Source organism: Mya arenaria, chromosome 16, assembly GCF_026914265.1.
Source record: "Mya arenaria isolate MELC-2E11 chromosome 16, ASM2691426v1".
NCBI classification, from domain to species: domain Eukaryota; kingdom Metazoa; phylum Mollusca; class Bivalvia; order Myida; family Myidae; genus Mya; species Mya arenaria.
Genome location: NC_069137.1, coordinates 51,719,784 through 52,008,141, shown reverse-complemented (window position 1 = coordinate 52,008,141; position 288,358 = coordinate 51,719,784). Strand labels below are relative to the sequence as shown.

Below are 288,358 nucleotides of genomic sequence, written 5' to 3'. Positions count from 1 at the left end.
CAACTTGCTGTATTCCTTTTTGGTATGTTGGATACATCGTTTTAATTTCAATATAAACACTACTACTAATAATAATACTGCTTCTACTACTACTACTACTACTACTACTACTACTACTACTACTACTACTACTACTACTACTACTACTACTACTACTACTACTACTACTACTACTACTACTACTACTACTACTAGTACTACTACTACTACTACTACTACTACTACTACTGCTTCTACTACTACTACTTCTACTTCTACTACTACTACTGCTACTACTGCTACTGCTACTGCTACTACTACTACTACTACTACTACTTCTACTACTGCTACTGCAGCTACTGCTACTGCAGCTACTGCTACTGCTACTGCTACTGCTACTGCTACTACTACTACTACTACTACTATTACTTGTTGCATCCTCCTTTTTGTTTACGATTGTTTTTTCCGTAAATATACTCAATTGCGGTTTTATTTGTAATGTTTTGTTTTAAGGGGTGAGATGTTTACTTTATATTTGTTTGCAATTTTTATTTCAGCTCATTTTTGCTACAATTACGAAGGCTGGAACCAGTATGGAACAATATCAGTGCTCGGACCAGCTTTTGTGAACAGGGAGGTAACACTGAAAGCGACACCATTCTATCATTGGGGTTGTAATGTAGAATGGATATGCATGAAGGGTGGCAGCACAACATTCCAAACAATGAATGGGACAAATGTTAAAAGTTTTTCGGAAGATGGGTCATTCTTTTTGAAATGGAAAGCTTCGATTGAATACAACAAGTCTGACATATACGCCGTATGTTCAAACACAACAATCAAAACTGGCATTATTTCTTTAAATTTGAAAGGTAAATATCGAAGAATGCTTAAAGCTTAAACCACAACTTGTATTGATTGGGATTTGTTTATGTTAACTATTTGTTATCATTTGTGTTTTATCCATTAAAGATGTAGCACTCTCGCACCAATTTATGTCCTTTAGCGTACTCAGCTAGTACTACTATTTATTTCTGGCCCCGTATTCCTAAAACACCTTTTTTTATGTTCGTCATTTTTGACGATTACAAGTTAAAATTGCAAACCGATCAGTAGATTAAGGCTAATTAACAAACTCATATAATTTACAGACATTGTTGGAAAATGTGGAGCACTCGTGCCTTTAAGCCCGGTTGTTCGCGGTGCGGATGTCGAACTGGGATATTTTCCGTCTGACCAATCTATAAAGAGCCAAACATACGCTACACGAACATGGAAGAAAAACATCCAAACGATACAGTTACGAAACGGTTCTTACAAAGAGGATATTGTTTCTGAATATTTTTACAAATTAACGGTATTAAACTTTGATACAGAAGACGAGGGAACATATATTTTAGAGTGCAATTCGGTAGATAGCACGGAATCTGTGCATCTTTATATTCAAGGTACCTTTAATGAACCTCATCCAATATTCTGACATTTATTATTTAAATGATTGATGATTTTAAGTATGTGCGTAGTTTTACGACTGTATGAAATACAAACACGAGATATATAAGTGTTAGGAGAATAATTTATTAGCATGATAATAGCTGCATGAGCCGCAATGTAAAAACTTTTTAATCTGTAGTGTTTATGTCGTGAAATATTATAAATAATTTTAATGAGTTTTTTCCCCTTTTCAGAGCGACCGAGTTACCCAGTACTCGGTCCAAAGTCCCCTGACTTTAATACAACAGGATGCATTTATGTTTATGCTGGCTCTGACGTGTATTGTAAAACTGAAAATGGAACCGAACCCGTACAAGTCGTACTGTTACTTGGCAAAGATTCATTTGTTCTTGATAAAAGCAAAGTAAACAAAGGGTTGAACAAGTTCCTAAACGTCCATCAACATATGGCCGGACTGTCGAGGGGACGGAATGTGACATGCCAAGTTTCAAATGCAGCCCTTGAAACACCTTACGAAGTGCACGGCACTTTATGTAACGTGGGTAAGCAAATAGGAAACGCATACTGACAAGTTACGATTAGTTTTTAAGGTTAAACGTATTGTATCTGGCATAAAAGTGAATGCTGTTATATCATTGTGTTTCAATTTCAGAGAAAGGAAGCCCGCCCGAGCTAACAGTTCCCGAATTCCTTGTTGGAGAAAGCTCGAAAGCAGTATGTGAAGTGCGCAATGCTATCCCAGCTCCGGCAATAGAAATACACATTGGCACAGTCTTGCTAGCTGATGTTCAAAAATCGGATTTATTTAATAAATATTCTAATACATTTACAAGTCAAGCAAAGGCGACAAAGACTAACACATCTTGGAATGGAAATGAAATGTGTTGCATAAGGCAAAGCAACGATTATTTTGGTCTAAAAGCTGTGTCAATATGCAAAAACATCAGTATGAAATGTAAGTTTAACTCGAAAGGTTTGTTTAAAGTACGCGTATTTGTAAATGTCAAAAAAGTAAGAATGTGACAAGGAAAACACATTTAATATAACAATTTAAATTTCCAATGGTAAAGGTTTGTTTTATTGGTGTTTTAAGGTGTATCACTAAAAAGGAAACATTAAAGTTTTGAATTTTCTAAGTGCGTGTTATTAAAAAAAAAGCGATATAATGTTATGTTTTCTGAATTCAAAAACGGTAACATTTTAAAAGTTAATGTTTAAGCTTGTCATATTTTGTTTTCAATTCCGCCGTCGGACATTTCGATATCCGTAAAAAATACACGAGTTTAAAAACAATGTTTCTGTATGTTTCTTAATTATGTATTTTGCAACGAATGAATCAAATCCGCCTTGCACAATTGAATGGTCAAGCGACAACGATAATATGACATACGCTCAAACCAAAAACTGGACGAATGGTGAAAACGGGAGTTACCGTACTTTATCAGAATTGCTTTACTCTGTCACTGAAGACATGGCTGGGGGAACAATAACATGTGCAACAAAATGTCACCATTTTCCATCGTATTTAAATAAAGACCATAAAATAGACTTTTTAGGTACGCGCTCGATTTTATTTAATTGTCGAATTTCGTTCACTCTCTCAAATCGAGACTGCTATATTCATGTTGATCTACATTTTTCCACACGATCTATCTTCAGAAACGTACTTAAGTTATCATATATTTTATTCAATGTGGTTTATCCACATGTAACTTGGATAAGATTAAAGAAACCTGTATAACATCTATTGTTTTTTGTTAGCTGTGTATTGGTTATACTTTGTTACCTTCTCAACAATTTCTGCACTACATTTTAGATTGTCCATTTCTAAATTTAAAAACTGCTTCACCTGTTGATTTATTGACCGTGAAATGTGTAATGGATGATTACAAAGCTAAAGAACATTGGACGCTTCTCTGGGAAGATGAAAATAACACTGTAATAAAGTCTTGTAATATAAGAGGGGAGTGCCTGTTAACACTGAATTATACGGGAGAAGTCGAAAATACATACACTTGCATCGCTTGGAAGTCAAAAGAGCATCTGAGAAATTCCTTGGCCTTTTTAAACTCAAGGACAGATGTTTTGTAGTTATTAGATGCGTACCTATTACATTTATATTAAATGAAATGTAATCGATGTTTTTTTATGATATGAAATATACTATTACAGGCGGGCAATGCCAGGACAATGACAATCAGACATTTTCTTCAATATTCCGATTTCCTATCAAGAATCTTCTTATTGGAACAGGTGTTTTTTGTGGAATCTGCATCGGTCTTGCAATTGGAAGTAAGAATTTTGTTTGAATGTAGTGGAACCTTATTTTTCGCAAAAAAATCAGAACGTGCAGTTTTAAAAGGGTTAACCTGCGTAAACGAACTCTTTATTCATATTGTGTTGTTTGATTTAGAAAAAAATAAAACAGTTACAATATTTTAAGGTAGGTTTTAAGACTGATTAATAGAAAGGGGGAGGGCCAACAAGGGAATTATGTTTTATGCGAAAAGTATTTAGTATGAGCATGCAATTTTATACATATTTTTAAATTGTTCGAATATCACGAAATAAAAATACTATCTACATAGACACTTCAAACAAAACTATTTGGAACAAATGTCAAATAAATGTTTGAAATGAACAAATATCTTTTTTAGGATGTATATTTCTTAAACGGCGAAAGGTCAGCAATATCATCACAATAGAAAGGTATGTATCAAGAATAATTTTGATTTAGTCACGGAAAATCTCAGATCTGTGTTGCACAGTTAGATATGCTTTAATTGTTGATATATTATGAAATTTAATATAACCGGTAAAACAGAATTACGTTTAAGTCGTATAAGTACAAATAAAAACTAATGAAATAATTGTTGCGGTTTTTTTTCAGTGTTGAAAATCACAGTGGTAAGATATTTTTTTAGTTAACTAATACGTACATGCGTTGGTCCTTTTCATGCCCTATGAAATCTAATTATGTGCCAAGGTGGATATATATATATATACATATATATGTGTGTATGTGTGTGTGTGTTGCTTTCTTTTGATTTGGTTTAAGGTAAAAACATCATTATCATGAACCTTTCAAATTAATTATATAAACATATCCAAATTCAAATGCAATGAACACTATTTAAATATGCAATTGCTTATTGTATTTTATTTGATATACAATATTCATTGTTGTTTTTGTATCCCTAACATAATTGAAGAAATGAAAAGAACTTATTCATAAAAAATACGCTGATAATATCATTTGAATCCATGCAAATTCTTGGTTTGTAACAAATTTATTGATTGAGTATTATTGATAAAATAGTTATAGAAGCCACTTAGAATTTGAATTACAGTCATTGGGAATCATATTCAGTTTTATATTATTGGTTCTTGTTTTCTTTATACTAGTATGTATAATACACTATATCCCTGCAAATGGACCTTTATAAATAATATCATATTACGATACCTTTAGAAACAGACACTTTGGCGGACAATGATGTTTCACACATAACAACGGAAGGTGTCCAGTTAGCAGTCGTACAGAGACAGCCTGCCAAAAAGAGCATTGAAACACAGGTAAATCAGTTCGAGATAATTACTGTGATGCAAATGTCACATCAACAGTTTAAAATAGCTTGACTAGAAAAAGTAAGACGTGCAAGGAAGCCAACTTCTTTGAGTTTCACATTATGGAGACAGTAAACAGTAAGGCAGATATTGCAATCTGTCATAAGGTAAGGTATATCTCTATCTTCAAAGGTAATAATTTAACATGATATACTACCAAATATGATGTCATGCAAGTTTAAACATACAAGGATACTTTTCCTGCGTGATCCGTAATTGGTAATACTTATACTTATTAATTATGTCATTTGTTAACGTAAAACAATGTTATATATTCCAGCAACCACATAATGACGACAGTCCTGAGTACGACGAGTTGGACACCAACGTTCTACAGGAAGCTCAGGCCAGAGTTCCGTTGAGGAGAAATCATACGCCGACGGAGTATACTATCATTGAATTCTCCTCAACACAGGAACCCGCTGTAGAAAACCAGTGTACGACAATGCATCAGTGTTAATCTCTATCAAATACCAATCCGATAATAGTTAGTAACTTCTCAAAGAAAATGCATATTAGTAGGACCGAATTTCTTTAAAGAATTAAGTCTCCCCTAATATGTGTTATTGTTTGTATTTTAGTTTGACCCATTTTGATTGTTTGTTAACATACATATTGACCAGCGTAGTTCGGTGACCTGCATTTGTTTTGCAAAAACGTGTTTTTATTTGGCCGTGCGTTTTCTCCAGCATTTGAAAATCGGGGGGAAATCCAAGATATAAGTTATATGAGAGCAAAACATCAGTTTATATTAAGAAGAGCAAATTGCTTCGACATAGGAAGTAAAATAATGTAAAACCAAAATAATATATAGGGGCTTATACGTTCATCCTATATAATTAGTTACTAAAACGAGTGATTTTCTTAAAACTTCATCCAGTTTTCAAAATAGGAATATAACTGTAATCATCGACAACATGTAGAAACCTGATGGATGTAGTGCACAAAATGTAGCCCCCCTGTTCATGTACCTATACTTTTAGTGGATTTATTATACTGTGACGTGTAGGCCCATACTGTAACGTGTTGGCCCATACTGTAACGTGTAGGCCCATACTGTAACGTGTTGGCCCATACTGTAACGTGTTGGTCCATAGGGCCGTAACGTATTGTCAACATGTGAGAATCATCGTAATAACATGTTAGTGTATCAATGGTAAATGTATATGTCAAATTATTCAATTATTAATGAACTTACTTATATACTTGCTTGCTTACTAACTGAATACAATTATATAATCGTGTTTTCCTTATTGTTTTTATTTTTCGCTATCTAGTTGTACAATGATCATACTATTATAACACATTTGAGTGTGTAGATTTACACAGTTATGGAGAACGTGTCTCTTCTAGAGTTTGTACAATGACCCTATCATTATAACACACTTGAGTGTATGTATTTAAACATGTACTTAGTGTGTGTCTCTTCTAGGTTGTGTACATGGTCATATGATATATACACATATGTGTGCAACGATTCAAACGTTGTGTCCGTTTCAACAGTATGTTGAGTAATCTGTGCCAATCAGGGAATTCATCCTGAACGTTCTGCCCATTAACAACAATAGCCGCCGGGTATCAGAGTTGAGTTCTGGCTGAGCGGTTTATGGCCCTATAATCTTTATATATTGGCCAGAGTTTTTTCCGTGCTTATCTCTACTGGATAGTCTTTGTCGATGGCCGGTCCCGAGCCTGCAAGGAATAGAGCGTTGTTCATAACCCTCTCTACTTTATACACATATCTAAATGTCACCAATATTGGCCTTCTCGTGTTTTTACCCCCTGTAAATCTTATTTGGTCTCCCTGTCTCTCGGCGCTTTCTATACACAGCTCTCCTGGGTCCATGTTGAGGTAATCATAGATGAAGTCATTCACTTCATCATAAATGCTTTACTGGCCTCCTCCTCAAACCCATATATGAGTACATTTCTGTTACGCTCTCTAAATCAATAATTTTGTATGTAAGGGCCAACATTTTTTCATCAAGTTCATGAACTCTGGTTAATATTTTTTACATTGTATTGTATTTGTTCTATGCTCGTTTGAGAGTTCTCTATGCTATCAATCTTTAAAAAAAATATGTTGATTATGTCGTGAAGTGACAAACTCACAAAAGAAGAAAGTTTGACGCTAGCTGTGGAGTCCCGTTTTCTCTTCTTTGGGTCCTGAGATGATCCTGGTTTCACCCCAGCTGGTTGTCCATTACGTCCCGTTAGTTGCCACTGTTGGCTCTCCACCCCGAACAAATTTTCAATTTCAATTTCTTGGGAATTATTTAATAGTTGTGTTAAACTTTAACTGTTTTCAGCCATACTCAATATAGTTGGTATTCCAAACTATTTGTTCACTATTTGAATCTAATAATCTAATAATCCATCATAAACACAACAAATCAAGTCTAAAATCCAATTTTTCACCGCTACCTGTAAATTCCCTGGTACCTGTCCGACCTTTTTTAATCCCATATATGAACGAGGGATAATAATATTAGTTAACGTTTGGGTTTTATGATGAAAATGTAAGTGATTTGTTATATCAAGATAAATCTACATAATTGAAATGGAATACTTCAATATGATTCTTTATGATTAGATTTAGTTAATGACATGTATTGAACTCAATGATTAGCAATACAAGCATTGCATGATATACCTAAAGCATTTAATTTTGAGAGGCCGGGGATATTTAAGTGAAATTCATGACGGCATGGAATTAAGCTCAATTTGTAGGGGGGGGGGGGGGGTTGTACAATCAAAGTACGTTTTAAATGATGGACCTACAATACAATACTACACGATACTGAAAGGCCGGTTATTGTGTCAGTGATAAAACTGTGGGAAGGGATTTAAGTGCATTCACCATTGTAAGTTTTGAATGACTTATCTACATCACTTCCTACTGAAAGGCTGAGTATAGTATCAGTGATAAAACTCTCGAGAGGGATTTTAGCGATGACAGCAATATAAGTCATGAATTACCTTATCAGAGAAATATGCACGTTATACAAATAGAGTTCCTTTTGCAAAGCGGTTTTTATGTTTCAACTAGGTCAATGGATGCTTAGTGAAATTTGTTCTTATTTAAAATAAATCCCTTCACTGACTTGGTCAATAATGCAGGGCTAGTGGCTGCATATAACTTGCGTTTTTCGGACTTGCTCCTACGTATTTCTTTATTTTTAGCATATATTTCTTTAGAATGATAATATATCGCCCTGAGAGAATTTGATGTTTCAACAAATTCTTCAATAATTCATCACCATATAGTTCGGTGGGTAAAATGTAAATATTTTGTATAATATAATTTATGTAACACACCACTTTTGGCAATATAACTTACTACTCTGTATACATAATCCTTGACGTTCATTTTGCATAAAATGCGACGTAATTTCACCAATGATATACGACATAACAAAAAATAGCTATGTTTTGTTTAAACGTATTTTATTGGTTACACTTTTTTAAGAACAAATACTCAATTGCAAAATATTGTCATTTTTTAATCGTAATGAATACTTTATAAGCTATAAATATAAGAATTGATCGTATTTTTGTCTTGCGTTAATGCTTTTTGAACAAAGTTGGGCAAGCGAGCAGATTATCAAGAAGCGCTAAAAATGCGATCAATTCTTAAATGAGCTTCCTGTTAGTCTCCGAATCTGATTGAACCTCGGCTTAGTTATAAATAACACGCAAGACAACACCTACTCATTTCATACTGATTATCATTATTTATAAGAAAAACTATTATATCGTTGCTTTATTATATACGAGGACGGAAGGAGGCAGTGGTGAATCCACTGCAAATTCTGGGTTTTTAATAAGAACAAAGGCCTATTCCTTCTGTTTCTAGTTTTGAACAGGAAAAGGCAACTTACTTGTCATCACAAGTGGACTAAGCGGCGTTATATGGTTTACTAAATATAAACGGATATTAAATGCTATATCATTGTGTGGTTACATGTGCGATTGTTAACGTTTTTGAAAGAATCGAAACCTGAGGACTGTCATTGTTAACTGAAAGTTTCAGACAACCAATTTCCGTATTATATATCTTACTGGTGAAGCATGAATATAGCATCCTTTCATAACTTAGCTTTCAGTCCTTTGAATTTATGTAGATTTTGCTAATTCATGTTATCATCAAAACCGTTTTTGGCGAACACGTTTTTAGCTGACTCAGAGTGTTTTGGCATGTGACTTCATTTTCTTCAAATATTTTACATTTTCAAATCATTTGGAAGGACGGATTAGCTAATAAATGTCGCTTTTATTTTTAATAATGTTTTCCTTATGTGTTCCCAGTTTTAGTACAATGATGCTTTTTATTATGAAACTCTCTGATCACACAGGTTTAAAATCTTTTTTTTATTAAGCAGACTATGTGTGATGTTATTAGTTTCAAACAATAACTGCATCGTATCTTTGAAGAGTTTTTTTACATTAGGTGGTCTGAATTGAAATTCCTCCGTCTGCAGATAGAGTTTGGATCTCTTATCATAGAAGTACATGAGGTTTACCTATACGTTTATTATTATTTGTTTCATTGATACGTTTCCTAAAGTTAATGCATACTCTGATTATATTTTTTTTTTGCGTTTAATCTTTATTACGGATAGCTTTTTGCATATATTTTGTTGGAATAAGAGTGAGGTTTGTGCACATAAACTGGTTTAAACCCCCCAGTAAATTCACATTGTACTCACCGTTCCAAGGCGGAACCTAAAAATTATTGATAAACATACCTAGTTTTTGATATATAGTATGTATGCGCCGTTTGTGGAGTTTTGTGCTGTTCTTCTATGTTTCTTGTTTGTGATTTTATGTTCTATGTCTTTGGCGTGTACCCAGTGCCATTAAACCGGGTTTATGTTTAAACTGTTTGCTACTGAGCTTGTTTCTGCAGCTTTTTGCATAAATATTACTACCACTACATATCAATGCACTTTTTCATGGTACCGCGCAAGTGTTATGGATAGGTACTGCCTATTTACTCTGATATTTGATCTCCGTAACCCTTTTCGTTGTATTGACAATGACTGGGACAAATATTAAAGATATTTGGAAGATGGCTCATTCATTTTGAAATGGAAGACTTCAACTGAATATAACAAGTCTGGCTTCTCTTCTATTTTTAAATATGAAAGGTAAATATCGAACTACTGTTTTTTGCCATTTGCTTTCTTATTTATTAAAGATATACCACTCTCGGACCAATTTATGTCCTGTATTTTATAAAACAACCGCATCTGATAATACCAGTTTTATTGTAGATAAATATTTATTTTTGAAGGTCAAGTGTTTTTATTTTCTCAAGGGAGAGAAAATTAGAATCCAGAGCTTAACCAGAAGCAGACTGCCTCAAACTCCACAGTCCCTAAGATTTAAACCCATTTACATACTTTCAGATTTTAACCACTTTGCAGATCTTTTCTTGAATCCCTTCAATTTCTCGATAAAGGTCCAGATCAGCATTTTGTACTTCTAATTTTACCTCAATCTGCGGTTAACTACTAAAAATCCTTGTTTTTAAATTCACATGATAGTATTATGACATAATGTGTCAACATCACATGATACTTCTTAAAAACTCTTACTGTTTAAAGACACTTACTGAAATTGAATTGTGAATCAAAAGTTTCCGTGACGTATAAATGAGCTAAGCCAAACTATTTTGACTGATTGTTTGTAAACAAGGTCGAAGTCTCTTGATCTTTGATAATTTCAAGCACAGAAAGATGTTGCAAAATGATTAGACTTTATTATTATTCCAGTCGTCATCCAAAACAGATACTTAAGCGTACCGGCTATCCAAATTGACACCTGTCGTTTACCAAAGTGAGGCTATACAAAATGGCAATTTTGACCACTTAAGAGTTAGGTAGAAACGATGACCTAAACAGAATTGTACTATTAATATTAGCGAGAGGCGAAGGTGTTAAAAAGTATCCTGACGCAATCAGGGTAGGGTTTTTGACTTTAGGCTTGTCGATGTTGATTCTGTTGTACTAGTATCGGTTTCCGTGTCCGTATTCTATACACCATATTTTTTCCGCTTTTTGGGGAAGTTTATAAAAGTGAATTTTAAATTGTTAAAACCTTAAAGTGGAAAAAACATAAGTAGATTAAGTCTCATTAATAAATTCATATAATTTACAGACATTGTTGGACACTGTGGAGCTCTCTCTTAAACCTGGTTGTTCGCGGCGCGAACTCGGATATTTTCCGTCTGACTATTATATACAGCGCCAAACAAGCGCTAGACATACTTGGAAGAAAAACAACAAAGAGATACCGCTACGGAACGGTTCTAACGAAGAGGATATAATTTCCGAATATTTTTACAAATTAACAGTATTCATTTTTGATGAAAAAGACTAGGGAATACGTCATTTTAGTTCGCCAGTCTGATCCTTCCTCCTTCCCTTGACAACAACATCGAAAGTAGGTCAAGTGGTTGTTAATGAAAGGTGAGATTGTTCTACCAATGAAATGTTTTATAAACTGACCAATGAGAATACACTATTCCATAGTTGAAAGTTGAAAAGAAACACAACTTATTTTTATTTTTTTAGAAATAAAACATCTGACTTAAGCACGAACCTCCGAGAAAGCATCATTTGAAAAGAATATAAGGAGATTATCTCCCATTTTATCTCATAGTTATTTGATGAAGTTAAAGTAGTCGATAACTAGCCTAAGAAGACCTCTACATGCAAGCAGAATGGATCGTCACTCTAATGAAACTCCTCGAAGTCTTTGTGGATCTACCGAAGACAGAGTCCAGCGAATTAGAAAGAGAGATACTCCTTCAAGTCCAAAAGATTGTGCAGAGACACCTCAGCCAGCAGCCAAAGTACTATGCAGTGGACAGCTTCCCAAGAAACTCCTAAGAAGCGGACCTCTCACCTGGGACCAGGAAGACTTCCTCCCCTTGGTAATTGGAGACCAGCCTAGTTAACCAAGAACTATCGATGGATCAACACCAAGTGTTCCTCGACCAGCTCGAAGCATTGATATAGGCCAATGGGACAGCGTAGAAGACTTTATCAGCGCCCTGCAGCGAAAAGAAAAGGACTTAATCTCTCGGAAGCAGATCTTAGAACAGAGGTTTGCTTCCGGGGGAGAGCAAGTCTCCTTTGACGCAATTTCGTATATGCTTTAGAATGCAATTCGGTAGATACCACGGAATATGTGCATCTTTCTGACCTAATATTCTGACATTTCATAATTTACGATATATTAATTTATTATTATAATTATGTGCGTTTTTACGGCTGTATTGTATAAAACTACGAATCAGATAAGTGTTAGTAGAATAATTTATGATCATGGTAATAATTGCATCAGCAGCAATGTAAGCAACCTTTTTATATGTAGTTTTAAATGTTATGCAATATGCTAAATTACCTTAATGAGATGTTTTTGCTATTTTTCTGAACGACCGAGTAGCCCAGTACTCGGTCCAAAGCCCCTGACTTTAACATACATAATGCATTCATGTTAATGCTGACTCTGACATATATTGCAAAACTGACAATGGAACCGAACCCGTGCAAGTCGTACTTTTACTTGGCAAAGATTCTTTTGTTCTTGCTAAAAGCAAGTGAAACAAAGGGTTGTACCGGTTCCATAACGTCCATAAACATATGGCTGGACTGTTGAGACGGAATGTGACATGCCTAGTTTCATATGCAGCCCTTGAAACACCTTACGAAGTGCACGGCATTCTATGTGACGTGGGTAAGCAAATAGGAGACAAGCTATGACTAGTTGTTTAGTGGAGGTTAAACGTATTGGATCTCGCATAATAGTGAATGCTGCTATATCATTGCGTTTTAATTCCAGAGAAAGGTAGCCTGCCCGTGCTAACAAATATAACCATTGTTATAGATAAATTATGTTTATGTATGTATAAAAAAACTATATTTTTTGCTGCTTTGTATTATTCATACAATTTAAACAGTTTAATTTGAAAAAATACTGTTCATCGATAACAGTGGTAACATCAAAACAGGCAAAGTATTTACGAGATCCGATTATTGCTGTTTCTAAGCTACATACATTCTTTCTAAATACAAGACAATTGCTAACAACATGTGTCTTCGGAATAATAAGATATTGAGATGTTTACGTTGCACCACGATCTGAAGATGACATGAAAATTGATGACATATGTGTACTCACTGTATTTTGTGTTAAATTAGTATTGCTTAACAATATGCAACACTGAATAGTCAAAACTGAATGAAATTCGATATTATGACATTGTTTGGTTAGCATTAATCGTCTTATGGTTCCCATTACCCTTTGAGTCTGTTGATGGAGACAGCTCTTGTTAAAGAAAGCGATCCATACTTTTCTTAACCTGCCGCACCGGTGGAACATGCATACCATGTTCAATTTCGTGGAGCAGCAACTCTTTCTTTCTTTCTTTAATCAATATCGACGTCGAAATGTACAAAGAACAGTAGCTCCGGCTACATCAGTGTTTCAAATGCACTATACTTCATTACTAAAGATGTGGACGGTAAACGGATACATTGTTCTGCAATTTGTGGGAACGATTCATCTGATTCAGAACAGGAAACATACACAATACTTTTTCATGGTACGTAAGTTGTCCTTTTATATTTCATATATGAAACGCAAACAATACAACAACAGATGGATAAAATAACAAAGTTACAACAATATCACTAACCGAATTAAATACTTGACCAAGAACTGTTATCTAATTGCAGAAACAACTACCAACAATGCATTTGTTGTAACCCTACAATGGCATACGTCGGTCCTTTACGTCTTATCTGGAACCTTTCTACTTGTTCTTGTAACAACGCTGACCGTGCTTCTCTTGCATCGATGCAAACCTCATGGTACTTGTAAAGATACTAAGTACATGAAAATAATATGTTTAATCGATTTATTTAATTTTATTATATCGAGATATTTGTAATCACGCGGGTCTTAACAATATTTTCATTCAATCATAGTCTGATGTAGCCTCATCTTTAACAAAAGGTTCGACGTTTTCGAATCATTCGATTTCGACTGCTATAGCGTTTGTGCATTTCACTTGTGGAAATCATAGCACTTCTTATTAGCACATAATGTAGGGCATTTATGTTTGACACAGCTTATGAAAAGTTTGTACACCGAAGAAGACATGCAGATAGCAACCCTAGTAGACATGTGTACGATGAAGTTGAGTCTACTGTTGAGCCAACAACGCTTCACGATCTAGTAAGATTTCTGTAATCTATAACCATTAATCATATAAGAAATAGAAAGATGAATCGTTAAACTGTTTTCTGTTTACCACTTTACAGCAAAGAGCTTACATGTGGTGTATGATCTCAGTGCTGCTCGTGATTGGGAAAATTACCATAACATTGAAATGGAAAACAAAAATCTTTTTATGATATAACAGTTAAGGAATAAAAAACTTTCAAGTAATGATTTAATCTTCTTATGTTTGTTACATTACTAATATAATGCATTCTTTTAAAGTGAAAATGTACCTGAAAGTACCCTTAAGACTGACACACAACTCCATTTTTGGTTAAGGAAGAACACCAAGTCTTTGCAACTACGGCGCTATGAATATCCCATGTGACCACGGGGACCCTGGTATTTATACACCGGATTGAACGTATACACCTGCTTTATTAAGCAACAGATGTGACTAATTTTATTAATTAATTCAGATTTGTTTGTTTTGAAATTCCTATGTACATTTATTAAACTGTTACAATAAATCATCTGCAACAAAATCGTCTTACCCGTGAAGATGCACAATTGACTAATAATTGGCGCGAAAAGGATGAACAATATTAAATAATCAAATGATCTTCAGGTAAATAATTTCTGTAAAAATAAAAATTAAGATGACTAAACTGGTTCCTTATTCGAGAATACATTGCGTGGTAATAACGATCTTCCAGCAGAAAACATCAGGAACACTCAATATTTCTATTAAGATTATTTGTTTCATCCAAATTGACGATGTTATTTTTGTTTTAATTGATCATATCAATTAATGTCTGCTTAATTAAACACATTCAATAAAATAAACTATACTTTTACTTTTTATTTCAAAACATTAAACAAGCTAGGGGATGAATTCCATTTTTTATTCGAAGGTCATAGTTTTGATAACGAATGTAAGCAGTTTATCAAACCATATTTAAACAGACATCCAAACATATATAGACTTGAAAAGTAAGTTGGTAAACACACTTAAAAAAGGAATTTGTGAATATGTGTAAAATTATCCCTGCTATTGTTAAACAAATTCGTTGCGCCATTTATATTCCTATTTATTGAAGACATTTTGCATATATTAGTTAACAGTTGTGACTTTCCCAATGTATTTAACCCATTTTATAAATGTAAACAAAATCACTGTTTGAATCCAATGATGCATGTGCATTATTCATTCTTACTTTTGTAAAACGGGACTATCTGGTCTTTAATTATTTAAATTTTCTACCGAAACTAGATTTATTGTCAACTGAACTAAGTTCTTTCGATATCCTTACCTTTTCTGAAACTTGGTTAGCTGATACAATCACAGACGACCAAATTCAAATCCCTGGCTTCTCAAGACCAGTTAGGCGTGATCGGTAAAGAGATTCATACGGTGGCGTTGCCGCTTATATCAAAGACGGTATCAATTTTAAAAGAAGGGATGATTAGTTAACAGTTGTGACTTTCCCAATGTATTTAACCCATTTTATATATGTAAACAAAATCACTGTTTAAATCCAATGATGCATGTGCATTATTCATTCTTACTTTTGTAAAACGGGACTATCTGGTCTTTAATGTATGTTTTGTCTTTGATCCTCTGAATTGTATTGTCTTCATCAATTACCTCATTGTTTTCATGTTGTACATAAATATGAGTGAATAAATGTGTTGACTTGACTTGACAATTTAACATGTTCAACAACCTTATTTCATTTCGCCAAATATTTTACTTAAACTTGACTTTACAAAGAAAGAATACTTTGTCGTGATTATCATTTAACTTTTTAGACTTTTAGAAGTATCATAATTTCAGAACGAGAATAAATCTAAAATGTTGCCAAAGCAAAAACTGTAAGCTTATATTGGTTCTGGTTTAAGCGAATTATGTTTATCATATTGGGGCCTTCAGATTAAACTCCTCCTTGTAGAAGTCATAATGTCATAATGTCACTTTATATCAGACAGATTTTTAAAAAAAAACCCACAACAACAACAGATTTGAGGCTTATTGGGCAAGATATGAAAACAGTCTCCGAAAGATTGTAACTTAAAAAAATAACCTGGCTTTTTATATATACAGAGAGATAGAGAGGGGGGAGAGGTGGAGAGAGATGGAGGGAGAGAGGAAGAGAGAGAGAGATATAAGTATATAAGGATATTGATCTACCACAATATCAAGCACAATATGGTATAACCAAATTACTAGACATGTTCTAATGTTTTATCAAGTCATTGAGACATCATAGACAGACGCTTAAGCGATTGACTGTTCCAGCTATTCTAAGAATGTCCATTTAACATCTGCCGGTAATCATAGTGAAGCTATATGAAAATGAATGCTATGGTATGTTGACCACTAGCTAGATAGAAATGATGATCTAAAAAGTAATGCATTAATACTGTTAGCGGAAGGCCATGGTGTTAAATAATAATAATCCTAACACAAATAGGGTAGGAGTTTCGCACTGGGCTTGTCCATGTGCTTTCTCTTTTCCTTTTATTTCTTTTTAGGCCCGTATTTGTAAAATACCTTAGAATATATTTTAGAATTTTTGGAAGTTGAATGAAAGTGCATTTTAAATGATTACAAGCAGAAATTGCAAAAACATAAGTACATTAAGTCTAATAGATCAGTTCATAAAATGAACAGGCTATTCCTACATCTATAGTTCTAATTGTTAATTGTTCAGACAAGTTTCATGTTTAGATCGCATAAACATGCTTGTACCCATTCCCATGTTGAATCAAGATGTATCGTTAACCGGTTTTCCCCATTCCCATATTGACTCATGTTGTATCGTTAACCGGTTTTCCCCATTCCCATATTGACTCATGTTGTATCGTTAACCGGTTTTCCCCATTCCCATATTGATTCATGTTGTATCGTTAACCGGTTTCCAAATTTCCATATTGACTCACGTTGTATCGTTAACCGGTTTTCCCCATTCCTAAATTAACTCACGTTGTATCGTTAACCGGTTTTCCCCATTTTTAACGTAATCATTTCCGGTTTTCCCCATTCCCATATTGACTGACGTTGTAGCGTAAACCTGGTTTCCCCATTCCCATATTGACTCATGTTGTATCGTAAACCGGTTTGCCGCCATTTCCATATTGAATCACGTTGTATCGTAAACCGCTTTGCCTAATTCCATATTGACTCACGTTGTGTCGTAAACCGGTGTGCCTCATTCCCAAGTTTACTCACGTTGTATCGTAAGCCAGTTTTCCACATTCACTTGTTCACTCATGTTGTATCGTAAACCGGTTTTCCCCGATTTCCAATTAAACTCATGTCGAATCTTAAGACATATTACACCAATTCCAGGTCAATCCAGGTTGTATCAAAATGCCAGTGTACGGTTGAGCAACGTTCTGCCGTTAATCGGTCCGCCCCCGTTTCTAATTTAAGCGGTTTGGTTTGATGCGTTATACAAAACATTTATTTATGAACAATAATTTGATTTATTATTTAATGGCAACTATAATGTTTGTGTTTTGTATGTTTTTCATGTAGTGGACTGTTTTATCGGGAATTTGAAACTTGTACCTGTAAATCATGTTGTTGTTAAATGATGTTATATGTATATGTCACCAACAGGAAACATATATATGACTTAGTTTCAAACTGGTGATTAAGCACACATTTGTATTGCTAGCAGCAGGAATCAAAATATAATATTCGTCTGACCTACAACTGCAAGAAATCAAATGTGTGATATGTGCTAGGTTTTGAACCAAAGTCAATGAACGCATGGACCTGGATTAACTATTTGCCGCGTCCATTGGCTTTTAACGTAATCATTTCGACAATAAATTTGTATAACATTCTAAAATATTAAATGAAATCAACAGATTAAATATATTCGAATAAACAAAAAAAAAAAAAAAAAAAAAAGTCCTTTAGCCTGGATCAATATTTTCATTGGCATTTGATAAAACTGCATAAACCGACATTAGTTTATTTAATATATGTTTTGTAGTGAAAATTTTACGAGCCGTTAGGCCATTAATAGATTGAAACAGTAATGTTGTGATAAGTTAAAGAATATTAAACAATAATTTGAAGATATTGCCAAATGATTTATTTGGTGACAGAAAAGAGCGAAACTGTGTAAGCCTTTCATTCGCCACTCGTGCAAATCTGTTTTTCTATGAAAATTGTTAAATAGAATACGATCTTACAATAAAATCAAAATATATCGTCTTTTTCCTTTTGAATACTTATGTGAAAAACTACAGAAACAAGCTCAGTAGCCAAAAGTTTAAACATATACTCCGTTTAATGGCACTGGTTAAACGCCAAAGACAACTAATAGGATGACTAAAATAATACCATACATCTTTGTCCTATGACCAATTGTTTTCTGTATTAAATAAATGGACACAGTCTCGGTTTAACTATTGCATTAATTCGATTTAGTCGTTGTTTCATAGTACATGACATTTCAAAGAAAAATAGACCATCAATCCCAACAGTTATATTGTGAATGTCCGACTCACAATACACACTAAAGGATGAAAGCCTTTTGCCGAAAAACAAATAATGCAAAATAATTCAAATTAGGAGCAGTGCAAATATGACACCTGTCTTATAACCAAAACCAAACTAGCTATTTTAAGAAAGACTTATAAAACAATAGTAAAATCATCAATTCATTTTAATAGAAATAGTGCTAGTTTATGAATCATTTATTAAAACAATATAAGCTAGTAAGAAGATACATTTAACCCTAGAATATATCATTTTTTCATTCATTTAGTGAAATATACCAAGAGTGAAAGGGAAATTTTTGTCTCATGTTAATGAAACTTAGCAGTCTTTCACTTCGGTTACAGTTCTGCTGCAGGTGAAAGTTTGTTTAATATATACACAAACATGTACAATAGTAAGTGTATACATTAAATAGTTTGTATGCATTTGATAAAGTACACATTTTCATTAGAAAAATATGTAATAAAAGAAATAGAAATAAAACTTATCACATAACAATAATTATTGCACAAATAGATAATACTATCAGGAGGATTTGTGTGTGTGGAATGGACAAAATTCATCTGAATATAAAGGTAAATCATGGCCAAACATTTACACAAAAACCAATTTTTATAAGCAAAAGGATCCCTTACCCTAGAAATTCAAGTAAATATTTATTGTACATACTATTGTACATGGCTTAATGACGACATTGTTAATTTTAGGCTCCGATTGGAATAGCGCGACGTCATTTCACCAATGAGATACGAAGTTACAAAAATAGCTATTTTTTACTTAAACGAATTTTAAGAACAAATACTCAATTGCAAAAAACTAGTCTTTTTATAATCGTAACGTAATGAATACTTTATTGAAATGTAAACATACTTATTGATCGCATTTTTGTCTTGCGTAAATGCTTTATGAACAAAGTTGGGCAAGCGAGCAGACTACCAAAAAGTGCTAAAAATGCGATATATTCTTAAATTATGAGCGGCCTGTCAGTCTCCGAATCTGACTGACTCTCGGCTTAATTATAAGTTACACGCAAGACAACACCGACTCATCTCATAATGATTATCATTATTTATAAGAAAAACTATTATATCGTTGCTTCACTATATAAGAGGACAGAAGGAGGCAGTGGTGAATCCGCTGGGTTTTTAATAAGAACAAAGGTCTATTCCTTGTGTTTGAACGGGAAGTGGCAACTGAGCGGCATTATATGGTTTATTAAATATAAACGGACATTAAATGTTATACCATTGTGTGGTTACATGTGCGATTGTTAATGTTTTTGAAAGAATGGAAGCCTTTGAACTATTATTGTTAACTGAAAGTGTCAGACAACCAATTTCCTTATGATAAATCTAACTGGTGACACATGTCTTACTACCACTACTCATTATCACTTATTCAAGGTACCGCGCATGTGTTATGGATAGGTACTGTCTGGTTGCTCTGATATTTGATCTCGGTAAGCCTTTTCGTTGTATTGACGTTGTGTGAATAATATATAATTATGTAGCTGTTGCGTCAAAAACGTTCATGTGTTGTTTATCAGAACAATTTTAGTACTTGTATAAGATAGTGTAAGAAAACGTTTGTCTTGATAATGCTAATGAAATTGTTTAAGAATACATAAATTAATATTTAGTTAAAGACCCATGTTGAAGAAACATTACTGGATATTGTCTTTATTTCGTTTATATTTCAAGATTTTGTGACAACACGGATATGTGCAGCTTCATGTTTTGATATTAACACATTGTTCATTGCTTTAGCTTATGTGATATTAAACAACTTATTGTATCAACCCTTCAAACCTAAAAAAAATATTACCGTACAATACTAGACTTAATAAGAGAAAGGTAGTCAAATAGCGTTATTGAGGGTGAGATATGTGCTTGTAACTGGTTTGCAACCTCTACTCCAGGTCTTTTTGGCTACGCCAGTGCAGTTTGGAATAAGTATGGAACGATATCAGTGGTAGGACCAGCTTTTGTGAACAGGGAGGTAAAACTGAAAGCGACACCATTCTATCCTTGGGGATGTGATGTAGAATGGAAATGCATGAGGGGTGGTAGCACAACGTTCCAAACAATGACTGGGACAAATGTTAAATATTCAGAAGCTGGGTCGTTCTTTTTGAAATGGACGGCTACATTAGAATACAACAACTCTTACTTTTACGCCGGATGTATTACAAACACAACGATACATACACAAATGGTATATTTGGTTATGAAAGGTAAATATCGAATACTGTTTTAAGGATTGAACCACAATTTCAACTTGTATTGATTTGGTTGTCTTATGTTTTTAAATTACTGTTTGTTGTAATTATTTGTTTGTTCATTAAAGATAACGCACTCTAACACCTATGTCCTATAGCGTAATTAACCGTTAATTTTTTTTTTTTTATAAAACAGCCTTGTCCGATAATACAAATTAAATTGTTATTAAATATTTAACTTTATTGTGGTCAAGTGTTTTTTTGTTTTATAAAGCGAGAGCAAAGTAGAATCAAGATCTTAACCAGTATCAGACTGCCTTAGACACGGCCCAAAAATACTAAGATTATAACCCATTTACAAACACTCAGACTTTAACCACCTTGCAGAATCTTTCTAGAATCACTTGAAATTCTCGACAAAGGCCCATATCAGCCTTATGTACTTCCAATTGACTGTTCCAGCTATCCTTAGAATGTAAAATTGACACCTGCCGGTAAACATAGTGAGGCTATGTACTCTTAATATTAGCGAAAGTTAATGGTGTTAAAAAGTATCCTTACGCACGGGGCTTGTCGGTGTTGTTTATGTTGCACTATTTTTTGTTTCCGGGTCTGTGTTCCCATACACCATATTTTTCAGCTTTTTGGAGAAGTTGATAAAAGTAAAGTTCAAATGGTTACAAGCTTAAATCGGAAAAAAGCATCAGTTGATTAAGTCTAATTTATCGGTTCATATAATTTACAGACATTGTTGGACACTGTGGAGCTCTCGTGCTTTTAAACCAAGTTATTCGCGGCGCAAACGTAAAACTGGGATTTTTTCCGTCTGACTATTATATACAGCGCCAAACAAGTGCTATACGAACATGGAAGAAAGACTTTCAAGAGGTACAGCTACGAAACGGTTCTTACGAAGAGGATATTGTTTCTGTATATTTTTACAAATTAACGGTATTCAACTTTGATGAAAAAAACGAGGGCACATATACTTTCAAGTGCAATTTTGTAGGAACCACGGAATCTGTGCATCTTTATATTCAAGGTAACTGTATTGTACGTCATGAAATATTCGGGCGTTTTATAATTTGTATTGTTTTACTACATGCACATATTGTTGTATTGTTAAGTATTCGGACAAAACTTAAAGATCATAATAATAAGTGTATACGCAACCATAACCTTTTCATCTGTAGTGTTAAATGTTATTCAATATGCGAAATGACTTAAAGAAGTTCTTTTTTAGAGCGACCGAGTTACCCAATACTCGGTCCCAAGTCCCCTGACTTTAACACAACAGGATGCATTTATGTTTATGGTGGCTCTGACGTGTATTGCAAAACTGACAATGGAACCGAACCCGTACAAGTCGTACTTTTACTTGGCAATGATTCATTTGTTCTTGCTGAAAGCAAGGGAAACAAAGGGTTGTACCGGTTCCATAACGTCCATAAACATATGGCTGGACAGTCGAGACGGAATGTGACATGCCAAGTTTCATATGCAGCCCTTGAAACACCTTACGAAGTGCACGGCATTCTATGTAACGTGGGTAAGCAAATAGGAGATACATAATGACAAGCTATGATTCGTTATTTTGTGCAAGGCAAAATGTTTGGATTGTATATGATATTGAATGCTGGTTAATCATTGTGTTTCAATTCCAGAGAAAGGAAGCCCGCCCGTGCTAACAGTTCCCGAAAACCTCGTTGGAGAAAGCTCGAAGGCAGTATGTGAAGTGCGCAATGCTATCCCAGCTCCGACAATAACAATACACGTTGTCTCGCTAGCTGTGGTTCAACAAACGGATTCATTCAATACATCTTCTTATACTTTTACAAGTCAAGCAAAGGCGACAAAGACTAATCAATGGTGGAATGGAAATGAAATGTGTTGCAAAGGGCAATGGAAAAGGTGTTTTGGTTTAAAAGCTATGTCAACTTGCAAAAATATCAGTATGAAATGTAAGTTTAACTCCAAGCGATTTTTTGAAAACACCTGTATTCTTAAAAGTTAAAACGGAAAAATGTGAAAAGGAATAATGTATTTAATATTACTTCATTTCCCGTGGTAAGTGTTTGTTTAATGAATGTGTGCGTGTGTGCGTGTTTGCGTGCGTGCGTGCGTGCGTTCATGCGTGCGTGCGTGCGTGCATGTGTGCGTGTGTGTGTGCCATTGAAAAAAACATTATATTTTTGAATTTTCTTAGTTAGTATCATTGGAAAATAGGCAATACTTTTTGTATTTTCTAGATTTTAAACGGTAATATTGTTTTAAATTAATGTTTAAGCTTGTCCTATTCTATTTTCAGTTCCGCCGTCGAACCTTTCAATATCCGTAAACAAAATACACGACTATAACAACAATGTTTCTTTTTATTTCCTTAACATGTCTTGTGAAAGCAATGAATCAAATCCGCCTTGCACAATTGAATGGTCAAGCGACAACGATAATTTAAGATACGTTAAAATCAACAATTGGACAAATGGTGAAAATGGGAGTTACCGTTCTGTGTCCAACGCGCTTTACAATGTCACTAAAAACATGGCTGGGGGAACAATTACATGTGCAACAAATTGTGCCAATTTCCCATTGCATTTATATAAAGACTATAAAATAACTTTTTCAGGTACGTAGTCGATTTAATTTAATTATTGAATTTCGTTTTCACTCTCAAACCGAGACTGCTATGTGGATGTACCTATTTTCACAAGATATATCTTCCGAAACTTACTTAAATTATCATATCTTTTATTCCAGGTATTTTATCAACATGTATCTGTGATTAGATTGAAGATATCTTACAATGTATAAGGATCTATTGTTTTCTATCAGGTGTGATAGCTAGTTTCTCAAGAATTGCTACACAACATTTCAGATTGTCCAACTCTTAATTTGAACACGACATCACCTGTGAATTTATGTCCGAAAACTACATTGACAGTACATTGTCTTGTTGATGGCTGCAATACTAAAGAGCAATGGACGCTCCGCTGGGAATATGAAATAGCACTGTTATAAAGTATTGTAATAAAACAGGGGAATGCCTGTTAAGACTCAATTATACAGGAGAAGTGGAAAATACTTACACTTACACAGCTTGGAAATCAGAAGGGTATCTGATAAATTCCTTGATCGTTTTAAGCTCAAGGACATATGGTTTGTATTTATCAGTTGTTCATCTATTGTATTTGTAATAAATTAAATGTCGCCGAGTGTTTTTATGATATGATAAATATTATTGCAGGAAAGCAATGCCAGGACAATGACATTCAGCAATTTTCTTCAATATACCGATTTCCTGTCAGTAATCTTCTCATTGGAACAGGTGTTTTCTGTGTACTCTGCATCGTGCTTGCAATTGGAAGTAAGAATTTTGTTTCAATGTAGTGAAAATTTTATTTGCTGCAATAAAGACAAAACGCGAAGTTTTGAAAGTGTTTACAGTCTTCCTACAAATTGTTTTTTTTTATTTAGGAAAAAATACAACAGTTAGAATAACGTGACAACTGATTTATAAAAGGGACAAGGGTCAACTAGGGAATTATATATATATATATATATATATATATATATATATATATATATATATATATATATATATATTGTGAGAAATTAATTTAGTACAAGCATGATAATTTATTCATTTTTAAATTGTACAACTATCACAATAATTATATCTTTCTAGTAGACACTATATAGATAATTAAAATAAAACAAATACAACATCTTGAACAAATGTTGATTAAATGTTTGAAATTAACAAAACTCTTTTTTAGGATGTATATTTCTTAAACGGCGAAAGGTCCGCGCAATCATCACAAATGAAATGTATGTATCAATCATATGTTTTGTTAAGTGATGGAGAAATTCATATATGTGTTTTACAGTTAGATATCCTTAAATTGTCGATTTATTATGAAATTTATTATTTTCTGTAAAACAGACTTGCTTCTAATCTTCTAACGTTATTTCTGTTTATATAACTCATACCCGTATAAGTAAAAATGACAACTAATGATATAATTGTTGCGTATTTTCAGTGTTCAAAATCACAGCGGTAAGTATCTATTTAAGACGTTACTAATGCGTACATGCGTGGTCCTTTCCACGGCATTTGATATACCAGCATGTATTCAGGTGGATATTTATGTTGTTTTCTTTTGGTTCAGTTGAACAAGTGTTATTAACCATATCTTATTATCCTGTGTAAAACTTTGTTATCCTTTTCCGTGAAAATAAAAATAAACATCATAATCATGAAATTTTCAAATTGATAATATAATATTTTCCAAATTAAAATTCAATTAACATTTATTTATTTAAATATGTAATTGCCAATTGTATTTTATTTGATACAATAAACATTGTTGCTTATGTATCCCTAAACTAATTAAATAATTAAAGTGAAAATATTTATGAAGATCATCCTTGAAAATTCTTGGTTTGTAACACATTTATTGATTGGCTATAATTATTGACTAAATTGTTATCAAAATTCACTTACAATTTGAAATACAGTCATTGGGAATCATATCCAGTTTTATACTCTATGTTCTTGTTTTCTTTCTACTAGTATAATAAACTATAACCTTGCAAATGGACCTTTATAAATAATAGCAAATTATGATACCTTAAGAAACAGACACCTCGGCGGACAATGACGTGGTACACGTAACAACGCAAGGTGTCCAGTATGCAGTCGTACAGAGGCAGCCTGCCCCACAGAGGATTGGAACACAGGTAACTCACTTAACTTTGCAATGTATTCTTAGAGATGTTTCTGTGATGTAAATATCACACAAAAAATTTAGTAGCGTTACCAGATGAAGTAAGGCGCGCAAGTTAACCAACTTCTTTGAGTTGAACCATAATGGTGACCATTCAAGATTGAAAACAGTAAGGCAGTGTGCAATATGTTATAAAGTGACGGACATTCATATATTCAAAGGTAATGGTTTAACATGATAAACTACCAAATATGATGCCATGCAAGTTTAAACATACAAGGATACTCTTTCTACGAGATCCGTAACCGGTTATACTTATACCTTCTAATTATGTCATTTGTGTACGTAGTACAATGTTACATATTCCAGCAACCACATAATGTAGACAGCCTAACGTACGCCGAGTTGGACATCAATTTCCTACAGGAAGCCGTCGCCAGAGTTCCGTCGAGGAGAAACTATACGCGGACGGAGTATGCTGACATTGAGTTTCACTCAACACAGACACCTGCTGTAGAAGATCCTGTGTACGACAATGCATCAACGAAGATCTAGATCAAATACCAAAACATATAACCCAAATATACTGCCGTACTGTATTGTTTCTATATTGTATTCCATATGCATGATGTTTTAGAAAATCACTTGTACAAATATTGTAAATTCTTATTAAATTGTTAGTCAAGTAATGATGTTGTTTTTTTTTATCGTACAAATGTATAATAGACTGTACACGCTTGCGATACCATTCTTTTCAAAAAATATTTTGTTATTGGTAAGTTTTATTTTTCTTTTGTTCCATATGATTTATTTTGATATTTACGCAACATTGTATTATATGTAGGACGCCCCTAATTATATAATTGCTTTGAGAAAATGTATAATTATTGGATTCAAATACATTTTAAAAGTAAGTCTCCTCTAATATCCTGTGCAGGATACAATTATCAGATTGTATCGATAATGCACAATCCTTGAAACGTTATCTATTTGGGCTTATACGTTAATCCGATACAGTTAGTTACTTTTACGTGTAATTTTCCATCCAGTTTAAGCTAAAATAGGAACGGCACACTATATCAATCAACAACATGTAGAAACCTGATTGAGGTAGTGTACAAAATGTAGACCCCATTTTCTTGTACCGGAACGTATTTTGAACATGTGTTAATCATCGTATTATTATTTTAGTGTATCAATGTTAAATGCATATGTCAAATGTTAACTATTATTTATGTACTTACTTACTTACTTACTTACCTGCTGAACTTCTGAATAAAATTAACTGAAATCATGTTTTCCCTATTGTTTTTATTTTTCGCTATTTTGCTGTTCAATGATCATACTATTATTACACATTTGAGTGTATAAATATACACATTTGTTGAGAATGTCTGATTGTGTACTACGATTATATCTTTATTACACATGATGTGTAAGATGTTTTGTATCAGACGGGTGTCCATTCTGGTTGTTTTGTACCATAGAGGAGTCAGCACTGTTTATCTGCCAGTGCTTACTATTATTCAATGCAATTGATTGTATCATGTCGTTGAGTACTTAAGGGTTTTAACACGTTTATCTGTTGTTTTTTTGTGTTGTTTGTGTTATTTTATCAAGTTGCTGTAGGCCTTATAAATCTATAGGTTTAATTGTGCGATTATTTGATACGTTTGATCTTGAGATCCCATTAACCGGTTAGCTCTCGTTCCCATGTAAACTCATGTTAAAACGTTAACTTTCAATTTAATACACGTGCTGTCGTTAACCGGTTTGCCCAGATTTCCAATTGAATTCACTTGACTCATGTTGTACCGTTAACTTTTAATTTAATACACGTTCTGTCGTTAGCCGGTTTTCCCCGATTTCCTATTTAATTCACTTGACTCATGTTGTACCGTTAACTTTTAATTTAATACACGTTCTGTCATTAAGCTGATTGCCCTGATTTCCAATTTAATTCACTTGACTCATGTTGGACCGTTGACTTTAAATTTAATACACGTTCTGTCGTTAACCGGTTTGCCCCGATTTCCAATTGAATTCACTTGACTCATGTTGTACCGTTAACTTTTAATTTAATACACGTTCTGTCGTTAACCTGATTGCCCTGATTTCCAATTTAATTCACTTGACTCATGTTGTACCGTTAACTTTTAATTTAATACAAGTTCTGTCATTAAGCTGATTGCCCTGATTTCCAATTTAATTTACTTGACTCATGTTGGACCGTTGACTTTAAATTTAATACACGTTCTGTCGTTAACCTGATTGCCCTGATTTCCAATTTAAATCACTTGACTCATGTTGTACCGTTGACTTTTAATTTAATACACGTGCCATCGTTAACCTGGTTTGCCCTGATTTCCAATTTATTACACGTGCTGTCGTTAACCGGTTTGCCCCGATTTCCAATTTAATTCACGTTGTATCTTAAGCCGGTATACACTTTTTCCAAGCTGACTAACGTTCTATCGTTTACCGGTTTGCCCCTGTTTCTAAGCTAGCTACTCAGGTTCTCGGTGTCTGGTTTGATGCGTTTACCAAAACGTTTATTGATAAGCGGTGTTTTGATTTTATATTCAATGGCAGCAATAATGTATGTGTTTGTTGTATTTTGTAAACTCAGTGGATTGTGGCATCAGAAATTGGAAACTTGTACCTTTAACCCATGTTGCTGTTAAAGGGTGATGTATGTATTTGTGTCAGAAACTGAAAAATACCTAGAATCAAATGAACATGTCTATAATAATAAAACAAAAACTTCCAACGTGCAATGTTTGTTAATTGTGTTTGTAAATAAAAATGTTACTACAACACAGGTGCACGATTTATATATATCGTATCTGTGCCGCTTAAATATTATCACAGCCATGAAATAAAAAATGACAATAATATACCAGCGTACAACAGAAAACATCAACAACCGATTAATAGTTTATTGAACGGTAGTATAATATACATGAAAACCATTTTCGTGTTTTAGTTGCGCCAACGTGTTAGATCTATCTAAACATCATCTTACTTTCTTTTAAGCTTACAGTTCCCATAAATGCATCATACGTCATCCCTAAGGGATTGTGGGTACCAGGAACGTCGTATTGTCCATTTAAGTTTGCATAGTAACAATCATTGTACCACCACGCACCGTGTTCCAAGACGGCACAGTTGCTGTAATGCCAATGGTCGTGGTCATGGTCGAACGTCGAAAATAACATACCGTTGTGGTATGGGTATAGACTGCCAGGTTGGTTCACTATAAAACAGGGTTTATATAAAAGTATATGGTATAAAGTATAACCACAGGCAATGACTGGCCGTTGTTGTATGGGTATAGATTGCCAGGGTGGTTCACTATTAAACAGGGCTTTATATAAAAGCATTAGGTATAAACTATAATCACAGGCAGTGACTGGCCGTTGTTGTATGGGTATAGACTGCCAGGGTGGTTCACTAAAAAACAGGGCTAATATAAAAGTATTAGATATAAAGTATAACCACAGGCAGTGACTGGCCGTTGTTGTATGGGTATAGATTGCCAGGGTGGTTCAATATAAAACTGGGCTAATATAAAAGTATTAGGTATAAAGTATAACCAAAGGCAGTGACTGGCCGTTGTTGTATGGCTATAGATTGCCAGGGTGGTTCACTATTAAACAGGGCTTTATATAAAAGCATTAGGTATAAACTATAATCACAGGCAGTGACTGGCCGTTGTTGTATGGGTATATATTGCCAGGGTGGGTCACTATAAAACAGGGCTTATATAAAAGCATTAGGTATAAACTATAATCACAGGCAGTGACTGGCCGTTGTTGTATGGGTATAGATTGCCAGGGTGGTTCACTATAAAACAGGCTTTATATATAAGTATTAGGTATAAAGTATAACCACAGGCAATGACTGGCCGTTGTTGTATGGGTATAGATTGCCAGGGTGGTTCACTATAAAACAGGCTTTATTTAAAAGTATTAGGTATAAACTATAACCACAGGCAATGACTGGCCGTTGTCGTATGGGTATAGATTGCCAGGGTGGGTCACTATAAAACAGGGTTGATATAAGAATAATAGGTACATGTACAAAGTATAACCACAGGCAGTGACTGGCCGTTGTTGTATGGTTATAGATAGCCGGGCTGGGTCACTATAACAAAGGATTTCTATAAGTATTACCATTAAAAATGCTTTGCCGTTATGGGTTGGTGATAGAGCGTCGGTTCAAGGAATATGTCATACTCAAAAAGGGTTTATATAAGTATAACCATTAACAATGCCGGGCAGTTGTGCTATTGGTATGTATTGACCGGCTGGAACACAACAAAAAGGTTTTTATATTAGTATTACCATAAACAATGCCTGGCCGGTGTGGTATGGGTATAGAGCACCGTGCTGGATCATCATAACAGTGGGTTTATGCTTATATAAATGTTGCCAAGAACAATTCCTGACAATCGTGGTAACGTGATATGGCGCCGGGGTGGGCAACTATAAAAAGGTTTTATTTAAGTAAGCATCATAAGATTTAACGACAAAAATAATTTGCTTTACTTTGAAGAAATTTTAAGTTCACCATATCATATGTAATTTTGTTTTAATAATAAAGTATGCTTTAAATCATTCGACGAGCACACTTTTGTATTTGCACATGTATTAAATATAATATATTCCTTTACCACCTTAGACTAAACTTTTTTAAAGCTTAGAACCTCAGTGATTTCATTTGACTGTAAAGATAATTTGTTTATAAACTGAATGGAATCATTGAGATATTTCTAAGGATAATAATTATATTCAATACTGCCCCAGAGAAACAAATCCTACAGTTTAACGAGTCGATCCTTTGGCCCACATTTAGCGCATAAGTTCTTGGACGTCCGATGCTAAATCCCTCGTACACGTCATACCCCCTCGTTCCATTGGCGGATTCCAGGTCGATATGTAGCGTGTTATTGTGACGACGAGATGTCTGTTCAGCCAGATACCGCAAACCTAACAAGTAATACAAAACGAAGATTCCACAACGGGTAAAACACAGAACAGATTTAACAACAAGAAAAACACAACGCAATTTTAACAACGAGTAATTCAACTAAGATTAAACGTCAAGTAGTGCACAAAGCAGATTTAAATACGAGTGCAATAAAAATATAATTCACCATCGAGTAATATACAGAGTAGATTCAACAACGCGTAATATACGGAGTAGATTCAACAACGAGTTATACACAGAGTAGATTCAAACAACGAGTAATACACAGAGTAGATTGAACAACGAGTTATACACAGAGTAGATTCAATAACGAGCAATTCACAGAGTAGATTCAATAACGAGTAATACACAGAGTAGATTCAACAACGAATAATACACAGAGTAGATTCAACAACGAGTTATACACAGAGTAGATTCAACAACGAGTAATACCAGAGTAGATTGAACAACGAGTTATACACAGAGAAGATTCAAACAACGAGTAATACACAGAGCAGATTCAATAACGAGCAAAACACAGAGTAGATTCAATAATGAGTAATACACAGAGTAGATTCAAACAACGAGTTATACACAGAGTAGATTCAACAACGAGTAATACACGGGGTAGATTCAACAACGAGTTATACACAGAGTAGATTCAAACAACGAGTAATACACAGAGTAGATTGAACAACGAGTAATACACGGAGTGGATTGAACAACGAGTAATACACAGAGTAGATTCAACAACGAGTAATACACAGAGTAGATTGAACGACGAATAATACATAGAGTAGATTCAACAACGAGTAATACACAGAGTAGATTCAAACAACGAGCAATACACAGAGTAGATTCAACAACGAGTAATACACAGAGTAGATTCAACAACGAGTAATACACAGAGTAGATTGAACGACGAATAATACACAGAGTAGATTCAACAACGAGTAATACACGGGGAAGATTCAACAACGAGCAATTCACGGGGTAGATTCAACAACGAGCAATTCACAGGGTAGATTCAATAGCGAGTAATATACAGAGAAGATTTAACAACGAGTAAAAGACAGAGACAATTTAACAACAAGTAATATATATATAGCCTTAATCGATTCATTAATATAAAACAGGAACCTGCCGGGTAGCAAACATCAACAACTCAACGACAACGATTAAGACAACAGAAGCCGGACAAAATATACAAGACACTAGGCATTGCATTTGTACCATATATTCAAAACAACCAACTAAGCAAACGAAAAACTTTCCCATGTAAATAAAGAACTGAATTTAATATTTAGGCATACGGGCACTGTTTTAAAACACACTGTTAAACTCGACTGATAGAAAATAGACATCATTGTCTAAAATTCTATTATTAATAGGCGAATGAAACATCCTGACACACGTTGTCTTCAGTGTCGACATCTTTGTAAACATATATTTATTGTATATGGTATTTCATCACTGTTTCATTCCCGAAACTAACTTCTGAAGAAGAAGAAATTAGGTATCAAAGGGATGTCAGTTCAAGTCTCCAACAGTTTCAAATTTGTCCGAATAGATCATGGCAGTGCTTAACTATCAGTTTTACAGGAAATCAGCATTCCCCACCCACTTGTTATGCATGGACGTTATTAAAACTTATACATTTTCAAATGCGGATGGTTAATAAGGAGTTGAACTATCATATGTTTTATAATATGCAGATAGTATATTTAAACATCATGCAAACAATCCAGTTTGAATACCATACTATATTCACAACAAGCTTGCAACAATTCAATACTATAAATAAAGCTGTAAAAAGTCGCCGTTTTGTATACATGACGATACTGTTTAAAAGAATTGCCAGTGACGTTATAGTCTAAGACATTACTGGACATTTCTAACGTCACAGACAGAAATACTGACTTCCCTAATACCGTCACGACGCCAACATTACCTTGAAAAGTATACAATCAGCTAACACCATCTATATTCCACAGTTAGTATGGTTCGTGAATACCGTAGCTTAACCGTTAGGTAAAACTTAATAAATCGTGTCAATTATGTACACACATTGTCATCGACAATTGGCAGGTCACTATCAACTATTGGTGTTCTTCCTACGTTTTGAACAGGAGATTGTTCAACTCATGCACTGTCGATGAACTGTGTTTTAAGTGCATTATGTAAACCCTCTGCCTTCACCAACAACAAAAACCGTCAAATTACCGTCACTATATAAAGCGTATTAAGTATAACGTTTCCTTAATTGAGGGGCCCTTCTCAAATGTAGTATGAAAGTGCCCGTATCAGACTAAATGTTAACAGGGAAATATTATCAATGGAAAAGCGTATGAGAACTGCAATAAAGCAGAAGCTTTACAAGTGTTCAGAATCTCTTTACTTAGCCAAAACTCTCCATGAAGCGATCCAAATCCAGCCTCGTAGTTGTGAAGGCTCTTGTAAAAATCCACACTGCCATTAAACCGGTATTGAAACACCTTTAAATAACACAAACCTCCTCGTTATATGACATTTAACTTCTCCATCATATTACGTATCATTCACGTTATCATATTTAACATGAAGCTATCCATGATATATATAAACATCTCAATAACAGAACACATATACATCTTCTTCATAATACATATAAACTTATCTATTATATAAGATATAAACATATCCATCATAAAACACATAAACCTTTACATCATAATACACATAAACCTTTACATCATATAACACATAAACCTTTACATCATATAACATATAAGCCTTTACATCATATAACATATAAATCTCTTCAGCATATAATACTTAAACCTCCTAACCATATAACATATAAACCACTTCATCACATTACATATAAATCTCTTAATCATATAACATATAAATCTCTTCATCATATTACATATAAATCTCTTCATCATATTACATATAAATCTCTTCATCATATTACATATAAATCTCTTCATCATAAAACATATAAATCTATTCATCATGTTACACAAGTTTATTCATCATATTACATATTGATTAAGCAACATCCCCATCGATTTGACTGATATACAATTGGCAATTAGTGGATTTATCAACCGGTGAGTAGAATCGGCAAGTAAAAAAATGCAACAATGTTTGTATAGAGAAATGCAACGATGTTTGTATAGAGAAAATGCAACAATGTTTGTATAGAGAATAATTATTCTTACTGTCCATCCACCACCATCAGTGTCCATATCGCAGAATACGTTAAATCTTTTGTGTGTTTGCCAGGTTACCATTCTGTAAACGCCGGATGGCCAGGAACGGCCACTATTCAGCAAGTCAGAGCAATCAGCTGCTGTAAGGATGAACATATCACTTATTCATCTACAGTCATACTTTCATATGATCGGTAATATGATAGTCCGACTATTTTTGTATTTGTTCTTTTTTATTTTGTTGTATTTTTGTAGCTACTGCTGCTGTTGTTGTTGTTGTTATTGTTATTTTTGTTTTCGTTTGCAACCAAAACCCTTATTATTGTTATATGTACTTGGTCGTTGATGGAAACCATAGTCAGCCTGCATCTGTTTACAGACATGTATTCTATAGCAAAATTCTATGAACGAGTGTATATACTATTGCTGCCATGGTCAGGTTGTATTAGTTTTGTTTGAGCTAAACTCCTTCAATACAGACCTGGTCTAAGTTTAATTTTAATTTGATTATTTGTTTCACAATTGACAACAAAGAAATAGTAACATGAAAGTGAATGATTCAAACGGAGATTAATGAAAACAAACCTGGACAACTCAAATCAGAACATTCTCGTGACTGGGAGTTCAATCCTACGCAGACAGCTCCACCCCCTGCAGGTGTTGGTGAGTCACATGATCTACCACGTGACTGGGTGCCATTGTCACATGTCTTTGAACACTGAGACCACGTGCCCCAATCTCCCCAGCCTCCATCGACTAACGGTTTAATTAAATTGATTAAGTTTAGCAAATCATCCTACTAATCTTATTCAGTTATTTCCCTTATATGAACCGCCTCTGGTGAGTCGTGGAAATAAGGATACTTTCGTGTTGTACCAAAAACGTTTTTATTTGCAATTTTGTTCATGTTGAGCATTTAATTTACACAAGTAAGTTATATATTTGTTTAATCTTTGTGAATAAGTTAGAGTTCAGCCTGATGTATTTGTTATTATTATATGGAGAACAATATTTGAGAACGTCACCTGCTCTTGCGCACTCGCTATTGCAGAGCTGTGTCGAACAGCAGATATCACATTCATGCACTTCAGGCGCTCGTTTGGCATGTTCGTCAGCCAGTGATGTCTCCAAGTGTTCTTCAGGCGACCGTTTGGCATGTTCGTCTGACAACGACATCTCAAAGTGTCTTCTCCCAATAATACTGCCACCAGTATGGTGTGAAACGCATTCCTTAGGTTGAGAAAAGAGAGAGTCGGGCAGGTTAACTTGACGTGGTGACATATATATATATATATATATATATATATATATATGTATATATATATATATATATATATATATATATATATGTTTTTTTGTTTTGTAAATATTCATAAAAAACTATAATAATTTAACAGAAGATTCTAAGAACCAAACCAGATATCCAAATAAATATTATCACTGAAATGAAAACGAGAGCAGATGTGCAACTACCATCATATTGTATCGGAATGAATATCAATCGTTGAATTATCTTACGAGTTGATTAATCCTTACCCTAACATACTTACGAATTTTGACATACACTGTGAGGTGTAAACCATTTGATCAGCCAACAGCTTGCCGAAAACATTACATTCCTGAAAAACAGAGATATATTCGTATGACACTAATATGGAACCAAACTCATACCCAGTGATCTCCCTTGGCGAGGGGAGGTGATCTCTGCCTTCACGTACAAAAACAGCTTGATTTGAGCTATAAAATACGTTTTCTTAAAACGTTTCATTATATAACGTTTTCCAAAGGTAAAACATATTTGTTCGTTTTGAATAAAAGAAAAATACAGTGAAATATCCCAATTCGGTACATACAGTGAAAAGAAGGAATCAACTTAACTCCAAGTGCTCAATCTCTAATATGATTATATCAGCAGTATAATTACGATTGTTAAATAAAAAAGTACACAATAAGAAACCCAATGACTTTGTTGGAAACATTAATTTTCTTTAAATGGAAATTACAGGCACAAACCGGTCAAAAGATTATCGAGGCCTATGTGCCACAAGGTAAATACTTAAGATGTTTATCCGACGTATACATCTGTTGTTAACAGAGAATCGTAAATAAAGCATTTTTATTGACATCTGTGTTGCTCATCTGGCTGTCATGTAACTTTTGTGCCTACATATATTTACTAGTGAATGGTAAGAAGCGTGAAAATGTCGAAACTATTGTCGGTGAAAACAACAGTTGATCAGCACAATTGTTGGTCAAAACAGTAATCGGGAAACAATCAAACATAAAGAATAGTTAATGAAAACTTTCGATTTCGTTTACTGACTAACCTGTCCTGTTGTACAGAAGGTGATGTTACCACAACGACCAGATGGTGTTGGTTGAGTGCAGCCGTAACATATTGGTCCTTCCAGAGATCCATAACCTGGCAAAATATTTTTTATTTATTTTGTAGTAAAAGGAAATTCGCACATGATTTAAATTATGTGTCCAGTTTACTTGTACAATATACAATATAATAACAAGGATATATGACTTATAAATCAATCTCAATGCTTGACTTATATACGTTTGCATATTACTTCAAAACTCTTCTATAATTTGTAGTGTATTAATAATATTGTTTTGAATGTTAAGACATTTAATATACTGGTTATTTATTAAATACGTCGAAGGTTTTCAATATCAGGTGGGTAGCTACTGAGAACCAGCCCATAGGAAAACTCAGCTTTTGATGTATTTCTTTTTTGAGGATTATGATCAGTAGACTGACTTAGATAGAGTATTACCCTGAAATATCCCCAACTTTATGAAGTTTATTAAGATGAAGTGTGAACACAAAATGTAAGGACCTATACCTTGCCGTAGTTTACTAACGTAAGCTGAATTCAACAGGAAATCAGTTTTAATCAGCAGAAAAAAACACGTCCTTATTTGTTGAAAATCACTAAATGACGTGGACAAAAATATTGCTTGAACCCTTATATTGTGACTTTGTAAGTGACCATGTGGTGCTTAACCATTGGATCATTACTTGATCTCTATTCGGTTTCAGCGCCATTGACCTAGGGTGGTAAAAGGGAAAGATCGGACGGAAGGATAAAGATGGCATTCCTATAACCTCACCACACGTTTTGTTCTACATAGTTCTGCATTGTTTAACTAAAATATCGTGCATCAAACCCTGATCTACATTGTTCTGCATTGTTTAAATCAAATATCGTGTAACAAACCCTGATCTACATTGTTCCGCATTGTTTAAATCAAATATCGTGTATCAAACCCTGATCTACATTGTTCCGCATTGTTTAAATAAAAGATCGTGTATCAAACCCTGATCTACATTGTTCCGCATTGTTTAAATAAAAGATCGTGTATCAAACCCTGATCTACATTGTTCTGTGTTGTTTAAATAAAATATCGGGTATCAAACCCTGATCTACATTGTTCCGCATTGATTAAATAAAATATCGTGTATCAAACCCTGATCTACATTGCTCCGCATTGTTTAAATAAAATATCGTGTATCAAACCCTGATCTACATTTTTCTGTGTTGTTTAAAATATAGTTTATCAAACCCTGCTGTACATTGGTATGCTTTGTTTAAAATAATAATCAAACCCTGTACTCCACACGCGTCGCTTGAACACAGATCCTGGGTACAGCATTGTGTGCAGTTACTGGACTGGTTTGTAGGTGACACTATGTGACAATCCTGGATGCAGATAACCATGTATGTTAACAACACCTTAGCTAGCCTGTAGATGACACATTGTGATAACCCTGTGTTAATAATCCTAAGACAGAGGGCCCCGTTTAATAAAAATCGTAGGGCTGTGGGCTAGGATCGTAACTTTCTATGCGAAACTCCGTCATGGACGTCAATGCGTTTCTTTTAGAGTATCGCATAGATAATGTCCTTACCTTTACGGTCAAGCTGGTCAAAGTAGTATATACATACAGCTATTTTTTCCCTTAAAATGGTCAGATTGAACTGGTGCGTAATTGACACTTAATGACAACACTTGATTGTATTAAATATACTCACAACTATTGTTGACGACACATTACCACGTTTCTGATACATGTATATGCATAACTTAATTTGACTTCTATAGCTTATGTAATGGAAAAGTGAATGGATTTAACAACTACAATTTGTTTCTTACATCTTTTGGAGAACAGCCCATGTCATATTTAGTCTCACCGAGGCCGTTGACAAACTCTACTGCTTTACATACCTGCATGGTAAAAATACCAATAAAATACTTACAGGTGTTAAACATAAAATTGAACAAATAGATTAACATGTTATATCTTAATATTTTATATATTAAAGATTATGAAAGAAGCTACATAAACAACACCAAATAGTCAAATAAGTATTATTGTATTTTATAGGTTGTTGGGTTAAACAGGTTCACTTAATATCGACCACACATGTAATGTTTATCATAACCTAGTTTCCAGCCAATGAAATCACCTATCCGCCTTCAATAATGTCAACGCTTAATCTTTAAATCATATAGCTACAAAATAGAACTTCACATGCATTACATCATAATTTGGTTCCCCGTGTGTAGAAAACAGGTTTTAGTCTATATCAGTAAAAAGATTTTGTGTAAAATCCAAACGATTAAGAAGGGTTATTTGGCTCGTTCCGCTCGCTCTGTCCTTCTTAATCATAATGATTTTACAAAATATGCTCTAAATTTTACATACATTTACTAATAAGAGGCAGATAAAACCTGTACATTAACATTAGATCATCATAAACGCAGAGACAACTTACCTCTCAAGCGTTAGGTTCTAGTTCAAAGGCGTGGTAAAGCGAAAGAAATTGTTAGAATCTACAAACAACTAACATCTCCATCGTTACAATGGACAATTCTTGTACAAAGGCGAGATACAACGAGAGCAATTGTTTGAATCTACAAACAACTTACATCTCCATCGTTACAATGGGTAATTCTTGTACAAAGGCGAGGTACAACGAGAGCAATTGTTTGAATCTACAAACAACTTACATCTCCATCGTTATATTGGGTAATTCTTGTACAAACGCGAGGTACAACGAGAGCAATTGTTTGAATCTACAAGCAACTTACATCTCCATCGTTACAATGGGCAATTCTTGTACAAAGGCGAGGTAAAGCGAATGCAATATTTCAAATCTACAAACAACTTACATCTCCATCATTATAATGGCCAATTCTTGTACAAAGGCGAGGTAAAGCGAATGCAATATTTGACATCTACAAACAACTTACATCTCCATCGTTACAATGGGCAATTCTTGCACAATTGTGTGATAAAGCGATGGCAAAATTTGAAATCTACAAACAACATACATCTCCATCGTTACAATGGGCAATCCTTGAACCAAGGCGAGGTTAAGCGAACGCAATATTTCAAATCTACAAACAACTTACATCTCCATCGTAACAATAGAAAATTCTTGTACAAAGTGTGGGGAGGGGGTAAAGCGAATGCAATATCCAAAATCTACAAACAACTTACATCTCCATCATTACAGTGGGCAACTGATTTACAAAGGCGAGGAAGAGGGATGTTGTTGCACTGGAGACACGTCAGGCTATCCGCTTCAACACAATAAGTATATATTGCACAAATTAATCCTAAATAAACATTTCATATGAATATTCACTTTTATTTCCTGTTTTTCCCTTGGGTAACACAATACAAAAATATATCAGTATTATATTTCAATAATACAACAAAAAATACAGGGACAAACCCAATAGTTGAAAAATCAAATATAAACCCTGTTTTGGGCATAAGGCAAGGCAGCCATATCATGTACACATGTTACATTTTGTTGCTTTATTATATTTTATTATGGTAATTTTTGATATTGTATTATGAGAGAGAGAAGAGATGGGATAACATATGCTTGATACACAATTCGGTAATAGCTTTCTCGGTCTCACGCAATGACTCAACAAATCAACAGCGCTTACATTCTCAAACGATGATTTAACAAACGTACTTGATTGGTATTTGTATATGTTTATAAGAATAATCATAATTTTTAGTCAATTTTTTTATTGTGGTGCATTGCACTTATGGATACAGATATTAATGTTGATCTATTTTCAATCTTTTAAAACAGTCTTACCTTGTTTAGAAGCAATTGCCAACAGCAACATACATTTCAAAACTACCCATCCTTCCATTATGTTACTTTTTAAATAGAGCCAGAGATAACAAATTTAAATTATAATGAACAAAATACAACACAATATTAAATCAATTATTTTAGACCTTCATTTAAACAACTGTACTCTTCGAAAGCTCTGGTGTCTCTGTGAACTTTGACAGTGTGACGCAAGCTTGTGTTCCACAAGAGATAGCGGCGATCTAGCATAATCAACCAGAGTTCTACATATTAACTTATCAAACATCGTATGATAATTGCACTTGGGTGGCATCAAACAACGTATGATAATTGCACTTGGATGGCATCAAACATCGTATGATAATTGCACTTGGATGGCATCAAACATCGTATGATAATTGCTCTTGGATGGCATCAAACATCGTATGATAATTGCACTTGGATGGCATCCAACTTCGTATGATAATTGCACTTGGATGGCATATGAAACATATACAAGTATATTCGCATAAAAAGTTAGTTTAAACAGTATTTATTTCAAATTTAAATATACAAGGTATTTAACAGCAATACAAATAATAAGGATTGGAAAACAAGCTACTTAAAACTTATGTAAATTCCGTTTCTAATAGTAATTTAGTTCAATAGACATATAATATTCAAATCCGATCAAGATGCTTAAAAAAAAGTTGTGTGGTATATTTGCTTACATAATGTTATCATTTCTAAAACATGTAGCTATATAGTAGGTCTATCATCTCATGCATGACACACTGCCCCCGACACCGAAAACTATCCGAACAGACCCGATCAAGCATCGAATCTCCTTGAACTTGATATCAACCTCTGCTCACACAGAAATATATCCTTGTTTTGTTCAAAAGTTAGGCGATCGTCACCGAAAAGTAAATTATGAATAGTTGGTGCACAAGGAAGGTCATTGAAACATCGCTGTCGCTGGTTGGAGTATAAAGGGCATATCATGAGGAAATGGGATGCATATTCAATTGCGGTGCATGTACATGAAGGGGAGTCAATGATATTTTTTTCTGTGAAGATCATGGTAAAGCGAACTACACCCAAGTCTTAGGCGACAATGCATGATTAGGTTGCGGCGCGAACCGACATTGTAAAGTAAAGATGATTTTGTGGAGTGTGTTTGAAGTTTGTTTTTAAAAGATTGGACTGTTTCCGAGTGTCTTGTTGCTATTGGAAGGGAGTTCCTATCTCGGACTGTAGCAGGAAGGAATAATGACGCATATGACTGGGTGCGACAAACTGGTAGTTCGGAGTTTCTAAGTAGATATCTGACCTGAGACTGGGCGTGAATCAACGACTATAAATATTCGGGTGTCATACCTTTACTCATCTTATAAAAAAACAAGCCTATGTATTTGCCTTTTAATTGCAAGGGTGTCCCCTTTCAAATCAGCCATAAGACCCTGTATATTACACAATTTAGTGGCACCAGTACCTATCCTCGCTCCTTCGGTCACTCTGTAAGTTAGCACTACAGTTGCCTCAGACAACGTCCTCATACTCCAAAAGGTGTCTAATTAAGCCTTTATACATGTTTTCAAGGCAGTTACAAGAAGGCATGAATTTAAGGGAACGCATGATACCCAATCTCTTCCAAGTTTTGTCGAGAACCGAAGTGATATGATCTTTTCATTTAGCATCATCAGAAAGGCAGAGACCAAGATGTTTGTGAGAACGAACACTTTGATCGGAGTATTGTGCATAAACAAGGGAGGTTGAATCCCTCTATCACGTTTCCTAGAGAAAACAATTGATTCTGTTTTGGAAGGATTGAAAGTGACAAGCCATTTAGTTGACCTAATAGATAGTTTCTGAAGATCAGCATTAATTACAGCAGCTGAAACTTCAGGTGTCTCGACCACAATGTAAAGGCTAGTATCATCTGCAAATAAACGAACGTTAGCTTCAATATCATCAACGATGTCGTTTATATAAATGAGAAAAAGTAGAGGACCGAGAATAGAGCCTTGAGGCACTCCCGCAAGCACGTCTGACCAAGATGAGGAAGAATTTGAGACAGCGACTCTTTGTTTCCTACCGGAAAGATACGATGTAACCAATTGAGTAGATTCCCTCTGATGCCAAAAGAAGACAGTTTGTGAATTAGGCCTCTATGCCAGACTCGATCAAAGCCTTAGATATATCGCAAAAAAAACTGCCCTCACCTCCTTCACCTCGTCAAGAGGTTGACAAATTTCATTATAAAGGAAAGTAAGTTGATTAACTGTAGAATCCCCTTTGATGAAGTCAGACTGATGCGGAGTTGCTGACAACGTAATTGTAAAGCTTTTTGTGAATACAGCGTTCCATGAGCTTTTGCCTAGACAGCTAAGGAGAGAAACAGGACGATAGTTTGAAGGGCCTTGTAGGATCAGACTTTTTGAATATAGGAGTAACATTTGCAAGTTTCCATGACGCTGGAAATGTACAGGAATCAATGAGTTTGGAGAAAAAAAGTAGACAATGGAGCCGCCAGAACACATGCACCCTCACAAATGAGTGTAGGATTTATTAGATCTGGGTCACTTGCCTTTGAAGGATCCATACAACTAATAGCATCCTTCACATCCTGTGTAGAAACTTTCTCATGTTCTCAAGAGAGCTTCCAGTCACATCAATAATATCAGGAAGTGGATTCTGTGAATCTTCAAGAGAGGATTGTGAACAAAAGAAGTTATTTAACAAAGTTGCTTTTTTGACATCTGTTGAGGCTTCATGGTTGTTATCAGACAAGGTGGGAATGTGGGACGTGTTTCTATTAGTGATTTGCTTGGCAGTTTTATACCATACCTTTGTTGAGACGTTTGTTGAATTTAATTTATCTACTAATTTGGTATTATGGTCTGCTTTTGATTTCCGAATAATTTTGGTCACATCATTTCTTGCTTTTTTGAAATTACTCCAGGCTTCATTGGTATTGAGGCGTTTTGCATGTTTGTGTAATTTGGTACGTTTTCTGATAAGCTTTCTGATATTATTGTTCATCCATGGAATATCGTGTGGCCTAATTGTTGCTATTTTATTTGGGACATTCTCTGAAGCACACGAAAAAGTGGTTTGAGCAATTTCAACGGCAACATAGTCAATATCATCATTGTGTATAAACTCAAAGTCTTTCATCGCCATTTTGTCTCTGTAGTCATCATAAATACCATTATCATATAACCAAACACGACGTTTATAACAGGTCACTTTAGGTTTGTCGAATTTTAAAACACAAACAACAGGACAATGATATCTTGTAAGATCAGGAATAATTGGGTCAGCAACCAAACTTTTAATAATATTAGTTGGTGTTTTTTACAAATATAAGATCAATAAGTGAGCATGACCTTTCGGTGAAGTGAGTTGGTGAGTCAATCAGATGGTGAGAGTTGTATGACGTTATAAGCCGAGATATTTTGTTTTAGACAGACAATTGTACATCTATATTAAAGTCACCGGCTACTACGATGTTTGCACAATTGTACTGTCCACCTACATACCATTTCAAAAGTTGTGTTTAAGCGCAATTAACGTCCTTTTGTTGCCATTATATACACAGATTTTAAAGGATTTGCTCTTAATCTAAAATAGTTCGGTAAAAGGCTAGATACAAATGTCTGCGTCTGAGGGACACTCGATCGTGAAAAGTTAGTGTAAATTCCTCAGCGATTTCTGTGAATTTGTACGTCCTTATTGTAAAAAATCTTTTATTTCTTGTAAAGAGTTCAAAGTTGGATACATTGTTTTTATAAACAAGCCGCGATTTACAAGAGTCACGTTTACTTATCTACATCTGAACGCTCTTTCTTTGATGTGTTTCTAACCTTTCTTCGAATAAAGACGAAACAGCGGTAACATAATGAACGTTAGACGTACGTGAAGCACTTGTCGCTGATACACTAGACGTATACATTAGCACCGAGCCTTAAAAGTAGACCTAGGTCACTTTTCACTCAATTATAAGCCATTCCAGGTCAATACAAAAGTGTAGTGCTAGTTTGTTTGTAGCGTTTGTATTTGTATACGTGGTGTAAGTTTATTTTCGGTGTTTGTATTTGATTAAGTAATGTTAATATGGCTGTGTCTATAGTCTGCTACGTTTTCGCCTTTCTTGTGCCCATCAACTGAGTTGTTTTTTTTAATTTTCGACTGCTGCGCTATTACCTATATTTTTCATTGTATCATTGTTTAGAATAATAAAGGAGCAAATATATATAGCTTATCCGTGCTAGATTATCAATAAGATTGAATATAGAAACAACATTGAAAAGACAAACGCCCCATTTACCGACTATATACTGTTCTTATTTGATTGCTTACTGTTTTGGTCAACGAAACCTTCACAATAAAAAACGTGATAAATGTGGAGGGTTTTGCATACGATTTGCACATATCTTACCTTTACCGTTTTATATGTTATCAAACCATTAAATGAAATATGACACATTCATAATTTACTACATGTACAACAGAAAGCAGCAACAATAACCAAATAATAGTTTATTGAACTGAATTGAAGTGTTACATAAATGGAAGCCGGTCTCGTTTCCTTTCAGTTGTAGCAACATTCGACATTTATTTAAACATCATTTTACTTTCTTTTAAGCTTACAGTTCCCATAAATGCATCATATGTCATTCCTATGGCGTTGTGAGTGCCAGGAACGAAATATTGTCCATTTAAGTTGGCGTAGTAACACTCATTATACCACCACGCGCCGTGCTCTAGTTTGGCGCAGTTGGTGCGGGACAGTGAGTCCTGGTCATGGTCGAACGTCGAAAATGCCAGACCGTTGTGGTATGGGTATAGGTTGCCGGGAAGGGTCACTACAATTAAAGTTTATATAAATAGTACCATGTACAATGCCAGACCGTTGTGGTATGGGTATAGGTTGCCGGTAAGGGTCTCTATAATAAAAGTTTATATAAATAGTACCATGTACAATGCTTGATTATTATGTTACGGTGATAGTGCGCAAGGATGTGTCACTATAAAAAGGGTTTACATTAATAGTACCATGAGCAATGCCTGATAATTATGGAAGTGTGATAGTGTGTCAGAATGGGTCACGATAATAAAGGGTCTATATTATTAATCATTATAAACTCTGATTAGAACATAATCATTTCCATATACAGCATACATGTATATAATTACACACTCACCGTCACTGTCGGCGAGTACCATTTAATAGTTGTAAATGTAATCACACATTCAATAAACAATTTGAACTGAACTTAATTTGAAGAGTAGAAACTAAAGTGTTCGATGGACTGTAAAATTAATTGCGGAATCTTTGAAAAGTTTCTAGGGATAAGGATTCAAATTATATTGAATACTGCCCAGAGAAAAATATCGTACAGTTTAATGAGTCGATCCTTTTGCCCACATGTAGCACATAGTTTCTAGCATGCCCTATGCTAAATCCCTCGTACATGTCATACGCCCTCGTTCCATTGGAGGACTGCAGGTCGACACGTAACGTGTTGTTGTGACGACGAGATGTCAGCTCGTGCAGCAACTGCAGTCCTAAAGAATAATACACAACGCAGATGTATCTACTCTCAAAATACTTAACACAATTTGATTGTTTGTATACTGGCTTAGAACTGTGGTTTTCCTTCTCTATGTAGTTTAATAACACCGTCTTTGATTACCGACAGTTTACTATCAACTATTATTGTTGCATCTACTATTTGCTTTAGGAGATCTTTAAACTGATATACTGTTTGGCAAAGTGTGTCATCTCTGAAGTGCATAATTTAACCCTCTACGTTTGCATACATCAACGGGCCATCAAACTACCGTCAGTGTAGTTAGGTGTTCATTACTCAAGTATCAAGTATAGTGTGAATATTTACAGAGAAAGTGCTAGTATGAATATAACTATCGACAGGGGAATAATATCGATGTAAAAGCGTGTAAACACTGCATTTAAGGGGAAGCTTTCCGAAGGTTCAGAATTTCTTTACCTTGCCAAAACTCACCATGAAGCGATCCAAATCCAACCTCGTAGCTGCGAAGGTTCTTGTAAAAGTCCACACTTCCATTGAATCTGTGTTGAAACACCTGTAAATATCATAAACCTCTCCATCATATTACATATACATCTCTCCATAATAATACATATAAACCTTTTCATCCCATTACATATTGATTAACCAACGCACACTGTGTTTGGACAACCCATCGCTTATATCACATATATTTGATTGATATACAGTTGACAATCAGTAAATTAAGCGATTGGTATTTACGGCAAGAAAAAATGAACAATTTGCAAGCATGTTTACATAGAGAAGTATTCTTACAGTCCATCCACCACCATCAGTGTCCATATCACAGACAACGTCCACCTGTTTGTGTGTGTGCCAAGTAAGCATCGTGTAAACTCCAGACGGCCACGTTCGGCCACTTTTCAGCAGGTCAGAACAATCAGTTGAAGGGATCAACATTTAGTTAATTTATCAACAACCATATTTGATGTTTACGGTTTGTCCGACTGTTGTTTTTATTGTTGTTGTTGATTCCGTTGCCGCTACTGTTGTACTTGTTGTTATTGATGTTGTTGTTGTTGTTGTTGTTGTTGTTACCTCTCCTGCTACCGCTGCTGCCGTCGTTGATGTATTTTTTTATCGATGATGTTGTTTTTGTTGTTGTTGTATATGATATCCGACCGCAACCTCAACTCCTTTTTCGTGTTAAATGTTTTTGTCGTAACCTGCATCTGTTTGCAGAAATGTTAACTTAAGCAAAATTTTAAAAGCGAGCTATATAATTTTGAGGAAACGTTCAGTTTTGCATTAATATTTTATTAGCTTAACTCCTTCACTGCAGAACACCTTCTTTGCTGGGAATAGATCACAAAGAAAAAGCAACGTGAAGGTGGATAATACTAAAATAGAAAACAAACCTGGGCAGCTTAATTCAAAACATCCTCGTGACTGGGATGTCAATCCTGCGCAGACGGCTCCTCCTCCAGCAGGTGTTGGTGAGTCACATGATCTACCACGTGACTGGGTGCCATTGTCACATGTCTTCGAACACTGAGACCACGTGCCCCAATCTCCCCAGCCTCCAGCGACTTAAGGTTACATGATAATGTTTAATTGAGCATTTAATCGTACTCATTTATTTTTTAGTTGTTTCCCTTTGTATGAACGGCCAGTGGTGTATTGATGGAATACGAATATTACATTCGTTTTGCAACAAATGATTTCTTTTGTCATTTCATTCATTTTGAACCTGTAATTTACACAAACAAGTCCATTATGTTCAGTCTTCAAGAAATACTTGCCTCGGTAACATATTGCATACTGTATATGCAGAAATCATATCTCACAACGCTCAAAGGGACTCGTTCACATACATTTTATTTGCGATTTCTTTAAATAAAATTTAATTAAATTGATTTACTTGACAAACACAATATTATTAATTTAACAATGCATGTTGCGATTTTTAGAACTATTTATAAGATACGATAAGTATTTAGCAGAATATTGTAAAAACCAAATCAATTGTTCAAATCAATATATCAGCAGTACAAAAAACATTAAGAAATATCAATCGTTGACTATATTTACGTTTTAATTAAGCCTTACCATAACATACTTACGATTCTTGACATACACTGTAAAGTGTAAACTATTTGATCGAACGACAGCTTGCCAAAAACATTACATTCCTGGAAATCTAGAGATATTCATATGACACAAGAGTGAAACCAATCTCATACCCAGTGATCTCCCTTGGCGAGTAGAGATGATCTCTACTACCACGTATAAAAATGCATATGACACAAAAATAAAACTCCCACGTGGTGATCTCCCTTGAAGAAAGAATACTTTCTGCCAAGAAGTACTAATTTAAAAATATATGTATTTCAGCTATACACGATTAAATAACGTCTGTTTCAAGTTAAAAGATATTTGTTTATTCTAAATAAAACACTAACGTTTAAGATGACTTCACCTGATCTTGGTCATGATCCCGTGACATCTGTGCCGTGGCAGTGAACAGACTTTAAGTTACTAATTAGATTAAAGTAAAACATGTGTTGAATGCTAAAGTATTTACTTGTTAAGCAAACGTGATGCCCATATGTAGAAAACTGAAAATAACAATGGGGTTTACACCATTGGTTCATTCTTTCAGTGGAAAGAAGGTACTGGCTAGACAGCATGTTGTAAATCCCTTACATGATCATATCAGAAACATAATAATGATTGGTAAATACACAATAACATTCAGTAGCATAAGCCAATGCCTTCATTTAGATAATATAATAGAAAGTACAGGGATACCCTGCTTAAGTAACATAGTTAAAGCCTTTCTGTCACACAGCGCCACAAATTAACAAAGACAGATATCATATATCATAATATGTGTCACAAACATAGATGTCATAGATGTTTGAATTTGGAATTCAGTGGATTTGATAGATGGATGGATAAGTAGGACTTTAATGAGTATGTGCATCATACCCTGGATTTATAAGGCATTAGCGATAGCGAGTCGAGTTTCTAGAGACCGGAAATCATATGGCGTAAACATATTTTGTTATCAGGAAGTAGCAAATAGCGCATCTTTGTTGTTTGTCATGTTTTACCTGTTCTAGTAAATGTTGAGGCTACATGTGTTAGTGAATAAATGGCAAGCGCATACGAAATGTCACAATTAAATAAGTAAAACCTTTATCGGTCAAAACCTTCGTCGGTCAAAATCATAATCGGTCAAAACCTAAGTCGGCAAACAACTAAACATAAAAAGGTTTTGCTGCACACTTTAGGCATCTTCTTCTTACTTACATGTTCTCTTGCATAAAATGTGATGTTACTGCAAAGACCAGTTGGCGTTGGTTGAGTGCAGCTGTAGCATATTGGGCCGTCCAGAGATCCATAACCTGGCAAAATACGTACACAATGTGTTTGTAGCCAATGGAATTCGCAGGCACGTGTCCAGAAGAAGCATGATATAAATATAATTTCATATTGAAATAAGTGCAGATAAATGTTGCAATCTTAATGAGTGAATCAAATACGTGTTCTTATTATTTAAAAATCGTAACTGTAATTGAATCATTTAATTATGGTTTTGAATGTTTATTACGTTTATATACTGGTTATGTTAAATTATGAATTATGACGGCAGAGTTCACAATCAGGTTCAGCTTTTCATGTATTTCCTTGTTCAAGGATGTTAACCCATGGACTAACCAAGATTTTCCCATTTTACGTCCTCCAACATTTGTAAGAAATTGAGTTTGCACACGAAATGTAAAGACATACACCTTGCCCTTGTTTATTGACTAAGTCATGCTTTCCTCATAAAATCAGCAGCCTAAATGATTAAAACAAAACAAAACACACCAATAATTGTAATCATTATGAAATGACAACAAAATACCATGTTTTAACCCTTAACTTATTGTGACTTTGACCATGAACAATACGTGGTATCAACGAAGAGTCAAGTTCATAAAATTTGGTAAAGGCTATAAGAGATAAGAATCGGATACGAAAACTTTACAGATGGGTGGATAAAGAGAAGAATTTCAATAATCTCTGTAAGCTTTATGGCATAGAGAGCATTCAATACATCCAAAGAAGAAAATTGTTGAAAATAACTATAATCTTTGTTCTTCATTGTCTTAATCATATATCGTGTATCATACCCTGTGCTCCACACGCGTCGTTTGTACACAGATCCTGATTACAGCATTGTGTGCAGTTGCTGGACTGGTCTGTAGACGACACGATATGGCAATCCTGTTTGTAAAAAATCATATAGCAGCTACTGTACTGGCTTGTAGACGAAATTTTATGATAGTCCTACGTGTAAATATTCATGTAGTCTTATTAGCTAATGTGTTGGTCTAAATGACACGATGTAGCAAGCCTGTATGTAAACAATCATATAGTGTTAATAGCTAATGTTTTGGTCTGATTTTAAGACGATGTGTTGTCCTTTAGAAGGCACGTGTTGACAATCCTAAATGTAAATGGTCGCTTATTGTTAACCGCTACTGTCTTGGTCCGTGGATATATGAAATATTTTAATATATAAATCATTTAGATTATGTGACTTGCATATCTGATTTTATTGAGTATTGAACATCCATTACGGTTATCTCATGTTTCTTACATCTTTCGGAGAACAGCCCATGTCATATTTCGTCTCTCCGAAGCCATTTACAAACTCTTCTGCTTTACATACCTGCATTTAGTACATTGTTAAGATAATCACAGTTGCTCAGAATAACCAATTAAGACAGGTATATTTTCATACAGTTATGAAAGAATGGCAAAAACGCACACCTTCGTTTCCTTATTATAAATTGCTTTGCAACATTTAACACATAGGAAAACCACATGAAAACAACGACCAGCCTGCAATTAGTAAAACACTTAATCGTAAAGAGTCACTCCGCTCGCCCGCCATTCATTATCATAAAGAATTCACAATATGTGTTCTAACTATTTATCGATATGACCGGTAGATTAAATAGAAAAAAAACAACATGCATCAAGACTCAATTTAATTCCCCATCGTTACAATAGGCAACTCTCGTACAAGGGCAATGTAAAGCGAAGGCACAACTTGGAAACTACAAACAACTTACATATCCTTTTTAAAAATGATCAACTCTTGTAAAATGACAAGGTAGAGCATTGGCAATCAATGAAATCTACAAATGACTTACATAACCATCGTAACAGTTGGTAACTCCTGTAAAATGGCGATATAGAGCGTGGGCAATCAATGGAATCTACAATTATCTTACATAACCATCGTTACAGTGGGCAATTCTTGTAAAATGGCAAAATAGAGCGTGGGCAATCAATGGAATCAACAAACAACTTACATCTCCATCGTTACAACGGGCAACTGTTGTACACAGGCGAGAAAGAGCGATGTTGTTGCAAAGGAGGCACATCAGGCATGTTGCTACAACACAATATATTTATACTGAAAATATTATACCTATTCACACATTTACTATATGTTTAGACATGTATTATTACTGGCATTCTTTTTGGGGAAAAACAATAAACAAAAACTAGTAAACGGATGAAACATTGGTGCGTTATTTGATAAAAATGTTGTGCTATTTAATAATTCATTGTTCTTATATCGGATTTTATATCTTGTTATTTTTTTTATAAAACTTAAGTGTGGTATTTGATATTACATTATTGTGTTATTCGACTATATATTGAGGCGCAAATCGATAATACATTGTGGTGCTGTTTGAAAATGCACTGGCGTGTAATTTGATATTTTAATGTGATTCTATTTGATAAAACATTATGGTGTTATTTGGTAATACATTATTGTGTTATTTGGTAATACACTATGGGGTTATTTGGTAATACACTATGGTATGGTGATAGTTTACTATACATTATGGGCCTGTTTAGTAATACATTTGTTGCTATTTAACAAATTATGGTGCTGCTTGATAAAACGCTATAGTACATCACGGTGCTATTAATGCATTATGGTGCTCTTTAATAGTATCCCATGGTGTTATTTAATAGTACATTAAAGTGCTATTTAATAACACGTTATGGTGCTATTCAATTAGCACTATGGTGCTATTTCACAATATATTGTGGTGCTAGTTGATGATACATTGGAGTGTAGTTTGATATTACATTAAGGGGCCTTTCCATTCTAAATACATTAAAATGCCATTTGTGAATACATTGGGTAAAGTGCTTTTTCTGATATTTTAAATAGAAGAGAGAACAAATGCTTGATACACGTATCATCTATAGCTGTCTTATTCTTGCACAAATGTTCAAGAAATCTTCCGCTCCGCTAACATTGTTTCGCAGGCTATATTCGAGGTAAATAATTATTTAGCGGTCAATATGAACTGTTTATTTCACGGCTTAAAAGTAAAAACTGTTTTATTACAGTGTAACGCATGACGTCATATGATGACATATTTTAAGGTCTATAAATAGACAATATGGCTTTTTTAGCGATTTATCAAACGTTAGTATGACGTTATGTGATAAACTATTTCCAGTCTATAAATAGACGGGTCAATATGGCGTTTTATGCTGACTTCGAAAATTGCTCTTCGTCCAAACATAGACGGTTTATTTATAGATCATGTAATACCTATCTTGATTTATCCATTATGATAGAGTCATCATTACCTTGTTTAGAAGCAATTATCAACACCAACACATATGTCAAAACTACCCATCCTTTCATCCTGTCGTCCCTGTCTTTATTTTAAATGGAACCAAATATCGATATAATTGAACGGATAACAACACACCATATGTTTATAAACCTCAATTTAAACTCAAATCTTTTCATCTGCACTATCTGCAAAAGCTCTGGTGAGTGTGTTTAACTTTGGCAGTAGGTCGCAAGCTTGTGTAACACAAGAGATAGCGATCTGTTATAATCAGACCAGAATATAGCATAGCTCATAAATGCATCGTATGATAATTGCAATTGGATGGCAGATAAACAAATACAATGTATATACGTACTGACATTCAGGTACATGCTATGAAAATGTATAATAAACACAAATGTATGCAAAAATTAAAAAATGTGTAGTTTACGTAAGTTTACGAATGAACATTTGAAACAGAAACATAATAATCAAAAGGAACTTTGTAACATAATGATCTTATTAAGGTTATTTTCATGATATAATAAGCTTTTAATTAAATTGATATTTGTCTTCATACTGAATATTTAGTAATTATTGTAGGTCATATTTGATTGTTAATGAATGCGGAAGTGGTTGACAGCCGACTTGTTACAAATGCACAGTAATGCATAAATTGTCATGTTAATTACCAAAAAACGTGTGTGCTTTGGGATGTTAAGCTGTCACAATTGCCAAATATTCATGGTATTTAAGTTGGATGGTTTTCTCTGTGAAGCAGAGAGGGCCAGGTGAACTCGGGGTTGAGTCCTGTTTGCCTGGACTTGAGTTAGGTTTTGGTATGGGATTAGAACGTTACATTGTACTTAGAACTGTATTATTATATTTAGAAAAAAAAACATTTTAAATAAAGAGTTAACATTGAAACAACTGTTGGTTAATAACTTAAAGAGTTCTATAAAGTTCTGAGAGTTCAGTAGCTGTTACGCTACAACTTCTTTCGCGTCGCTTAAAATAGCGTGACAAAAATATCTTGAAAACCTGTCCAATTTTAGATGCATAAAATTACCTACTTTTACTTAAGAAACCAGAAGTATGTAAATATTCAGGAATATGGTTCTTCAAAAGAAACATGAGGATTAGCACGAAGCAAAGAACAACTCCAATATATCTAGACATCTGGTTGTTTGGAAATTCGAATTTCATAAATTGTAACATTATCATAAACATGAGCAGCTCGCCAAAACAAAGAAGAAGGCGAATCGCGTCATCGATATTAATTGCGATTGCCTCACGAACTCCCCTCAATTCTGCATATAATGATCGTCAAACAATCCCACGAACATTCACTGTGTTAAAATTGCCGCGTTACGTCTTTAGAAAATAAGGATTAGTGTATACTCGTAAAATGAGTACCGTTTATGTTTGTTATTCTTTGTGCTGTGAGGTTTTAAAACTGTTTTTGTATTATCATTTTATTGTTTATTTTGTTGAGATATAACATATTTTATTCTTATTTTTCTCAATAAAGTGAATTCTGAAACCTCTGACATCGTTTCGCTGGAGTAGCTTCCCTTGACTTAAATACACAAAAGTACGTAACATATTCATACGCCATCCATTCAAAATTTGACCATTAAAAAGATAACAGTAAACTTAAATCAAATTGAAACCGAAAAAGAAAAATAATAGTGGAATATTACGATAGGATGCTTTTCTTGTGACCTGCAGTCTCGACGGATACGTTTTAACACATCGACGTTATACAGGTCACCAGAAAAGCGTCCTATCCTAATATCCCCTATATAATACCGCCTGTAAAATGCGTAGCGTTTTTTTTTTTTTTTTTTTTTTTTTTTTTTTTTTTTTTTTTGATGATTTTTTATTGATGGTTTTTAAATGCATTTTGATTCTCGAAAACAAAATACAAATAAAGCTTATTTCTATATTTACTTAGTCTCATTTCTAACTATGGTTAATCCTGTTATTATAAAATGATGTGCGGAACTTCCTTGAACACACTAGAAATCTTCGATAACAGGGCGTAGGTCTGCATTTTTGTCAAACGTTTAAACGGGTATTGTCTGGGTTTATACTGTTAACCTTTATAACAGTTATATTTTTAACAATTATTTAAATATAAAACAGAATTTGCTTAATTTTTCCAAAAAGCGTTAGTAACCCTGTCGAAAACTTAATGCCTTCCGGCTTAGATTTACAGAATTCTGTTTAAATATGTATATGCAAGTTGTTGTATAGTGTGTTGAAAAACAATAATAAACGCAAATTTAACAATTTTAATAAACAAATGTTGCGAACATAAAACCTGTGATAACGGGCTTCATGGAATTGCTAGCGTGCCGTGCAGCGTTCATACAGCATAGAGGCAAGAAAAAATACGATCAATCCTTAAATGAATAAGTTTCAATACCCTTCTCCAATAGATTTCCCTTTCATGTCGTATAATATCTCAAAACAAGTTGATTTATAAGTGAATTAAAGGAAGGTATTGTTATAACTATATTTCTTTGGAATTGATATTTGCATTGTTCCGTTTGACAGCAACAACAAAACAACAAATGAATCTGAAATTAATTTAATATTCATTAAGCATTTTGAGATAACCTTTGATGTTGTTCCCGTGCAAAGTTTCTATCAACATATTAACTCATATCTGAATAAAATGTATAATTTCAATAATAGTAGGACACGATTTAAAGCAATGAAAATTAATATGGAAAATGTTATGAGTGTAACAACAAAGGATGTATTTTGTAAATGTATTTATCTGATCCAGTGTTCCTACGCAAATTGAGTGCAGAGTTTTAAATAGCTGGTTAAATTTAAAACAAAGCCTAAAATAAGTTGCATCCAGGTGTAGTGTTTACCACTGGCCCGCCCGAACATCACAAATGTGTTGTAATGGTCATGTCTTCGATATAAAAGGATGAAATTTTAACTATGAAAATATTCCGGGTTTGAACTCTTTTAATTGATAATGACGTATGTCGACGTGATATAATGGTCATGTCGTCGATATAAATGATGAAATTCCCACTATGAAAATATTCCGGGTTTGAACTCTTTTAATGGATAAGGACGTATGTCGACGTTATATAAATAAATGTTGTCGATATAAATGATGACAATCACATTTTGACAATATTTCAGGTTCGACCCCTGTTATTTGATCAATACGTATGTCGATGATATGTAACGGTTATGTCTGCAATATTAAGGATTAAATTCCCATTTTATCGTTATGCCAGACTGCATAAATGGATTATTTTATTTCCATACTGTTTGTTTTGTATTAATTAAAAAAAATGAATACCAAACTATATGATAATTACAATGTAATTAGAATTAAAATATTTTATCTTGTAATGTTTTGTGACAATTTTTAGGTTTGAAATTCATGTACTAGTCTATTAATATTAACTATATTACATTCAAACTATTCAATTAAAATACGCATGCAATTATCTGTAAACACGTCATTGAACGTATTCTATATTGTTCTTATCCTTGTCCCTAGACACACCTCAGTGACTTTGGTCAAGTCCTGACGAAAGACGTACCAATACAGTTTTAATTCCAAATAGAATGGTTTGAGATCTCATTATTGGTACAACTGGGTTTTGTATCCATATCTGGCTCGTAGCCAATAAGACTCATCGTAACTGATAAATTGATATTTTGAAATTGAAACGGCAGTAAGGCTTGCAGATAATGAGGTTCGTCTCTGTATTCAGATACAAGGGTGGCGTCCAATCCGGTTGATCAATGTCTTAACATCTGGATAAGGGAGTGCACAAGATTCTCAAGCAATGCAGTTAATGTACAGTTAATAAGGGCGGGCTGACAACTTGATGGTAGCCTGTTAAAAGGTTCGCATCGATGTTGATGTGTGCTAAGTGGTTCGTCTATAAAATGACAGAAGAAAATGAAATGTAACACAATCAAACAGTAAATGTGAACTGTTTTGTATAAAATTAGTGAAGGCTTTCTTAAAATTCAAGAAGCACTTATTACATGTTTATATATTGATGGAATATCAGGGAGAATTAAATATCTGCTCATTCAAAAGTTGTGAATAAACAGACACAAACACATATTTTGTTTTAGTGGTTGCGGTTGTGGACAAAACATACAGATACAATATTCCTGGTGGAAGACAAAAAGAATAACAAGACAGTTATATAAACATACAAGCCAGTCAAATAATCCTCTGAAAAGCATCGAACGTTTTAAGTGTCAACGACATCATATTTTCAAAGAGACGAAAACAAAAAAGTCAACGAACTTGTATTTTTGGAAAAGACAAGAAACATATAAGTCTATCAAATCGCATTTGAATAAAACAAAGAAAAAAGATGGAAATTTCACACAGGTCAACCAAATATTTTGTTAGTGAAAACAGAAACCTTCAGCAAATAACATCATATTTTGTGAGGACACAAAATAATACCAGCCAATCCAATAGTATTTTATAAAAGAGCCAAAAGACACACTAACCAATCAAATCATCTTTCAGTAGGACAGGAAAAACCCCACAAGAGCCACTCAAATAGTTTTTCACATAAAACAACAACAAATAATGCACGTGAACGAGACAGCACCGATGGCTACGAGCAGCGCGTACGAAGTGTGGTACTGGTACAACTTCATAAACGTCTACATAGTTCGGATACCGATTCTTCTTCTTTCCTCGATAGGGAACCTTCTCATCATCTTGGTGATGCGGCTGCCTTCCAACCGCAAATCTTCGACCAGTGTTTTATTTACAGGTCTCGCTGTTGCGGACTTTTGGGTAGCAATTTGGAGCTTTCTCCCTCGTCTCATCTGGAACACAGTAAATTTACCAAACATATATGTTCTGCCGGGCATGGATATTTATCTAAACGTTAGGGCCATATTTTTCACAACCGTTAAATTTTGTTCTAATTGGCTTCTTGTTGCGATTACAGTTGAGAGGATGCTATGCGTTTTCCTTCCGTTTAGAGTTAAGGAGATCTTTACAAGAAAAAATGCTGTTGTTATTGTTATTTCTGTCTTTGCTTTGTCAACAGTTATTTCGTGTGTGCGACTTCTTGTCCTTGTGCGCTTATACGTAGACATAAAATATTTGGTATACATGGTAGCTGAGAGGTTTCCTAACGGTGCCAACATTCAACTTTTGTTCGCGATATTTGTTGAATTTTTTATCCCGTTTTGTATAATCCTGGTAGGGTCCATTATTATTCTGTACAAGCTAAATGTAAGGACGATCGTTCAATCAGACATGCAATCGGCAAGGGCGAAAACCATTACAAGAAATCTCCTAGCAGCGAACATTCTTTTCCTTATCTGCCATTTGCCTTATCTCTTGCTAACCTTCGCTGAATCCCGCTTCTTCTTCGGCGTTAATTTTCGTATTTACCTGGAGTGGCAAATTATCGAGCGCATAGCGACCGAGCTCTTCCGTTATGGCTCGGTCTTTAATTTCTACGTCTACTGTATCAGCGGCAAGTGCTTTCGTGATGACGTAAAAAGCGTGTTCCGCGGCTGTTTCGTCTTTGTTCGTAGTAAGGTTAGAAAAACACCGGTGAAAATGAATGGAAGAAAGGTCGGTGGAGATTTAGATACATAGAGCCTATGTATAAGTTGCTTGGCTTTAAAAAGTCTTATTTACTGGTTTTATGCGATTCTTTGTAACTTGTGTTGTTGTTTTTTTTAATTACTTTTTTAAATTACTTTTATAAACAAACGCCAATATACAACCAACTGGCTGGAACACGTTTAGATATAACTTTGTGATATCAAACTTTAAATAGTTAAATTTTCAAAAGCGTTTCTAACGCCCATCGGCAACATAGAGCATTGTTTGTCACATTCTTAGATACATGTTAACAATATAACTCTTTATCGAATTTTTGACGCTGTTTTATCATTAGCATGTGCATTTTGATAACATTCCACACGACTTTTGTCTGGCCATTTAAAACGGGAACGTTTCCCTCAACCTCTGCTTGAGTTGAAAGGTGAAAGGTCTGTAGCATGGGGGTTGATTTCTTGAAAATTATATCTATGTTTGATTTGTATTATTTTCGCATGGATCACATTTTTGAATAGCACCATAATGACGCTACAATTAGGATATCGTTTATTAAAGGGAGGAAATCAAACTAAATTTTACTATAATTTATAAGCAGTTTCATTAATTTGTTTCTTGAATAAGAGTATGTATTTACCAAAAAATATTACGGTAAAAACTCTAAAAACATCCAAACTGAACATTTTGTAACTTCATTACCTTTTTTAACTGAAAAAGTTTTGTAACTTTAAAACAAAACCTTCACAGTAGCATTTGTACTATTGATGGATAGCTGACCTCAATTTGGATTTTTTTTATTGTGTTTAGTTCTTTTTTGGATGGAAATTTATGCTGACTCCGACTAGGCTTGGCTTAAATAGACCCGTGTTCAAGTAAACTCATGTTCCATTGACTGTTCCAATTATATTTATCATGGTATATCGGTTAAGCTATATATTTGTTAATGGTCCATTTGTATTGCTTATATGCGTGTATGTGGTATTTGTATGTGTTTTTGTATGTGTGTGTGTGGCTTTTGTACGTGTGTATGTGGTTTGTGTACGTGTGTATGTGGTTTGTGTACGTGTGTATGTGTTTTTTGTACGTATGTATGTGGTCTTTGTGCGTGTGTATGTGGTGTTAATACATTAGTGTCCGTAGTTCAGTGTCGTTTGGGCACTTGCCATGTGCCTTAAAACAGGGTTGGCTTTTTGTTATGTTTTTGTTTATTTTTCGACTTTGAGATTTGATTTAATACCAGTATGTTTAATTGTGCACTTGGGCAAGTGTAAGGTTGAGCCCTTGCAAAACAGCTTTGAGCTCCCCAATGAGTTCTAACATATTTTATTCTGACAGTGCAAAGTCGGGAACTCAACTTTTACCAATGATGATATTTTTGTTTGTTTAATGTTTGATTCGTTTTCTTGAAGCTTTGTGTTGGATTTGTCATAAATTGCATTGTAAACTATTTAGCTATATTTAATTTTATTTGAAAATGTGATTGTTATTCTGTTCATATCATATTCGTATAAGAGTGGTATGAGGTTTTACTTAGCTCTATTGTTGTAGTCGTAACTCATGTGGTAGTTTCGTTCTGTTGTGTTTTATTAAATAAATAAATAAATGTGTATTCGATTTTTGATTATTTTGATATGTTGTGTATTTTTTATCGTCATCGATGACACATTTGTTAAAGAGTATATTCAATTGTTATATTTTCCATTTTCTATTTTAAGATAAGGTTAGTAATTTTCATGGGATAATATCCCCTAAAAAGAGGACCCAGTTATTATTATTATTATTATTATTATTAGTAGTAGTAGTAGTAGTAGTAGTAGTAGTAGTAGTAGTCGTAGTAGTCGTAGTAGTAGTAGTAGTAGTAGTAGTAGTAGTAGTAGTAGTAGTAGTCGTAGTAGTCGTAGTAATAGTAGTAGTAGTAGTAGTAGTAGTAGTAGTAGTAGTAGTAGTAGTAGTAGTAGTAGTAGTAGTAGTAGTAGTAGCAGTAGTAGTAGTAGTAGTAGTAGTAGTAGTAGTAGTATTAGTAGCAGCAGCAGCAGCAGCAGCAGCAGCAGCAGCAGCAGCAGCAGCAGCAGCAGCAGCAGTAGCAGTAGCAGTAGTAGTAGAAGTAGTATCATTATTATTATTCGTATTATTACATAAGGTTAAGTGTTGTTTTCTGCATACTTTGATGCGAAAAAATAGTTCAATGCGTATGAATTGAATTTAGATTTATTTATAGTTTACCAATGTTTTATTAAATAGAATATATTTGCATGACCGATAATTATGTTGTTGTTGTTTTTATTTTTTTTTATTTTTTTTGCTCGGATGTTGAACTTGTTTATCACGATACATTGACCTGTGATGGTATTCATGAGGTATGTAGAAAAAAAGACAAAATCAGTTTTTCTTCGTTGAATTTTGTCCCTAAGAAGCTTTATGAATACTGCCCCTGTATGCTAACCTGTATGTTATTGTATGTTATTTAAATAAATATTGTGTGTTGATTAAGATTTGTTTTGATAATAGGTGACAATTTACATGGTTCCTGATGACAAGGCACTTCACACGTTTTAAATATGGGTTATCGGATGTATAATGAAATATATACACGGTTTCTGTAGCGCAGTAATTTTGACACGACGTCAGGAGAACAATATTTTATTAAGATCTTTCCGTAGGTTTATAGAGATTTATCAGAGAAATAAACTGTTTTCAACAGTGCAATAACATTTTGATAGTTTTCACTGTTTAGAAATTTTAGCCCGCTCTCAATTCCAATTCAAAACCAAGCAGGAAATGCCAACGACGTTATGTCCGAAATGACGTTACGTTCGAATGCAATTTGTGCTCTTTTCTGAAAAACAACAACAAATGAACTGTCATTTAAAATCATTTTCACGCATATAATTAAAATAAATAGTTTGTTTCAATGTAAGAACTCGGTCAGTGAAAATATGGTTTAAAATCACTGAGAAATTCAATCGGTCTACGAGCTTGTCCATTGTCCAAACAGTCATTTAACGCTAACAGAGTACCGTTTGACAACTTTGCCCTTCTTTTTTACTTTGAATGAGCAAGTTTTTGCGTTGCTGTCTTAAAACCAATGAAATAAGAATGCTGACAAATAATCAGATCGCAATTGTTTTACATATGTTCGAAAATTGATGTTTTATGGCTTAAAGTGTTACTTAAGCTTTTAGTACACATCAAAATTATTTACAACATTCACAGCTATTTATTGGCCCGTTTATATTATTTTTGACTCTCCTTTGTTAAAATAACGAAACAATATTCACAGCAACTGTACCGTCACGTAGACGACAGATAGTGACCATCCATTGTAAAAATGACCCATCGATACATGTATATACAGTGACAGTACATGCCGTATGACGAAACGCTATGAGAGTCCTTTGATAGGGCCCGAATAAATAATCTTGTGATAATCCTGTGTAGAAATGACCATACAGCATCCACAGCTACTGTATTAGCCTGTTGATTGTAACAATATGTATTATATTGTGACAATCTCTTGCAAAAAGGACTATACGATATTCACAGCGACTTACTGGCCTGTTGATTGTAACAATACGTCGTATACGTACTGTGACAATCCCTTGCAATAATGACTATACAATATTCACAGCAACTGCTCTTGTCGGTCTATGACAGTCCAGTGTCGACATTGCTTTACAATATTAACAGCTACTGCAGTATCCCGCAGGCGAGAGGTTATGCCATTCCTATGGAAGAACTATAGAATAAAATTACTAGCTTATGGATGAGCATGATGAGTTTGAAAATACACAGCTGTTTAACTGCCTTTAAATAGTTAAAGGAACTAGACACCAGTTGATACTATTGCAAAAAAAGATTGTCAAAAACTTACATAAAATTTATATTATTGTGTACAACGCATTTAACCTCCCATACTTATGTTTCACGACGTTTACGAAACATGCATCTTCCGCAGTTTTTGCGCAGTTTTCAAATATAAAATATACTGGGGTTGCCTACCACGTTTAATCCAGTAAGTTTTAACTTAGCGTCAGTACATTTATCTGTATTCATCACGTGACTTTTACATGCTAAATATACACATTTCATGACTTCACGGAAGAACGGACATTGCAGAGAAGTGGAAAACAGCTGCGAGACAACGTAGACACAGAGCCCGACAGATCAAATTCGGTTATGAAATTGATCGATATAAACTTTGAAAAAGGGTAATTTTATTGAAAATGGCTGCGAGGTGCATAAACTCGTATTGACAGTTAAGTGTGTGTAAAACGATCGAATGATTGCAGGATGTTTGGGGAAAAATACGCGCTTTTTTAAACTGGGTAACCATTATGCGCTATTTTTAAACGGGGAAACTCAGCTGAGACAGCCACATTAAGGTTGCGTTTATTCTTTTAATCATGAAAATGATTTATAATTCGCCTCCTACTAGCTCGCATTGACAATTCTTGGCTTGTTTTCAGGAAATACTGTATTTTGCGTTTGGGGGACCATCTCGTGTCCAGTCCCTATAAATAACATACTACTTAACTGGCTCTTTGTAAAAATAAAAGCCCGTGGAAATGTATTAAAGAGCAGACAAATAATCCGTGCTGAGACACTCGATGGTCGTTCCAGGTGTCACAGCTTCGAGCCCCGTCCCAGCACTGTCTTCCGGAAGGAAGATTAAAAGGCGGTCTCGTTTGACACTGATTAACATTGGTGCAAAGTAAAGAACCAGAGTAACTCTCGCAATGATTACATCCTGTCTGTGCACGTTGGCCCAATCAATGAGTCCGACGCCTGAGTTCGACGCCGATGGATAAATTTCCCGGTGGTGTCGTAATGTAAACGTACTTCAGTTCAAAAAGGCAACATACATACAAAATAAGGAGTGATAAAATGCATAAACAGTGGGTAAATCACAGAATTGAGAATTAACCATAATTGGTTTTACTAAGTCTCTCTTCTGTTTTCATTGTTAGAGATATGGTGAGTACAAATAGTTAAAATAAATATATTTCAGGAATTGTTTGATACACTACTGCTGGTACGAAGTGATAGAAATATGCAAAAATAACTGGTACAATATGAGTATTACGCCATTTTATGACTTTAAACTTGCAACATTAATTAAAGGGTTAAGCACAAATTACAGCGGAATTATCGAACAGATTGTCTATGTTCATCAATGTGTTTATCAAAAACTTTATGTGTTTGCTGTCTGCTATATATTTTGAATTTATTTCTGGAAAATTGGAAGGCACTATATTGACTGAAAACCAGTGATGTGAACCTGTCATATGGTTCATAAAAAAACTCTCAATGTAGCACATAGCAGAAGGAGCAAAAAACAGTTCGAAAACTTCACGCCCGCGCCATCTCCAAAAGCTCGTTGGGTTGTAGGCTAGTGACACACACAAGATAGCGATATAATGTAGTTAGTGATCAACATAATATTAGTCCAATGAGAAGACAGTGATTCTCAATTTCCCAATACAGTTATTTCAGTAAATCAGTCGTTATAGATGTTAATGATATGAAATGGTAGATATTACCAGTGGTTGACACAGTTAGTGGATAGTTTACAAAATATTATGCAGACCACGTCATGTTTTAGAATTATAAGTATGAACTGACCAAAAAAAATGATTGATGCGAGACAGTCACATTACTATTAATTTATTAATTTTGCGTAAGTACATACTAAGTACATATAGGTGCTTGGCGCTTGCGGTCCCTGAATTATTCCAAAGTTGTACATGACCCACTCTAGAGCGTCGACGTAACTTTTAGGTGATTTATAGTCATTTACTGATTCTGTGCACGAGTGATCAACCTTTGTCTGGGAGCATGCCGTACGTTGCGGACACTTTCGGTGGCCCGAAACTTATCCCAACGTCACGCTCAACTGAATACACATGCGGCATATAGATGCCAAAAAGCATGTCATTATATTTTGACACAGGAATTTTAAAGTTACCCGACGAACGGATACTCCTGTAGTGAGCATACGGACTGTGTGACAACGCGCTTCACTCGACATCATCAGCCACGGCCTTATAAATTAGTAGTAAAATTACATTTGCTGCACTTGGTTAACGAATGTAATACTATGAACGCACATCCGCCGCCTACAGCGGACCGTTACAAAAGCAAGAATCGTGATTGTGTTCTGCATGGTTACACTCGCAATACAAGCTGAAAATTAACGACATTATTATAAACAGGGATCAAAAAAGAGTTACTAAATTATATACTAGCGTTCTTTATTTAAGTATTGTTCTACACACTGGACATCGTCACAAACAAAAATATGGTCCTTCAGCCCGTTGATTTTGTTAAAAAAGCAATAATATGATATTTCAATAAAATTGTGAGAGTTTTACTTAAAAACATATCATTGCATGTATAATAATTATCAAGGTGTCCAAGCTGTGTCGATATCACCTTTGGCTCTACATAACATGTCGAACAATATTCACCATGACAGCATTAAACTGATCACTTTTGGTGACCATAATCCAAACCCAGATGTGCACAGGCCGGATATCAAAATTACTATAATAGGGTTAAAATATGTTGTTTTTCATTGAGGTTAATTAAAAATCTGATTACCAATGCTCAGATATTTATTATTTATTTTTGATCCACTGAACAATTCAATCACCTTGGCTGGTATTTATAAAGCATCTTAGAGTAAACATTCAACTTAAATTTCATGCAAAATGGAGGTATTTAAAATACTAGTTTTTAAAAATACCATTTTGTTTAAGTTAATATTTCACTCAGAGGCTTTATGACATCAATTAATATAAATTATTTGTTTAAGCAGTTTTGGTTACATCCATATTTTTTTGTGTGTGTTTGATGAGCTTTTATGAAAAGTTCTGATTTTGAATAAGGCCTATTTGATTTTTTTTTATTTTGCTAATGCGAGCTTTCAAAGGATGGCGCAGTATTATATCAAACGTAATAAATATTGGAGAAATCTAATAACGCTTGCAATAGATTAATCAAGTTTAAGATTTACTCATTTTTAAACAAAATATTTTCATTCAGCTACAAAATGTATCATAATACATCTCATCACATCAAAGACAGCATTAAATGGAATTAAACGTGACACAAAGAATATACATTATAAAAATAAATATATAATTGAGATAATTAAAAAATATCTCGGAAAATTCTAATTACTTATTATTAATTATGGTTTTTAGTGTATTAAATATCGAAAATATATTATAAATTCCTACCAGTCATAAAACATTATTTAATTATGTAATTTTAATTACAATTCACTGCATATGTGACATGACATTTGAAATTGTATAATATCTATACAAACGAGAGGGATCTAAAGCAACTGCTTCTTTTCTTTCGAAGTCAGAATACAATTTATTAGACAATCAATTGTAAGCTTAATTTGCGTTTGGGTCATGTTAACGAATAAAATGTAAAATATCGGAAATTGCGTATTAGGTTCTACAATAGACACGAAATAACAAGAATGGGTCAACATGGTTGAAAAAGTGGGGAACCAAATCAATGTTAAATCCGAGGTTATACGAACAAAATGTTCAGTAGCAGTCAACACTGAATGTTAATGGTAATACGGTTACAGAATATACTAATGTTAATTAGAAACCGACATTTTTAGCGTCCTGGCGGAATATCGACATGCAGAATTATTTTGGGCTATAAAAACTGTTTATCAAGCGTAAAGATCCATAAAGATCTAAATTTATTTTGGGTTCCGGGCTTTGGCATTCAAAATCGTGCATAACTTGTGTATTATAAATGTATGGCGACCTATAAATTATTTATTACTTCCCTTTGATTACATAAAAAGGTAAAGATTGAATATATAACGCTTCGTTTAAATTATTTTTATTGTGCTTAACATTTAAAAGTGTTGTAACAAATACAATGCAACTATGCGTACACTTCATTAATAGGAAATATTTCACCACCAAGTATAAAGATTAAATCCAACACAATCCGTTGTTGAGGGTGGTATTCTCTGAAGCTACGCCTGATACATTTGGTTGTTAATACTATTTTAGTGTCCGATTTTTTATCTCAAAGACAGGACAGCCCACTCAAATCGCCGAAATCCGACCGAATAATATATTTAGAACAACTGATGAAGTTTAATGTGGCCTTTGAAACATATATTTATAATACTTTGCAAGCTAAATGCCGACTTGTTTTCTGTCTGCTGAAATATCTAGATAATGCGTTAGCCATAATTATTTCTTTAAAAGTTATCAATAAACAATCCATATAAAACTGAATAAGCTTTAAACTTTAGAAAACAGTGTTGTGATTATAGAACAAATATCAGTAGTTCACGACAAGAATTGCTTCCCTTGATTTTATTACTCCCCTTTGATATTTTATTTATATTTATTATAAATAATAGTGTATATGAACAAAATTAACGTAAATACTCTAGTATTTATTATAAAAAAGCAAACATATAATATATTCTATGAAACATTTTGTTGATATATTCACTTGAGAAACAGGTCTAACTGTACGACACAAGGCTATGACAATTATTATAACGCTCAGTCTGTTTTTCTAATATGACTTAGCATTCTTTGGATCTAGCTCTTTAAGAGCTGGTAACTAACCGTGCGTTGATCAGCTTAATAATTCATCATCCGGAAACACGAGATTCGTGAACAGTCAGGTTTTCCCTAAGCTTTCATTTGAATCCATATTGTATGTCAGTTAATTATAGGTAAGGCTCACATCCGTTGCGGATTTAAAGATTCATTGGCTGCTGTTTAGAGTGCCTGGCAGCAGCGATCGAACCAGCTAGTGCCCCCTGGGTCTGTAATCGGGACGGACACAGGCAGACAGGTGTTCCTGGTGAGATTAGTAACATAAAAATGTGCATTGTAAAACTAGTGTCAAATGTCCATTTACCGTTTATGAGCGAGATTAAGTATTGACTGTGCGGTTATGGTATGTTGAAACCGAAAGTAGATTTCCGTTCCATACTGCGTCCTGTCCCGCGTTCGTCAGAACTTGTCACTGTTGTATTTTACTCTGTATTTCTTACTGTCTGAGTTGATCTCCGGTTTGATTACTGTTTGTATTATTCAATATTGTCATTTGATTAACATATATTCAGGTGCAACACAAATAACAATTTATGGCAGAAATACATTTAATGTCTGCTTATTTTATCTTATACGGTTTGAACTGTTTTATGTAACAAGTACTCACAAGTTAGAATTTTCGCAGAATAACAAAGGTTTTCAACATCAAGAGGCTTTAATCCACCTCTTCTTTAATTTTATTTTCATCCCTAGCTTAAACAAACTTAAATTCTCCCAAACCGACAATGCCCCTTAACTGCAAAAAAACTCTTGGAATATTATATACATTTTGTGTATTGTTCAGGTATATGCCAGTGTCTGTTAGTATGCATTTATCCATTTAATCTTGCGCAGGCCCGACACCGCCATCGCGTTTGATAAAATAGCATTTTGAACACTAAATAGTGCTACCATATGTACAAATGATTAACATAATTATAAAGATCTAGTGTGTGATCATTCTCTTTCATCAGAGGTTTGACAATGCTATATCTATGGTATTCATAGCACCATCACTTTGGTGTACGAGAATGATCCGCGAGATGCCCTTCATTTGTTCGTGCAATTTTCCAAATCAGTATTATTTGTACAACACAAACTTTAGTACAAAAGTACAGAAGTAAAAAAATAAGCACAAACTAGCAAAATGTTGAAAAGTTGCAAAACATTCCTTTACTGTAAATGACTTTTTTTATCTTAAAATATTTTTTAACAGCCTTAAGCCTTTGCCCAAGTACATTTTTGCATAATTAGCACTGCCTATTTAATGACCAGAGCGGTTATTTAAACTTAGATTATTGACACAAATTGAGATTATAAGTATCTTCCATGGATGAGAGTGTAAGATAGGTTCATTCCGACCCGAGCGTAGGGTGTGTTGCGGAAACGAGGGTCGGGATGAACCTATCTTACACGAGCGGCTATGGTAGATGCTTTTTCTCCCACCTCAGTTAAACGAAATTAAGTAAAAGTGTATTTTTTTGCTGAAACTATTTTTTGCTTAGTGAAAATAATTGCGTATAGATATGCGATAATTCGTGGTTGCATGGATATGCGCGCAGTTATTCAGATTATATTTATAGTCAAATCGGTCTTTAAATAGTTATAAGGAAAGTGAATTATTATTTCTTGAAAGGTGCGCGAAAACTGTTTTATGGTTACATTTGAAGCGAGAAATAATTAATTAGCGTTGTAAATATTGCCACAAAACAAGGTTTCCATGATGCTACAGACGACACTCTTCAACAAGGGAGGTTATTACAATGTAAAAGGAGTTCCATACGGGCATTTTATCTTCGCCCGTGGGCAAAAGAAGAATTTCTAGCATGGTTTAATTATTGGATCTACTTATCTGAGGTGAAAGATATTCAATAATTTAGAATCGCTTTTGTGTGATTACTTCCCTTCCCTTGCTTTTTGTAAATGTTTCATTTCGAAAACTAGATTGCTTCAAATTTTTAACAAATTCTTTCTAACATTTATTATATTTGAGGTGCATTTAATACCATTTTAAAATTTAAAAAAAACTATGTCAATTTTTGGCTTATATTGCACAACCCCAAACTACGACGATTATCAAAATGCTCAATTTTGAAGGTCGTGACATCAGTTTAAGTATGTGACTTTCATCTCTTCTAAAACATATTTTGTACCTGTATATTTCAGTTAGTTCTGTTAATGTGTTTTTATGCATGTTTGGTGCGGTGTACATTATTAAATTTATTTTATTTCATGGCGGATAAGTAAAAAAAAAAATGGATTAAAGAGCACTCTCTTAATTGAGACTGCTGACTCGTTTTGAGTAGTTTTTTGAGAAGGGTTACGGTCAACATTTTATGGAGTTACTTTATGTTATCATTTCAACGGGCACTTCTTATGCTGCCAAAATAATTGTTCGAGGCTTACGTAACTCAAAATTTACAACTGTTTTCAATAAATTCTTATGCTTTTGCATTGGATTTTGTTCGTAAGAAAAAGTGTATTGGTCACTTTTTGTGGTTACACAATTTAAAGCACAACATGCAATATGAATCGTAAGATTCTTGGCTAGACTTGGTCGGATTGATTGACAATACCAGCAACAATACCTCAAGGCGACCCGTATTCGATTTCAGGCCCGGTCACATGTGTGTTTAGTTAGTGGTCACCAAGCCGGACAAGTAGGTGAGGTTTTACATACAACACAACACTAAGGCAGAATACCGTGCAAACGCAAGTGACTAAGCATAAGTTAATTTGTTGTTTGCACAATTCAGTCGAACCTCCATGGCTCAAACTCCTTGGGACCGCTGAAAATACCTCGAGCCTCGGGAACTTCGACTGAAGCGGGAAAACTTAAAAATAGATCGGTCCTTTACATTCAATTCGAGCTACGAGGAATTCGAGCCAAGCGAGTTCGAGCCAACGGGGTTCGACTTTAGTTATAAAACAAATAAAGTTAAAACTATTTAAACCAAGAACTGGCCGTAACAAGTAAGTCATCTTTATTCAACTAGATAACAAAGGAAACGATCCAGTGTCCAAATATAAACTCGCAAACATGTGTGTAACCAGCCTACACTTGTTCACAGATGTAGGCGTGTGCATGGTTACATTCCTGGTCGTCCCATTGATAATTATGTTCGGCCTTGACCGCGATACAGTCCTGAGCCTGGTGGTGGGGCCCTGTGTTGCTGGGTTGTTCCGGAGCCCAGTCCGTCACAGTGATTGCGGCTTGTTGATTTGACACCCAACTACGTTAACAAAACATGAAAATCATGTTGCTGTTGTAATGTTGTTTTTCTAATGTTGGTTCTTTCTTATTACAATACAATACAGTAGTAGTTTATTTCGTATAAAAAAACTTACAAAGTTTATAGCGATAACAAACAGGATGGTAATAAAAGATTACATTTTCAGAGGAACACGAAGTGTGGCATTAACATTAAGCATGTGGAAGATACAATGCATTTTATGAAGTAAAATAAGCAAAGGTTTGTACAAATAACCAAGTCATGGTCTTCTTTTCATTGCAAAATATATGTATTTCGAAATACCGATTAAAGCCGGTCTTGTTCATGAAAAAAGTTAAAAAGTTAACAATGTCTCCAAATACACAAAGTCAAAATCAATTCTCCATGTTATCAAATTAGCGTATTATGCTCACAAAAATACTAAAACAATTCATAGCATCATGGCTTCATGTACCAGTCAATTGTTACCACGCCCCCCCCAAGGTCCGTGGGTATACCGGGGATAGCCGGGGAAATGGGCCGTGTTTTTACAATTCCCGGTGGCCCTGCAGTGCCGGGTGAATGCGGTGATTTCGTATTCGCGCCAAATATAGCGGGGAATGTGCCTTTCTTAGGGTCCCTGGGGTACGGGGGCAATTGGCCGGGATTTTACCATCAGTTCGTCCCCGCAGGACGGGGGTTTTACCCGGGCTTGGCTAGACCCAAAGTCAAAATCTCCGCTATTCCCCGGCCTGGAGGGGCCGTGGTTACAATAGACTAGTGCATTAATTAAGTCACGCTTGTTTTAAGAATATTTTAGGAAGTATCACTTTCTTAAACATTTATTGTTAGACCCATATTCAATATTCTAAAAACAATATTTAAAGGTTTCGCATGCTTAAACTACATATCTAAATGGACCGTTGTTTTGATTCACAAAATGATATATATATATATATATATATATATATATATATATATATATATATATATATATATATATATATATATATATATATATATAGATTTTCAAATGGCAGCTACATGTACCCATGAATCTGTATTTTGAATACATGAAAGGGAAGCAACCGAGTTCAGGAAGCTACAAACCATATACAAGATATGCACCGACTTTCGTCAACCAAAATTACAACAATACAAACAACTTGAGAATTGAAGCTTTCCTCTTTAGTGTGTGGTTACCACGTGATAAAATACGTCATATATGCTACGACGGAAGGCAACATTTGGCTTAAAATAAAGACTTGAATCAAAGATAACTTTTCTTTTACAACACTATTTTAAATGAATTAAAGGGCAGTCTATGCCGCTTAAAGAGCCCCAAATTTGTTTTATTATCGACATTTGATAAAGTCATTAGTTTCATCAAACACTTCGACAAACCTGTTTCCAAACAAATGTTTTGACAGTGGTCCGTCAGACGGCCGTATTGCGAAAAGGTTTGTCGATGTTTTTACAAAAAATAATCTCTCAATCAAACTCTGGTAAAAGACCGAAAGCAGGGCTCCGTTGTCGGCGTAGACTGCGCTTTGTTTCATTTCAATGGCGAAGAAATAGTGAAGTTATCTTTGTTTAAAGTTGTTGTTGTTTTTTTTCAAATCAAAATATAGCCTTCCAACGAAGCATTTATGACGCAATTTACCACTTGGTATACATACACTGTCTTGCTTCAAATTGAAACACACGTACTTGAACACGTTACTGCCGGCAAAGTCTTTGGCTCCAATCCAGAACTGGGGCCCTTCACGACCTTAACAATTAGAAAAATATCAGTTTTTATCAAAGCACTTGAGTGATGAAAGATTGGTGTTTGGTGTTGAACATTTTATTCTAAATCAGAAAGGATGGCAATATAAGTATTTGTACAGATGGTTACAGATGGTAGTAAGATGTCATTTTACATTGTTAAAATAAATGATTTAAGTATTAAGTATAGCAAGCTAGTCGAACTCCGTTGGCTCGAACTCGCTTGTCTCGAATTCCTCTTTGGCTCGAACTGGATGTGAAGGACCGAATTCATCATACTGAATGCAAGCATTCCCGATTAGCTCAACTCTGCCGAGGCTCGAGATATTGTCGCCGATCCCTAGTAGTTTGAGCCAACGGGGTTCCACTGTATTATCTATAGCAAACTTTGAAATAGTACTATTAAACGTATTTACTGGAAAAATCGCCCACTGACTTTTAGGTTGAATTGATATCTATGCAATCATATATTTTTTTCTTGTCAAACTCAAAATCCAAACGTTAGTAAATTTGGGCATTTTACCTTCTTTGTGGACGTTTGCAAGTAGATACTGTTTGAGCATCTGTATTTTGGCGGAGGAATCCAGCACGACAAGTCTCCCCCCAATGTTTTGACAGTGGCTCTTTGCTGCTTCCCATGTTAGCCCATGTTCATGCCCTAGCTCTTGTGCAACCAGTATGCACATGGCCACATTATCGCCGGTTATTTTCGTGAAGCCAGCACTACAGGTCATGGCTGGTATGTTTGTAGTGATATGATGAAGAGGATGTCTACAAAACGAAAAAATGTATTTTGTTGTATAAAGTGTATGTGTGCATTTATATGGCAATGTTGTTAACATGGTCCGGTGTGGTTCTTTTTTGGATAATTTGTTTCAACAAAAAGCCCTTAAAGTTATAGTGGTAGACAAATACGCGTCAGGGCGAAATGATTCTAGGTAGGATTATTTAACAAATGCTTTAACACTACGGCCTGGAATTGATTTATTATAAATTACTTGTCCGGCAGCCTAAAATGACATTTTTGCCGAACTTATAAAGTCATAAGCGATGTAAAGATTTTGTTTGCATATTTTGGTAGCGTGTACAGGAATTTGATTGACGTCTTCGCGCCTTTTTAAAGCTGCACTCTCACAGATTTACCATTTTTACAACTTTTTTTTTTTTGTCTTGGAAAGAGCATTTTTTTGCGTAAATATCTGCAAACCATATGATTGCTGACAAAAAATTAGATCGTATATTTTCATATTTCCGTTCAAAAATTAATGTTTTATGGCTTAATCCGTTTTACTAACGGGTTAGGAAAAATGCATAAAACATCACTTTTTGAACTTATATATAAAAGTCTGCGATCTATTTTTTGTCAGCAGTCTTATATAACTGGTTTCCATGGATTTACGCAAAAATTGGCTCGTTCCAAGACAAATAATTTAAAAAAAGTTGTCAAAACGTTCAATATGTGAGAGTGCAGCGTTAAGGGAACTCAAGATGGCCATCAAGAATACCACAAGTAGTTTCAATATATTATATTATAAATACTATCAATTTTATGAGCTATGTTATTTAGTCGTAAGTCGCACCATTTTTAGTTTAAAAATGAAAACAAAATGCGTAACGTTATATACCAAAATACTACAGATTAAAAGTCAATATTCGGATTGATGTCCAAGCTTGCTGCCATATGAACCAAAATGTTATTCCTTATGAACTGTTCTATATGCTTTGATAGTTTGTAAGAAATCTAATGATATTATGTATACTTATTAAATAGCATTCAAAAAAAGCATTTTGAACTAGATCAAAATCAAAATTCGATATTTGATATCTCCGCTCTTAGACTATATAGAAAAATGACTAATATAATTTATTATATATTAAATTGAATTTGAATTACTTCTATAACACACACATTATAATTCGTTAACAAATTCATAAAATGTGTATGATGTATCATTAAAGTTTATACATTCCTTTTCGCTTTATTTTAAAAACCTAATCTTTGTATTCCTGCGCAAGCGCTCATTTCAAAGTTGGGAAAAAAGAAATGTTGTAAATCAGCTTAAACGAAAACAAACCGATGTGTCGTTGTTTTAGGCTTGGAAGTAGTTGGTGTATGTGAAGTAGTTGTCGTTGTCGTTGTAGTTGTAGTTGACACTTCCGCTGTATAATGAAAACGTATAATATAATTCAAATAGACATCACATTGTTGTTTTATTGTATGGGATTAATAGTTCTTGCGCCTTTCTGTTGTCTGTAAACATCCCAAAATGATAAATCTAGCTTGTGTGTTACGAAAAGTTCGAGATAACATAAAATAACAACATCATAAGGAAACTTTGGCAAGTGTCATATTGGTATACGCTGCATGTAAAAGTTACCAAACCTGATAATTTACGGGGCGAAGTAATAATTGAGAATGTAACAAAGTACGATAAAATATATTTGAAACACTTTTATTGAATATAAAAGTTACACCCTATAACACAAGCTGCTTATCTTAATGCTTTTCAAAGGTGCTTGAAAATTTGTTCTCTTTGAGATTTGTTTTTATATAATTTTATCTGCCTTTAAAGTTAAGGTTTTGAAATTGGAGTATTTTGCAAACATGTGGTCTTACCCTGACAATTTTTTGTATCGCATGGTTGGATTTCGAACGTCTGTTCTGCACAGTTTCCATAGAGACATTGTCTTTAAATAGAAAATAATGCTATTGACAGATAGTTTTCATTGTTTATGCTTTCAATGAATGGATTTGATCAAACCGGAACCGCTTTTTAACACAAGCTACAAGATACTAGAATCTTTATTTCAACTCGGCTGTATGATAACAAGAAACATAAGGTCATAAGGTCATTGAGCTATTTCCCAATTGAAAACAAACACATATAACGGAACAGAACAACAATGAGCTGGTGACCTGGAAATTAAAGAATAAAGTTTTAAATAGGTTTCATATTGGAAAAAAATGTGTACAAAAGCCATTTCTAATTATATTCATGCAGACAATTACATCAAAGTATAAAGATGGATTAGAGCAATATGCAGTACACAATGATAACATCAACTTGTTTTTGTTGGCTTGGCTGAACTATAAACAGGAAAGGTCCTTGGTGCAAAAAGTGATACGCGGATGTTAGTAATTTTATCGAAATCATCCTCAAGTACCTCTTCAATACACACAATGGTTTCTTACATTGTTATCAAACCATTTTCATTCTTACCCTTCGTGGAATTCTTTCCATATTACACACCTCATTTACGTATCAGAAGCACCATCTCGTTGGAACACTTACGTGGCAAGGTGAAGAATGCATAGTTACTTATCAGATGTACTTTGAAATTTACCGTAACTAAAATAATGAGACGTGTGTGTATGTCAGGATAATTGCACGTGTTTGTATGCTACGATGATGACACGTGTTTGTTTGCTACGATGATGACACGTGTTTGTATGCTACGATGATGACACGTGTTTGATTGTTTAGATGATGACAAGTGTTTGTATGCTACGATGATGACACGTGTTTGATCGTTTAGATGATGACACGTGTTTGTATGCTACGATGATGACACGTTTTTGTTTGCAACGATGATGACACGTGTTTGTATGCTACGATGATGACACGTGTTTGATCGTTTAGATGATGACACGTGTTTGTTTGCTACGATGATGACACGTGTTTGTATGCTACGATGATGACACGTGTTTGTATGCTACGATGATGACACGTGTTTGTTTGCTACGATGATGACACGTGTTTGTATGCTACGATGATGACACGTGTTTGATCGTATAGATGATGACACGTGTTTGTATGCTACAATGATGACACGTGTTTGATTGTTTATATGATGACACGTGTTTGTTTCCTACGATAATGACACGTGTTTGTTTGCTACGATGATGACCCGTGTTTGATTGTTTAGATGATGACACGTGTTTGTATGCTAAGATGATGACACATGTTTAATTGTTTTGATGATGACAGGTGTTTGTATGCTACGATGATGACACGGGCTTGTATGCTACGATGATGACACGGGCTTGTATGATACGATGATGACACGTGTTTGATTGTTTATATGATGACAAGTGTTTGATTGTTACGACGATGACAAGTGTTTGTATGATACGATGATGACAAGTGTTTGTATGCTACGATGATGACACGTGTTTGATTGTTTAGATGATGACACGTGTTTGATTGTTTAGATGAAAACACGTGTTTGATTGTTTAGATGATGACAAGTGTTTGTTTGCTACGATGATGACACGGGCTTGTATGCTACGATGATGACACGTGTTTGATTGTTTAGATGATGACAAGAGTTTGTATGTTACGACGATGACACGTGTTTGTATGCTACGATGATGACACGTGTTTGTATGCTACGATGATGACACATGTTTGATTGTTTAGATGATGACACGTGTTCGATTGTTTAGATGAAAACACGTGTTTGATTGTTTAGATGATGACAAGTGTTTGTTTGCTACGATGATGACACGGGCTTGTATACTACGATGATGACACGTGTTTGATTGTTTTGATGATGACAAGTGTTTGTATGTTACGACGATGACACGTGTTTGTATGCTACGATGATGACAAGTGTTTGTATGGTACGATGACGACACGTGTTTGATTGTTTAGATGAAAACACGTGTTTGATTGTTTAGATGATGACAAGTGTTTGTATGCTACAACGATGACAAGTGTTTGTATGCTACGATAATGACAAGTGTTTGTATGCTACGATGATGACACGGGCTTGTATGCTACGATGATGACACGTGTTTGATTGTTTAGATGATGACAAGTGTTTGTTTGCTACGATGATGATACGGGCTTGTATGCTACAATGATGACACGTGTTTGATTGTTTAGATGATGACACGTGTTTGTATGCTACGATGATAACACGGGCTTGTATGCTACGATGAGGACACGTGTTTGATTGTTTAGATGATGACACGTGTTCGATTGTTTAGATGATGACAAGTGTTTGTTTGCTACGATGATGACACGGGCTTGTATGCTTCGATGATGACACATGTTTGATTGTTTAGATGATGACAAGTGTTTGTTTGCTACGATGATGACACGGGCTTGTATGCTACGATGATGACACGTGTTTGATTGTTTAGATGATGACAAGTGTTTCTCTGCTACGATGATGACACGGGCTTGTATGCTACGATGATGACACGTGTTTGATTGTTTAGATGATGACAAGTGTTTGTTTGCTACGATGATGACACGTGTTTGTATGCTACGATGATGACACGTGTTTGTTTGCTACGATGATGACACGTGTTTGTATGCTACGATGATAACACGTGTTTGCATGCTACGATGATGACACGTGTTTGATTGTTTAGATGATGACACGTGTTTGTATGCTACGATGATGACACGTGTTTGATTATTTAGATGATGACGTGTGTTTGTTTGCTACGATGATGACACGTGGCATGCTACGATGATGACACGTGTTTGATCGTTTAGATGATGACACGTGTTTGTATGCTACGATGATGACACGTGTTTGCATGCTACGATGATGACACGTGCTTGATTGTTTAGATGATGACACGTGTTTGTATGCTACGATGATGACACGTGTTTGATTATTTAGATGATGACGTGTGTTTGTTTGCTACGATGATGACACGTGGTATGCTACGATGATGACACGTGTTTGATCGTTTAGATGATGACACGTGTTTGAATGCTACGATGATGACACGTGTTTGATTGTTTAGATGATGACACGTGTTTGTATGCTACGATGATGACACGGGCTTGTATGCTACGATGATGACACGGGCTTGTATGCTACGATGATGACACGTGTTTGATTGTTTAGATGATGACACGTGTTTGATTGTTTAGATGATGACACGTGTTTGTATGCTACGATTATGACACGAGCTTGTATGCTACGATGATGACACGTGTTTGATTGTTTCGATGATGACACGTGTTTGATTGTTTCGATGATGACACTTGTTTGATTGTTTAGATGATGACAAGTGTGTGTTTGCTACGATGATGACACGGGCTTGTATGCTACGATGATGACACGTGTTTGATTGTTTAGATGATGACACTTGTTTGATTGTTTAGATGATGACACGTGTTTGTATGCTTCGATGATGACACGTGTTTGATTGTTTAGATGATGACACGTGTTTGTATGCTTCGATGATGACACGTGTTTGATTGTTAGATGATGACACGTGTTTTTATGCTTCGATGATGACACTTGTTTGATTGTTTAGATGATGACACGTGTTTGTATGCTACGATGATGACACGTGTTTGATTGTTAAGAGGACGGCACGTGTTAGTAGTTTAGTGTTACATTAATAGATTTTAGATGTATAACAGTTTCTTAGCTAAAATGAGTCATGTAAATAAGATTAAGTTTTTAGGATGGACTTAATTGTTGTTATCTTTTATCAACAATGCCGAGATATGAATTTTAGTCTCCTGTAATTCAATTTTATGAATGGATGTGTACTTAGTGAGTTCTTAGATATTTGTATTTTATGGTTTGTCATGTTGTGTACATATGAGACTTGAATAAACTATAAAACTTCATACATTAACCTAACTGTGCCTCATTATAACTTAAACCATTGCCATAGGGTTACATTCATATATCAACATACCTTAGCCATATTATAATACATACTTCGACCATACTGTTGCTTTGGTACATCAACCTACCTCTGCCATATTATAATACATACTTCGACCATACTGTTGCTTTGGTACATCAACCTACCTCTGTCATATTATAATACATACTTCGACCATACTGTTGCTTTGGTACATCAACCTACCTCTGCCATATTATAATACATACTTCGACCATACTGTTGCTTTGGTACATCAACCTACCTCTGCCTTATTAAAATGCACTGCAACCATTGTGTTGCATCCATTAACCGACCGGTGAGTGCCTTATGATATTGCAAACACCGGCCAAAGGGTTGCATTAACACATCAACCTACCTGTGCTTTATCATGATACAGACTCCGGACACAGTGCTGCATTCATAAGGACCCCAGCTCGACCACACAGTCAGGTTATCAAGGATTGAACCAGTAGTTACAGATAACGGCGATGTTGTTGTAGTCGCTGGTGTTGGTGGCGTGGTGCTGATTTTAGTCGCTGGTGTTGGTGGCGTGGTGCTGATCTTAGTCGCTGCTGTTGGTGGCGTGGTGCTAATCTGTGTTAACACTGGAATGGGAACATGATTGTATTGAAAGACACGAAAGTAGACTGGTAACGTCATTCTCCATTATTGAAAACGAAATTGGTATGAGCTTAACAAGGTGCCAGTCACGTGGTCAAATTTAAAGAGAAAACGGGAACCAAATCAAAATGGTGACATAAGCAGTAAATAATCGGGAACTATTACATAGTCAGACGAGAATATACGTAAATCGAACAGTTATTTAGACTGGTACACTTATTCTCTTTTCTTCAAAAAAGAGACCGGTATGAGCTAAACAATGTGAATTTTGGTCGGAATATAAACAGTGTGTGAATACCGCGTGATAAATTACGTCATAAATGCTCCATCGGAAGGCAACATTTTGCTTAAAATGAAGACTTTAAACAAAGAAAACTTTTCTTTTACTACACCATTTTAAATTAAACAAAGGGCAGTCTATGTCGCTTAAAGAGCCCCGCCTTCGTTTTATTACCGGAGTTCGATAAGGTGAATAGTTTCATCAAACACTTCGACAAACCTGTATCCAAAATAATGTTTTGACAGTGCTCCGTCAGACAGTCGTATTGTGAAAAAGTTTGTCGAAGTGTTTTAAGAATTAAATTCTCAATCAAACTCTGGTAAAAGACCGAAGGCGGGGCTCCGTAAGCGGCGTAGACTACGCTAAGTTCCATTTAAAATGGTGAAGAAATAGTGAATATCTTTGTTTTAAGTCTTCATTCAAAGTAAAATATTGCATTCCGACGTAGCATTTATGACGCAAGTTATCACGTGGCATACACACACAGTTAAAGGGATGAGGGAACCAAATAAAATGTCAAACTAAATGTATTACACATGTGGTAGCCATTTGGAAATTTGCAAAACACGCATACATGTAGAACGGCCGTATGCATAAAGGGTTAAATACGGTCTACAGAATATTATGTTTTCAAATTTCGGAAACATCAAACATATGCTAGCAATCATGGAGAGAAGTTGTGAAAACCACTCAAATTTGTACTTCTATCTATTCCTATAAGTAAATGGTCCACTTGACCTAAATATACGTTTGCGAAATTAGGATCATGGAACGTTATCTTTGTAGTAGCCACTGTCGTTCACCTAACACGAGTCTTTATTTAACTGTACGATGCAGATCACAAATACTGCATATCTGCTTTAAAGCTGCACTCTCACAGATTCAACCTTTTGACAACTTTTGTATTGTTTGTCTTGGAACGAGCCAATTTTTGCGAAAATCCATGGAACCCAGTGATAAATGACTGCTGACAAAAAAGCAGATCGCAGATTTTTATATTTAAGTTCAAAAACTAGGTGTTTTATGCATTTTTCTAACCCGTAGGAATGGTTTAAGCCATAAAACAATATTTTTTGAAACGCAAATATGAAAAAATGCGATCTGATCTCTCGTCAGCAGTCTTATATCATTGGTTTGCAAATATTTACGCAAATATTTGCTCTTTCCAAGACTCAAATAAAAAATAATATGTAAATATGGTATATCTGTTAGAGTGCAGCTTTAAGGCAAGCTCACATTTAAGCAACACTACTGTCACAATGTAAACTCACATGCACATTTTAGAAACAAAAGTGCCAACGTATAAACTCACGCGCACATACACCGCACGTTTCCTTGCAGCTCAGCATGAGGGAAACGTCGTTGCAAACGACGTTTTTGACGTCAGCGCAATGTGACGCTTCGTCGTGGCAGGTGGCTGAAGTATTTGAAGGTTAATGTTAATTTAAGTTTCAATATACGAGAATTAAAATAAAATTAAAACGAAAAGAAAAAATAATCATTGTTATTTGTATTTACAAATAGACATATTTTGATCTAATGTTACAGATAGACATCCTATAGATCTGGTGATTTGTTCTTTGAAAAGTTATGCCTTATACTATCATTTTAAAACACATTATTTCTGAACCGCTGTGTACATATATCAGTCCAAAAGTAGATGACTAGTACTGTTAAGCGTGTAGCAATAGGTTTCTGCGGCTAACGATTGTGATTTGGTTCACCGTTTATGCGGTGCGATACGACATGGATAAAACAATTATTTTTTAAGCCTTAACTGAACTAATGCCAGGGCCTTAACTGAACTCAGGCCAGGGCCTTAACTGAACTCCGGGCCTTAACTGAACTCCGGGCCTTAACTGAACTCCGGGCCCGAAATGAACTCAGGGCCTTAACTGAACTCCGGGCCTTAAATGAACTACGTGCTTTAAATGAACTCCGGGCCTTAACTGAACTCCGGGCCTTAACTGAACTCCGGGCCTTAAATGAACTCAGGGCCTTAACTAAACTCAGGGCCTTAACTGAACTCCGTGCCTTAAATGAACTTCGGGCCTTAAGTGAACTCAGTGCCTTAACTGAACTCCGGGCCTTAAATGAACTCCGGGCCTTAAATGAACTACGGGCCTTAAATGAACTCCGGGCCTTAACTGAACTCCGGGCCTTAACTAATCTCACAGCCTTCACTGAACTCCGGACCTTAAATGAATTTAGGGCCTTAACTGAACTCATGTTCTTAACTGACCTTCGGGCCTTAAATGAATCCCGGGCCTTAACTGAACTCCGGACCTTAAATGAATACCTTGCCTAAAATGAACCTAGGACAGGTTATCACATAGTATGTGTAATGTGTCTTAACCATATGCATATGAATGTGTTTTAGACGGATAGAACAGGTGACTTTTATAATAAAATGCATCATGTGTTTCCGGTCCAAATTACTGGTCATGCAACCTGCCCGAGAATCAGATTCTTCGATCCTGACCCGTAAAACATATATTGATATTTTTTTCTTGTACACCTAAAATTATAAATATGTGGAAAAATTGAAGAAAACGCATGTTTGTACATTTCCCTAAAAATGCGTGTGACGTTGTTTGATGACGCGTAGTAATTTAAGATCATTTTTTGACTTCGAATATTTCCTCAAAAATTCACGAATGAACTCCAGATAATTCCCTCCTGATATATAGTACTTTTTATCCCCGTTCTATATAATTATATGAGTTAAATGTGTTACAAAAACTTATACAAAATATAAAGCAAGGAATTAACATAGCATGCCGGTACAAATAAAGGGTGAACTTCATGCTATTGAAATCTATGTATTAGACCATTGACTCTATTTCTTCCAAAGAAACGTATGTATATTTTTGTTATAATTTAGTTTTAACCGGAGGATAAGCTGGGAGAAAAAACAACAGAATATCCATAATTCCGGGCTTAAACTATTGTAACAATAATATAAACCGTAATGTCCTTCGAGCATATGTACACCCAACATAAAAAATATTATCATTGAAATAATAACCATTTTTGGTTATCTGCATGCACGTTTTTCTTCTAATTTCATTGCGCCGACTTGATGCTATGCATTAACTTTTTTTCTTGTCTTCCTTGATCATCAGTAAATTTAATCTTACCTTTCTCAGTGGAATCAGGTATGGGCGTTGTTGTTGTCATTGGCAATGTTTCCGTCATCGTTATTGTGGTTGTCAATGGTTCCACAGTGGTATTCACAGCAGGTGGATCAGGGCACAGGTGTTTATTGCAGGCGAATTCGTCACAGCACAGCTCACATATATCTCGCTTGCCAAGCCGGGAACCAGCCCTGTTTACCAATGAACGCCGTCCAACGATGGTGGAAACGAGGACAGTTTGTTGATCCACCATGAGGTTGTTGGACTGACATATCTTTATAGAAGGAAGGACGCTCAATCAAATGTACAATCAATGATAATATGCATGTAAATGAACTATTAAAAAGTTTTATACAGGAGGTACCAGGTACTAGCGGAGTAAACTCCATTGAGTGTGCACTGGTAAATGGATTGACAATTGGGCAAATATATAGGGAATTTCTTGACAGATAGACACTTTGTAGGGTTTCAATACTTTGTTTTATTATTGTAACATATCCGACCACAGGGATTTTCTCCCGACACATCATCTATATTTACCGAACATCAGAGCCAATTAATTTTGAAATTCCTCCCTGCATTACAAAGTTACAGCCCGGACACGAACAAGTGGACGGACGGATGGACGGTGCGATTTTAAAAAGCGCATCTTTGGGGCATAACCTGAGCGGTACGTTATGTGAATGGGGTGTTCATCTTCGAGACGAAATTGGTAAAAAAAAGTTGCTTGGCAAACATAACATCACCCTTAATCCATTAATGATAGTATGTGAACGCTAAAATAAATAAACCTTACCTCTCTAGCTTTACAGCCAAAGTTGTAGGTTACACTGGCACCGCTTCCGTATTTCTCCGTATGGCATATCTGAAAAAACATGGGTGTGTTAAGGATATAAATATCATATATATTCATTGATCCTTAAGTCCGGAACAAAGAATAAGATTACGGTCACATGCGGAAGCCGCTAAGGTATTTAAATTAACTTTGGTTCTAACATGCCTCTTTTTCAGACAGAAAATGTACTCTATTTAAGACCAATAACAAATATACTCCCATTATCTTTTTATCCCTTTCAGGGGACTTTAGTTACAATAACTGCATCAAATGTTGTAAAATACGACATGGAAAGAATGATCTCTGTTGAATTAATTGATAAACCGTATCGTAATAAGTTGAGTTACCTCTGAATCAAGACAAGCGTCCACAAAATGGCAGTCAGCCGGATCCTGTACGCCATGGCATTGAAAACAATCAAGGGCAACTAAACAAAAAGGAAAATTCATTGTTAAGTTGAATTTTACCGAACTGATTGCACCAAATCGCACGGTGATGTATCAATTACGCATTAGCACTGGACACAATAAATATCATCTGTGCAAAAAATACATAAGTCAGTTTAAATATACGAGATTGAATTCGCTGAGAGAGAGAGAGAGAGAGAGAGAGAGAGAGAGAGAGAGAGAGAGAGAGAGGGGAATAAAGAGAGAAAGAGGGAAGGAGGGAGACAGCGAGAGAGAGAGAGAGAGAGAGAGAGAGAGAGAGAGGGGGGGGGGACAAAGAGAGATAGAGGGGGGACAAAGAGAGATAGAGGGAGGGGTAGGGAGGGGGAGGGAGACAGCGAGAGAGAGAGAGATAGAGGGGGGACAAAGAGAGATAGAGGGAGGGGTAGGGAGGGGGAGGGAGACAGCGAGAGAGAGAGAGAGAGAGAGAGAGAGAGAGAGGGGGGACAAAGAGAGATAGAGGGAGGGGTAGGGAGGGGGAGGGAGACAGCGAGAGAGAGAGAGAGAGAGAGAGAGAGAGAGAGAGATAGAGGGAGGGGTGACAAAGAGAGATAGAGGGAGGGGTAGGGAGGGGGAGGGAGACAGCGAGAGAGAGAGAGAGAGAGGGAGGGAGGGGGGACAAAGAGAGATAGAGGGAGGGGTAGGGAGGGGGAGGGAGACAGCGAGAGAGAGAGAGAGAGAGAGGGAGGGAGGGGGGACAAAGAGAGATAGAGGGAGGGGTAGGGAGGGGGAGGGAGACAGCGAGAGAGAGAGAGAGAGAGAGAGAGAGAGAGAGAGGGGGGACAAAGAGAGATAGAGGGAGGGGTAGGGAGGGGGAGGGAGACAGCGAGAGAGAGAGAGAGAGAGAGAGAGAGGGGGGACAAAGAGAGATAGAGGGAGGGGTAGGGAGGGGGAGGGAGACAGCGAGAGAGAGAGAGAGAGAGAGAGAGAGAGAGAGAGAGAGAGAGAGAGAGGGGGACAAAGAGAGATAGAGGGAGGGGTAGGGAGGGGGAGGGAGACAGCGAGAGAGAGAGAGAGAGAGAGAGAGAGAGAGAGAGAGAGAGAGGGGACAAAGAGAGATAGAGGGAGGGGGAGGGAGACAGCGAGAGAGAGAGAGAGAGAGAGAGAGAGAGAGAGAGAGAGAGAGGGGGGGGACAAAGAGAGATAGAGGGAGGGGTAGGGAGGGGGAGGGTGACAGCGAGAGAGAGAGAGAGAGAGAGAGAGAGAGAGAGAGAGAGAGAGAGGGGGGGGGACAAAGAGAGATAGAGGGAGGGGTAGGGAGGGGGAGGGAGACAGCGAGAGAGAGAGAGAGAGAGAGAGAGAGAGAGAGAGAGAGAGAGAGAGAGAGAGAGAGAGAGAGAGGGAGGGAGGGAGGGAGACAGAGAGAGAGAGAAGGGGAGGGAGGGGGGAGGGAGGGAGAAAGAGAGATATGACTTGTTGCTAGTGGAATCTGGCATTGGTATTAAACTCTTTTAATAAGTGTGGCTTATTAAGCTATGCAAGTATGTTACCGAATTATTATGTTTTCAATATGCGTAATAATAATTTTTAATACTGCTTATCCTCAGTTACAATACTGTTTCCAGTACTGCAACATAAATTTGTCATAAACATATTATATATTATGTTTCTTATTAACAAAAATCCTGTATTTAATACCTTGTTGATGAAAATGTAATACAAAAGTAATGCCTACGACGTGAAAAACGTCTAACGTTAATTGTGCAAGTTGGTGCTGAAAAATGACTTGCACATTTTATGCGATAAGTTGTTAACGACAGCGTTCCCGGTATGACGTCACCCGGTTGCTATAGTGATTATTAATATGGAATAACATAGATCTGCAATAAAACTAATTTCATAAATATCTTTGCCGTAGTATAGTGTGTATTCAGAAATTGTTATAAAAATATTTTGTAAAATATAGGAAATATAGGGACAGTCTCTTTAATTCTGGATCACCCCTCGTATTTTCGCACTTTCCATGTACATACACTTTATACATTTAATATAGATTCTTTATTTATTTCTGTCTCATCAATGCATTGTACATTCATGAATAAAACAAACATTCAACAAACAGTACATACAAGTGCATTGCCACTCTAGTAAGAGTTATAAGAGACTATCAATTTTATATACAACTAAGACACACATCAATATATCTTTATATAGATATGAGTAAAATACCCTTGCTAATCCCTTTTTTAAAAAACTGTTTTAAGACAATGAAAATAAAATTCTGATAGTGTAAATTAGTACTAATGCACAAATAAGAAATAGGAGTAAGATACGAAATCCACATACGATATAAGTCCATGTGTTTAGACAATGTGCTTATGTTTAAGTCCTAATTAACGTCTGTTCAGTTCCTTTCTGTTCTGTTGTCACTGTCGATGGCTCAGTCAAACGGAGACATCTATAATCATGATGTTGATGTATTCTGTGTTATTATTCCTCACTTTTTTATGTATCCCCTTTAGTTCCTCGGATTTTTGCCAAAAAAAAAATGGAGCGAGCGAGCGAAATAAAAATATTTTTTTTTTTTTTTTATCATTTTTCATAAAATATGAAGCGAACGCAAGCGAAAAACATATTAAAAATGGACAAATTACACTTCAACCTATATTTAAACTCAAAATATCTGGTTCACAGGTAAAAAATTGGAGCGATCGCATGAAAAAAATAAAAATATTTTTTTTACATTTTCAAAAAAACAGGTGCGGCGAATCCGAGGAACGAAAGATCAATTTGGTGTGGCCCTATAACATATTTAATAAATTTCAGCGGGCAATGACTCGCTAGCGCACTGTTATCCGCTAGCGTACTGTTATCCGCTGATGACATAGTAAGGTGCAAAATACGGGGTTTACCTTCTGCCGTTACGTAAGTGCCGTTTAGGGATCAATCGACAATTAACTTTATTAAAATACTTAACGCATATTTAATGTGAGAAAAGAAACGTAATAAATGACGTTAGCTTTCTTCTGTATAATTCAATGAATATTGCCCGCCCGGAGGGAGGAATGCATCTTGTCAGCCCTCGGCAAACACTGCCTGGGCTTGACAATTGCACTGATTCCCTGAAGGGAGACAATATTTATATGTTTATGATTTATTTCTATTCTTTGTACTTTGTTATGAATAAGGTTATAAATAAGAAAGATGTTCACTTACTTTCAGGTAATGTTAAAGATGCACTCTTACTCCCAAATAAGATTTACCACAATTAATACCAAAAGGATGAAAAAATGTCGAAAACAATGGTAATCTATGAAGGATACCGAGTTTGATTTGAAAGAATTGAGCATAAAACACGGTATTTCTACCTTATGAGACTATAGTAGACCACAGTAAATCTTTTAGCATTCACCAAGCATATATTATTTTTGCGCTTTCTGCTATTAAATACACGGTGACAAGCTTGTTGTCAGTTCTTAATATTTTTCATACATGCATTATTTAATAAGTTGTTAAAGGTTTATCAGTCAAAGTTTATGTTTGTTATAAATGTGTATGTATTGATTTTGAATAAGAGTGTTACTTTAAGAGTTTATCAAATGCAGTTAAACATAAATGTAAGGCACAATTTGCCATTGTTCATTTTTGGTCGCCTTATACGTAATGGTACGCACGGTTAAAGGAAAACGGTTACATCAGGCACCAATATCACGAACAAACGTTAGTCAAATCTCAATCTCAACTCATTTTAAAACATAGCATCAAAATAATGTATTTACTTTCTTTACAAGTACATTATCTTATACAATAGGCTGATTAAAAATATTGGTCATGATTTCAAAATATATTACACAGCAAAAAGGTAATTGAGTACAACTTATTGTTGTTCATTGAGCAGTTACCCAGGTACATATTTTGTTCTAGTATAACGTTTTTTTGAAAATACTGCCAAAACGGTTTTTATCAACGAAATCTATAAGAAAATAAACGTTTTAAAACTGGTAAAACATACGCCATTTTAAAACAGTGAGATTTGATGAAATATGGAAAAATAACATTAAGTTTTGACTTGAGTATTTTGTGAAATCGAGGCCGCTTAAGTTAATACCACATTTTGCCTTCACCCCTCGAATAACTCTCAAAATCTGATAAAGTTCAATTTAAAACTGAAATGTTTTAAAAGGAATATATTACAGAAAAAAGACGCAGTACACAAAGGTTATCAAATCAACAAACATACCAGTCACTTGAATGGTTGTCAGAACACCAATAAATATGCTAACATGGTTGGCCGCCATGTCGTGATTGTCTTTAAAATGGTAAGGAATTGCTCTGTGCAAGCGATCCTAGTTTTCCTTATCACGAACTTGAACTCTCTCCAGAGGGCAGTTTTATTTAATCATATGTTCAATAGAGTGTAAACAAGTAATCCATTGGAAATATCAATGTATAGTTTAATATACTCAATATTAGAAACAAACATTTAAATTTCAAACATGCAAGGGGGTAAGGAGTGCTGTGTGGCCATATCCAGAAAATTTGCATTAAAGATGCACTCATACTCCCGAATAAGATTTAACAAAATTAATACGATTGCTTAAATATACCAAAAATGATTTATAAATGTAAAAAAATAATGGTTCTTATGAAGGATACAGAGTATAATTTGAAAGAAATGTGCAGAAAACAAGTTATTTCTACCTTATGAGACGATAGAAGATCACAGTTGATCTTTTAGCACTCACCACCATTTAATATTTCTGCGTTTTCAGCTATTAAATACACGCTTACAATCTTGTGTTCGGTAATTAATAGTTACCATAAATGCATTATTCAGTAAGTAGTTAAAGGTTTATCACTCAAAATTTATGTTTGTTATACATGTGTGTGTATTGATTTCAAATAAGAGTGTCACTTTAAACACCAGGCAAAATAGCATTTGACCGAAGATGGCAAAAATCAGAAAAAGGTGGTTAGATAAAACAATTCACTACATTTTTAAACCTCCAGTGTGTCTAGCATTGCAACCAGGTTATTGGACTGTGATTTTGTGTAGCAAGGCATGAAACCAATCAAATTCCTTCGATAACCTCAGGAGTTCATTAAAAAAAGCTCATACGAAGTTTTCTTAAACAATTGCCCCAAATAGATCCCCCAAACACCGTTATGGACAATGAGTTTAGTTGGTAAACATGAAGATGAAACCAAAACAGTGATTGAACACTGAAAATCATTTTAATTTCGTGTCATTATGTATTTTAGAGGTAGAATTACCCGACCCACCACCAACAACACAGCATGTTTAACTAATATTTGAAAAGTTTATCGGAGTTCTTGTTATCAGTTGGTAATGTTTTTTAACAACAAATGCATTAATATTAAAAAGTGTTAAGAAATGACACAGTATACACTATATGTGAAACAGCTCCATTGTGTTAAAATGTTGAGGTCATTCAAACGTCAACGATAAAAAACACACAATTGTTTTACGAAATTCAGATTTTACCAAAGTCCAACAGTATATATTGGACACATGGAGCAAACAAAGGACATATGTCGGAAACATTGTTTATTTTGGTAATTGGTCTTTATTTTAGACTCATATGCGTAACAAAATGGATTGCTAAACTCAAAATGCATGAACTGAATTACCAGCTAATGAACACTTATGCATTTTGAACATATGCTTGGTTCTTTCTTTCTTTTTTACACTTTTAAAACAATTGAGTCAATATGATCCCGAACATTTTTAAGTTTTTCTCACAGTTTCATCATATATTTTTTGTTGGGACACAACTATTTCATATTAGTTTATTCTTGTGGAGTTCTGGAGTGTCATTGAGTGATCTTGATGTGGCCATTTGTAGTTTTAAGGGTGTTCCCGGATGATTCTTGAAGGCCATTGCAAAGTTCTGTTTTGTCCTCGTGGGGTTTAAAGGGCATTCGTGGGAAATTCTGGAATTACATTCGGTAGTTCTTTGATGTCAAAATTAAGTCAAGGGATAATCTAGATGGATTGGTCAATTTTCGAGTATCCTTGACTAGTTGAGAGTGTCATTGGGACGTCCTTTAGTTATTGTGCAGTGTCCTTGTGTTGTCATGGGCGTGTTTTTGTATGTAATAATCTTGATTTTGCTATTTTATAAAATGAAACGTTTTCTAAATAAGGACATAATATTATCTTTAATTATAAATTAATTGGCTATTAAACCTTGACCTTAATTTGGCAGACATTTCAACACAAATGGTTAAAAAATGCCGTGCAACTAATTCAATAGAGTTCCATACTAAAAATGTTTAATAAGCAAAATGAAATGACTATATTTTGTAATACCAAACCAGAATCAGAATCAGAATGTATTTTGTTTGGATTTTAACATATAGTTTATCATCCATACACATGTTATAATAACATATTTATGAAAGTCATTATAGAACGCGTGTATGTGCAGAGCGCGCGTCGATGACTTGGTCATGAACGATATATGATTGCATTGAAGTTAAACTACAACAGTAGCACTAGAATATGGTGTTGCTTATGGCATGGTTCTTAAAGCTGCACTCTCACAGATATACCATTTTGACAACTTTTTTTGTCTTAGAAAGAGCAAATAATTGCGTAAATATCTGCAAACCAATGATAAAAGATTGCTGACCAAAAAAAACAGATCGCAGATTTTTATATTTTATGGCTTAAACCGTTACTAACGGTTTAAGAAAACTGCATAAAACATCAATTTTTGAACTTAAATATTAAAATCTACGATCTAATTTTTGTCCGCAGTCTTGTATAACTGGTTGCCATGGAATTACGCAAAAATTGGCTCGTTTCAAGACAAACAATAAAGTTGTCAAAACATTCAATCTGTGAGAGTGCAGCTTTAAATAAGAATAATGAAGAATGCCTGAATGAATTGTTATTATACTATCTAGGTAGTGTACAGCACGGTGTCCGTCAAAGGGCTAGACACCAGATGATCCAAATAGGCAAATACAGTATTTTCTCAAAACATGAGTAGAATTGTCAATGCAAGCTAGTAGGAGGCTGATAATACATCATTTTACATGGTTAATATAATAAACGCAACAATATTATTTCTGTCTCATCTGTTTCCCCATTTAAAAATAGCGCATAATGATTTCCCAGTTCAAATCATATGTGTTTATGAGTACAGATACATAAACGCTATTATAAACTCACTGGGATTTACGTGGTAGACAACACCAATTGATTTCGAAATGGAAAAAAATGCGCAAAAGATGCATTTGTTATAAGCAATGTGATATATCAGTAAAATTCATTGCGTTGACCACAACGATGTAAATTTTATGGGGTTTTTTAAGTTTTGGACTTCTTTTGGCAATTGTATCATCAGGTGTTTAGTCACTTTAAACTATGCATTGATAGTTCCATTGTACTTGTAGTGTATTAACATAGTAAGGGGGACTACTTATGTTATCCTATATTTAGTTAGACAAGCAATATGAGTTACGTCCCTTGCATGGGATGAGGAATTCTGGGAATTAAAATGGTAACCTTGAAATGTGCATGTTATGGTTTACTCCTGCAAGTTATCCATTAACATCGGCCTAGAGCCGGACGAATATTACAGTACTACATGCAGTAAACTATTATTTAACTGAACTGTCCGCTGAAGAGAGTTCAGTTGCGTCCTAAATCGTGATAAGAAAAACTAGGCGTGCATGCACAGTTTAATTCCTAACCATTTCATAGACAAGCACGACATGGCGGCCTACCATGTTAGCATATTTGTTGGTGTTTTGATAACCATTCAAGTGACTGGTATGTTTTTTTACTTCGTTAACTTTGTGTGTGTGTTTGTTTTATGTGAGATGGGTTGTTGTTGTTGTTTTCAAATCGGTGAGGTCGAATGCAGCTTCATCAGATGTACAGAGGTTAATATAAAACAGTATTGTGTTTGTTTGTCAAATGTTGATTTACATATTCAAATTATATATACAGCTTATTTGATAATAGTTTATGAAAAGAGTCAATAAGACAAGCACTGCTATATTCAGACTCGGGGTGTGCTCGGTATTTCTAAAGGAACTGTCTTCCCGAATGCATCTGTCTCTGTAGTTTGAAGTTAGTGACTCCATACACCAGCGTAAATGCCACACCAAACTCTATACACAAGCGTTAACGCTCACACTAAACTCTATACACCAGCGTCAATGCCTCACCAAACTCTATACACAAGCGCTAACGCTCACACTAAACTCTATACACCAGCGTCAATGCCTCACCAAACTCTATACACAAGCGTTAACGCTCACACTAAACTCTATACACCAGCGTCAATGCCTCACCAAACTCTATACACAAGCGTTAACGCTCACACTAAACTCTATACACCAGCGTCAATGCCTCACCAAACTCTATACACAAGCGTTAACGCTCACACTAAACTCTATACACCAGCGTCAATGCCTCACCAAACTCTATACACAAGCGTTAACGCTCACACCAAACTCTATACTCCAGCGTCAATGCCTCACCAAACTCTATACACAAGCGTTAACGCTCACACTAAACGTTATACACCAGCGTCAATGCCTCACTTAACTCTATACACAAGCGTTAATGCCTCACCAAACTCTATACTCCAGCGTCAATGCCTCACTAAACTCTATACACAAGCGTTAACGGTCACACTAAACTCTATACACCAGCGTCAATGCCTCACCAAACTCTATACACCAGCGTTAACGCTCACACCAAACTCCATACACCAGCGTCAATGCCTCACAAACTCTATACACAAGCGTTAACGCTCACACCAAACTCCATACACCAGCGTTAACGCTCACACAAAACTCCATACACCAGCGTCAATGCCTCACTTAACTCTATACACAAGCGTTAACGCTCACACTAAACTCCATACACCAGCGTTAACGCTCACACCAAACTCCATACACCAGCGTCAATGCCTCACCAAACTCTATACACAAGCGTTAACGCTCACACCAAACTCTATACTCAAGCGTTAACGCTCACACCAAACTCCATACACCAGCGTCAATGCCTCACTTAACTCTATACACAAGCGTTAACGCTCACACCAAACTCTATACTCAAGCGTTAACGCTCACACCAAACTCCATACACCAGCGTCAATGCCTCACCAAACTCTATACACAAGCGTTAACGTTCACACCAAACTCTATACACAAGCGTTAACGCTCACACTAAACTCCATACACCAGCGTCAATGCCTCACCTAACTCTATACACAAGCGTTAACGCTCACACCAAACTCTATACACAAGCGTTGACGTTCACACCAAACTCCATACACCAGCGTCAATGCCTCACCTAACTCTATACACAAGCGTTGACGCTCACACCAAACTCCATACACCAGCGTCAATGCCTCACCTAACTCTATACACAAGCGTTAACGCTCACACCAAACTCTATACATAAGCGTTAACGCTCACACCAAACTCCATACACCAGCGTCAGTGCCTCACCTAACTCTATACACAAGCGTTGACGCTCACACCAAACTTCATATACTAGCGTTATTGTTTTGTTGTTTTGGCTCTACGGTATTACTAAACATGTCTGTTCTTTTTTATTTTGGAAATGCTAAGTTAACAATCCATTTATATATACATAAAAATACAATTACATACATTATCTACATAACACTACGAAATGACATAAATGAGCATATCTTATCTTCGAACAAGCGCTTATGGATACTATAAGTTACGGGGTTAGTAGGTGACTCGATATGCGATATACAGGACAAAGCTGAAACACCAATATGGGTTCTTGCGCCCCGTATATCAAATATAATATCGGGTCACTGACTTACATCGGGTCACTAACTTACATCGGGTCACTAACTTACCCCGTAAAGTATGCATCATGTCGACAACCTGTTAACATTGATCGATTTATGGCGAATGTTTCATTTATTCACCGGAATAGAAAAATGGACGTCATTTTGGTACGTTACAAAGTGACCAAATATGGAAATATATTGGACCACCGCGTGACCAGTCCTGGGTCAATCGCGTTGCGTCATTCATGCTGGAGGCGTGATATCTAGTGCATTTAATGCTTTAATGCTTTAAGACACATATGTATATTTGAGGCGGATCCGTGGTCTAGTTGTAACACACTTGACTGTCAATCAAGGAGTCGCAGGTTTGATTCCCCGCCGCACCACTAAACAAATACAAACCGTATTCCGGAGGGACGTTTAATGGGAGACCCATGTGGCATTGATATACACCAGTGCACGTTAAAAAATCAGGGTAGCTCTAACCAGAGTTACATTCTGTCTGTACACTATGCTCCAACAACCTTAAATGACTAACAATCTTATTGGAGCACTCGCCGAATGGGCAAGGCCCGAGTGCGAGTATAAATAAGCTTTCACACCACCAAGACCCATAATTTGTTCTTAATTGTTTTTATATGACAAGCAATTCCTAATATAAATAGTTTTATGAATCTTTTGATCTTCTATCACTGAAGAAGTATGCTTTATAAATACAGTAGCAAATTTGATTTAAAACCATATTGAAACAATAATATGTTTTAGTATATTTTATAGCTTACAACAATATTTTTATGTTATTTAAATTTTTGTTTCTACCACATGTTTTAACAAAGCATAAATGGTTGACCGTATTTTTTTAAAGTAGAACATTGGATAAAAAAACGTCATGATCGTCTATTACCTAACGATCAATACAAACAGAACATTATTTCAATTTCTGAGCAAATAGATTAAAATAAATTGCCACCAGTACATGTAAGAAAAGGTTTTGAGACTATCTGCGCATGCGCGCAAGTAGTCTTAAGACCGCAAAATTCGAAGAACTACTTCTGTTCTTGTCATTTTAACCCATTTTTGTCTCAATGCGCTCTATGTGTAGCAGAATGAGGTCGACACCATAAACATAGATTAGTTGTATTGTGGTCCAAGAATGAGTTCTTGCTTGCTCGGGTATTTCCGCCCTGTATTTCTGTATCCCGACTTTTTATTTATAGCAGAAAACAACTATTTTTAAATCGCTATACGTATCAGATTGATGTGGGTCAAAAGAATGGAGGCTTTGGTAGGAAGGTAACATAATGATATTCACTCTGAATTTAGCCCAAGATCTTCCAGAAATTATAACCGACCACAAGTGTCCCATCGCCTGCAGGGTTTGTTATTATGACCTGGCGTGACCCTGAAACACGCTTATTTGTGATGGTGTGCTTTTGATATTACTTTTATGGGATAAGAAACAAAAATTATCGTCTGAATGTCAAAATAGTTGTAACTAAGGTTTCGCGTTGCTAGTGCTTCAAATACTGTATGATCTGCCTGCTATACAATAACAAAATACTATTCATTTTATGACTTTTAGGCGTATACGTTTCTAATAAGATGTTCTTTTTTGCATAAAATCTTCGTTCCGGTGTATTCTTGGCATAGTTTTAGACATTGGGCGTTCAATTTATATAAGAACTCATGCCCTGATACGACAGTGATGGAGTTATGCATACTTTTGGTCAAGCAAAGTAGTTCGGATTAAACCTGTAAAACATCCAAAGAGAGCGAAGCATTCATAACAGCACTAGTACTATTTCTAGAAAGATATAACATAAAACATAAATAACATGAATTTATCAATAAAACTTGAAAAAGCAAAATCATACGTTCATTCTTAGAACAGACAATTTCCGATAATCTAAAAATAGTGTCTACATTCATTAACTGACCTATAATCTAAAAATATTTTCTACTTACATTAACTGACCACATGTTTGTCCTCACCGCGGGAAAACGACCATCTGATAAGCTCCGCATTTTGAAGGGAATGATTGCTAAAGTTGTTCATAAAATAAAATGATTGCCCTTAAACAATTTAAACGTGCATGTTTATAAAACTTGCCTATCGTATGATATCTAATCAAAGCACCGAAAATACATTAGAAGCGAATGAAAGGGGCATGCACTTTAACCTTAGATACATGGGGATGGGGGTACGTCGACTGAAGTGATAAGCTGTGCATTGTGAAGGACGTTTGACTGAAGTTGTGCATTTTGTAAGGAAATATTGCTGAAATTTGTAAAAAAATGATTTTCCTTAAACAAAACGTGTATGTTCATGAAAGGAAATGATATATATGATGTATTATACTTTCCTTTCGTATGATATCTAATCAAGCAACGAAACACCTTTAGAAACGACTGAAAGGTATTATGTCACCCAAAAGATTAAGGCACAATTTGGAATAAGGTTATAAATCCGGGATTTTAATTCATTTGTTAATTTGTGAATGGCTTTTGTGTACATGTATATTCTAAAGTATGTATTCTAAATTAAGTTCTATAACTTACCAATGTATTTTGCCTTTTTGTACAGTTGGCCTTGATTTTGTCCAATACTACGGACTTCTTGATCCGTCGCCCTGCAAATATGTGCATTCAGGCTCGTAAATTCTAACTGTACACTGAATTTTGACTCTTTTGTACAGTTGCCCTTGATTGTTTTCAATGCCATGGCGTACAGGACCCGTCTGACTGTCATTTTGTGGACGCATGTCTTGATGCAGAGGTAACTCAACTTGAAATAAATACAGATTATTAATGAATTCAACAACAAACCCATTGTTTCCATGGGTATATTATAACATGATATAGAGTACAATTGTTTGTCTAATGTCAATTGGGCAATGACATTATCGTCTAGGCATCTGCGCGCTCATGTTCGCTATGGATGTACAATTTAGGAGCGGGCTAAAATTTCAAGTCTTTATAAATCACCAAACAGTTTTAAAAACAAACGATGATTGTAAGTTCAGTCTTCGGAAAGGGGAATTGTTTATGAAAGAGTCGTAAAAGAACTATTTTTATTTCGTTAGCGGCTTCTGCATGTGCACCCAGTTAGATTGTTTGATCCAGACTTGAAACTTTTAATAAATACTACTAATATTGACTTCGGAAAAATGTAAATTTAAGGGTCAGAGAATATAACTTTTGTATTTAATTTAATCAATAACGTTGCCATGTTTAATTTCAGATATGCCATACGGAGAAATACGGAAGCGGTGCCAGTGTAACGTACACATTTGGCTGTAAAGCTAGAGAGGTAGTGACACGTTAGCGTTCACATTACATCATGAATGGATTAAGGGTGGCGTCATTTTGCCAAGTAACATTTCTAGCCAATATTTGTGATAAATATTGGGCTAGAAAATACTATTTTTTATTCAAATTCTTCTCGAAGATGAACCGACCAATCACATCGACTTTGATATGCAAATAACAGCAGGGAAAAACACGATATTTCACAGAAACTCATTAATGAAGATACATCCGCGTTAGACAGTTGGCCGCTTAATGCACGTACTTTATATAGTGAAAAAGTACGTGGGAAATAGGGAGTGGCCCGATAAGACAGGTAGCTCTTTAAAGCAGGTGACCGTTCAACCAGGTTTGACTGTATTCACATAACGTCACCCTGAACGTGTTATGTTTTAGACAAGACTGTTAGGGCCAGCAAATCGAGTTAAAATCGCTCAATTCATCATTCAATGGGTGTATACCACGTGATAAATTACGTCATAAATGCTACGTCGGAAGGCAACGCATCTTTTATTTAAAACTTCAATCGGAGCAAAACGCTGGAAATTTATTTAGTAGTCTGTACCTTTCAGTGTGTGTATACCACGTTATAAAATACGTCATGTATGTTACCTCGGAAGGCAACATTTTGCTTAAAATGAAGACTTAAAATTTATCACGTGGTATACATGCACTGCCTTTTAATAGCTAATTTTGTTTACCGACATTACAAAACATCTCGGTTATTTTTCTTCCTAACACCCTCGGATGTATATGGACAATTTACAATGTCAGAGTTCTTTACATCTAACTACATCTTACTACGCTGCAATCTTAGGAATCCGGTAAATGTTACAGGCATACAAATGACACGCATAATTCAAACCGGCAAATTGCATCTGCTGTACGCGGTCTAATTAATAAGGTCTGTAGAGAGATCCCCCTTTCCCCCCGGTGGCCACTCCATTAATTTGTGCACTTTACTCAAGATTGTTCTAATATAAATATATGAGATCGAATGAGAGCTTTAATTTAAATTGCGGGATTGACGTCATTATCGGGGTATGAACGCAATGGGGCTGTTTAAAGCGTGTGGAGTCCGCGTACTTTGACCAGCCCAATTGCGTTCATATCCCCGATAATGACATCAATCCCGCAATTCATTACTTATGTTTACACCAGTAGTCCATTATTTCATTCAATAATTGTTAAAACAATACTTCATTTCAATTAAGAAAACCTTTCTGTAATCCTTTTTACCCATTATGTAAATAGAAATACCCGACTGGAACCGGAAACATTTATCAAATGACGTCACAATAATGCGGGAAAAGATCAACCACTTGATATCACTTTTAAACGTTAAATTGAAACACCTTTGGCAACAATATATTTTACACATCATAAATTAACACCCTCTAAAATGTTGATTCATATTTTACGGGACCTGCTGACACAATACAAACAAAAACAAGATCAACAATTTCCATGTATATTGTTATGCGATGAATTGCGATCCGAACTGTGGCGAACATATCCGAAGATGTAGCGTCCATCGGATGATAGCCTCAATTGCTGAAAGGCAGTTCATTTAAAGGCCTAGTTTAAGCCTTCTGAATGTGACACCCCTCCCCCCCCCACCAAATAAATTAAATAAAAAATCTCTGTGTATTGATTTTAATCTACTTGCCTTGATCCCTCTTATCAGATCTCCGATCTGAGCATCCTGCTGTGAAGTATTGGACTTTTTTATAGAAATGAACCCTAAGCCAATAAACGAATACACAGGAAATTGGCCCCTTAGCAGAAGGTGCACAGCTGGGGATGCCAAATATTTCTTAAACTAGGCCTTCAAGGAAGAGCGTAAATATAATGATATGAATCCTATCGATGTTGCTTTTACATTTGATTGATCGTCCTTCCTTCTGTAAAGATATGTCAGTCCAACAACCTCATGGTGGATCAACAAACTGGCCTCGTTTCAACCATCCTTGGGCGACGTTCAATGGTCAACAGGGCTGGTTCCCGGCTTAGCAAGCGAGATATTTGTGAGCTGTGCTGTGACGAATTTGCCTGCAATAAACATCTGTGCCCTGATGCTGTAAATGCCATTATGGAACCTACAACAATACCAACAACGACAACAACATTGCCCACAACGACAACTACAACGCCCATACCTATTACCACCGAAGGTAAAAATGTTTGATAAATAAGGCCTTCTAGCCTTCCTAGTTATTCCTTCTTTTCTTCGTACGTTATAGTCTGACATGATTCTTACATTTTGCGATTCGGAAATTAAAAGTGTGCTTAAGTCAGATAAAACAATGCCGACTTGAAGCGGCCTGCTAGAGCTCATAAACCATTCTTAACAATTTTAAAGTTTGAATAAATATAGAACGATGAATACAAACATTTATTTTCATAGAGAGTATCTTTTTTCGGTCTAAATGATTCGGTAAGTCGTCTATTTTCCATAAAACGCTCTGCCATCTGCGCATGCGTGAAGGAACTATGCCTGACAGTTGCATGTCTGGAGGCAGTTGAAGCTTACGTCATAAACCCAAATTTGTAATGGATGTGTAATAAGCCATCAAATCGTGTTGACAACTATTCAGTGAAATTCAAAATGTTTATGTGACAATATTCAAATACAAATTCTCATTTACGTTACTTCCTTTGATATACTCTTAGTATATTATACAGCCGCTTAAGCAAATTCAGTACCAACAAGTGCAATCTTTTGTTGATCATAATGAATAAATATAACTGAACGAGGTCATCCCAGTAATGTTCTGTATATGCAAACATACCTAGGTAGTAATATCAATCTTAATATCAACAATACCAACAAACGCTTTTATAACTCACAGAGCCGAAAAAAATACCAGACTAAAAATGGAGGGGCTAGTGGGTCAAAAAAGTGCGTACACCAAATGAGTTAGAGTTCATTTAAAGGCCTAGTTTAAGCCTTCTATACTTAAGTGACCCACCCACCCCCCAATAAAACAAAAAAAAACAAACAAACAAACAAAAAACAAACAAACAAAAAACGTGTATTTGTACACAACCTCTGTTAATTGATCTTAATCTTATTGCCTAATTGTCTTATCAGATCTCCAGTCTGAGTATCCTGCTGCGCAGTTTTCCATGTTTTATTACAAAATAGGACCCTAAATGGCCCTGAGCCAATAAGCGAATACACAGGAAATTGGCCCCTTCTGTGACCCCGGTGCAATTAGCAGGAGATGCACAGCAGGGGGTTATCATGCTAAACATTCCTTAAACTAGGCCTTCAAGCGATCTACAGAAAATAATGCGACCTTCTCTGCATGCGGCCTCGCTGCGCTTGTTTTATGATAGCCAAATGAACTCTAACATATACAAAGGATGTTGAGTAAAGAACGTTATCTTGATTTTGGTCAACTCTTTTCTTTTATAAATATGGCAACCTGGAATTTTATAATTTGCACAGGAAAATATTTTATGTAAACCTTTAAGCTTGTGGAATAGAAAAGTGGCAAGGGTAGAACTTCACTCACGCTTCAGAAGCATATAATTATTCAGGAACATGGTTCTTCAAAGAAACATGAGGGTAAGCACGAAGGTCGAAGCAGAGAACACTTCCAATCTATCAGTATTTAGACAGCTAGATGATTGCCATTTCGAAGATCATAAACTGTAGCATTATCATAAACATGAGCAACTCGTAAATACAAAGAAGAAGCCGAATTCGCGTCATCGACAGAAATAACGAATGACTCAAGAACTTCCCTCAATTCTGCATATAATGATCGTCAAAAAATTCCACGAATGTTCACTTTGTTAAAATGGCCGCGTTATCTCCACGGGAAATGACGATTTGTGTGTATACTCGTAAAATAAGTACCTTTTTTGTTGTTGTTTATTTGTGCTGTAACATTAAATAAATGTTTTCGTATCAGCGATTTGTTAATTTTGCTGAGGTTTAAAACATTTTCTTCAGCCCCTTGCCAGGACCAAGCCGCACATTGTGCTGACGTCACAAACGTCGTTTGCGATGACGCAGCCCTCATGCTGAGCTGCAAGGAAACATGCGGAATATGTGCGCGTGAGTTTATACGTTGGCACTTTTGTTGTTAAAACGTCCACGTGAGTTTATAGGTTAATCATTTTGATGTTAAAACGAAAACGTGAGTTTATACGTTAATCATTTTGATGTTAAAACGAAAACGTGATTTTATACGTTAATCATTTTGATGTTAAAACGAAAACGTGAGTTTATACGTTGATAATTGTGATGCTAAAACGTTCACGTGAATTACATGATGCATATTTTGTTTTGTTGCTTAAATCTGCACGTGAGTTTATAAGTTGCAAATTGTGTTGCTCAGACGTGCAGTATTTGTCTAGTATAAAGCATCAATATCCGTGTACATATTTGTACGAATATATTCGTATTGTCTTATATTGATACGCACCAATATAGAATAAGACGAATATATTCGTACAAATCTGTACATGGATATTTTAATACTTCTGCCTTAATTCTGTAATCCTACTACTGTACAATAAACGCATTTTCCGACGTTTTATGTTATCTTGGACAGGCGAAAATACAGTAACTGTTGTATATAATTATGTGGTTTGACAAGTTTGTTGGCTATTGACTGGCGTCAGTTTGTAAATATGTTCTATCAATGTTTCATGATTGTAAAGTGAGTTCAATATTTCAGAAAATTGAATAATACAATTGATACGTCCAGTAGCTAAACAATTAACGAATCCCTGCTGGAGGGTCACTGTTTAGGCCATTGTGATACCAATCGTCTCAAAAACATGACATCCACCAAAATATTTTTATTACAAAGTAAAACGATAAGATAAGATAAGATAAGATAAGATTATTTTGAGTCGGCAAGATAGCAACAAATACATCAAATAACAAATCCTTGCCAGAGGGACATTGTTTAGGCCAAGGTGATACCACACGTTTCAAAACAACATGACTAAGGAGTTAACAATAGTAATATCATGTACATAATGAGTACATTGCCACTCATACATGAGTTAGTTACCAGCGACTGGACACAAAAATAACGTAATTACGAACTTCAATGCTGGGAATTTAATTATTGGTCCGGTAAATGTTCTCATACCGCTAAAACAATAAGAACTGCCGTTAAAATTGATTTGATATACAAATCAATTAAAAAATCAAATATTAAAACATTATAAAACAATAATACAGATGTGGTATAATAAGGTATTTGGTTGGAATTAAACTGTTTAAAAAACAAAAACACTAGAAGTTTCTCTTTAATAAGTCTTCGTAACAAAAGTCAAGTAGCTAATCATTTATTTTCAGTGTGTATATACAAATAATTAGAAATATATAAATAATAATTGTTTAACCCTTTTCAAAGCAAATCTAAACATAAAATGTAAATTTCCGAACGGCCACAGATTGAGTAGTGTATTAAGTTTGATGTTTTCGTGTAGATTACAGTAATTTTCGTCTTACAATTCCAGCGTAGATTGTTTACTGCTTACGTCGCCATTTTGGTTTCGTTCCCGCATTTGATTTTCAATTTCGTCTGTACAAGCCGGACACCTGGGTTAACTCATAGCCGTCTCGATTTAAAGAAAGCAGAATTCAGGTACCAGTCTACTGTTCATCATATTTTAGTTTATCCATTCCAGTTTTGGCACAGATCAACACAACCCCACAAACATCAGCGACTACAACAACATCGCCGTTGTCTGTAACTACTGGTTCAATTCTTGCTAACCTGAATATGTGGTCAAACTGGGGCCCGTACGAATGCAGCACTGTGTCCGGAGTTTGCATTATGCTGAGACACAGGTAAGTTGGTGTCCATTGCCATCATTGTGCTGAGACACAGGTAAGTGGGTGTCCATTGCCATCATTGTGCTGAGACACAGGTAAGTGGGTGTCCATTGCCATCATTGTGCTGAGACACAGGTAAGTGGGTGTCCATTGCCATCATTGTGCTGAGACACAGGTAAGTGGGTGTCCATTGCCATCATTGTGCTGAGACACAGGTAAGTGGGTGTCCATTGCCATCATTGTGCTGAGACACAGGTAAGTGGGTGTCCATTGCCATCATTTTGCTGAGACACAGGTAAGTGGGTGTCCATTGCCATCATTGTGCTGAGACACAGGTAAGTGGATGTCCATTGCCATCATTGTGCTGAGACACAGGTAAGTGGATGTCCATTGCCATCATTGTGCTGAGACACAGGTAAGTGGGTGTCCATTGCCATCATTGTGCTGAGACACAGGTAAGTGGGTGTCCATTATCATTATTGTGCTGAGACACAGGTAAGTGGGTGTCCATTATCATTATTGTGCTGAGACACAGGTAAGTGGGTGTCCAAAGTTACCATTATTATAAGGCGTAGGTAGGTTGGTGTATGAATGCAGCACTGTGTCAAAAGTTATTCTGATGATAAGGTACAGGTAAATTGGTGTATGAATGTAGCACTGTGTCAGAAGGTATCATTATGATAAGGTACAGGTAGATTGGTGTATGAATGTAACACATTGTCAGAAGTTATCATTATGATAAGGAACAGGTAGATTGGTGTATGAATGTAGCACTGTGTCAGAAGTTATCATTATGATAAGGAACAGGTAGATTGGTGTATGAATGTAACACAGTGTCAGAAGTTACCATTATGATAAGGAACAGGTAGATTGGTGTATGAATGTAACACAGTGTCAGAAGTTATCTTTATGATAAGGAACAGGTAGATTGGTGTATGAATGTAGCACTGTGTCAGAAGGTATCATTATGATAAGGAACAGGTAGATTGGTGTATGAATGTAACACAGTGTCAGAAGTTATCATTATGATAAGGAACAGGTAGATTGGTGTATGAATGTAGCACTGTGTCAGAAGTTATCATTATGATAAGGTACAGGTAGATTGGTGTATGAATGTAACACATTGTCAGAAGTTATCATTATGATAAGGAACAGGTAGATTGGTGTATGAATGTAGCACTGTGTCAGAAGTTATCATTATGATAAGGTACAGGTAGATTGGTGTATGAATGTAACACAGTGTCAGAAGTTATCTTTATGATAAGGCACAGGTAGGTTGGTGTATGAATGAAGCACTTTGTCAGAAGTTATCATTATGATAAGGAACAGGTAGATTGGTGTATGAATGAAGCACTTTGTCAGAAGTTATCTTTATGATAAGGAACAGGTAGATTGGTGTATGAATGTAGCACTTTGTCAGAAGTTATCTTTATGATAAGGTACAGGTAGATTGGTGTATGAATGTAGCACTTTGTCAGAAGTTATCATTATGATAAGGTACAGGTAGGTTGGTGTATGAATGTAACACTGTGTCAGAAGTTATCATTATGATAAGGTACAGGTAGGTTGGTGTATGAATGTAACACTGTGTCAGAAGTTACCATTATGATAAGGAACAGGTAGATTGGTGTATGAATGTAACACGGTGTCAGAAGTTATCATTATGATAAGGTACAGGTAGGTTGGTGTATGAATGTAACACTGTGTCAGAAGTTATCATTATGATAAGGTACAGGTAGATTGGTGTATGAATGTAACACTGTGTCAGAAGTTATCATTATGATAAGGTACAGGTAGATTGGTGTATGAATGTAACACTGTGTCAGAAGTTATCATTATGATAAGGCACAGGTAGGTTGGTGTATGAATGAAGCACAGTGTCAGAAGTTATCATTATGATAAGGTACAGGTAGATTGGTGTATGAATGTAGCACTTTGTCAGAAGTTATCTTTATGATAAGGAACAGGTAGTTTGGTGTATGAATGTAGCACTTTGTCAGAAGTTATCTTTATGATAAGGAACAGGTAGATTGGTGTATGAATGAAGCACTTTGTCAGAAGTTATCTTTATGATAAGGAACAGGTAGATTGGTGTATGAATGTAGCACTTTGTCAGAAGTTATCTTTATGATAAGGAACAGGTTTTATGTATGAATGAAGCACTTTGTCAGAAGTTATCTTTATGATAAGGAACAGGTAGATTGGTGTATGAATGTAACACTGTGTCAGAAGTTATCATTATGATAAGGCACAGGTAGGTTGGTGTATGAATGAAGCACTGTGTCAGAAGTTATCATTATGATAAGGCACAGGTAGATTAGTGTATGAATGTAACACAGTGTCAGAAGTTATCATTATGATAAGGTACAGGTAGGTTGGTGTATGAATGTAACACTGTGTCAGAAGTTATCATTATGATAAGGTACAGGTAGGTTGGTGTATGAATGTAGCACTTTGTCAGAAGTTATCTTTATGATAAGGAACAGGTAGATTGGTGTATGAATGTAGCACTTTGTCAGAAGTTATCATTATGATAAGGTACAGGTAGGTTGGTGTATGAATGTAACACTGTGTCAGAAGTTATCATTATGATAAGGTACAGGTAGGTTGGTGTATGAATGTAGCACTGTGTCAGAAGTTACCATTATGATAAGGAACAGGTAGATTGGTGTATGAATGTAACACGGTGTCAGAAGTTATCATTATGATAAGGAACAGGTAGATTGGTGTATGAATGTAACACTGTGTCAGAAGTTATCATTATGATAAGGTACAGGTAGATTGGTGTATGAATGTAACACTGTGTCAGAAGTTATCATTATGATAAGGCACAGGTAGGTTGGTGTATGAATGAAGCACAGTGTCAGAAGTTATCATTATGATAAGGTACAGGTAGATTGGTGTATGAATGTAACACTGTGTCAGAAGTTATCATTATGATAAGGCACAGGTTGGTTGGTGTATGAATGAAGCACTGTGTCAGAAGTTATCATTATGATAAGGTACAGGTAGATTGGTGTATGAATGAAGCACTGTGTCAGAAGTTATCATTATTATAAGGTACATGTAGATTGGTGTATGAATGAAGCACTGTGTCAGAAGTTATCATTATGATAAGGAACAGGTAGGTTGGTTTATGAATGCAGCACTGTGTCAGAAGTTATCATTATGATAAGGTACAGGTAGGTTGGTGTATGAATGCAGCACTGTGTCAGAAGTTATTCTTATGATAAGGTACAGGTAGTTTGGTGTATGAATGAAGCACTGTGTCAGAAGTTATCATTTTGATAAGGTACAGGTAGATTGGTGTATGAATGTAACACTGTGTCAGAAGTTATCATTATGATAAGGAACAGGTAGATTGGTGTATGAATGAAGCACTGTGTCAGAAGTTATCATTATGATAAGGTACAGGTAGGTTGGTGTATGAATGCAGCACTGTGTCAGAAGTTATTCTGATGATAAGGTACAGGTAGTTTGGTGTATGAATGAAGCACTGTGTCAGAAGTTAACATTTTGATAAGGTACAGGTAGATTGGTGTATGAATGAAGCACTGTGTCAGAAGTTATCATTATGATAAGGCACAGGTAGGTTGGTGTATGAACGTAACACTGTGTCAGAAGTTATCATTATTATAAGGCACAGTTAGCAGAATGGACGGCCATATGCCGGAGTAACCGGGCAAATGCCTGAATATTTAGTAGTGCGTTTTGTTGGTTAACACATTGTGACCCATTAGGAACACCTTGGCCATTTTCCATCGAAAACAATGACCGGATGTATGTCGGTACATCAGTAGAAGTAGTCCATAAAATCTAAATAATAGTATTAACTATTTATATTATTTTAACGTGTATTTTGTAAATCTAAGAGTAAATTGATTGCCAGTAAATTACATTATTGTATAACTAATTAAGATTGCGAAGAGTAAAGTCATAATGTGTAACTGCTTTATTGAACTTAATAAGCGATCTACTTGCAGCGTAGTTAAATGTTAAGATTTCTGACATTGTAAACCGTCCATGTACATCCGAGGGTGTCGGCGATGGAAAATGGCCGTGGTGCTCCGAATGATTGCGACCGGTAGTTATATCGGTAGCACTCACTACATCAGAAGTGAACATAGCATTTCCGGGTTTATTAGAACATTTCATTAAAAGCAATGAAAAATGAAAAGATTACAAATAACCGATTTCCTTATTTGATAGATTTTGCCTCTTTGGCAACTGTGCTGGAGAAACCTACGAAGTCCAACCATGTAATGCGATAATTTGTCCTGGTAAGAAACTTCTTTGCGTTATATTTCAATTTCAAAACCAACTTTATTTGCACGAACAGACAGATAAATCTCAAGGAAACCGAAATATGTTGTTTTTTTCAGAATCTTTCAAATGCTCAAATAGCTGATATTTCTTCATTATATGTTATCAGTTAATGCTTTCTCGTACTTTTCGTTTGCCACAAACTAAATTGATAATTCCCTTATGTGTTCACGAATTGCATGTTTTCGGAGCACAAACAAAAAATAATAATAAATTCAAACGCGTATCAAATATTAAAAATATAAAATTACAGTCGAACCCCGCTCGAACTCCCAGGGACCATCAATAATACCTCGAGCCTCGGAAAATACAAGCCAAGCGGGAATGCTTACCCACAGTATATAGATGTCGGTCCTTAACATTCAGTTCGAGCGAACGAGGAATTCGAGCCATGCGAGTGCGAGCCAACGGGGTTCGACTGTATCATAACCTTATCATGTTCGCTCAAGTTTAGTTGTTTTGATTTTTATAATCTCTATATCTACAGCTGAATTGACAACGGCAACTACAACAACGACAAAAACACCAAAGCCCACTACAACGACACATCGGTATGTATTCATTGAAACTTATCAACACCTTCTTGAAAATCGCTACATATGCACGCGGATAACTGTCGTAGGTTTCAACGAATAAGAACCACATTGTATATTTTAGCGCTGAGCGTAACAAATAGACAGACATTAGACGAGTACGCCCCTTATATGTATGGGACATCTTCTACATATCTCTTAAAGAGTCGCTTATTTCTAGCACTTAGTAGAACGTTTACATTTGCATTTACCTTTATTCGAATTATGATAAAAATCTATACATGTATTCACATTTAAACCTATATGTTTCATGTCTTGCATCAAAATTCGTGTTTATAAAAGTAAAGCATCATTTGTAAAGCTAAGGATATTGATCGCACAGATCCTGCCGGGAATTTATAGGTTCGTAAATCGTTCGAGCTTATATGAATTAGTAACGACAGGGATCAAGAGGGGTTTGAGGAGTTTCTGGAATACGACATGGAAATACAATGTTAACTCGCTACATTTCTGGCCACATCTCGTAGTGACTCTAACGTTGCATAGATCGTGGTTGACAACGAGCAGGCCGAGTACATCGAAAACGAAGCTATATAGTATATTGCCGCCTGACATCACATGCCGCCCCTTTACACACAGCGATACGAGCGTCACGACGACGACACCATTGTAGACTAGTTGTTGTTGTTGAGTTTATAAAGGCCTGCCAGAGTCCTATAGTGGCTGCATTATGGCTTGGCCCCGTCACATCTCCCAGTGTGACTGCATTGTAGTCTAGTTACAACCGTTCCCTTTTTATATCTTCAAAATGGACTTACGCTTCATGTCCTACAATGCAACGGGTGTTACAATGGTAATACCATACATCATATCCGAACTTCGTGAAAAGTAGATTTCAGTTTTGGGTGTATCCGAACTCCGTGAAAAGGAGATATCAGTCTTGGGTGCACCCGAACTCCGTGAAAAGAAGATATCAGTTTTGGGTGTACCCGAACTCCGTGAAAAGGAGATATCAGTCTTGGGTGTATCCGAACTTCGTGAAAAGGAGATATCAGTCTTGGGTGTATCCGAACTTCGTGAAAAGGAGATATCAGTCTTGGGTGTATCCGAACTCCGTGAAAAGGAGATATCAGTCTTGGGTGTATCCGAACTCCGTGAAAAGGAGATATCAGTCTTGGGTGTATCCGAACTCCGTGAAAAGGAGATATCAGTGTTGGGTGTATCCGAACTCCGTGAAAAGGAGATATCATTGTTGGGTGTATCCGAACTTCGTGAAAAGGAGATATCAGTCTTGGGTGTACCCGAACTCCGTGAAAAGAAGAGATCAGTGTTGGGTGTACCCGAACTCCGTGAAAAGAAGATATCAGTGTTGGGTGTACCCGAACTCCGTGAAAAGAAGATATCAGTGTTGGGTGTACCCGAACTCCGTGAAAAGGAGATATCAGTATTGGGTGTACCCGAACTCCGTGAAAAGGAGATATCAGTGTTGGGTGTACCCGAACTCCGTGAAAAGGAGATATCAGTGTTGGGTGTACCCGAGCTCTGTGAAAGGAGATATCAGTATTGGGTGTATCCGAATATTGGTGACTTGAGCACGATTGAGACACATTGAATTACATCGACAGCCATTATTTTGCTCGCATAGTTGTGTGTTCAACTACTGGATATTTCAATGACCGAACCATCGGGAAATGCGGCGTTGTCATTCTATGACATCGTGAATCCAATGCAAAAGTAGAGAGAATTTCGACCGGAAGTGATAGATTGTCAGCTAGATGGCTATGTCTCTATAACGACAGTTCAATTGTAGGAACACAACCTCTTTGGTGAATATTCTACAAATGGAAGACCCCCCCCCACCCACCACAAAAAAAAGTTTACTGTTTATTTCAATATAAGAGAAAAAAGTAATAAAATAGGATTGTTAAAAATTTCGATGGGGAGTACATGTACATCCAAATATCCCTCCCAACACTTTAAACCAAAATAAATCTGTTCTGAGGGAGGGGCGCAAGTTTAAAGGTTACACCCCTACTAACGTCGAATCCTGGTCCCGCCCCTGCAGAACCACCGTCACAGAACTTTTACAAGCCAATAACATTGACTATAGTACTAGTAATAACGATGGGGCGTACTTAGATATTGTGAGATGCATAACAGTGGCCGCCGGCACATGTGTCTTAAGACGTGAATACAAGAAGTTCTCAAACCATTCTTGTCCTCGTCACTGAAAGAATTTACCATAAGCTAAGACTTTCAGTGATAGCATGGTGCTGGTCAGGGAAAACAAACGGTTCGCCGGAACATCTAGCAAATTAAAGATGCACTCTCACAGATTGAAGATTTTGACAACTTTTTTTTTTAATTTTGTCTACGAACGAGCCAATTTTTGCGAAAATCCATGGGAACCAGTTATATAAGACAGCTGACAAAAAATAGATTTTTATATTTAAGTTCAAAAAATGATGTTTTATGCATTTTTCTTCAATCCAGAAAACATTGATTTTTGAACGGAAATATGAAAATCTACGGTCTGATTTTTTGTCAGCAATCTTATATCAATGGTTTGCTGATATTTACGCACACATTTGCTCTTTCCAGGATAAAAATATAAAAAGGTTGTACAAATGGTATATCTGTGACAGTGCAGCTTTAACAGCTTAAACCTATCTTTCGGCATCAACTTAGAGTAGCCGAGCGTGCGCATGAAGAGGCGGAACTCCGTCTTATCGAGATACCGAACATATAGATATACACACATACACATAGCGTTAGCTCTACAATCCGACCTTATCCGCGGCAACAGTCTTGCAAAGGAAGAATGTCTTTGGCTGTTCAGAACAAACATTGGCTTTATACAAGATATAACGCGATATGGTCTTTCACCTTACATGTTGAACCTTGTCGAAGCGCCATTCCCAAACAAATACATCTGGAACCGTGGGTGCAAGACAGCCGTCTACAACCAAGAAATGTATGCGTGGAATGACATAATGGACACTAACTCTGACTTGGCGCGAGTGCGTGAATAACATTATTGTGTTCATTGTTTATATTACAAAAATACGCACACACATTATTTATAAACCACCATGCAATGTTTGGCTAAAATGCGCCTTTTTGCCAGCCGGACTATTAATGTATGATACAAGAAATCTAAGCCAGAAGGGAAATGATTCTTTATCTTATCTAACTTACAACCATTTCGCTCTGATCTGAGTATTTCCTTCACAATGATCAGCAGCGCTTTTTGTTTAAAAAGAATTGTTCAAACTAGAACGCCACTGGACCGCGTTAAACGTACACACCTATGTATATCCAAACAAAGCACAGTCGAACCCCATTGGCTCGAACTCCCAGGAACCGGCGGAAATACCGCGAGCCTCAGAAAAATCAAACCAAGCGGGAATGTTTACCCTAATTATAAAGAAATCGGCTCTTTACATCTAGTTCGAGCCATTGGGGAGTTTAAACGAAGCTAGTTCGAGCGAACAGGTTTGGACTGTACGTTGTTTTTTTTTGGTAGATATCATCACAACACTACACCACCTATACCAGTCATGACCTGTAGGAATGGCTTCACAAGACTTGTAACGACCGGCTATGAGACAATGTGCATACTTGTGTCCCAAGGGCATGACGACGTGTTTTCGTGGGAAGCAGCTGAGAGCCACTGTGAACACCTTGGAGGCAGACTTGTTGTGCTAGATTCCCACGCTAAAATACAGATGCTCAAACAGTATCTACTTGCAAACTTCCACAAAGAAGGTTAAAAGTCCTTCTTTACTAATGAATTGAATCTTAGTTTGACAAGTTATCTTAATTTGCAAAGTAAAATAGAGTATCATACTTACAAAGAAATTCGCTTTAAACAATAAAATTTTATAGTTTGCTATCATGAATACACATATTGTTAAAGTGAAAAAAAATAGTTATGTATAATGATAGCTTTGAAGTCGTTGATGTCGCTGACGTCATACTCATAGGGTAACCTTCACCTTACGTTATAAGATGTTCAACTGAAATTTGGTACATATGTTGCAAGAAAAGAAGCATATGTTAAGCAAAGCACATTGCTAATGCTTGAATAATGGTCGAGTTATTCCCCTTGTTCGAAGGTGAACAACAGTCGATTGTTGGTGTTTGTTTCGCGGTGCTCTTGTTTGTTTCACGAACGAACAAATACCCTTATGATTTTTTAATTAAATTTCGGACAAACATATTAATTTATAGGCGCTAAATTTTATACATTCTATTTGAACACAATAAAGACACAGTTAAAATACGAGAAGGCAGTAGGAAGTGGCATTGGTTTAAACAGCTCACTGTTGCTATGCAACCCATCTTCCTATCACCTTCTTGTACATACCTAAAATGATAAACTACTAAAACACAGCTCTAACATTTTTAATATATTATATTCACTGTTAGTGCTTTGATTAATACTGATAGTTTACGCATTTTAAGGACATGGTGCACCCCATTTCTGGATTGGAGCTAAAGACTTTGCCGGCAGGGACGTATTCAAGTACGTGTGTTTCAATTTTCAGGTTATCAATTTCAAGGAAACTGAATAATCTTATTAGCTTGTTGCTTGTGGGTTTTTTTTCGCCCTGACTTCATGTGAAATACACGGACATAAACTGAAGAAAAACAAGTTTTTCATTGGTCATTGTAAACTTAAACTAGAAAGCCCATTGGTGACTGCAAAATTATTCAAATAAAATAAAGGAGTATTGTAAAAGCTCTTTAGATTTCCAATCGTTTAAAAGTTGAAAAATTGTTTTTCCCAGTGAACGAATTTTCCAGAAAAAACAGAACAGACCTCTAGTTTACCACGGCCGGGTATCTTCTTTAAATATTTTTTTTTGTGTGTTTTGATGATTTTTTTTTGTTTACGGAAGCTAAAGTTTTGTTTTAAGTTTGACTCTATATAGAAAATTTGTAACTTTTTACAATCGGAATGAGCAAATAAGATACAAATAACATAAAACAGATAAACAGTAACAACAACGCAACAACAACAACAACAGCAACAGCAACATTCACAATAACAACAACAACAATCATAACAAAAACAACAACATTATTTACAAAAATCAACAACATAACTTTATGTTTTCTTTACGTAGTTGGGTGTCAAATCAACATGCCGCAATCACTGTGACGGACTGGGCTCCAGACCAGCCAAGCAACACAGGGGCTCACCACAAGGTCGAGGACTGTGTCGAGGTCAAGGCCGATACTGATTATCAATGGGATGACAAGGAATGTAACCATGAACAAGCCTACATCTGTGAGCAAGTGTAGGCTGGTTACACGGTAGGACACGTGTCTTTATTTGGCGGTAACCGGATCTTTTATTGCTTTGTATTTTGTTGTTTATTCCAGAACAATAAAGTTGCATAACTTGTTGCAATTAATTCTTGCTTTGAATTGACTTTTTATTAACTAGCTGGGGTATATACTGTTATTGCAAAGCAAAGGCACATGCCTTCGGTCTCGCACGATACGGATTCTTCCACATGTACCTCGAAGTGATACAACACCACGGATTAACCGTCTAACATAATTTTACTTTTATTATATACCTTCAAACTATTTCTGAATAAAATAGTAAACTATGTTAACGTTTTAATTTCATCGAAACCACAAAACACGCTAGCGACTAGACAAAGTAGTACCAAGTATACATGTACAATACAAACTATGAATGGCGTATGCAAATAAATAATTCACGCGACTCTGTGTGACGTCACTTATGAATTGACTAAAATGAAAGTTAAAGTCCGCCATTTTCAAACAAGTAAACGGTTGAACTTGTAAATGTGAGTTTTATTCTTGGAACTAATAACTTTACGGGTACTCAATCACTGTCACTATCGATTACACGATATCGTCTACGTTTGTTTTCTGTGGCGATCTGTCGTAGTGGTTGATAGTGATGTTACAGTTCAGTACCCAAGCATTTTGAAGGATCATTCGGAACTCCTCGGCCATTTTATCGAAAACAACCTCGGATGTATGCCGGTACATCAGTTGAAGTAGTTCGTTATTTTTTTAATAATATCATTAATTAAATGAAGTGTTTAAGAGTTGTATTCATTGATCTCGGTTTAAATTGATTGTCAGTGAAGATTTTTATTGCAAACATAATTAAGATTCCCAAGACTTAAGTCATAAAGTTTAACTGCTGAATAAAATTACTACGCGATCTATTTGCAGCGGACTTAAACGTACCACTTTTTGAGTATGTAAACTGTCGAAATACATCCGAGGTTGTTTTTGAAAAAAAATGGCCGAGGAGCTCCGAATGTTTGAAGGATTTGTCGCGAGAAAGTGTTTGTGGAAATTACTTCGGACTTGTGGTTTGCGTTATTGGATTGCGCTGGGGCGGCGATGTCATCCGATCGAGCAGGTACTGTCAACGACGAGGTTTGTCTGGCAATATTTGTATTTTATTTGTTTGGATTGTCTGATAAAATGTCTGACATTTCATGTCATTACCGAACATGTACGATCAAAAAAAGTAGTCTTGTGAGTTTTACGGACACAGAAAGCTGCAGTGTGTTATACGGGTTTTTTTTGTCCAATCATTTGTATTGTTCATTTTTTTGACAGAATATTTGTAGGTATATAATACAGTGTGTGTATACCACGTGATAAATTGCGTCATAAATGCTACGTCGGAAGGCAATGTTTTGATTTGAAAAAAAGACTTTAAACAAAGATATTTTCACTTTTTATTTAACATTTTAAATGAAACATAGCGTAGTCTAGGCAGCTTATGAAGCCCTGCCTTCGATCTTTTACCAGATTTTGATTGAGAGTTTAGTTTCTTTAAACACTTCGACAAACCGTTTCGCAATACGGCCGTCTGAGGAGCACTGTCAAAACATTATTTTGGAAACAGGATTGTCGAAGTGTTTGATGAAACTAATGACTTTATCAAATTTCGGTAATAAAACAAATGCGGGGCTTTTAAGCGACATAGACTGCCATTTGTTTCATTTAAAATTGTGTTGTGAAACAAAAGTTATCTTTGATTTAAGACTTCATTTTATTAAGCAAAATGTTGCCTTCCGACGTAGCATATATGACGTAATTTGTCACATGGTATACACACACTGTAATACAGTCTAAACTCGCTAGACTGCCTCACACTCACACAGTGCACAATAGTCGAATCCAATTTTCCGACGTTAAAATGTCGGCTCCTAAAGACGGCCCATTTTTTAATCGGATGAGTTTGTGGGGGACACGTCTCCGGGGTCGGGAGATGACTTCAAATGGGTGATCACGCATGCATACGAAGGATACCAGTCTGCTGGTGGTGAACTTGGAAATTAAAACACAATGTGGTGTCGTAATCTTCAAGGAGTACACCTTATTTCTTTATCAACTTACCAAAAGCTGTCTCATTCAAGCTAAAAGTTGAGTTAAAACTGGTACTATGGGACAGCACATGGCGAAAGATGGTGGATCCAGGGTGGTGCGTTCTTCCGGGGTCTGCATGCTGGTCTTAGGTCGGAGTGGTACGTCGTGGACTGTGTCGTATGTCTGAAAATAAGTCAGCACAATAATGATTTAAAACGACAGTTTACCCTCTGCTGGTGACTAACCTGGAAATAGTCTCACTATTATATGTCAACTATTTTAATGGTAGCCTTTTATTATACAAAGAATAACGTTAATTCACTTACCAGGCGCTGTCTATCTAAGAGAGAAATATGGAGGAGTAGGAATGGTGCTCTTGTCTGTGGGTCCTTCGGGTCGTTACGTTGCGTCAGGCCCTGTGTAGGTTCTGGAATTAAGTCAGCTAATTAAAAACAACATTTGAAACAGTGGCATAAGGTCTCATTTTTCATTTGCGTGAACTGATTCAGCATGTGTGTTTCTGATTGAAATTTTCACCGGCAACCAGTGAATCCTCCTAAGCAATCAAACAGGGATCCTCCTCATCAAAGATATGGTATCGGGGTAGACTGTTGCCACGGGGCATGTCATCGGTCGGTCCCAGTACAATCACCTTTTGCGCGTCGCGGGTGTGGACACGGGATTGGTGGTGTTCGTTGGAAACGTCGGGTCTGAAAAAAAAGGACTGCGAATGAAAAACAATATCTTAAGTTGTGGCGAATGGTCGTGTATTGTATTTGTATTATCTGATATAGGTATATATATTTCTAATTGCAACTTACCACTTGCAACGAGTCAATCCTGTATAAACAAGTATCTTCCTCAAACATAGAGCATAAGTGTATGCTGTTTCCGGGGGTAATGTCATCTACCGGGCCTTAGTCTGCAGATTTAGTTTGGTGCATCGGGGGATGCGAACGCGGGGTGTTATGCGAGTTATCTCTCTATCGTAATGACGATCAGCCGTAGACGTCTAGTGGCACAATAGGTGGGCAATTGTGTGCGTCATATCTGGATCACTAGTGGTAAGAAGCTTTCTAATGGATGTCATGCTTAAAACCAGAATTCAAGGCTTATATGCTGACTTTGGCCCAGGTACTACGGAACCCAGTGGCGGATCCAGGATTCAAAATTAGAGGGGGCGTAACTTAGGGGGCGTAACCTTTTAAATTGCGCCCCTGCATTTGAATCGAAATTTATTTGTTTTAAAGTGTTGGCAGGTGGGTTTGGGGGTACACCCCAAGAACATTTTAACAACATTTAGTCCGAAATGGTGCATTTTGGGCATATTTTATGGAGGTGGGTGGTGCGCGGATCCGCTAGTGGAGCCATCGGTTGATCTGCAGTAATATGATGTTGGTTTTGTTTTTTAAACCGCAAGTGCCTTTAAAGGTCGGAACAATGTCAGACTTTGGGAAAACACAAAACGTAACAAAATCTTTTAAATTTGGAGCAAAGTCACACTCTTGTACAGGGGAAGTCTTAAGAAGGCAGTAAATTGCCCCAAAAAATCAACGTGTCTGGGGTCCTCTCGCACACATACAACTCGAGACTCATGTGCGTGCAACGTAGTATCACACTCTTTTGCTTTTTCATAGAATAAATTAAAAATCAGGTCGGGCATAAACCCAAATGGCAGTAATACAAATAAATAAATCGCAATTCATTAGTTCATGGAATATATGTATAACTTTTCCCGAGGAATACGTCACATATGATACAGAATCAAATATCAAATTTCGCAAAGTCAAATGACAGAAACTCGAATATCAGACTAGGCCTGACATTCGGAACTTCTCGGCCATTTTTATCGAAAACAACCTCGTCTTTTTATCTTTGTGGGAGACGTCGCTTTTCTGTATATCATGCAAGACTAAGAAACAACTGCAGCGATTTAAATTCAGACTAGTTTTACAATCACGTTGTAGACTCGCCGTTATGTACACATTGTAAAGTAATCGAAGATGGGGAACATTTCCTTATGCTGGTACATCTGTTGAAGTAGTCCGTATTTTTTTAATAAAAGCATTAATTAAATGTAGTGTTTAAGAGTTGTATTCATTGCACAAAACAAAATCACGGACTGTAAATCGTAATTATGTTTGCAATAATACACTTCACTGGCAATCAATTTAAACTGAGAGCAATGAATACAACTCTTAAACACTACATTTAATTAATGCTTTTATTAAAAAAATACGGACTACTTCAACAGATGTACCAGCATACATCCGAGGTTGTTTTTGAAAAAATGGCCGAGGAGTTCCGAATGGGCACAAAACGTAACAAAATCAGAAAATTTATGTCATCCATTTCTTTTCTTCTTACTTTTCGGAAAAAAAATGTAAAGGCCCACGGCCTACATTGCATTTTAAGCTCGCCCATTCGGCGAGCAGACGATCATCTCTATGAATTCGTACGGAATTTATACTAGTCCGATAGCGTCCTTGTCGTATGGCAACTTGTCACGTTCACCAATCAGGTGCTCGTTTGTTTCAAAATGGCGGCCACCATTGATTTCTTGTTACGAACGTAAACAATGACAAGTTAATTATGTTTGCCCTTTAACGATTCTGGCGAAGTATGTTTTCTTTGTTCTTATGATTTGTTTAAACATTAAATACCGATGTCATTGAAAAGCTCCTAACATTCTGCTAGATGTGAGGATATTCCACGCAGAATTATTGCACCGGAAGTGAACAGCAATTAAAAATGAATTAATCTGTTAATACCTTTATGACAGATATTTAATTGTCACTAATAACAGTACCCCGTTGACATTAATGGTTATTAATTGTAACCATATGCCTCTGTCAGAATTGATTCCATATCGGAAATTGTTAATATGTTTTTGTCAACAAGTCAACATTTTGAATAGTAAAATAAATAAAACCTTGCGAATACAAATTGAAGGTGTCAATTAACCGAGCAAACAGTTGCCACTGCCCATATATTGGCCTGGAATATGTTTCTGTAGGGTGGCCTGCTGACATTGGCTTCCATGTTGACTGTAGTGACGTGATAGTACATATAAACAGCCGCTTCAGAGTCTTAGAGTATATTTGTTTAGGCGACTCTAGAACCTTAATGGAACAAAGTGAATGTCCAAATGTTAAAAAAGTACCTTAAACACGCATTGTTGGTGCTAGTGACGTGATTGCTCCAACAAGAAAACATCATTTATTTCTACAACATTTAAAGGGACTTTTTTCATAGATTTGCACCAAAATGAATTTGTCATTGCATTGTGAATACAATATTGAGGTCCATTAACTGTCATTAAAATGGGACTTTTGAATGAACATGAAGATGAATTTTTTATACATGACATGATTTTTTTTTTCATCCTCTGCTATAAAAAGTTTTGCAAGATTGGATGCAATGTTTTGGCCAGTAAAGGGCTAGTGGACTGGTTCTCATAAAGTTGAATGTATCTATCAAATCAACATAAAATATTTACACCTCAACTTCCGTTTCTTAAATGAACTGCCTTTCGGATATGTTCGGATCGTAATTCATTGCATAACAATATACATGAAAGCTATTGATCTTGTTATTGGTTGTATTGTGTCTGCAGGTCCCGTAAAATATAGATCAACATTTTTAAAAGTGTAAGTTTATTATATTTTAAATATATTGGTACCAGAATTGTGGTAATTTTAAGTTTTAAAGTGATTTCAAGTGGTTGATCTTTTCCCGCGTTATTGTGACGTCATTTGAAAAAAATGTTTCCGGTTATTAAGTCGGGTCATTCTATTTACAGAATGGGTAAGAACGGATTACTGAAAGGTTTTCTTAAATGAAATGAAGTATTTTTTTAACAATTTTTGAATGAAATAATGAACTATTGGTGTAAATATAAGGAATGAATTGCGGGGTTGATGTCATTATCGGGGTATGAACGCAATTGGGTTGGTCAATGTGTGTGGAGTCCGAAGGACTCCACGCGTACTTTGACCAACCCAATTGCAATTAAGAAAACCTTTCAGTAATCCGTTCTTACCCATTCTGTAAATAGAACGACCCGACTTAATAACCGGAAACATTTTTTATCGGGGTATGAACGCAATTGGGTTGGTCAATGTGTGTGGAGTCCGAAGGACTCCACGCGTACTTTGACCAACCCAATTGCGTTCATATCCCCGATAATGACATCAACCCCGCAATTCATTCCTTAACTAAATATATCACTTTTTCGATTACACTCATAATGATCTTGGTAAACTATTCCAGCAAGTCCAATATTCACTGATAACAATCTCTTGCAGTATTGTGATGGGATTATATTACATAAGTATTGTAAGTAGTGCATGCACATTTAAAATAAAATAAAATTGTTACCTTTTATTTTTATCCCATTTCAAAATCAAGAAAATTAATTTGCTGTAATTGGGCTTTACTTCCAAGACTATGCCAACATTTATATACCTATATTATCCGGTTTGAATAAACGTTTTTGACAATAATATAAAGATTTCTTAACGTATATATGTTTACAATATAAAATATTTCAGAGTTTGACAGAATGAATTACGTCGGAAGTATATCGATAATCGACCGTGGGGATGCCCCGGCTAAAGCGGTTATTGATAAGAATGTGCGCTCATTGGCACAGCGAGTGGCGGACGAGACGAAAGAGGAACTGGACAAAGTCATGGACCGAGTGGATAATGTGAGTTTAGCTTTAAAATGTCACATGATTGGTCAATCTTTAAAGAACAACCCTCTTGATTGGCTGCTTTCTACACAGTTTAGAAGGATTTTTCTTATACTTGCATTTTGTTGTCACTGAAATCTCACTTCTGCTATGTCCATTACTGAGATCTTTAATGCTTTTACGGTTTAAAAGAATTTGGTTGTACGATATATGGCTATTTGTTACCTTGTACATTTCAATTACTTAGGACATATTGCAAATCTGAGCATCATATGTCTGACGTATTTTAAGTACATTGGTAGTAGATCATGATTGTATTAAGTCATTATTTTATATAAAAAGTATGTAGTGTTATTGGTCCGTCTAGAAAATCAAATTATTTCTCTGCAACTGTGGTTGGTATTTTGTAGATCTACGTATCGTATGAAATGGCAACTCAGACAATGTTTGATAATCCAAGAGGTTCACCAAATGTGGAATACATCGAAGATATTGTAAGTACTTTGATCAGTGGTATATACTTTGCACAAGCCCACATGCCTAGCTTGCACTGGTGTAGTATTTTTTTGACTTTCTTAAATTCTGGATAATATATTGTGGGGCTTGTTAAAAAAGAAGTTTTTTTCCAAGCACTAGTGTCAAAAAATGGGCTTGTTCAATCAAAAGTCTAATTATAACGACTGTCAGATATCATGAATTTAGGGAGTTTTCACACAGATTTAGTTCTCAGTTTTCAAGCATAATCCCTTGAAAGTCAAAAGACACTTATGTCTTGGATGAGAAAATGTTCAAGCATTTGTATGTTGAGAAAATGTTCAAGCATTTGTATGTTAAATGCTTAGTCGAATATCATTTTTTTTTTTTAGGATTTGAACTTTGGGCAAGTGCTCATTTGCCTGTGTCAGTAAGGTTGGTGGTCACCAAGCTAGACAAGTGGGTGTTCTCCGGGCACTCCGGTTCCCCCAAACACGAGACCACACTTTTATGAAAAAGAGTGTCAATGAACATGCCATTGAGTTGATGTAAAGTTGATGTTGAACAAAGAGCAACATGTGATAGTCATGTGTTGATGGCATGATATTCCAATTTGATGTTGATGTAACTTTATTTTGATCATTGTGAAACAAATAAAGTTTAAAATAAGTGCTATTTCTTCTTTTACGCTATACAACAAAGAACCAATCAACAAAGTGCTGTCTGTTTGTCACACATGCAATTTCAATATTTTTCAAAAGAATAATAAGATAATCATACTCGAGCAGAAGCAGTTAGGGTGAATAAATACCATCATCATTTCACAGTGTTTGTAGTTGGCATCCACAAGGTAACCATGGCAACTCAAAAGAAATAATTTGGAATAATAACATTTTCCTGTATGCATTGCAGAAAGAACTAGAAGATATACTCACAGATACAGTTCGGAAGAAGAAATATCAACAGCAGGTCACAGTATTTGTAGTTGGCTTCCAGAATGTATGTGCACAGAAAATGCAGCTTCTGCAGCAAGTTAATCAGGTAACCATGGCAACCAGAGTAATTTTCCTAGGGCTTTAAAGAAGGGTTTATCCTTTCTGTTGAAAAATATATATTGTTTAATTAGTTTACAATAAAGAGGAATACAAAATTTAGCCATCAAACCAGAATATGATGGAAATTGTCTGAGGGAAACTTTCTAGTTCTGATCTCGGTGGAACTTGTTATTGAGTGATAGTTGAGTTTTCTCCTAATTTTTTTTCCCATTTATGAACCTGGTAACTGTTTTAGATGATTTAAGGGGCTAGTTAAATATTGAATGCTTCTGAACATTTTTGGTATTGCAATTTTATGAATACCATGCCCTAATAATGCTTTAAAAATTATTAAGTAACAACATGTGTCATGATTTTCAGTTCTTCCTGGAAAATTCCAAGATGGAGGAGGATGAGATTGTTGATGACAAGCCAGAAGTAGATCTGGATGAAGCAGCCAAGCAGGTGGGTTGTTATGTATAAATTAACCCAGGGCTTCTATAAACCCATGATTTGCCAGTCTGGACTGATTTTGACCATGCCGGACTGATTTCAGTTACAAAAAATGGCTAACAAACAGTGTTTTCATTTTTTCACTCAATAATTTCCCTCCAAAACCGCTGAGTCAGTAAAAAATGTTGAAATTGTATTACACAAACATTGTTTGTGATGCATTAGTGTTTTTGTTCTACCCTTAAGGAAAATTTCGAGATTTTTCTGACTTTGTTAAAGTGCAGTAATTCATTGTTATTTTTTTGCTAGATAGTTGGTAGGAGTGAACCCTTTGTTAAACCTGAAGAAAAAAATACATGTTTTAGGTTAAATGTCATTAAATTTTGTACAGGTCAAATGACATCAAAGCAGGAGTTCATTCCCATCAAATCACTGTGCTTTGATAGTGCAAAGACAGCGTCGTTTTTTTGTTTTTTTGAAGGTCAAATTATCTTTGTCAACTGCGGTGGATTTAGCCAAGAAAACATAAGACCTAAATCAGGACTTTATGCAAACAACATATAGAACATTTTGATATTCCTTTATAGGTGAATTCATCCTTGTCAACTGCGGGGGATTTGGCGAAGAAACTTGCTGACATAAATCAAGATATGGTTGAGTGGCTCGTGAACTATGCCAACACTAAAGCTAGCAACAAGTAAGTGTATCTGAAGCACCTGTTTATAGGGAATAAATAAACCCTGACAAACGCAAAACAATCATTGTAAATTTTAATACATAAATAATTACATTTTACTTTTAACACAAAAAACATGTAAATTACACAACTTTTAATACTCATAACACCATGAGGACCAAAACTCGTTTCTCAGTCAAAGGAAACTATGATGTCATATTGTTTGCTGACATTATATTTACCATGGGACCAATCTCTGCTGGTCATAGTTCAAATTTTCATTCAGATTATTGTTTATACGCCAGTGTCTTTAAGCTTGCAGCTGGCATCTTTAGCCTTTCTTTCTGCAATTAAAAAAGTGAGTTTCCATCAGGTATTGCAGTGTACCCTACAGTATGGGACTACTTTTTTGTGTTGCAATGTTATAAAGAGTGTGCCTAGTGGCAAAAAATCCCCCCCCCCCATAATTTTGCATTGATGGATTGATGGATAAAACCAGTTCCAAATAGCTAAGTCCTACAATGTTCACTATTCTAGGATGCTTTACTTTCATCATTGATGTTGGATTACCATGGGCAGTGCAAAGTTTTGTTAACCATGTACTGACCTAATAATTTCATACACCAATGAAACACAATACTGTCACTTTCAATCCTTATATATATAATGAAAGACTCAAATCTATGGCCAGTTCCACACTGTGGCCAACCCCTAAAATGTTCCCACAACTGTGGCCAATCACTCAAAATTGCCAATTCATCCCACAATCCTTGTAACATTCCCACCACCATGGCTTAAAATTACACCTAATTATCTTAGTATGATATCATCTGATGACCGTTAGACTAAGGCATTGGTTAGCTACTTAGCAAAAAGCTAATACATGTTTGTTTTCCTGACTGTAATGATAAAATGAAACTGCCAAAAAGAAAAACAAAAATTCAACAACAAACAAACAAACAAACATGAACTGTATGGGTCTGAAATAACTATTCAGTATTCTTGCTTACTTGTTAAGGCTTGATATATATATATATTGCATGGTATGGAATATAATTTTGGCCAATTTTGTGGGATTGGCTATGGTTGTGAGGCTTGCCAATAGAATTGGTTCTTTTATAATGGTAAACCCCCCTCTTCAAACATGGCAAAATAAGTTTTATGTCATACAGGGGCATTTTGTCCCCTTTGCAAACATTGTTAGGGGAAATGGGGTTCGGGGGTAATTATTTTGTCCCCTATGCAAAGATTGGTAGGGGAGTCCATCATGGGGGATCATTTTGTCCAGGGCATATCCATGGATAGGTTTCGCCTATCTCCCATGACAAGTATTATTTTTTTGCAACCTGTGTAATAGACATAAAGTTAAATCCACCTCTGAGTGTTATGATGGTATGATGTATTTTTAATACATGTGTATTTATTTTATTCTAAGCAAACCGGGAATGATGAATTATGACAAGTAGGTCACACAAAACTGTTGTAAAACCCCAACACTGTCATAATTGTCCAATTTGTTTTACATTTAATGGATCATTCTATGAGTTGTTTTGCAACCTTTGTGTTTTACATCCTTTTTTATGTTTTTGTTCCATCCCAGCCTTATTAATTTACACATTTGAAATATTTCAGACTGTATGCACTTGTATTACAAAATAGTTATGAAACAATAGATGAAAATAGTTCATCTAATAACTAATATGTTTTGGGTTGTTTGTTTTTTACCCAATTTTATACCCATTGATTTACTCTACCTTTTGATTTATATTTTTTATTTTTAGTGCCTGTTTTTCAAAGAAAAATGTTGAGGTATTTTCATAGCCAAGGTTACATTGTCAACTGCATCATCTTTTCAATTGGCATTATCGTCTTGCAAACATTTTCAACCTTAACATGTCATAAAAGTTGCAGATTAAACATGGTATAAAGAAGGATTAAACATGGTATAAAGAAGGATTAAACATGGTATAAAGAAGTAAAAATATGTTAAAGGCACATGTATATCAAGGACCATAACCCTGGCTTTAATGGAGGTTAAAGGCACATGTATATCAAGGACCATAACCCTGGCTTTAATGGAGGTTAAAGGCACATGTATATCAAGGACCATAACCCTGGCTTTAATGGAGGTTAAAGGCACATGTATATCAAGGACCATAACCCTGGCTTAAATGGAGGTTTAAGGCACATGTATATCAAGGACCATAACCCTGGCTTTAATGGAGGTTAAAGGCACATGTATATCAAGGACCATAACCCTGGCTTTAATGGAGGTTAAAGGCACATGTATATCAAGGACCATAACCCTGGCTTTAATGGAGGTTAAAGGCACATGTATATCAAGGACCATAACCCTGGCTTTAATGGAGGTTAAAGGCACATGTATATCAAGGACCATAACCCTGGCTTTAATGGAGGTTAAAGGCACATGTATATCAAGGACCATAACCCTGGCTTTAATGGAGGATAAAGGCATATGGCATTATTAATCATCATTATGAATGCTGGCTTCAACAATTGTGGTGTTTATAATAATGTCCCTTTTGATAAAAGAAAGCAGCAGATAAATGTTGGCATTGTTCTGATGTATTGTGTAGTTTTTTTTTTGTTTGTTTTTAGCTAAAGTTCAGGCCAAAACTTGGACTTTTGATAATTACTCAAATATGTAATCTGTCATCTGAATTTGTCTTAAGTTTATATTTTTACGTTACTATATAATTTATGGTCTATTTCAGAATTCTCCAGTACGTATATTATTGCATTGTGATGGGACGGCATGTGGAGTCTCTTTCTTTTGTCATTCCAGGCCACAATTAATACATATTTTGTTTGGCTTTAACCGACCCATATTTTGAGGGGCTAGGTAGATAGTTTGGTGTATTTTTTTTACTTTCTAACATTTAAATAAATAAAGACATATGACCGGGTAATGCGGGTAATTTTGTGTCGGTTGTGTAATGCCATACAAACTATTGATTAATGTTGGCCTCATTGTGCATTTTTTTGTGCATAACTAACATTAAAGCTCTCCTGGCTCAAATGCTCATGTTGAGCTTTTTGGATCACTGTATGTTGTCTCCTCTTGTTTTGTATCGTTCTCAAGGCATAATTTTTAACCCAATTCTTATGAAACCATGAATAGGCCAAATAAAAAAATACCTGTGTTTCCGGGTAACATGGCGAAAAAAAAAATGGTCGGTCGGTCAGGATTTTTTTTTTTTCTTTTTTTTCTTTTTTTTACAGTTTTGATCTTATGCAATATTTTTTTGCATCAGATCAATTATGTTATATCTAAGCGTTACATTATTTCACAAAAAGTCAGAAAAAACACTATTGTTTAATGTCTGAAATTATTTTCATACCTTCGACTACCGTAATTTCCCGCCAATTTTGCCTATGAAATCTGGTGTTTTGAGTATACAATACTCGTTTATAAGACGCCATCGGTTTTAGAACAAATCCAGCACTTATATTTCTACAAATCTGTGATAATGTTCTAGCCAAACTGACAATTATCAACCAAATTTGTTAATTTGCTTGAAGAAAATCATCGATTTTCTTGTCAACTGTGAGCTCTCTTATGTGGAGGTAGGTTTATAATAGAACAAGTAAACACGGATATGGATTTATTTGACGTATCTTATTTTCGCACAATAAAAGTTTGATCCTTATTTATGGTGAATTATGAAGATTTGAAGACGAAGATTATTGTTTATATTTTTTTTTCTATCATATGGTATTTTCTTACCAGCCTAGACGAAATCCTGGCAATCAGATGGGATCATACGGTATCCGACTTTAAATACAACCATAGCAACGCACCTTTGATCTTATCACCGCTCGTGCTCTGACGTCACACATTGTACCGTTTGATCTGTAACCGACACATTCTAATTAATGAATTGTTACTTTTTCAGGTTTTTGTTTGGATTACAGATGATGGGACTTAAATTAGGCGAAATAAATAACCATTGATAACTGCGGATTCATAAATGAAACGATTAATGAAATGTGTATTGAAACCTGGCAGTTAGCCTGCATGAATTCGCAAAGCGTAATCGTAAGAAGCCAGCATGATATTCGCAAAGCGTAATCGTGAAAAAGTAAGTTTTATTTTGGAAATAAAAAACACCGCAAACCATTTCCTATATATATTCATTATAAAAAACAGCAAAATAAGTCTCCTGTAATCAACCACGTGCTTGGACTAAAAACATGCGTTTACCAATTTGAAGATATCGGACAGGGTTCGCCGAACCCCGCCATTTTGATTTCCTGTTTACAAAGCGTCTCGGTAATACATGATCAGGAATGAAAGTGATTTTTTTTCGGGGACAGACAAACAACGAAAATAATGACGATATATGTTTTATTATTATTTTTTTACTTTTATGTCTCAAAAAAAAGTTTAGGGTCCGCGAGGAAAAAATAGGGTCGGTCGGCTTACCGGAAACACAGGTTTGTTTTTTTTGGCCTTAGGAACATCTTGGGTCCAAGTCTAGACCAAGCTAGGACAAAAAATCATTGTGGACAAGTTATATGTAAATAATAGTGAAACTTTCAAACAGTTATATTATTCATCAAATTAGTTTAGTTCACCATCAATGATCAACTAAAATGAAAGTTAAGAATGGAATAAAGATTTGCAGTTTTGAATCTAATGACATGAGAGTGTTTGTCAATATGAGCCTGCGGAGAGGCCATGACATTAAAAAATGTGGTACTAATATGAGCGATATTGGTCCATCTTGTATCTCTTGTGTAGATATTTTTAGAGTTAATATGGCAGAACTCTTTGGTTGTTGAAATAAGTGTTTAGTAATTTCATAATTTTTTGTTCTTTTGTGTTCTATGGTGTACAGTTTGGGTCAAAGTAACATTTGTTTCATGTAAATATACATCACTTAAATTATTTAATTGAAATTCATGATTTTACAATATTTTGCTATGGGCTTGTTGGTAAGATAGCTCTATCATGTTTTTAAAGGTATAAACATATTTGAATTTATTTTGGGCTTTCTATTACCACTGGGAACTGAAACAACATATTTTTACTCTAATGCAAACTTTGACCTACTTGTACATGACCATATAATTATGTACAGATAATTTCTGTTTATGACTAACGTATTTCTTAAAGTTCCTTCAAAAATTAAATATAAAAAACACTGTTGTTCTTTACTTAACAAACCTGAGCCCAGTATTCATAAATCATCTTAAGTCATTTTATAACTTAAGTATTTTTTTCAAGAACAAAAATTCAAACAATAAAGTGTGTTTTTTAAATAAAGTCAGTATGTATGTCATATGACCAAGTCTTGACTTGACTTAACTATCATTTGACCAGTGAGATATTTCAATAAAAAAATGAATTGAGTTTAAAAATTCCTTATTTCCTCGGCCCTTAAGTATTACCATTGGCATTTCTGCATCTTGTCCTTTTGTTTCTGAACATATTAGAAACTGTTGATTAACACATTTCATGGCATGGAAAGATAAAAACAACTTTCTATGTTAGTCGAAGAAATACTTTGGGAGAGCCAGTAGCTTCAGTAACACTTTATATTGTGATGGTTGTTGTAAGGATGTCTTCTTTCATACACAGACTTAACTCAATAACCTTAATCACTGTTACATTAAGTAACGCCTATTTGCACTGCATATGAACTGTACATGAATTCAATGCTCAATGTTTCTCTATTTAAACCATGCATATACATAAAAGGCTTAGTTTTGAATGAAGATAAGACCTTAATGGAAAGTTGACAATTTGACCTACAATTACATTTGTACTAACTTTTATGATAAAATGAAATGTTCTACTTTAATGTCCCCTTGTAGCAACTTTTGTACAACAGAAACCCAACAATAACTGCAAAGTCAGTAAATATGTTGACATGATACTTGTTAGACTTTGTAACAATGACATAGCACTTGTTTAGATAACTCGTGGGAACATGTTTTTGAGTTATTCCCCTTGGTCAGGTGATACATTTCTGTAGATGAGGAGCATGACTGTTATGTTATATTAACATTTTATTTTTTTGGTAGTGGCATGATTTTGATAACAGTTTCATTTACACATAATGATATTAAAATTTAAATGCTTTTAACATGGGTATATATATATATATATATATATTAACAGCAGAATACTTAAAAGGGTTCACATACTGTGAACAATTCAGCTACACCAACGGACAATAAACTGATAATTTTACCTTTATACACCTAGGGGCAAGAAACGCCTGGAGAAAAATCTTGAAGCTGCTAAAATTGACATAACAGACCTAAGTGAGAAACTGCTGAAACTGCAAACTGGTGAGTTACAGCTGATAGGCCCGTAGGCATTCTATAAACCTCTTCTCTTTTTTTCAGTGATGCTGTTTTGTTGTTGAAACTTTAGTTTTGAAATATGTAATGAGCAAAAATGTAATGAGATTTTGTTAAACTCAAAATAAAAATAGTGTTTTATTATAAAGCTGTTTAACTTCATCTGATTTTTTCATTCCGAAATTGAATTTGACTCCAGTGTTCTTATTTACATATAGCTTAGCTATGTAATGCTTTTCTTTCAAGAAAAAAATGGTTTCAAATGCAGTTGTTATATAAATGAATATATCCAACTTAAATTTCTACCTTTCATTCCAAGAACTTGAGGAGAAGGATGAGAAATTTCAACTGATGGCCAAGCAGTTAGATGCTAAGACCCAGGAAGCTGTGAGGTTCAAGACTGCTGCTGAAGTGGCTAAGGTATTAGTTATGCTTTTGTGATAGTTATGTTACACCGGGGGATATTATAGTGTTAACACTAGCAACATTAAAGGGTATAAGTTATGTTCTACAAAAACGTATAAATACTAAAATCAGGGGACATAAAAGGTTTAACACTTACACCAGGGGACATAAAAATATTAACACTTACACCAGGGGACATAAAAATATTAACACTTACACCAGGGGACATAAAAATATTAACACTTACACCAGGGGACATAAAAATATTAACACTTACACCAGGGGACATAAAAATATTAACACTTACACCAGGGGACATAAAAATATTAACACTTACACCAGGGGACATAAAAATATTAACACTTACACCAGGGGACATAAAAATATTAACACTTACACCAGGGAATATTAAAGTGTGAACTGTTATACCAGGTGACATAAATGTATTTACACTAAATTTACACCAAGGGGCATAAAAGTAATTACCTTGACGCCAGGGGAAAAAGGGGAATAAGTCTTCCTTTGTGATAGTTTGTTACATTAATTAAGGGGACATAAAAGTATTTACATTGATGCCAGGGGAAAAAGGGGAATAAGTCTTCCTTTGTGATAGTTTGTTACATTAATTAAGGGGACATAGAAGTATTTACATTGACGCCAGGGGGAAAAGGGGAATAAGTCTTCCTTTGTGATAGTTTGTTACATTAATTAAGGGGACATAAAAGTATTTACATTGATGCCAGGGGAAAAAGGGGAATAAGTCTTCCTTTGTGATAGTTTGTTACATTAAGGGGACATAAAAGTATTAACCTAACACCATGGGTCATAAAAAATAAACACTTACACCAAGGGTGGTAATAGTGTTGACAAAATAAACCAAGGGAGGTAATAGTGTTGACAAAATAAACCAAGGGAGGTAATAGTGTTGACAAAATAAACCAAGGGTGGTAATAGTGTTGACAAAATAAACCAAGGGAGGTAAAAGTGTTAACAAAATAAACCAAGGGAGGTAAAAGTGTTAACAATTACACCAAGGGAACATTAAAGTAATTACACTCACTCTTAGAAAATGCTTAAGAAGTATTTAAAGCCCAAAGAATATCTATGTAGATGAATACAGTATATTGATATTTTAAAGGAGACAAATAAAGTTTTTCTTGCAATTGTTTTTGCCCCAATATTTCAGGATATAAAACTATTACGACATTTCATTTCAGTACAAAATGGATATTGTTGTTATTTTAAGGGGTTTTAATTTGTTCAGCATATTAGTTACGATTATTTATTGAATTTGATAGGAAAATATATTTTGACATAATCTTATTTTCTTGATAAGAATGCATCACAGGATCCGCTAGGCTTAATAACTTTTATTCAGGTTTGAATGCTTTCATTTTTCATATCCTTTCCAAACAAATGCGGATAGTCAAATAACAAGAGTTTTGTTTCAGACTTTCAAAATTTTAGTGCTAATTTTTCAAAAAGTGTAATGAAATATATGTTTATATAAATTAAAAAATGATAAATAGACTAAGCTTAATTAAACATTATTTAATGTATAAAATAACAGTGAGTATATCTTCTGTAATTTGAAATTCCTGGCTGGTATTCGTAATACATCTGAAGTCATTTCCTTACTAAAGTCATTTTTCCTTGGTTTTCTGAAACCATCTAAAGTCATTTCCCAAATAAAGTCACTTTCTTAAGTCTAGTATCTCACTGGTCATGCATATAATATAGTACCATAATATTATCTAGAATACTTCTTTTCATTATCTTTTATTAATAAACATACTTTTATATTAAAAACACTTAAAGTCAGCTTATTAAGCTTATTTTTTGTACTTTCGCGTTTAAAAATACTTTGAAATTTCGCCAACTTAAACCTGCTAAAAAATCCCCTTGAATACAACCAAAATCCCCCTGTATTTTAATCCTTTCTGAACAAATCCCCCTGAATGTTCTCCAGAAAATATGGCATGTATGGCTTAAGAATATAGCTATGAAAACTGTAGGGAATGGACTTAAGTTAAGAAATGACTTTCAATGTTATATGAATACTGGCCTTGGTTTGTTATAGATATTTTACTGTTTGGATTGGATGACCCTACTATAAATTAGATTTTTCATTACATATTTTAATTTTGATGTTCAGTTTTTTTTTTCATTTTTCCTTCAGTTGTTTGAACAGATTTGAAATTTTGTGTTGGTTTGCATTCATTTTGTTTCATTGTATTAAAGAATAATAAACAGTTCACCTGTATTACAAACATATTGACCGTGCTATTGCATATTTAATGTATAAATTACAGTGTCTGTAATCATAATCATACTATAAACAGCATGCATTCTATAACAAACAGTGATATTGTTCATGTGATTATTACTCAAATACTGTTGTTAATATAATAACACAATAACACATGTATTAGTATTATTTTATTTGTATAAATTATCAATTTTATTTGTATAAATTATCAAATATATATTATACATATATACAATCATATTGACATTAATTTGTTTTTTGAAAATCTTTTCTATTTATTTGATCTCTTCATTAGAACTTCTGTACTGACCCTTGAAAATATGTTTACCATTTCTCTATGATGCTGCATTTATTTCTTAGGACACTGAATCTTTAGAGTCAATCAAGTTTTCATGGCAATTCAGAGGGTACATTAGTATAAAAATTGTTAAAAAGTTAAGAGGGCTTTATGATGATTGATTTAATTGATAATTAATTTTAATCATGAATCAAGCCATATAAGAGGGTTCTTTTTTTCATTTTTTATATAGGGGAAAGTACTCCACTTGAACACATGGAATAACTTTTGAAAGTTGTCTCCCTTTTTTGCAAAATATTGAAATTTTCACAAGAACATTTAAGAGAGCATCAGTAGTTCAAATTTGAAGTTAAGAAACTGAACACTACTTTCAGGACTCAGAGGCAAGTACTCTATTTAAAAACAAAAACGGCTTGAAAATTGCTTCCAATATTTAATGACAAACAGTTCCAAAGATCTAAATGTTACAGCATTCTTCTTTACCCAATATAAGTCTTCTATTCTTCTGTTTACAAACATACTCTTATAGTTTCTACTCATATATAATTCTTTAAAGAACATTGACTTAGTAAATATGAATTAGAATTTTACTAACATTTGTAACAATTAGTACTTTAGTAATACTAACGATTTTGTGTCTATGTAGATTTATTTAATTTCTGGTCATAATAGTAGCATCCATCATTTAAATCAATATTTGCATGCTACTATTAACAGAACCCAGTTAACCGTGTGCCAGGCTACCTTTAGATTCATAATTTGATTCCCCTTGCAGTCAACACATTATAATCTAAGACATTTCAAACATAATGTGTAAAACTTTAATGTCTTAAAAGGGCTTGCTCGCACTTCTTGATCATTAAAATTTGCTAATGTCATTATATTCTATAACTATTACAATATTGCTTTTAATATTTCTAATTTTTTATGTGATTTCAATATTATCAATAGTTAAGCTTCTTGATATTGCATTTAATAATAAAAAAAATGTTTCATTTTAGTTTTGGTCGATAGTTGAAAATTGACCTCACTAAAATGCAACAATTCATGTACAGCCTCATCTACAGTAAAAGCTATGATTTCATTCTGCTTAACTAAATTATTAATTGCGTAAGCCAGCCATGGTGGATTTGACAGAGACTTAAAATAATTAAATCATAATCCATCTAGCAATCCCATTGGCAGGGACATAAACATCAACACTAAGGGTACCAGGCACATGGTTCGATGATTATAAAACACACTCTTGTATGGTAGCTTCCACCTTTCACAACATGCTTCTCTATCTCTACTAACAATGTAGAAAAGTGCACAAGACAACGAGGCCCACACGAGCATGCTACACGATGAGATTAAAATGAGGGACGAAAAAATCCAAGAACTGCGGAGCAAACTTTCAAGGCTCGAAATCAACCTGTCCGAGACTCAGTTTGATAAAGAGCTTGTGTCGAAACGTATGGATAAGTCTCAAGCGCAGACTCAGGTATTGTTTGAAAATTTCATGCATGTGTGAACATAACAGGAGAATTAACGGAATACTGATCGATAAAGAGCTTGTGTTAAAACGTGTTGATCAGTCTCAAACGAAGACTTGGGTATCGTTCGTAAACTTCACACCTGATTGCGTTAACATAAGAGGAGTGTTCTAAAACTAACAGAATGTAATTGATGATCAAGATGTTGCTTTGTTAATGTGTCTATGATCTGAAATCAGATTAATATTGCTTTGACACTGTTCTTAGATGTCTGCTATAAAATCGAAGCACAATAAAGCTTATATACAAATTCAAGGGTAAAAAAAGGTATTTTCAAAGCAATTTAACAGAAAAATAATGTCATAAAGAGTGAAATAAATAAAGTCAAGGAAAAGCAAAAATTAGAGTAACATCTCATTCAAAGGGAAGTTATCAAGAAAAGTAATTGTCTTAAAATTGATGGTGTGTTAAGTTTCTTGACCTATTTTGATTACTAATCCAAGACCTAAAGTTCTCATCTTTTCGTTAAGTCACTGTAACCTTTAACTCTTTTAACTTTTAATCACTAACCATGTCTGTATGTGAACTAAAATCTGTAACCAATTATATAATGCACGTCTTTGTTGTATTTCACATGACATCTGCTGTTATGACTGGCTCCCTGCATTACAAAAACTAAGTATTTCACATGACATCTGCTGTTATGACTGGCTCCCTGCATTACAAAAACTAAGTATTTCACATGACATCTGCTGTTATGACTGGCTCCCTGCATTACAAAAACTAAGTATTTCACATGACATCTGCTGTTATGACTGGCTCCCTGCATTACAAAAACTAAGTATTTCACATGACATCTGCTGTTATGACTGGCTCCCTGCATTACAAAAACTAAGTATTTCACATGACATCTGCTGTTATGACTGGCTCCCTGCATTACAAAAACTAAGTATTTCACATGACATCTGCTGTTATGACTGGCTCCCTGCATTACAAAAACTAAGTATTTCACATGACATCTGCTGTTATGACTGGCTCCCTGCATTACAAAAACTATCTAAACAAAGTATATCCTTTATAACATTCCTTAACAGCAATTATATATATTGTACTTGTGAAAGTTATAACATTAACTGGAAAATTACATGCAGCAATAAGAAGTATGAGGTAGATCCAGCACTTCTGTATGTATGGTAACCATTCGTGTTAGTTGTGCATATTACTTTTAAGTGTATGACACAAACCTGAAAAGTTGTATATTTATATTCATCATTATTTGCAAATTGCTTCCTAATAAGTTAGATCTACTGTGAGGGGTTTTCTCCAAGCTAATTTGGTTATTAAGTTAGATCTACTGTGGGGGGTTTTCTCCAAGCTAATTTGGTTATTTTGTAAAAATCAAAGCACTAGGAGAGTTGAAAGCACAGGGAAAAAACCAAGGCAGCTATGGCACTATGTTATGTAATACTGATATAACTTTTTAGATGTCATAGAGTATTCAGTTGAATTTGTGTATGATAATAAAATTAAACAATTGTTTCATTACTAACACAGTTCCACTATTGAACTTGATTCACTAAATGCTTTTTCTGTGAATGATATTATGGGAGTAGTTAAAATTATGTGCAAAAAAACCAACAGATTGATAATGATAATATTTTGATTTATCTCTAGAAATTGGAAGAACAAACTAAGGCAAGTCTGTGTATGATTTTGTAGAGTTCATGCTTTATAATTTGTAGAATTTTAGCATCGGTTTTCTGGTTTGTTTAGCTTGAATATTAAGGTAACAAAAACTATTATTGCACTAACCTTCAGGCAGATTAGCAACAGAAGTAATCATCTGTTTTCATTTCAAAGGATAAAGTCAGCAGGCCGGGTGCTGACTTGCACTGACTCATCGTTTTAGAAGACCAAAAATAAATGCAACTTTCTTAGTGTTTAGCATTAAATGCCCTGCAAATGTCTTTATATTAGACAGTGTACATGCACTTCAATTAAGGAATTATGGAAATTTGGCTGTTGTTTTCCTTATTTAATGGAAATTTTGTGTTTATAATATGCTTAAAGGTTTTTTAGTAGTCAGGGCTCTTATAAATGATAAAATGCCAATCTGTCTGGCAATCTCATTGAGGGAGGCATTGAAGCCTGAACACTTGAGAATAATGTTGATAAAAACAACAACTTATTTTACACATTTGCAATTCTCTATTTGTCTGTTCTTGAGTTAAAGTACTAATTAATAGTTGAAAATTAAAGTAAGTTGTACTTCTTTCTAATAAAAATATAATTTAACATCATTGTAAATGATGCTATATATACAAAAAATGTAATGGGTTTAGCATAATTAACATTATTTCTCGAAACTGATCTTGAAATTTTCAACTTTGGATACAAATCATACTTTCATTTGTAGTATACCAGTCTAACATGTAAACCTTTTAGAAAACCATACTTTTACTTAAAAAGTGGTACTTTGTGTCAACGTGTTAATAAAAGTGATTAATATAATGTTGTAATAATTTGTTTCACAATAAAATTTATGAAATAAATAAGGTGAAGATTAACAATTTATTAAATACCCTCTAATCTTTAAATACCCTCTAATCTTATTATTTTGACCATTTTCATAGCTTTGGTGTACAAACCTTGAAAGATTTCTTAAATTCAACTTTGAAAAAAAGGCATTTTTTCACCTAGTTGAAATATTTCACGAAGATGCTTCATGAAAACAGCCCCTGCACTATTCTGCATCCAACCCTTGCAACAATTATTTTATAGAAACTGTTTGAGATATCAGAAGAAAACGATGACAGTGAACAAGAAACTGCTGTTGATTATAATAGAAAGATAGTAAGATATGTGCACACAGCAGTTTGGGTTTGTTTTATGCAAGAGTTGTTTGAACTGTAGAAAAAGGTGTTGGCTTCAATATTTTCAAGTTTGTATGGAAAATAAAAAATAAAAATGTTTTTTTATGCAAGAGTTGTTGCAATGTAGAAAAAGGTTTTCATGTTTGTATGGAAGGAGTTGGTATGAAAAAAAATCATCACAGTTTGTGTTTGTTCTATGGCAGAGGTTTTTCAAACGTTAAAAAAGGGAATTGGCTTCAACATTTTAAAGTTTATATGGAATTAGTTTGTACAATTTTTGCACTGAGTTAGATTATTCTTGTTTCAAACAAAATTGTCCTTAGCTTGACTTGGTGAATTGAAGTAAAAGGAATTTAAAGAGCAGTGTCTGTTCAGGTTCATTAATTAATAAATTTGAACCTATTTATGTATAAACTTATTAACATTATTAATTTTGGCTTCATTAATAATTGCTATGCTATTTTTTTAAAGTTTTTTTTTTTGGCTTTGAGTGATGTATGCATTGTAAGAAATGAAAACAGTATATTTTACTTAACATTTTGATAAATACTTAACACAAAAAAATATTTTTTGGGATTATCATATTTAATATAATTTTAATCAAAAACATTGAAGGAGAATATTTACAGAGACAAAAAAGTGTGCTGAGCTTGATTCAATTATAAGAGAGTTTAAGAAATCAGAAATATCACAAACAATAACTTGCAAATAAGGCTTATTGATGTATAACATGTGTTTTACAGGAGAGGCTGGCCAAACTCCAGGAAGAGGTGGAAACTAAGAAAGCTACCTTATCAGAGGCTGAGAGAGGTATTTACCTTATATAAATTACGTTATTTCATTTTAACACTTATTTATTTTAGTTGAAAGATAAAGCAACAATGTTAATTACTTCCCTTTTTTGAATAGTTTATATTGGTTGATTCATTGGAGATAACATTATCATTACTCATGCAGTAGTCAACTTGAGTTGTCTTTGCTTTTGCCTTATTGTGGTAATAATGATGATTTTGTTTTGAAGGCCTAGTTAGAGCCTTGTATAAGTGACCCCCTCCAAATCTGTGTACATTACAGAACCTTTGTGTATTGATCTTAATCTACTTGCCTTAATCCCCCTTATCAGATCTCCAATCTGAGTATCCCGCTGTGCAGTTTGGGAGGTTTTATTATAGAAATGGCCATGAGCCAAAAAACGGATACACAGGAAATTGGCCCCTACTGTGACTCGAGTGCAATTAGCAGAAAATGCACAGCAGGGGATTATCATGCCAAACATTCCTTACACTAGGCCTTCAACCATTTTGTATTGAGATACCTCAGAAGATAGAAAACATGTTTTACTGAAAGTCAGGATTGAGCTAATCATGTAATAAATGACTTCTCATCATGATTATTTCCCTTGCATTTTTAGAGCTACAAAAACTTCACAATAATCAGCTAGTTGCTCTGCAGTCATCACACAAACAAGAGATAGACGAACTTCAACAACAACACCAGGAGGAAGTGGCAAAACTCACTGTAAGTTATGTCCCTTATATTGAGCATATGCTGTATTTATTATGTCCCTTGAGTAGATAAGCCTTTGTGAGCATTGCCTTATTGAACACTTGTATGCTTATTTTGACCCTTTAGTAATATGCTGCTTTAAATTATTTCCTTCAATTGAACATTTATGCTTATGCCCCTTGAGAAGACATGCAAATGTCTGTAAGCTCCCTTTAATTTAGCAATTATGCTTAAAATTTCCCTTGAGTAGACAGCAACTGCCTGTTAGCTCCCTTAAATTGAACAACTATGCTTATATGCCCCTTGAGAAGACACAGCTAATGTCATTTACTCCCCTTTTTTCAAAGCAATTATCTTATTATGTCCCTTGAGTAGACATGCTTTTTCAAGTTACCTCCCTTTAATTTAGCAATTATGCCTCATATGACCCTTGATAAAACACAGCAAATGTCAGTTAGCTCCCTTTTAAAGAGCAATTAAACTTATAATGTCCATTGTGTAGACATGCTATTTCAAGTAACCTCCTATTTATTGACCCATTATACTTAGAGAGCCCCTTAAGAAAATCTTTGCTGATTTCAATCAAAGAAAAGAGGCTATAAATAAAAACGTTATCTTTTAAATCAGTTATAGATTTTAGATTGTGAAAATTTAAAAATATGAAATAAAGACTTGAAATTCATTCATGTATTGGCCCTTGTTGTGTGCTGTGAGTTTTAGATCTTCATCAAATTGTTTTGATGAAATTATAATTATATGTGTGGTACAAAATTAGTTTTAGTAGTAGTAAAACCAAATGTTACCCCATTATTTGTGTAGCTGATGTTTTGATAGAGAAATAGAAGCACCAGTTGTGTATTATGATGCACCCCCATATCTATTATTGTATTCTTTTTATAATTGGTAGTTTAACAGTTTAAAAATGCACTAAAATTTACTTTTTTAGGATAGAATTGATTTTATATGATTTTATATTTAATTTGTAGCTTTTAAGAACTTAGAGGTGAATGCAGGTAAATTGTGGCTATTGTTTATATTTGTTGCATGCATACAAATACACTATATAAGATGGGTGGGAAAAAAAGGAATTCTAGATCTATATTTGCCAAAGTATCTGTTAAATAACAGGCTCCAATTTGTCGAAAATTCTTCAGTGATAAATCTTACATTACATGCTTAAGTTATTTTTATTTCAGTTACCGGTAGCCAAATTAGTTAAGTTTAGTTCAAACTTATTTATTTTACAATGATTGTGAAACAAATTATTACAACATTATATGTATCACACTCTTAGTTAAAGTGTGTGTTCTTGTTTTGGGGGAAACAGGAGTACCCGCAGAACCAAACTCACATGTGCCAAGGCGGGAATCAAACCTGGGTCACCTTGGTGAGAAGTTGCCCTAACCGGTTAAACTACTAGGAAAACAATAATAGGTTAAACATGGTTTTCTTTATTTTTGTTAAAACTTTTACAACTTTGCAAAAGGAGACAATAAAACAATTGAGTCCAAACAAGAATAATATGTTAAACTTGATCCTGTTATAACATACTAAAGATTTCTCGAGAAATTGGGGCCAGTTATATTGTTCATTTCGTTTAAAGAGGAAGTTATAAAGAAGTTAAGAAATGAAGGAATGTAGAAATGTAGTGTATTTGTCTGCGTCCATGTTAAGTTAAGTAACAATGTTGTATACTGTTATGTTTTCTGTTAGAGTGAAAGTAATTAAGTTTTATTTCCTTTTTTACATAACCCTTATCATATGAAATATTGTGACAGCAATGATGACAGATGGATTCAATATTTTTCATGCTTTTAAGTGGTTTATTGAAAAATGATAGTACATTCTTTCCTTAGGTCAGCACAGTGTTTGAAACAGAGTTTATTTATATTTAATAGTGCATTCTATCATATATTAAAGTGTACAATGAAATCAATACATTCACTCTGACAGAAAATGAGCTTTTTACAGAGAGGTACCATATAGTATTTTACAATACATAATCAGGGGCGGATCCAGGATTCAACGTTAGGGAGCACGCATCTTAGGAGCATGACCTTTTAACTTGCACCCCTCCCTCAGAATAGAAATTGATTTGGTTTAAAATGTTAGCAGGGGGGTTTGGGGGTAGTAAATTTAAACAATTTCTAGTCAGAAAATGGTGCAATTTTGGGCAATTTTATTCCTTATTTCCTCCTATATTGAGATTATAATAAAACTTAGCGCCTGGATCTGCTGGTGCAGATAAGTTGACAAATAAATCAAAAACTAACTACCAAATGTAAAAGCAAACATTAAATGACCTTTGGTACATCTCTGTTTTAACTGTCCAAATGTTCTAATATTGTTTGTTTTTTTCAGTTCATTTTCGTTTCTAATGTGGTGGAAGGGATATTATGTTGTTTTTGATTTTAATAATTATCTTGTTTGTTTTTAGAAACTGTATAAGCATTAATTTTTGTTGGCATATGTTTTGTGAAGATGTGAAAGATCACTGTCTGTTGACACTGTTTTTGTCGATTTTTTACTTCTCAAATCATTATGATACAAAATTGAGTTATAAATTTAACTATGATAGTCAATAACTAGAGCAGAAATCAACTGAAATGCCCCAAATTAAATTGAGAAAAAAATGGTCTCACTGTATCTCACATTATAGCCATGCAAGAGTTGTCTGTAACACAAAGGGAAGCAACCAACAGTAGAAGGATATAATAGTTGATCTTTTATTTTTGACAAATGCAATTGTACTTGAATATATAAACAAATAAAATAAAAAATGTTTTTAGGTAATCTTTGAAAATTAAATTTGATTTAAGGTTTTAAAACTAACAGATAAAAGACTATTGAGTGTAAGAAGGAGAATGTATCGGAGTTTATCATTCAGTTTGAAAACATTCATAAGACATCATTTTTTCGACCAAAACATTTTATTTCATGAATTGGCGAAAAAACAATATTTCAGCGTTGCACTACATCAGAAACTATAGTGGCTCAGTCTATCTCATATTCACACAATCATTATATTTCTAATGTTTATTTAATATAAACAGTGACTTAATGCCAGTGAATAGCCTTCAGTTTAATTGTGTTTGATTTGAATTTAAATGGTCAATAATGTTCATACTATCCAAACATAATGTACTTCTAATGGGGGATATTTGTTGACTTTCAGGAAAAAATTATGAGTTTCATTTTCATCAATACCTTAAAGTACTAATTATTGGTAATATATTGTTGTTGGCAGTAGCTTGTAGGTTTTATTTATCAACACTCTACTTCATATTAAGGTACAGTATACCACAGGTGGCAATCTCAATCAGAAAGGGTGAGCATGTCACCAAAGCTGATAATTGTTTTTATATACAATGTATATACTTAAAATGTTGTAGTTTGTACAAATCTTTTCAATATTATACAAATTTGAAACTACCAATAAATATTACTTTGTCTTAAATAAGCACTTATATTTCAGTATATATTTTATATCTCATTCTCCAAGGCGCTTTAGTTCCTTGGCCATTTAACCAAATCATTTCAAGTAATAAAACAAAATTAATGGGAACATATCTGCATTTGCCTTGAAGAGCCTGAATGCGTGAACATTTTTTGTAAAAATATTAAACATTGAGAAAACATATAATGTACATATATATAGTTATATACATTTGAAACCTGTTGGCTTGATATCCCATGGACCGACCAAAATACTTTCACCCTTGCAAATATCGAGCCAAGCAGGAATGCTTGCAATGAGTAAAACAAAACTGGTCTTTTACATCCAGTTCGAGCCAACCAGGAAAGCAAGCCAAGTGATTTTGAGCCAAGGAGTTTAGACTGTATTTATATCATTTTTCTGACGGCTCCTGGCACCTGTGGTAAACTGGACCTCTATGTTGACAATTAACACTGCATTTAAACAACTACATTATTACACTACCTGATTTTTATTTACTAAAGTACAACTATGGAATATTTATATATACATGTATGAGGTACTGAAATCATTTTTTATATGGATGTGAAGGATCATCATTGTTGAAAGTAATTGTTGTTTGGGAGTAGTTTGTTGGTACCATACTGGACCCTTATGTGAACAATTGACATTCAGGCAGCTTTTAGACACCGAAGTATACTGTTCCCTAATGTGAACAATTTACATTCATGAAGCCTTTGGACAACAAGGAATACTGTAACCTTATGTGAAAATTTGACATTCAAACAGCTTTTGGACAACAAAGTAGACTAACCTTATGTGAACAATTGACATTCAAGCAGCTTTTGGACAACAAAGTATACTGTAACCTTATGTGAAAATTTGACATTCAAACAGCTTTTGGACAACAATGTATACTGTAACCTTATCTGAGCAATTGACATGCAGTCAAGCAGCTTTAGGACAACAAAGTACTCTGTACCCTTATGTGACAATTGACATTCAAGCAGCTTCTGGACAACAAAGTATACTGTAACCTTATGTGAGCAAATGACATTTAAGCAGCTATTGGACAACAAAGTATACTGTAACCTTATGTGAACAATTCACAAAGTGTCATTCATACGATTCTACTTGATAAAAGGAGGCATTTTAAATACTTAACATTTTGGGATATAAAGAGGATCTGTGGAGTAAATGGGGCCATTTTGTTTGAACAATATCTATTTTAAAAAAATCATTTCCAACACCTACAGAGTTGAAGAATACTCAAAGGCTATGCATTGGTAATAATACCTGAAAAATAGACAAGTGTTATATACACAAAACAAAATAATCATGACAAGACTGAGAGGGAGGCTTTGAAGCTTATCTTATACAATGTCATGCTACTGGTGGCTATTTGTGAATATCATATGATGAAATAAAGTAAAACTGATACGGTAAATTTTAAGAAAAACTGGATTTTCCATTTCACTTAAGATAATATCAAACCCATTTTTAATGTACATTACATTTTTAATTATTTTTTGTACAAGAACTAAAACAACTAAAATCTACAGGGTTTTTTACTGTAATTTGACGTTGTATGTTCAGATGTATTATGGCTTTAACAAGTGGACTTAATGGACAGTGGGAAAAAACAAACACTCCAACAAAATGTTAGGACAGATTGGAGTATTTAGTTCTACGTTTGTTAAAATAGTTGTGAAATAAATGAGCATGGATGGTGAGACCAGGGAATCTGAGTACTACAAAAGTATATATGCTGTGGTAAGTATTGTTTTAGTCATAGTTGTGTGGCTACCTGAGTGAAGGTGGGTGAGGGGGTTATAGAGGGAATGCTAAATGATATGTTAAATTTGTTGCAATTTTTAAATTGACTTTTTAAAAACACATACAACTACAGTCATTGCCAGGACAAATGGTCACCAATAAAACACATACAACTACAGTCATTGCCAGGACAAATGGTCACCAATAAAACACATACAACTACAGTCATTGCCAGGACAAATGGTCACCAATAAAACACATACAACTACAGTCATTGCCAGGACAAATGGTCACCAATAAAACACATACAACTACAGTCATTGCCAGGACAAATGGTTGCCCATAAACACATACAACTACAGTCATTGCCAGGACAAATGGTTGCCAATAAAACACATACAACTACAGTCATTGCCAGGACAAATGGTCACCAATAAAACACATACAACTACAGTCATTGCCAGGACAAATGGTCACCCATAAAACACATACAACTACAGTCATTGCCAGGACAAATGGTTGCCCATAAAACACATACAACTACAGTCATTGCCAGGACAAATGGTCACCAATAAAACACATACAACTACAGTCATTGCCAGGACAAATGGTCCCCAATAAAACACATACAACTACAGTCATTGCCAGGACAAATGGTCACCAATAAAACACATACAACTACAGTCATTGCCAGGACAAATGGTCACCAATAAAACACATACAACTACTGTCATTGCCAGGACAAATGGTCACCAATAAAACACATACAACTACAGTCATTGCCAGGACAAATGGTCACCAATAAAACACATACAACTACAGTCATTGCCAGGACAAATGGTTGCCCATAAAACACATACAACTACAGTCATTGCCAGGACAAATGGTCACCCATAAACACATACAACTACAGTCATTGCCAGGACAAATGGTTGCCCATAAAACACATACAACTACAGTCATTGCCAGGACAAATGGTCACCAATAAAACACATACAACTACAGTCATTGCCAGGACAAATGGTCACCAATAAAACACATACAACTACAGTCATTGCCAGGACAAATGGTCACCAATAAAACACATACAACTACAGTCATTGCAAGAACAAATGGTCCCCAATAAAACACATACAACTACAGTCATTGCCAGGACAAATGGTTGCCCATTAAACACATACAACTACAGTCATTGCCAGGACAAATGGTCGCCCATAAAACACATACAACTACAGTCATTGCCAGGACAAATGGTCGCCCATTAAACACATACATCTACAGTCATTGCCAGGACAAATGGTTGCCCAAAAACACATACAACTACAGTCATTGCCAGGACAAATGGTTACCCATAAACACATACTACTGTCATTGCCAGGACAAATGGTTACCCATAAACACATACAACTACAGTCATTGCCAGGACAAATGGTCACCCATAAACACATACAACTACAGTCATTGCCAGGACAAATGGTTGCCCATAAAACACATACAACTACAGTCATTGCCAGGACAAATGGTCACCCATAAACACATACAACTACAGTCATTGCCTGGACAAATGGTCACCCATTAAACACATACAACTACAGTCATTGCCAGGACAAATGGTTGCCCATAAAACACATACAACTACAGTCATTGCCAGGACAAATGGTCACCCATAAACACATACAACTACAGTCATTGCCAGGACAAATGGTTGCCCATTAAACACATACAACTACAGTCATTGCCAGGACAAATGGTTGCCCATAAAACACATACAACTACAGTCATTGCCAGGACAAATGGTTGCCCATAAAACACATACAACTACAGTCATTGCCTGGACAAATGGTCACCCATAAACACATACAACTACAGTCATTGCCAGGACAAATGGTTACCCATAAAACACATACAATTACAGTCATTGCCAGGAAAAATGGTCACCCATAAACACATACAACTACAGTCATTGCCATGACAAATGGTTGCCCATAAAACACATACAACTACAGTCATTGCCAGGACAAATGGTTGCCCATAAACACATACAACTACAGTCATTGCCAGGACAAATGGTTGCCCATAAAACACATACAACTACAGTCATTGTGGACAAATGGTTACCCATAAACACATACAACTACAGTCATTGCCAGGACAAATGGTCACCCATAAACACATACAACTACAGTCATTGCCAGGACAAATGGTCACCCATAAACACATACAACTACAGTCATTGCCAGGACAAATGGTTGCCCATAAAACACATACAACTACAGTCATTGCCAGGACAAATGGTTGCCCATAAACACATACAACTACAGTCATTGCCAGGACAAATGGTTGCCCATAAAACACATACAACTACAGTCATTGCCAGGACAAATGGTTGCCCATAAAACACATACAACTACAGTCATTGCCTGGACAAATGGTTGCCCATAAAACACATACAACTACAAACATTGCCAGGACAAATGGTCACCCATAAACACATACAACTACAGTCATTGCCAGGACAAATGGTCACCCATAAACACATACAACTACAGTCATTGCCAGGACAAATGGTCACCAATAAAACACATACAACTACAGTCATTGCCAGGACAAATGGTTACACATTAAACACATACAACTACAGTCATTGCCAGGACAAATGGTCACCCATTAAACACATACAACTACAGTCATTGCCAGGACAAATGGTCACCCATTAAACACATACAACTACAGTCATTGCCTGGACAAATGGTTACACATTAAACACATACAACTACAGTCATTGCCAGGACAAATGGTCACCCATTAAACACATACAACTACAGTCATTGCCTGGACAAATGGTTACACATTAAACACATACAACTACAGTCATTGCCAGGACAAATGGTCACCCATTAAACACATACAACTACAGTCATTGCTAGGACAAATGGTCACCCATTAAACACATACAACTACAGTCATTGCCAGGACAAATGGTCACCCATTAAACACATAAAACTACAGTCATTGCCGGGACAAATGGTTACACATTAAACACATACAACTACAGCCATTGCCAGTACAAATGGTTATCCATTAAACACATTCAATGACAGTGTATGCCTGGACAAATGGTTACACATTAAACACAAACAACTGCCGCGAGGCATTGCAAGATACATACAACTACAGTTATAGCCAAGACATAATGGTATCCAATTAAACATACAACTGCATTCAATTCCTGACCAAACGGTAACTTGTCAAACATATCCTGACAAATGTATTACAATCTTCTTTAAATATAAAATACACAGTTCTCTTTGTCAGAATTGCAATGCCAGTGCTTTTCTTTTTAGCTCACCTGATATTGTGATAGGGTGATTGTCCGTTGCCCGTCCATTGTCAGTACATCTGTCATCAACATTTTTCTTCAAATAAGTTCTCCTCCTAAACCACTGTAACAATTTCAAATAAAGTTTTCACTTATAATTTGTCTTTATGGAAAACTTTGAAAATCTTTTCTTCAGAAACCATTATCCTGATTTCAAAATATTTTCATGAGACTCTTTTGTTATTTTTTTTATAATTATTTTATGGTTTTAAAATAATTGAAGATATCAACTTCAATCTTTATTAACTTTTTTCACAGGGCTCTCTTTTGTGACATTAAGGTATATAAAGCCAACTTAAATATAGTGAGAGTTAATGGGGTGAGTCATGGGGTCCAGTATGTTGTCCGATAAATAACTTTAGAATCCTTAGTCCAATCAGGTGAGCAATATAGGGCTATCTTGGCTCTCTTGTTTATTAATTTTGATTTAAAACGTCAAATTTAGTGAAGATCATTCTGACCTCATAGTAATGTTTAAAAAAGCCATTCCTTTGTATAAAGATATTCAGTTTTATGGTGCAAAGCTATTAACAAGATTTTATAAAAAAAAAAATGCATTAAGATTAACATTATGTATGAAATATACCACCTGCAGTGTCATGAAATGTTTTATGAGTTATGTTAATGATTTCATTCCAAACTTTTCGAATGAAGCCTTGAACAAGATCAAATTCCTACATTATAATTATCGAGTCTATCCTAGTGCTGTAAAATCACATTACTGATATATATATTTCTTCAGAATTTCGATGTTGATGAATATCTTTATATCCAATTTTGCAAAGTTAACATTGATTTTTAACACAATTTATATTCATTAATGAAAAAATGGGAATCAAGATTTCAACCCTTTGCTATTCTGCAAGACAAACTTTGTCAAACCTAATTAGAAAATTGTGTTTGCAAACAACTTTACCTATAATTCTGCATGGCAAATAAATCTCCAATGTTACCACATCAGCCATCAAATTAGAACGTTAATATCCTTGAAAAGATTTTCTTGCTTAAATTTGTGTAACCCTGTAATTCCTTTACATACTGATAAAAATCTTACTTTAAAGAACAGATATAAAAGATAATACTCTCTTGACATGCTTGATCATCTAGTTTTAAAGAAATCGATTAAATTGATGGTATGAGGGGAGGGGGGGTGATTGAATTTTTTAAACCTTTTGACATGAATTTGCAAACAGTCTTACATTTTGAATTCTCTGTGATAAATATTGAATACATTTCTGCTGCTTAATTGAAGAAGAAGACAGTCTGGTTAAAATTGTCATAGACAGGGCGTGTCCCATGAGTGTAGTATTCCTTGTATGATTGCGATAGATGATGTTGTTGATGGGGATAGTTGATGTTGTTGATGGCGATACAGGGGTTGCCATTGTAAAATTGTACTTTTAATTCTTTATTACATCATTTTATTTGTCAGGAGTACATTTTAATCACTTTATATCATTTGTAAAGGAAGTTGTAGTTTTTAATGTTAATGACATTATTTCAGTGGTATTAGCAGTAGTTTTTAATGTTAATGACATTATTTCAGTGGTAGGGAGTACTTTTTAATGTTAAAGCTGCACTCTCACAGATTGAATGTTTTGACAACTTTTTTTTTTTGTCTTGGAACGTGAGCCAATTTTGGCGAAAATGCATGGAAACCAGTTATAAAAGACTGCTAACAAAAAATTAGATTGCAGATTTATATAAATTATTCTAAATAAGTTCAAAAAATGATGTTTTTTTGCATTTTTCTAAAACCGTTAGTAACTTGTGATCTGATCTTTTGTCAGCAATCTTTTTCATAGGTTGGCAGATATTAACGCTGTTAAAAATTTGCTGTTTCCAAGACAAAAAATAAAAAGGTTGTAAAAACAGTATATCTGTGAGAGTGCAGCTTTAATCACATTATTTCAGTGGTAATTTGTACATTTTAATGTAAATCACATTATTGCAGTGGTAATTAGTACATTTTAATGAAACATCACATTATTGCAGTGGTAATTAGTACATTTTAATGTTAATCACATTATTGCAGTGGTAATTAGTACATTATAATGTTAATCACATTATTGCAGTGGTAATTAGTACATTATAATGTTAATCACATTATTGCAGTGGTAATTTGTACATTTTAATGTTAATCACATTATTGAGGTGGTAATTACCATAGCGAAAATTTCATGATTGAAACATCTCTTAACATGTTTTAAACACGTTCTAACATGTTATTTCGAAATGTTTGAACATGTTTTAAACATGTTTAAACATGCACGTTAAATGGCACCACGATCTAACATGATCAGTCAACAATCGTGATTAGTCATGTTTGATGATCAAAAAAAGAGTAACATGGTCAATCACATTTTGACATGTTTTTGTTCTATCCAGCTATCATGCTTTGACATGTTTGAAAACGTTCACAGAACATGTTTTAATATGGTTGATCATGTAACTACTACTTTACTGTCAAACACATCTAAACATGTTTAAAAATGTTCCCAAAACATGATGGAACATGTTTAAACATGCACGTTAAATGGCACCACGATCCAAACACATCTAAACATGTTTAAACATATATACAAATCAAGATCCCATAACATGGTGGAACATGTTCTAATATATCCAAATCAAGGGGACATTTGACATTTTCAAACATGTTCAAACATTTCCAAAAGAACAGAGCTGACATTGAAATGATCTCTCATCCACTACTTTTCATTATTAACCTGAAGAACTTTTTTTTTTATTTGACAAGATATAATAACGAACTCACAACATTGTTAAATAGGTAGTCTGGAGCATTTTGACATGAAAACAAAGTGATAATGTCAACAGACTTTTTAGAATAAATGTGAGTTTTTTTATAAAAAATATTAATATTCTATTGTAAAATTTGTTAACTCCCTACTAACATGTCGCCAAAAATATATGTTTCACTCCCCTAAAAGATCGTTCCTCAAAACAATAAAAACTTTTTTAAAGGTTTTAGTTTTTGACCTTCCCCACCCACTTTTGCATCGCTGCCGGCCCATTACAATTGATCCTTTTTCTCGACAAAAATAGCTTACCAACGTTAAGAAACAAATTTAAAAGCTGCTTTAATATATATATATATAAATTAAGTATTAGCTGAACGCTAGTCAAAAACAAGCATTTAACTGTGTTTCTACACAAACGTATTTCGTATGTTTGTCGCGAAAATGTATTACAACAAAACATATTTGCTCATTACTTCAAAATGTTGCTATGTTATTTTAAACAATAATATTAACGTAAAAGATCGTTATAAAAGTTACTGAATTATACTCCTTACATCGCTTGAACTTACCTTAAATAAACGAAACAAGACATCAGTTTATTTGGCGCATTATTTCGACAAAAATGGCGGGCGTTCGAAACTATCTCCGCCAGTGAAGAGCGTTTCGTCTTAAATGCGTAACCGTTAGAATATAGTTATATAGCTACGTTAAAATATGGCTATAGTATTTTGTAAATATTATATTTAACCGGTTTAACAACTAATTAACCAGTGTTGACCACAGGTGCTCGTCACATTGCCTGGATACAGTAATTTTATATAAAATAAAATATTTTTTATATTTATTTATTTATTATTTTTTTTTGACAAGATAGTGAATATATGTCATTTTAAAAAATATTCCACATTTTTCATGAAAAAAAGTTACTAATAACTTGACAAAATCTTGACAAAAAAATAAATAAAAAATCTATTAAAAAAATACTATATAAAAAATATAAATTACTGTATCCAGGCAATGTGACCAGCAATCCATGGCACCTTACATGATACATATGATATATGTGGTGCTTTAATTCAAATAAACTTAATTTTAATGTTCATGTTATTTTGATATGGAATTTTCTTTACGTTTGTTATTTTTTTATTTATAATCTTTGGGTTATAACTGGGCCAAATGTGTTACACTAAATGCACCAGCCAGTTGTAACCACAGCTACCTCAACTTCCTGCCTGTTGCTGATGCAACTACTTGTTTTTGGACAAGTTTCCTTTCAAAGACATATGCAGAACATTTTAAGAACTTGCCATGTTCATAAGCTGTTCCTATGATGTGCCAAATTGTTTAAAAAGAACATTTCAAGAACATATTAAGAACATAAAAGTTCATAAACTATTCTTTAAATGTGCCAACTTGTCTTTATGAACAGTTCAAGAACATTTTAAGTGCAAACACTATTCATGAACTGTTCTTATATTGTGCTAGACTTTAATATAGAACAGTATTAGAACAACAATAGTCTTTAAAAATTCAAGAACTGTTCTTAAAAAGTGTTCTTGAACTGTTCAAGTACAACTGTTCTTAAAAGTGATCAGTTACTGTTCTAGTACAGTTTTGCATAGTTCTTGAACAGTAATTAAACACAAGAACATCATTTCACAGAGGTTATGCCTCATATTGTGGTACATAATCCCCGGCTCCTGACATTAAGATCCCACCTTAATTTACCATTTTAATTAATTTTGCAACATGTACTTCTTCCCAGTGCCCTTTGATGCTTTATATCAATGCCTATCTTGTATTCCATTAATGCTGTAAAATTGTTGAAATGGGGACGATATGTTTAACCTCCATTTATGGCCTAGCAGATGGATTCTAGGATAATAACCCAGGAGATGCTGAATCATGCTCTGAGGTGTCTAAAACATTTGTTATATTCAAAATTCAGTCATGTTTAAACATGTTTGCTTTCCTATAAAAAAAATTGGAAACAAAACAACTGAAACTATTCTTTTTATCAATGTTTTCACAGAAAGTAATATCCTGTTGTAAGACGTAATTTAAAAAATGCTTATTTGTTAAAAAATATCGACTTTGAATCTATCATGTTCAGCCATGTTTGATCATGTATGTTATTCTCTAAGTAATGGGTCAATGTGTCAGTACTTATTAAAGCGATTAAGGCTATTTTTACACAAAGTTGAAATGTATGGATACTTTTTTATCCAAAAGAATAACTTATTTGATGAAAGTAACAAGAAAAAAGAGAGATTTGTTTGATTATTTTTTTTATAAATTTATCATGTTTATTCATGATTGAATATGTTGATTTTTTGTAAGATTGTTTGCAGAAAAAAACAATCCTTATGATTTTTTCCTCTCCCTGAAAGACATTATAATATTAGTTGAAATAAATACAGATGTTTTATTGAACAAATTGTAATTTTCATCCACAATCATGTTTGATGGTCAAACATGTTTATAAGACATGATTGACCAACGTGATCAATGAGGCAAAAAACATGTTTGTACACATCTTAACATGTTTAATCATATAACATGATTTCTTTTTCGCTATGGTAGTACATTATAATGTTAATCACATTATTGCAGTGGTAATTAGTAAATTTTAATGTAAATCACATTATTGCGGTGGTAATTAGTACATTATAATTTTAATCACATTATTGCAGTGGTAATTAGTAAATTTTAATGTTAATCACATTATTTTAGTGGTAAGGAGTAGTTTTTAATGTTAATCAAGTTATTTCAGTGGCATTTAGGAATACTTTTAAATCTTAATCTGCAGTAAGCCAGTCTCACAATAAAATCCTCATTACTATGACAAACCCAAGCATTCAATTGAGCATTGCCTTAACAGTATTCACACAAGACCGATAAGCAAAGATAAGTAATATTTAAAGGTATCCAAATACGGCATGTATTATACTAGCCCAAATTTGTTTAAATAAACCCCTATCATGAATTGCTAATTTAGAAATTGTCAATTTATTTTTCAATGCCTTAGCCTGGGTCTGTCTGCTGTATTTGTGTATCTGTTTAGCTTTAATACTATAAAAGAACATGGTATGAAAAGAAGTTCCTAAATTCACAGGGTAGGGAATATGTTTAATACTGTTAGGTTTCATATAATTATTCCTATGAATGTTAAGACTGTACTCTCAACTGGGATGAAATATTGTTCCCAAAACTATGAACAAAAAAGAGTAAATCACATGTTCACTGACATCCGCAAAGAAATTATGGGCAAGAATACTGCAACAAAACATCGGTTTGTTAAATATTCTGTAACTTTCAAAATGAATATGTGAATAACTCGACAAGGAAGGCGTTATTTGAAGATGACTCTATTTCTTTGTTTACAGTTCATGCACAATTTTAACAAACAGGATTTTTTTAAATATGTTACAGGCATTTTAAAACTGTCACAGACTGTAAAAATGTCTAAAAATTTCATTCCATTTGTGCACGAAGAACTTTTTAAGTTCATTTAATATTTTTTCTTTTTTAACTGCCTCAGACATCTCACAAAAAAAAACATTAAAACAATTAAAGAAGCACTAAATTCAGCTATGTTTTATATTTTACAATTTTGCATTTTTAGCTCACCTGTCACATAGTGACAAGGTGAGCTTTTGTGATCACAATTTGTCCGGCGTCCGTCCGTAAACTTTTACTTTAAACGACATCTCCTCATAAACCGCTTAGCCAATTTCATCCAAACTTCACAGGAATGTTCCTTGGGTGGTCCCCTTTGAAAATTGTTCAAAGAATTGAATTCCATGCAGAACTCTGGTTGCCATGGCAATGGAAAGGAAAAACTTTAAAAATCTTCTTCTCCCAAACCACAAGGCTTAGGCCGTTGATATATGGTAGGTAGGATCCCCAAATGGTCCTCTACCAAGATTGTTCAAATTATGGCCCTTTGGTCAAAATTGGCCCCGCCCCGGAGGGTCATGGTGTATGTTTATAGTGAAAACTTAAAAAATCTTCTCCTCTGAACTTACTTGGCCTAGAGCTTAGATATTTGTCATGATTCATCGTCTAGTGGACCTCTACAAAGTTTGTTCAAATTATGGCCCTGGGGTCAAAATTGGCCCCGCCCCGGGGGATCGTGGGTATGCACTATATGTTTATAGTTAAAACTTCAAAAATCTTCTCCTCTGAACTTACTTGGACTAGAGCTTAGATATTTGGCATGATTCATCGTCTAGTGGACGTTTACAAAGATTGTTCAAATTATGGCCTTAGGGTCAAAATTGGCTCCGCCCCAGGGGGTCATGGGTTTTCTCTATATGTTTGTAGTGAAAACTTCAAAAATCTTCTCCTTTGAACTTACTTGGACTAGAGCTTAGATATTTGGCATGATTCATCGTCTAGTGGACCTCTACAAAGATTGTTCAAATTATGGCCTTGGGGTCAAAATTGGCCCCGCCCCGGGGGGTCATGGGTATACTTGATATGTTTATAGTTAAAACTTCAAAAATCTTCTCCTCTTAACTTACTTGGACTAGAGCTTAGATATTTGGCATGATTCATCGTCTATTGGACCTCTACAAAGATTGTTCAACTTATGGCCTTGGGGTCAAAATTGGCCCTGCCCCGGGGGGTTAGGGTATTCTCTATATGTTTATAGTGAAAACTTCAAAAATCTTCTCCTTTGAACTTACTTGGACTCGAGCTTAGATATTTGGCATGATTCATCGTCAAGTGGACCTCTACAAAGATTGTTCAAATTATGGCCTTGGGGTCAAAATTGGCCCCGCCCCGGGGGGTCATGGGTATACTTGATATGTTTATAGTTAAAACTTCAAAAATCTTCTCCTCTTAACTTACTTGGACTAGAGCTTAGATATTTGGCATGATTCATCGTCTAGTGGAGCTCTACAAAGATTGTTCAAATTATGGCCATGTGGTCAAAATTGGCCCCGCCCCTGGATGGTCATGGGTTTTCTCTATATGTTTATATTAAAAAAAATCAAAAATCTCCTCTGAAAGTACGTTGCTTAGAGCTTAGATATTTGGCTTGATTCATCGTCTAGTGGACCTCTACAAAGATTGTTCAAATTATGGCCTTGGGGTCAAAATTGGCCCCGCCCAGGGGGGGGGGGGGTAGGGTATTCTCTATATGTTTATAGTTAAAACTTCAAAAATCTTCTCCTCTGAACTTACTTGGACTAGAGCTTAGATATTTGGCATGATTCATCGTCTAGTGGACCTCTACAAAGATTGATCAAATTATGGCCTTGGGGTCAAAATTGGCCCCACCCCCTTCGGGGGTCATGGGTTTTCTCTATATGTGTATAGTGAAAATTTAAAAATCATCTCCTCTGAACTTATGTGGCTTAGAGCTTAGATATTTGGCATGATTCATTGTCTAGTGGACCTCTACAAAGTTTGTTCAAATTATGGCCCTGGGGTCAAAATTGGCCACACCCCGGGGCTGATGGGTTTTCTCTATATGTGTTATAGTGAAAACTTAAAAAATCTTCTCCGAACTCACAAAGACAAGTAACGTCTTAATTTAAACTGGATAACATATTTAGTACACATACCAATTTTCAATATGGGCCACATACAACAATTAATAACAAAAATATACATATATAGATACACATGTAAAATCAAGTAGTGACAAGAGCTTAGATATTTGGCATGATATATCATCTAGTTGACTTGTACCAATATTGTTCAATCTTTGGCCCTGGGGTTAAAAAATGGCCCCACCCGGGCGGTCATATGTATATGATGAAAACTTATAAAATCTTCTTCTCCGAAACCAAAAGGCGAAGGCCTTAGATATTTGGTATGAAGCATTGTTTATCGGACCACTATTAAGATTGTTCAAACTTTAGCCCTGGGGTCAAATTGGCCACGCCCCATGTTCATAGGCTTAGGTTTTCAATATTATTATATAGTCTTATATAATAAAACTTAAAAAATCCTTTTCTCCAAAATATAAGACCTAGAGCTTTCATATTTGGTATATAGTGTTACCTAGTGGACTAACACCAAAGGTATTCAAATTATTGTCCCGGTGTCTAATTGGCCTTGCTCAGGGGTCATTTGTTTTTACATTGTCTTGTCACCTTAAAAATCTTTTCCTCTGAAAGTAAAGATCAGAATGACTCCATACTTGATATGTAGCATCCTTACATGGTCCTCTCTCAACTTTGTTCAAATGGTTTTGTTTGGCCCCTTTTAGGGGTCACCAGAGCAAAAAATAGAAAAACCTTTAAACAACTTGATCTTATTAACTGCTTGATGGATCTTCAAGTCTGAAGCATCCTAGCATGGGCCTCTGTCAGGTCTTTTCAAATAATTTTGTTTGGCCCCTTTTAAGGGCCACCAGAGCTAAAATTAGTAAAAATAACTTAACATTTTCTTCGCATGAACCCCTTGATAGATCTTCAGCAAATTTGGTTTGAAGTGTCCTTGCATGGACCTCTCTTAAATTTGTTCACATAATTTTGTTTGGCCCCTTTTAGCTAAAAATAGAGTAAAAAACGATTATTCTTGTGAACCTCTTGATGGATATTTACCAAATTTGGTCTGAAGCACCCTTGCATAGACTTCTCTCAAATGTATTAAAATAATTTTGTTTGGTCTCTTTTATTTTCATATTTGCATATTGATGGAACCGTACAGAGATATTGAATGGCGTACTAGTTAGTGCAACATCCATTTAACTTAATGAAAAGTGACCAGCCAATATTCTTTGAGAACAAATATCAAGCTATATTGATTACAAAGGTTAAACTCTTTTACTCAGGTGAGCGATTTAGGGCCATCATGGCCCTCTTGTTCATATTTATTTTTAATCTTTAAATGCCATTTATATACTTTCTATATTGTTTAAGGCTATGTAGGACAACTTGTGTTCAGTTTTTTGAGTGTATAATTTCCATCATGAGGGTTATGCATGAGGTTACAGTTTTGTAGCATGTTGTCAAGAAGAAACTCAGTAAATAGCATGCATATAAGTGAATATTGGTGTTATTTATCTGCATTATGTTACTGCAGGGTCCTTGCATACTTGCCACAGTTCAGATATTGGAGTTAATGCTTAGACGAAAACAAATAAAACATTTCTGAAAATGGTACAAATATTAAATAATTATTTTATCAGCAAGTTGCTATATAAGAACCACTTTTATATTTTGACAGAGTTCCCACCCTGTGTTTAAAAAAGTTAGTTGCAGAATGGCAAGGTCTCCTTATAAAGTTTACATTGCTAATAAGAGAAATAATTTGAAATTTAATGTGAAAATTATATATATGGTTATGTGAGACTTGGATACCGGATAATGTGGGATTATTATAGATTATTTTCATGGAAATGTTTGTATAATGTTATCAAATAATGTATCAGTTATATAGGGAAAGAAAATCAGCTATTGTTGGTGGAATTTATGATAGAATATGATTGTGTAGGAAAGTATTGCAGATTTTTTTAAAGCAATTAAACATTTAAGTTTTTAAAAAATATCAAAAATATATACATGTAAACTAAATAACTGTTCTTTTTTTCAGCGATTATTTTTTTGGGGGGGATAATATTTTGTGGAATACAAAGATAAATAAATAAATAGATAAATAAATAAATAAATAATTAAATAATTAATTAATTAATTAATTAATTAATTAATTAAATAAATAAATAAATAAATAAATAAATAAATAAATAAATAAATAAATAAATAAATAAATAAATAAATAAATAAATATAAATGTTAATGAATAAATAATTAAATAGATTAATAAATAAATTAAATAAAAACAAACAAACAAACAATGCATAGCTGTTAATAATTCCAGGTAGGTTAAAAAAGAAGAAGCTTAAAACAGTTCAGATTTTGTTGTATTGCATTTTGTATGCAATTTTCTCATTTTTAGTTATTTAAAATGCTTCCTTAAAAGCTGTCTAGTATTGTAGAGCAGTGATATGCAAACCTTTTAAAAAAAGACCCACTTTGATTTTATATAAATATTTATGATAGTATTTCATTTAAAATTCTTATTCATTGTGTATCTGTAAACTGGGTAAAAGTATTAAATAAATATTTATTAAGGATACTCCAACAGAGATTCAAACATTTCAAAGTGTTAAGACCGTCTTAATTGCTGGCTAGTTGTTGAAATAATAATAACTTGAGGTGTCTTAAAGAAATTCTGGTCTAATTTAAAGTATTGACAGACAAATACTAGATGTTTTACTGTCTGTTTATAGAGGTCAGCTGATTGATTAATTCAAATACCTGTAATCATTTCTTTAGTGTCAGTTCTTTGTCAATATAATGTCCTTCCATCTATCTTTCTGATGATATGTCTGTCTGTGAGTGTCTGTGTGTGTATGTCTGAGTGTGTCTGTCTTTGTGTCTGTCTGTCCTTTGCCTGAGTGCTTGACTGTCTGCCTGTCTAGGAACCTGTCTGTCCCTCTGTCTGATTGTCTGTCTGTCCGTCTATCTGTCTGTCTGACCGTCCGTCCGTCCGGGCGGAATGACGGACGGACGTCCGTACGTCCGTCCGTCTGTCTGACTGTCTGCCTGTGCTTTCAGCCATCAGTCGGTCTGTCCTCTGCCAGAGTGCTAAAGTCTGCCTGCTTGTCTTTCAGTGTGTCTGTCTTTTGGGTTATATTCAAGAATACACTTACTTAAGTGAATTCTGATTAATAAAATTGAATGTTTTACATCATCCTCAAATTAATCTATGTAAATCTTGTAATTTAGCTGAAATACAAAATCATGTATCTTTTGAATATTTAAACATTCATAGCTGTAATGATATGCTCTTTAAATAATTAAACTGATAAAATAGTTAATTTTGACCATGAGTAGAATGGTTAAATGTAATTTAATGCCCTGGCTTTTGATAAATACAGAACAAATTTTATGTATACTGTTATTTAATAACCATAAATTAAAGGCCTTTTTAATTTGTTCCTAAAAAGGCTATTATTTCCATGTCTCAGACATTTGTATAGGGCATTAGAACAAATTGTTGGTTGATTAGAGGAATTTAAAAGAAGAAATATAGGCTACTGTCGTTAAGCTAAGATACTGTGAAACATTTGTTGCTGAAATTTAAACTTTAATTTTGACATGAGAAATTTATCAATTAATAAAGTTTAATCAATTCATCTAGGCTACTGTAGTTTTGGGCTAAGATACTGTTAAACATTTGTTGCTGAAATTTAAACTTTAATTTTGACATAAGAAAATTATCAATTAAATACTAATTATCAATTATAGACTAATTATCAATTCATCTTACAACAAGATCTGTCCTTTTATCTGTCTGTCTCCATTGTTTGTACTTTGGGTTAAATAAATGTATGTGAATGCAACAAACATATTGACATATCCTTTAAATGGTTAAATTCACCTTGAAAAATGAATGAAAAAAATTCTTTGATGTTGATTTTCTAGTTTAAGCACACGTTTTCAGGGGGGCATTTGTATTCATGTTCCCTTCATTTTTTATTTTTTAAATGAGCCCTATAGATAAATTACCAGTAAAAACAATAAGGTTCTATCTCCTTCATCATTAAATTTCGCTGTTTAAAACTCCCTCGCAATGTTCTAATATTTTAGGATCTCTTTTGTAAAAATGATGAGTTTATTGTAAAAAAATCATCAAAATATGCGGATGATAAGATCAAATATCTAAGCAGTATACAACTCACAAAGAATTTAATCAGTTTAATGATTTGTTTACAATCCCCTACAATGACAAACAAGCATGTTAGAAACAGGTTACGTTATACTAATTTATTTATGCTTGATAGTGATGACAGCTGGATTTGGAATCAAGCTGATATGTATCACACTCAAGTCATTTCCCTGGGTAGGAATCATATACCTGGTGTCAAGTTTAAAGGCTGAGATAATCTTCCCCTGTGGGGACTCCAACCCAGGACCTCATGAGTCAATAAATAACACTCAGTCGTATCCCCCTTGATAGATATGAGCATTGCCTTACTCGGCAAGCCTCTATAATGTTGCAATACTCTGCAAGCCTTTATAATGTTGCATTATTCAGCAAGCCTTTATAATGTTGCATTACTCAGCAAGCCTTTATAATGTTGCATTACTCAGCAAGCCTTTATAATGTTGCATTACTCATCAAGCCTCTATAATGTTGCATTACTCATCAAGCCTTTATAATGTTGCATTACTCTGTATGCCTTTATGATATTGCATTACAAAGCAAGCCTTTATAATGCTGCATTACTCAACAAGCCTTTAAAATATTGCATTACTCAGCATGCCTTTATAATGTTGCATTACTCCACAAGTCTTTATAATATTGCGTGACTCCGCAAATCTCTATAATGTTGCATTAATCACTCCGCAAGCCTTTATAATGTTGCATTACTCTGCAAGCCTTTATAATGTTGCATTACTCCGCAAGCCTTTATAATGTTGCATTACTCCGCAAGCCTTTATAATGTTGCATTACTCAGCAAGCCTTTATAATGTTGCATTACTCTGCAAGCCTTTATAATGTTGCAGTACTCCACAAGTCTTTAATATATTTCATTACTCCGCAAGCCTTTATAATATTGCATTACTCAGCAAGCCTTTATAATGTTGCATTACTCAGCAAGCCTTTATAATATTGCATTACTCAGCAAGCCTTTATAATGTTGCATTACTCCACAAGCCTTTATAATGTTGCATTACTCAGCAAGCATTCATAATGTTGCATTACTCCACAAGCCATCATAATGTTGCATAACTCAGCAAACCTTTTTTAATGTTGCATTGCTCCATAAATCTCTATAATGTTGCATTACTCCGCAAGCCTTTATAATGTTGCATTACTCCGCAAGCCTTTATAATGTTGTATAACTCAGCAAACCTTTTTTAATGTTGCATTGCTCCATAAATCTCTATAATGTTGCATTACTCCGCAAGCCTTTTTTTACTCTGAAGGTCTTTATAATGTTGCATTACTCAGCAAGTCTTTGTAATGTTGCATTACTCTGCAAGCCTTTATTATAATGTTGCATTACTCTGCAAGCCTTTATAATGTTGCATTACTCAGCAAGCCTTTATAATATTGCATTACTCTGCAAGCCTTTATAATGTTGCATTACTCAGCAAGCCTTTTTATATAAAAATGTTGCATTACTCCGTAAGCCTTTATGATGTTGCATTACTCATCAAGCCTTTATAATGTTGTATTACTCAGCAAGCCTCTATAATGTTCCATTACTCCACAAGCCTCTATAAGGTTGCAGTACTCCACAATCCTCTATAACGTTGCATTACTCCGCAAACCTCTATAAGGTTGCAGTACTCAGCAAGCCTCTATAATGTTGCATTACTCCGCAAGCCTCTATAAGGTTGCAGTACTCAACAAGCCTCTATAAGGTTGCAGTACTCAACAAGCCTCTATAATGTTGCATTACTCCACAAGCCTGTTTAATATTGTGATGATAAAAAAGGATTGAAAAAGTGAATTAATCTGTCAACATGATTATATCAATACATTATGGGAACTATTATAATGGACAAGCCCAGTAGTCAAACATTAAACCAAGATCATGTTTACGGACGCAACATTAAGGCTTAATATAAACGAGACACACAACGTCACTAAACAGCATGACAACCTCCAAAATATCTTCATTAATAAAAGTTGGGGTTGCCGCTCATTATGGAACAACAGCGTAAGAGGAGTTTACTGAAAATATCTTCATATTTTTATTTTAAAATTACATGGCAGGCATTATCTTCCCTCTCTATTGAGCTGTGATGTCGTGATGATTCAATCTTGTACTGTCACCTGAATAATGTTGCCAATGCAAAGCTTAGTGAAGATTATTATCCTTATTGACAGTGAAATGTCTCCAAGATTGATCACTGAAAGACATAATCAATACCCAGATGGTGATCAATTGTCTGCATGTTACAAAAAAATAATAGAAAAATGTTTACAAAACTGCTAAAGGATTTAAATATCACATATTTTGATTAAAATTATTTAGTTTAGTATTTAAGAAATAAAAGTTAGTGTTTGAAATTATATTTTGTCAAATGGGATGGCTTTATTTTCCAAATTTGTCATACATTTATTTTACTAAAACAGCAGACTAAGCGGTCCATAGATTTAAACTGGGTCGGAGACAAAATATAATCTGAAACACTAAATTTCGACACATAGACCATGCCCATTTTTTTTGGTACATGCACACTAAGAAATGGTAAATATTGTCAGTGTAAATTTACAAAAATAAAAAGTTTACGCAGTCACATCACCAGTTGTTTTGTGTGTGAAGTACATACTAACACTTTAAATTTTTAGTGGTCTATGTTATATTTTGTAAACTACCCACTAACTGGGCCGGAACCACTGTTTATATCTACTTGACTGGTTTTTCTAAACAGTGGCTGGCTTATACTTAGTAGGTAGTTTACACAATAGTTTGTAGACCACTAAAATGGTTAAAGGTTGTTAGTAGGTACTTGAAACAAAATAAATGGTTATGTGACTGTCACATTAAACCATTTGTTTTTGTAAGTACAATTGTACTAAAAAACATAACGCTCTTTATTTAGAAAAGATTGATATTAATATGATGAATAATTGATAAAAGGAATGTCCAATAATTTATATCAATTTTGCTAAGATAAAAAGTCGTGGCAGTAGTTAGATTGTTGATTGATTATAAACCAGGAAACTGTGAAAATGGAGCCAGTCCTTCAAAGAATGGCACAAAAGGTATTTAAACACTTAATACAGGAAACAAACAAAGAATTATTCCACCAGATATGTTCTTTTCAAACAATCTCTCAGAAATTATTCAAAACAAGTTATTTAAAGGGGCATTCCTGGCTTTTCTGAGTACATTTGTTTATATTTAGGAATACAAGAATTATTATCAGGTGGAGTAAGTCAACCTGAAAGTTTTTCATAACTCTACTACCTGCTATTAGATAAAACCTAGATTTACAGCCAATGAAATTGCAATGTTTAAAACATTGGTATAATGGAAATGTTCCCTGACTCATTGACAGCAGACCACTGACGAACCAGGGTTTGAATCCTGCTGCCAGAATATAAAAAAATCCACTATGGAAAAGGAAAAAAGGTTTTCATTAAATACATACCCCCCCCCCCCCATAAGCTGGGGGGAAGGGGGCCCAGCTTATGGGCCTTTAAACACAGACAGACAAGAAAACTGCATGCTTATTATTAATGTCTTTAAACTTCAAGCTCAAATAGCTGCTCAATGCCTATTGAGTTTTTAAGAACCCTTTTATTACAATTTATTCAAACAGTAAATAAACATGTTCAATTTGTAGAGTAGTGGGGTAGAGTTAAATGATTGATTTAAGTCGGCATGCAAAAACTTAGATAATGAATGAGTATGGAGTATCATACAAAATTTTTGATAATGAATTGCTATATAAGTATTAGTTTAATGATTTACGGTGTATAGATATTGGAACAATTTGTATTCAGCTTTGGAATTTTCAGAGAGATGTAAAGTTGATGAGATTTTGCACTGATTTGACGACGTCTTTTGTGAATAAACACCTGATTTTACATTGATTTGACGGCATCTTTTATGGCAAAACACCTGATTAAACGTTACAACTAGAGATTTTTAAGTGCAGAAATAAATTTCATGTGAGAAAATAATATATGATATTGAATATTGATTTAGTTAAAATAACATTGATATTAGAAGGATGTGTTAAACTCCAGTAACCAAATATTCAGGTTATCTCAGAGAAGATTATAGGTTTATTCCACCAACAATAGAGGATTTTTTCAGATTTAAAATAATAAGTGACATTTTAAGATGAAAAGCTTGAAAACCTGCTTGCGTCTATTTGTTCTTTATGCCATTAAATCATTTCAGTGGTCATAATTGAACTGTAAATATGTCAGAAGGGAATTAACTGTTTCATTGGTGGATATCTTAAATGAATGATCCCATTGGTGGATATAAATAGAAAACTAAGTGAAAGTGATTTGTTGGAATATTGTGTGATTCTATTGGTTGCTTAGTATTGTTATGCTGAACGGACCAAGAAATTAATACAGTTCTGTTAAGCGGTTTGGAGATTATGTAATATAGAACGTATAAGACTAATTAAATATATAGTTTAAAACCGATGAAATTCTTTAACTCAAAGACACCTACTGGCTGTATAAAGAGTTCTGATTGGTGACTATATTTAGACTATTCTTAAGCATCATGAACCAACCAATGGAAAAGTAGGATTAAAGTTATGAATCTCAAATTTTCATACACATATCTTTGATATTGATTATTCAATATATCAGAGAAAGAGAGAGAGAGGGAGGAATTACAATAGTGGACTGAATGAGAAAGAGAGGCTTTTCAAAAGTGCTTAATAATGAAATAAAAAGCGGGGCTTTTTAAAGTGCACTGAATGAAAAAAAGGGTCATTTCAAAAGTGCACTGAATGAAAAAGAGGGTCGTTTCAAAAGTGCACTTAATGAAAGAGGGTCGTTTCAAAAGTGCGTTGAATGAAAAAGAGGGTCATTTCAAAAGTGCACTGAATGAAAAAGAGGAACGTTTCAAAAGTGCACTGAAGAAGAAAGAGGGGTGTTTAAGAAGTGAACTATAAAAATAACAAAGGAAGGGTGATAAGAAAGTGTACTGATTATAATGGCTGTCCAGATTGTCCAATACATAGACCTCAGAAACACAATTGATGTGAACGCACCCACTTATCATTATGTTACTTATAAGGTAAGAGAAATAGGGAAGAAATAGGAAAATTATTGACATGTTGGGGTGCGGTCGTGATTTAATATAAAAGATTTTTATACAACCTGTAACTAAAAATTGTTCAGAAAAGTTTGTAAACATCAGATAATTGCTATTTTGACATTTATGTAACTATTTTCAGGATTTCATTTGTTAACGTTAATTTGAATTCTTACCCTGCCATTTTTAGTCAATGCTATGATACGATGTTTTTCAAAGTTATCCAGATAATTAATCATTTATTGGTGATTGGTTAACAATTTTGCATGTTTATGGCTAATTAACATTACATGAGTTTTACTAAACCTTGAAACCTAATATTTGACCCTATAATCTTAGACCATTTGATCATTTATCATTTAGCATTAACAATATCTAGAATGTCATTGAACATTTCAATGATTTTCTTGGTATTTAATGTTTATCCTTTCTTTCCACAGGCATTTCTGCAGATGCTTTAACAGTTTTGATGCTTAAAGCTGCACTCTCATAGATTGAATGTTTTGACAACTTTTTTTATTTTTTGTCTTGGAACAAGCCAATTTTTGTGAAAATGCATGGACACTAGTTATATAAGACTGCTAACAAAAAATTAGATCACAGATTATTATACTTAAGTTAAAAAATTGATGTTTTATGCATTTTTCTTAAACCGTTAGTAATGGTTTAAGCCATAAAACATTAATTTTTGAACGGAAATATGAAAATCTGCGATCTGTACTCTTGTCAGCAATCTTGTATCATTGGTTTGCAGATATTTATGCAAAAATTTGCTCTTTCCAAGACAAAAAATAAAAGAGTTGTAAAAACGGTATATCTGTGAGAGTGCAGCTTTAAAAGTTTGTTTTTGTCTGCTGCTATTTATTATAACTTTTGTATGATGTTTTGTTTTTAACATGCTGATATATAACAATTGGAAAAATATGAAGTTACTAGGACGAGTTGAAAAATTGTTTACCAGAAGTATTCTTAAAATAGTTAATATTACAACTGAATAATTTGTTAATATATATCATTAAATATCCAACCAACAGGAAGAACTAGCACAACTGAAAGAAAGCCTTGAAAAAGCCGAGACCTTTGCTGCCGAGTTTCAAGATGAATCTTATAAACTTAAGGCTCAGGTTATAGAGCTACAGCTTAGAGAACCGACCAAGGAAAACTTTGATGAGATCACACGTATCTCTGATGATATCACTGAGAGGCTGTCATCAGCTGTATGTGCAATAGCATTGACCTGATAACACACACAGCATCCAGGGCCGGAATTCATAAAACATCTTAAGTCATTTCTTAACTTGAATCAATTTCCATAGAATTTTCATTGTCAGATTTAAAAAAATAATTATGAGTATTTTTAATAGTAAAGTATGTACTATCTGCAATCAAATCATTGGATTTAAAGTATTAAATATATTATTGTGATATTATATCACACAGTATTAGTGAGAAATTTAATTTAAGAAAAGGAGTAAGATAAAAAGGATGTTTTATGGATACCGGCTTAAGACACTTCCCAGTTTTGCATAATGTCAGGTTTTGATACATTGTCAAGTGTTGATTCATTGTCATAGTAACTTTGGAAAAAGAATTGACCAAGTCAGATGAAATGGGCAAAAAAGGGGATTGGGATTTGAGAATAGTCTTAGAAAGAAGACATTCAGTAATGTTGGAAATCGGTTGACAAGGTTTCAAACTTGACATTCTACTACCCTGGACAGCTTGAGGCTTTAAATGACAAACAATAATAACATTTGATGCATCTAACACAGTCTTCAGCTTTCAGAGAAAGAGTTTAAATTAAGGGTATTACTCCTCTACACTTTCAAATGATGCCAAAATAACATAAGATAACCTTAATTATGCATAGGATGTACCTTACAGCTGCACTCTCACAGATTGACCATTTTAACAACTTTTTTTTTTTGTCTCGGAATATTCCAAATTTTACATAAAGGTTTAAAAACCAGTGATATAAAACTGATATCAGATTGCAGTTTTTCATATTTACATACAAAAATTGCTGTTTAATGGCTAAAAGCGTAACTAACGCTTTAAGAAAATTAAAATTTTCAGCAGTTTTCCACACAATTGAGATATTTTCTATTGGGAGTTTTCTTACATGACTGAATAGAAGGCACTTGATGCCAAAATCAGCTAATTCTGAGACATTTTTTTTTAAATAAAAAAAAACAACCTGTCAATCCATGAGAGTACAACTTAAAGTCATGATCACCTTTTTCAGTACAAAGTAGAAGTAATAAAATAAGAATTACAACAATGTTAGCAACATGTTGAACTGATTTAAAATACTTAAATGATGTATCTGCATTTTGATCATTTCAACAAAAATAGAGAGCACTTGATTGGTGTGTTATTTTTAGCCACAAATGGATTGGCTGAAATTGTTTGCCGTAACAGAGCACATGATTGGTTGGTTATTTTTATCCACACTGTTATTGGTCCTTGCATGTTTGCCATCACCCAATCAAAACATGGTGCTGGTGTTGTACAAATATTTCTGATTGGTTGAAAAAATGTTGGTTAGAAATGGCATTTAAGTAATTATTAATAAATGAACATACAATTCAATGAAGATTTTAGTAATTAATGTTGATGTTTAGAACATACAGAAATAGCAAAACTAATCTGAGCACATTTAAAGAACATTCACAGCACTTAAACTTCTAACTGGAATAACTTAAAATAGAACTTAACAGTTCTAACTTTCTGTCTCAGTTCTTAACTCAATATTGTAGAAAAATAAATTTGGATGAAATTAATGTACATGTAAATAGTGTTACCTTATCCATAAAGAAAAATGGAAATTATACAGTAATTAAAAAATAAATTTGATTACATACTAGAATTTCTAGTAAACTGATAGCCATACTTAAATAACATTTACAGAATTTGACTTGGAATGGAGTCTGCCATTAAATTGCATGGCAATTGATGTATATTTTAGAGAATAAAAAATGAAAAGAAATTTAAATATTTTACTTATCCATTTCAGGGAAAGTCCATTGGTGAACTGTCCAATCAGGAAGAGGAACAAGTTAGACAGGTACAAGCATATGTAAAATATTTGGGTACAAGATTAACATGAATCCCTCTTAGGCCTTTGGTTAAGAGCATTAGTAAAACATGAGGCCTTTAGACCTTTAATTTTAAGACCATACATGGAAGTAAAATATCAAGGCCTATAAGCCATTTAAAGAGCATAAGTAAAACACTAAGCTGTTCCCATCTTTGGCAAAAAAGTAGCATAAGTAAAACAATGAGTCTTTAAGTCCTTTGTGTTTTGGTATTGTTGTTGTTGTTTTTTTATTTCAGAATAATTTGATTAAGAAATGCCATAGTTTGATATATTTTTTATTTATTTATTTTAACTTTTGGTGATTTAATTCTGGCCTTTAAAATATATGCTGAATTTGTATATTGAGGTCTATAAATTCATATTTTTACTCCCTGTTGCAAACGCTCATTCAGAAAGGAAAAAGGATAGTTACAATTGTTCAAAGGGTAAGAGTCATAGTCTTATTTTCCCCCGCCAAACCAAAGGTTTTGGGAGGGGGATATTGTTTTGGCATTGTCTTTCCGTCTGTCCTTCCATCCGTCACATATTTTTTACCATATCTTAATATGAATTGATCAGATTATGTTCAAACTTGGTCAGGATGTTCCAACGTGAAATCCAGACTGCTTGTTAAAGTTGGTCACATTGGGTCAATAACTACATGTAGTTCACTAAGTCAAATCTTAGAATAATCTTTGGAACTCGCTAGAAAAAATTGTATTTAGTCCAATATTCATGAAACTTAATCAAAATGTTTTACCATGCTAAATTTCTAGACAAATTGAAAACTTGGTCACATGTGATAAACTAGATCAAATCTTAGATTGTATTTGTCTGGAACCCTATCATGGTAAAGATTGGTTAAGCCTGAATGTCAGCCTAAATGAAATCTCACTTCATTTTATAAGTGGACTATATACGGTCAAAAACTAGGTCACAAGGTCAAATCTTAGAAAAAGTATTGCGTAAGGTATAAACATATGAAAGGCAATATATCTTGTCCAATATTTATGAAACTGAATTAGAATGTTTTCCTTGATAAAATCATTGACTAGTTTGAAACTGGACCACTTCAGGTCAGAAACTAGGTCAGTTACGGTCAAATCTTTGAAAAATCATGTATGGAACCAAATATTGGTATTGATTGGTCAGTCTTTGTTCAAGTGCTCCCCGTGATGAATCTTGGTAGACTTTAAAAAGCAGGTCACATGGAGTCAAAAACTAGGTCATATCTAAGGGAAATCTTGGGAACAAACAGACCCTTTATAACTGTTCCAGTCTTATGAAACTTAATCAGAATATTTGCTGCACCAAATCTTGAATTAGTTTGAATCTAAGTCACATGGGTCAAAATCAAGGTCACTATAGGTCAAATTTAAAAAAAAACTGTTGAAGGTATATATTTGCAATATTTCTGGTCCAATATTCATGAAACTTTACTAGAATGTTTGCCTTGATAAAAATATTTATTAGTTGCTACAATATATAAAATATATTTTTTTTATTTCAAACAATTTCAAACAAACACATATCTCATATCCAACGTTTAAAAGAGCTCATCACTCTGCAGCCATACTGCATGTTTTGGTTGGAATATTTCACCTGCACTTGATTTCCCTTCCACCTGCTTTGCCTATAATCAGGTAGGGATATCAATTCAACAAATTTGCTTGTTTGTTCTTGTTTTACTATGATTCGTCATTATTTGCCCATTGATTGAGTTTCTAGTGTGTTTTTATGCCCCCACTTAATGGGGGGTGGCATTTAGATTTATCCTTGTCTGTGCCTGTGTGCGTTTGTGATTCCATCCATAAGTATCATGCGAAAATGTGTCAGACATAACATCAAAGCTATTTGACCCGAACCTTAGGGGAATGTTGTGAAGATTAGATAAAGTTTTGCTCCTGGGTTTTTCATTGCAGCTTCACATCTAGTAAGGGGAGAGTTATTGCCCTTCAATTACCAAAACTAAGCATTGTGGAACTTGACTCATTCAAACCTCCAAAACTATATAACCTGGAGTCAAGTCACCTAAATTTAGTTTGTAAACATGTTTCTTTTGAAAGGACAAGTGGGTTTTCTCCAGTCCCCCCCCCCCCCCCCCCCAAGTGCAAGACCAATGCAAGACCACACTCTCAAGCGACATCAAGCCAACGAGAGTGACTTATGCACCAGTCAATTGTAACCACAGCCCCCCCCCCCCCCCAAGGTCCTGGGTACAACAGAAATGGGAAATGGGCTGTGAATTTACCTTCCAGGTGGCAAAAAGTCAAAGTCCCCGCTTGTCTCCTGACCTGAGGGGGAGGGGTGCCAGGCTACAATTGACTGGTGCATGAGTATCAGTTGATATAAATTTCTGCACAAGCCTTGCAAAAATATAACAAATATCATTTAGAAAAACCAAAAAGGTTATCATTGACACAGTGAAACCCAAGTTTATTTGTTTTACCAACAATGCAGATGTTTGTCACCTGATGTCACTTTATATTGATTAAGCCATGACGAAGGTCCATCTTCTGTTGATTAATTAATCAAATTCAGATAAGAGGATGCTATACCTTTTACGGAACATGAAATCTCCATTTTCTGTGCAATTGGGTGTCAATTTTTCTGTTCTTGGTCGTTAGGTTTTAGCTCGGGTGACGTGTAATTCCTATTTATTTACTGAACTTCCTAGTTAATCTTACACGTTTTTGTAAATAAACACTGATAGAAAGCTATCCAGTTTTAAACATTTTTTTTTGCTAAATAAGGACAGGCAAACATATGTTGCTTTGAGGTGTTTTTACATTGTGCAAAGGACAAGCACTCTGTGCTCTAAATTGCAGTGTTGGACCATTTGGCTTTATAATTAGCATAGCTTGACAAAACTATTTATGCCCTCATTTACACTGATGGATAAAAAAGATCTTTGCTCTAGTTTGTTTTAAAGACAATATCTCTTTGTACTAATCTTATTGTTAAACAAAACTCTTTGCTCTTAATGGAAGTAAAAATTCCTAACTCAAGTATATATTTTAGTACAAAAGATATTTACTCTTTACCTCTTTGCTCTAATTTCCATTTTTGGAGAAAACTCAGTTCTTAATTTCATCAGAATACTTAAACTCTTTCCTCTAAGGTTTGTTGTTGGACAAAAACACTAAACTCTAGTCTCATTATACTAGGTCAAATCTCAACTTTGAGTTTCATTTGAGGACAAATCTCACTCTGATTTTCATTGGATGACAAATCTCCACTCTAATCTTCATTGGAGAACAACAATTCTACTCCGATTTTCATTGGAGGACAAGTCTTGACTCTGATTTTCATTGGAGGACAAATCTCTACTCTGATTTTCATTGGAGGACAAGTCTTTACTCTGAATTTCATTGGATGACAAATCTTTACTCGGATTTTCATTGGAGGACAAGTCTTTACTCGGATTTTCATTGGAGGACAAATATCTACCCTGGTTTTCATTGTCAGTATTATAGGGACTAAACGCCAGATGATACCATTGCGAGAAAAACAGAAAAAAAGACAAAAACTTACATAAAATCGACATCATTGCATACAAGGCATTGAAACTATACTTACTGATGTATCACATCTCTTATACATCACATGTATCTTTTGCAGTTTTTTGCGTATTTTTCAATTTTGAAATTTACTAGGTCTATCATTAATTCCAGTATATTTTAAAAAAGCGTCTGTTTATTTATCAGTACTAATCATGTGGCTTTCACATGCTAAATATACTCACTATTAACTAAGGAAACCATAGTATGCGCTATTTTTAAATGGATGACTCAACTTACACAAGCTCTTGGCTTGTTTTGAGGAAATACTGATTTTAAAACCATCTGGTGTCTGGTCCCTTTAAACTGTATTTAAGATAAAAATAGAATTTCAAAATTTTCAAGCAGTGAAAAAAATACTTTGGCCTTATTTGTCTGTCTGGAAGGTTTTCATGTGAAATGAGTCCTGCATTATTCTATAGCCATTTGCTTTAATTGCTCAAGCCTTAATTAGTTAAACTGCCATGAATATTTAATGAGAACTGTATCTTGTAGTATTTCAATTGGATGTTTTGAAGATGAATTATCTTGGAAGATGGTAGAGGGAGTTTTAGGTTTGTTTTTTGTTGAGGAGTAAATGGTTTCTTGCTTGACAACAATAATTGTGATTTTGAATGAAGTGCTTATTTCAAAAGTCTTGGAAATACAAATTTGCTGGAATTTCAGAAACACAAATTTGATATACCGTAAAGTATTGTTGTTGAGTTTTTTCCCTGCTTAGCAACACGAATATGTTGTGAGTTTGAAGGTAGTGTTGAAGTTAGGAAAAAACAACTTGGAAATATGGAAATGTAGGAATTTGATATGAATATGATGGAGAATGAGTCGGTCATGCATATTTATGGAGAATGTCCTGAAATTTTTGGTTGAAGTTTTGGATAGTCTGTGAATGTGAATAAGTATGGTTTACTGGTGGAATTTTAAGCTCATCTCTTGCAAAGAAAAACATTTGATGTATCATCATAGCCTTGTTGTCATTTCATCTTTGGCATCATTTATACAAAATCTTTGACTTTAGCCGTTATAACTCAAAAACTATTGATGATATTTCAATGAAACTTGCTACTAATGTTTCCAAAAACAATACACACAAAGCAAGGTGCATTACTCTTGCTTTAATAATTTTAGAATAATTATAATGCCCCTTGACTGGATGAAAACACAACAGGCAACCATTGGTGTTCGCTCTGTGGCACTCTTGTTATAAATTTAAGCTGATAATGATTTAATTAAGAAATATAACACACCACTGAGGGTCATATAACATATAAGGACCGGCCAGTCAGCCACTGAAAGTGTTTATGACCGAGGCGTTAGCCGAGGTCCATTCACCTTCGGGCGCTGTCTGGCCGGTCCTTAAAATTCCATATGGCTCGAAGTGGTGTGTAAATATTTTTTGTATTATACCGAACATTTTATATTACCAATATGTTTTAAGCGCTGAAGATGTGTTATATAGAAAAAAGCAAATAAAATGTTTACCTGCGACATATTTTCGCTGTTGTGAAAATAGCAACCCCACTTATAGTTGTATGACGTCTAAGCGGTCTGGACCAGCCAAAGGTATGATATAGACTGCTGACATCATACAACTGGATTTTCGTTAAAATACAGTGAAATAGGAACCAATTGACTTTTATAATATACACAAAGAAGGGACACATGTTTGTAAAGCATAATATTGTCATATAGAGTAGAAGTGACCATTATTTGAGTAGTTACCTATTTTTACTGGAACTTGGTTATCCTCCACTGTATATGTTTACAATTATTGCCTGTTTATTATAGATTGTAATGAAAGGTATGGATATTTTAGTATTTACCAAATTTTACTGCAGATGGAACGTGGTTATTCTTCACTCAATTCAAATTATTGCCTGCAAACTCTCGATTGTATACAGCTTTTAGTGCTTGAACTCAGTGAAATATATTATGATCTTACACTGGAAAAAACAACATTTCTCCTCTGTTTATTCAATAAGTGAACTTGTAGCATTATTTAACTAAAATTTGTGATCTAAGGATGTTTTGCTTTTGTACGCTCGTTGGTAAGAATGTCCCGTATCTTGGAAACAAGAAATGTAACAACTTTTTAGGCCTAATGTACAATTAAATCATAGATAAAAATCATTTCTGCACCATAATGAATTATTTTCTTAATTACAACTGATTGATTTTTCTGTTTTAGTCTCTTTTTACAATGATTGATTTGGAATCATTTTCTAGGCTTTCTGGTAAATCCATTGATTTTGGTGAATTTTCTATTCATCTGGGGCATTTTCATAGATGAAAGCCTTATGCATTTACCTTGGTCTTTAATTAATATATCTTTTGAAACGGATACAATTATTTACGCCAGATTCAGATTATGACATGAAAAATACAGCATTACATCAATGTTTGAAAGGACGTATATATGGATAGCAATCAATTTTAAAGGGACACATTCATGCTTCATAGGACCAGACAATGTGAACAAAGTAATTTTGTGTGATTCTTTACTTTAAACAAAATGCTTGTTACAATTAAAAATACGTTATTAAACGCTCAAATAAGCGTTATATTGTTAATAAATATTTAGACATGTGAAAGTATGTGGTCTATTTTGCCAAAAAGTGTTTAAGTAACGCTTTTGAAAATATTATTATTTTAGTTTCAAATTGTTTTGAAGATTCTGTTAAAATGAGTATGAATTATGCCAATTACTTTTTGTTGTTTGTTCATAAAGTTAAGTAAAAAAACTCAATTTCAACAACAACAAAAAATGCTGATATATAAGATATGTGGCTGGGTCCCTTTAAAAAAGCAGTTGTTTTCAATCATTCTCAATTAACTCACTGAACTGGAAAGATAGTTAAAAGTGTACTTTCATTTTAAATACCCTGGATTTTCCATTCTTCATTAGCTTCATATGTCTGTGGTGGATTATTTTGAACAGAAAATATGTAGAAGTAGTGACAGGAAGGCAACTCAATGCTTTCAGCATTCTCAAATAATGCTCTTATACGAAAGGAAAAAGATCAAATTATTTTAAAAATATGCTGTGAAAAAAACAAAATGACTGTTATGTTTTTGCAATTATTTCTGTAAAATAATGTAAAAAAAAATCTTTAGATAAAAGCAGTATTTAATTAAGCTACTACAAACCAATTTTAAGGATTTGTTCATGCATTGGAGTTGAACAGATTCAGGCAATTTGGTATAACGATTTTATTTGCAAAACATTCAAGTTTAGAACAATGAAATTAACTGTGGATCAAACGCTGGGATAGATAATACGAAAGGGAGGTAATAGTGTGAAATAATGGATAAAAACACTTAATACTCTGTGTTAATGAATTGTTTCAGTCTTGTTCATTCCCTGAGTTTGTAACTAAACAAAACTTAAATTATTGATTCCAATTCCAAAACCATGTTCTATGGTACGCAGGTAATAATTTTAAACGTATTCTTGGAAGATTATCTATCGTTATATATGGAGAATTCTACTAGTTTTATTGAGTAAATGCTACAGAAGAATCAATCTACATTGACTTATAAAAGAACAACTTACTTATAAGTAAAAAAAAGATTCAGCCGCAAAACAGATCCTTCATGATGTGTGTATGTGATAGCAACATTTGAGAAAAATTGTACAAAGCAAATATTTAAAAGTTTTAAGTTTGAAAGACTTGAACCTTTCAAAGTTTAACATTAAAAAAAGGATAAAATGTGCATCATGTCACCATGGCAACCATCAAGGCTTCTAGGAATAGACATGTAACCAATAGCAACAGTGACCTTGAGGAAGAAGCCAAAGAGGTCAAGGTCAAACGACCACGACTTGAATGGGTGAAAAATCCAGTGATTATAGCTGCTGTGTTGAAATTGAATGATAGAAACAGGACGGTGCATGATATGGTGGAATCCCATTCCTTTGCAGTCAATGCAAACCAACAAAAGAGGGTATTGAAAGTAAGAGCTGTAAAATGTATGACTGTAAGCTAGTGTGATTCCCTCCCCTGTATTGTGATTTTTTTCCAGATACTTTTTAGTTCAAATATTGCTATTAATGTAAAACAAAATATACTGTCAAATGTAACAGCTGTATAAACATTAGGTGGTGTGATTCCCTCCCCTGTATTGTGATTTTTTGTGGTAAAATTCATTTACTTTCAATGTTTACCAAAAGAGGGTGTTAAAAGTAACAGCTGTATGAATATAAAGTGTTTTTTTCCCTCCCCTGTACCTTAAATATCTTCTGTATCTTGAAATATGAGCTCAATGGTTTCAAAATGTCAAAACTGGAGCAAATTGTTGCTGTTCCTCCGAAATGGACAGATCGGAAGCTAAAAATAGAATATCTTCGCAACCCAGTGATAGTAGCCCTTATCCCTCAAGAAATTGAAGGACGGACTCAGCTAGGGCCAAATATTGACCCCCCGGCTTATCAGCCAACATGGTATAAAAATACCGGTAAAGAAAAAAATACAGATACAGAGAAAGTAAGTTAACATTTTAGAGATTTCACTGAAAGCATTTTATTTGTTCCATGTAATTCTTGCATATTTTTTTTGTGTATTAGAGTTATACAGTGGAAACTCACTAAACCGGACAAGGTCCGGACTGGGCAAAATTTCCGGTTTAGTGAGGATTCCGGTTTAGTGAGGATTTGATGTACGGAGAAAGTTTACTCAAAACATTAACTGAGTTAACCTTTAAAGGCTTTTGTTGTTTAGACGGAGGTTGAGACATGATTAAAGCACTTGCAAAAGTGATAAGCATAATTAAACATTTTTGCGTTTTTATAATCATCTTTTTTCCAAGTCTTGAAATAAAACAACTCGCATAATTTAATGCTTGTTTAGTATGTTTGATAGTTTAATTAACGCACCGCTCTAATTTGATTCAATTATAGAAGTCTTTAGATAAAACAACCCTCCAAAATGATCACTGAATAACCGTTTCTATTTCTTTATTTTCTGCAACAAACAAATTAATGTTTCAATCAATTTTCTTTTCACAAGTTTGATTATCGCACGACAGTCAGTCCACAGCGCAATCATCATTATCGATTATCGAGTTATCACAACATCACAGGTGTAATATTTAATGACGCACCGGCTGTCAAAACAAAGTAACACGCGAATCGCGAATTCCTAATACTCAAAATTATTTTGACATGTTTGAACAAATAAACGTCCGGTTTTGTGAGGTAAAATTACGTTGACAACTAACAAATTTTCTCGATTTTTTTGTCCGGTATCCGGAATTCAGGGGTTCCGGTTTTGTAGGGATTTTTTTACATTGAAAATAAAAGGGGAAAACCGGGACTCTGAAAAAAGTCCGTTATCCCGAGGATTCCGGTTTTGTGGAGATCCGGTTTAGTGAGTTTCCACTGTATAAGTAAGATGTTTTATTTCCTAAACACAACAAAACATTAGTCTTTTTCAACTGAGTGTATAGAAATAATATACTTAATTAATTAATGTTTATATAAACATAGATATATATTCAGTTGACTCAGATCTAGAATTTTGGTTTGACTGGCCACCTTAACTGTACCTTAAGGAATTCAGTTGACTTACTGCCATTCCTGTGTTTAGATATTTAGTTGACTGGCTGCTATTTCCGTATCTAGATATTTAGTTTGACAGGCTGCTATTTCCGTATCTAGATATTCAATTGACAGGCTGCTATTTCTATATCTAGATATTCAGTTGACTGCCTACCATTTCCTTTCTAGATATTTTGTTGAATGGTTGTCATTTTATATCTAAATATACAGTTTTGGCTTCCATATTTGTATTAAGATATTTAGTACTGACTGCCATTTATGTATATAGATATTCAGCTGACTGGCCGCAATTCAAGTTGATTGGCTGCCATTTCTTTATATAGATATTTTGTACTTGCTGCCATTTCCATAATTAGATATCTATTTGACTGTCTGCCATTTCTGTATTTAGATATTTATTTAACTGTCTGCTGTTTTTAGGTATTTATTTGACTGGCAGCAATTTTTGAACTGAGATATGTATTTGACTGTCTGCCATTTCCATATTTAGATATTCAGTTGACTTAAATGTGGCTGCCATTTTTGAATTTAAATATTCATTTGTCACAGTTTCATCCTCTGTTCTTTATACTTAATGTGACCCTTTTATCATAAGACATATCATACAATTACTTTTTTAAACTGGTATTTTCAAATGGTAATGTTATTTATTTCAAAACATATTGTTTGATTGTTCACATAGACACAGCTAGTATGAATTTGCAAATAACTTTTTTATTGATCTTACAGTATTTTGTTTTATGTTCATTAATAACATGGCCCGATCGATAGTCCATTCCATTCCATCCTTGTTTTCTCCCAATTTTGTATCATTCAGTTTTATTATGCCCACATACAAAAACGACGTGTCCCGTGCAAGACCCGTGTCCCTACCTCTAAGGTCAAGGTCACACTTAGTATTTATTCACAATGGAGTGTTCCATATATGACATAGAGTGTAGGTTGTCATGTCCGGGCTGTAAATTTCCCTTGTATGGACAGATTTTAAAATAACTTGCCACATGTGTTCCACATACAAAGAATACGTGTCGCGTGCAAGACCCATGTCCTTACCTCTAAGGTCAAGGTCACACTTAGCGTTTATTCACAATGGAGTGTTGCATATAAAGACATAGAGTATAGGTTGTCGTGTCCGGGCTGTAACTTTCCCTTGTAAGGACATAATTTAAAATAACTTCCACATGTGTTCCACATACCAAGACGATGTGTCGCATGCAAGACCCATGTCGCTACCTCTAAGTTCAAGGTCACACTTAGTGTTTATTCACAATGGAATGCTGCTTATAAGGACATAACAGTGTAGGTTGTCAAGTATAGGTGGTATTTTTTATGTTTAGAGGCAATTTAAAATAACTTGCCATATGTATTTGACACGTAAAGGCAAGATCAACTTTTCATGTACTGACCTTGTTCATAGGTCAATGTCACATTCGGGGGCATTCGTCACATACTGTGGCAGCTCTTGTTTTTTGTTTATTCTAATTGTTTGTTTATTTTTGATATTATGATGGTTTTAAATGCTGTATTTCTACAGTCATTGTCACTGAATGCCAGTATGCCCCCTGGGACGAACAATCTTCAAACGGCAAAACCTGAAGTATATGTTGTTGTTATATTGTGAGATATATGGTACTTAAGTATTGGGTCTGTCACAATCACATAATACACGCTTTTATTCAAAGAGTTCAACAAATTTCTCAGTAAATGAGTCTTTGGTGAAGAATCGTGGTCATGTGCTCTATTATTCTTGTAAGATGTAGAAATTGTGAAGTTCAGTGTTGCTTTTTGTATTTTTGTATTTTATTCTATATATTGGTCAAATATTAAATATCATACTCTTAGGAGATTGAAATGAAGTTTTAAGTTACAAAGAGTTGCGAATTGGACGAGGCCAACCTTAAAAAATTTCTTGTTTGGAGTAACCCTACCCAGATTTTTTAAGGTGGGTAGGTAGGTAGGTTTTTTTTTTTTTTTTTTTTTTTTCTCCAACGACAACTGGATCTTGTGTACAGTACATTCACTACATAACACTAGTTATTCAAGGCATTGTAATAAACTTTTGAACAACAAACATCTTAACTTCTGATCCTTTATTTTTTAATTTCAAAGAATTTCAATCTACTTAAGACTGACACAGAGATGAACTCAACAAAACAAACTGATGACACTCAAGATAAGCAAACGAAAATGTGAAACAAATTGGTTTACATACAATCATACATTTTTTCGAAGTTGTCGTAGTAGCTCTCCGGGATTGTTTCATCATTCTCCATTAAGATATCAAATACATCGTACCATGTGTAGTCGACATTGAATTTTCTTACAAAGTTGTTTTTAATTTTTTTATTTAAGTAATTTATTGTCACACAAAACGTAATTTCGTTCGGTTCACGTTCGACAAACTTGCAGTCAGCCATGTTTTCGAAACGCTCATTGCGATCAGCGATAAAAACCGAAGCTCTACGAGTGTGTCTACAAATCGAAAAGAACCGAAACAGAAGAAGAGCAGAAACAGAAAATAGTAGCGGAAAGGCATTGAAAAAAAAATTCGCGGATCAAAATGCCAAAAAAAAAATTGAGTCGGCAACGATTTTTATGGGTCGGTCGCGTTACTCCAAACAAGAATTTTTTTTATTTTAGGCCCTAGCATTTACTGTCGATTTATCGGAGGTAGAAAACTGATATAATAATTATCAATTTAAAATCATATATTTCCGTTTGTATATATAAATAATTCAGATAGTGTTTCATAATTTATAACTTCAAGTTTTTTATGTATTCATGACTTGTCTCTTTTTGTATTTCCATTTAATAAATTATAGGAATAATTAATTAAATTGATTATACATTGCTCAAGGTTGGCTGTAATATTATGAGTGTGAAATTTCATGAAGGACCATGATGACCATGTCCAAAAATCATTGTAATTAGAGTGTGTTTCTCTATCTATACTTATATCATAAATGTTGATATTACACAAAATTTCGCTGCGTAAAAATTCCCTGGTGAAATATGAAAATCCCTTGGAATTCAGACCAAAATCCCCTGGGAAGCCTCTCAGAAATATGGCATTTAAATATTTCTTATATTCTTATATCATAAATGTTGATAAAAATTTCGCTGCATAAAAATTCCCTGGTGAAATATGAAAATCCCTTGGAATTCGGACCAAAATCCCCTGGGAAGCCTCTCAGAAATATGGCATTTGTATGAACTGATATGCAAGTTATTTCCAAATATGTCTCAAAAATGGTTTGCAATCAAAACTATGGTATGATAGTATTGATATTACCCTTAATAAGTTTAAATTCTGAATTTCATGCAAGGGAGATAATACAAAAAATGAAAGTTTGGGTAAAAGAAGCTCAACACTTACCTCCCTTAGTTTTTTCTTAGAAATATATAGGGGAGGTAATGATAGCTCTGCAGTTGAAATGCTTCTGTTCTTATCTCCCTTACTGCTTTAAGAAAACAACATGAACATGCAAACAGTTTAGAAATTGATAATTTTATGAAACATTAATATTACATTATCAAGTCTTTCACCAAATTATCAATAAAGCAGTTCATCTGACAACCAAAAGGAAAGTTAATTTCAGCAATAGCTGGAGAAATTAAAAACATTTCATGGAGAGTCATTTGATGGGACCACAATTTGGGTTAAATCTAAAACTCTTGTTGGAAAATTTCTTATTTTTTTTTAATTCATTGTAGGGTAAGTCTGATTATGACATTGCATTCACTGACATCTCTTGTCCTAAGATAAATGAAAAGAAAAGTGTCTTTTAACATAAAAGTATGTATTTTCAATCAAATTTCAATGAAAGCAAAGTATTTCAGATATTATCAAGCAATTATGATTAGTGAAAGAATTAACTCAGGAAAATGACTAAAGTTAGGAAATGACTTAATTAAAGGGGCTGTACTCCATATGATGAAACAGCGAAAAAAAGAGAAAATTGTGGAAAACTGACATAAACTTGGTATCGATCGATGTGTACAATGCATTGAAACTTACTAACTGAAGTATCTCATAGTTTACTCGATTTTTTTTCACATTTTTTTTTTTATAATTACGATATCAAAGAGTAAAACATTTTATTAAATAAATGTCCTGAGAGTCGTTACAGAAAAAAGCTTTTTTTGGTGCCAATCTGGTGTATAGTCTCTTTAAGACTAATACTGATAAACTCTTAAGCAACATCATACTTTTACCAATTACCTTAGATCATAAGATCTGACTGTCATATGTACATGAATCTTTACTTACAACTGGTTTAAAACACCAGAAAAGAGTATAATAATTCAAGAGTGGATATTTTTACAAATCAAATCATCCTCAGCAACCATCATTACCTTTTCTCTCAGATTCATAAATCTTTTTAATTATCAGTATAACATAGCCTCCACTTTTCTTGTCAACATTCGTAGAGATAGTGAAAAATTGTTACAGGGAATTGATTCATGTCGAGATTTTCTCCGTCATCTGTTTGTTTTGGATGTGAAATATTGACCTGTACCATTGATGGCACATTGGACTTAATTAATTTTTGTCTTTTATGATTATTGAGAATATTTTTAGGAATAATTGATATTGAACGATGTGTTGTTTGGGTTAATAATTTTATTCACGGTGATTTTAATTGATATATAATTTGGAAACATGTGGATATCTTATTGATTTACTTTTCAGTGTAAAAGAACAGAAAAATTAATAAGAAAAACTGTATTTACTTTTAACTCGCTTCTTTTGCAAATGGATTTTATGAAGTTTTTGTATTTCATGCTTTTAAACAACTTTCCAATTTCAATCGTTTTATATTCTATTTCCTTAAAAAAGGATTATTTATTTTAAAGTATTAAAAATGAAATTGAATGGAAAAAAAAAATGTACATGAGACTACCGTTGTAAAGCGTAGGTTATTTCTATCATAAAGTTTAAAAATGTGAATTCAAGTTTTAATTTAATATGCTTCAATTAAAGCAGTATTTCATTAGCTAAAATGTCTATGTTTCGATGAAGAAAGGTTTAGGTAAATTGTAATTGTTTAGTAGTTAGTTGCCCCTTTACAATGAAATTTCTCAAGTCAAACCTTCGTCTCATTTTCGACTCAAATAACCACATAAAATGATTATAGTTTGATTCAGAAAAGTGTATTTCCTCCTAAGGTTTGCTGATAAGGACCTTTTGTCAATATTTCAAAGACAAGTAATTCTTGAACAAAAAATATACCAGAGTGATTGTTACAAAAACAATGATTTGTACTCAATTAAAGTTTTTGCAGTAGAATATTTTTCCTTTGAAATCTTGACCAAGTTTTTAATCAATATTTTCTATGTGAGAATGCGCTTTTAAAAAGTGTAAAAAAACAACATACGATTTGTAATAACTTTTGATGTTATTGGGTAAAATGAGTTAATCAAATTGAAGATTGCGATTTAACTTAAGTATTTCTGTGATATTGAGGGCTTCATGTATTGGCGCTGTTGGTTTCCAAATTTTTTTAACCTTAGCCATAACAAAAAATGTTACAAGATATTTGAATGAAATTTGGTAGAGACAATAGACACATGTGCAGCAAGGGCCGTAACTCTGAATTCAATAGTTGTTCAGATTTGCCCCATATTTGACTAATAAGTATAAAACAACAGACATATGTTGGCGTGTGCTTTGCGGCACTTTTACTAAACAGGCTTTTTAAATAGTTTAAAAGATGATACACAAGTAACTTAATTTTTTCAACAATATATGGTTAAGACGGAGCTGCTTGTAAGAGGGCGAAATTAGCACAAGTTGAAAATTCAAAATTAAACTTCGCACTAAGTAAAAATACTGATTGGGTTTCACATTTCAAATTTGAGATTTTATACAGCAGGGATTGTTTAGTTTTTTTTATTTGTGTAAGAATTCCGACTTGTTCATTCAACAGCCTTATATTTCAATAAAGTGGAACTGTTTATTAACCCTCATAGTTACGAAGTAATCAACTTTCAATTTAGATAGAAGGAGACAGATATACATGCGATTGATTAAATTCTACTGTCATTTTCTTGAACAATGAAAAATAAATATTTATTATTCTGTTTTTCATATAAATATTGATTCTGTCATTCCAAGCACAGTAAGTTGTGTTTACTTTATGGACTTTACCCAGCTATGACATTATTTAAACAACTTAATTAAGCTTATAAAATATTTTTTCTAAGAACATATAGCAGGAATGGAAATTGTTAAAAGTAAACCAAAACGTTGAGGGAAATAATGAAACCTATAAGATTGAAGGTTAGTTTTGAGTTTAATGAACTCACCTTTTTTAAGTTTGTGTGTTTTTTTCTAAGAAAAAAAGCTGAGGTATTGTCATTGTTTTAGTGTTGTAGTCAGCTGTGTCATGGTTACTGCATGGATTGCATAATCAACTATGTCATATTTAAACTAAAAGAGAAACGTTAAATATATTTAAATGAAACTTGGTATACATGTTACCAGAGACAATAAGCACATGTCTATCATGGCAACATTTCAACCATGTTATTATATTGCAAACAAAACTGCTTGAAATGCTTTACAAACCCTCTTTCTGAAAGTTTTCTAAAGAAGAAATAATTAAATATTTGTTGGATGAACATATAAAAGAAATTATTTGTGATGTCATTGATTGAAAAGTTTGTAAAGTATAATCTGCCAAAAATATTGCTAAGAAGTATCTTGAATGTGCTTAGTAAAAACCATTTCTTCTTATCATTTTTCCTATGAATTTAAAAACAATAATTTTATATTTTGGGAGGAAGTTTAATCATGTCTTTATATTCATAGATGAAATGTTCTTGGATTAAAAAGCTCTTTTTATGAAATTCACTTGCTCAGCACAATGTCGATAAACTGACCCTATGTAAAGGAGTTTTGTACATCTCGTCACGTGAGCATTCAAAACTTGAACGCACTTCTCAAATTGTCATACTGAGAAGATTTAAAATAAAAATCTTCATATGAGTTTGTGCTTTCAATGTTTTCAATTAATGATTATTTTATTCCTTTTATAATTCCGTTTATTACTCAATAAATATTAAACAATACAGTTCCTAGAGTTCATATACAGTCTAAGTTTAAATAAATATCGTCCACTCTTTTATTCTATTGATGACAAACAGAATCATTAATTTTCTATAAATCATGCGTCATTTTATTGATAAATGATGAATTCAATTGAAGATTAAAATCAAAGTCTCACATCATTATGAATTTTAATATTTTTGATAAAATAAAATTACAATACGGCCATGGGAGAGTGGATAATAGGATTTAAAAAAGCCAGGAGTTTTTCACTTAAATTGAACAACCTTAATTTTTTTTTATCATTAATGGAATTTTTTTCTCATATTTACTTAATAATGAAGGATAATAATATTAATGAAATGCCAATCATAAAATCTTTTCTTTATTAAGAATGTTGATTGTATTTTACATGAATATGTTTTTGTATAGTTAAACAAGATCTATAATAATTTAGTGACATTTTTTTTTGTATGCGTTTTGATCATTTCTAATTCTTCCCTACAGGTGATCAAACTTTAGCACTAAAGTGCAAAATGAAAAAAAATGAAAAATGTGGGTGTGAGTCAAAATTAATTACATTTAAAAAAAATGATGAGATAAATATAAGTTATGATGATGATGATCTTTGCATTTAAATGACATGTTCTGTAACTAAGATAACTGTCAAAGATTTAGTGACTTGGAATTGTTGATTCTGTCATGGAATATTTTTAGTGATGTGGCACATTTTGTGTCCAAGAGACGGTGAGATAAATTAGTTATGATGATAATCTTTGCATTTAATGGCATGTTCTGGAACTTTAGTAACTGTCAAAGAATTAGTGACTTAGAATTGGTGACTCTGTCATGGAATAAGTGATTTCAAGCATTTCGTGTTCAATACTTTTGATGTGGATGACTTTAGGTCATAGAACTTGTAACTTTAATGAGTGAATCCTGGGTTTCACGAAGAAACTTAAGTCATCTAACTGACTAAGCCAGGACTTAATACAACCTGATTGGACTCTTATTATTGAACTGTCTTATTTTATCTTAAGATTTCAGACGGGAAAATATTTTCTTGTCTAAGATTTTCCATGGAACCGGCTCTGGTGTCTAGCTCATAGTATCGGTAACTTATAATTGATGACTCTTTATTACAATTGGTGACTCTCAAGGAATTGGTGACTATCTAAACAGTTCGTACCTATGATATTTAATATTGGTGAACACTCTGCAGCTCATAGTATTAGTGACTTTTATTCAGTCGATATATATATGGTATTCAAATTGGTGAACACTGCTCATAGAATTGGTGAATTTCTCATACAGTCAATATATATGGTATTTCAAATTGGTGAACACAGCTCAAATAATTGGTGACTTTCATTGAGTTAAAGAATGGATACATTAAAGCTTGATTGATGACTTCAATCAGAATGTCAAAAGGGAAGAAAAAGGTATGAATTGTGTTTCAATTGTCTTGTTTTTCTGTCTGTCTCTCAATTATTCTCTGCGTCTGTCTGTACAATATTTCAAATTTCGTTTCTTTCTGTTAGTGTATAATATTTTGCTGTTATTTAAAAATCTAAATAATTCTGTAAATAAGTTACATGATGGAAAACAATGAGTGATCCAGCTCCATTTTACTGTGTTTTTCATGTTTCATGTTGCTTTTAATTTCACTATCTTGATATGCATCAGTTTTTCATTTTTGACTTTGTCATCTCTTAATTTCAGTTTGGTTATTACTTATTGTCGGCCGATGATAAATTAAAACCTATGAATATGGGATCTTCTTTCCGAGTAAGCCAGTAAAACCCTGTCTGCCTATTATTATACACTATTTCCATTCATGTTTCTATGGTATCATGTTGAATTACCTCCCTTTCATGTTTAAATATTTCTATAACTTCCCTTTTATGTTGCCATGTAATTATACTTGAATTACTTCCCTTTTATTTTTTCAAGGTTTTATGGTTGAATTACTTCCCTTTTATGTTTAAATCTTTTTGATTCATCCCTTTTATGTTGCCATGTAATTATATCTGAATTACTACCCTTTTATTTTTCCAGGGTTTAATGTTTGAGTTACCTACCTTTTATGTTTAAATCTTTTTATTACCTCCCTTTTAAGTTGCCATGTTATTATACCTGAATTACTATCCTTATTTTTCAAGGTTTTATGGTGGAATTACTCCCCTTTCATATTTTTATTAATGAAAAGATTCTTTTACTCCCCTTTTATGTTACCATGTTATGGTACCTGAATTATTCCCCTTCCCTGTGTTCAAATAATTATTATTGAATTATTCACCTTCCATGTATTCATATGTGATTCTTGAATTAAACTTCCCTTTTATTTCTGTTATATTTTGTGTTGTCACAAATAGTGAATTTTGAATGAGCTTAACTATCATATTTTAATATTGAGTTTGTGACTTAATCCACCTTACATTGTTTAAATAAATTATAACGATATTATTCGTCTGCATCTCAACGAAGAGGTTGTGGGTTCGATCTCCACAAGGTTCTTTCTCATGGCCCCCAAACTGATTTTACAAAAAAACAAAACTAAAATGATTCTCATCATGCAGCTTTATATAGCTGTACTCGCAATTGGGCTGAAATAGCTGAGTTTAAACCAATTGATATAATCAGTGAATAAATTCAAAGATGTATGCTACCTTTAATTCACTTTTAAACATTATATGTTTTTTAGCAATAAGACAGAGACTAGTTTTCATAACTTAGGATGTATTTTGTGCATCCAGAGGATTTAGTGTTACAACTGGAGTTATCTTCCCTGAGAATTAATTGATTTCATCAGATGCATCTTTTATTTCACTTTTATTCTCTTGGAACATTTTGTCAGAACATTTTATATCCATGTTTATGAGAAGGCGAACTTGTATTACAAATCCTGGTCTGCCTTAAAATTGACATTTTATCACCCAACAAAAACAATTCAGCTAGGTACAAAAACGAATCATTTTAAAACAGTCTTAACTACATAACAGGTAGTTCACAGTTAAATTATTTTTGCATCTATCCCATTTTTTTGCAAAAGCAACATTTATTTCAAAACTGCCTTAACTACATAAAAGAACACTCCAACTTTACCGCATTATTGCATCCATCCTTCGCCATCCAGTTTTGATGTAAATCTGGGTTTGTTTTTATGGGGTAGCCATTGATTATTGTAGAACATTACAAAGTTTGAATGGCAGAATTTCCCCATCAATTTCCCTTATCTCCTATTGATTCCTGTGTTTTTATGGGTAAGCAGATATCATGACATAGTTCTTGGAAAGGTTACAACATCTTGTATGGTTGCTTGTTTTTAACCCCCCCCCATATTTAAAAGCATAATTTTAGCCATCTTAACTTTTTATGGGTAAGCAGATATCATTACATACTTCTTGGAAAGTTACAAAATCTTGTATCTTTCTTAAAAATGTTTTACCCCATTTGTTAAAGCATAATATAGACTAAGTCATCATCTGAGTAAGCATATATCATCGCCTTTACTTCTGGCGGTAACATTTATTTACATACATGAGAAAAGCATGATATTATAATTTACATAGATTAACAACACTATTAGGATATTGATTATTCACGTAAAAAAGTAATCATTAACGTGAAATTGCTTGAACATTGGCATACCTTAATCCTTTACAGAACAATATCTATAAATTGACAACATACTTCAGTGTTCAACATATTTTTTTTCTTGCAGACCAAAGTCATTACATTTCAATGTTCATATTCATCTTTTGATCAAAAATATGCTTTGTATTGCTTTGGTACCTACAAGCTGTACATATATGTACCAGTATGTATGCCTTATGTGCTTTTTGTTGTACATGCTAAGCCCCCTGAATTTAATATTTCTTAAGTTCAATAGTATATTGTTCATTCAAATTTCCGTTATTTTGTTTTGAATTTGTTACTTAACCTTTAATGCAACTGTTTACTAAACAAACAATTGAGATTTGGTCGATTTTTTTTTCAAACGGACCAATCAGATTGGTATTTAGACTAACAAATGAAATGACTTTAATAAAATGCATTGACCAATGAAAAATAATAAGAATTTTTGAAGTTCATTGCTTATCAAAACTTAACTGACCAATCAGATTGCATGTTATTTCAGGAGAGTTCCAAGTCCAGTAAGAAGTCTGAAAGCCTCAAGGCCAGCAAGCAACCTTCAAGGTCACTGAATAGGCCTTTCCAGGTACACATACTAGATTTTTTTTTAGATATTTTGTAAATTTAAGATTTATGAAATTTTACAATAAATACTGTTTGAAAAGTTAAAAACGTTCTTTCTTCCAAACAAATCATCGAATCAAGTAAAGAAGACAACATAGTAGAGAAAGCATTGATAACACGGATTCCATTTTAGCATAGAAGTTTGAAAAATCAAATAAAATTCTAGATTACCATACTGTTCTTTGTAAAACATATAGAATGCTAGAACTGTTGATATTCTTAAAACAAGTTTTGCTCTTCTTATTCTTTCAGAAAGGAGGAAAGAAGGGTAAGAGTCTTATAGTATAAAAGTTTCCCTTGTTTAATCTTGTCAGTTTTTTAAAGAAAAAAGTCGAGGTATTGTCATAAGTTCATAACCTTGGGGTCATTCTTGAGGTCGCCAATGTCATATTTGTGAAAAATCTTGGCCATCTTGAACCGTGGCCATAAGTTAAAAAAAACTTTAAAAATATTCAAATGAGACTTAGTAGATATGTTGCCAGAAATAATAGGCAAATGCATGTTGAAAGGTCCATAACTGTGATATTGTTGATTATGCCCCTGTTTGAAATAAGAACAGACAATCGTGGTGTTGAAAACAAAATGATTCTGTTTTTCAATAATTGTTTACTTTATGAAATCTTGAAAGATACTTGCAAAAATCTTGAATGAATATTTGAAAGCAGAAAGTTTGGAATGAAAAGTGTATGAAATCATGACCAATGAAACCAAAAGCGGCAAACTAAGAATTGATTTAAAAGTTGTTCATTGCCTTTACCCCCAATAAAGTACCACAAATGGCAATTTTAGATCAAAAAGGCAAGAAAATATCATATATATATTATTTAGTTCATACTGCACATATTTAGAAAACTGAATTTCTTCTGTCATTTTCATATGCTTCAATCCCCATACTTCAAACTGGAAGTATTTGCAAGATGAGGAAGGGAAGATAACTCATAAACTTGTCAAATCAAAACATAAACCCACCAGTTACATGTAAAAGTATATTTTATCATCATTAGAATTCTATTATTTCCATAATATTTTATACATCACATTCTACAGAAGCAGAAGTAACCATACAAGATGAAGGAGAGTCAACTCAGAAACTTGACAATAAAACCAATGATGGTAATCGTCAACCTTCCAGAGTGTCCAAAAATCTGGATGCAGTTGCAGAGGGTGATGGCACAGAATTCACCAATGCGTTTGAGTTGGACGACGAAGAGTCTTGGGTATGTTAAGTATAAAGATTGAAAGTGTTGCAAAATATGAATTCTATGTATACATATACATCTTGGTTTTTTTTAGGACTTAAATATCCAAATTTAGATAATATGTATACTGTATAAGATAAAGCCATTTAACTGTGTGCTGGACACAAAAAGGTCATGTTTATTTTCTTTATCTATGTCACACTAAAATGAGGAAGCTTGTGCAAAGTGACTTTTAATTGGCTCATTTTTTAAAGTAATGCTTCATTATGAGCTGTGATTTGTCCTTGTAAATTTTATTTCATAAAGTATTAAAATCATTCAAAATTGTCACTGATATTATATATTTGTTTATTACAGTCCTCTGTTCCCCAAGCTCACATTCCAGGCAGATTCTTACAGTACAGACAGCTGGTAAGAGACTAAATATTGTTACACGAAACTTTGTATTCCAAGAAAAGAACAAGAATTATATCACATAATGCATGGACATTGTTTCTAAATGTAAGTTACCTGATATCATAAACACAAATAGAACTAAATGTTGATATATTTCATATTATTTATTGTATGTGTTGTTGACATGGTACAATGTCCAAGTCAGAAAAAAACTGTCGGTCATACTATAACAGTGTATTTATGTAAGATGTAGCATTTGCAATTTAATGATAATAGCAAAGGCTTCATCTTGCATAAATGGTCAAAAACTAGCTAGGGAACCTCAAAAAATAAAACAGTCTACAGTTATATTAGTTAAAGCATAACATAAATATTTCTTCAATGATTTCCATTTTTCAGAGTGTTTCAAAGCTTCGTGACCTTGAAGACCAGCTCCAGGTGACCTTGACCAAGACACATCGCAAGGTCAACTCCCTTAAGAGCCAGTTCAATGAACATAAAAATAAATGGGAATCGGTAAGATTTGTGTTCTTAAATTACAACAGAACATTATATTTCATAAACTAAAAGAACTAGTCAGAACTGCTTATATTTGACCTTGGTCTAGTCATATTCCAAGGTCAACTCAATCAAGTGTCAGTTTGACAAACATAAAACCTATTTGGAATCAGTGAGATTTTTGTGAAATAATTTAAATTAATTCCACTCATGAGCCTGAAATCTATGAACAGTTACCTTAAATTGTTGGTACTAGTGACCTTGACCTTGACCTAGACACAAAGCAAGGTCATGTTTTTGTATAGTTACAAGACAACCTATACACAACCATGGCCTAGACATGATTAAAGGTCAAATCAAGAGTCATTTTAATGAACAAAGCTAACCAAATGGGAATCAGTAAGCATTTGGTAAAAAAGTGGCGTTATCAGACTACTATATACAGTGTGTGTATACCACGTGATAACTGGAAAGTAATCTTTGTGTAGTCTTTATTCGAAGCAAAATATTGCCTTCCCACATAGCATTTATGACACAATTAATCAGGTGGTATACACACACTGTATATATCAAGTAATGAATTGAGTGTCCATTACATGACCAAGACCCATTTCAAGGTCAATTCCCTCAATGGTCAGTTCAATGAACACAAAGTTAATTGAGAAGAGGTATGTTGAATTATCTAAATTTGGAGTTATGCTACAGAAATGATATAAAGGTAACAAGATGAGCTCACTAAAAGCTTGTTCAAAACAGGGGTTAGAAAAGGTATAAGAATAGTTCTTCACTGCAAAGTAAGGGAGGGGTATTATAATAGGAGAGAGCTTGTCAGACCGTTTGTCTTTTGGTCAGGCTTTTTGTTTATTATCCAGAGGATAAGTCATGGAATGGAAGACAGATTCAAATTATCTTTGGTAAGCATGCTTAAACATGAAATAATGGTGCAAAATGACCTTGGTTTCAGATTATTAATTTTTTATAAAGTTATTGCCACTTTCAACTTAGATTTTACCAAAACTACAGACAATCTCATGAAAGGGCATGACAGATTCATTGAGAATTATATATTAAATACTTCCATGTATGTATAAATCGGACAAGCTTCTAGGCTATTACACAGTCAACTTACTAAAACTTTTATTAAAGGAAAACATAATTTAGAACTTAAGGTTACAATGTATCTATTTTCTACTTTATAATTATTCAGAACTATAGTTATATAAGACAGCAGCTTGATTTATATTAAGCTACAACGTTTATGGACTGATTCTGCATTGAAACAGTTAATTTTTATCTGTACCAGTTGCAAAACAGATTTAACAAGCTCGATCAATAATCAATATGATGAGAGTGTTATCTTCTGCAATTATAGCCATTTCCTTTGATTGATTGAGCTGTTAATTCCATTTATTGCCAATACACATTTGTGGATTGAAGGATTTATGAGAAAAGAGGAGGCCAATGAAGTTTTTACATGCAAAACATGTTGCATCAATTATGTAATTAATAATCTATTTTAGAAACTTTTAATATCTAAATTACTTGCCTACAAAGGAAAAGCATGTCACTGGTCTTAAATTAAGAATGTATGGGAATTCTCAATTATATGTTCCAATATAGACATAAAACCAAAGAACAATTATTGTGCAGATGCCCAAAGTTGTTTCACTTTTAGAGGTCCTGAACAATGCACACCTGCTTAAATTAATCTTAAAAATTTCAGAGAATTTTCAGTAAAACATTGTCATGTTCACCATTTTGTTAACAATGCAGTCGGGAAGGAAATCCAAGTTTATAAGATTTGGGTCTGTCGGCAAGCAGGTCGTCATTTGGCCGTCAATGATTTGGCTGTAACTTGGTCATTCATTTGGGGATATAAATAAACTTGGTGAAAATGTTCCAATGAGGCAGCTGCATGGGTTGTCAGTAGGTCAAGGTCACACCTTAGCCTCATATTGTTAGCTTTAACATGGCCATGTATTTGGGAATTTGGAATTACAATTTAAAGCTGGTGTGTCATGTGCTAGACCCATGTCAGTAGGTCAAAGATCAAGGTCCCAATAATGCTTCATTGGTCAAAAGATTTCAGCATGTCTCCATTGTAACATGGTCAGCAGTTATATGACTTTAATATAACTTGGCACTATTTTTTATCATGATAAGCCATGCAACACCCATCTCAATGGGTCAATGGTCAAGGTCACACTTCAGAGTCTTGGCTAAAATTTCTTGTATTTTCGCTTGTCCAGGCTTTGACTTGGACATAAGTTTGGGTATTTTACGATAACTTTGATATGTAATTCAACAACCTTTCACAGAACTGTTTCATCATTACAGTTCAGCGACTCTCTTGACATTGTTGTCGTTTCACCCTCAAAACTTGAGTCTTTACACTGTGGGAAGCATAATTTATGGTGAATATAGAGAGAAGCGGGATAATACAACAATGTTTATTAATTATTCAGTGTTATGTAACCTAACCTACATCTCTTACTATTAGTGTTTTGTTACTGACTGTAGCAGAAGGACCTGATAGAGTAGGTTAAGCAGGCTAAGACACTGAAGAAATATGCTGAGAAGGGGATATTGTAATGATCTGAACAAATATATTGTGCAATTTAACTTAGACTTCTATTAGTGTTTTGTAACCTACAGGAGCGGAAGATCCTAATTGAGCAGGTAGAGCAGGCCCAGAAACTGCAGACAGATGCAGAGAAGGAGGCAGATGCTGCTATGACACAGCTGGAAGAGTTCATTAATGAACAGGAAAAATTGGTCAGTTCACGTTTTTTTAACTGAATATGTTTGTTCAGAATCCTCTAAATTATAATCAAACCAAGTAAATATAGACCATATAGTTCTTAAGTCTCCAAATATCGATTACAATTTTCAATAATCAATTTTTTGCTTACAATGATAAAGAAATTCTAAAAAGTCTTTAAGATGGTTTATTGATATTATGGATGTAAACCAAATTTTTTTTAAATGATCTGAAATTTCATTTTATATTATACTTATTTATCTATTATACAACATACCTCTCCATTTAACGAATATCAGATATTATTATGGAATTGATGATTGATTAATTGGATTTTCATTTATTTCCGATAATAGATTAAGTTGTTTGTCCAATTTTTATTCCCTAGTATCTGTAATTGTCCTCATTCAAAGTTGGAATTAAGCGTTTTCCAGATAAGCAGTCTGGTACTGCACTGTTGAAGCCTACAAGTTTTGTTTTCCTTCATTTTGATATCTTGAGCAACTCGTGTGACTGTTTTTGTTACAAAATATAATTATTCATGTATGATATGGCACCATCTAATAACAGGAGGATGAGGAGGAGGCTAAGAGACAGGAGATCATTAAAACCATGTCTCGTCCGGGCACAACAAGGCGTAAAGCATCTGCTAAACGCGAGAAAAAGCCCCCTACTCCAGATGGTAAGATATTATCAAGAGCTAATCCCTTTCTTCTATTTTATCCTAAGAAAGAAGCATCTACTAAACCTTAGTATCAGCATCAACTTCTGGTATCTTAATAAAACATTTTGAATCTATTGAAAGAAACAAATGTGGTGGATCTGTGGTCCAGTGATTACACACTTGACTATCAATCCAGGGGTCGCATCACTAAAAATACTAATCGTCTTCCTGGAGGGACGTTAAATGGGGGTCCTGTGTGACAGTACTATATACTGGTGCATGTTAAAGAATCAGGGTACAATGTAGCTCTAACCAGGGTTACATTATGTCTGTGCACTGTGCTCCAAAAACCTAAAATGACTAACAATCTTAACAGAGCACTCGTCGATTGGGCTAGGCCCGAGTGCGAGTATAAATAAGCTTACACACCAGTAAGCCATTTTCTTCCAAAACCAAGTCATTCTTTGCCATAGATTTTACATGCTGGTAATGCTTGTTTGTAATTTGCTTTCACAAGAAAATATCTTCCACTTTACAGAAAAGCCGGAGGCACAAAAGCCAGATGAATACAATGATAATTCGGAGGAGCTGAAAGACCTGATGCAACAAACTGATGATGCTAAGGTACATTTGTAGGTTACTCTACCAATATTGCTGCATAGTACTGAAGATTGCTTTTAATTTGGTGATATTTTACCTCATCTGTTTACTGAGGAATAAAAGTTGAGGAATTGTCATAAAATTGGTGTCATTGATAACATCATCGTTGTTGTTGTGCTAAAATTTGAACCTTGAGCCATAACTCAAAAACAAACTTAAGATATTCTATATATACATATGCTGCCAGAGACAATAAAAAAAAAATTATGCACTTGTTTCGCAAGGCCCATATCTCTGGCACTAATAGATGACTAGTAATGCCCCTTGTTTGTCTGGATAAATATAAGTATAAAGATAAGTGTTGGTGTATGCTCTGTGGCATTCAAAGTCAACAATGTTGGAAAAGCAAAGCTTTGCTCAATAGCAAACAAAAATATATGTCTTTGAGATGAGTCAGATCATCAAGGTGTGACTATGATCAAGATATATAAAAATCATGAAAGATGAGCCCTCATAAATTAAAAGCATTCTAAAGTATCAGAGTTGTGCTGTTTGATGGTTGAGCTAGAGGTTGTTTGTTGTTTGAGCTAGGTGAATGTTTAATGGTTAAGCTAGGTGAATGTTTGGTATTCAAGCTTGATGATGTTTGTTGGTTGAGCTAGGTGATGTTGGCTGTTGAGCTCAATGATGTTTGTTGGTTGAGCTAGGTTGTGTCTTGTGGTTGAGCTACAGGCTGTTTGAATGTTGAGCTAGTTGATATTTGGTGGTTAAGCTAGGTGAATGTGTGGTGGTTGAGCTTGATGATGTTAAATGGTAGAGCAAAGTGATGCTGTTTGGTGGTTGAGTTAGTTAGGTAACTCTTGATCCAATAGTGCAGCAGATAGTTGTACGAGCAATGTATATTATGTTGTCTGTAATAACTTTTTCTTCTAACATGCTTTCTACAAATATGTATCTCAAATACATAAAATCATGCTTACTTTTATGCAGTCAAGAGCTAACTCTGGACTAAGTCAAGCAAACATGGAATCTTTAGAAGACACAGATAATGACCAGTCTGATTCTGTCGAAGATAATGAAGAGACTGGAAACAGACCAAGAAGAGCATTGAAAGAAAAGAAGTCCTTAGGTGAAAGACGAAGGGGAAAAAAGGAAGATTTGACTCTTCCAGTTGGGCTGAAAGGTGAAAGGGAGAGACTGTTGTCGAGAACATCAACCCAGGCATCGAGGAGACACAGAGGTAGATCTCATTCCTACCTTGCTGAACATGAAGAGGGTTTCGAAGGTGAGACTGGTAGGAAGGGTGGAAAAAAGCTAGATGATGAATTTGGTGATGAACACCAGAAAGAGCTTGATAATTATCATGAAGGCGAAGATGGTGATGAAGATTCCAGTGAAGATGATGCTGAAGGGCTTGCCCCATGGCTTACACCTGTTGGAAAAAGGAAAGAAAAGGTCCTTAAACCAGCTTCTGCGAGGTCAAGGTCTAAGGCTGGTAGTACCTCAGTGCCTTTGACAGATGGCACTCCACATAAGTCAGAATCTGTTATGAGTGGTAGGGACTCATCTATTGGGAGGAGAAGCAAAATGGACACTGGAAGAATAAGCAAGACAAAGCTGAATAAGGACTTTGAAGCTTTCCGAACTAAGCATAAGAAGAGGGAGATGAAAGTTTCTAGTGTAAGGTTGTCATTGAGGAGGACATCATCAGCAAAAATTCCCAAAGAACTGCAAGGGAAACTGCTTAAAGAAATGGATAAGTCAAGAAAGATAAGATCTTCCCTAGGACATCACATAGCTAAGGGAGACAGGTCCATATTTACTGACTCAGAGTCGGAGTGGGATATGAAGAGAAATGTCATCAAAACTAAGGTTGATCCGAAAAATGTTGGGAAGACAAAGAAGGGGAAGCAACAATTGAAGATGAATAGAGTGAAGCTATCTCTGAGGAGACCATCTTCGGCTATGATACCAAAAGAAATGCAGGCTAAATTGTCTAAGATATTTGAAGAGAGTCGAAAGATTAAGTCATCTATGGGACAGGTAGATGAAAAAGATGACATAATAGAATCCATGTCTGAAGAAGAAGCAGAGTCAGACAATAAAGTTGAAGATGATATTGAAGATGGTGTCGATATGCAGTCTCCTTTCCTGAATATTGATGGAGAAGATGATAGAAATCAACTCGGTGTTGGTAGCCGGGAATCAGTTGGATCATCAAGGCAGAGTAGACGGCAAGTAATTTCAGTAGAGATAAAGATATCTCCCTCAATATCTCAGCAGTCAGAAAAAAAGCCTATTGATGATGGCAAGAAAAGTTTAGAGGAAAATATGCCTGAATCAAATGAACCCAGTAGAGCAAGCCAAAATATGAGCCAGTTAACTACTCATCAATCACTTAAGTCTGCTTCTCTTATAGTTGGTACTGAGGATGCCACTAGTGTTGATCCAAGTAGGATGACATATCCATCATTTAGATCTATTTCTATTGCTTTCCCTGAAGATGAGGAGGGCGATGAAAGTGATGACGTTTTTGATGAAGGAAAAGTAATGAAAGATATGAATCTTACAGAGAAATCTTACATGGAAGAGACCCAAGCAAGAGAGGTTGTTGAATCCGATGTAGATGTCAAAGGTTTGGAAGGAATGCATGGTAAACATGGGGTTGAGGATGGAGGAAGGCAAACAAAGCATTCCAGTAGAAGAAGCAGAATGTCTCAAAACAAAGGAGATAAAGTCAAAGATGATGAGGGTGAACTTATGGAGAAAGCAGACAGAGGGAGTAGAAGATCAAGACTTTCTGGACAAACAAGTAGAAAAACAATGCATTCTACAAACATGTTAACAAGACAAGATAAGGAAATAGAAGATGAGGATGAAAGGAATGTTGGTCATGATATAAATAAAATGTTTGCAAGTTCTCCGGAATTGAAAGAGAGGCAGACAGGGGAGGGTTCTGAAAGAGGAGTTAAGGAAACGGAGCATGATAAAGCTAAAAGTGACCATGAGTTTGAGGAGTCAGATTTAGAGTTGCCAGAATCAGATGAAGAGTTGCTTATCAGAAACAGCTTAAGAGCTTTGACTGAATTGGCACATAGGCATATTGTAAAGGCAAGTCGTGTGAAAACTAATCGTCTCAACACTTACATTAAACACAGACATGTTTGGTATTCATTACGTGAATTACATAAAATGATGAGTTTTTTATTTCTTTAGACCCTGTTTGTTTTCAGAAAAGTCACTGTATGTACTTTCACATTGAAAATCCCAAAGAACCTTCACTGCATAAATGATTGATATGTTCCTAAGTATTTTAACATCAGTCATTTCATTATTGTTTTACAGCTTGCTTCACACCATTAATTTGTTTCATCTTGATTATTAATTTCACATGTCTTTTTTTCACACCGAAAAAAGAATGCTATGTCTTTGAAAATGTAGAAATCAATATATGTTTAATGAATCATTTGAAAGTATTGAACTCAAACATATTCTACAAAATTTGAGTTAAATAATTTTAGTGTAAATATAAGATTATTTATTACAGCTCAGTATTTGATTATTTTGCATTTTAAGTTAGATACTTGATATACAAAAATGCAGATGGAACAGTTTCGCGCTCAGCCCTCAATATGGTAATGTATATTAACATATCCTGCATATTTTTTGCAGGCACAAGAGAAGAGTGCTCGGCAAACTGGGGCTGCTTCAGCACCTCCTGCTGTGGAACCTGAGGATAGGGCTCAGAAGGTAGGTCACTCCTGCTTACTGAAACAGATAATTTACTTTCTATGAGAATAGTCTCCCTTTAAGGAAGATTGACTGGATAAGAGTTAACTTGATGGCAGATTTTTCTCCCATTTGTCAGAGTGAGGAATCAAGTGACTTATAGGGGTTCTCACAAGGGTCACCAGGGGTTACAACTGATGTAAACAAACAATTCAGTGATGTTAATTTTTAAATATCTATTTTGACAGAAAAAAATTCTTAGCCTATAAAAGCCTATGCTATTTTATGCCTCTGACTTATGGTGAACCATGTGAGAACCCCTTTGAAGTCAAGTGATTCCTCTCCCTGTCTGTGGAATAATGACTGGATGAGAAATATTTATATATAAGTGTCTCCTCTTTCTTGGTAAACTCTTACATAATAGGTTAATAAATCAGGCTACAATTGTCAAATAATTTGTTGTTTCCCTATGGACTCAATAAATTACCTGAATTTGAAGCCAATAATCTGATGGTTATAAAAATATCTCCATTTTTCATTACAGTAAGTTTACTTATTAGTAAAACTCAACAACAAAAACTTGCTCTAGGGAAACTATTTATAAATTGTGGACTAAGTAGTGCTATGACGGAGGATTTACTTATGTAACATTATTCTGTGTTTTGGAAGTGAAATAGATACATGTAAGATTACTCTCCCTTTCTCTATAAGGTAGTCATTTGATTTTGATGATAAGAAATTTGTTAAAGATTATAAGTTGTATAGTTGAATATGCTAAATTTTGCTCTGTGTTGAAGTTATTTTGAATAACTTCCTATATTATAATAGCTTATTAATGTATGGCGAAAGTTTTAAGTATTATACTGACATTAATACTGAATTCAGTATTTTGGGAAATATCCCTCCTACAGAAAATCTAATTTTTATTTCTGTGATCTGAATTCTGTGAGTGTAACATGGCATAAACTTTCATGAAATATGAAATTGAATTATTTCGTGACTTTTTATAACATCATTGTATTTTTCTGATGTTCAATATATGACTATTTTTGTTTACCATAATTATATGTGTACAGCATATTGAAAGTTGAAGCTGCACACATTCAATGCAGGGGTTCTAAAGCTCAGAATTAATCCTGAAGTCAGGATTGAGAACTTCAGACTGTTGTACAATTGTAAAGATTGTTATTTGCTTGGGCATTTGCATCAAAGACAAAAGAAGGTATCTTGAAATGAATTTAAACAGTTTCGAAACAATTTCAAAATGGGTCTAATCCCCTTTACTAACTAATTTGGGCATGAGGCTGTCATACCCCAACAGAACCCTGGCTAATTTCAGGATTGACAATTATCAGCTGTTAGAACCCCTTCAATGTTCAATTTCATCTGGTTATTGTTTAGTGTATACCATATATTCAAAGTGGTATTGGCTTCTCCATGTAAGGTGTAACAAACATTAAAATGTTGTGAAATAATTTCATGAAATGCTTTCAATCTTACTATTAAGTCAAATTGTGATTTCAGTATTTACAATATTTTCATATTGGCCATAATTATTTTTGTTTTAATATTGTTTAGAGTCACAGCAACAATGGAGTTTATGAAATTAAGAAATTTGGATTTATTTTCACTTAATTTCGCACTGAACAATATGGTAAATAATAATCCTTTTTTGGGAAATATTACATTGTTAAATTTATTTTAGTATGACTTTTGTCCCATTTAAGTAATTTTATTGTATGGTTTCCTGTGGTTTATAGAGATTTATGTGTGAAATAAGAATGATATTTCACTGTTTTCAACATATCACTGCCAAATAAAACATCTTTACACACAGGGTTAAATACCATTTCAACTGGCAGGGTTTGAATGCAGTATTATAATGTTAAAAATACCAATTATATCTTATTTAATATCATCTTATATTGCATCATCTTGTTCATGTATTTCATTATTCTTTTTCAGTCACATGTTTCATTTATAAGATACAAAATGTATGATAGACTCTACTCATGTTCATCACCTTTTTCAGTCACATTTGTAATTAATTAGATAAGCAAGACTCTATCTTTGTTGATAGTCATTTTGTTAACTACGAAACTATCGGGTTTTGTCTTTTAGGCATTTTATTATAAATCAGTAGCTTTTCTCTTTTTATCATAACACAGCATATCAGACTTAAATCTGCTATGTCAAGCAAGGCAGCTGAACAAATAGCAGAAACAGTTGCTGAAAGCAGACCAAGAACCCAGCCAAAACAAGCCTTTGCCACACCTCGAGTTGCAGGTTCTGCCACACCAGTTGACACCGAACAAGACCCTGTTAGCCTTGAGGTAATAACAAGAGAGATAAGAACCAGACAATCAGAAAGAAAGAAGTCGAAACAGTCAGAGAGACTGAAGAGTCGACAGTCGGAGGGCCTAAGAAGTTTACAGTCGTCAAGACTTGAAGAAGTTTTAGGTATTGAGCATCCAAAATCAAGAGAGGCTTTGACTAACCTCTCAGATGGACTCAAGTCAAAACAATCAGATACGATCCAGAGCAGGCTGTCAGAAGGTTTAAAAAATTATGCAATGGTAGAGAAAGAGCTGATTACTGATGGTGAGAGCCTAAGAGAGATTAGGACCAGGCATTCAGAGAGGGTAAAGTCAAGGCAGTCAGAGATTTTAAAGAGTAGGCAGTCTGAGAGGCTAAGGAGTCAGAAATCATTAATGCTTGAGGAAGAACTGCATATGGAAAGACAGAAGACATTGGATTCTCTTAATGCAGTTGTTCAAAGTATATCAGCTGATAAAGAAAAGAATATTGTAAGCGATAAACACCTTGAGAGAGCGATTTCTATCCTGTCACTTGCTAGTCAGATTGCTACAGATACACTAGGTGGAGAACTTGATTCTTTCCTAGTTGAACAACCCAACAATAGATCTAAGGGGATGGCAAATGAACGACACGACACATTTGGCAAAGCTAATGCTAATGAAATGTCCAAAGGCATGGTTAAAGACAAGCTAGATGTAACGGAAAAGATACAATCAAAGGAAATACCAAACGACAATATTGTAGTTAAAGAACAAGAGCTAAAACCTCAGAAGGAAAAGCTAAAGGAGCCAAAAGACAAATTATATAACCCGAAAGAAAAACAAGAACATGTAATTACAAACAAGAGTGACACAAATGTAGATAAACAAAAGAAAACAATAGATGATCAAGAGATAAGGGTTGATAAAGAACCAGAAATAAAGGCTTTGGATGAGCAAAAGCGTAACATTGCAACGCAGGAAGAAGACCAACACCAGGAAGAGAGGCGTAGAAAGGCTGTTGACAAACAAAAACGTATAGAAAATAGACTTAAAGAGCTAAAGGCTAGGAAAGAACAGAAGACAAAGCCTGCAGATAATGAAATACAGAGTGTGTTGAAAGATACAGAAGATGTAAGCAAAGAGCAGATAAGCAAACCTAAGGATAAACTTGAAAAGGCAAGACCTATGGAGGTTATTGAAGTGCAGTCAAAGGTTCTCAAAGAAGAGGTAGCATTTTAAAATTACCAGTGGCTGTCCCCAGTTGATAACATTTTAACAACTTCTTGTGTGTTAATTTTGGCTTATCTGCACAATTTATGAATAAGATTTTAACCATTTTGCATTTTTATGTCCTAAGTGAGTTTGCGTTAATATGTACCTAATATTTCAAAGTTGAATCTGAAAACTGTCTTACCATTAAGTGTCTAGACACACACTTATTAACAGTCCTATTTTCTTCAGTTTTTCACCATTTTTCACCAAATGCCACCTTTTCCAATACTCCACAAACTGCCAACCATTTTCCACGTCCAATTTGTGGCAAATTTAGGGAAGGGTTTGCTAAACTAACTGTATTTGAAAGTGTCTAACTATTTACTTTAAATACTAGTGCTTAAAACCTTTCTAGAATAAAATTAATCAATTGAATAAAGAATTAGTATTAAATAATAATAATAATTAAGCTTTTAAAATAAAGTTTATTCTGGCACATGTTTACAAAATATCTGTCCTGATTAAATAGTAATCCAAGAATAGAAAAGCCCACATTTATAAAAATTCTTAACAAAATATGCTTGCATTAATTTTAGAACACCCACTTAGAATAAATCAATATATTTTAGCAGTTAAGACCCCCAGCCAAGACCCAAAGAATGGTATCAAAAGGACCTGTAAATAAAAAACCAAACTTGAAGTCATCCGTACAACCTCTTGATAAAGATAAAACACCAGAGGTTGCAGAAACACATCAAGAAATTCGGTCATCTAGCATAATAGCTGGAGGAAAGCTTAGCAAAAATGCATTAACACAAACAAATGATATGCTCTATTCTGGTTCCAACCAAGGTGACCTAGAATTCTTGTCTGATCGTTCTTTTTCTGCCAGTTTACCAAGAACAATGAACTCTTCAGAAATCAGGAGACACTCTCCGCATGATGAATTTTCCCCATCACTTTTATCAAAACCATTGCCACCAATTCCAAAGAGCTCTGAAAAAGTGCCTCCAATATCCAAACCACCATCAAGAGTAACGAGTCTCTCTGATACCTCCAAAATTGCACATGTAGATGATCAGTCGAGAATGTCCACAATCAGTGTTGTGTTTTCTCCGAAGAAGAAATCAAGACCGGTCACAATGCAGGAAATGTTGTATGGAGAGGAGCGGACGATTCACCGAGTGGAGGTAACAGACATGGAGTTAACCCTGAAGGACTACTTTCCACCTCCTGAAGTCGGACTAAACACTGAAGGGGATGAAGAAGGGCTGGAAAGTTTTGTTATTCTTGGAAGCAAGTTTGGAAAGGTATTGGAACGTTTGAAAACATGGGTTACCTTATAGATGTGTTGAACTAAGCTCCTTAGTAACATTCTAAATTGTCCATATCCCTATAACTGTAAAGTGTGTTAAGCAAGGTATTTGAACGTTTGAAATCATTGGTTTGACCTTCTATATTTGCTGACATGAATTCTTCACAATTCTTCTATATATTTATCTATGTGATTGGAAAGTTTGAAAATATGTGGTTGACATTCTAGATGACATTGTGTTGCAAGGAACTCTTCACAATTGATTGAGTTTCATAGCTTTTACATGGCACTTTGATAGGTGAATGTGTTAAACTTTAGATAAAGATGCCCTTGTATCATTTTTATCTTTCAATGATTGCATAAGACGTATTATTATTATTCAGATGTCACCATCATGCCTGTAACATTTAAAGTCTGAGGAATAAACATTAAGCAGTGATGTAACAATCTTAAATTTGATTAAACTTCTGATGTTCTCATGTTTTCTGGAATTGTAGTTTTTCTGATAACATAAGAAATATTGTGCTTGTGCCCTTCATTATCTTGTTCAATAGCTGAAAAAAAGTTTACCTCAAAATAACATGTGACCTAATAAGACCCAATGTTCTACATTGTCCAGACTACTTAACTGTTAAAATATGTTTTGGTTGTTGTTTTTTCTTATGCAATTGTTCTACAGACAACCATCAAATCCATGTTTACAGAACTGTCATCAGGACTTTGTAGCTCATGTTTATTTCAGATATTTTATTGTTTCTGATAACACATGCACAATCTTGTGTTTGTTACTTGATATCATTGTTCATTATCCTTTTATTGCAGCAGAGGTAGTTACCTTAAATTCCCATTAAATGATTTTGCTAACAGTTTGATTTACAGGAAGAGTAATAACCTCTTTGAGTTCTTTTGAATTTCAGCACTGGAATTTGAATTTATCTCAAATAACAGAAATAAGGAAAACAAAAAGTGCTGTTGAAAACAATCAAGTTACTTCCCCTGTTAAGGAAAAATTAAGTTCTCTTTATAGGAGCAAATCAAGCCTTCAGAGTTCAGTTACATCCCTTAGATCAAGATTGGCCACTCCACTGCCACAGAGAGCAGCAGTTACTTCCCCTACTAGCAAGTCTGACATTGACAATGAAAGTGAGACTTTTGGTCTTTCACTTGAAAATAATCCCAGCTTTGTTACTTTGTCAGATATTGATAGTATTGAGGTCAATAGTGCTGTAGACGATGATGGTGATCATGACAAAAAGAGAGAAATAACAATTGTTGGTTACACAGAGAGAGAAGACACTCTCATAGGTTTGCCAGCAGATAGGCAGTTATCAACGGATTCCAAAAACCTCTGTGCATCAAAGGTCATTTCATTTGATATTCACCCAGAGACTAACATCAAAGACAAAACTAAGAAGCGCCCTATCAAATCCTATGTTGACCAAGGTATGTATGTGCCCCTTACAGAGTCTTCAACAGATTACCATAACCTGCAAACATTCTCACTGCTCGGTTGTACGTATAAGTATGAACACAAACCTGTTCATACAAGAGAAATGATGAAAGCTTTGGGAAAGAAAAGGTCAAGGTCATTTGGGGAATACATAAAACCAAAGTCAAGGTCATTGAATTTAGGTCACAGTTTTCAATACAAGAAAACAACAGAGAACAAGAGAACTCAGTCTTTGCAACCAAAGGGCAACAACTCCCCACAGAAAGGTCAAAAGTCAACAGTTACTGCCACCCACCCTGTTGCCAACAAGACATCACTCGCTGACTTGATAGGGAATAAGAAATCATACAAAGTTGGTGATTCTGATTTCGCTAAGTATAGGCCATTGACTTCTGGTCTTCACCCAAATGATAATGAAATAATGGAGCAAGTGGAACAACCTTTGCCATATACTCTTTGTAATAATGATGAAGGAGATGAAGTTCATAATGATACAAAAGATGAAACAACTCTTGAAACAATTGCCCCAAATGTCCAAAATTCCATTGAATCTGGTAGCCATAAAAGCATTGTGACCCTGAAGGTAATTTTTGCCTTGATATGTGACCCCTAAACCCATTGATTACATGCATGTTGTGAATTGTTCACTTGGTTGTATTATAGATGCTCACTTAAGTTTGAATTTTGGAAGTTTTTAAAGACAATATATTTTATTTGACTGTTTTAAATTTATTTCATTGTAAGACTCTCCTTCAGATATTTGTTTATGATTATGCAATGGAAACATGTGTGTAGACTGTGTATAATACATTTGCAGAATATTTGTTTATGATTTATATGAGAATGCAGTTAGTTGTATGCTTTAAGTATATCTAATTATAAAGTATAAAAATAGAAAAATACTGACACATTTTCTTTACAGCTGCTGATTTTATGGGCACATTTGAAGACCGGAAAATTCTTTTTTTTTTTTTGGCTTTTAATAAATATAATTTGTAAAATGTATGTTGATTATTTTGACCTTTTTGATAAGCTTGTTTACATAGAATTCATTTGGCTGAAGACTTTTAACGGATTATAATTACATTGCAAACATTGCGCTGATTGTTCAGAACTTAGTTAAAGTTAACACCATTGTTAAGGTCATTTCAGCTCTGAAAGTTAAATAAAATTAATTGGAACACTAAAATAATTCAACTTCTTTTAATTGGAATGGAGGCAAATTTAGATATATTTATTATTTTAGTAAAGGTCAAATTAACCAATATGTTTCAATTACTAACTGTCAAATTTCTTACATAAATACATGTTGTCTTAGAATTTCTTTTTCAGAATATGTTGATTTTACTAACATACATGTACATGTTGAAAAAAAAGAGAAAAAAAACCTTACACAAAAAAGTCTTCTTGTTTATAGAAGCAAAAACTTACACAGAGTTCTTATTAAAGTTTACTAGTTATAAAGAGACATATAGATAATTTGATCAAATGTAGATGTGTTACATGTACATGTTTATCTGTATTTATAAGTGTTATGTAAGATGTATATAAATCTGAAATATTATATGGGTTTTGTATTTCAGGACTTACTTGAAAAAAGCAGGTCTTTAACACTAAACCCAATGTCAAGGGAGACTTCTCATTTGACCATTAATCAGCCTGACCAGCTACAGAAATACTCATCCAATGAAAAATTAGCCATAAAATCCCCAACAAGCACATCCGTTACTAAAAGTAGACCACCTACAAGAGAAAGGGTTACCTCCCCTGTTGCTAAAAATAGATCAGCTAGGACAACTGCTACTCCTGGTACTCTAGCATCAGAGATACCAAGACCATATTCAATATCAACACACCAGTCTTTAGATGGTGAAAATTATGACCATAATGCTGACGATTCAGCCAATGATGACAAACAGTCAGTTATGTCAGACACATCCGTTAAGCATAAAAGTAGTCCTAGAAAGGATGATAGGTCGCAAAAAAGTAGTCCCAGAAAGCCACGGTTACAAAGTGTAGAAGACCTGATAGAGCTTTCTGATAAAGAAACTCAAACTGATGACCTTTTGGTAATTATCATTCATGTATAATATGAATGGGAAGTATAATATAGTTATACTGTAAAACCATTTCTTTCAAACTGTAGTATTTTTCAATCTTAACGATGAAGCACTTATTACCATCAAGAGAAGTTTTGTCAGTGTTTTGCATCATTGCGACTACAGAACGAAATTAAGAACATGAGATTACTAGAACCCAATAGAGTTTAAAAGAAATGGTTTACAATTTTGTGTATTCCTTAAAAATGTTTTGTTTCTTAGACTTTAGTCTGAGCTGTACTTTTGTTTTTATTTTGCTTAATTTACATGTATACATTGTACATGCCTTATTTATATTTTACTTTTTTGTACTCTTTTTATTTTCAGCTGTTTAGTTGCAGTGTAATTGTCAAATTTCCTTTCCCATTGCTTAATATATGCTTTATTTATATTTCAGTCTTAAAGGGTCACAAATTAGGTTGATGCCAAAAACAATAATAAATTTATTACATTATTATTTTTTTACTCATTATTTTGAGTTTTTTTTTAACTTGGGAATTGGTGACAATGTAGCTATTTATTGAAATATTGTATCAAAATTAAGGAAAACATATTTCGCCTCAACCTATATTGTGTGCCATTGATTATTTGATGGACACAGTTTAGTTATAATCAACATTATGTTTCTTTTTATGATTGTAAATAGCATGTTATATGCCTTGTTGATTTTTTTAAAATTTGATTATTTTGTACCATTATTATCATTTTATGACATTTCGTTTGTTTATTTTTTATGTACAAAACTCAATGATGTCACAATATTTTGTGGGTTTTTTTCCTTCACATTCTTTTTGGAGTGTACCCCATTCACCAATAATGTGTTCTGGCTCCATGATAATGATTATGCATTTGACATGATATATCAAGCATTTTAATTTACTGTTATAATTTGACTTACTAATAGTCCAAAAGTCCAATGAAAATGATTGTAATTAAAAAAATAAAGGTCTTGTTTTTAAATTAAGAAGCTTTCATTGATCTCACATGCTAGAAGAGTAAAAAAGAAACTCACATTCTGGATAAATAACAATGCAAAGAATTTGTTCTCCAAACAACAGAATGTAAGATATCTGCTGAATGATTTTCTTCTCAATGTCAGTATTTATGCTATTGTAACAGTTTCAAACATTAGCAAACTATAATTCCAGTCTGTGGAAAAGGAACCAATCACAGGAAACACAGAAGAGGAAGTGAGAATCTCCTCTGCGAAGAGTCGAGCCTCGTTGCGTAGCCAGTTTAAGGTAACTTTTGAAAACAACCAGCATTGCTTTTTTTCAGCTGCGTGCTTGTCTCATTAATTGTTAGTATTACAGAAGCATTTTTAGATGATATAGCTTATAGGTGTAAAATTCCTTCTTTTTTTGGGGGGGGAGGGGTGGGGGGGGGCATGGAATCGAATGTTTTAAATTAAGTAAGATTTCTTTTTTAAAATCTTATGTTTACATAATTTAATTGCAGAATATACATTTAAAATAACATATTAAAGCAAAGGAATAAAACAGTTAAGGAAATTGTTGAATTTTAGGAATAAGTAGAATTTTAAAATATTATGCTTCTGTTCTTCAGCCCCGTTCTCATGGATTTGCACGAGTTTACTCATAGGTCATCATATGTTGAAAGAGAAGCCTTTAAATAGCTGTCTTGCTTTCTCCTTTTAGTCCCGTCTTGATGAGACTAGACATGCGGTGGAGACGAGGAAAACACATTCGCCTGTTATCACAGTTCCAGCACAGAAGTCAGTGGATGATGAGTTGATTATTGAGTCTGATGATGAAGATGACTTACCCATTCCTGATGATCTTAAAGGTTTGTTTAATTCAGCTTAAAGGTCTGATTTGCCTTCCTGTAAATATTAATTTCACTTGTTGTTTACTTTTCTACTTTTTTTAAAGGATTTTAAATAGTGAAAATTAAGTTGAAAATAAGCTTTCCATAAATTAAATTTTAAATAATGCTGGTAATCCATCTTTCAGCATTTTATGTAGACGTTATTTGATCCATGATGCAAACTATTACAGATTAATGGTCTACTCCTTTTATCAGCCTATTTTTGTAATCAGTTAAAAATGAAATTTGCCCCAGCCACTATCATTTGAGTGCTTTGATTCTCCAACCACTCTAACATTTAAGTTCTTTGATTCTCCAACCACTCTATGATTTTGGGTGCTTTGATTTCAGAGGAGGCATTGATGAGGGAAGACACATTGGATGCTGCTTCTCCACCTCCAGGCAAACGAGTGAGCCGCCAAGTCAGCCTTGCCTCCAGGTAAGTTTCATGACTTATAGATCTGTATATCAGCTTGTGGCTTATCTCCCTTTTTACATCTTGGTTTTGTGTCACCAGTGAGTGGACTAGTTTGTCTGACATTATCATCATGAAGGGTATTACACTCAATAACTTTGGGTCTTCAAACTTGGTATGCACATTGGTCATGGTCAATAGATGACCCTTATTAAAGATAATGTCAGTGAGTCAAAGGTCAAGGTAATGGTGACCTTAGGTAGAAAAAATATGGGTGCTCCTGACAGGCAACACATTTGATTCAAAGTATTCTAGTTTTTTTTAAGAGGAATAAAATGTCAAAGCCTTAGTGTCAACATCCTTCATTATTTTGAAATTATTCTGATCATGATGTATGATATTTTAAATCAAATTCAGGATCATAGCCTTTTATTATCTTATAGAAAGTAGTCCAGTTACATCTGTTGATCAGCATGTAAGGATAACAGAAAGGACCGTTGGCCTATGACTATCTTATGATGTTGTTGTTAGAGAACCATTGCTTACTTTTTTTTACATTAACAAGAACATTGTAGAGATTGAAGAAAATAGCATAATTATGTACAAAACTTACATCCTATTTAAGCTGATAAAATAGCGAAAAAAAAGAGAAAATTGTCGAAAACTGACAAACTTGGCATCGATGTGTACAATGCATTGAAACTAACTAACTGAAGTACCACATAGAATACAATTTATTTAAGTTTAGCAGTTATTTTTCCATTAAAAAGTATTACTGGGTATGTCTACCTGGTAGTTATTGAGTTATTGTCATAGCCTTGAAATCTTTATAGGCAGTGTCTGCATTAATATAGTGCAACACTAATCTTGACCATAACTCAAAGAAAGCTCATGATATTTATATATGAAACTTTGTACACATGTTGCCATAGACTATACACGCATGTATAACAAGACCAATAACTTGGGCTTTAATATTTGTCAGATTACTATAAAACAAAAACAAGCGAGCTCTGTCTTGCACTTTGTCGTCAACCACGGTGCTTTCTTCCGTTACACATCATACATACCATGGGACAATTGAATGACAAAATCTTGTTTTAATGAATATGCATGAGGCAGGAGAGACAACTCTTCTTCCAATGAATTCGCATGTTACACTCAGATATTGTTTGTCAGTAGCCTCTGTGGCCGTGTGGTCTTGACTGCTGCCAAATATCGTACTGAGATGGCAGACCATGTTCAACTTTGGCGATCGCCAGAATATTTTTCAACCGTAGAGTAAAGCATCTGGTACTTTGCAGCACCAATGAAATTGCCTCATTAATTATTCATGATTACGAGATTTTCTTAGCCAAATTGCCCGAGGTACACAAGGATGCATAGTGTAGCGTGTATAAGGGTATCTGACGATGTGTTTTGCACCCTTAAACACTCTTGTTTGTCGCTTTGTTTTGAAGGAATTCTTGACTTTTACAGGAAATCCACCAACTTGTCTGAACACCCATTGGTCCAAGAGTATATGAGAGTGTATGCGGGCATCCACAACTTCAAGGAAGCCATGAGCAGAGTTCTTATGGACAAAGGTATTCCATGCTATTCAAATTTCTAGCTTGTCTGGGGCTGTATTTGATAAACATCTTAGATTTAACGTACAGATAGAAGTGAAATCTGGCTGTTTTGATTGGACTATAAGATTAATTGACCAATAAAAACACTCGGAATTTGATTCTAAGATTGAGAATAATGAATATGGCAACTGTTCAGTTTTTGTTTTGTTGAGTTTTTATTATTGCCTTGATGTTAACATTGATGTTATAAACCTTTAAACATGAAACTTTGTAAACATGTTACCAGTGACAATACTTACATATGTAGCAAAGCCCGTAACTCCGGCTTCAATAATTATTCACCAATGAAATAGATAAGAAATGTCATCTACTGTCAATGCTTCTATTGTATAGTAGGATATTAAACGCTTCTTTTACCAGTCCTTGGTGACAACTTGTACTTACCATCCATGACTTTTCAAGTAGTCATCGATAAAATTATGCTATGAATACATTTTCTACCTAAATCCAATGTAGATAATAACCTATGATGCATTGCAAGGGCTAAGCCAAAGAGGGTTGTAACTTTGTATAGAAATAGGAGTTCAATTTTCTTTGCTTTCTGAATTATGATAATTCCAATGAATAATTTCTTGTAATTTTGTAAACAGACCAGATGTCAGCAAGTCAGCTGATCACAGAGCTGGAGGCCTTGACCTTCAACAAGGATGACAAGGTCGTGCCCCAGATATCCAAGATGTCCGACAATGTCTACTATGGTAGGTGTTTAAATAGTTGGGATCATTTTTGTTTGTCTAAAAATTAGGGATGCAAACGAATGGCAAAATTGATATTCGAATAAATGGTAATTCTTTCGATCAATATTCAAATATTCGATTACCGATATACATATTTTGGAAGTAAACTACTATTATTATTCGCTTAAGTAATAGCCGGGGCAATTTAACCCTACTTTGTTGTAGCCAGTTTGCGTGGCGAACCCCGATTTTTCCCCAAATGAGCCTTTGAAATTCGCAATTTTCGAAGAAATAAAACAATATATTATAAACAGACAAACAACAAAATCGAATAATTTCAATTCTGCTGCCATCGGAGGGTCTTTCCGTAGGACAAGCAGCCTCGTTCTGAGATTGACCTCTAAATTGGCTAAATATAACTCGGTCCGTGATATAGCTTTGGAAAACCCAAACCAACACGGGAACTAGTAACATATTAAAATGAAAACATATCTGGATTTGACTCATCCAGTGTTCAACAATAGAGGAAATAAATCCTAAAACGCTATACTATACATTTACAATTCAAAGCACGAACATTGTAGCAAAACATGGAAAACAATTTAAGGCATAAATATGTAAGAACATTACTCTAGCACATGGCATTCGTATCATCACGGCGATTTGAGCTGTGTTGCACTGCTTAATTTGTAGCCAAGACAAAACATTCCTTGTCAGTTATTGTAAAAGTAGGGACTTTTTACAGGACCCGACGATATGTCCGGCCCCCTAAATGACATATGACACGTGTTTAGTGTATTGTCATCACATTCATACCTCTGGCATTAGGGGCCAGTCATTGTAAAAACAAAACAAACAAACTTTATAAACAACAACAGTGTTGTAGGTTTTTTATTCTCTTTATTGAGAATTAGTATTATTACTTTTTTTTCGAATATTCGAATACCGATTTTGACATTCGAATACCAAACCTTTGATCGAATATTTGTTGCATCCCTACTAAAAATGGAACTCATGACCTATATTTCCAAACTGTATATTTCAATATTATAAGTCAAGGAGTCAGTGCATGTAGGTGACCTGATATGGGATGTATGGAGCAAAGGAAACCATATCGGGGGAGAGCAAAGTTTCCTGTATATGGTCACCTACTAACCGCTGTAACGTGTATATATCAGGTTAACAACCGGTTTACATGTTTAAATGTTTCATTTATTCATCTGAATATTTATCTGAATCGAAAAATAGACACCATTTTGGTATGATATAAATTTGATTACCCAACATGGAAAAATATGGGGTCACTGCGTGATCTGTCTAGGACCAGTCCTGGACCAATCATTATGGGCGTTGCATCATTTTTGTTGGAGGCATGATGTATTATGACATGCCACAATCACAAAATCATTCAAACATGAATGGCCCAGCCAATATGTTTTTTCCCAGCTGTGTCCAAATATATATTGTTCTTTATATTTTCTTTTTTGTTATCAAAGGGAGGTAATACAGAAATGAAAAAAAGTTGAACTCATCTTTTCTTATGTCTGTTTCAGTTTTGAGCGAAGTTTCTCAAATCATCAACAATGTCATCCAGAATGATAGGGTAAGTCTGAAAATGTTTACAAAAGTAAAAAAAAAAAAAGATAGTGGTGTTTATCATACAAAATGTAAAATGATGATATTTGATTTCTGTAATCGAATGTGCAAACGTTGAAATGTCACTTGGATAATTTTATATTCATATAAGCAGACAATTATGTAAAGCTTAAATTAGTTGTCAACAGGTATTCTTATGGCTAGTTGTCTCATTAAAATGAATTGATTGGTTAGTGGTTATTATTGGATAGATATTGACCAATCTATATCCATTTTGGATAACTTTAACCAAACTAAAACCTTAACCAGTTATATACTTCTATAAATGGCCACAGCTAAGCAAAATTGGCTAACCAGTAAAATAATATTTGGCTGCGTAGCAAAAAGTCATTCGTAATGGTATTTGTGATACATTAGTCAAAGTTGATTTGATTTGCTAGTAAAGTTTAAATCAATTTGTGACACCAACTAAGTATTCAAATTGAAATTCTTATCACTTGGCTATTTTGTGATATGCTAGTTGACCCGATACTCCGTAAGTGTTTTGACACCAGAATACATCCAACTTGTATTAAAGTAATAATTATGTTTCATTAAGTTCTACAACTTATATGAATATTTCAGGGGCCAGTTGTGTCCAGCCTTATGATGGGTATGACCCGGGACAACACTCAACGGTCCATGATGCGGGAAAAATCAGGGATTACAGACGGGATGCAAACCACGAGACATAGTCAGCGCTCTGTGAGTGTACCTTCTTTCTATTTTTCAAGCATAGTATAGAACGAAATTCAAATAAAGATGATGCATAATAAATAATTTACTATACACTACCAACCACATAATAAATAATTTACTATACACTACCAACCACATAATAAATAATTTACTATACACTACCAACCACATAATAAATAATTTACTATACACTAACAACCACATAATAAATAATTTACTATACACTACCAACCACATAATAAATAATTTACTATACACTACCAACCACATAATAAATAATTTACTATACACTACCAACCACATGTTTTTAACAGATTTTGCCCACCGCAGCGATTTTTCTTACTGCATATGTTATCTTTTTATCTTTTTTTCCCTATACCCTGCAACATAAGCAAATCGTACACTGTGTTCATTTCTATAATTTTTCTCCTGTCAAGTCAACTATTACTGTATTATAATTGCAAATACTTAGATTATTTTACGTTCTCATTCATTTTCCAGGAGAAGATAAAGAGTGCTTCAACAGACCGTCACTACCAAGATCTTCAGGAACAATACGAGAAATTGTACGTTAACGTAACAATATATCTGACGTTTAGTTCAGTTTATTTGTCATATTAGTTCAGGCCATCTTGATAAATTATTGCAAATTGTTTGAGGTTGCTCACCCTTGTCATTGTGATTGGAAAGCGCTTATTAGTATTTGGATTTATTTTACAATACAAGCGTGTCATTTTATACAGCCATAGACGATAATGTTTAATGTCGATGCAAAGTGACCCCAAAATATTTTCATATCGTATGAAAGAGTAGTGCTTGCTGATGACTGAAATAGTAAATGAATGCCCCAAAAACTCATTGAAGATGAAATTTTTCCAGTTTGCTTTTTTATTCTTTTTTTCAACTAAAATCGGACGCGAATTGGCCTTAAAATTTTGTCATCTTACTTTTGGTATGATTTTAAAGCTGCACTCTCACAAATTGAACGTTTTGGCAACTTTTTTTTTTTTTACTTGCCTGGAATGAGCAAATTTATTTGAAAATGCATGTAAACCATTCATATAAGATTGCTGACAAAAAAATAGTCACAGATTTTTCTATTTAAGTTCAAAAATTGATTTTTTATGCACATTTCTAAAACCATTAGTAACGCCTTAATCCATAAAACATTTATATAATTTAGTTTTAGAACTGAAATATGGAAATCTGCGATCTTATATTTAGTCAACAGTCTTTTATCAATGGTTTGCAGATATTTACGCAAAAATTTGCTCATTCCAAGAAAGAAAAAAAAAGTTGTAAAAACAGTAAATCTGTGAGAGTGCAGCTGTAACATCTGCTTTCATTACACCAATAAAACCCCATCAAATGATACCAAAATAATATAACGATCACCAAGCATCATAAATTCACATGATTGTGTATGGTATACCTTAAGTATGATAAAAAATAGTTTTGCAAATGACTATTTAGGCTTAGCTCACAGACATAATTATGCATGATTTTATTGAAAAATGTCCAATCCCCTTCCAGGGTTAGGCCACTTTAAACAACTTTGTTTTCAAGGATGGCCTTATAGTATTGACATGTTTTCTGAAATTACAGAGTTTTCTATTCCCTGTAGAATATTCACTTTATTGTTGTTTTTGAATTTGAAGTTAGACTTAATTAGGAACTTTAATTTATTAGTTTACATGACATAATTAATTAATTAACATTCTTTTAGAATATAATAATCACCTTTTTATGCTTTTTTATACAAGTCGTACTATTAAAATTCAAACTTATTACTTTAAACATAGTTTATAGACCTAGGTTATTCTAGTGTAATTTCAAAGAATTGTAGTTTAACTTTAAAATGTTTTAGAATCATTAACTGTATTTTAATGGAAATATTTTAGAATCATTAACTGTATTTTAATGGAAATATTTTAGAATCATTAACTGTATTTTAATGGAAATATTTTAGAATCATTAACTGTATTTTAATGGAAATATTTTAGAATCATTAACTGTATTTTAATGGAAATATTTTGATATCATTTAAAAGGCAGGAGAAGTAAGTCGGTGTATCTTTTGCCCTAAACTTGAATATTTCCCTAATATGCTTCAAAATTTTCTATTTGTGTCTAACTGATTGTCTGACATGCTTTGTCTGACATGCTTTCGACTGAAACATCTTGTTTTCTGTTCATGGAAATCTTTTCAGTTAAGTTTCATTTCACTTCTAATATCTGCTAATGACGTCTTTGACCTAAACTCAGTATCCCAATAAAAACAAAGTTTATATTAACTCGATAATGTTGAAATAACATTTAATTTTACTTATTTTCAAACATGGTGCCGTTGCAGTAACTTTGATGTTAAAATAACTAAAAAAGGGTATTAATACGCACAGTTTGATGTGTTTTTGGACATGGAAGATATTTTAATGTATTTTGTTGCACTTTCTCATTAATTCACCTTGTCAAGTTTTGGGATAAAAAAAATTATCAAATTTTCTTACATCTCCTGTTCAAACAATCTGTAAAAACAGTCTTAGAAATCTTAAAATCATCTATCAATTTGAAATACTCGTACTTATTTACTTATACTTATTTGTTTTTAACTCGTCTAATGGCTTTTTTCTGCATTGTTTTGCATTTTTTTTTACCTTAGCCATGAACTTAAATTCATTCTAAATATTTTAGTGGAATTTGATACATATGCTGCTACAGAGACTATATGCACATACGTCACTCTGGTTTTAATAATTATCAAGTTATGCCCCTTGTTAGACTGGACAAGAAAGATGAGTGATTACATTTGCTCTGCTGGCTCTTGTCCTTCAGTGTAAAACTTTGTCTTTCTCTGTGTTAGATTGGATTTACAGTTCTTCGGGTAAAAAGGTTTTCAACTCTAGAAAGCAAATTTATATTATAGAAGCTATTCATATAAGTGATATAGAGTTATACAGTAGTAGTCATTATGCTCAATACAAAATGCTACTTAAACATTAGTTTGAAGTCAAAACGCTATTAACTTTATATAATTATATATAACCTTATACGTTGCTTATAATTTGGAAAAATCATTGTAAAGATATGTCATAAAAATGACATATTCATCACATCAATGAGAGTGGTCTAGTGGTAAAGGTATCTGCCTCTGACCTCAAAGAGGTTGTGGGTTTGGTCCTTACTGTCAGCTTTCTTCACTGTCCAACAAAAATAAATTAATATAAATAATATGCAATAGAATACTAGAAATGAAATTTAGCTTTTGGCTACTAACTGGTTATGGCAATACTAGAATCATATTGTTTTATATGTCTTTTGATATGTAACATTATTGTATAACGATAGTCTAAGATGTCTTTAAGAATATGCATTTAAAAGCTTACACTGGTTTTATTTAGAAAATGGTTGCTGACTATGCACCTTGGAAATATATTTCTTATATTTCTAATTATATGGAAAGTAACAATTGTATGAATAAATCTAAGTAAGACTTAGTTAATTAAGTAAGACTTATTTAATTAAAGAATTGTTGTTTTTTTCATATGAAGTTCAGTGCTTCTACCAATAAAGTTTTATCCATATGTTACAAAACTAAGTTCTCTCCCTTTATAAACTATTTGTTCATTTTGCAAAAGTAATTTATGTCCCTCTAGGAATGTTTTGTTCATATTCAAAAACTTAGTTCTCTCCCTTACCAGGTAACATATTGCAAAACTAAGTTCTCTCCCTTACCAGGTAACATATTGCAAAACTAAGTTCTCTCCCTTACAAGGTAACATATTGCAAAACTAAGTTTTTTCCCTTACCAGGTAACATATTGCAAAACTAAGTTTTTTCCCTTACCAGGTTACATTTTGCAAAACTAAGTTCTCTCCCTTACAAGGTAACATATTGCAAAACTAAGTTCTCTCCCTTACCAGGTAACATATTGCAAAACTAAGTTCTCTCCCTTACAAGGTAACATATTGCAAAACTAAGTTCTCTCCCTTACCAGGTAACATATTGCAAAACTAAGTTCTCTCCCTTACCAGGTAACATATTGCAAAACTAAGTTCTCTCCCTTACCAGGTAACATATTGCAAAACTAAGTTCTCTCCCTTACCAGGTAACATATTGCAAAACTAAGTTCTCTCCCTTACCAGGTTACATATTGCAAAACTAAGTTCTCTCCCTTACCAGGTTACATATTGCAAAACTAAGTTCTCTCCCTTACCAGGTTACATATTGCAAAACTAAGTTCTCTCCCTTACCAGGTTACATATTGCAAAACTAAGTTCTCTCCCTTACCAGGTTACATATTGCAAAACTAAGTTCTCTCCCTTACCAGGTTACCTATTGCAAATAACTAAGTTCTCTCCCTTACCAGGTTACATATTGCAAAACTAAGTTCTCTCCCTTACCAGGTTACCTATTGCAAATAACTAAGTTCTCTCCCTTACCAGGTTACATATTGCAAATAACTAAGTTCTCTCCCTTACTAGGTTACATATTGCAAAACTAAGTTCTCTCCCTTACCAGGTTACATATTGCAAAACTAAGTTCTCTCCCTTACCAGGTAACATATTGCAAATAACTAAGTTCTCTCCCTTACTAGGTTACATATTGCAAAACTAAGTTCTCTCCATTTACAAAGTATTTGTTCATGCTTTCAAAAGTTACAAGTTCTGTCTCATTACAAAATATTGCATAAGTAAGTTATTTCCCTTATTATGCTTTATTAATTATATGTCCTTATTCTTAAACAAAGTTGTCTCCCTTAACAGAATATTTTTACATTTGCAAAAGTAAGTTATGTCCCTTTACAGTTTTTTTCTTTAACAAACAAATTTATCATCCTTTCCAAAATAGTTTGTGTATGTAATAAAATAATAACTCCTTGTTAATTCTCCCCCCACAGACAAACGCAGATGTCAGAGGACGCTAAGCGTTATGAGGAACAACAACAACGAAATGTGGTCGCCATGATGGAGATGCAGGACACGATCAACCATCTTCAGAGGGAGTTGTCTGCCCTGGGAAAACAGGTAATGAAAAAATCTCAACAAAAACACATGTCATTTCCAAAACTTATTTGAAGCTTATCATTTGATTTTTTTTAAGGTGTTTCAGCCTTGGTATTATCTATTGTCTTCTGTGTCTGCATCATTAGCATCAACAAAATCTTTATAGTATTACATATAAGTTATGATTAAATAAAAGTTTAAGATATTGCCGACGGTGCAACTTTCCTTTCTACACAATTTGTTGCCAAATAGAAGACACATAAAATATCAAAAAATTATAGACCTTTATGTGCAATAATTAAGTCATTTATTTTTGTCTTCTTAAACAGGGGAATAGGCCAATGTCGGAGTCTGTGTCTACTGCTGCACAACAGGTCAGTATTTTGTTAGTGTAAAAAATTAACATTTATATACCATCATTCCAACCCTTTTTTAGCAATGATATTGTTAACAAACTATATTTTTTTGTGGCTAATATTGGTGTAAATATTTTACTGGTTTTTGCAAGTATAAGAGGGAACTGGGAATGAGGGTCTATTTATTATTTTATTTTTATTACTTCATTATAAGAAGTAAATACAAGTGTTTAGAGTCATATGTATTTGTCATTTTGTTGTTTAATTATTATTATGGTTGACATCTTGACAAATGAGATCAGTCTGCAGTTTGCCCATTTCTGATTGGTCACAGCGATTGGCCAATAGAAGTGTATGCTTCTATTTTCAAATATTGTACATCCTTATTAGTACCCCTAAGGGTCTCAGCAGCTATTTTGACAACTTATTATGTAAAACAAATGTACATGTCAGTTGAGTCATTAAATGTATATGTAAATGATGTTGAATACTAATTTTGGTGTCAATTAAGTGTCCGGAAACATCAACTTTTATATACATGAAATATTGTTATTAAAACTCCAGACGCTGAGCTGTCAGTTCAAAGAAAATTAATGCAAATTTGATTCCAAATGACTGTGTACTTTGAGGTGACTGTAAATATTGGATAAAAATTTGTTGATGATGAAACAACTAAAAAAAAATCCCACTTATGTGCAAAAGCAAATTGCTGGTAAATTGACGTCTTCTGAATTTGTCCAATTTATCTTATTACCCATATTAAATAACCATATATATCTTAATCTAGAAAATATATCTATCTAAAAATAAATTAAAAAGTAGCCTACAGTGACACATATTTAAAATATGGTTAAAACTGTTATTTCATTATATTAATATGTTGCTTGTTTTAAATATGACATTAGATTTGGGTCCTATACATGAACTATTAAATAGTAAGCTTAAAGTAACAAATATATATATTAACTGTAAAAAATACATTACACATTGGGCAATCAATGCATGTATGATTATATAATTAACTGAAAATCTTTATTTTATGATATTTGATCATACGCTTGATAAATGATATTGGTAAGCTTATGTACTATTTTGTTAACTTATATGAAGGGGTTTATTTAAGGTCTTGCTCTATCGACCCCTGTTTTGAACTTTATGGTTTATTACAATGTCTGTTTCAATTTCAGCTGCCTGAATCAGCCATCATGTTCACACGCCTAGACTCAGAGCGAAATGCCAAGATCATGAAGCGGGCCGTGAATGAGGAAAAACTGGACCCTAATAAATACAAGGTCGGACATATTTTAATTTTTATAGATTATATTTAACACTCCTACGCCAAGGATACAGAACAGTTCGAGGGGTGAAAGCATAAAGGTTCTATCTTCTTCTTTATTTAATGTCACTTAGACCTTTTCACATTCACCCCTCGATTTGAATCCCGTTGGCTAGTCCTAGGAACGGGCTTAAGAACCTCAAGCCTCAGAAATTTTGATCGAAGCGGGAATGTTTGCATTCAGTATATAGAAATCGGTCCTTTACATCCAGTTCGAGCCAATGAGGAAATCGAGCCAAGTGAGTTCAAGCCAATGGGGTTTGACTGTAAGGAGAAAAATCAGCTCACTATCAGCTATTGCTTATCAAATATTGAGTCAATTTGTTACCACTGTGCGCATGAGATTTAACTGGACACGAAATGAAAACAGTCGCTCTGATGTGATGGGTGGAACCAGTATTTACTAAAAGGTATAGGACATTAAACATGAACATTGAATCAGATGGCATGATTGCCGGAATTTGGTACAAATATACATCCTTCAAAATGTTTAATTATGTCATGATATTTGTGATTCATTTTGTACAGAAAGTGACAATAAAAAACCTAGAGTGAAGATAGTTATTGATAAACTGTTTAAGTATCAGTTAACATGTACATTCCTCATCCCCATGTTATAAAAATAATAAAATGTGATTGACATTTTTTTAGTGGTAATTCAGGTTGTTTAGACTACATTGCTTAGGAAATGTTGCCCGTATTCTGCCCTAATAAAAGGGCCAAAAAACTCTTGCTTTATTTTCATACTTGGTGTGGTTATATCTCTTCAGGAAGCAGTCGTACAAATGGATGAGTATGTGAGCCTACCAGCCCAGAGGTTGTCCCATCTAGTGCGCAAATATGTCCACCATGTCAGAATGAAGGAAATTGAATGTAAGTGAAATAAGATATTGTACTGCTGTAAGGAAAATCATTGCTGCCATGCATTGGCTACGCTCGATTGTTCAAACTTTTATGGAGTAATTCCTACTCGCCGATACTCAAACCTACTAGAAGGATGTTTTGACTCATGCATTTTCATGCAGAAAAGATTATAACACATTGCATTTGTCACATTTGTTTTTTTTTGTATTTACGTAACTGATACAATTTAGCTTATACCCTCTGCAAAAATGGCTTCAGAGACAATTAAGCACAGTAAATAAGTATATGATTTTATTCAAAAGTCATATTCATTGTAAGCTTATTGAAATTCCTTGTTTATTTCTAGCTTTGCAAATTTCATATTCCATGTTTATGATACACAGTCCTTACAGGATCAGTTAAAAAGAATAACTGTTTTTTGTTTTTTGTTACATCATTTTAATTGAAACTTCACCCTTTCTTTCAGCCAATGTCCAGAAAAGCCAGAGTCTGAACGAAAATGTGTTTGAAGTCTTTGACAAGATGGAGGCACTCCAAAATCAAGTCAGTTAGAAATAGTTCTTCAAGTTCATATCATAGGTTCATTTATTTTTTAATCATATGGCAAGTGGCAGCCATGATAAATTTTAGTATGTATGTATATATAAAGATGTACTGTAAATTTGTTTAACATTACCATAATTCAAGGCCAGTGTTCTCAATAAGCTATATTTGAATCATCACAAATAGTAAAGAAATTGACCATCTACTACTTATTCGATTTAAAGTTCACTTATTTTCCAAAGTTGAACTGGCCAAATTGCAATTTGAATCATCTATTTTGGTAGACAGCTAGTTCTTTTTGCGAACACTGCAATGCAATCATTGTTTAACCTGATTAATAAACATTTTGTGATATTTGTATGAAACTTGGTTTATCATAGACTATGAACAGAAGTCACAATACTCTTACTCAGGCTAAATATTTCAGGAGTTATTTCCCTTATTGACTCTTTGACATTGGCATTTAGACAAGCAAATCGGAAACACAACTGCAATTCTTTCCTTTGAAATTGTTCTCGGTTGTTAACTTTTGTGTTTCTTATTTCAGCGTGCGAAGAGATGGGCTGACAAGATGGATGAAATGGGGATGGATCGTTACCGCCTTGCCAATATGCTGATGGAAACTCTAGACAGTATAGAACAGGACTGTGGCATCTTCTTGATAAAACCCATGTACTCCTATAGGGGCAGGTAATTCATTTCACAGTTTCGGTGATATTAGTATAAAAAAAACATGCTGATGTGCTTGTAACTCTCTCAAGAAATTCAAACAAAAATAAGTTGAAAAGGCATATTGCCTGTGACAATACTTACATGTATAGCAAGGTCCAAAGCTGTAGCTTTAATAATTGTAAAGTTATGCCCGCTTTTTGATTGTAAAAAAATCAGATCAGCATTGGCGTTTGATTGGCGGTGCTCTTGTTTCTAACAAGGTTTGTTTGCTACCCTGCATGAAAGTCACCTTTAAAAAACTCAAAAGTTAATCTCCACTTTGACAGAGAACCAAAGGAGCGTTTTGGAGGCAAAATCAGTCGGCCATTCCGTCCACATCGGACCTTGTCTCCGCTACGGGATTCCCACAGCGCGTACGCCCCCGCCCCGACACCAGCCTCAAATGTGAGACCGCCAAGGGTACAGAGAAGAGATGATAGCCAGGTAATAATTCTTTATTCTTATTTTTTCATGATTAGTTATATGACCAGTGACTCTACAAAGCTTTTGCTCTCGTACAAACCCTAAACATGAGTAATATCATGTTAAACTTGCCTGAATATCACTAAAATACTCAAGTCAAATCTCAATCTCAAAAACTGATTTTACCACATAAATTCATACATATGATACAAATTCTTGCATGTTTTTAATATTTTTAAAACACATTTCCTAATAAAAATTGTTGATAAAAACCTTTCATCAATATTTCAAAAAAAACTTCTCCCGTAGCAAAACATATACTTGAGTAATTGCTAAAAATTGTTGAGTTGAACTCAATTACGTTTTATGTTGCAAAAAAAAATTTCTTTGGAATCTTAACCGAAGTTTATAAATAACATAATCTTTGAGAGAATTGGCTTTTAAATAGTGTAAAGACATATATGATTTTAAATAAATTCTGATGCTAAATCTGGTTAAATGAGTTCAGTCTGAGATCAAGTTCATCTTAATTATTTTTGTGATATTGATGCCAAGTGTTCTACCTGTTTTTGAATCATCAATGACTATGATGACATTATCAATCATTAGGTATTGAGTAGGACAAATCTGTATCAGTTCAATTAATCTAAAAAATGTATGCATCAATGACATTATATAAATAAGTCATTCTTAAGTCCAACTCCATGTACTGTAAGTCATAAAAAAATTCCATGTCTTTGTTTTTAAAGGCAAAATATGTGCTTCCCTCATTTACTGTCTGTTAGGTCCCAGCCTTGTGGGTTTAAACTGTGACTTTGTTAAATATTTGGCTACTGGGCTTATTATGTTATGATTGATATTAGAAAAAAAATCACAGAAATATTACTTGATTTTTTTTGTGAATTTTATTATCAGAATTATGCATACAGTCCAACCTCGTTAGCTTGGACTCCCAGGGACTGACGAAAATACCTCAAGCCTCAGAAAATTCGGGCCAAGTGGGATTATTTAGCTTCAGTATAAAGAAATCGGTCCTTTAATTTTAGTTCGAGCCAACTAGGAATTTGAGCCAAGCGAGTTCGAGCCAACAGGGTTTGACTGTATTTCCATTGTAAAATAAAATCAATTACTATAGAATTTTTTATTCCATCAAATTTTAATGAAGATGAATTTGAATATACTAAAAAGTATCAAAAATCACTACTGTTGAATGAGTTTTAAACTGTAAGAATTGTAAAAATTATCAAAAACATTTCAGGTGCATTTGTGTTTCTAAATCCAACCAATAATTCATTTAAGATTTTAACCTGGTTTGTTGACAACATGAAATTGGTTAATGATATTAGAAAATACTAATTTGAAGTGTTGTCTGATGATATCACCAACTTCCATGACAGGTCATAATCCTTTATGTATTTTCATTCCATTTTAAAATCTATTCAAATCTTTTTTTATCATTAATTTTACCCAAATAATATTACATTTGTGAGATATTTAAAAATATCTTTGCAGATTATGGCACTTATGTCTGACATGATATTATATTGAAAAGCAGTCAGTTGTAAAACTCTATAAATCTCCCAACAAAACAAATAATCTCATTACTATTACCTGTTTACAGCACCTTGATAATATAAATGAAACAATGATGATTTGTATGCCTTCAACACTGGATTAGATATTGCAACAATATTATCTGTAAAGTAAATCTTTATTATAAGACATTGGATTAGTTAATTTTTTCTTTGGCGATAAAGTGTGTTTTATGACCATCTTTTTTGGACATTTTTGTGATTTGATGCGAAAATAGTATAAACAATTAAGAAAAAGTGTGATTTTATGGTTGAAATTGTTTATGGTTGATTGGTAATAAAAAAAATAGAGTTGTGTTAAAAACTAGACTTATCAGACTGGAATTGCAAAATGCAAAGATTGGACTGTTATATTTTACTTGAATGTGACTTTTTTTACTGCACCAAACACAGCGTGTAGGCCATTGGTGAATTCCACTTCACACGAATTATAAACTTATGTGTTTGAGTTTAAATTAAAGAAGACATAAATAAAAGAAGACTTTTAACTTGAACATCATATGAATATATATTGTGCTTACCATTTAAAGAGACAAAAAACAGTTCACAGATTTTAGACCAAAAGGATTCCCCAAAGTTCATCATACTTAATTAAAGATCTTATAACGTCATCTAATGTGAATCACACTCATTATACATGTAGGGACAGACACTGCATTCCAGTGAAAAACAAAATTCTAGTGAGAAAAATATGTATGAAGCAAAGTGAACCAAGCTAAGAAGACTTTAAGTGCAGAATTAAAAAAAATATATATTGTGCATTACTGCTTTAATGATCACACTTTTTGAGAAATTAGGCATCACAGATTTTGATCATAATCTCAAGCAAGAGGAACATATATCAACAAGGACATCTATAGTTCATCACACTTGTTGAGTGCATCACATGTTAAATAGACTTGCAGGGATTATCACACTCATTAACAAATAGTGTATTGCAGCCAACAGAGTGGTTCATCACACTTGTAAGGAAAAGGGTGCACACAAAATACTTCCAGTGGGTCACACTTTTATGAAAAGTGTGCTTCTTTAAAAGAGTCAAAGTGCATCACACTTATAAGGAAATTAGCACACAGAAAAATACTTCCTGTGCATCACACTTATTTATCTAATGGATGTATGGTGCAAGCGATACATGTACTTAAGGGACACAAATTTAAATGGATTAAATATGGCATACTCTGCTTACATTAAGATGGGATATAGAGAGGTAAGAATCGTTACCATATTGATTGAGATAAATTGTTAACATTACCATAAAAAGATGAAAACATTGCTTTAACATTGATGTAAACATTAATAATTGTTTGGTATTGCCATGAAATGTATGTATTGTAATCATTAATATTGATTTAAGCAATGACTTGAGTATTTATTTCAAGTTTAAAATAAAATGACATATCAACATTGATTTCTACTTTGACATAATTATCTTTCTAAAAATTTGGCATCATGATTAATGTAAATATTGACAATATTGTGGTGATTTTAACATTGATGTTAATTTAAATATTGGCAATACTTTGAAGCATAAATTGGCATGAATTTGAAAATGACCTAACATTGATGTCAACCTTGGACTTAAACATTGATGCTATTATTAATGTAAAAATTGATGTTCATTACTGCAAAATTTGGATGAAAACGTTGATGTGAACATTGATGCAAACATTAATGCTACTATTGTTGTAACCATTGATGCTAATATTGACATACACATTGATGCAAACTTAAGCATAAATAATGACATTCAGTAACTTCACCAAGGACACAAACCTTGACAAACACATTGATGTTGACATTCAGTGACTTAAACATGGACACAAACCTTGACAAACACATTGATGTTGACATTCATTGACATCAACATGGACACAAACCTTGACAAACACATTTATGTTGACATTCAGTGACTTAAACATGGACACAAACCTTGACAAACACATTTATGTTGTAATTCAGTGACTTAAACATGGACACAAACCTTGACAAACACATTGATGTTGACATTCAGGGACTTAAACATGGACACAAACCTTGACAAATGCTTTGATGTTGACTTTCAGTGACTTAAACATGGACACAAACCTTGACAAACACATTGATGTTGACATTCAGGGACTTAAACATGGACACAAACCTTGACAAACACATTGATGTTGACATTTAGTGACTTAAACATGGACACAAACCTTGACAAACACATTGATGTTGACATTTAGTGACTTCAATATGGACACATGCCTTGACAAATGCATTGATGTTGACAATCAAATTGAGCAACCATATTGTTCAAACACCTCACAATATAGTTTCTCCTGCCTTTTAAAACAAATTTTAGAGTGTATTGATCATTTGCTGTGACAGTATGTTAAACAAATTAATACATTGAAATATAAATATTTTATGGATATTGTATATCGTATTATGGCAACTGTCTTCTTCATTATAGATTAACAACTTAATTTATGATCATTTTGAATAGCACTAACCTGTATTTACATTTTGCTAAAAATAAGAGTGCTTCGTAAATAAACCCAGTTTTGTTATAAAATAAGCATTTAAGGTGTGATTACACTAAGTTTTGTCAGGTAAATCAATCATGTTTTATATTGGATATTTCCGTCTTTTATTTACCTAAGGTAAAATGTTCCTAGCCTGTCTATTATAATGATGGGGTCATCAACTTGTATGTCATAAATTATTAAAGATGGTCTGGTTTATATCTTACTTTGTCATGTTAATATATAAATATGGAGCCATATTTATCTCAATAAACACACCTATGGAACAAAAGCACCCTATTGAGTTAATAAAACGTTAAAAATCTAATTAAATATTAAAGAGTAAGAAACATTTATTTTTTATATTTATCCAAGTGCATTTATTTTATTAAAGGAGAAAATAACATCATTGTCAGTTGTTGATGTGTCATTGCTTCCCGATTCAGGGTTGAACTCTTGTAAATTTTGCGTTTTATTATTAAGGACCTTATTTCAAAAAAAATAAAAAAAAATTAAAAGATTTGATCAAAGTAAAATGTCACACCTTTGATTTAACTTAAGTGATATCATATTGATTTTAAGCTAAGGGTGTTGTTTTTTTTTAAGAAAAAAAGTCAAGGTATTAATTAGCCTTGGTCTCTCAATGGTTATGGGTGATGTAGGTGTTTTGTACGATGTTGTCAAGGGCAACGTTCAATATGCAGTGTGTATTTGAAATATTATGTTTAAAGACTTAAAAGTGAAAATAAGAAGAACTAATACGGTAATAGTAGGGTACAAGAGATTAATGAAAATGTTAGACATATTTCTTTTCAATGGAAGTAAAATAATGTTTTAATCTCATCATTATTGGTTAGGTCTTGTATTTAATGCCCATACTTTAATCTTTAATAGGCCAGTGTATTTTTATTTACGATTCTGGTCCATGTATGAGGAAAAACATCCAGTTAATTGGCCAGTTTTGTTTTCTATTTCTTTTTTTTTAAAATCAGTTGAAACAACTTCAATTGTTGGCACTATATTTTACCAATTTAAAGCCTTACACTTTAACAGTTGAGTGGTTTTATGGAGTCTGATCTGCAGGAATCAAAACCTGAAAATATTTTTGTTGGCCTAAGTAGAACTACGCTGTAAAAAGAATATTAGATTGGTAGAGAGACAGTGGTTTGGGAATACTTAGTCAAAAGATATGAAATATTTAATTGAAATAAAAAACTTCATTGAAATGCTGTATTATTAGTTTTACAAATAGCATTGATTAAAACACAAAAGGATGAAATTTTGTGAGGAATAAATGGAATATATTAAGCAATATGCCAATGTTTAGATATTGAGGTTTTACTGTTTAAACGCTAATGGCAGTTAAAAGCTTCCAAAATAAATAAATCCATTTAAAGCTGTGATTTTATTGGTATTGTGCATTTGTATGGAAATATTGATGTTTTTAAATGTTCTTTAATACAATTAGAGACAAGGTGTAAACTATTAGGGAAAAGAGGGAAAGATTTTATCTAGAGTTTAATCAATCTGTATATAGATTGGATCTCCTGGTGATTTATGGTCAAGTTGTGGAATTCATTTAATTTATAGCTGAAATTAATTAAGATTTTTACAAGAGAACACCTGTTAATTGTCATGAAGTTTCCTATAAAAGTGGGCTACACATAGAATCGTGCTATATTGTAATACTGCCTGTTGCCATATAGTTTCGCTGGGATTGTTCAGCTCGATATTCAAGACTTGAATTACATGTATCTGGAAATGGATAGTCTTTGAATTGATTTTAATTATGAGCAAACTCTGGTTAAAACCTTATCTGCATGAAGATCTATTTTGGATGTTATAAATGTTTTAGTTATCTAAATTGTTTGAAGACTTGATGACAAAGTTTATTTAAAATGTTAAACTACATGTCATTTTAGACACATTAACAGGTGAAAATGAAACACCTGTGAGTAGATCAGATATACTGGATGTACAAACAAACCATTCAAAGACAAATTACATTTGATAGCATTTGCTACCATTAAAAAAGTCAAAATGCATGTGATTGAAATGAAAACTGTTTTGGGATATGAATTCGAAAGACGTCATTCAAGACCTGGATCTCAAAATGTCACTCCTGCTAAAAAAACACGACCGAAATCTTGCATTGTGAAATTTCGGTCAAGCAATTCTAGTGGAAGGGTGCCCTCCCGGCCTGGAACAGTTTTAGACAAACAAGCTACCATTGTGAGACCCGTGACGTCATTTGACAAGTACCAATCTGGTGTCATTCAGGATAATAATGTTAATGATATAAAATTTAGCAAAAGTAGTGTAGCAGATTTGGACAAAAATGGAAGAACATCAGTTTGTGAAGTTGATTTGAGTGTCGAAGGCTTTAGACCAAGTTCTGTGACTTCTTTTCAAAGGCCAGAGTGTTTAAAATCTGAAAAAGATGCACCTAATAGTACAAGGTCAGAGTGTATGAAATCTGAAAAACCTGCGCCTAATAGTTCAAGGTCACGTATAAAGAAAGTGGAAGATACATGTAGACCGTGGACAAGTTGTTCATTAAGAAAGGAAATTGACAAAAATGACGCATATAACAAATTTAGTGGCAATAGGTCAAGACCAAAAACTAGTTTGCAAAGGTCAGAAACAAGAAAACTTGGCCAAAGGCCTAAGAGTTATAGTGCAGTTCAAAGGTCAAAATCATTAAGCAGACCAAACACTTCAGTTGATAAGGTAAAGTTGTCTTAAGTTGTCTGTGAAGTTACATTGCATGATGTTTCACTTAAAAGATACTTGCCAAGTCAGCTTAATTATATATGTACAATCATGTGGTATTTTTAAGCTTGTCTTTAATCAAATTAGGAGTCAAGGTATTGTCATTATAAGCCTTTCTGTCATCTTCAGCGGGTGCAAAATCTTTTACAGTTATACTTTTACTATTTACAATACATTCTCTGTAACTTATCTTATAACTTTAATTATTTAAAAAAACTTCAAGATATTAAAATAAAACTTGGTACACAAGTTGCCAGACACAATATGCACATGTTTTATCGGCCTTTTCTCTGGCTTTAATAAATGTCAAGTTGTCCCCCTTGTTCAAATAAATGAATACAGATTAGCACTCAGGTGTTTCCTCTGCAGCACTCTAATTGTTTAGAAAATTCTGCCCCATTATTCCAACACTTGAGGTGATGCTCTTTATTGAGATGGCTTTAAAGATAACTGCATTATTCAGTAACTTGATAAATAAATAAAGATATTTTGTTTACATTTTCATATGAATTAAAATTTTACAATATAGATATAGCACATTATTTTTTTTTATTCCTCTCAGTATATGATTAACGATATTGCCCGTGTACTATAGATAGTATTAAAGTTCTAGAAATAAGTTAAATAAGAGCTCTTAAATTATCATTTTATTCTGATTATTTTCTTCTGCATTTTATTGATCCTTAAGTATTATTTACAGTCAAATTAGGTATAATCCAATGAGATTAAACAAAATCAGCAATCAGGTTAAGTCGAAAAGCTTTATGATATTCAAGTGTCTGCTAAGAGGTAGATCGTACACAATAACAATGCTAATTGTAAAAAAAATGCCCAGTAACATACCACATACCAGTTATTGAATAGTAAGGTCCGCCTTCTTGTTATTGCTCTAGGAGTTATGCGTATTCACATTCCCTCACAACAGCTCAATCAAATGTCCCCTACTCTACCAACCACACGTTTTTTGCGCATTTCGCACATCGCATCTCTATTGCTAAGAGAGTTAATGTTTTAGAGAAAACAGCAAAAAACACTCTGAAACATTGTACAAGATACAAAAGACCAATTTGCTTTATAATCCCATATCTTTCCTGTATTTCAGTACACCCATGCAGAAGAGGTTGGCAAAACTGGAGGTCAATACAGATCATATGAACCAACTCCGCCACTTGATGGAAGCTCGGCGGGGCTTATGGGGTCATCTGTCCATATGATAGGCAATCAGCCTCAGGCCACATGGAGTGTAAGTATATTGTTGGTTTTTGATTGCATGACAAGACCAAGGTGACTGTACCTCAAATGTCAAGGTCAAGGCTAGAGGTCAAATTGATCCTTGTACTGGCTGTATCTTGACCATGCATTATAGGATTTTCAAAAAACTTGCCATGAAGGTTCACCATGATGAGGCAGTGTGTCACGCATACACCCAGGTCTGTACCTCAAAGGTCAAGGTAAGAGGTCAAAGATTGAAATGATCCTTGTTCAGGCTGTAGCTTTATCATGCATAAAACGATTTTCAAAAAATTTGGCATGGAGGTTCACCATGCTAAGGTTCCCAGGAACACGTATTGTTCAACACCATGTTATTCTGTGTTTAAAATGCATATAAGAGAATCATGTCTGGGTCAAAGCTCTTTCAACAGGCTCAACTTGTCACCATTTGGCATCTGGTTTGCCATTTTGTGCACCTAATTCGCTACCCAAGGCAGGTTCTGTATCTTTTCCTCAATCTTTAGTTCTAGCTCTATTTGTGCCACAGGTGTACAAATAAAGTTGTTAGTTTCATCTTTTACTTGGAAGCAATCGTCATACGCCCAGGTTTTATTTATTTATTATTTTCTTTTTTCAGATGTCCGACTCACAGACTGGAGGAGGAGGTTTTATGATGGGAAATGTTAACACCCCTAGAATCCTAGAGCTGGATATAAACAGAATGATGATTGGTCAGAATACTATAAGGTGAGTTCTGATTGGTCAATTATAGTAAAGAGACATTTGATTGGGTTCATGATAGGGAATATGACTACTCACAAATCCTAAAGCTGGTGATGATACTATAAGGTGAGATAAGGAACATGTTAACTTATAAGTACTTGCATAATCCATTGATTTGGATGGCACTTGGGGGGCATTCCTCTTTAACTGTGACAGCTCTTGTACACTTCTCTTTTTAAATTGCAGTCCTCAGGTTAGTCGTCAAGACTCAGCAATGATAGACATGTAGATGCCACCAGCACCAGAATTTCTGACCCTTTATGATGTTCAAAACCCCTTTGAAGAGTTTGAATCTCAAATTATTTTCACTTTTTCAGTTCCCATATTTGAACTCAATGCCTTAGCAATGACCTATTTCTAAATGCAAGCAAAACCATTTTTACACGACAGTCAACACTGTTAACAATGTTGACCTTGGAAGAGTTTAAAATCTCAAATATTTTTCACTTTTCCAGTGCACAAGTGGGAAGTCAGGGTCTGAGCAATGACCGACTCGTGAACGCCACAAACACTAATCTCCGATCATACATGACCGTCAACAGACCTGGACAGAGTTCAGTAGCCAAGTCTGATCGCCCAAGATCAGGTATGGGTTTTGTTTTATTTGTAAAGTATTACCATATGAGCGTTGTTGCTTGAGTTACAGGTCATTGAAGGGCATGGGAATTAATTTGTTCTGTGACGTTTGGTTTGTTGTCACCACGTGGGTTTCATCGGGTACTCCTGTCCCTCCCACAACAAATGACCACACTCTCGCGTAAAATCGTGCCAATGAGATTAATAAATATCATGTTGTAATAACTTGTTTCAAAATTGTGGTAAAATATGTAAGTTTAAACTAATTTGTTCCTGAAATGTTGTTGCGTTTCGTGTGATATAGACTAGTGGACAGTAACCATGAATATTTCAATCAAAATAGTCATTTTCGAAAATACTTAGTACTAATATTGACTATGACTTAATAAGTTTGTGTAACAAGTTCCATAACTCTGGAATTACTTATTGATTTATTATATAAAACGCCTATTCAACTGGTAAACTGAGAAACATGTTATAGTTGTGGCTTCCACAACTGGGTTATTACCCTTTTATGTTATTGATATATGTTTATACAGAGTTAGTGTAATTGCCCTATGAAAAACCTTTGTGATGACAGTAAAAAAATAATTGGTGTGTTTTGAAATGTATTTGAAAAACCTTTGAAATCTTTTAAATAAAAGTAGTTATGAAAACCTATCATTTCAGTCGATAAAGTGTTGGTCTAAATACGCATTGTCAATATAAAATGATACTATCAGACATGAGGCTCGGATGAGTTTCCCTATGGAAATATTTGTTTAAGACGACCTGGGATCAATATAAGTGAAAGGGAATCTAATAAGCTTGGACTAGTGTTTTTATTGATTGAGTTTGTTTATGTAACCTTCATTGAATTTTAAGAATATTATGAATTTTGTATGCATGTTTACAGGATCTCGTACCAGTCCCATTTTATCCACCTCCCCGACATCTTTGAGTGGTTCCCGGCGCGTGAGAATGTCAGCGGAGGGTGACCTCCCAGTAATGTCATCGGCTCCACCACTGCCTCCGATTGGTCGACAACAATCACATGACGGGAAGAAGAGCACCAGTGGTACCAGTAGGGGCCGTACCTCGCCCCATATAGGTATGGGGAGTTTTTGACTGTAGAATTATTTGTTCAATATACCAAATTATATTGTAAATTATATGTAGTTTTTTCACCCAAAATTATGATAAAAATGAATGCCTATGCAGCTATGTATAAATTTAGTAAATGTCGATGGTATGAATTTTTTTAGCCATCATAATAAGATATTTTCTCTATATTCACATTCAAATATTTTTTGTTATGTTTTCAGTTCCGATTGGCAATGAGGTCCCAGACAGTCCACCAGGTTCAAGTCTACGGCAATCCCCTCCAGGCGCAGAAGAGTGAAATTATTTAGGATAATTATATGAACATTATATAACAAGCCAGTCTTGCATACAAGGGAATGTACATTCCGGATTGATGTGTTTTGGCATAGCATTTGAACAGTCCTTAAACATTGAATGACTTGATTGGTCACAATTATTGAATTGTGTTTGGCATTTTCCTACCTACATATTTTAGTGTGGGTAGGTAGGTATGCTGGTAGGAAGGTTGTTTATTTTTGTGTGTATTTATCTCCCCACTTGCTTATTTCAAAATATATAAATTTCTATCTTTTTGATATATGTGCTTTATATGCCAAAAGGAATAAATAAACAAATCTATTCTCTTAGCACTTAATCCTGTAATGAAAATAGAAAATAAAGGACCACCAGAGTGCCTAAAAAATGTTTCGGTTCGCAGGATTTTTATGTGAGTTGATCAGGAAATGCCAAACTATTATTACAAATGTTGTGAATGATAATGGTGGTGTGTAACCTACTTGTGTATTTGTGATATACTACAGTATATATTTATATCAATGATGTCGGTTAATATGCTGTGAACAAATAATGACATATATGTTGTTGTACAGAGGAATTTTCTGAATTATTTTTAAAATCCAGGAATCAGAAAACAATAACCAGTAAAGATGACCAGCGCATCTATTAGGACAAATATAGTAAAGTTTTTTAATGCAAAATCATGTTAAACACAGGAGTTAGCTGACATTATAGAACAGATATGATTATTGACACATTGCCAACTCCCCAATTATAAACCTAAAAAATAAAAAGTACAACAAGTGGTTGATTATTGTTGATAATTTTCTTATTTCACTAGTTGCAATTAAGGGAATACTATGACTGTAAACTGGTTTATCTGTCTGTTAGCATGGAATTTGAAAGCTGTTTTTTTTGTAAGCTGCATCTGGGAGTAAGATCCCAGGCTGCATGGTACATGTTTATGATTTATTAAAGTTTCTCATTTTCTGCTTTAAAGAATTCCATAGAAAATATATATGAAATATGCCGATCATTTGATAGGGTATTACATGTATTTATTGTATTGATATCTTTATTGCATTGACATATTGCACAACAATTAACATTCTTTCTAAACTGGAAACAAAGTTAACAATTATGTTTAATTTTGGAACTTTTTTTTTTTTAGTGGTTCAAAATATTGTCTTTATTTTTATCTAATAATCTGAAAAAAAAGTTGTTGTTTTTATATTTGAAGTTATATTAGTATAATAAATCTATAAGAATCCATAGACTTTGTTTTTTTGTTTTGTTTTTTATTTTTTATCCAACCTGTATCTGTGATATTTTGTGATAGTTCGAGTTTTATGAAATGTTTTATATTTGTTTTGTTAAGTGCTTTTTTGTAAGATATATGAGTATAAAAGCTATTTATTAATGAGTTAAGCTTTAGTGAATATATTTTCTATCATATACATACTGACTGTGTCTTTATATTATATGAAGTTATTTAACGCCAGATATATTAACACCCCTACTGGCTTTCCTTTGTTGAATGAATATTCTTTCCATTGCATTCATATTCTGATGAACCCAACATCTTTGGAATACATGTACTTCTGATATTACCACAGACATATACACATTTATGTAATGTCTGCTATATTAAAACAATGTTTATAATTGGTAAAGTGAATTATTACTGTGGTTGAACTATATTAAATTGTTTTTTTAAGTATAATTGTCAATGTAAGTTGCAAATCCTGAGTGTAACTACACACATTGAATATTTTAGAATAAGGATTCATCTGTGTATGGAAGTATTTGAATTTAGTGCTAAGATAATCATCAAGCCCTTCGGACTTCACTTACACTGACCAAATGTTTTCATACACCAATAAACTACAATACTAAAACATGCAGTTATTAATTTATAATACTTCTAGAAGCTATAGAGCAGTCTAACATTAAGCAAACTTTATTAGGGTATCACTCAACCCAACTCAACTCAGAATGTTTTTTTGTTTTTTTATTCAAGTTTGAATGCAATTACAATTCACGAATAAATAAAATATATAAACATGTCAATGGCTATTTTGTTTTCTCATCTTAAAATTGAGAAAAAAGTACTTTTAAAACTTATCTAAAGTCCTTCCACAGTGGTGAATCCTTCTATCAGTTTTAAGGCTCTATAGTGGATTTTTTTTACTTCACAGTTCGAGCTGAAAGGCTTGTATTAATGATTACATGTAAAGGCATTGAACTCCGTTTGTCATTACTTTGTTGTTTTTTCTTTCTTGTAATGTAAAAAAGAACTTTCTTATAATAGTTATGAATTTGTTACCTATCACCATGAATGTTTGGAATTGTTTTGTTGAAAGTGTTGAAATACAGTTAACATTCTATAAAGACTTATGATACTGGTGAACTTCTATTGTGAACTATTATGAGTGATGGATTAAATGCTGGAAAAACTGTTTTGTGCTTATATTTGGTTGACAAAAACACTAAAATGAAGCTCAATGCTTCAGAATTATGTATAAAAGTTTTAAATTATTTATTTGCTTTTTTAACACCCTGAAAGCAGGCACCCTACAAGAGTGTATGTATGTTCTTACAAGATGGTTTAATGCAGCACAGTCCCATAACCATTTATTTTGTCATAGTACATACTATTTTAAGGTTTATAGTAGCCTACATTGGTCTTCATCATACAGTGTAAACTACCCACGAATTGGGTCAGCCAGTTTATGTCTACGGCTTCACCTGATTAAAATCAATTAAAGTTGACTGCTTATATTTAAGAAATATTACACACCACTTAATAATGTTTACTTGCGAATAAAATGTCCTTGTGAAAGGTGCAAGCAGCACTCGCCGTTTTTATGACGTCAGCGGTCCATATTATATGACGTCAGCTGTCCATAGTATATTTTTGGCGAGGTTTTATGAACAAAAATATACATAGATATACGGACCGATCAACTCTATATACACAAAGAAGGGACACATTTATGTAAGGTATAATATACTGAAATAAATGTTTTGAAAAACTTGAGAAATACTGCCTTCTAAATACACACAACATATACTGTTGACCACTAAAATCAGCCTACCAGGTTATTAGTAGGGCATTGACCAAAATACATGGACGGGGTGTTTGCTGCACTCCACGCCCAATTACTTTGGTAAGTGCATATAAACTTATAACCTTTTACGCATACTAATAACATTTTACCATCACTTAATCAATCGAGCAAAATGTCAACTCACATTTAACCAAGCTTTTCTATGAAACACGAAATGAGTACATACACTCCAAGCACCACGCAAATGTACATCCAATTGCAAATATCACGTGACACAGACGGTGTTATATAATTTTGACACCTTACGTGGAAATCGAGACACCTTAAGTGAGGAGCTAGACACATTATGCACTAAGAATGATGTCTTAATTATACCCTCTGACTAATTAAGAATCATTACTCAATTATTCACAATATGTGCACTATACTACATGACTTTGTATGTTTGTTTTCTAATAATATTTTGGCTCTTATGATATCATGGTTCATGAAAATGTGAAATGGTTTAAAAATGAACAGTACAAAGGTCGCTTTTCCAATATACCAAGGCTCTTCCTCAATTCAAAAGTGGATGGAGATTTTCTCAAATGTTAAAAATAGTTTCATTTATAGTTGAGGCACGGTATTCTTCAAGTGACACTCTTATTTAAAATCAGTACATACACATGTATGACAAACATACATTTTGAGTGATGAACATTTAAACTACTTATAAATAATGCATTTTATATGGAACATTATATTTACTGATAGCAAGATTATAACCATGTATTTATTGGCTGAAAACGCAACAGTATTAAATAATCGGAGAGTGCTTGAAGATTTACTGTGATCTACTATCGTCTCATAAGGGTAGAAATACCGTGTTTTCTGCACGTTTCTCTCAAATTAAACTCGGTAACCTTCATAAGAACCAGTTGTTTTTGTGTTTTTTTCCATTTATTCATCCCTTAAATATACTTAAACAGTTTTTTTAATTGTGGAAAACATTATTTGGAAGTAAGAGTGCATCTTTAAAGTAAACCAAATAACATGATTGACCATGCAAAGATTTATTGGTGCATTGTTCTAACTTATTTTCACAACAACTTTCAGCACTATGGAAGAAATGGTTGGTTATGTAATAGTTAGATGGCATGGTGTGAATTCTTAATTATTAAGAATGGGCGGAGTGAGCGTAGCGAACGAGACCTTAATTATCAAGAATACACTTCAGGTCATCTTACTGACGTAGAATACAACCTCATTGGCTGATACATTGTCAACGCAAAATCTGACACAGGGAGTGTGTATCGGATGAGTGACAGTAGGCGGACCTTTAAACACGCGCGAACGTTGAAGTTCTTAATGAGTAAGTCTTCCACTTAATGGTTGCCTGTCTGCAATCTCATTGGCTGAAAATGTAGGTTGTATTCTAAATACCCTTTAAGCATGTTGTACTATCAACCTTACCATATTTGAGCGTGAATATAAAATGGTTTTAAGTGCAAATAAATAATAAAGACGCATATAGAACATTTTTGCTTTGACCCTCCAAATACGTGTGCTGATGTACGTGTATCCTTTGCCTATTGCTTTGAACTGCTAAACGTGACTTAAGAATTTTACCTAAGACATTTTATCAATAGTGCATCCAAACTCAAGTTTGACGAAATTTTATATGGTTATCCCTAGTTGTCACCCCCTCCAACGGGAAAACATTTTTAGAGGCGCACAATACATATATAGATGCCATTTAAAAAGTATTTTCATGTTTAACTCTTGGACTTGTATGATAAACAACCCAAAGCGCACATGGTTTAGGTACAATAAAATAATGGTTTCAGCGGCGTACCTATTGTTATGCAAAAACCTAAGCGCGTACTACTAAAAAAATACCTGAAAAAATAACAAACGTTTTAATTACGAAATTCGATGTAAACTAGTTAAAAAAAGTAAGCCTTGGCTGAAAAGTAGAGCGACTGAAATATGCCAAAACACTTACTAATTAGCAGCCCTTTAAACATGAACGAAAGGGTACATTTTTGTCTGCAGTTTCCATCGAAAACAAGATTGGGTATTTGACGGTGCATTAGTTGAAGTATTTCGTAAAATTATCAACAATACTTTAGATTAACTTAAGTGTTCTAACGTGTAATTTGTATTAATAAATTCAAATTGATTCCCATTGAAGAGTATAATTCCCATTTTGGCATAAACAATAAGATAACTTAGAGAAAAGTCTTAAGGTTTAGGCGTACTCAACACCATACCTGTCCAAACACGACTCCATAGTCCCAACGCTTATCTATAGTCCCAGCACTTATCTATAGTCCCAACAAGTATCTATAGTCACAACGCTTATCTATAGTCCCAACACTTATCTATAGTCCCAACAAGTATCTATAGTCCCAACAAGTATCTATAGTCCCAACACGTATCTATAGTCCCAACAAGTATCTATAGTCCCAACACTTATCTATAGTCCCAACACTTATCTATAGTCCCAACATTTATCTATAGTCCCAACACGTATCTATAGTCCCAACACGTATCTATAGTCCCAACACGTATCTATAGTCCCAACACGTATCTATAGTCCCAACACGTATCTATAGTCCCAACACTTATCTATAGTCCCAACACGTATCTATAGTCCCAACACTTATCTATAGTCCCAACAAGTATCTATAGTCCCAACACGTATCTATAGTCCCAACACGTATCTATAGTCCCAACACGTATCTATAGTCCCAACACTTATCTATAGTCCCAACACGTATCTATAGTCCCAACAAGTATCTATAGTCCCAACACGTATCTATAGTCCCAACACGTATCTATAGTCCCAACACTTATCTATAGTCCCAACACTTATCTATAGTCCCAACAAGTATCTATAGTCCCAACAAGTATCTATAGTCCCAACACGTATCTATAGTCCCAACAAGTATCTATAGTCCCAACAAGTATCTATAGTCCCAACACTTATCTATAGTCCCAACACTTATCTATAGTCCCAACACTTATCTATAGTCCCAACACGTATCTATAGTCCCAACACTTATCTATAGTCCCAACGCGTATCTATAGTCCCAACGCGTATTTATAGTCCCAACACTTATCTATAGTCCCAACACTTATCTATAGTCCCAACGCGTATCTATAGTCCCAACGCGTATTTATAGTCCCAACGCGTATCTATAGCCCCAACACTTATCTATAGTCCCAACACGTGTCTATAGTCCCAACAAGTATCTATAGTCCCAACACTTATCTATAGTCCCAACACGTGTCTATAGTCCCAACACTTATCTATAGTCCCAACAAGTATCTATAGTCCCAACAGGTATCTATAGTCCCAACACGTATCTATAGTCCCAACACTTATCTATAGTCCCAACAAGTATCTATAGTCCCAACACGTGTCTATAGTCCCAACACGCATCTATAGTCCCAACACGTATCTATAGTCCCAACACGCATCAATAGTCTTTACACATATCTATAGTCACAACACGTATCTATAGTCACAACACGTTTCTATAGTCCGAAACGTATCTATAGTCCCAACACGTATCTATAGTCCCAACAAGTATCTATAGTTCCTTCCCGTATCTATAGTCCCAACTCGTATTTTTAGTCCCAACGCGTATTTATAGTCCCAACGCGTTACTGTAGTCCAAAACGTTTCTATAGTCCCAATGCGTATCTATAGTCCCAACAAGTATCTATGGTCCCAACACGTATCTATAGTCCCCCCAGGTCCGGGGGTATAGCGGGAATAGCCTGGGAAATGGGCCGAGTTTTTACCTTTCAGGTGGCCCCGCAGTGCTGTGTGAATGTGGTGGTTTTGTCTTTGCTTTAAATATAACGGGGAATGGACCTTACCTATGGTCCCTGGGGTGCGGGGGCATTTAGCGGGGATTTTACCTTCTGTTCGTCCCTGCAGGGCGGGGATTTTAGCCGGGGTTGGCGGGACCGAAAGTCAAAGTCCCCGCTATTCCCCGGACCTGGGGGTCGTGGTTACAATTGACTGGTGCATAAACACTAAAGGATATTTGCGCTCTGAATAAATATTGTAATGTATACAAAGAAATGTACAAACAATATTGTAAGGGAACATTGGTGCTTCAAGTTGGTGCATGTACTGTACCTGCATGCCTCAAATATAATGACCAAAGATAATTAATTAATGATAAAGCGATTAATTATCGATCATTGATCGGTTACATCGACCGATTACCGATAGTATTTTTCTTTCCGATTCCCACACTAGTCCAAACAAGTACTTTTAGTCTTGTCTGGCTAATTAAATCAATGCTATAAGGAAAGCCATCGATGTCATGGAGTGTAAAGTTTGCAATGAAATTAGGTTGATTCCCCTTAGATAAAGAATTCGACCAATCATGTTTACATTTGTCAAATTACTATTAAGAAAAGAAAATTCTAAATTATTATTTCATGAACAAATGTTTCATTTAACGACTTGCGTTGATAAGGATTAAATATTAATACTAAGTAACTTAAATGACACCCATGTTTAACTACTCTTAAAGTTGTATGTGTTAATATATCGCTCATAGCTTATTTTATGTAGATCTCTTATGCTTTTATGCACATAGTTGAATATATTCGTTGTACCTTGTTTATTTTTTTGTTCATTTCTGTTCCGATGAAAGTTCGTGGGGTTGTTGCCAAACCCTTCTATATATTAGTGTCGCTTAGTACTTGCTGTCATTATCCCCGCAAACTTTTCAATATCATTTCTTTTTAATGGCATTACGCCATGGCAAACACGCATCACACACTAATAAACATTGGTTATTAAAGTGTTTTATTACAAAAAGTGAACATCATACAAATGCATTATATCATTATGCGTACATAGTTGAGAAATACTACATGTAAACATTGATAAAAATAAAGTGTATCGCATTTAAGATACAATGCAATAAATAAACTGACATAACACTTATATGAACAAAATTTAAAACGGAATCCTGCAAAAAGTCATATCGTAGAAACACAATATATAAAAGAAAGGTACTCTAACAAGGTCACACATAACAACTTCGTTTTATACTATAAATTACCCATTTAAAAATCATACATCAAACATTGTCCTTGTTTTTTTAAATTTCAAAAACGCAATATGGGATAAAATGTTAACAACACATTGCGCTTACCCATTGTATGCATTCGCATCTGCGTTTTCACATTGTATGCACTCGCGTCTACGTTTTGTTACAAAATAGTCGACTCAGGTACAGCTCCTTCTACAATTACTGCTTCTTGAACCACTTTTGGCTCTTTGACCACTACTGTTTTCTCGGCTTCACTGGCAACCAGTGTCTCTGAATGAGCTACAGCGCTTTCTGCAACAGGAACTATTGTTTCTTCTGCAACAGGTACTATTGTTTCTTCTGCAACAGGTACTATTGTTTCTTCTGCAACAGGTACTATTGTTTCTTCTGCAACAGGTACTATTGTTTCTTCTGCTACGGGAACTATTGTTTCTTCTGCAACGGGTACTATTGTTTCTTCTGCTACGGGAACTATTGTTTCTTCTGCAACGGGTACTATTGTTTCTTCTGCTACGGGAACTATTGTTTCTTCTGCTACGGGTACTATTGTTTCTTCTGCAAAGGGTACTATTGTTTCTTCTGTAACGGGTACTATTGTTTCTTCTGCAACGGGTACTATTGTTTCTTCTGTAACGGGTTCTATTGTTTCTTCTGCAACGGGTACTATTGTTTCTTCTGCAACGGGTACTGTGGTGTCAATGGCCGTTAATTCCGCTGAAGGTGAAAGAATGTCTGCCACTAGAACTTGTGACTCTGGAATAGGGATCTCAGTCTGATCTTGTACAATTGGCAGACTTTCGGCAGTCACGTGTGACGAGGATTCAACAGGCTTGGCAATGTGGTCTACAACAGTGGCGCTGTCAATGTTGTTGTTGTTGTTTTTGTTGTTGTTGTTGATGATGTTGTTAAGATCAGCAGAAGGAATGGAAGAGTCGATAGCAATCGTTTCATTATTACTTCCAGAAACCAGGGACTCTTTATTTGCATTTGTAGCATCCGCGGCGGTCTTTTCCTGTACTTTAAATGGTTCACTGACAGTTGCGACAGGGTCTTTGCTTATTCTGGTTCTCTTCGTTCCATCAACCGTCTCAGACAGACTTGGAATGAAAGAATCTGGGAAACCTCCATTATCAATGACGTTGCCGTTAGTTTGGCCATCAATGGCAAAGATTGCTAAGACTTGCTCCTCCCTAGATCTGGGCGCGGCTCCGTGTCTACGTGAGGGTTGCCCTTGACGGATTCCCCTTGATGGAAGGCGGGCAGCTGAATCTACTTTTCGGGATATTATTGGAAGACCACCGCGACTGCCGAGTCCAATGCGGGGGACCTGGCCACGGACACCGGAAAGGCGAACCCCACGTCGACCGAATGTACGAATACCGGTCATTCCCGTGGGAAATCGGAGTGTGCGGACTGGCAACAGGCTTTGTGGGAGTCTCGTTGTTCTGATTGGTCGGCCGGTTATGCCACCTCTTAGTCGAAGTCCTCCCAAGCTACTGCGGATTACGGACGGACGGGTGGAAGAGACGCTACGAATTACAGACCTTGTCTGGCCAAGAGATGATCGACGAGCAGGCGCTTGTGCGAGTGAGTTCCACTGACGACCAAACATTGCTCTGTTGTCAAAGCGTGTGCGTCCAACTCCAAAACCAGGCCACATTTGCCTTCCGGGAAAATAGAAACCCGGAAGAGTGGAAATTTGGCCGCCTCTTCCGAAACCAGTATCTCTAAATATATCACCTCCGGAGAACCCACGGAATCCCATACTTTCTTGGAATAGTCCGCCTCCGCCACCACCGCCGTCAAATCTCGGAATGCCGAACCCTCCCTGTAAATACATATATTTAAAAATTGTGATTGTTTTTAAAACACTAGAACTGCGTAGGAAAAATTATAATTGATTATATTTTAGCTTTCAAAAAAGCTTATTTTCACAAAAAAATCCGGTTGGCGATAAAAATAAAGTGCGGTCGCACAAGATTTTTTTTTTTACATTTTCAAAAATATAGCAGCGGTAAATCCCCGGAACGAAACATCCATTTGGTTTTGCCTATAAGCAATCTTCATGTTTTACAGGCAAGTAAAGCATCCTCGTGGATAGGCTGATCCATTCACAGACTTCATACATGTTAACCTGTTAACTGTTTTATGTAGATTTAAATTATAAGTCAATGAGCTTATGTTGTAAAAAGTTCAACCTTAAAAATTATATATTCATAAATGAAGCCTTCAAGGATCGTTGGGGCCTCAAAAAGAGTTCCACACGTCAGCACATGGGCTTTGTGCTTTTAACATATGGAGCTATGTTTACATGTTCACTGATACAAATTGAAGGAACAACCATTCTAGTGCAGTTAAAACTGTTGTTAACTTAAGCTGCTTATATCAATAAATTGATAATGATGATGATGATGATGATGATGATGATGAAGATGAAGATGAAGATGATGATGATAAAGATGAAGATGATGATGATGATTATTATTATTATTACATGTATTATTATTGTTGTTGTTGTTGTTATTATTGATTTCTCAGTATTACAAACTGTAACTTAAACTAATGCTGCCGTGGCTTCGTATTTAATTATTGCTAGAGTATTTTAGAACTGTTCAAAACAATCTGTTTACAAATTATAATGTTAAAAAATGGAATTACGTTCTTAAAAATATGGTAAAATTAGTATTTGTTCGAAATGAAACACATTCGAATCCAAAGGATTTCGGTTATTCGAGATCTTTGACCTGCCAGAATGATAGTATATGTTATACTGTTCCATTAAAAATTGTTGCAATGAATTTGCTCCTGTCCACAAACTTTACGAACAGCCCTTGTATAGACCAAGAAATAGTACCAAAAGAAACAACGTCTCGACAGAAATAAAAAAAAAATTCGATAATTATTGAATGTCGCTTTCTTGAATGATTCACAGATTGCAAACAAATGGATGTAAACGAAAACTTTCGAACCAAAATTTAAGATACAAGAAATTATATAATTTAGCTTACATCAATCAATATGTGATGTGCTAGAAATGATTTTTGTTTAAAGCTGCAGATTGAGTGAGAGCACAGATTGAACGTTTTGACAACTATTTTTTCTCTTGGAACGAGCCAATTATTGCGAAAAATCTATGGAAACCAGTTATATAAGACTGCTGACTCAAAAAGGATCGCAGATTTTTATATTTAAGTTTAATGAATGATGTTTTATGCATTTTTTCTTAAACCGTAAGTAAAAGTTAAGCCATAAAATGTTAATTTTCGAACGGAAACATGAACATCTACGATCTGATTTTTTGTCAGCAATCTTATATCATTGGTTTGCAGATATTTATGCAAAAATTTGCTCTTCCGCGACAAAAAATAAAGAAGTTGTAAAAATGGTATATCTGTGCAGTAATAAGAAATGAAACAACATATGTAAAAAATGTACTTACCATTCCAGACAAATGCATCCCCGAAGCTCCTGACATTACGGCGAGGACCACGCTTAGAACGAGTGTATCAATTCTCATTTTTTCTTATAAAAATCAGTCCTCTAATAAATACCGTTTTTTTCTACAACAGTTCCGTATCTTTACACTTTTTCAACTAAACTGTCTATGCGTTTCTTACAATAGTGCCGTAGCTTACAACTTAGTTCTTTACACAGATGGCCACTATCGTCTACCCCCAAAACCGTTATAGGCGACCAAAATGACGAACATGACACTCACAGCGAGAATCTTCGTTTATACCCAGACATTTTTGACGGCTGTTTGACTGATGATACTGAGTCAGTTGTCAATTAGAGAGTTACGTCAATACATCGGCGGCGAATCGTACGTAACGCGGTTGTGTATTGATGTTGACGGGAGAAATACGTCAGATGAATTGATTCACACCCCGCATGGTCTAGGTACACTGATTTTGTACTTTGAACTATGCACATGAATCATATTAACGATCTATGCTGATTTCGACAAGTATGTTAGAAATAAGAAATGAAAAAAAAAGAAAAGCTGTAAAAAACCCCAGCGAAACTGACTTTTTTCGTTTTGGAAACATGTCCAATTGCCCGTTCATTACTAAAAACATACATATTGCACAAAAAATATCTGTATATCTAGATAACAAATTTCAAACATTTATTTTTATTTTTAATAATACAATGATAACTACATGGACATGATTTTGAGACACAAACGTATGAACATATGGGGGCTTTAGCTAGTTTATAGTTTCATAGTTTATTTCAAATGCATAAAGGCCATAGGCCCATGAGCATACAACAATTTTGCATATATACACATATCATGACAATTCATAGATCAGTGGTCAAATACAATTTCATAGATACATTATTTTCATTTTTTTACAATAACTAACACTATATTATTATATAATTTAAACTTTAATATAAATAACACTATATTATTATATAATTCAAACTATAATATATATATATATAATAGTATAATATTATCACAGTGAGGAGACAGTGGCTGTTATACAGATATAAACTTATTGCATATGTCAGATATAAACAAATGTATTTCTTAATTCAAAAGCTTTATGTAATGTACATACATCGATAATTTTCTACATGGCTTTAACTTCACACTTGTCCCAACTCTTATCAATATTAACAAACCTAAAATGACAAGCCTTATCAGAGCCAGGATCAACTTGGAAACAATGAAGAATAAAGTAGAAAAAACAACAACATATTACCTGATAAGTTACTTTTTGAAGTCAGGTTTTCACTTTCAATAAACAACACATTTACTAATACTTGTTGTTATTCTTATTGGTTAAGTTTATTTCCCATTCCTAAATTTAAAACAAATGTATTACGAATCATACAGATATGAACGGTCTACATTGTAATTCAAGTGATGTAGAAGATGAATTTCATTAATATTATTTTACCCGTTCGCCTATGTACAGTTCATACATATCTTTCAATTAAACAACTAGAGAAGATATATACTGTAAATTTATCTTTGTTAAAGAAGCTTTGAATTTGAGATGAACATGCATATTCAGGAGTGTGAGGTAGCCGATACACAAATACAACATCGGATAACTCGAGGTTTGAAGTCGGTCCCGACGTCCTCGAGTTATCGCAGTTTATTGCATGTACAATGTTGATGCCTGGCTACCCCATTTTGTTTTCGTATCATTTGAACAAAATTTTGAGCAAAAAAAGAACGTAAAAAATACAGAAACAAAAATATCAAGCTTTTTGGGCTTTAAAGGAATTCAAATACATGTCCGATTTAAGTTGAAGTGAGAAGCAAACATATACAGTAGTTTTGTTAGTTTGTTAGACACTCTTATTCAAAATCAATACATATATATGTATCACAAACATAAACTTTGAGTGATTATATACTTACTAAATAATGCATTTATGGAAAGTTTTAATTACTGATAACAAGATTTTAACCGTGTGTTTAATAGTTGAAAATGCAAAAATATTAAATGATTGGTGAATGCTAAAAGATTTACTGTGATCTTCTATCGTGTCATAAGTTAGAAATACCGTGTTTTCTGCACCTTTCTTTCAAATTTAACTTGGTATTCTTCATAAGAACCATTGTTTTCGACATTTATTCCTCCCTTTTGATATAGCAAAACAAGTGTTTTAATTGTGGTAAATCTTAGTTGGGAGTAAGAGTGCATCTTTAACCATATTAGTTACCAACATAGTTATTTCAAATGATACCAAGATAACATAGGCATCAAGATTTAACAGTAATGGAGTTATTTATAGAATAATATATATATGTTACTATAAATAGTAGCATTTTATTATAGAAATTCGTTTCCGCAATAATGATTCGGCCCTCGGGCAATTATTCTTTCCCTTGGGGCAATTATCAACCAAAAGTCATGGTCAACCATGTATTATTCTATAAATAACAGGTGATAAACGATAAAGTCAAAATTGTAGTTTAAAAGCTAACGGCAAATATGTTCAATCCTCATTATGAAATGCCTACATGCGTTTTCAATTTATGGCTTGACTACGTACGTTTGCATATTGAAAATGCCAATGTGCGTTTGCCAAATTAAAATCCTTCCACAAATGCAATTTTGTACAAGTTGCATCGCACAAAATATTCATATAACAATTGAAAATATTTACTGAACAATCGAAAGGCATATTTTAAAAAAAAGTGTGTTTTTTATCTACATAGGTGACATTTTAATACTAAATACGTGCGTTTGCATTCCTGGGCTATTTTTTTTATTTCAAAGTGTTCTCGGAAACAATGCATTTGATTCGTTACGAAATATACGTGACTCATTTACACCGTAAAACAAATATCTATTAACTTCACAACAAATCAAGTTTGTTCGTCATGGGCTAGTACCTGAGTTCTGTACCGGAAGCATTCATGGTTATTTTCATCCGGGCAATCACGACATTCACTGCGGGACTGTCATGTTAGCAAACATAAACTTCCGGTGTTGTTCTGTTTAGGGACGGATTATTGGACACGCATGTTCATAGTTTAGAAAAAAACGCCTACTGTTGCTTGTGAACTATTTTTAGTGGTGGTGTCTACAAAAAAAATATACAAGATTAGTTGATGGTAATTAGTATGGACGTCAACGCTTATAAATAGCAATACTTTTGTAACCGAGTGTGTTTGACCTTTGTGTATTTACAGTTTGAAATGAATCATTGAAGAAAATGCATTTATAAAAAACAAAAAAGAAAACAACAACAACTATTAACGTAATTCTTAGCTCGTCTGTATCTTTATTTCCAGATCACCAGTTATTCATGTCAGAAAATAGCTCGTTAACTTAATAATTCTTCTAAGCGTATAAACCCGACTTTAAATAAATAAAGATATTTGTATCGTTGGATTTTAATGGGGGGGGGGGGGGGGGAAGTGTAACTATGTAGTGTAATATTTGAAAATTTAAGCAAAGTAAATTTAAAAATACGTCATAGATATCAACAGTCAATCGGAACACCTCGGTCAGTTTCCATCGATAACAGTCACGGATGTATGGCGGTGCAAATGTACAAGTAGTGCGTAAAGCACCAGTCAATTGAAACCACGGTATCTCCAGGTCCGGGGTTGTACGGGGATAGCGGGGGAATGGGACCGTGTTTTAACTTTCCAGGTGGCCCCGCAGTGCCGATTGAATGCGTTGTTTTTGTTTTCGCGCCAAAAATAGCGGGGGATGGGCCTAACCTAGGATGTCTTCGGGGTGCGGGGCATTTGTCCGGAGACTTTACCAGAAGTTTGTCCCCGCAGGTCTGGGATTTTTACCTGTGATTGGCTGGACCGGAAGTCTAAGTCCCCGCTATTCTCCGGACCTGAGTGGCTGTGGGTACATTTGTCTGGTGCATACAATTGATAATAAAACAAGTTAGTTCTTCAGGAATATAATTAGGGTCATAACCTCGATTCAAGTTCAGCTAGTTAAACACTTATCGGCCTTCAATCAATACTACACGTTTTCGTTAAGAATTGCAGGTTACAACTTAATCTGTTGAAATGACGTCATAATTTGGTTTTCGTATACTATAATAAAACATAATTTAATTCAGTTAGAACATATTAAAATTTGACCGAATGCATAATAAATACACTAGTTTATTGGCTATGATAATATACACTTTCAACTGCAAAACAAAATAAACAAAATGTTATGGCGAGCATGTATCACTTACAGATCCACAATGGGGCCTCCGGCGTCCCCCCCCTCCTCCTTATATTTTCTAAGTGAAGTTTTTTATGTATTACTGTAGAACAAGAATGCTTATCTTATCAATTTTCTAAACCCCTGACCACGCTTAGACTCTATAGATTTTGTTTGGTGGAAAGGGACGCTCATCCTAAGTTGGGCCCCTCCATTGTAAACTTGGACGATTTGGGGGGGGGGATCAGAAAAAATGAGTTGCCTTATGAGTTAGTGATGTTCACCTGTCTGCGACCTATTCGTTGAACAGTCACGAAGGCACAAACAAGCAAACACTATCACTCTAAAACAATAGTTAATTCCGGATAAAAACGTCGTGTCAATTTCATTTAATCACGCTACTTCAAAGGTACAGCGGAAACTTGAAATGCATGATGAAAATACAACAGCCGCATTAGCAATTATCTTTATAATGCCATAGGTCCGAGCTCCGTCTAACAACAAAACAGCTTCTAATTACATAAACGACGCACAAATTAATTAGCTAAAACCTGCACTAATCACGCTGTTAAAACTCGCTAATCTTCTAACACCGGAAAACAGAGACGTTTCTTAAACCGGAAATAAGGCGCGTTATTTCGCGTGACTGCGATTCCATTCTGCATTGGAGTGAACCGAACCATAAAAACGAATCCAATTAAAATCGCCAGCATCGTCCATTAAAACCCATTTCAAAATTAGCTGGCCGTCCATCTGAAAGGTAAAACTCTAGTTGAGAAAAGACAGGCCGCAACAACGAACGTTTATTTTCTTAAAAAAGTTTGAATTATAGAACCATCTAACAGGTAAGAATTTTGTGCATGATTCTAGTTGATGTTTAATTTCATCCCAGTGTCGTTTCAAAGTAAAAACTTTGCTGCTTTGGTGGTTATTACTATTATTAAGATATGTTTTTCCTCTAAATAACATTTATTTAAAGCTGCACTATCACAGATATACCATTTTTACAACTTCTTTATTTTTTGTCTTGGAAATATAACTTAAATATATAAATCTGCGAAAAAATGGCTCGTTCCAAGAGAGAAAATAATAAAAAGTTGTCAAAACGTTCAATCTGTGAGAGTGCAGCTTTAAACCCCGATTATGATGCTGCTTAGCTTTTACTCTGAATGAATTTCTCACTTACATCTTGATTTTATTGAGTAAGAATTAGTTTATCGTGTTTATCATAAAGATATTTTCCTTTTGAAGGTTTTTTTTATGGAATGCATACATTACACAAATTATTCTAGAACTAAAAAGGGGCTGAACGTGTTTCGAGAAATTCATACCAGATACTTATTATAATGTTTGGAACGGGCTTTATTTGTGGAAAAAATATCATATCAAACAGAATGCTTCAAACAAATTTAAAAAAAGGCATTTCATTTCACGTCATATTTCGGTAGAAATAAAGCAAATAGCACATCCAGCAAATACATTCATATTTATGTTTTTTCGGTCAATTGATTTACATATTAGTAATCGGCAAGCAATACCCTTGGAAATGATTTCTTAATTATAAAGGGTTTCCAGACACACAATGGAACATAATTTACAAAACTCGAAAATATGTCAAGTTTCGTTGTAACCTTAACAAAAGTAGGCAATTTATTGTAGCTGACCCTTTTGTTGTCAATTTGTATTTTCGCATTTAACTATCCTAGAAGCTCAAAGCATTGAAGCTTGAACTTGGAACACCGAAAAACAAAAACAGAAAATATAATTATAGTTCCATAAATTTTGGCCGAAAAAAGAGACTGTATATTCAAATGATAAACAATGACCACTCGGATTGCGGCACGTTTAACAATGAACGCGGTAAAAACAGCGCCTCCTTTCAGAAAAAATGTCGTCACAGATCACTTAATACTTATCGTTTTCATGTCTAAATTTTCAAATGTTTGTTCTATCAAATACGATGATGGCTGCTAAAATACGCTGAAAATTCCCTTTCTGGAAAGTGGTCGGGACTTACGGTTGAGGGTTGTAAGCGGTACGTTTACCATCTTTCGGTTCGCAAACTCGCAAAATAGTGTTACATTAAGGATAAGGGTAGAAAAATAACAATATTTGATTTAAAGGATTCGGGTAGAAAATAAAGTTAGTATTCGGTCCTTGGGAAGGGGTTTCATCTACAAATCTTAGATATATGCGTATGAGGCAGTCGGATTTCCAGTTACCAAACAAAAAGAGAAATGTCATAATGCAGCATGCATTAACTGGCGGATAATCCCTTCCATAGTCAAGAACTACTGGTAATTATGCGATTGTGAAATTTATTCACGTCTAGGTCATCAGCGTATATCTTTCGTTACCAGGGCAACGAAAGGAAAACTTTTGAAAATGATATTGTTTCCAAACATTTCAACACAACACAACATTAATTTTGGGCACTTGAACAAGAGGACTCAGATGACTGATATAGGGTCATCATCATCAATCATCATCATCATCATCATCATCATCATCATCATCATCATCATCATCATCATCAAAGTCATCACCATCGTTTTTGTTGAAATATTAGAACTCTATTTTTTAGCTTTATAATAAATAGTTTAGTTAATCCTCTTTATGTGGCAAAAAGGCACAGTTGCGCCCCATATAAGCAATTTCTGCTTTATGCGTTGAGCGTCGTCGCATAAACGTGGTCGCCCTGTTTATGCGATGAAAATCACCGCATAAACGATAAAACACACGTTTATGCGGCGATGCTGCTATGCGGCGTTACAAAGCTTGACAAAAATAAATCTAGTTTTCTGTATAAAACCCTTTGCGTCAAATAATAAAAAGATGAAGTCATGCTGCAGAAAGACAATTTGACATGGAAATGTATTGAACAATTAAATCCTGGTCTTTAACATAAAAATGATTAATTGTTATTCAGACTGTGGACAATGATGCATACTTTCGCCCAAGAAACATCACACGGTCGCATTTAAAAAAAAAATAAAAACAGTTTATTCAATAGATCATCCTTGACTAAACATATTTGATCGTTAAGGAAAGATATCTTGATATATCAGATGTACAAGAACGTATTTCATTTTATCATGCATTTGGCTGTAATGTGAACATTTGCATAATCGGAACCCACGCTATATTACTCCACCTATTCGACACAATAGTCAATGGATTTATACGTTATTTATTTCAGTTTTAATAATATTTTATTGTATAAGAAAATATTGGCCCGATTGTTCAGAACTTTGTTAAAGTTAACAACCTGATTAACGACATCATCGTTTACTTTTAAAGGTGAACTATTTTATGATGTGCTCTTGTTAGGAATACTGCAAATCTAAGTGTATGTGTGAAACTGACATAGCAATATTGAATTGAAATTTAACAACAATGACGTTAATAACGTTGTTAACTTTAACAAATGTCTGAACAATCGGCCCAATATGTTACAATGAGAAGACCAATGCAAGTTTAACACAATATTTGGAACCAACATTATGCAATCAAACATGCAAGGGGGTCGGGCCACGAGTTTTGCCAACATCAGTTACAGCCCTCTCCCAACTCAACTCAACTCAACATCTTTATTTCCCCCATGGCTGGAGATATTCATGGTATATACAAACATTTATAGACATAGAACGTATATAATATATGTATAATAATAGTACAGTTCTAAATTATTGCGTATTGGTGTCAAAATATTTATACAAACATTGCAGGATATAGCTTCATATCTAAGTATAAATAGAAAGCTTATATTCTACATGCAAATAAAATTAGTCTATTTGACTTCCATGATAGTATAGTTGTATGTGATTCGCCGCTTGGATGCAAAAATCTTGTCAAAACGAAATACAAGAGATTTGCAGCAGCGAGTTATAGCATACATAAATTTTGTTTACGTTAGAAGGATAACATGAGCATAGATTAATTGATAAGAGTAATCCATAAATTGCCTAGCAGTTTTATATGAAAAACATGATAATATGATAATAACAGAAAATACATCATAGAAATAGTAATATCAGTTTATATTTTTATCAAAATTTAATTATTTAATGCTGTGACAAAACGTGCTAATTAGTTTCTTGCCGTCGTTGCTCCATGATTTGATATAATGTATTGGTTTAATTATTTGATACGTATGTATTTTTAGCTACCACTAATACATATCGGATATCAATTAGTTTTTTATTTTTCATTTTTTTTCCATCTGTGTAAAAAGTAAGATGGCTTTTTTGCGAAGGCATATGTTTGCTGATATTCCCAATGACCTAAACCAATTTGTTCTTTTTTTAACTAAAATCAAATAAGTGCTTGTATTTTTCATCTCGATTAAAGTTAAAATATCAATTTCTACACATCAATGCTTTCAAAGGATACCAAAATATGACTGGAACACCTGGCCCCAATTTCTAAAATTCTTAAGCGTAACTCACTTTGGTATCTTATTTCATTTAGCAAAATTTCTCACTCAGATATGAGTTTATTAAACAAAAAGTAGTTTTTCTTATAAATCTTAAATGTTATTTACTCTAAAAACTCAAAACTCCTTAAATAATGAAAACTACACAATTTATAGAGAATCAAAAATAGTGTGCTGAGCTTGATCCTGTTATAAAGGACTTTAGATGTTTTTAGAAATTCACGGAAGACTTTTAACGTTCATACTGTTTAGTATTGACTATCTTAAACATCTATCTTTGCTCCTATTTATTTTTCAGGACCTTTCTCAACCAAAAAGATACCCCAAAAAGCGAAACCCAACCAAACAACAGCCATCAAGAAAAGTACAACCAAACACATCTACACACAATGTGTTCCCTCGTCAGAACAGTCGGCATGGTAACGACCGGACTTTGCGCCATCTCTTTGGTGATGGGCTCATTTGATCTGTCCTCGACAGGTACACACTGGTTTTATTTCATCTTTGCTTGTGGGCCAATGAAAATAGAGGATTTACCATTTTTACTGTCGCTCCATAATCTTATAGAGCCGATCTGACGGAAACTGTCATTGTATTTTACCGGTCTGCGTGACTTTGTACAGTCGTCTATTTTCCATAGTATGTTGTTCCCGCTGCACATATACGAAGTAACTATGTTTGTCAACAGTTTTATTACAAAGATATATATTAATTATTCGACATGAACTAGTCAATATATGACTGTTTAAAGAAGACAAAACGTTAATGTCTATATAGCTTAAATCCTGTTATTTTGCGCACAAAGTGGCAGAGATCTCGTCCCAAGGGAGATCACTGCGTAAGAGATTGCTAAAAAAATGTTTTTGTATTATTTTACTTTTATATATTTATAACTCGCTATGTGTCGATACTTTAAAAAAAAAACAGGGTCTATAGGAGTACGTGTACAGGTATAATTATTCGAAAACCGTTTAACCCCGTTGATTTTCTGTGTATCCTATAACAATTCCAGCAGGACTTCTGGCTAGCTTTGAATATAAAAAATCCGTCACAGTTGTTCTAACTTGATACACAGATATCTAATGGGTATCAAAAGGGCAAACTAGAAAATTTAGACAAAAATGTTTTTTTCTGTAAGCTTTTCTGTACTCTACCATTTTTCATTAATTAAAAAAATGTTTTCAAAATCTTTGTATCAATTGCTAAGCAAGATGTTTTTAGAAATTGCCGGTTTTATTAATGTGGACACATATATTTAGATGGGACATATTTGTCTCCCGGCAATTGCACTATGCCCACTAAAAGGCATCAACTATTAGTTTTCACTGTATCGCATTCTAGTTGTAGTTATCATCGTTGACATATTTTCGGAAAAAAGAAAAAAAGAAAAAGGAGAGTTCTCAGAATGTATTCGTGTACGTTAATTAATATCATGTACTTATGAAAAAAGGTCATGCTATTCTAGGTAATCTTACACATCTTGCTTGTATATGTTTTATTTTCAACAAGTGCACTTTCCATATTAAACTTCATATAATACATTATTTTTTGGTTCGTAGAACTCGATGCAATATATCTAACCAAAATATTAAGATATTCCTGTTTCTGATAAAGTCACAGCCTGCTTGCATATGTATAGTTTCACAAAGAGAATGTCATAAAAATACAAAAGGGTTTAAGAATAACATTTAAACTGTACATACAATATACCAGATGTGGGGCTCGGACAACTGGCCGCCAGATATGTATCTAAATTTAAACTATACCTTTATAAAAAAAAACATGATTTACATTCTTTTTGCGATCTTTACAGCGGTTCATACGGGGAAATATTACCATTTGCTTAAAAAACAAAACAAAAAAAACTTAAATCACTTAAAAAAAACTTAGTCACTTAAATTACGTGATTGGAAATAAATTTATTTAAGTAAAAGCTATACTAGTGGACCAAAAAAAATCTTTCTATTTTATTTGTGTATACCTCTTTACAATATTCATTACAATAATACATCGCTATTTCTTTGTGAAAACACACTTTAAACTTTCTATTCTTTTTCATTGCTCGTTTCAGAAGACGAATATGTTCAGCAAACACTCACGAAATGTTCCACATACGTCTACGACCTGATTATTTGTCTAGCGGAAGAAAAATCCTTCAAATTTGAAATTAAAAAGTGTGACGATCTTCTAGCAAAAACATTCATCTGTTTATCGTCAGGAGAGGAAGTGTCCATTGCGCATGTGCAACAGGAAACGGAAGAAAACGAGGACCAAATCATAATAAAGCGAGGCCTGGGAAGATGTATACATCAATGTTTGAAGGGTCAAGGGAAAATGAACTTTATCCAGTGCAAGTCAATGTGCCACAAATAAACAGTACGAAATATAAGGAGGCTACAACAAATAATGAAAAATGTTCCACGAAGCGGATGCAAGGATAATATCTCATACAAGACAGATGCTTTTCTTTTTTGGCAATCATCTGTTTGTTTTAAACAGTCTTGTTATTAATAAAAGAAATTTATTTTACTTTTGCTTCATAATCATATAAAAAGCCTGTGTAAGTTTTGATTTCGGTATCAACTAACATATGTTTTTTCAACTTCTTATTATTTTTTAAATCAGTAATTTCATTTTCTGCCAACGTATATTTGATTGATCAATATTTATCCAATAATTGCTCTTTACCAGTCAAGTAATTTTAATGTGAAAACAAGCCAATTTTTAACCTTTTGACAAGTTATTTAAGATGAATATAATTGGCCACATGTTTGTTTTACCAAGTAACAGTACCTTCAGCACATACATTTTTGCTATGAGATAAAATGGAACATGTAAAATTATGATCAGAATATGAGCTATGAATATACAAACTGTGTAAAACTTTTAATTGTGTTGCAGTAGATAACGTGTTTTATTTGCCGGGTCATTCGGAACACCTCGGCCATCTCCGCCACACGACAAGCCTCGGATGTATGACTGTGCATAAGAAACTAGATCGTCAAATTAATAAAATTAAGTCAATTATAGTGTATTTACATGTAATTTGTATAACCAAGTTCAAATTGATTCCCAGCAAAGGTTTTTATTGCATAAATCATTCAGATTCCTAAGAGTAAAGTATTACTGCTAAATTAAAATAACTTCGCGATCTATTTGCAGCGTAGTTAAATGTAAAGAATTCTGAAATTGTAAACCACCCATATACATCCGAGGTTGTTTTCGAAAATGGCCAAGACGCTCCGATTGCCTATAACAGCTACAATTTGTCTAATGGACAGAAAGGTGTTTTTTTAGTACTATTCACGTTCATCCGAGACTGGAAACTAATATATTTTTTGTTTCTAAGATATTTTTCTGGAATAAATATTTTGCGTAGTTGATCAAACTGCCGAAAAGGAAAACAAAACGTAAGGAATTCAAATAAAAAAGCAAAAACTTGGGCTTACGTAAATGGCAAACTGTGATTGGTGCTACACTGTATTTAAGATACCCAATGTAAAAAACAACCTTTGGCATTGGCATTTATGCTACATTTGGATTCATAGAGACCACGTATGATATTGGTATTGGTTTTGCTTGTTCATTACATATATAAAATAATTGAGAATACACTTCATATAAAGTAATTGCTGTTTGTGTTTTGTTTACTTTTCAACTGAAATCGTCGTTTTAGCGCAGACGTTAGCAAACTGGCTGCTCATCATGCAAGCCGGGTTAGATTCAAGGCCATGGCGTATGTGAGTTTGGTTAGTGGTCACCAAGCCGGACAAATGGGCTTTCTCCGGTTACCCCCACATGACAAGACCTCGCTGTCGCGCATCGAGAGTGACTTAGAATAAGTTAATATTACCTTTTTCACAAGCATTGTAAATAACACTACAGTTTAAGCTTAACTGAAATCGGACGGAATATGAATATATTGCATCCCCTAAAGGCCTTTAAAGGCTTGTTTATAATATCCATTTGTATACTCTGGGGGTCAGACGTGTTTTATGTATTCCGAATTTTAAGTGAGGGAAATGTGTGATGCGGAATACAATGGCGGTGTTCGCAGAGATTTTGGTGTTTTGGTAGGATATTTTCACCTGGTAAGTAAGTGTTATCACTTTTCTCGCAATATAAATACGCCTACCCGGAGGCCACACGTGTATGCTTCTCAGGTTTTTAACCTATGTTTCTAGAGGCCTGAACAAAAAAGTTATTGAATGTATAAGCTGAACGATTGCTTGTTAACAAAGTAAAAATAAAAACATGCGTAACTTGAATCTGTGTTTTTAGTCAAAGTGCGCCATTTTCGTACCTATTTTAGCTATTTTTCATTGAATGCTTACTTATATGTTTCTTTTCGATGGCTAGTACACTTACATGGACACTATACGGCCGATTTGTTTTATGTTTATGTTAAAACACTTTTTATGTTGGGCGAGGAAGTTTTATGCAGTTTTTGTGTGGTGCTGAATCAGAATAAGCGCGCGTTAATAAAAGTGTACGAAAAAGCCGATGTTTATAAATGTTTAACTGGCAAGTGTAGTCACCTATTCACATGAAACTTAGTTCATTGAAAGGGAAGGAGTCTTACCTTAAATGGAATGCCTTTCGGCAATTGCAAATATATTTGGATGAACGCAACATCTTCGGATATGTATACGTGCATACTTTGACTAGAATTTCCTTAAGCGACATCTAATAGCGCTTAACATAATAACTGTAGCACGGTTGCTTATCAAATACCAATCATAACCTATCTTTTTTACCTAAACTAATCTATATATACAGTTAAATCGAACAGCATATACACCTGTTGCCGTAAAAGCCTCTTCTTCTGTTTTGTTAGGGTGGTTACACAGCAATACTTGTATGCAAATCATGTATCCTAATCCAATACATACCTTTAATTATACTCATCTCAGTTATGTTTATAATCACAATATATACTGATTAAATCGCTAGTTCAAATTTTAATGTGGACCTGTTATAAGATACATAATTAGGAATACAACATCTGAAACAAAATCATCCAATGTACATGTGTGTATCTATATATTTAGTATATACCCATCATAAATCCACACGCAATACATATCGCTAAATACGGTAGTCCGTATTCCACTCCAGTGCAATATGGCCGTATTCCACTCTTGTGACGTCACGTCAGAACAAGTATCGTTGCGCGATGCTACAATGTCGTCATAAATCAAAATAGTGCGTCGTTCAAATGACATTTATTATGAAAACATGTAACTTTTAAGTGATCTAACCAGTAATGTATATAATAAAAGGGTTATTAGTACTGAGTTTTGATCCGGAATGTCGTATTCGAATCTCGTGATTTTTTGCAGATTTTGATTTCACTCGGCTTGCGCCTCGTGAAATCCGAATCTGCAAAAATCCACTCGAGTTGAATACAACCTCCCGGATCAAAATACAGTACTAATAACCCTATTATATTATATATAATTATGTTAGATACGTTTAATTTGTTTACTGTGTTAACTTGTTCTATATTGCTCAATCTTAGAGCACTTATAAGTTGTAAATATATTTGCATATCTTCTGTAAAGGAGGAAATAAAGATTTGATTGATTGAATCATCGCATAACAATATACATTTTAATTGAAGGTTGTTCAACATGGAATTATTTGAATTGTGTCAGCAAGCCCGGAAACACTTGTTAGAAAGTGTTAATTTATGATATGTTAAATGTATTGTTGTCATTAGTACTTCAATTTTAACGCTTAAGAGTGGTTTGAAATGATTGATTTTTCCCGCGTTATTGTGACGTCATTTGATAAACAGCAGCGCGTTCAGTAAAGATGTTTGCGGCGAACGTTCGCTATTTGGTTTCCCGCTTAACGTGTATGCGCTGCGTTGCAACAGGGATACAAAACAAAACGTTTGAGAGCGTTTTGTAAACGCTCGCCTGACTGAACGCACTGCAGTTTCGATTACGGTCGGGTCGTTCTATTTAACGAATGGTTGAGAAGGAATTACTAAAAGGTTTTCTTAAATAAAATTAAGTACAATTCTTGAATGAAATAATGAGCTATTGGTGTAGATATAAGTAACGAATTGCGTAATTGATATCATTATCGGGGATATGAACGCAGGTTGACTGAAAAAGAACGCGCGGGGTCCTTCCGACTCCACACACTTTAATCAGCCTAAATTACGTTCATAACCCGATAATGACATCGATTCCACATTTCATTCCATACATAAAGACAATACATATGATTTGTATTACAATAGATATATTAACATTATCTAGTACTTTCCTGAGTAAGAACAGCGTTCTTCATTTCACATTCAATTTTCCTCGAAGAGATAAACCGGCGCAGTAATATCGGCCATTGAACAGAACTACATTTTAAATTTGCGACATTTTAAACAAGGAAAATCCTTCAAAACTAACCTTGGAGCTGATTCGTGCAAACCAATATACACAACATTGTCCTGCAATAATTGTATTCAATACATTGATAATTCGTATACTATGGTATAAATGTGTACATTATATCGTTATGTTCTTCGTTAACACATGCAATTTGTATGAAGCATTTGATAAACTTACAAAGTATAACGCATTTTTACCATGAACATTTTCTAGTGAATTTTAATGTAAAGAATCATAAAAATTTAAGGCAATTTGTTACCAAAACATAAGCATGTTCATTTATAAATGCCCGAAAATGGCTCTACCGAAACACGGACGTCATATGTATTTATTATGCCAACATGCCTACCCGTTCTCGTATATATATTTATCACTAAACCAAAGTCCACACGACGCGGCTTCCACAAATGTTATGTTATGTAAAAATATTGGAATGAGACTGAAGCATTTAAGTATACAATACTGTGATAAAATAAACAAAACCGTTCATTACGCGAGAAGTTTGTGTAAGAGTAACAAATTGCCCTTTTTATGACATCCGCCTTAATGTCCGGTATGACCTCGAAGTTAACAATCAATTTAACCGATGTGAACGTTTCGGTTCCTTCCTTGTTTATTTGAGTTTGATAAGGTCTGTCCGCGTCAATTGGCAGCATTATGGCTTGACACCGCCGAGAAACTGAGTGAGATAATTTCTTGGGTTAAAACAGTACTGAGTGCACCATTTCCCCGGTACTACCCTCTTAATGCCGAGCGCTAGCCAAGGGAGATACTAGTACCTTATTGTAACCTCTTTCGGTTTGACGCGGCCGGCGTTTGAACCCACGACCTTTCGCAACGAAGCGAACGCTCTATCAATGAGCTATTGGGTTTGTACGTAGAAGTTCCCCAAAACTGGATGCCTTTTAAAATTTATGCGCACGGAATGTTCTCGCTCATAACCGCCTTATGGCGATTATAACATTGTAAACAAGGCATGCTAATTTTCCTCAAATTTGTTTTACTCGATCATTATATTATATCACATTTATCGGGCATTACACTTTTTTCAAAGTTTTATGTTATCCTGGATAACAAAGGACTATAATTATCATTGTATTTTGATAAATTGAAGTCAAAATATCGCATTTCAAAGGTTAAATTTGAGAAAAGCAATGAATATTGATCACTATTCTATTTCATACACGATCTATTAAGACAACGCGTAAAACGAGAGATATTTATCTTGTAATCTGAAACATGAACATAATTTAAACATCGAGTTTAAGTCAGAGTATAAGCAAAATGATATATTCCTTTCATGTTAAAAGACATGCATATTGGATTTAAGCTCGGTTTACGTATTTTTTAAAGAATCAAGACGACCAATTATGGATAGCAATGATAAAAAAATGTTGATTATTTATCAGAAGGACAACAAAATGTGTTAAAAGTATTAGTTAGGAAAGAGAAAGCACCAATACAGACGCTTAAAGATCGGAAATTTAGTTCCATGCAAAAATATGACGTCAGATTGTGTTTACATTTTTGAATCTTTGACAATTATAACAGATACTAAATATGTTCGTTTGACGTTTGTTTAATGATAAATAATTAAGTTTTATTATAAGCCGTGTTTTAAATCTAATGGACTAACTTGTTAAGAAAATGTCAATTCCTTGATAAGTACCTAATGAAACAATTCATCTGTGCATTATCAATATCTGCACAATGGCGGTAGCATTATCAGGCTCAACACTATATAATAATGAGGAAGAAAATTACACAAAAATGCAGATGATGATTACAAAGGTTTGTCATAAAGTTTTGAGAGAATACCTTATAAAGGAAGTTCCTTGTAACAGCATCGACCATTTTTTATCACTACGCAAAACCTATTTAACCCGAGGTCGAGATGGAAAACTTTATGGAGGACGCTTCTTTCCGGTGGATAGCAACAACCAGCCAGTCGGTACAAATATTAATGACTGGGATATACAAATGCTTTGTTTTGTGTTGACAAAGTTTTGCACACTGACAATATCTGAAATATCAGACATAGATTTCATCAGAGAGAAAATAAATTATCTCTGTCATCTTGGTGAGCCCAAAGTGTCTAGTGCTGAAATGGGATTATTTTATGGGAAAATAAAATTCGTTTTACAACGAATGGTGAAAGAAATCAGCAACAAACAATTTGAAGAGGAAATACAAAGTGATATGTACGCAATTGAAAGTCCTATTTCCGAACAGCTTATATTTGCTTATAAAGCTATACATAGAGAAGATATCACAAAACAGATGCTGGAAAACTTATGCTCAGGTACAACCCATAATCTCTTTTTAATCGATAATATGCGGACATAAGTTTGAAACACTGACCGTAAGGGCTGGTCTCACAACACCTATGACGTTGCAAAGCTCTTTCCGCTCAAAACATGTGTTTATTTTTATTATCATTCTTATATTTTTATCATTACATACACATAAAGCAACATTTTTCTGTTTTTGGAGTGTAATGCAGAAAATAAGAGGTTTCTTGTTATCACCTTTTCATATTTTTAAATTTTATTTGGTTATTTGCGGTTTAATGATGTATAACCTTTTATTTACAGCCAATGCTTAAATGTGACAAAAGCAATACTGTGCCATTAAACGGGGTTTATGTTTAAATTTTGGCTACTGAGCTTGTTTCTGTAGTTTTTCACATAAATATTGAACAAATATATCAGTTAAACATAGCCTCAGACGAAACAAATGTTAATGGGTAATTTGTTTCTACATGATTATAGAGCACAGGCAAACGGCGGAGGATATCAAGGCAAGGCTGAAGGAAATTATGGAATAGGTTAAAGGAATTCATGCTAGTTTACCCGCAGATAACCGAAATAGTTTGCAAACACCAAGTAAGTTATTTAAAGAACACATTAATCATTTATTTATAGGTATTCATGTGTGACATTATTTTTTCACGAATGATTTACCTTCCCTTCTGTTAAATTATGAATCACTGCGCGCATATCCATGACGACCAAGATTTTTCACAGATCGATACACATTTATTTTCAAACGCACAAAAGATTTCCAGCAAAAAAATACATTTTTACTTAATTTTGTTTAACTGAGGTGGGAGAAAAAGCATCTACCATAGCTGCTCGTGTAAGATAGGTTCATCCTCGTTTCCGCAAAACATGCTACGCTCAAGTCGGGATTAACCTTACACGAGCGGCCATGGAATATACTTATAGTCTAGAATTACGTTCAAATCGTAGAAAAAAGATAATAAATACTACTACTCTAAAACAAATCACCCAAAACAGAGGAACGATATTTGACAGCGTTTTAGACAAAAACTAATAATAGAATTGTCCGTCTTAGATACATATTGAAAATGCTTTAGCCATTGCTTTTTCGAGTTTTGGACAAATTTTGATAGACGAAAATTTATTTAAATAATGATAATTTCTTCACGAATGCGACATTTAACTTAGTTGAAAACAGTAAACGTTTTAAAAATAGTCAATAATATAGATATACAACGGTTTATATATAAAGTTACTCCGATTTATTTAATATTTCAATTTGACAAGGAATTGTTTCATTCCTTAGAATACAATAAGTCACAAAATGGTCATCTTTTAATTAATTTATTTTTCTAAAATATATATGAACATGACCTTAAACTGACAAGACCTACCTATAATATGAACGCTCATCTCAACGAACGGAACTCGGTTACCTCAATTAGCCGTGGCAACGTCGGTGCATGAGAAGTACAGCGAGCTAATGTTCTGCTTCAATGATGCACAAGTTGTCTTATATGTTACAAATTACTTGCCTTGTGTCTGAGTTTACCATATACTATTTAGGTATCCTAGCACTGGGATTTGGAGGGTTTTATTAAAAGTATACAGATCGAAAAAAATGGAAGACAGAAGGTTAGCGCCGCGGATTTAGAAAACTTACCATAAAGAGGAATTTCTCTGATGAGCTAAAATGTGACTTAGGCAATATTTTGAAAAGCACTTGCCTTCTAGTTTTTTAAGATGAATTCCTGAAACAAAATATATAGTTGAAAATAGCATCCTTACCAATAACTAAGCTTTCAGTGCTTTGATTTTATGAAGATTTTGCTAATTCATGTTATCTTTAAAACCTTTTTTGGCGAAAACGTTTTTTTGCTGACTCGGAGAGTTTTGGCATGTGACTTCATTTTCTTCAAATATTTTACATTTTCAAATCATCTGGAAGAAAAGATTAGCTAATACAAGTCGCTGTTATTTTTTTAATAATGTTTTCTTTATTTGTTTCCAGTTTTATTACAATGATGCTTTTTATTATGAAACTCTATGATCACACAGTTTTATACCTTTTATTTTATAAGGCAGACTGTGTGTGATGTTTATAGTTTCAAACGATGACTGCATCGTATCTTTGAAAAGTTTGTGCATTAGGTGCTCTGAATTGTATTCCTCCGTTTGCAGATAGAGTTTGGATCTCTAATCATAGAAGTACTTAGGGTTTACCTATAAGTTTATTATTATTTGTTTGATTGTTAAGTTTCTTCCAGTTAATGCATACCTTGATAAGATTTACCTTTTGCGTTTTATCTTTATTTAGGATTGTTTGGATAAGAGTGAGGTCTGTGCACATAAGGTGGTTTAAACCCCCAGTTCTCATAATCAACAATTAAAGAAGTCCTATTTAAAACGAGATTATGGTAAAAACTAGAAACCAAATGTTAAAGATACACCTGAAAGATTGATGACGTTCAGGCATTTTCGTTAGTAACTGGTTTAAACCCCCAGTAAATTTACATTTTACTGACCGTTCCAAGGCGTTACAATCCTTGATATATATATATAGTACGTATGAACTGTGCTGTGTATGGAGTTTTGTGCTGTTCTTCCATGTTTCTTGTTTGTGATTTTATGTTCTATGTCTTTGACATTTACCCAGTACCATTAAATCGGGTTTATGTTTAAAAAATTTGCTACTGAGCTTGTTTCTGTAGCTTTACGCATGAATATTAGAATCCGCACTAAAACTCTTCTTCATCGTCTGTTTAAAATCTGAAGTTTCAGCATGTATTTACTGTCCAATGTTTACAGGCACCAATGTTCTTTAAATTGGGTAGGATGACGTATACTCCTGGGTTTGATAACTGTTGAGTTATGCCCTTTTGCTGATGAATATAGGGGGCTCTGCTGGGCTCTTGCTTGTTATTGTTCTTAAGTCTTCATACTCAAGCTCAAAGACCTGGTCAAGTATCCTCGTGCTTTGTGGCATTAAAAAAAACAAACAACAACAACAACAACAACAACAACAACAACAACAACAACAACAATAATAATAATAATAATAATAATAATAATAATAATAATAATAATAATAAAAACACTACTGCTACTACGACTGTTGTTACTGCGACTACTATTGCTATTGTGTAGGAACTGTGGAAAGACAGGGAGAGGAACATTTTTACACTAACCTAAATGCTTTGTGTTACAAAAAGTATATGAATTGTGACTAAGACTGTCTAGTTAAATCAGAACCTTCATGCAAATCATGTTATAAAAATAAATGAATGTTGCGAGGGTCCCATATAACACAATATGTACGCGAATGGTTGTTTTCTGAGGAAAACATTGGTGCAACTGTGATCTATAACAACATATGAAATATGACAGTTGTCATCATGATGCCATCCTCATTGAAGTTATTACAAAAAATGTTTGCTTTTCAGAATGCACAACTGGGCAAATAGTTCTAAACAAAACGCGTACCAAAAAAGAAGAAGACAATGTGACTCAAGCAATAGTACAACGTTCTACAGAAAATGGTATACATGATCGATTGGGTGAAGCCCTACATATCTGCTTTAATTCAGTGAAGACTATTTATGGTAGGACTGTTGTACAACTGTTCATTTGACATATTTGCAATTTGTAATATTTGTAATTTATTTTCTACTCCAACACCACCACCACTATCACAACCACCACCACTACTACGTCCACGACCGCCACCACCACCACTTCCACCACCACCACCATCACTACTACAAATAGTTCTCCTTCTTCGACTACCATCACTACTACTGTTCTTGCTGTTGCATGTATTAATAACTTCTTATTTTTAAATTTGTTTCAGGAATGATTACCTCTCTCAGAGTCGGATGCATCGAGTTTACAATCCACTTTAACTCGTTCGATAGCTGTTTGCAATTCCTTGAAGATGTCGTTAGTGCAAAAGTAGCGATTCATTTTAAACCTCTTGTTAAGGTTCTTCGTGAACTGTTTGGAAACAAACGTCTCGAATTAGATGTCAGTGTGCCAGAAGATCAACTTTTGGAATGTTTTGCAAACATATGTAAGTATAGTTTTAATCCCTATGTCGTTTACTAAATTCGCGCTCTCATTGTGCCTCCTTCTCTAGTATGTGTATAACACTCTTTTCAGTAACTAGTTCGGATATCCACTGAATTTGCTACGATATCGACTCTGTACAATACTTTCTCTGAATTATAATTTTATTATGAATTCAGTGTGTTAAGATATATTTTGAAAACAAGACTGGTTTTTCTTTTCGATGAAAAAAATAATACGAGCGTTAAAATATTTAACCCACATTTATTGGGTAGGGTTTTAACAAGTATCCACCATTTTGCCACATACGGTAACGATAAAGAACATTGTATCCATGAACATGTCAAACCTTCCTTTTTGCAGATGTCATGCTGTTTAAATTATTTCTTTGAAGTCACAGAATCATCGATTTCAATACAGTACGGAGAATACCCATAATGTGTTTCATTCTTTATTCCCAATCTTCGCAGTCAGGCATAAACGCAATCTCCATGGGCCTTCGAAAATATGTATATTTCCTATCATTAAGAAATAGTAGCGTAACGTTTTAAATTATAGAAAATATGCTAAGAATTTATTTCAGCTATGATCTTAAAAAGTACCTGGCTGGGGTTGGCAGCGAATGCAGAAACACGAGACATTTTCAGCAGCGAGGGTGCTATAAAAACATTCGAAAATACTACCAATCCCGACAAACAACTTTCCAAAATATCAAATACAGGTATAAAGCTTTCATATTTTTGCATTACCATTAGTGAACAACAAATGAAATCAGAATGATGTACTATTTATAAACATTTACCGCCCACATTTTGCATAGCAACGAATATGCCGCTATTTCTATTTGGAGCAACAACGACTTTTACTATCGTTTGAGTAATCGGGTACAAAAAAATATTCTATATAGACTTGGTGAAATGTAATTTGATAAACGGCAATTTAACTATATAGACACATAAATACGACCTCACTCTTTTCCCATAATTCTCTGAGAGGAGGCGCTGTTTTCTTCGCTTTTATTGTTTACAGTTTTAAATTCATTACACCCCCGACAAAGGAAGTTTAAAGGGGGTATATTGGAGTCACCCTGAGGTCGGTCGGTCGGTCGGTCCGTCGGTTTGTCGGTCGGTCCGTTGCAATTTACCTTGTCCGGAGCATAACTTAAAAACTAATGGATGGAATTGGATTAAACTTCATACAATGGTAGAGCATAATGTGAAGGAATGCAGTGTACCATAACCATAACTCTAATATTGCTTATTACTGAGTTATTGCCCTTTGTTACCTTTTTTGTCCGGAGTATAACTTAAAAAGTACTGGATGGAATTCATTGGAACTTCATACAATGGTAAAGCACAGTGAGAGGAAGTGCAGTGTTCAAGAACCATAACTCTACCTAAACTAATTACTGTGTAATTGCCCTTTATTTGTTGTTTTTTATGTCAATTTTTTTCCTGACATTAACTTGCAAACTACTAGATGGAATTTATTTAAACTTCAAACAATGGTAAAGCACAATGAGAGGAACAAGAACCATAACTCTATTTCAGCTTATTACAGAGTTACTGCCCTTTGTTTTGTTTTTCTTGTCTGGAGCATAACTTGAAAACTATTGGATGGAATTTAATAGATCATAATGAGATGGAGTGCAATTTACAGGAACCGCAATTCTATTTCAGCTAATTACAGAGTTACTGCCCTTTGTTACTTTTTCTTGTTCGGAGCATAACTTGAAAACTATTGGATGGAATTTAATAAAACTTCACACAGTGATATATCATAATGAGGGGGTGCAGTGTACAGGAACCGCAATTCTATTTCAGCTAATTGCAGAGTTACTGCCCTTTGTTATTTTTTCCTTGTCCAGAGCATAACTTGAAAAGAATTGGATGAAATTTAATAAAACTTCATACAGTGATAGATCATAATGAGAGGGAGTGCAGTGTACAGGAACCGCAGTTCTGTCTCAGCTAATTACAGAGTTATTGCCCTTTGTTACTTTTTTCTTGTCCGGAGCATAACTTGAAAACTACCGGATGGAATGTAATAAAACTTCATACAATGGTACAGCACAATGAGAAGGAGTTCAGTGTACGTGAATCACTACACTATTTTAGCAAACTACAGAGTTATTGCCTTTTTCTGTGCTTTTTTGTCAAACTTTTGTCCGGACATTAACTCGAAAACTACTAGATGGAATAGCATAAAACTTTATACAATGATAAATCATAATGAGATGCGGCGTTCGGGGGTATTAATCACCTTCAGTGATAGCTCTAGTTTCTTTTAACGTTCATGATGATAATTATATATAATATACCAGAGATTGTTAATAATAAATAGTATGTGTTTTGTGTAATTGAGTTGTATATGCTATGAATTTAATTCCAATATAGGATCACAGACAATCGACATGTTACTGCTGGTGTAAAGATCAGAGACAGACGTACTGCCTGTGTAAAGATCAGAGACAGACGACATGCTATTACTGCTGGTTTAAAGATCAGATACAGATTGCATGTTATTATTGCTGGTGTAAAGATCAGAGAGAGACGACTTGTTAGTATCGCTGGTGTTAATATCAAAGACAGACGACATGTTAGTAAGGCTAGTGTTAAGATCAAAGACAGACGACATGTTAGTAAGGCTGGTGTTAAGATCAAAGACAGACGACATGTTAGTAAGACTGGTGTTAAGATCAAAGACAGATGACATGTTAGTAAGGCTAGTGTTAAGATCAAAGACAGACGACATGTTAGTAAGGCTGGTGTTAAGATCAGAGACAGACGACATGTTAGTAAGACTGGTGTTAAGATCAGAGACAGACGACATGTTAGTAAGACTAGTGTTAAGATCAGAGACAGACGACATGTTAGTAAGACTGGTGTTAATATCAAAGACAGACGACATGTTAGTAAGGCTAGTGTTAAGATCAAAGACAGACGACATGTTAGTAAGGCTAGTGTTAAGATCAAAGACAGACGACATGTTAGTAAGGCTGGTGTTAAGATCAGAGACAGACGACATGTTAGTAAGACTAGTGTTAAGATCAGAGACAGACGACATGTTAGTAAGACTGGTGTTAAGATCAGAGACAGACGACATGTTAGTAAGACTAGTGTTAAGATCAGAGACAGACGACATGTTAGTAAGGCTTGTGTTAAGATCAAAGACAGACGACATGTTAGTAAGACTGGTGTAAAGATCAGAGACAGACGACATGTTAGTAAGACTGGTGTTAAGATCAAAGACAGACGACATGTTAGTAAGACTAGTGTTAAGATCAAAGACAGACGACATGTTAGTAAGGCTGGTGTTAAGATCAGAGACAGACGACATGTTAGTAAGACTAGTGTTAAGATCAGAGACAGACGACATGTTAGTAAGGCTGGTGTTAAGATCAGAGACAGAACAACATTTTTCTTATGTCGGTCGTGTCCCCATGTCTTTAAAAGTGATTGAGACAATTCCAATATGTTATTTGTTATTCTTCTTATCTATCTCAGTTTCAGCCACCTCGAGTGTATGCAGACATAGAAATACTCCGTTGAAACACATTGGTATTGCCTTGCTACTGATATAAAAACAACCTTTAGTTATACTTGTAATTGAATGATTTCTTTTATCAGATATATAACTTTAAAGTAAGTAATCAGGATGTATATAAAATAAGTTCTCTGCTTATTTATTTGAATTGCATGACCTATCGATTTCTAAGCACCTGGCCCCAATTTCTCGAAACTTCTTAAGCCTCTTATAACAGGATTAAGCTAATCTCACTATTCTTGTTGTTGTATAAAATGTGTAATATTTACTTCTTCAAGAATTTTTAGAAATTATGTAGGAATAATCTGTATGATTATCAGAATAAACCATTTCTCGTTTATCAAAATCAATTTTCAGTATGTATTTTGGCTCATTGAAATAAGCGACTTAAGCCTGTTAAGCTTAAGAAGTTTCGAGAAATTGGGGCCTGGTCCCAATGTCTCCAAACATCTTAAGTCAGTTATAACAGGCTTAAGCTAAGTTAACTTTTTTTTTTTTTTTTTTTTTTAATATGTGTAATATTAACATTCGTAAGATATTTTCGACTCCAAAGGGAAGTTATCTTCATGATTATCATAATAAGCTAACTTTATTAGTAAAATCAAGATTAAGTAAAACATTTGGCTTAACGATATACCACGTGTTAAATTACTTCGGAAGGCTATATTTTGATTTGAAAAAAGTCTTTAAACAAAGAAAACTTCACTATTTCTTCATAATTTTAAATGAAACATAGCGCAGTCTACGCCGCTTACGGAGCCTTGCCTTCGGTTTTATACCAGAGTTTGATTGAGCGTTTAGTTTTTTAAAACACTTCGACGAACCGTTTCACAATACGGTCGTCTTTCGGAGGACTGTCAAAACATTATGTTGGAAACAGGTTTGTCGAAGTGTTTGATGAAACTAATGACGTTATCAAACTTCGGTAATAAAACAAATGCGGGACTCTTTAAGCGGCATAGACTGTCCTTTGTTTTATTTAAAATGGTGTTGTAAAAGAAAAGTTATCTTTGATTTAAGTTTTCATTTGAACAAAATGTTGCCTTCCGGCGTAGCATATATGACGTAATTTATCACGTGGTATACACACACTGTAAGCTACGTAAGCTTGGTTTGCTTAAGAACATTAGGGCAAGAACGTTTCAATTTTAAATTATAGCTTTGCCGTCAATCTACCAATTATCCTTTCTCCATGAACTTTGTTTTATTGTAGGTGCTGAAGAATTAGTATATTTGTCCACGAAGTGTCACTACGAAAACCTAAAGAAAAAGGACAAACGTTTTTACAAGTTGACATGTATGCATTTATTGTATTCAGTAATCAATATTATTAACAATTGGTATAACAATAATAAATCATTATTAACATCAGCAAGCAAAACGTTCAACATGTTCATCAAAAATGTAATATTTTCTTCCGATCCATAAAAATGATATTAATAAATTTTCACAGGGACATCGAAATTCGTTGTTATTGCCGAAGCATGCTTGTACATTTATGGAGATGACAGGAGCTCAAAATATGAAGAAGCATTTAGTATGTCAGAATGCAACCGGTAACTTACATTTCATCATTGACTGTAAACTGGTTTAAACCCCCAGTAAATTTACATTTTACTGACCGTTCCAAGGCGGTACCTAACAATCCTTGATAAACATACCTAATTTATATATATATATAGTATGTATGCACTGTGCTGTTTGTGGAGTTTTGTGCTGTTGTTTTATGTTTTTTGTTTGTAATTTTTGTTTTTGTGTTATATGTCTTTTGCGTCTACCCAATGCCTTTAAACCGGGTTTATGTTAAAACTTTTTGCTACTGAGCTTGTTTCTGTAGTTTTTCACATAAGTATTCAAACGTTGATATTTCCTTTGTAACATTAGGTACACTGTTAGTAGCTATGGGTTTATTGGCTATTCAGTTTAAAGAGAGTCATGTAATAAAACAGTTGACATCGAATTTGTGTTAACGTGAAATAACTATGCCATGACGGGCCTTTAAACTATGACAGCAAAGACAGGTACTTTATTTAAAAAAACTGTTTCCCACAATAGTCCTAGTTATCTGTTGTTACCATATGTTATCTTCTATATTTCAGTGTGAGCGTGTCTGATGAAGATCCTTGCGAAATATATTTGGAATTTGGTGCACAAAAACTGAAGAGCCATATATTTCGCTGCGAAACTCAAATGTCAACTGAGGTATTGATATAGCACATGTTGAAATTATTTATTGTTCGTAACACTTGCTGTTAGTTATCGCTAATATACAAAACAAACACAGGCATGTTAGCCATTTTGACACAATGAAACTCATGCACTCAATATTCTCAAGAAACTTAAATAACGTCATATTCGAAATGACGCCATAAACTATATTCTGATTGTTCTGTGTTCAAATGAAAAAGCTATGAAATAATGGCATGGCAACAGGAATGGTATAGAAGAAAAACTGTTTACCCCGACAATACCAAAAGTAAATAGTTTATATCTTTTGTTGCTTTCTTGGCGATATTGCCTGATATTTGAATATTTAAAGCAATACACTCGCAGTTTTTGGCAGATGACACTGTTTACGTCTTCAAACAATTTTTACATAACTTAATTAATGTGAAAGCTTGTGCAAGCTCAGGTTTGTTTTTACCGAAAATTCTGCAATCGAATTTTTTTTTTTTTTTTTTTTTTATTGCCATGTTGAACTCATGTATTAATTATTTTACACGTCATCATGGTAATGTGATGTCATTTATTACTGGCTCGTATCTATCTTATACTGAAACCAGTTTTTGTCCATTTCATACTAATAAATAGTTATTAATATAAAGCATTATATTTCCAACATTTACATAAATAGAGGCCAAGAAAAGTTGCAAATACTTGAAAATAACCGAAGTTTGCCTTAAAGACAGACACATTCCAAAATAGCATAGACAATTTGTTTTGCAATCGCAGAATGTAAGATTAATATATAAGCAATGACTATAACTCAGAACTACATTCACTGATTTAATACACTAAATGTCAGATTCCGATCAACACTAGCCCCATTGCTGTCTGGTATCATATACACAAGTGCGTACCGCGGCCCACAAAATTGTCATAACGGAACGCCTCCGACGTCACCCGCTACAAATTGTCCTAAGTAATTTCAAACGCCGTTACATTCAATTCAACACCTTTGTCACGACAAGCATTCGACAAAATTCCCCTGTTCCACTCCGGCCATAATTCAGTTCAACTGTGGTATCAACTCGGCGTCCGCTTAAAAGCCCATTGGTGTAAAATATTGGCTTAAGGATGCTTGCTCAACCCTCTAGTCCTAAGATGAACAACGCCTCCTGATTGTAGATTCTGTACGGTTGGCTGTGGCGTTATTCTGGTGAAACAACTGATCTCCGATTTTTCTGTGTATGGACTTTACTTCTATCTAATGTTTAACAGGTCATGCCGTAAAACCTAAAATAGAGAACAAAAAATAGAATAAATCTGAAATTTGACTTTTCAACACTTGCACGAGGAGCGTTATATTGAAAAAGATGAACATGTATTTACGGGATGACTGTCGGACCTTTGCTTTCGGGGGAAGCGTTTCAAGCTGACACTTGTTGTTTGCCCTCTTGATCAAAATCGTATAGCCAAGTCTCATGAAAATCCTGTTGATGAAGACGTCCCCTTCCCTGTTGTGGCGCCTAAAACATAACAGACGCACGCGTTTCGCCTTGTCATCTTCCGACAATGACGTTTTATCCTGTCACTTGCATACATATCGATCCAATAACAAGGTGCCGTGTAAATTTTAGTTTATTAGGATAATAGACCACGCGATGTTTATCTACAGTCAGGTGGACATGTGACCGCGAAAACGAACTTCTTTTCTATATCCTGCAATGTCAGAGGAACAGCACAAATACTCAATACTTTCAGTATCTTATCAATGGACCATCAACAGCCGACCTCAACAATCACTCGCCCATAACGTCCCATCATTATGCAAAATAATGACACTGGCAAAACAATCGACCTGAAAATCTACATGTGATGTGAAAATCTTACCCCACCCGCTATAAATGCTGGAAACTGTGAAACAGCATTCAACGATACTCGTCGATAGTTTATTCCATTTCTGTGGTGAATGACAAAATCTTACTTACAACAGAAATGTATGATCTCTTTGCCGGTGCAGTTCTGAACATCCAACACTATGTATATTTGTCGATTGTTTGTAAACACTCGTGATCTTGAATCTTGACCTGTGTACTGTACTCTGTGACTTGTGGAATAATTGTTACATCATCAGATAAAGTTTGGAGACTGATCCATGCTTATGCACGTTTAAAAGCTTTTTATGTTTTGAATTGATATTTACGTATTAAAATGCAATGACTTTGAATATAAACGTATTGAAAAAACTTGAACAGTTTTGAGAACTATTTTGGGGGCGAATTAAACATGGATACCGGGTGTGATGACGTCAACAGGGAAAAAAACAGTTGCCCCCCTTACTTTTAAAGATACTTAATAATTTTAAGATTTTTATAGTGTTTAATTAACAAAGTAACAGGATAAATAGAATACTAGGTTAGTGCCGTGATGGAGAAAGTTTATCTGGCTCGGCTGCGGATTTTATCGGGTTCGCCTTCGGCTCACCCGATAAATTCCTCCGCCTTGCCAGATAAACTTCCTCCATCCACGGCACTAACCTATTCTCTATATATCCATCGTGCCGAAACTCATCGCATATTCACGTTCAGTCCGATTTGCTTGTACAATGCTACCACTTACACCCATTTGATGTGATATTAAATGGCGTCACTGACGTTGCTTTTTAAATGTGCTGTTATTTTTCCAGCCCCGCTTACTATGGCTGTTCTGCCGTCAGAAAATCGATTGTGCCATTTGTAAAAGATTGTAACGCACAATTTTGTGATGACGCGCTGTTCCGTTACTTTTCATACTTGAATATAAGTATCTATCATGTGTTTCCGGTACGGATAGAAAAATCCGACCCGAGGGCACGCGCGTAAGCCGGTAACGAGGCTTGCCGAGTTACCGTTCACGCAGCGTGCACGAGGGTCGGATTTTTCGATCCAGACCGGAAAAACATGATTGATGTTTTTCTTGCATACCTAAAATTATGAATTTGTGGAAAAATTGACGTAGAAAACGCACGTTTGTACATTTCACCATAAAGCGCGTGCGACGTTGTGTACTGGCGTCATAAAGCGCAGTAATTTCAAATCACTATCGACGTCAAATAGTTCCTTTAAAAATTTCGCTTTTACGATTATTTATTTTCAATTTTAATTTAAAGTATTGTAAACTTATATTTTTGATTCCGCTTTATTGAAATTGTATAATATACTCTTCATAAACCATACAATAAAAGAAATAAGACGTGGCGCGTTGTTGAACATGACTCATCTTACACGGGGGTGTAAGATGAGTTTTTCCAGCACCGGTCACATGACCGGAAACACACGCCCGGTATGCAAGAAATGTATGTTCTAATAATCAATAACTCAACAATAATCTCAATTTCTATGTAACTCACAAAAATATTGAATGTGAATAACTAATGTGTGATAGCGCATGCACGGGGCTCGTCCTGGTCGAGCCAAAAGCACAATAGTTATTGCCTTGAAAATGTGTATAAATAAGTATAAGTGTGATGTTATATACGTAAGATTCTTATGAGTCGGGTCATTAACACAAAAGTTACGGCACTTTATCTAAGGAAAATGCTTTCAGTTAGTGAAATTGTTATGTGAACAAACATAGTGCATCGGTGCATACGCATTTGTTTTTCTTATTCGATAATAACCATCATAGTTACTGCCCCTTAAACGTATCCATGTGAAGCGATTGGGAATGCAACGCAGTGGAAAATGTTAACCAGCATATACACGGTGGTGACAGGAGAATGTTTATTCGCTTGAAGATAGTTTTCAGTTTCTTCGAGTATATATAATATATTCATTGACTTTGTATCAGAATCATCAAACCGCTATGATTTTAAAGTACTTTTTACTTTAGGTCGATTAGGAATGCATTAGTTATCGAAATGAATATTACTCGTTTAACCGAGTACTAAGACCGACTGCACCGTATTCAACGACAATTGTGTTCTTGCAATACTTACCGACTTCTTTCTGATTGTACACTTATCTTTCCTTGGAACGTCCTCACCTTTCGGAATTCTTTGGGCAGTATTGTTTTGAAAAACGAACCAAGTGGACAGTTGAAGAATGTTTTAAGGATCATAGATGACGTTGTTACAATTTCGCGAAAAAAGTTTGACTTCGGGATACTGCGAAAACAAAAGTATATGCCGACAAGGCGTAGATAACGAATCAACACAATATTTCAAGCGCTAATGTAATTCTTGAATGTGTTTCTTTTTGAACCCTCGACCGGCTTCATAAATTGGTGCGTTGCATTCGTTCTGGAATAAAGTGTAAGTAATGTTCAGAGCTCTATGTCGTCGAAAGTGTTCATGTAAAAAGCAACTGCAGATGATTTCATGATACCGTTACCATGAAATCCTACCTTACATACTGTTATATACGCAGACTCGTCGTTGCCATGTAATGTTATAAAAGTTGTAAAGCTGGCTTATATTCAAGTATTTATATGTTTATTTTAAATGTTTTTAAATCAATTTCTGGGGGATTTAGGGGTCTTCCTCATGAAACATATGGCAAATATCCGTCTTAAATGGTGTATAAAAAAGTTCAATATTAGGGAGGGGGGAATGCGCACCGGATGCCCTCCTCCCTCCTTTACCCGCTAGTGAATCGGAATGTCTTTATTTCAGAGATGGATGACACTGCTTAAAGAAGCGATGAATAAAACTCAGTGAGTAAATGAATATACTCGTTTCAAAATGGAATTGGTTAATTCATATTCGATAGTAATTAATTTAGACATATCTTTGAAATAAATCTGTATATATGTACTTTGTATTTTTAAATGGTGTCTGTTTTATAGTTTCTAGTTGTACCTTACAAGCTCAAAGCTAAATATGATAAAATCAGTAGTTTCAAATGTAGATAAATTGTGAACTTTTACAATATAATACAATTGTAATACTTACTTTGCTAATCATATACACATGTTTTAAGACATTTCATTTTTTTTTTTCATTTTAAGAGATGCTGTATACAGTGTTGAAGCAACAATATATAAAAATCGGGGTAAATATTGAATAAGACGATAAGCTGTCTGCTAGTGGCATATATTTTATATAGAACAATGACCAGTTTTTACAGCTATGAAATGCCGGTGAAGCCATACCTTTGGAACCAAACTATTACTTCATCTGTATATTTACAAGTTAGTTTTAAGAGTATTTTCTTATAAACCCTAATAATTACAATATTCGAACAGTCTATCATGATGTTGCTAAATTTCGTCAGGTGATTTGCCTTCTATGACCATGTCGTCTGCAAATAATAACAGTATAAGAACAATATCATCTACTGCTAAGTCAGCGCCTTATAAATGATCTTTAGTTTAAACAGTATTTATTTCAAATTTACATATACAAAGTATTTTAACAACAATACAAATAATAAGGATTGGAAAACAAGTTACTAAAAACTCGTTCCTAAAAGTTTTTTAGTTCAATAAATAATTAATATTCAAATCCGAACAAGATGCTAAAAATAAGATGTGTGATATATTTGCTTATATAAATTTTTATCATTTCTAACAAGAACAGACCCGATCAAGCATTGAATCTCCTTGAACTTGATATGTCCTTAAGTTGTTCAAAAGTTAAGCGATCGTCACCGAAAAGTAAATTATGAATAGTTGGTGCACAAGGAAGGTCATTGAAACATCGCTGTCTCTGGGTGGAGTATAAAGGGCATATCATGAGGAAATGGGAAGCGTCTTCAATTGCGGTGCACGTACATAAAGGGGAGTCAATGCTATCTTTTTCTGTGAAGATCATGGTTAAACGAACAACACCCAAGTCTTAAACGACAATGCATGATTTGGTTGCGGTGCGAACCGACATTGTATAGTGGAGATGGTTTTGTTGAGTGTGTTTGAAGTTTGTTTTTAAAAGATTGGACTGTTTCCGAGTGTCTTGTTGCTATTGAAATGATCTTTATGATTTAATTCATTATCTCCTGCTATTTCTACACGTATTTCGATGTTTGAACTTTCGATAAAAAATGTGTGAAATATAACCATTTAAAGATACTTGACTTATATGAATTTTAGCACGACTCATTATAATATCATAATTGGAAATAATATTTTCAAAATTGAAAAAAAGAAGATTTTACGCTGGTCCTCAAACCTTTTAGGGAGGTTGATCATGACCAGCAAAAGACACGTTCAGTGTCAGCATGTCAAGGTCACCCCACAAGATTGAATGCGGAATAACTAATTCAAATGTGTAGGAAATGTGTAGGAATGACAAATGTTGGTCATAACCTAAAATTACCTCACACGATTTAATGCGAAATAGTTAATTGAGTGTCATTAGGAGAGTATAGAGGCATTTACCATGTAACTATGACAGCTTGTGTTATAGACCTCCTTTGATTATTTCTATGCTTTAACAAACATTTCGTCATCTTAACCAAGGAAACTGCACATAGTATCACATGACATTTCCCGAAATGTCCATTCCGGAAATGAAGTCATTAATCAATCGCATTAATGATTTATTGCCTTTTATTAAATATAAACATAAATCAGCAGTGTATTTGTTTTGTAATAATTGTTGGTACATTATTGAATTTAATATTTTTTTAATCATTGAAAGCTATCGTACAACCTTGAATACATCAGTGTGTAAAAGGCAGCACCCAACACGCCTAGCATGATACGGGATCATAAAATGACAGAAGGGCGAATTGGAATTTGTAATACGACGTGCTGTTTTTCAATCTGGAATATGAAAAAGAAAACATTGGTTACAGTAAGGGCCGATTTTACGATATGAGATGTTTTATGTTTTCGGACGGCTATCTAACACAATATACAGACACACATGCATTTATTCACAGAATTTTAAGAAACATTTCAGGCACAAATACATAATAGCAATTGTCCAGTGCTTTACTACTGGTGCTGTCAAGAATAACTCATTGTATCGATATCAGCTGACCAGTGCACTGCTTCTAATGTGATCAGGGATGACTCATTGTAGCAATATCAACTGACCAGTGCACTGCTTCTAATGTGATCAGGGATGACTCATTGTAGTGATATCAGCATCCAGTACACTGCTTTTAATATGACCAGAGATGACTCATTGTAGCGATATCAGCTGACCAGTGCAGTAATTCTAATGTGATGAGAGATGACTCATTGTAGCCATATCAACTGACTAGTGCACTGCTTCTAATGTGATCAGAGATGACTCATTGTAACGATATCAGCTGACCAGTGCAGGGTTTCTAATGTAATCAGAGATTATCATTGTAGCGATATTAACTGACTAGTGCACTGCTTCTAATGTGATCAGAGATGACTCATTGTAACGATATCAGCTGACCAGTGCAGGGTTTCTAATGTAATCAGAGATTATCATTGTAGCGATATTAACTGACCAGTGCACTGCTTCTAATGTGATCAGAGATGACTCATTGTAGCGATATCAACTGACTAGTGCAGGGCTTCTTATGTGATCAGAGATGACTTATTGTAGCGATATCAACTGACTAGTGCAGGGCTTCTTATGTGATCAGAGATGACTAATTGTAGCGATATCAACTGACCAGTGCACTGCTTCTAATGTGATCAGAGATGACTCATTGTAGCGATATCAACTGACTAGTGCAGGGCTTCTTATGTGATCAGAGATGACTCATTGTAGCGATATCAACTGACCAGTGCACTGCTTCTAATGTGATCAGAGATGACTCATTGTAGCGATATCAACTGACCAGTGCGCTGCTTCTAATGTGATCAGAGATGACTTATTGTAGCGATATCAACTGACCAGTGCACTGCTTCTAATGTGATCAGAGATGACTCATTGTAGCGATGTCAACTGGCCAGTGCACTGCTTCTAATGTGATCAGAGATGACTCATTGTAGTGATGTCAACTGACCAGTGCACTGCTTCTAATGTGATCAGAGATGACTCATTGGGGTGATATCAACTGACCAGTGCACTGCTTCTAATGTGATCAGAGATGACTCATTGTAGCGATATCAACTGACCAGTGCACTGCTTCTAATGTGATCAGAGATGACTTATTGTAGCGATATTAACTGACAAGTGCAGGGCTTCTAATGTGATCAGAGATGACGCATTGTAGCGATGTCAACTGGCCAGTGCGCTACTTCTAATGTGATCAGAGATGACTCATTGTAGTGATGTCAACTGACCAGTGCACTGCTTCTAATGTGATCAGAGATGACTCATTGGGGTGATATCAACTGACCAGTGCACTGCTTCTAATGTGATCAGAGATGACTCATTGGGGTGATATCAACTGACCAGTGCACTGCTTTTAATCTGACCAGAGATGACTCATTGTAGTAATATCAACTGACCAGTGCACTGCTTCTAATATGATCAGAGATGACTCATTGTAGCGATATCAACTGACTCGTGCACTGCTTCTAATGTGATCAGAGATGACTCATTGTAACGATATCAACTGACCAGTGCAGGGTTTCTAATGTGATCAGGGGTTATCATTGAAGCGATATTAACTGACCAGTGCACTGCTTCTAATGTGATCAGAGATGACTCATTGTAGTGATATCAACTGACCAGTGCACTGCTTCTAATGTGATCAGAGATGACTCATTGTAGCGATATCAACTGACCAGTGCACTGCTTCTAATGTGATCAGAGATGACTCATTGTAGCGATATCAACTGACCAGTGCACTGCTTCTAATGTGATCAGAGATGACTCATTGTAGCGATATCAACTGACTAGTGCAGGGCTTCTTATGTGATCAGAGATGACTCATTGTAGCGATATCAACTGACCAGTGCACTGCTTCTAATGTGATCAGAGATGACTCATTGTAGCGATATCAACTGACCAGTGCACTGCTACTAGTGTGTTCAGAGATGACTCATTGTATTGATATCAGCTGACCAGTGCACTGCTTCTAATGTGATCAGAGATGACTCATTGTAGCGATATCAACTGCCCATTGCACTGCTTCTAATGTGATCAGAGATGACTCATTGTAGCGATATCAACTGGCCAGTGTGCTGCTTCTAATGTGATCAGAGATTACTGATTGTTGTGATATTAACTGACCAGTACACTGCTTCTAATGTGATAAAAGATGACTCATTGTAGTGATATCAAATGACCAATGCACTGCTTCTAATGTGATCGGAGATGACTCATTGTAGCGATATCAGCTGACCAGTGCAGGGTTTATCATGTGATCAGAGATGACTCATTGTAGCGATATCAACTGACCAGTGCAGGGTTTCTAATGTGATCAGAGATGACTCATTGTAGTGATGTCAACTGACCAGTGCACTGCTTCTAATGTGATCGGAGATGACTCATTGTAGTGATATCAACTGACCAGTGCACTGCTTCTAATGTGATCGGAGATGACTCATAGTACCGATATCAACTGACCAGTGTAGTGATATCAACTGACCAGTGCACTGCTTCTAATGTGATCGGAGATGACTCATTGTAGTGATATCAACTGACCAGTGCACTGCTTCTAATATGATCAGAGATGACTCATTGTAGTGATATCAACTGACCAGTGCACTGCTTCTAATGTGATCAGAGATGACTCATTGTAGCGATATCAACTGACCAGTGCACTGCTACTAGTGTGTTCAGAGATGACTCATTGTAGCGATATCAACTGACTAGTGCAGGGCTTCTTATGTGATCAGAGATGACTAATTGTAGCGATATCAACTGACCAGTGCACTGCTACTAGCGTGTTCAGAGATGACTCATTGTAGTGATATCAACTGACTAGTGTAGGGCTTCTTATGTGATCAGAGATGACTCATTGTAGCGATATCAACTGACCAGTGCACTGCTTCTAATGTGATCGGAGATGACTCATTGTATCGATATCAACTGACCAGTGCACTGCTTCTAATATGACCAGAGATGACTCATTGTTGCGATATCAACTGACCAGTGCACTGCTTTTACTGTGATCAGAGATGACTCATTGTAGTGATATCAACTGACCAGTGCACTGCTTTTAATGTGATCAGAGATGACTCATTGTAGCGATATCAACTGACCAGTGCACTGCTTCTAATGTGATCAGAGATGACTCATTGTAGCGATATCAACTGACCAGTGTAGTGATATCAACTGACCAGTGCACTGCTTCTAATGTGATCAGAGATGACTCATTGTAGCGATATCAACTGACTAGTGCACTGCTTCTAATGTGATCAGAGATGACTCATTGTAGCGATATCAACTGGCTAGTGCGCTGCTTCTAATGGGATCAGGGATTACTCATTGTAGCGATATCAGCTGACCAGTGCAGGGTTTCTAATGTGATCAGAGATGACTCATTGTAGCGATATCAACTGACCAGTGCAATGCTTCTCTTGTGATCAGAGATGACTCATTGTAGCGATATCAACTGACCAGTGCAATGCTTCTCTTTTGATCAGAGATGACTCATTGTAGCGATATCAACTGACCAGTGCAATGCTTCTCTTTTGACCAGAGATGACTCAATGATTGTGATAAAATTTATTACTTATGATTATTCAATTTCGTTGGCACGATGTTAAGCGACAGTGATGTCATTTGTTGTGAGAGAAACCGGGCTACTTTGAGAAAAACCCATCTATCCGGCTTCAGAGCAAACTCACATTTGCCAAGGCCGGGAATCCAACCCGTATGCCTTGGTGAGAAGCGAGTGTTCTAACCACTGCGCTAGCCTGTTTATTGAGTACGGTCCCTGTTTTTCATTTTGAACGGTGAAAGTGTCATTTTAGCACACTTGATGAATTTGTTCGCAGGATCTGCTTTGTCCAAAGAACATAAACACAATACAAGATTATATAAAACCAAAGATTAACAATTCAAATAATTATTTAACCTTACTAAACTTAGTAAATCATCTACAACCTTTTTACAGGGGTTACTTCTAAAGAAACAACATGTTTGTATAAAGAATACCCGACTGATTTGAGATCGAACATCATGTAAATTCAAAAACTATGTTTGGAAGTTGTTTACGCAATAATGGTGTACATATAACACAATAATATTCTGTTTGCCTTTAACCATGAAGCATACATCTCGGGATTAGAATAATACAAGGTATTGATGGTTTTGAACAATTGAACGTGTCTCAGAATCTTATAACTTATTTCAATGATGCAACAGTCAAGATAAATAAATATGTTTATGCATTCTTTATTAATTACCGTATCCAGATAGTACAAATGAATATCTTGAAGATGAGATTGACATTCTCAAATCAAGTGTTCCAGAAGGAAAACGAAGCAACGTCGAAGGTCACTTTCCAGGTACATACGGTTTTTTTACATTTGTGTAATAATGTATGGACGAAATATATGCGCAAATAAACGTGTTACTGGTAAAGTTTTGATGGCATTTTCAAATGGCTTTTTGAAGTTATGGTGATAGTTTTGGTGTGTAGCTTAGAGGGATGGCGTGATGAGCTAATATTAGCGATTGCTCCGCTACTGCCAGTTCTATATATGCAAACCAAAAGTTAGGTAAACGGCGAATCCCGCAAATTTCCCCCAAAACCCCCAAACGAGTTGATAGAGCTAGAAACATGGTAATTGTTATTGACAGAAATGTAAATAAGTAACTGTTACCTACTCTTTGCTGCAAAATTGTTTAAACGTTGAAACATTCCTCCTGCATCTTATTTATACATAAACCAAACAGATACCGTTGATGAAAGTCTGGACGGAGACGTATATACCAAGCCTGACTCACCAATTTCGACGCGACGACATCCCTTTCGGAACTACAACGAGGCCATCCAAGGTATGGAAAATGTAACAAATCTGAGGTCACTAAAATATGTCATGAACGGTGTGTTTAATTTCCATGTTGCAAGTTAGTTCTTATATTAGGCTATTGTATTAGCAGGTTGCTATCAACTATAGCTAGAACTTATTTATGTATAATATGAATAGTATGTAATATATTTGGTTTCAAGTTGGAAACAATTTTTGATCCATTAAATACTATTGATAAATTCCATTCCCATTGTCGACGAAACTGGTTATTACCTGCGTAACGTTGTTTTGAAGGTCTCTTTCACGAAATAAAATCCATTTGGATAATCTTTGTACCTCGAGATACATTCTTTAAAACCAAAATGTATACCTATGTATGGTTTTGAATTGACATTGTATCTCAATGAACTATTTGTTATATTATTAATCTTTTATAGCTTTTTATCAGTGAATATTTAAACATCGTATGTTGTAAAATTGCAAAGTACTTATACTACGTACAAGAATCAATGAATACGTGTCATATTGTTGCAACTGATTTTTACAATTCACAATTTTGAATGTTATTTGAACATGACTAGTTTGAACGTCTGCGGCTAAAGAAGAACACTTAATAGCTCTGAGGGCTACAAGAAACAAAGCTTGACGAACTTGACTGCGCAAACATTGACAACTTCGAATTTATTATATAAAAAACGCAAGAAAATAATTAGGAGAAATCAGCAGTTCATAGAACGATTGCTAAAAACATCTCAGCACCCGAAACAGAAAGTAACCTCTTACTTTTTTTCTATTTCGAACAAAAACCGATTCGAATCTACTGTGTAGTGAAACATAATTATATTCTACCTGAAAACTCCGATATGACCCATTTCTAAATACACGCGTTGAGCTGAATGAGCTAAGTAAAACATATGATCATATATGTATTTTTGGTGACTTTAATTCACGTTCTAAGAACACGCAGGATAATAACGCCGATAAATCGTTCCTAGAATTTTAACCAGGTGTATGTAAACAGAGTAAGGAAACTTTTCGCCAATCATCAAATAATAATAGTTATCGATTCTTAGCATTTTTTCCAATATACTAGCCTATATATATGAAATGGAAGAAACAAAGGCGATGGAAACGGACAGTTTAATAGTAAAGGTCTTAGTTTTGTGGGTTATTGTGTCCCTTTATTCAGACGCGCAAAACTCAATCGCATTGAATCGAATATGTGCGTCTACACCGGAGCAAGCACAAACCTACAATGCGCCTAGTATATAAATTGTTGGAGAATAAGCAGACAGGCGAGTACCTAGAAAGATTTAATTTAGATGATCATATTCAAGTGACAGATGAGATGTATGCTTTACTCCCAAAATAGATCGTTTCTCAAACTAAGTAAAACATCAAATTTTAAAACGTTTTAATTCTTGACATTCCCAACCGAATTTTGCATAAAGTGGAAGGCCCTTTGTGAAAAGAAAGTTTAAAAAATCATCGATTGTCATTGGCCAAAAGATAAATAAGAACACAAATAGTATTATTTGGTTCGATATAAATGGTACATTTCCAGTTCCATGGTATTGCATGCCAATGATCAACTGTCCTTGTGTTCAATTTTAATCCGGTTGTTAATTGATAAAAACACCGTAAATTTTAAATGTTGAAGCATGTTTATTTATATACAATGGTAAAGGAAGAAGCATTTATACCCGTCTGTGTACGAATAGCATATTGGCGCGACCTTATACGAGGGGTGTCCAAAAATACCGTAGACACATGCAATTTCTTTTGAAATTGTATAATATACTAAATTATCATTCATTAAACAATGTTAAAAGTTTCAAAATTTAATCCCCCATTAAAGTGTGGCATTATGAATATTTCATTATTAGCAGGTCAAATGGACGTGTGCACGTCATAAAGGCATACTTTTTTCTTAAAATTGCTTACTTTATTAAGGGGTATGGTTTAAATTTCGGCATATAATTTGTTAGACATTTACGTTATTATTGTAGACGTATTTACACAAATGTTCATTGACTACAAAAGTGCATAAGTATTTTATTCACTTGTTAACATATCAAAAAACATAGTGTTGGATGAAAACAAGGAAATAACGGGAAAATATATCGACCAAGACCAAGTCAATGACAAATTGAACACTATTGTTTAAGCGATCGAACATCGGCCAATTCAATTGCAGCATAAACCCCAGAGAGCATTAACCATTCCGTCAGTGAGCATATACTACTAACGGGACTAACAACAAAACTAAATTCATAACAAACTAAGCAAAAACATTTTAGTCACGTGGTTGGACTGGTTTGATACTATCTCTTGGGATGGAAGGAATTCCGGTGGGATTTTTTTTCTCGTCTCAATCTTTTCATGAAACAGGCCCCTGATGTTATTCATGAGTAATTGAATCTAATCTCTGATTCCAGATGATCATGAAGATCTTTGATGTCTGATGAGCAAGCGTACAGGAACCGTATGAAACCTGAGAAATTGTCGAGGGCCGTCATCAACACTAAATGAATGAATGCAATTAAGCTTTCAGTGCTTTAAATGGCAAGCGATTTGATGTCGATGCGTCAGACAGACATCGTTAAACTACACCAGCGAGGACCATCGCCACAGCCAGCTAAGGGATAGACTCATTTTACTATAGTTGAGTATTAACGGCACAAAGATAAATTGCTGTTCATTCCATTCAACTCTAAAGGATATTTCAAAACCGAAGGCCAAAAGAAAAGGCGGGTGTATAGTTGTATATATTGAAAATGATGTTTGTATTTAAAAGGTGTACATATAGTTAGTAATAATGTTGATATTATTATATCGTTGAAATATTAATAAAGCCTGTTTTTCGTTTACACCTCTTTTAGCAGGAGTGTATTATATATGGCTTAATGATTCGCCTGCTTTGGATTTATTAATCGGGATGGTTTTAATGTTTGAAAGAAATGCTTTTCATTTTCAATCCCTGAAGTGCTTTTGAATATGAGCAAAAGATGATGCTTATAAGGAAAAAATATTTGAATAAAACACCTTATTAGTTCATGCGATGTTTACTCAAAACGCCTCCGATAAAGAAAGCTCAGATATATTTGGCATCTAAAAAAAAAGAATGAAATAACAACAACAAATAAACCAGTCGATAATATCATTTCTTCAAAAGAATTGTTAACTCGTTTTAAGAATTTAAATAAAAAATTGCCTACTATCAATTTGCTGGGGCTGAAGAATAATCATAATTTTATTGACGATTATTGTATTTTTTAAAGAATTAGATTATCCAATTACTGCGCGGAAATGAGGTAGCAATTATTTTTATTTTTTTATATCGTCGTTTGATATTTTTATGCCATGTTAAATGAGAGAAATAACCGCCGTTATACAAATTCGTTTTCGTGTTTGTATGTGTGTTTTTTGTGGAATACTCGTATACAAGTGAGAGGAAAGCTTCAAAAATGGCTGAATCCAGTTAATCAGTTCAATAGCGGTACAATTAGTTCAACCTTTCGGGTCAACTCCCCTCGGTTACATTCTAAACTGTTGATAAACTGTTTTTTCAAAACTGAAATTCATTTGCACATAATTTTGAGTGTGTTATAATGTTTGCAGCAAGTTTCTTTTTCCGGCCGTATCCACAAATTTATGTTTGCTTATGTTATTAAATGCTTTGCTAATTACCAATAACAATGAATCATGTTAGTTTTTCAATTTTTTTTTAAACAGGTTCAAAATGTAAAACCTTAATGTTTATTTATTTTTGTACTATTCAGTATATTTAGTTTTAATAAATAACGGCCGTTTTGGTACTAAAATGCAATCTAATTATTACATAACCTCTACAGAGAACATTTTAAATTTTACAGAGATGGAAAGATGGATATTCTTTCTTTCCTTCAATGGCGAAGAGCATTACGTATAACTGGGAGAATCAACAATTTCAACGAAACATAGAGAAACAAACTATTCACTTACAAACATACAAAACATGAACATCATAGACATAATTACATGATATTGAAGGACATAATATCACCAAATACACACATAATAGATCTGAATACCGCCTGTTGATATAGGCAGACTTTTGTATCACAATATAAAGGGAAAACATTTAACCTGTAAACATATAGAACACTTTTGTATAAAAAAATGAACTGTTAATAAAGAAAAGACTTTTGTATCACAATATAAAAGGAAAAGAATATCACCTGTTAACATATAGAAGATATTCAAAGCACAATACAAAGCGAAAACAATAACGTATAGAAGACTTTTGTATCACAATATAAAGGGAAAACATCATCCGTTAGTATAAAGAAGACTTGTTTCACAATATAAAGGGAAAATATCATCTGTTAATATAAAGAAGACTTTGTATCACTGAATAAAGGGAAAATATCACCTGTAAGCATAAAGAAGACTAGTACCACAATATAAAGGAAACATATCACCTGTTAATATAAAGAAAACTTTATTGTCACTGTATAAAGGTAAAATATAACCTGTTAATATATAGAAGTCTTTTGTATCATAATATAAAGGGAAATTATCACCTGGTTCTATTGAGAATACGTTTGTATCACTGTATAAAGGGAAAATATAACCTGATAATATAGAGAATACTTTTGTATCATTGTACGAAGGGAAAATATCACTTGCTGATATAGAGAAGACTTGTGTATCACCACTGTATAAAGGGAAAATATCACCTGTTAGCATAAAGCGGACTTGTATCACAATATAAAAGGAAAATATAACCTGCTAATATAGAGAATACGTTTGCATTACTGTATAAAGGAAAACTATCACCTGTTAATATAAAGAAGACTTTTGTATCACTGTATTAAGGGAAATTGTCATCTGCTAATATAACGAAGATTTTTGCATCATTGTAAAAAGGGAAAAATATCACCTTCTGATAAAGAACATACTTTTGTATCACAAAATAAAAGGAAAATATCACATGCTTATATAGAGAATACGTTTGTATCGCAATAAAAAGCGAAAAAAGAGACAGTGCAATAAATCCCTTTCAACCCAGAAAGAGGCAATTGATAACCTTATTGCATTACGGTATGTAATGTGAGCATTCAAATATTTATAGTGTTCAATTCTGGTCAACATCTAAAGCCATAACGATAACTTCGACGACCCTTTCCTGGAGTCTATCTAAGTCAATGGGACCCACGCGTTCACGATCTGAAAAGTGAAATAATTGAAACATTAACCGGCTAAAAATAATGTAATGTTTCAGACATTACTGGCCTAAAACATGGAATGTTTCTAAACTTTATTACCGGCTCGAAATAATGGAACGTTCCAAACATTTCTGCCGGCCTGATATATATAAGCAAGGGTGGATCCAGGAATGGACGTTAGAGGGGCGTAACCTTTTGAAATGCACCACTCCCTCTGAACAGAAAGTATATGGGATAAACTATTTGCATTTGAAATTGGAGTTACTCAATAAAAAAAATAACAATTTGTAGTCGGAAATGATGCATTATGGGCGTATTTCCTTATTTTTTCTCTCCTTCACTGACATAAAATGTACACTTGGACAATAGAAGAGGGAGCAGATCCCCCTCTTAACACGTTAGTGATTAAAATGATACAAAAATTACCCGCATGCACTGTCATTTTGGGGATCATTTAATATTTGTATTGGCATAATTATAATGTTATTAATTAGGTGATTTCATATTGGCCTAGTTATTTGTCCGAGGTTAGCTGTATTTGCCTGAGCCCGAAAGGGCGAAGGCAAATACAGCTGACCGAGGGCAAATAACTAAGCCAATATGAAATCACCTAATTAATAAGTATTTTATTATTTAACTATTGCCATTTTGGTTAAAAACATTCTTATCACTTACCTTTTAGTTCATATTGAAGACGTATTTTAATATCCTTTATCCATTCATGGTGTCAGTCTGCTTTTCTAGACTTGACTTTGCTGATTTTGACATGTTTCCTTGCAATGACATTGCACATACTTATGAATAAAGCACTGCATATTGTAAGGAAGCATGTCTTTTCGTCTTAATTTTGTAAATGGTTTGCTAAAACGTCAAATGTTTCACCTTCGTCGTCCATTTTGTCGGTGTACAAAATAATAATATTCGTAAAATCCACCAACGGGTTATATA

General features: G+C 34.3%; 7 protein-coding genes and 3 long non-coding RNA genes across 21 annotated transcripts in view; 8 read left to right on the top strand and 2 right to left on the bottom strand.

The window, feature by feature from the left end:
- LOC128221785 (uncharacterized) overlaps window positions 1–5,521 on the top strand; it is a 52,953-nt gene extending 47,432 nt beyond the window's left edge. Inside the window, exons 2-7 of the mRNA XM_052930387.1 lie at window positions 2,087–2,389; window positions 3,607–3,726; window positions 4,092–4,143; window positions 4,325–4,341; window positions 4,907–5,010; window positions 5,342–5,521. Coding sequence (XP_052786347.1) covers window positions 2,314–2,389; window positions 3,607–3,726; window positions 4,092–4,143; window positions 4,325–4,341; window positions 4,907–5,010; window positions 5,342–5,521 — 549 coding nt within the window. The 5' untranslated portion in view covers window positions 2,087–2,313. The remainder of the gene's footprint in view (window positions 1–2,086; window positions 2,390–3,606; window positions 3,727–4,091; window positions 4,144–4,324; window positions 4,342–4,906; window positions 5,011–5,341) is intronic.
- A 14,693-nt stretch (window positions 5,522–20,214) lies between these two features.
- On the top strand, window positions 20,215–22,604 carry LOC128221784 (uncharacterized). Its single transcript, XM_052930386.1, has 4 exons — window positions 20,215–20,273; window positions 20,733–21,047; window positions 21,778–22,074; window positions 22,276–22,604. The coding sequence occupies exons 1-4, from the start codon at window positions 20,234–20,236 to the stop codon at window positions 22,602–22,604; spliced, it is 981 nt and encodes a 326-aa protein (XP_052786346.1). The 5' UTR covers window positions 20,215–20,233.
- Window positions 22,605–22,708: 104 nt separating this feature from the next.
- On the top strand, window positions 22,709–25,772 carry LOC128221052 (uncharacterized). 2 transcript variants are annotated; one of them, XR_008258878.1, is made up of 6 exons: window positions 22,709–22,993; window positions 23,341–23,658; window positions 23,908–24,396; window positions 24,809–24,860; window positions 25,073–25,089; window positions 25,669–25,772. It is a non-coding gene; the product is annotated as an uncharacterized LOC128221052 (long non-coding RNA). The 2 variants fall into 2 exon arrangements; XR_008258879.1 differs by having other exon boundaries at window positions 23,790–24,396.
- Window positions 25,773–28,683: 2,911 nt separating this feature from the next.
- LOC128221783 (ficolin-1-like) lies at window positions 28,684–34,008 on the bottom strand. The gene is made up of 4 exons (XM_052930384.1): window positions 33,937–34,008; window positions 33,129–33,225; window positions 30,583–30,750; window positions 28,684–29,015 (listed from the first exon to the last, which is right to left on the bottom strand). Exons 1-4 carry the CDS (start codon window positions 34,006–34,008, stop codon window positions 28,765–28,767), a joined length of 588 nt encoding a protein of 195 aa, XP_052786344.1. The 3' UTR covers window positions 28,684–28,764.
- A 35,403-nt stretch (window positions 34,009–69,411) lies between these two features.
- Window positions 69,412–87,608, bottom strand: LOC128221782 (uncharacterized). Its single transcript, XM_052930383.1, has 11 exons — window positions 87,551–87,608; window positions 83,272–83,351; window positions 82,886–82,954; window positions 82,093–82,363; window positions 80,265–80,369; window positions 78,428–78,656; window positions 74,020–74,090; window positions 73,478–73,562; window positions 71,926–72,173; window positions 71,346–71,406; window positions 69,412–69,656 (listed from the first exon to the last, which is right to left on the bottom strand). Exons 1-11 carry the CDS (start codon window positions 87,606–87,608, stop codon window positions 69,479–69,481), a joined length of 1,455 nt encoding a protein of 484 aa, XP_052786343.1. The 3' UTR covers window positions 69,412–69,478.
- Window positions 87,609–106,453: 18,845 nt separating this feature from the next.
- On the top strand, window positions 106,454–112,417 carry LOC128222468 (hepatic lectin-like). The gene is made up of 5 exons (XM_052931481.1): window positions 106,454–106,523; window positions 107,054–107,117; window positions 110,626–110,867; window positions 111,567–111,627; window positions 112,232–112,417. The coding sequence occupies exons 3-5, from the start codon at window positions 110,660–110,662 to the stop codon at window positions 112,407–112,409; spliced, it is 447 nt and encodes a 148-aa protein (XP_052787441.1). The 5' UTR covers window positions 106,454–106,523; window positions 107,054–107,117; window positions 110,626–110,659; the 3' UTR covers window positions 112,410–112,417.
- A 4,555-nt stretch (window positions 112,418–116,972) lies between these two features.
- LOC128222095 (myosin-11-like) lies at window positions 116,973–234,203 on the top strand. 11 transcript variants are annotated; one of them, XM_052930929.1, is made up of 46 exons: window positions 116,973–117,096; window positions 119,030–119,187; window positions 119,583–119,666; window positions 120,559–120,687; window positions 121,062–121,145; window positions 121,721–121,830; window positions 128,045–128,130; window positions 128,462–128,562; window positions 132,418–132,597; window positions 134,264–134,284; window positions 135,371–135,442; window positions 136,206–136,272; window positions 136,874–136,980; window positions 161,027–161,071; window positions 164,132–164,314; window positions 166,114–166,164; window positions 186,486–186,566; window positions 186,857–186,872; window positions 187,652–187,821; window positions 188,161–188,214; window positions 188,599–188,715; window positions 191,353–191,472; window positions 192,029–192,140; window positions 192,661–192,746; window positions 196,395–196,472; window positions 205,976–206,068; window positions 206,486–206,633; window positions 207,006–207,093; window positions 208,549–208,655; window positions 209,291–209,398; window positions 210,931–210,980; window positions 211,598–211,717; window positions 212,213–212,277; window positions 214,571–214,591; window positions 216,608–216,734; window positions 217,043–217,087; window positions 218,257–218,361; window positions 219,176–219,278; window positions 219,736–219,812; window positions 220,360–220,502; window positions 220,811–220,967; window positions 228,917–229,057; window positions 229,664–229,773; window positions 230,265–230,395; window positions 231,281–231,475; window positions 231,690–234,203. In XM_052930929.1, exons 2-46 carry the CDS (start codon window positions 119,041–119,043, stop codon window positions 231,764–231,766), a joined length of 4,512 nt encoding a protein of 1,503 aa, XP_052786889.1. In that variant the 5' UTR covers window positions 116,973–117,096; window positions 119,030–119,040; the 3' UTR covers window positions 231,767–234,203. The 11 variants fall into 11 exon arrangements, with proteins under 11 accessions (XP_052786889.1, XP_052786888.1, XP_052786895.1 ...); XM_052930928.1 differs by lacking the exon at window positions 214,571–214,591 and adding an exon at window positions 214,064–214,093; XM_052930935.1 differs by lacking the exons at window positions 132,418–132,597; window positions 214,571–214,591 and adding an exon at window positions 214,064–214,093.
- Window positions 234,204–248,258: 14,055 nt separating this feature from the next.
- On the top strand, window positions 248,259–254,176 carry LOC128222622 (uncharacterized). The gene is made up of 3 exons (XR_008259182.1): window positions 248,259–248,378; window positions 252,267–252,448; window positions 254,040–254,176. It is a non-coding gene; the product is annotated as an uncharacterized LOC128222622 (long non-coding RNA).
- Window positions 254,177–260,598: 6,422 nt separating this feature from the next.
- On the top strand, window positions 260,599–264,621 carry LOC128221259 (uncharacterized). The gene is made up of 4 exons (XR_008258930.1): window positions 260,599–260,668; window positions 261,138–261,251; window positions 264,092–264,250; window positions 264,499–264,621. It is a non-coding gene; the product is annotated as an uncharacterized LOC128221259 (long non-coding RNA).
- Window positions 264,622–264,627: 6 nt separating this feature from the next.
- LOC128221258 (uncharacterized) lies at window positions 264,628–275,585 on the top strand. The gene is made up of 8 exons (XM_052929798.1): window positions 264,628–264,717; window positions 265,297–265,434; window positions 268,220–268,273; window positions 269,473–269,556; window positions 269,713–269,815; window positions 270,359–270,461; window positions 275,074–275,114; window positions 275,409–275,585. The coding sequence occupies exons 2-8, from the start codon at window positions 265,299–265,301 to the stop codon at window positions 275,461–275,463; spliced, it is 576 nt and encodes a 191-aa protein (XP_052785758.1). The 5' UTR covers window positions 264,628–264,717; window positions 265,297–265,298; the 3' UTR covers window positions 275,464–275,585.
- Window positions 275,586–288,358: the final 12,773 nt, after the last annotated feature.

Bases quoted from the DNA above. Each gene is read 5' to 3' on its own strand.
- LOC128221784 (XM_052930386.1), top strand. From the start codon at position 20,234: ATGGATAGGTACTGTCTGGTTGCTCTGATATTTGATCTCG. The intron at 20,274-20,732 runs GTAAGCCTTTTC...CCTCTACTCCAG, and splicing joins TGCTCTGATATTTGATCTCG to GTCTTTTTGGCTACGCCAGT. The intron at 22,075-22,275 runs GTAACTGTATTG...GTTCTTTTTTAG, and splicing joins TGTGCATCTTTATATTCAAG to AGCGACCGAGTTACCCAATA.
- LOC128222468 (XM_052931481.1), top strand. From the start codon at position 110,660: ATGACCTGTAGGAATGGCTTCACAAGACTTGTAACGACCGGCTATGAG. The intron at 110,868-111,566 runs GTTAAAAGTCCT...ACGCATTTTAAG, and splicing joins TGCAAACTTCCACAAAGAAG to GACATGGTGCACCCCATTTC. The intron at 111,628-112,231 runs GTACGTGTGTTT...TTCTTTACGTAG, and splicing joins GCCGGCAGGGACGTATTCAA to TTGGGTGTCAAATCAACATG.
- LOC128221782 (XM_052930383.1), bottom strand. From the start codon at position 87,608: ATGGCGGCCAACCATGTTAGCATATTTATTGGTGTTCTGACAACCATT. The intron at 83,352-87,550 runs GTATGTTTGTTG...CTTTTTGTTTAG, and splicing joins GACAACCATTCAAGTGACTG to TTGCCCTTGATTGTTTTCAA. The intron at 72,174-73,477 runs GTTTGTTTTCGT...TTCGTTTTGTAG, and splicing joins CCTAAAACAACGACACATCG to ACATCCTCTTCATCATATCA.
- LOC128221783 (XM_052930384.1), bottom strand. From the start codon at position 34,008: ATGGTAACCTGGCAAACACACAAAAGATTTAACGTATTCTGCGATATG. The intron at 33,226-33,936 runs GTAAGAATAATT...TGTTATTTAAAG, and splicing joins CTGATGGTGGTGGATGGACA to GTGTTTCAATACCGGTTTAA. The intron at 30,751-33,128 runs GTAAAGAGATTC...ATTACTTGTTAG, and splicing joins TCATGGAGAGTTTTGGCTAA to GTTTGCGGTATCTGGCTGAA.
- LOC128221258 (XM_052929798.1), top strand. From the start codon at position 265,299: ATGATCTTAAAAAGTACCTGGCTGGGGTTGGCAGCGAATGCAGAAACA. The intron at 269,816-270,358 runs GTAACTTACATT...TCTATATTTCAG, and splicing joins AGTATGTCAGAATGCAACCG to TGTGAGCGTGTCTGATGAAG. The intron at 275,115-275,408 runs GTGAGTAAATGA...TTTCATTTTAAG, and splicing joins GAAGCGATGAATAAAACTCA to AGATGCTGTATACAGTGTTG.
- LOC128222095 (XM_052930928.1), top strand. From the start codon at position 119,041: ATGAATTACGTCGGAAGTATATCGATAATCGACCGTGGGGATGCCCCG. The intron at 211,718-212,212 runs GTGAGTGTACCT...TTCATTTTCCAG, and splicing joins CGAGACATAGTCAGCGCTCT to GAGAAGATAAAGAGTGCTTC. The intron at 220,503-220,810 runs GTAATTCATTTC...CCACTTTGACAG, and splicing joins ATGTACTCCTATAGGGGCAG to AGAACCAAAGGAGCGTTTTG.